General features: G+C 48.8%; 9 protein-coding genes across 14 annotated transcripts; 3 read left to right on the forward strand and 6 right to left on the reverse strand.

The window, feature by feature from the left end:
* Nucleotides 1-3,837: 3,837 nt before the first annotated feature.
* Nucleotides 3,838-8,953, reverse strand: Rtp5 (receptor transporter protein 5 (putative)). The gene is made up of 2 exons (XM_048344314.1): nucleotides 8,796-8,953; nucleotides 3,838-5,368 (listed from the first exon to the last, which is right to left on the reverse strand). Exons 1-2 carry the CDS (start codon nucleotides 8,951-8,953, stop codon nucleotides 3,838-3,840), a joined length of 1,689 nt encoding a protein of 562 aa, XP_048200271.1.
* A 7,583-nt stretch (nucleotides 8,954-16,536) lies between these two features.
* Pdcd1 (programmed cell death 1) lies at nucleotides 16,537-32,781 on the forward strand. 2 transcript variants are annotated; one of them, XM_048344127.1, is made up of 5 exons: nucleotides 16,537-16,828; nucleotides 30,539-30,898; nucleotides 31,196-31,357; nucleotides 31,742-31,776; nucleotides 32,267-32,781. In XM_048344127.1, the coding sequence occupies exons 1-5, from the start codon at nucleotides 16,762-16,764 to the stop codon at nucleotides 32,501-32,503; spliced, it is 861 nt and encodes a 286-aa protein (XP_048200084.1). In that variant the 5' UTR covers nucleotides 16,537-16,761; the 3' UTR covers nucleotides 32,504-32,781. The 2 variants fall into 2 exon arrangements, with proteins under 2 accessions (XP_048200084.1, XP_048200085.1); XM_048344128.1 differs by having other exon boundaries at nucleotides 32,270-32,781.
* Nucleotides 32,782-38,070: 5,289 nt separating this feature from the next.
* On the reverse strand, nucleotides 38,071-41,722 carry Neu4 (neuraminidase 4). Its single transcript, XM_048344129.1, has 3 exons — nucleotides 40,570-41,722; nucleotides 40,181-40,436; nucleotides 38,071-39,056 (listed from the first exon to the last, which is right to left on the reverse strand). The coding sequence occupies exons 1-3, from the start codon at nucleotides 40,768-40,770 to the stop codon at nucleotides 38,071-38,073; spliced, it is 1,443 nt and encodes a 480-aa protein (XP_048200086.1). The 5' UTR covers nucleotides 40,771-41,722.
* Nucleotides 41,723-81,651: 39,929 nt separating this feature from the next.
* Nucleotides 81,652-86,901, reverse strand: Gal3st2 (galactose-3-O-sulfotransferase 2). Its single transcript, XM_048344315.1, has 4 exons — nucleotides 86,879-86,901; nucleotides 85,220-85,306; nucleotides 83,697-83,955; nucleotides 81,652-82,470 (listed from the first exon to the last, which is right to left on the reverse strand). Exons 1-4 carry the CDS (start codon nucleotides 86,899-86,901, stop codon nucleotides 81,652-81,654), a joined length of 1,188 nt encoding a protein of 395 aa, XP_048200272.1.
* An 18,043-nt stretch (nucleotides 86,902-104,944) lies between these two features.
* On the reverse strand, nucleotides 104,945-123,290 carry D2hgdh (D-2-hydroxyglutarate dehydrogenase). Of its 2 annotated transcripts, XM_048344341.1 has the most exons (9): nucleotides 122,379-123,290; nucleotides 120,380-120,437; nucleotides 118,984-119,123; nucleotides 118,011-118,204; nucleotides 116,294-116,462; nucleotides 114,447-114,590; nucleotides 112,621-112,763; nucleotides 108,569-108,734; nucleotides 104,945-105,894 (listed from the first exon to the last, which is right to left on the reverse strand). In XM_048344341.1, the coding sequence occupies exons 1-9, from the start codon at nucleotides 122,713-122,715 to the stop codon at nucleotides 105,635-105,637; spliced, it is 1,611 nt and encodes a 536-aa protein (XP_048200298.1). In that variant the 5' UTR covers nucleotides 122,716-123,290; the 3' UTR covers nucleotides 104,945-105,634. The 2 variants fall into 2 exon arrangements, with proteins under 2 accessions (XP_048200298.1, XP_048200299.1); XM_048344342.1 differs by lacking the exons at nucleotides 108,569-108,734; nucleotides 112,621-112,763 and having other exon boundaries at nucleotides 122,379-123,288.
* Nucleotides 123,291-126,272: 2,982 nt separating this feature from the next.
* Ing5 (inhibitor of growth family member 5) lies at nucleotides 126,273-157,638 on the reverse strand. 2 transcript variants are annotated; one of them, XM_048344348.1, is made up of 8 exons: nucleotides 157,422-157,638; nucleotides 149,524-149,595; nucleotides 141,206-141,372; nucleotides 139,887-139,998; nucleotides 139,647-139,740; nucleotides 132,259-132,394; nucleotides 132,111-132,172; nucleotides 126,273-129,773 (listed from the first exon to the last, which is right to left on the reverse strand). In XM_048344348.1, exons 2-8 carry the CDS (start codon nucleotides 149,549-149,551, stop codon nucleotides 129,731-129,733), a joined length of 642 nt encoding a protein of 213 aa, XP_048200305.1. In that variant the 5' UTR covers nucleotides 149,552-149,595; nucleotides 157,422-157,638; the 3' UTR covers nucleotides 126,273-129,730. The 2 variants fall into 2 exon arrangements, with proteins under 2 accessions (XP_048200305.1, XP_048200304.1); XM_048344347.1 differs by lacking the exon at nucleotides 157,422-157,638 and adding an exon at nucleotides 151,513-151,702.
* A 46-nt stretch (nucleotides 157,639-157,684) lies between these two features.
* On the forward strand, nucleotides 157,685-168,456 carry Dtymk (deoxythymidylate kinase). 2 transcript variants are annotated; one of them, XM_048344351.1, is made up of 5 exons: nucleotides 157,685-157,883; nucleotides 158,880-158,988; nucleotides 163,706-163,796; nucleotides 165,434-165,559; nucleotides 167,989-168,456. In XM_048344351.1, exons 1-5 carry the CDS (start codon nucleotides 157,754-157,756, stop codon nucleotides 168,097-168,099), a joined length of 567 nt encoding a protein of 188 aa, XP_048200308.1. In that variant the 5' UTR covers nucleotides 157,685-157,753; the 3' UTR covers nucleotides 168,100-168,456. The 2 variants fall into 2 exon arrangements, with proteins under 2 accessions (XP_048200308.1, XP_048200307.1); XM_048344350.1 differs by having other exon boundaries at nucleotides 157,686-157,883; nucleotides 165,362-165,559.
* A 2,683-nt stretch (nucleotides 168,457-171,139) lies between these two features.
* Atg4b (autophagy related 4B cysteine peptidase) lies at nucleotides 171,140-203,877 on the reverse strand. The gene is made up of 13 exons (XM_048344346.1): nucleotides 203,720-203,877; nucleotides 186,332-186,433; nucleotides 186,122-186,193; nucleotides 183,314-183,412; nucleotides 182,353-182,454; nucleotides 181,983-182,055; nucleotides 180,862-180,941; nucleotides 177,542-177,735; nucleotides 175,415-175,493; nucleotides 174,906-175,051; nucleotides 172,778-172,834; nucleotides 172,258-172,351; nucleotides 171,140-171,632 (listed from the first exon to the last, which is right to left on the reverse strand). Exons 1-13 carry the CDS (start codon nucleotides 203,727-203,729, stop codon nucleotides 171,559-171,561), a joined length of 1,182 nt encoding a protein of 393 aa, XP_048200303.1. The 5' UTR covers nucleotides 203,730-203,877; the 3' UTR covers nucleotides 171,140-171,558.
* Nucleotides 203,878-204,209: 332 nt separating this feature from the next.
* Thap4 (THAP domain containing 4) lies at nucleotides 204,210-243,059 on the forward strand. Of its 2 annotated transcripts, XM_048344343.1 has the most exons (6): nucleotides 204,210-204,406; nucleotides 207,397-208,553; nucleotides 225,538-225,697; nucleotides 228,157-228,266; nucleotides 229,941-230,044; nucleotides 242,773-243,059. In XM_048344343.1, exons 1-6 carry the CDS (start codon nucleotides 204,330-204,332, stop codon nucleotides 242,890-242,892), a joined length of 1,728 nt encoding a protein of 575 aa, XP_048200300.1. In that variant the 5' UTR covers nucleotides 204,210-204,329; the 3' UTR covers nucleotides 242,893-243,059. The 2 variants fall into 2 exon arrangements, with proteins under 2 accessions (XP_048200300.1, XP_048200302.1); XM_048344345.1 differs by lacking the exons at nucleotides 204,210-204,406; nucleotides 207,397-208,553 and adding an exon at nucleotides 217,989-218,160.
* Nucleotides 243,060-243,793: the final 734 nt, after the last annotated feature.

Raw genomic sequence — 243,793 nt, forward strand, 5'->3', positions numbered from 1 at the left:
AGGTTAATAGTCACATTTGCATGAAGCAATCCCAATTCCTTGATCTTGAGAGTTTATGAGAACACAGGAGAGAAAAATGAGAAGGTAAAATCTTAATTTATGCCAAAGAGTTGTTAAGACTAGATGCACACTTAACTTTTAACACACTGAATATAAAATAACACACTGAATTTATACCATTGTACTTATACCACATGTTGTATTATTTGAACCCTTTTGGAATTTTTCATAGACACCTTTGTTTGCATTGAACATTGGGCTGAAAACCTATTGTTCTGCTTTTAAATCTTACCAACAACACACACACACACACACACACACACACACACACACACACAAACACACACACAACACCTGAGCGCTCTTAAAATTGCTTTGATTGGCCATTTAAGTTTTCTGGAATTCCAGTAGCAAATGGTATTAATTTGCCCATAATAGAACCACGTGGTTGAATAAAAAACAAAAAGGAAACCTCTCTTAATCACCCACTCCCAACATGACAATTTTTTAAATCACAGCAGACAAGCAAACCCTTTTATCCATTTAGAAAAACTCCTCCAGTTGTTTTTGTATCTTTGAACTGGTAAACATGGAAGTCCAATCAAATTACCTACTGCCGTATCAAAACTTCATTTTCCTCTTTAATATTTTGTTTTAGTTCACAATTTGAAGCTTTCCCTGGCTTTAACACTACCTGCAGCCATAAGTCTGACTTGGAGAGGCAACGTGCAGGCAAGCACAGAGGGGCACTAGCCCCTCCCATCCGTAGCGCAATCGCTGGAGGCTTGTTAGTCTGAGTCCACGCACAGCCCAGGGGAGTCTGGCATGCCCCTCACCTGGGGGAATGGGTGGGACTCCACCTTCAAGATGGAGGACTCCAATGCGCACCACGTGCATTGACCAGCCAGAGAAAACAGGATTCAACCAACAACAGGCAGAACTCAACCGAACCTCTGAGCTTAACAACCATCAACTCTTTTGTTTCCCTTAAAGGAGGGGGGAAGGAGCCAGGCACAAAGCAGTTTCCGCCCAAAACTCCACACTGCTTGCGGTCACAAGGCTGAAGCAGGTCGAGCCACCACGGGCAGCTGCCGCCGCTGCTGCCACCCGTGCACCCCAATGGGGGCACCAGCCCAGGTGGCTTGGAGTGCCACCGTTGCCCGAGGCCACATGGGCCCCAGTGCATGCTGCTGGCCGCAAACCCAGCGTCCACTGTGTTCCGGCTGCGACCACGCACTTTCGCCGTGAGCCTCCGCCGCGTCAGGCCCAATCGCAGATGGGGGACCTGGGCATGCCAGGTGCCCAGGGCTCCCGCCGCCATCCCCAGCGCTCCCCCACTGAGCCAGACGCGGGGCCCAGACCGCTCGCCCCGCTCCCCGGCACGCACGCGGCATCACCACCGCTGCCACCGCCGCCGCCGCTGCCGCTCATCTCTGCAGGAAGCGCGCCCTGCTCCCTCCACCGCCTGGCACCATATCGCCGTGGCAGGGCAACTCTGGCGCCGCATCCCGCAAGCCCACCTGCTCTTTGTGCATGCCCCTCCATTTGGAGGACACGTCCCACTCCTGAAAACCATGTACTGTACCTCAAAATTCCGGGCCGTGAGATTCTGCCCCGCGTTCAGGTGCCAAATGTAGGGATCTGATGGATCCCTATGTCGGGGGGTTCCGGACCCCCTTCTCCCCCAATCTTCTGGGGGAGAATGTGTCGGGCCTCTGAGGACCCTTTCCCCTTCATCTCCTGGGGAAATGCCCGAGCCATTACCAGACTGCTCTAAGCTGGAGTGGGATGCCTTCATCGCCAGCCCCTACTGACGCAGGAAGAAGACTTCAGGGAAATGCGGCGATGGTGGGATGCATCTCAAAGGCTTTAATTTGGGAGGGGGGCTTATATAGCGGTCATGGCGGGAAAGGAAAGGACTTGGGCCATTGGCCAAGCCGGACTGCCCATCAGATGATGTCATGAATCCTCCCCTGTGGGCTGGACAATCCCTATCATGGTGGCATGCACGCGTTTGCCCCCCAGGGGCGGGGGGGCTTCTTTTCCGGTTGAGGCCGGAAGGTGGGAGGGGCTCCCTCCCACACTGTCCCAGGGCTGGGGGAGGGGCAGCACCTCGCTCTTGGTGCCCTTCCCCCACCAAGGCCAAAACTGAGTCCCCAACAACATCCTCTTCCTCTGATGTTACTTTCTCGACCACCCAGGTCCTGCCTCCTTCGGACCATGAGAGGTTCCCAGGCTCACACTCACATCTGCCATGGCCTCTCCTCCTCCCCAACCTCTCCCTACATATACCCCAGTCTCACTATGAGTTGGTCTCTGCACATTCCATCTCATGCAGGGCCAGCAGATTTGGTTTTTCCCTTCCCCTTCCTCCCTTTCCCTTCCCCTGTATCCCTTGCACCCCCTGCACCCTCTATCTGATGCATCCCCTTCATGGCTCCATCTTGTGTGGGCCAGCAGTGTGCTCTCTCTCCAAGAAACTCTTTTGTGCCTGAACCATGTGGTGGTCTCCTTACACTGAACCTTACAGATGGCTGAAGTGCTTTGCTTCTCACATAACAAATCTCCTTTCTCCTTCACCATTTCCTGACTCCATGCGTCAGGATTTTGAACCTGAGGCCTAAAACTCCAATTTCCAGCTTTACTGGAACATTAATGGTGCCTGTTGGGAGGGAACTTGGCCAGTAGCCTTCCCAAAGGAGCCCCCCCACTAAAAAGTGTGAATTCACACCTGACATTGAGGACAGCTGGAAGGACAGGAGATGGAGAAATTGCATGAACAAACACCCAACAGGCCAGACTCTGAAATTAAACCCAGAAGTAAACTGAAAAGGCAAATAAGAATTCCCCCTTTTTAATGAGGGGAGAAAAGGAGGGGCCATCTAAATCTATCTTATCCTTTAAAATGGCAAAAAAAAAAAAAAAATCTGAGAACTCTTCAAGTGTGGGTAGAGTCAGAAAGAATGAAAGGATAGACCTGCCACAGAGAAGTCCTGAAGGTTATTTGTAGTTTAGACAGGCCTCACTTGTCACACCCACCCCAAGCCATTGTCTCAGGATTGGGAGCTGCAAAACTGACCTGAATACGTAATTCCCCATTCAGACAGTGTAAAAGAATCATTTTGAGTCCTCATCTGCCAACCTGAAATGCTTTTCATGAGTATATATTGGGATCTGTGGAAATGGGGGGCTAAGGGAACCCTCATCAATCCTCAGGGCACAAGTCAGGCTGTGATTATAGCTGCGTCATAAACTCAAGCACTTGCCTAACTATGCAAGGCCTGGGTTCATCACAAGAAAACCAAAAACTTTTTGAAAGACGAGACTGGCCCGGCTTCTAGGACCACAAAAGGTATGTACATAGCAGGAGTTCAATCTCTTCCTGCTTACCGGGGTCCCACCCAGGTCCTTGGCCCTCCCCTCATTTTCTGTCCTCATGGGTCTTGCCCACCTAGGGTCCTGTCCACCCTTGCCCCATCTATGTCCTGCCCACCCGGGTCCTGTCCATCCAGGTCCTGCCTCCCAGGGGTCCTATATTCCTTGAATGACCCAAAACCCAGGGGAAGAAGCCAAATGACCACACTGCCCCCCACCTTATAACCTATCCCTGCTCTCTTAGGTGCAGCACGATTCATTTTGTCTTACTTTATTGCAGCTTGACAAACACACACACAGAGAAAAGCTCAGATAGCCACAAATGTTGTCAAGGAGACCACAGAGGGACTGGGGGGGGGGGGGGCTGGGCTGCAGGGCCCAACCGTGAGGCGGGGGTTCCTAGGTGGCCAGACCAGCAAGTCTGCAGGACAGTCGCATGGACATCAGGGGGCAGCCTTGGGCTTACTGCTGGTAAGTACCCAGGTTCAGTCTGTACACACACATCAGCCAGAAGATACAGATGGTCAGAGACACGCAGATCCAGAAGTCCTCCGAGGCTTGGGCTTGTGACCTGCGAGAGGACCTTCTAGAGCGGAAGTCTTCCTCCCGGTGGGGCCCACAACTGGACTTGACAAACCTGGATCTCAGCCGCCTCTTCTTATAGTGGCCATTGCACTGAGAGCCACTGGCAGAGTAGCCTGGGCCCTTGCGTGTTATGATGCTGAAGATTGAGAAGGGGATTGTGATGGTGCCCTCACTAATGGAGATGTGATCATCAGCACTGTTCTCTTCAGCAGAGTCATGGCCCATAGTGGCCAGCCTCTGGCTATCTTCCTTCTCAGTAGAAGAATCTTGGTCCTTGGCACTGTCACTAAAGGAGAAGGGGAAGGTGACAGAGCCCTCATTGCTGTGGGCAGCAGGGCCTGTGGTGCCACTCTCTGGAGGCAGGTTGTGACCTGCTGGGCTCTGGCCACTGTCTTCCTGAACTGCGTCTGTGGCCATGCTGATGAAGGGTTCCTTGCCTCTGATGGTGTTGGCTAAGAACGAAGGGAAGGCAATGGCACCCTCTCCATTAGCCATTAGGCCAATAGTGTAGAACATGGGGTATGAGTCACTTCCAGGGATGAGAGGGCAATTGCTGAAGGAAATTGGGCCCTGACCCTTGGCCACACCAATGGAACTGGATGCAGAGCCCTGGGCTCCAAACAGGAAACCTCTGAGTTCAAAAGTCTTAACGACATTGCCTGGAAAACTTTGGTCATGGAAGATGGGGGCTCTGACATTTATCAGGATCCTTCTGCCTCGGGACATAGCCTCAGAGCTCCCAGACAGGCAGATGGAGCCCTGGCCTATCACAGGTGTCTTGCTGCCGCCGGCCACTAGGAGGGAGCCCTCCACAGGGGTGAAAAAGCCATGGCCATCACCAACAGCCACAAGGGAAAAGGGGACCACAATGCAGTTGTCTTCGCTGGGGATATCACTGCCCTCTAAGAAGGGATCCTCGGTGAAACCAATCACCAGCAGGGGCACTGTGAGAGGTCTGCGGTTGTGGCCCCTGGTACTCCTAGCCAAGCAGCCACTGCTAGAGGGGAGTAGCTGACGGCCCTTGGCATGGGTGGAAGAGCTGTGTGTGGCACGCGTGTTGTGTAGCACGGGCCCCCAAGTGGAGTTGGGCTCCCTTTGGAGGAAGCAAACCCCCAGATCACAGGCCTCACAGCAGCCCCCCAGGAAGGTTTCAGGGTGCTGCTCTGGGCTGTGGTTGTCCATGTAACACTTCTGCAGAATGTACAGGACCAGCTGGCCAAGGAAGGCCCGGACATCACCGGGGCTCACCTGGCATTCTCTGAGGGTGTCTGGGGGACACAGCTGGCATGGCTGGCCCTGCACACACATCCTCACCAGCCCCTGGCCTCCAGTTTCATCCCACCACACGTGGAACAGGATGTGCACATGGGCTGAGCCCCAGGTCCACGGGCAGCGGCTACACTGGAGCCTGTGAAGAGAGAACAGACACATGAGCAGAGGGGGAAGGACACAAAGTGGCTGTGGAAGCCCCACTTCTGGGCCCCTCGGTGCTAGGCTTGGCCTCCTCGCCTGCCTTGGTACCTTACTACCCTGGGCCCCACATCCCACACTCAAACCTCAAACCTCAAAGCTCCCCCACCAGCCAGCCAGAGCCAGGGCCCAGGCAGACCAGCCCCTGCTCTTGCCTGCATACAGACTTTGCAGCCCTGAGTCCTTTGTTTGCACATGCGAAGAGCAGATCTGCATCTCTGCACCTGCAGCCCAAAATATCAAAGGCTGGAAAGCAAATGCCTGTTCTTGGGTTTGGTGCCAGACTCACTGGCTTGGCGTGTGGGTGCCACTGCAACTTGCTGCATCCTGTCACTTCCCACTGCTTGGTGACTTGGGCAGACACATGTCGGAGGTGGCCTTGAAGACAGGCCCAGCCTAGACACAGGGTCTGTGGACTCCAAGTTTCCCACAGGGAAAGCAAGACTTGTGTGTGCCTGGTCCAAAGGAGAGGTGGTGATGTGGCCTGTTGCCTGTCAGCACTGAGGGGTGAACCCTGATGGACTCACGTGTGGGCCCATGTGAACTTTGCTGAAGTGAACAAACCAGTTGTTAGTCTGGTCCATTGACACAAATATCTCAAACTCAGGACCCCAACAAGAAAGGAGTTGGAGGCCCAGCACTCTTGGCTCAAGCAGGTAATTCTAGACACCCAGGAAAGCCAGACACCAGAGTCTGGTCTTCAATTAACCAGCAAAATGCCAAACTGAAGGCATGGCTCAAGTGGTAGAAAATGGTGAGTGAGAGTGTGAGTCCCTGAGTTTAAGCCCTGGTATCAGGAAAGAAGAAAGGGAGGGGGAGGGGAAGAAGAGAGAGGGAAAGAGAGAGAGAGAGAGAGAGAGAGAGAGAAAGGAAAGAAGAAAAAGAGAGAGAGGAAGAAAGAAAGAAAGAAGAGAGAGAGAGCTGCACCTTGAGATCCAGACCTGGGGTGCAGTCCTGGCATGTCAGTACATTCTCAAACAATAAAAATTCTTTTTCCAGGGCTGGGGATATGGTCTAGTGGTAGAGTGCTTGCCTCACATTCATGAAGCCCTGGGTTTGATTCCTCAGCAACACACACACACACACACACACACACACACACACACACACGGCACTGTGGCTCAAGTAGTAGAGTGCTAGCCTTGAGCAAAAAGAAGCCAGGGGGGGCTGGGGATATGGCCTAGTGGCAAGAGTGCTTGCCTCATATACATGAAGCCCTGGGATCGATTCCCCAGCACCACGTATACAGAAAACGGCCAGAAGTGGCGCTGTGGCTCAAGTGGCAGAGTTGATATCCTTGAGCAAAAAGAAGCCAGGGACAGTGCTCAGGCCCTGAGTCCAAGGCCCAGGACAGGCAAAAAAAAAAAAAAAAAAGAAGAAGCCAGGGACAGTGCTCAGGCCCTGAGTCCATGCCACAGGACTGCCAAAATAAAATATTTTTCCATTGGGGGGGGAGGGAGGGAAGGAGGGAGGGAGGGGATGAAAGAAAGAATGATAAAGAAGGAGAGTAATAGGAGAAAGGGTGAGAGAAAGGAAGAGAGGGAGAGGAAGAGAGAAAAGGAGGAGAGAGAGACAGGAAAGAGGGAAAGGGAGAAAGAAAGGGAGAGACAGGAGAGAGGGAGAGAGAGGAGAGGGAGAAAGGAAGAGGGAGAAACAGGAGAGGAGAGAGAGACAGGAGAGAGGGAGAGAGACAGGAAAGAGGGAGAGGGAGAGAGACAAGGGAGAGAGAGACAGGAAAGAGGGAGAAAGAAAGGAAGGAAGGAAGGAAGGAAGGAAGGAAGGAAGGAAGGAAGGAAGGAAGGAAGGAAGGAAGGGAGAGAAAGACAGGAGAGAAGAGGGAGAGAGAGACAGGAGAGAGGGAGGGAGAGTGAAGGAGAGAGGGAGACAGGGAATGGGGGGAGAGAGAGAGAGAGAGAGAGAGAGAGAGAGAGAGAGAGAGAGAGAGAGAGAGAGAGAGAAGAGAGGGAGAAAGAAGAGAAATGCCAAGGTGGTGGGTGGTCCTAGGCAGCCTCTGGCCATACCTGACCACGTCCTCAGCTTCACTGGAGGTGCTGCATGGAAGAGGGGCAGATAAACAGAGATCTCTGATGCAGAGATCTCACAGCCAGGCCCCTGGGTACTCTGCTGGAGCTGCCTGCCCAGGGCCTCCCTCGAGTCCCCAAACAAGGGGCCACTCACTGCAGCATTTACACAGCTACAAGTTCCACGAGTATCTATGCTCCCAGTATGCCCTGCTTCAGGTCTGTCTGATGGGACTTTCTGGGTGGTAGATCTGCTCTCCCAAACCCCAGCAACATCCTCCAGGCACAAGACCTCACAGAGCATGCAAGCATGGCTTGTGCTAAGGACCTAAGCTTCTACATTATTTAAATTGGACTAATCCTCTCTCAGAAGCACTGGTGGTGGTGGCTCCAATGGGGCTGTTGGTCTCTGTCTGTGACCATCTGCTCAGGCCCCACCAACATGGCAGTGGCCAGCTTCTGTGTGTGGCCTCTGCTCACCTTTCCTTTGACTCAGAGAAGCAATGTGCCACTTTCCAGGACCTGAAAAGGCCAGAAATGTTCTCATACTTGGCCCCTGGTGGGGGGAAGGGGTCCAGATCTGGAGCTTCCCACTGACCCCATGAGTGATACACTGGCCAGCACCTCAAAGGCCTGGTCAGCCCAGAGTCTGCATGGCAAGCAAGGTGATGAGCAGCCCCCAATGCACCAGCTAGGATCTGCAGAGCTATGAGCCTCATGGGGTGAAGAGGCCTGAGAAATAGGCTTTTGCTTCACTGACCAATGCTGTTGTCATGTAGCTGCTCTCGGTCGGTCATCCCAAGTCTCTGGCCTGATCCCCCTCCACACCCAGCAGTCTCAGCCACCCCAGGCCATCAGCTTGGTCCCCCACCCCACCCAGCAGCCTGGCTGGGGATGGTTCTCTCACTTTTCAGGCCATCATCTGGCTAGTCACTCAGGATGACTGCAGCGAGGGCTATCCCACCTGTGGGTACTGCTGCTAGCCTTGCATGGCAACACCATGGAAACAGGAAATGACCCACACCTCCCAGGGCGGCACTGACCAGAGCAGCCACGGTAAGCAAACACAGAACCACCACGTCAGCATCCCCAGGCACTGGACTCAGCAGCCACTCGTCCTGCCCTGAGCACCTCCATTTCCCAGAAGTACCAGAGCACCAAGCACCACCCACCTGTTAGGGACAAGCCCAGGCTGATGTGTGCCCAGTTCCTAATGCCACCCACTCTCTAGGCAGGCCCACCCTGTTGTGAGGGGCTAGGGACAGCCAAGGGCCAGTGACAAGGCTCCCCCAGCCTTTCCTCTCCCCAGACCAAACAGTATGCCTCCCAACCCCAGCAACGAACCTGGAAAGCCCCTTGAGCTGGTATTGGAGACCACTGCTGCCAGGGTGTCCTGCAACCAAGCTGTCCTGGGGGTGCAGGACCCAAATGTCTTGGGGTTTCCTCTCAGCCATCAACTGGGAGAATATATCTGCCCACACGTCTGCCCCGGTCCTGTCCATGCTGTTGCTGTGTGCGCAGTGCAGACTGAAGGCTGCGCCTGCTTGGACCCCAAGGAAACACCCAAGCTAGCCAATTGGCTGCCTCCACAGCAGCATGGTCTCCATGGCAACTGGATTGTCTGGAGAACCCAGAGGCAGAAGAGAAAAACACAATGTGATCCCACCATAGGGAGGCCAGCAGTCAGCAGCACCATGCAGGTATACCAGTGTCCATGAGTGGTCTGGGCACAGGTGTGTTTATATATATATCATGTCCACTCTCACAGGTAGGAAATCTCACCAGGCAGCCTGCTCTGTGCTCCTTTTATGACGCATTGGAGCAGGGGCCTACTTGCCCTTGAGAATAGCTGATATTTTCCAACTTGAGCTATGTCATTAGTCACTGTGCCATGCTGTATTTTTGCCATTATGAATAAAATTGTGACAACATTACAGAACAGGTATGGTTTCAGATTCTTCTGAAGGTCTTTCCTCAAGCTTTTTTATGTTTCATTTTGTTTTGAAGTTTTCTTGAGACAGTGACTTGCTACATAGCCTAGCTGTCCTCAAAATTCCAATCCTCTGCCTCAGCCTCCTATGTCCTGGGATTACAGGTGTAATCAGTCACTGTGCCCATCTTCCTATCAACTTTTCATTGGTAAAGGAAGTGGGAGGTGGGTCAAGTGGTTAGAACTTCAGCCATGAGTGAAAAAACTAAGTGAGGGTGTGGTACAAAGTCCTAGTTCAAGCCCCATTACCAGAACACACACAAATTTTTTTCTTAGTGTTTGGTGAAGAATATCTAACATTTACATAAAGTATCTAAAATATAAATGCCTATTTTTGCAACTTATCAGAAGAAAACCTTCCCAGACCCCCAAACTCTTGCCTGCTCCTTCCCAATCTCTGACCACCAGCCCAGGCACACAGCACTTTGAGCTGCATGTTGAGGCTTTTCCACCCAAGATGGAGCTCTAGTCAAACTGCTCAGATGTAGCTGCAGCCACTGCTTTCAACACTGCTGCCTCATTTGTCAGGTTAGGGCACCACTGGGCACATCAGGAAGAGGCCAAGCCAGGTTAACAGAAAGGGATGGGAGGACTGGGAGACGTCCACTGTGGGGGACGTGGACTGGGAAATGTCCACTGTGGGGGACATGGTCTGGGAGATGTCCACTGTGGGGGACATGGACTAGGAGATGCCCACTGAAGAGGATGTGCACTGGGAGATGCACACTGTGGGGGACATGGACTGGAAGATGCACACTGTCGGGGACATACACTGGGAGATCCACACTGTGGAGGACATGGACTAGGAGATGCACACTGTGGGGGGCGTGCACTGGGAGATGCACACTGTGGGGGACATGCACTGGGAGATGCACACTGTGGGGGCCGTGCACTGGGAGATGCACACTGTGGGGGCATGCACTGGGAGATGCACACTGTGGGGGGCGTGGACTGGGAGATGCACACTGTGGGGGGCGTGCACTGGGAGATGCACACTGTGGGGGCCGTGCACTGGGAGATGCACACTGTGGGGGGCGTGCACTGGGAGATGCACACTGTGGGGGCGTGCACTGGGAGATGCACACTGTGGGGGGCGTGGACTGGGAGATGCACACTGTGGGGGACGTGGACTGGGAGATGCACAGGAGTTGAAGGACTGGGCTGGGGGATAGAAGACGTGGACTGGGCAGGTGGAGCAGGGTGTTTTACCCTCTGTTGAATCACCAGGTCCTGCCACTGGATCAGGTGTGCTCAGCACCAGTACAGCTCAGGGGTGCATTCTGTGAGGGCTGCTGACAGCAGCCAGACAGGCTCAATGCCATAAAATAATATGGTCAGTGTTTGAAGCCTCCAAACCACCTTTTGTTCTCAACCAAACACTTCTGGATCTGCCAGGTGCCCAGCAAGGCCATGTCCCCAACATATCAAAGTAACTGGGAAGGAACAGATCCCCTGAGGGTGACCTGAAGACCCTCCCTTGAGAGAGCAGCACCCACTCCTCATATGGGGTCCAAGACTTCTATGCAGTCACATCCACATGTCGGGGTTCCTGGGCTCCTATCTCCTCTCTAAGGAGGGAGCATCACTGTGGTGAGCTGTGGTCTCCGGTCCTCTAGCTGAAGGCCACAGGCCCTGCTAGACCACTGTGTGAGGTCCAGGGCTGTTCCTGTTCCTTGTCCTGGCGCTGGAAGCAGCCTTGCACAGAGGTTCAGCACCCAGTTCCACCTCCATTTCTGCTTCTGGCTGACAGACAGTCCTGCAGCTCCTCCTCCTATGCCTGCCCCACCTGAGGCAGAGGATTAATTGCTCTGACTTTCCACTCTTCTGAGTTTGCTGGTAACACGTTCTGGGCCTGCTCTCTATGGCTGGCCCTAGATATTGCAACCAGCAGAGGTACTATAGCTGTGGTCTAAAGTAATCTAAAGACTCACAAGGATGGACCAGGGGCTTGGCCCCACCTCGCCTCCCCAGGCCCCAGATGAGTGCCCATCGCCTGGCCTGGCCTCCATGGCTGTCTCTCTCGGCCACACTTCTCATCTTTCTGCCCAACTACACTGAGTGCTCAATGTTTTCTTTCTGTTGTCTTCCAGTTCATGACGTCTGTCTGCATCTTTGTCCAGTCTACAGCAAATCTTCTCAAACAAGGGTTTTGGTAACAGTAAGATAAAAGAGAAAGTCACTGGGATATTCTAGGAAGGCTCCTTAATATGGGACCAGAGAGCTGGGCAAAGTCTTACTTTCCTCCTTCTGCTTTCATTGTCTTCCGTTGATTGGTGCCAAGATAATGGCTGGTGCTCTGGCAGCCATTTTGCACCACAAGGTGTCCTCAGAACAGACACAAAGAGCCTGGCTCCTTGATGATGATGATGACTGGAGGGACCCCAGTCATTACTTCATGACTTGACCCTGCCTCTGGATTTCTTGTTTACATGAGAAATAAACCAACTGCCTCTTTTCCCTTCACTCTGTTGTCTGAGATTTTGATTACAACCAGGTGGCTATTGTCATCTTAGCCGATGTGCTAAGGGTTGTGCCTAAGGTCCTGGCATTTGTTTCAGGTACATGGCCACCACATGTGGGATCCCCCCCAGGCCCACCATGCGTGGGGCCCCCTAGGGCTGCCACATGTGGATCTCCTCAAGGCCACCCTGTATGGGGTCCCCCCAGGACCGCCATGCATGGGGACCTCTCTGGTATCTGGAGAAATGGGTGCCTCCTGTTCCTACTCACAACCTTGGTCTGGGGCCCACAGAGTACCCCTCTGGGCCCACTGGTTCCTGGCTGCTTCAGAGCCATCTTCCTCCCCCAACCAGTATCACTTGTTTGTGACCCAGCCACCTCTCAGCTACAGCAGTGAGAGCCACAGCCTGGCTCTGGGGTTTCTGGTATTGTTGTTGTTGTTGTTGGTGGTGGTGGTGGTGGTGGTGGTGGTAGTGGTGGTTTGGGGCTTTTTATTTTGTTGCCAGGTCTGGGGCTTGAATGCAAGGCCTAGGCACTATCCCTGAGAGTTTTTGCTCAAGACAAGCATTCTACCACTTGAACCACAACTCTACTTACAGCTTTTTGGTGATTAACTGGAGATAAGAGTCTCATGGACATTCTTGCTCAGACTAGCTTTGACCTACAGTCCTTGGATCTCAGCCTCCTGAGTAGTTAGGATTACAGGCATGAGCCACTTCTGCCCAACTTTGGCTCTAGTTTAGGGAAAGATATGGAATTGCCTCCACTTCCTAGAAGAGATTTTTGATGGCACCATACGCCCTAATGAAGTGTGGGTGCACTTGAGAATTTCTACTTCTTCACTGACAGTCTAATCTTCTCGAAACACCCACACAGGGTCCAAGGAGTCCACTGCTAATAACCTCTCTGCCCTTCTCCCTGGGGCTGCAAGCAGAACAGCCATCCCCCATCCTGGCCCTGCCCATTCATGCCCCACAGCTCTGTTTCTGTACTCTGCTCTGTCAAGGGTTAGAATGGGTTCAGGCAGCTGGCAGTAGGTTGGCCTCTGAGAGTGGACCCCACAGCCAGATAAGCTGCTGCCTTTGCCCATGTAGTTCAGTGGCCATCCCCTCCACAAAGCCCTGGCCAGGCCCTGTAAAGAGCAATGTGGGCAGCAGAAACCTCCAGGGCTAGGGAAAGCAGCACCTCAGCCACAGCAAGGGTCACTGCATTTCTGTGAGAAGGCACAACACACAAAGCATAGACAACACAAACACAGACACACCTACACATACCAACACCCACACGTATGCACACAGGCCTACACACACACGACAAACATGAACATTGGAAAATTTAAAATACTTAAACCGCTAACCACATTCTAGAACATGTAGTAAATGGGGGTTGAAGGTAAAAATTACTGTTTTGAGGAACAACTATATGATAAAGTGTAGAAATATCCCATTTATGAACATTAAAATTCAGGTCTTAAATTGGGCAGATAGATTAACTGCTCTTCCTTTAACTTCTGGGAAATGTTTCAAAAGCAGAGTGGAACAGAAAGCTTTTATTTGCAAGCACTATTAACCATTTCCTGTTCCAACCTCAGAAACAGCAGTGAATCAGGCAGCTACCTGCACTGAGGAGCCCCAGTCCATGCCCTGTGGGCTTTGGGTCACCGCACAGCACTGCTTCCTTCCACCTCCCACATCTGTCCTTTCAGGATGAGCCTTTCATTTCCTGCACTTCCTTGGCCCAGTCCCCATGGAACAAAAACTTCCTGCTATCTCGCTCCTCACTTTCCATCTCTGCTATTCTCTTCCAGCAGGGAGGGGAACCATGAGGGATTTCTGACCTGTCTCATATGCTTCCTTCATTGAGAATGTGGGTCCCAGGCTTTCAAAAGACAGATGCAAGACACCCGGACCTCTCACACCAGTGACCATGATTGCAAAATGAAAACTGATGTTCCTACCCAGCCCCCCACACAAGCATCCACAATGGGTCTGCTCAAAATCCAACAACCGGGACACACCAGAATGCATCTGGCAAGGAAATGGCTGAACGATGCTTTGTGCTCACAACAGACCCTGGGGCTGGAGAGAGACCCCAGGGCACAGTACCATGTGGACAGACCACAGGACAGACCATGGTACACATGGGAAGTTCACCCCACCCTGCCTTGTCACACTATGATGTGTGATGCTCCTCTGCTGGCACAAAGCCAATGCCTATGGGAGGAGAAGGAGGCCTTGCAACCTGTTCCCTGGGAGGGGACACAGCCTTCTGTGGGTAACAGTTGGATAGACAATGTGCTCATCCTGGCTCAAGGGAAACTGAGTGAAGCCCCTGCTGCCTCTTGAAACTCTGCCCTGGCTGCCACATCCTTGTGCAGTGTCCTGAGAAGAAATGGCGCCAGGAGCATGAAGGATACCTGTGCAATGTCTGCCACTGCAGTGAACCTGTTTACCTCCATCTTAGAAGGCATGACCCCTGGCCAACTCACAGCCTGCCTATCTCCACCAGGGCCCTATCTGGCCTTGAGCCCACTAGGAAGTAGGGTCAGGAAAGCTAAGAAAGTGGGAAAGCATTGGTAGGCACCACAGCCCCTTTAGCCCAACATCTTCCTCTTTATTGAAGAGGGTTAAGGTTCTAACAGGGTGTACATGAGTGCTGACATTATGTGTACTAGGACTGTGTGTGTGGTGAGGAATTGTGGAAATTGTGCTGTGTGTGGACATTGCTGCTCCAGGCCTAGGACCAATGCTGTTCCTCCCACCTCCAGACCCATATTCTGAACCCCAGAAGTCCCAGACCCTCCCTGGCCCATGGGTCCCTTCAGAGGGTTCCAAAAGCCAAGCAAAGCCCTTCAGTTCCCCTCCACCCCCTAATCAACACCGGCATCTTACTGCCCGTAAGCTTCAAGAGCTTTGGTACACCACCCTACCTCCCTGCCCAGGTGGGAAAATATATGGGGAAGGGAAGGGAAGGGAAGAGGGAAGGCAGTGGTCCAGAGGTGAGAGGGCATGAGCAGAGGCTCCCTCGCTCCTCACACAGGCCTGGAGTGAGAGGCTGAACCAGACATCCTCCCACCTAGGCAGCCACACCTCCAGTCCTCAGTGGAGAACTTTGTCCGCATAGAGCACAGAGTGTAAGAGTCCCACAGGTGGCTGGGGACTGAGGGTAAACCCCAAATACAGAGAATAGAGATGTAACTAAGCAGGTTCTGTCCAGAGTCAGCCCCCAGACAGTCAGTCACAGCCTTGCTACCTGGTCCAATGCCACCCCCCAGTCAATCACAACCTTTTGACATGGTGACCTGCCACCCCCTGGGAGGCCGCTGCTCCCTGGGAGATCACGAAAGGCAGGCCTGCAGTGTGACACCTCCTCTGCTGGGTCTGGGCAAGGGGATCCCCCAGTCCTCTCTACACCCCCGTGTCCTGGTCTGAGACTCAAGAACAGCTTTGTTCACAAGGAGCTAAGAGCGCCTGTTGAGTGAGCGCCCACTGCCACCACGCCTCGCAGACAGCCTCTGACGCTCTTTTTCCACCGTGTTCTCTAACGTTTCCTTCCATCCTAGCCTGGTTCCCCTCTGCGACGTAGTCAGGAAGTTTCCAGCACAGCTGGTTATTTTAGGGTACTCAGACCTACACATCTCATCACTAATATCAGCAGTTTCATTTTTCCTGTTTTCCATTCACCGTGGTCAAATGCTTAGAGCACAGTACCATGAAACAACCAGAGCTCTCCACAAGTAACAAGAGTGGGGAGGGGAAAACACCAGGCTGGCCTCACCCCAACCCAGGATGGCAGAGGGCAGGAAATCAGCTACCACTGGAGGCTGGGGAAGAGCTGTCCAGTGAAAGATCTGGAAAGAAATGACTGAGAGGTGTGCAGCAAGGCAAAGGGGAAATCAGCAAGGACAAGACAGCAGATGAGCAAACCCAAATCCACCATGCAACAGAGAGAGAGGCCAAAGCCCAGGGCATGGACAGCCCAGCACCTTCAAAGGAAAAAGTCTCTGCCCAGAGAAGGTTCAGGGCTCAAGGCCTCCTGCCTGGATCCCTGGGCTTGGGAAGAGCTTGGGAGGGCTGCTCAGGACCTGCTGCTCCTGCAGCTGGCCTCCCTTTGTCCAGCAGGCAAGTTGGGTGGAGGAGGGCACTTGATACCAGCAGTGCAGAGTGGGTAAGCAGCCAGCTTCGAGTGCTCAGGCCTCTTGGAGCTCTAGGGTTCAGGCCTGCACCTGTCTATCTGCACAGGATGGGGTGGGGCCCAACCTACCCTGCCCTACAGCTGAGAACCTGAGCCACAGAGGGAGGTTACGGCACTGTCCCAAGGGACAGAACCCACCCCCCCCCTCCATCCTGGCCACCACACATCCTCAGCCACTAGAGCAGAAGCAAAGCTCAGTTGGGGAAAAGAAAGAACCAAAAATTCCCCATGTCCATGGGAGGCACCTGAGCTACAGGGACCACCCCCCACCCCAACACACACACACATACACACACGAGTGAGGTAAAAAAGCTGGCTCTGCCACCCTACTCCTCTTCTTCCTCTTCTTCCTCCCCCTCTCTCTCCCCCTTCCCCTCCTCCTCCCCCTCCCCCCTCTCTCTTTTCTCAGTGTTTCTTTCTCTCCTCTCTCCCTCACTCCCATCCTCTTCCAGATCACCCATACCCTCCTCTCTATACACCTCTTCCTGCTCTCTCACCCTCCCTCCCCACTGTGGCCCCTGTGGAGGTGGAGGAAGAGGGCGGGGGCTAAGGCGGATCCCCTCCCTCCAACCTGACCTGGGACAGTTTCCTTTCCACTGCCACTTTTGCCTAAGCAACCAAGGAAGAAGCAGCAGCAGTTGGGGGAAGCACAGCTGGAGCTCGGGCATGCGGGTGCCCTGGCCACTCACCTGGGCCGTGCTGCAGCTGGGCTGGTGGCCCGGGTGGCTTCTAGGTATGTGAGCTTCTGGGGATGTGGGCTGGGGCTGGGGATGTGCATGTTGATAGCAGATTAAGGGCTTGGAGAGACCTCCTGTCCTCAGTCTTTGTCCATGGGAAGGTACAGTCTCCTGGGCAACCAGGACAGCCCTTTGTTCGGCCCTGTGTGGGTTTGGCAGGAGAGGTGCCCTCTCTGATCTCTGGCCTCACTCTCTTTGCTCTTGGACAGGCAAGACTTTTGTCCCTGCTCAGCTAGTCTTCAGCATCCAGCTGGGCAGGGCATCCAGCCGGTGTCCCTCTCTATAGAACCATGAGTTTGTTTATCCAGAGCCCCAGCTTTGGCTGCTGTGACTCTACATGGAGGCTCTGCCAGGCCTGGGTGACCTGGGGCCTCACTTATGCTTTTCTCCCTTGTATGTCTCCTTAGCCCTTGTCTTGAGCCCAGAGCACAGCCTTGCTAACATCTCTGGACTGACCCCAGGCGTGGCTTGAGTGTGTGTGGAGGGGAGGCTGAGGTCTGACCTTGAGGACCCATTGGGACTATCTGCTGCTAGCTCTAGGTCAAGGTCTCCACAACAGACTGCTTGTGACCTGTGCAGCTCACCCGTGCTGAGGCTGCACTGGGTCTTCAACTCCCCCTCTCCACTCTGAACCTCTGCACTGAGAATCCAGGCCCAGGGCCTGTCCTTTGGGCTCTGCAGGGTGTGGCATGTGTGTTACAGGGACAGGCATAGAAGGGCCCACACAGGTGACTCCCCTTTCATGCCATCTGAATATCCTTACACCCAGTGCTTCTTGGTTACCTCACTCCAGACTATGCACAGTTTTAATTGCTGGAGCCTGAGGCTCCCACCTTAGCCTCCTCCCAGCTGCAGTAGGTAGCCTGGATAGGTGCATCCTTACTGGGACCTCTGAGCAGAAGGCTGTGGATTGTTCTCTGAAAATAGTGGTCCAACGACCAATAGCTAAAGGATACCCCGGTGGGGGGCTTATCCTGGTCCCAGAAGCAAGAGGGGGAAAGTACACCAGAGTAGGGACAGGGAAGCAGGGCTTGGACCTCAAGAAGGACCTGGTGGACTGACACGTGAAGCACGTGAAGAAAGTGAGATTTAGGTAACCAGACTCTAGCTTGAGCCTAAGCAGGAGGAGTCTCCAGGTGCCCTACCTCAGTTTCCCCACGTGGAACACTCCACATAGAGCACTTCATCAAGGCCAGTATCCTGCTCTTTCTATTCCAGTCACGAGCACTCCCAACTGTTGCCCACCTTATGTTGCAGGACACATCGTCTTTCATCTTCATTTAATCACCACATTTTTTTGGTCATTCCCTGGCCTAACCTTCCTTGCTCTGTAAGCATTTTACAAGATATCCCAACCCCAGTATTCCTTACCCTAGTGAGTGAGAACAAGTGACATTCTCTCTATAGAATGGGCTGTCTTCTGTCTGTTCAATTTACAACTCCCATTTTCTTTTTTTTTAATTTATTTATTAATTAAACACAAATTTTTTGACAAGGTGCTGTGCAAAAAGGGTACAGTTGGGCTGGGGATATGGCCTAGTGGCAAGTGCTTGCCTCGTATACATGAGGCCCTGGGTTCAATTCCCCAGCACAACATATACAGAAAACGGCCAGAAGTGGCGCTGTGGCTCAAGTGGCAGAGTGCTAGCCTTGAGCAAAAAGAAGCCAGGGACAGTGCTCAGGCCCTGAGTCCAAGGCCCAGGACTGGCAAAAAAACAAAAAGGGTACAGTTACATAGTAGGGCAGTGTGTACATTTCTTGTGATATCTTACACCCTGTTTTTCTTTCCCTTCCCTAGGTCAGGTAGACATATATACGATACATAATGTACCAAGAACATATACAGTAGCAACATGGCCTACAACCAAGAAAATTCGCCTAGGGCTTTAAATGTAATGTCTATATTAGACAATATGTCGACAGTAGTCTTATATGAACGTACATACATAGCTTTTGAGCTATTGCATTCCACTAAGAGGTCAATTTTTTACCTTTATATGTTGAGTAGTTGTTTGGTTTTAGTTACATAATGTTGGGTCACTGACCCAATCCTGTGGGAAATACCATTTGACAAGCAGTTTTTGGTTTCACAGACCTGGTCTCTACTGTCTCTCCGTCACCCCATCTTAACAGTCATATATCAGGGAGATCATGCCCCTTTGTTTTCTGTGTTCTAGGCTTGTCTCGCTCAACATTATTTGTTCAAGTTCTGACCATTTCCCTGCGAATAACAATATTTCACCATTCCTAATCGCTATGTAGTATTCCATTGTGTATAGGTACCATATTTTTTGGATCCATTCATCTGTGGAGGGGCATCTGGGTTGTTTCCATATTTTGGCTATTGTGAATTGTGCAGCGATAAACATGGAAGTACAAATGTCTTTTTGATATCTTGGGACCTGCTGTTCAGGATAGATGCCTAGGAGTGGTATGTCTGGGTCATAGGGTAGGTCTATATTGAGCTTTTTGAGAAACCTCCATACTGTTCTCCAAAGTGGTTGTACTAATTTGCACTCCCACCAACAATGGAGAAGGGTTCCTCTTTCCCCGCACCCCCTCCAGCATTTGTTGTTGCCTGAGTTCAGAGTATAAGCCATTCTAACTGGAGTGAGGTGGTATCTCAGGGTTGTTTTTATTTGCATTTCCTTTACTGCCAGGGATGTTGAACATTTCCTCATATGTTTCTTTGCCATTTTTATATCTTCTCTTGTGAAGTCTCTCTTTAGCTCCTTTGCCCATTTCCTAATTGGTTTATTGGGCTTGGAGGGGCTTAGTTTTTTGAGTTCTCTGTGGAGGACAGATATTAGGCCTTTGTTGCTGTGCTGGTAAAGATCCTTTCCCATATGGTTGGCTGTCTTTCTATTTTGGTGGCTATGTCCTTAGCTGTGCAGAAACTTTTTAATTTGTAGTAGTCCCATTTGTCTAGTCTCTCCCCTATCTGTTGTGCCCCTGGGACTATATTCAGGAAGTTCCTTCCTGTGCCTGTAAGTTCTAGCGTCTTTCCTACTCTGTCCTTCAGTAGTTTCAAGGATTGAGGTCTGATATTGAGGTCCTTGATCCATTTTGAGTTGATCTTGGTGCATGGTGATAGGCTTGGGTCTACTTTGAGTTTTCTGCATATGGCTGCCCAGTTCTCCCAGCACCAGTAGTTGAAGAGGCTATGTTTATTCCATTGTATGTCTTTAGCTCCTTTGTCGAATATCAGCTGACTGTAAGAGTGCGGTTTTATTTCTGGATCTTCAATTCTAATCCATTGGTCTTTCAGTCTGTTTTTATACCAATACCAGGCTGTTTTATGATGGCCCTATAGTAGAGCTTGAAGTATGGTATTGTGATACCTCCTGCACTGCTTTTTTTGCCTAGAATTGCTTTGGCTATTCTAGGTCTTTTGCTGTTCCATAAGAGTTTATGGATTGCTTTCTCTATTTCAGTGAAGAATGTAACTGGGATTTTGATAGGGATTGCATTGAATTTGTATAACAATTTGGGCAATATGGCCATTTTCACTATATTGATTCTGCCTACCCATGAGCATGGGAAGTCTTTCCATCTCCTTGTGTCTTCTTTGATTTCCCTTATTAGATTTTTATAGTTCTCATTAAATAGGTCTGTCATGTCCTTGGTTAGGTTGATCCCTAGGTACTTTGTTCTTTTTTTGGCTACTGTAAATGGAATTGTTTCCATAATTTCCTTTTCTGCTTGTACATTGCTGGTATACAGAAAACCTGCTGACTTTTGTGGATTGATTTTGTATCCTGCTACTTTGCCAAAATGGTTTATTAGGTGTAGGAGTTTGGGGACTGGGTTTTTGGGGTCCTTCAGATATAAGATCATGTCATCTGCAAATACGGATAGCTTTATTTCTTCCTTGCCGATGTGGATCCCTTTGATGTCTTCCTCTTGCCTTATTGCTATGGCTAGGGATTCCAGCACTATGTTGAAAAGAAATGGGGAGAGTGGGCATCCTTGTCTTGTTCCTGAGTTTAGGGGGAATGATTTAAGTTTCTCTCCATTTAATATGATGTTAGCAGTTGGTCTGTTGTATATGGATTTTATTGTTTTGAGGAATGTTCCATCTATTCCTGTTCTCTCCAGAGCTTTTAGTAAGTATGGATGTTGTATTTTGTCAAAGGCTTTTTGAGCATCGACTGAAATAACAATGTGATTCTTGATTTTAGTTCTGTTTATGTGGTAAATTACATTGATTGATTTACAGATGTTGAACCATCCTTGTGACTGTGGGAGGAAGCCTACTAGGTCATGTTGTATAATTTTCTTGATCAGTTTCTGGATCCTGTTAGCTAATATTTTATTGAGGAGCTTTGTGTCTGTGTTCATTAGTGATATTGGTCTGTAGTTCTCTTTTTTTGTTAGGTGTTTGCCTGTTTTGGGAATGAGTATGATATTAGCTTCATAGAATGAGTTTGGAATTTCTCCCTCTGTTTCTATTTCACAGAAGAGTTTAAGGAGTATTGGTATTAGCTCCTCACTAAAGGTTTTATAGAATTCGTTGGTGAATCCATCTGGGCCTGGGCTTTTCTTTGTTGGGAGGTTCTTGATTACCCCCTGTATCTCGCTGTAAGTTATTGGTTTATTTAGTTGATTTATTTCTTCTTGGTTCAGTTTGGGCAGTTCATACTTCTCTAAGAATTGACCCATTTCTGTAAAATTATTGTTTTTTAGTGAGTAGAGGTTCTGGAAATAGTTCCTTATGATTGTTTGAATATCGTGTGTACTTGTTGTAATTTTTCCGGTGGAGTCCCTGATTTTATGTTTATGAGTCTCTTCTCTTCTTTCTTTTGTAAGTCTTGTGAGGGGTCTGTCAATTTTATTTATTTTCTCAAAGAACCAGTTTTTAGTCTTATTTATTTGTTGAATGGTCTTTCTTTTTTCAATCAGATTTATCTCTTCTTTAATCTTTGTGATCTCTCTCCTCCTAGTCATTTTAGGTTCAATCATTTCTTGTTTCTCCAGTTGTTTTAGTTTCATTGTGAGGTTTTTTACCTGCTCTGCTTCCATTCTTTTAATGTGAGTGCTGAGGGCAATGATCTTGCCCCTCAGTACTGTCTTAGCTGTGTCCTATAGGTTTCTTTGTGATATATTTTCATTGTTATTGTGGCTTATAAATTCGTTGATTTCATCTTTAATTTGGTCTGTGGCCCAAGTGTTGGATAACAGTGTCAGGTTTAGCCTCCAAGAATGTGTATAGCCTCTGTGGTAACCGTTGTTATTGAGGGTTACCTTTAATCCACTGTGGTCAGATATAATACATGGGATGATGTCAATACTTGTGTATTTGCTGAGGTTCTTTGTGTGGGCTATGACATGGTCTATTTTGGAGTATGATCCATGGGCTGCTGAGAAGAAGGTGTATTGGGTTTCTGTAGGGTGGAAGATTCTGTATAGATCTGTCAGATCCATTTGGGATATGGTGTTACTTAGGTCCTCAGCTTCCTTGCTAATCCTCTGGGTGTTGGATCTGTCTCTTGGAGAGAGTGGGGTATTAAAGTCACCCACTATGATTGTGTTTGGGTCTATCTTGTTCTGTAGTTCTGTGAGAATTTGCTTGACATAGGTAGGGCCTTTTTTGTTCAGTGAGTATACATTTATCACCGTGATGTCTTGATTCTGGATTTTTCCTTGTATTAAAATGTAGTGACCGGGGCTGGGGATATGGCCTAGTGGCAAGAGTGCTTGCCTCGTATACATGAGGCCCTAGGTTCGATTCCCCAGCACCACATATACAGAAAATGGCCAGAAGTGGCGCTGTGGCTCAAGTGGCAGAGTGCTAGCCTTGAGCAAAAAGAAGCCAGGGACAGTGCTCAGGCCCTGAGTCCAAGCCCCAGGACTGGCCAAAAATAAATAAATAAATAAATAAAAATAAAATGTAGTGACCTTCTTTGTCTTTTTGAGTTGATTTTAATGAGAAGTCCAGCTTGTCTGAGATCAGGATAGCTACTCCTGCCATTTTGGTAGGTGTGTTTGCTTGGAAGATCTTGCTCCATCCTTTCATTTGGAGCCTGTTTTTATCCCTTGCTGTAAGGTGTGTTTCTTGTAGACAACAGATGGCAACTTTTTGTTTGCAGATTCATTCTGCCAGTCTGCTCCTCTTTATCGGAGAGTTTATACCATTTATATTCAAAGAGATCAAGGATAAGAGTGTTTTTTCTCCTTCCATTTTCTTGTTGGGCTGTTTTTCCTCTTTTTTTTTTTTTTCTTGTCTTTAGTGAGCTGCTCTTTCTGCTGGGCTCTGGCTATTGTAGTTTCTTTCTGTTTCTGTCTGTGTGTCCTGTACGGTTTCTGTTGGGTGGGATTCCCCTCTTAGAATTCGCTGTAGGGATGGTTTTTTATTCACATACTCCTTTAGATCCTCTTTGCTATGGAAAGATCTGGTTTTCCCCTCGAATATGAACTCCAACTTCGCTGGATATTTTATTCTTGGTTGGCAGTTGTTGGCCTGTAGAACTTGGATGGTGTTCTTCCACTCTCTTCACGCGTGGTAGGTTTGTGTGGAGAGGTCTGCTGTTATTCGGATCCTCTTCCCATTGTAGTAAATTTCTTTCTTCACTTTGGCTGCATTCAAAATTTGCTCTTTATTCTTGAGATATGAAGTTTTAATATTATGTGCCTTGGCATGGTTTTTCTGGGATCTGGACTACCAGGTGTCCTATAAGCTTCGGTTACCTGGATGGGGTCCCTTGTGAGATTGGGGAAGTTCTCTGCAATAACTTTATTGAAAATATGTTGAAGCCCTCTGCTCTGGTATTCAGCTCCTTCTTCTATTCCAATTATGCGCAGATTATATCTCTTGTCTTTGTCCACTATCTCCTGGATTAGTCTGCCCTGAAGCTTTACCGTTTCTTGGAGTGTGGTAATTTTCTGATTCTTATCGGCTGCATCATCATCCCAGAGAGAGATTCTGGATTCAATATGGTCAATTCTTTGTGCTGTAGATTCAATTGCGGAGTTTATGGATGTCAGAGAGCTATTTATGGTTGCCAGATCAGCTCTGATTGTGGAAATTTCTCCCTTTAAAGAGTTGCATTTTAAATCTATTTTTTCTTGCATTTCACTTCTCAGGATGTTAAGGTCTTCTTTAACAGAGGTTTGCACTGTATCCATTTTTGCTTCCATTTCTTTCTTGGCTTCCTGGGTGTCCTTCCAGATTTCCGCTCTAAATTCCTGGAATTGTTTTCTGATTTCATTTCTGATGCTTTCGATCATTCCTGTTAACATGGCCTCATTTGCTTTTTTATTTTCCATCTCCTCTTCAGTCGTGCTGCTTTTTGGAGCTGGCGAGTTGTCTTGCCCTTTGATGAACTGTGTTATATTTCTTTGTGATTTGCGCATCTGGAGATCTGTGGGTGGCTTTCCTGGTTTGGCTTTGTGCTGGTTCCCGCTGGTCTATCAGTGGAAGCCTTGTGTCCTGGTGTCCTGGCTTTGGGTTTGGGTTTGGCTGTTGAATCTTGCTGCCCAATGGGTGAGCGTGACCTTCTCTGTTGTTGCTGGGGTGGTCACCCTCACTGCACTTGGGGGTGGGTAGGTTCTGTGTCTTTCTCTGTGGGACAGTGTCCTGCCGCTGTGTTGTGCTGACCCTAGCATGCCCCTGGTGGGGGTTTGCTGGTCACTGATTCAGCGTGGCGTGGAAGCTTTTCTCTTCTTTGGTTCTTTTTTCCCCACTCTGTATCTTGGTCAGAGGAGCTCACCTCTCAGGCGGTTCGCCCTCCTGTGTGGACTGCTCTGGGGCCAGTGTTGTTGAGGGGCAGCCCACCCACCTGTGTGAAATGTGCCAAACTGAGTGGGCAGGGCAGCTGGAGAGCTCTGCCCTCCTGTGCAGGCACGCCTACCAGAGCGGGCGCTGTCACCGGGGGGCTCCACCCACCTGTGCGCTGTGCGCCCACTACAGCGGGCGCTGCCGCTGGTGCCCTGCCCACCTGTGAGGGGTACGCCTACCAGAGCGAGCCCTGGGTTGTTGGGGTGTGATTGCACCCTCCTGCAAGTCCACTGTGGGGGGCGGTATGTGTGGGCCCCAGTGGGATCAAGTGTCCGGGCACAGGTTAGCGCACACAGACTGCGCCTCCGCTGTGAAGGGGGCGCATGATCGGGCCCAGGTGTCCCTGCTGGGCTGGTATTGTCCACCAGGCCTGTGACTTTAGTTGAAAAAGTCCACAAGGCCCAGGCACCTCGGGTGGGGCTTGCAATGCCTGCCGTCCCTGGGCCCCTGTTGGGAAGGGGGCGGGGCCGGTGCGGCAGGTTCAGGCTCCTCTGCTGCCTTGGCACTGCTCCGCCCTTCCCCTGCTAGCTCCTGTGTCTTCCCAGAGCCTGATGGGACCTTGCCACCTGATTTGGGGGTTCTTTGTTCCCTTGGGGTGGGGAGGGGGAGGGAGGGAGTTCTAGCTTCTTTGTAGGGTTTGGGTCTCTGATAGCTGGTCTCCCATTGGGGGAGGGGGCAATGGGGAACTCACTGGTCCTGGATTGTGTGTGTGTCCTGTGCCGCCATTGGCCCTTCAGGGGTGGGGTGCTGGGGTGTGGCGAATGGTCGTGGGGGCAACCCCGGCTCTCCCCTTCTGCACTGCTCGGTTCCCGCGCCACTCACATCCGATCCCAGCCGTGTGGTCCCGAACTTCCCGTCGCCGCTGTCTGTCTTGGTCCGTGCTCCCCCTGGGGTCCGTGGAGTCCTGCTGTCTGGACTCCGCACTCCCGGTGTGAGTTTTCGGCAGTCTGCCGTTCGCCGGGTCCCCTTTCCCAGCTTGGCCCTGTTCGGGCCAGGGTCGGCTGGTGGGGGGAGGGTACCCCGGAGATTCTCCAGCTCCGTGCCGGTTATAGGCTCTTCTTTTTTTGTTCCTTTTTGTTTCCTGCATTTCTCCACTGCTCTGGCTGCTGGTTTTGCTGGGTTCTTGATGGGGTGTTAGGTGCTGGAGTTCCCAGCTAGCTATTCAGTTGGAGCGAGTACAACTCCCATTTTCACCAGTCACATTGGTTCATGCCTATAGTCCCAGAGCTCAGGAGACTGAAGCATGAGGGTCTCAAGTCTGAGGCCATCCCGTACTACACAGTGAGACCTTATCTCAAAAACACAAAACTAAATTAATAAAGCTGCCCTTTGTGAGGGCCATGGGCTGTGGCATGCCACCCAACCTCTCTGCTGATTTCTCACTTCAGTTTGGAGATCACAGTACCTGTCTAAAAGGTCTGGAGGGTTCATCAAACCATTTACAAAAATTAGCCAGCATTGCTTGTGGCACATTTTAAAATTATTTCTTTTCAAACTACAACTTTGAGAAACAACACACAAGACCAAATCACTGCAGTGATGGTGCTTCCCTAGAGTAGCTAATTGGACACAATGTTGCACTTTTTATTCTGAGAGGTGTCTCCATGCTGCCCAGGCTGGCTTCAAACTTGAGATGTTCCTTGAGCACTGGACTGCAGGAAGATCCACCATAGCCCGTGTATGCTAGACATTTGCTTTGGCATTGCAGACTGGACTTGCATGACAGGAATTTGACCTATCGGGGTTCTGGAGGCAGCAAGTCCAAAGCTGGCTCATCAGCAGTGGTTCCTGCCACCTGCCAGCAAAGGTGCCAGGCCTCCCTCCAGCCTCGGGGTTTGCTGGCAGCTTTGGGATTTTTGATGCTTAAAGGTATCACTCAGATGCCCCTCAGTAGATGAGTGGATCAAGAAAATGTGGTACATATACACAATGGAATTCTATGCCTCTATCAGAAAGAATGATACTGCTCCATTCATAAGGAAATGGAAGGACTTGAAAAAAGTCATACTAAGTGAAGTGAGCCAGACCCAAAGAAACATGAACTCTATGGTTTCCCTCATAGGGAATAATTAGTGCATGTCTAGGATAGACATAGCAGAAGATCACAGTAGGTCAATAGGTAGGCCTGTATAAACACATAAGATAATGCTAAGCAAAATGAATTCCATGTTATGGAAATAAGTGGTATATCATTGCTGTAATTAATTTCAACATACCATGTGAAACCGTACCTTTTTTTTCTCTCATATTCCCTTCCTGTGGTTTTACTCCTGCTATTACTATAACTGATCTTAGTACCCTGGATATTGTATATATGTGTATTGGAACTAGGGAAAGGAAAGGGAACACCAAAATTGAGATACAAAGGATAAAAAGACAAATCATTGCAATAGTGATACTTACAAAGCCAATTGGTGTAAACCAACTGTACAACTCATGGAAGCGGGGAGGGAACTGGGGAAGGGGGAGATGGGGGGAAAATGAGGGAGAAGGTAACAAGTTGGATAAGAAATGTACTTTCCTTACATATGAAAGTGTAACCCCTCTGTACTTCACTTTGACAATAAAGAAGAGGGAAAAAAAGCATCACTCCCACTTCCACTTTGGTCCCCTCATGTGTGGTAAGAGTCCACACTACCCCCATACCCCAACTCCCAGTAAACTCTATGTGAGCTTGTAGCACTCTTGGCACTGGCACTTCCTATCACTGCACACATCTTGTTGGGGTGTGGCATTGCTTGAATGTCACCACAGACACTTGGGACCTGTGCATCTCTCTCCTCACACCAAGCACAGCACTGCTCCTCTCCTCATACTAAAGGACAATATCTAGGTCCTGAGTTCAAGTCCCATTACCAGCACATGCAAAAGCTGTCTTCTTTAAGCCAGGTGCAGGTGGTTCACATCTGTAATCCTACTCTCTTGGGCAGCTGAGGATGGAAGGGCTTTGGTTCTATGTCAACCTAGACAGAAAAGTCCATGAGACTCCATCTCCACAGAGAGTATTGGAGCTGGTATCCTGTGTCTGAGAGCTCAGTAATAACAGGAGCCCTGAAGTAGGCAGACCTCAGCTCAGGTGTGTGCTGGGCAGGAAGCAAGACTACCCTAAAGATAACCAGGAAACAGAAGCATGGAGGCTTGGCTCAGCATCCAATTACCTGCCTATGAGTGGAAGGCTACCACCACCACCACCATCACACACACACACACACACACACACACACACACACACACACACACACAGCCTAAAACCCTAACACTGGAAGGCTGAGGCAGAAGGGTCACTAGTTCCAGCCCAGCATAGGCTACAGAATGAGACCCTGTCTCACAAACCAGACCTTTTTGTGGTGGCCTTGTGTTTTCTAACCACGCAGATTTCCTGCACAAGACATGTGGGGGGGGGGGGGGACTTCTTGTCAGACACTTCAGTCTGACCCCCCACAGGCATCCCAGCATGAGGGAAACCCAGAGGTACTACCTGACCCCTCCATCTTCTGGAAGGGCAAGGGCCCACTTTTCTTTGCTGAGCCCACTCAGCCACATTGCACCCACCTGGTCCCAGGCTGATTCCAGGATCTCCAGACCTTTTGCTCCCTGAGGCCACATACTCCCACCTGGCAGGCAGAAGGCTCATCAGGGTCCTCCTTGTCCTCTTACCATGCTCTACCTCCTGAAGCCCCTGAGAGTCAGAAGCCCTGGTGCCTCGGGGGTAGGCACTCCCTAGTAAAAGTGCTCTGAAGTAACTGCAGGACACCAGGACCAGCCAGCCCCTGGATTCTTGGGGGAGTGATCTCTGTGAAAGCATCCCTTCCCTTGCCCCACTACACTGCAATAAGACATTGGGCTGCCATCCAGGTGGTGGTAGGGTCAGCTGGGGGAATCCATGAAACAGCAAGGAGGCATGGGGCAGAGGGTGCAGGAATCACCCTGGGACTCCCAGAAAGAACCCCCAGAAAGGACCTGGGAATCACCACACCTGGATAGGTCTAGGCAGATCCCCTGGCCTTGAGCAGGATCTCCACAGAGGACACAGGCCTGAGAAGCAAGGATCTCACTGCAAAAGGAGTAACAAAGCCAATAAGCAGAAAAATGGCTCAAGTTATTTGGCCATGGAGGTCACAGGCATGTTGACCCAGGGACTTACCTGGAGGATAGGCAGGAGAGCAGCAACTCTCTGAGCATGTGCCATGGTCTGAAGGCAAACAACCACACAAGGTCAGGGACCTGGGAGTGAGGTCAGCAGGTGGATGGCAGGGTGGGACCCAGCAGGAGGCTCCCTGGAGAACCCCTGGCTCACAGGGCCTTTGGGCCACAGAGGCCTGTGTTGGAAGGGGCAAGGAAGCCACACCCAGGACTCCCAGAGGGTGAGGGCTCTCCAGCCTGATCTTTGGGGATTTTATGGTCATCTTGCCTCAGAGGCTGTGAGAATCTAATTGGGGGCCTTGGTGGTTGAGCCTGGGTATGGCCATGAATTTGAAGGGGTCATAGGTGGGTACGGCATCACCTGAAGGTTACAGTGGGCCCTGTGAAGGGCCCTGGTTCTGGTCCAAAAGAAGTGAGACCACACTGACCTAGCCACACTGGTGGAGCCTGCATGAGGCTGCCAGCCCAGAGGGCAGTGGGACTGGGTCAGGTCAGGGGCAACCCACCAAACCTCCCAATGGCGCCCATGCTCCCAGATGTGATGTCTCATTGCTAGAACAATTTTTGCATAATCTGAGTCCAATTTTACTGTATTTGATGGAGGGTTTCATTGTTTGTGGATGCACTGGGGCTTGAACTCAGGGCCAGAGCTCACTCCCTTAGCTTTTACACTTGAGGCTGACACTACCACTTGAGCCACAATTCCATTTCAGGCTTTTTACTGGGGCCCAAGAGGAGCTGGCAGCAGTCTAGCTGACAGACCAGTCGTGTCTAGAGGACTTTCAAGTCTGTACTGCCTCTCTGAGCCTTGGTTTCTCACCTGTAAACCAGAGTCCACCAGCATGGCTGTGCAGAGTATGCCAATCTAATGGGTGGTCTCCAACATGACTTGGCATGGAAACCCTGATTCCTTAGACCCTGGCACCCCAGACAGTCTATCCCACATCTCCAACTATGAGTAGAGCTACTGCATCATGGGTACTCTGATCCACATGCTTCTGTGTGCCCATGAGTGGGTGACTATGGGAGTGTAGTGTGTGGGGGTGTGTGAGCACAAGTGTGTTGGAGAAGCAGCCATTGCCTGAAGGGCTGAGGACTGGGGTATCCCCTCTTCTTGCCCATTTGAGGGGTGGTGGTCAGCTGGTCTCTTGAGGGAGGTTCCTTACTGTCAACTCTGGTGCTAGGGACTTGCTGGAGCAACAGGTTATTACCCACACTGCTCCAAGGGAGCACTGCCTATGCCAGTGGTCACCCCAGGCAGGGCACAGGCTGAAACCTGAGCCTGCCAAGGGGCTTCACTCCCTTAGACACTGGGGTGTCCCTGAAAGCAATAACATACCCAGCATGCAGGGTCCCCACACATCAAAGAACTGTGGACAAAGTCAGGAACCACACACACTAAAGCACTGTGGACAGGACCAGGTTAAGCCATACAACAGCTGTGTCCCTGAAGGTCAGGGTAGGAACACACAGAGCAAGCCTGGAAGACCCCTACACAGCCCTCTTGAGGAACCCCAGCACAGCCCTGCGGGAGACTAGCAAGGTGGAGCCAACAGTAATGGGCCTGAAGTCCTGAGGGGAATGAGAAGGAGCACTAGGGTCAGAGCCCTCAGCCTTGGTTCTCAATAAAGTCAAGGCTGCAGCTGGGAATCTGTGGATCAGGCTCCAGCCCCAGGCCAAGGCAGCAGCTGGGGTGCTGCAGAGTGGGCTCTGTGGACTTGGAGAAGCAGCAGGAAGGGTAGGATAAACCCCTTCCTCACAGCTGGTGTGTTCTTGTCCCCCTCAGAGTCCCTGGAAAGACCCTGGAGACCCCTCATCTTCTCCCCAGCCCAGCTCAGAGTGTCTGAAGGAACTGATGCCACCTTCACCTGCAGCTTCTCCAACTGGTCTGAGCACCTAGTGTTGAACTGGTACCGCTTGGACCCCAACAACCAGACGATGAAGCTGGCTGCCTTCTTGAATGGCCACAGCCAGCCTGGCCCAGACCCCCGCTTCCAGGTGTCACAGCTGCCCAGCAGGCAGGACTTTCGCATGAGCATCCTTGCTGTCCGGCGCAACGACAGCGGTGTCTACTTGTGTGGGGCCATCTCCCTGCCCCCAAAGGCGCACATTAAGGAAAGCCCAGGCGCAGAGCTCACAGTGACAGGTGTGGCCAGTGGGGACAGGACAGGCAGCCTGCAGGTCCCATCAGGGCTCTACTCAGTACCCAATGTGTCCCACACCTTCTCTGTGAAGCACCCAGCCCAGCTAATCCTTGGGAAAATTAGGCCAGGGGTTGGCTACCTCCAAAAGAACATGGGCTTAAATGTGTTTCCTAGGTGCAGGCCAGGGCCAGGGTGCCTGGTCTGAGGTAGATACCTCTCAGGCCTTGGAGAAGGCAGTCTGGGGCTCTGGGGGGACACACTATGGGTGTCATTGATCTCTGTCTTTTGTAATCTTCCAGAGAGAGTTGCGGAGCCCCCCACATTGCACCCCAGTCCTGCACCTGGACCAGGAGGCCAGTTTCAAGGCCTAGTCGTTGGTGTCACAAGTGTCCTGGTGGGTGTCCCAGTGCTGTTGCTGCTTGCCTGGGTTCTGGCTGCTATCTACTCCAGGAACATGCCAAGTAAGTCCACTCACACTCATACACACACCCTGACCACCACAAAGGTGTTCATCTATGTAAAAACACACACAGAGACACACACACCATCACCATGGGGGCCTGTGGTCTATACACACACACATACACACACACACACACACACACACACACACACACACACACACACACACACACACACTGACTACCCTGAGAATCTGTCATCTACATACAAACACAAACATGGGGTTTGTCTGAGCTACCCATGCCTGAGCATGATTCTTCTTTTGGGCCCCAAACCTCAGCAGAGACTGATGAAGTGACCCTCATGCAGGGACCCAGGCTAAGACCATCTTGGGGGAGGGTGGTTCATCCCTGCCCCTTGATTCAAAGTGTATTTCTCTGCAGAGGCAAGAAGAACTGAAAGCCAGGAGCAGCCCCTGGTGAGTATGGGTCCCTTCCTGGGTGACTGCCATACTCTGCCTCGAGGGCTGAGCACAGACAGAACTTGGCCATTATTTGCTTGGCTGTGGCTAAGGACCGACCCGATTCCCCACCAATGCCTACCTGCTAGCTGAAGAGTACAAGGTCCCTGATGGGATACGTCAGTGAAGCTGTGGTGAGGAAACTGCTGCTGCTCATCTTATGCCAGGCAGAAAGGCCCAGAAAAGTCATTTCTGGAATTCAAAATCTGCAAAATGTATCAGAAACAGTTTAGAGGTGAAAACTGAGGCAGAGAGAAGTGGCTGTTTCCTGGGTTGTGCAGAGGGCCAGTAGTGATACAGCCACCAAGCCCTGGGTTTGATGGCTGAAGTGCATCTGCTCTATACAGATGTGCATCACAGAGTACAGGCTCAACCAGGGGGGTGGTCCAGATTTTGGAGACACAAACAAATTATCTGAGCTGACTCCTCCCTTCCTCCCCTCCCAAAGAAGGCAGACCATTCAGCAGTGCCTGTCTTCACTGTGGCCTATGGGGAGCTAGACTTCCAGTGGAGAGAGAAGACCCCGGAGCCCCCTGCCTCTGCTTCCTGTGTGCACACAGAGTATGCCACTGTTGTCTTCCCTGCTGGGCCAGGCGACTCAGCCCATCACAGGAGATCTGCTGATGGCCCTCAGGATCCTCAGCCCCTGAGGCATGAGGAAGGACACTGCTCCTGGCCCCTCTGACCAGCCTCCTCAGCCAGCAGTGTCCTGCAGAGCATCTGAGAGCCCAGGGTCACCTCCTCTCCTTGGGGACACATGCAGGATACAGAGAAGCACGCTCCGCAGAGAGGATGCTCTCGGGAGCACTCACAGCAAGCTGGGAGCAGCAGATGTCCTGTGTCCTGACACCAAGGGCTGAACCCAGACACAGCCCCATGTTTCAAGGAGTAAAACTGGCTGGAGCCCAGCTCTCCTGAGTTATTCACTGTGTACAGCCAGGGGCTTGAGCCACTGCAGCCCTGCCACCCCCAGGACTCTTATGCCCAGAGATGGGGCCTGGCTCATCCCACCTTGGCGCTGGCCCCCAGGACTCTCATGCCCAGAGATGGGGCCTGGCTCATCCCACCTTGGCGCTGGGCCTCAGGACTCTCATGGAAATGGGGCCTGGGTGGAGCCTGCCTTGGCACTGGCCCTCAGGACTCTTGTGCCTAGAGATGGGGCCTTGGAGCTGGCCCCATGAGGCACCCTCAGAGCAAGAAGAGTTATGTGCACAATGGATGCCTGAGGTTGCTCTCCAGAGGCACTCCAAATGGACATTCATTTTCCCAGGCCTGGAGAAATTTCAGCAAAAGCCAGAAGACCTCTCAGCTGCAAGAGATGGAAGAGTATTGCCATCGGCTAGGCTAGCCCTCTATGGGGTCCCCTCGATCCCTCCCACTTGCCCAGACAGAACCTCAGACCCTCCCCGTGCCCAGAGAAGAGGAGTGATGGGAGTGGCCAGGACTAAAGCCCCACACACCTCTGGGGCTTGCCACCCTGCCTGCTCACACCTAGAAAGGGAGCTGTGGGCTTTACCAAGAAAGCTGGCTTGGCAGATCCAAGCTGTGGCTATCCTGGACATGGGTGTAGGTGGACACCATGCCTACTATTCATCTCCTAGGAGTCCAATTCTCTGTCCCAATTCACAGTGGTATTGAAAGGGACTGTGGCTGAGTCCCTCAAGTGAGGACAAGAGGCACAGCTCCCCACTCAGCAATCTGCAAAATCCACCTTGGGCAAAGTAGGTAGAGCTCAAGATGACATTGGGCATCTCTGAGGTCAGGGTTCAAGTTCCTCTTTCCTTTGGTTTGATGTATTATAATTAAATAATGATAAAAGCTGTGAAGAGTCTGGTGCTACTCCTGGAGTCTGTGCAGGTGAGAGGGCAGGGGTGCCAGCTCCCCTGGAGAAGGCTGCGGGGTCAAGCTGGGGCTTATGCTGGAGAAGGTCAGATGGCCTTCTAAGGGCTGCCTTGAGTAGGCTCTGGCTGTTCCAGAAGCCTGCGGAGCCTCCTGCCTTCATGTCTGCTCACCCATCTCCCATATTCACATACACAGCCTCCCAGAGTGGTAGCCTCCACGTGGGGGTGGGGGGCAGGCTCCTCACCCCCAGGACTCCCCAGAATCCCTCAGCCTTGCACAGCTGAGCATCTGTGCCTTTCCATCCTGTTGAGGCCCTGTCCTCCCACCTGGGAGTCCTCCAGGTAGCATTTCTTTGGTTCCTTGGGCTAGGCCATCAGTAGGGTGGGTTAGCTGCACCTGGCTATGAGTTAGGGGGCTGTGTACTCAGCAGATACTCAACACCTTAAGGCCCTCCCCTAATGCACAGGTCAGGGGCTATTCTGGAGAGCTACTCACCCAAGGAAGGGACATATCTCCTCCAAGTCCATCACCACAGACTTAGCTATTAACAAAAGACACAAGTGGACAGCCGCCCTACCCAGCCCTCACGTGATGGTGGGGCAGAGAGCCTGGACAAAGGCCCCCAGGTGCTGCTGCCACTGCCTGCCTGCTCTCCTGACCCCCTGCTCTGAGTCCATCCAGAGAGAGTGAGGCAGAGCCTCCACACCCTAGACCAGGTGGGCATCAGGTGTCCAGGGTTCTGCAGTGGGCCTGGGGCTGAGAAGTCCAATTGGCCCTCTGGAAAGCTAGCAGAGTCAGAAAACAAGAGGCTAGTGACCAGAAACAGACAGTTTTCTGTGTTCAGACAATGCAGTTGGAAGGTGAGTGGGACAGAACAGTGTGTAAAGCTTCCTCAGCATGCAGACAAAGACATGTGTGGATCTGGTCACAGACATCTCAGGGTGGAGATGAGGAGCAGCGGGTGTGGGGTGGAGGTGAGGAGGGTGATGAGAGAGTGGTGGAGGTGAGGAGCAGAGGCATGGGGTGGAGGTAAAGAGGGTGGTAGGCACAAGGTGGAGATGAGGGGGTTGGTGAGTGCAGGGTGGAGGTGAGGAGGGTGGCAGGCATGAGATGGAAGAGAGGAGCAGTGGGCGAGGGGTGGAGGTGAGGAGGGCGGTGGGCATGAGGTGGAGGTAAGGAGCGGCAGGCGAGGGATGGAGGTGAGGGAGGTAGGCACGGTTTTGAGGTGAGGAGCAGCAGGTGCAGGGTGCAGGTGAGGAGGGCGGTGGGTATGAGGTGGAGTTGAAGAAGCAGACTTCCCACCGAGGTGGGAAGGTACACAGACTCGCACTGCACCGTGTGGGGTACCCAGCAGGCAGAGGGTGAGGAGGAATCAGGCCAGCAGCACACAGGTGTGGGTGCATCCCTCCACCCCTCCAAAAATTCAGGTCAAGAAATTTGGGGCTGGGGATATAGCCTAGTGGCAAGAGTGCCTGCCTCGGATACACGAGGCCCTAGGTTCGATTCCCCAGCACCACATATACAGAAAACGGCCAGAAGCGGCGCTGTGGCTCAAGTGGCAGAGTGCTAGCCTTGAGCGGGAAGAAGCCAGGGACAGTGCTCAGGCCCTGAGTCCAAGGCCCAGGACTGGCCAAAAAAAAAAAAAAAAGAAATAACCCATGCTATGATATTACATCATATGATATCGTGATAGGTATGCTAAGTTCCACAAACTGGAAAACAAAACCATTATCATGGCAAAACAATCCTAAGCAAAAGATCTTACACCATATAAAAACCTGAAAGTCTGGAAAGTACAGTAGAAAAAGGTTGTGGGGTATGTAACTAACGGTTCACATGAATGTGTGTGCTACATATGTACTGTGTAGGGTGTATATTTGTACAAGTACATATATGTATACTATATATGCATGTGCATGTATATGGTATCTATGTGTGTATGTGTACGTGTGTGCAAGCACACATGTGGTGTGTGAGCTTGTGCACATCACACACATGCAGGCTTGTGCATATGGTGTATTTCTGTGCTTATTCATATTATATATGTGGGGGTGTGAACACATCCCTTAAACAACAACAGTCCATTGCACTTTATTCATAATAAGAAAAACAAGACTACATCTGCCAGCACTGGCAGCAGTCCTGGGGTGACAGCAGCTTGTAGACACTGCAGCCTGGGCGGGGGGCGGGGGGACATGCATGGCTGGAAGAAATGTCAGGCAGAGAGCAGGGTGGATGCAGCCTGGAAGTCAGGAGCACGTGTCCTTTGCCCCATCACCCCCATGCCAACCACAGCACAGCAGCGTGACAGAGAGAACAGGAATGGGGGCCTGAGTGGGTCTGAGTCCACTGACTGAGTCTCTGCAGTGTCCACTTACAGTGTGAGAAGTGCCCAGAGCACAGGAGGACACCACAACTTTCTGTCCCCAGAAGGAAGGAAAAGGAGCGGGATTGGGTCTAAACGATTTATGCACTCTGAATGTGTTTAAAAGAAGAGTTTAAATCAATAACAGAGAGAGATACAGAGAGGACACAGAGAGAAAAAAAGAGACAGAGACTGAGAAAGATAGTCAGGGAGAGACAGAGGCAGACAGACAGTGACAGGCAAAGCTCTGGAGAGGAGGAAGTGTTATAAGCCACCAGTCCTGGACCAGGCGTCTATGTGGTAGAGCCAGACTATCCACCAACAACTGGCAGCTCAGAAAAGAACAGAGAGTAACTGCAGCAGGACCAGTCAGCACTTCGCATCCGCTTTCCCATAGAGCGGCGCCTGCAGTGCTCCGGGCTCAGTTTTTCCATCTGCTCATCCTGCCCCTGGCTGGGACAGAGCACCCTCCCTACCCTCCTCCAGCAAGTTGTCCCACAGTGCCACCAGAGGCTTCAGGAGGGCCTTGCTGTCGCCAGGTCTCAGCTTGTGGCTAGTTCTAGGGAATCAGGAGAAGGTCAGGAATGACCCTAGGGGCCAGGACCCTGAGCAGTCAGGACTGGCCAACACTGGTCCCAGGTTCCTGAGTCCTGGTTCCTGGTTCCTGGCACTCCTTTGTCTGTCTTCCCTGTGCTGTGGCACCAGCCTGAGCTCCACCCTCAAGGCCCCCTCCTGGAAGGCTGCATCTTTCCCTCCCAGGCCTCTCTTTGCACAGATGAGGACAGGAGAAGAGGACAGTGGTCTCTGTGCACTGCCTGCTTTGTGCCAACTCCAACTTGTCCTGAATTTGCTATGGGTGAGGTCCGCTCAGATCCTGAACTTCTGCTAGAGAAGAAGGCAAGGGACCAATGCCTGGAAAGGGACCTGCCTTACCTCTAGCTGGTAGGGTCAGTGCTAGATGAAAGCAAGGGTCACTTCCCAGGGCCAGCCCTTGTGTTCTGCTCCCCAACACACCTTGGAGAAAGCTCTGGTTCCTCCTTTGTTAGTCCCAGTGTCTGCTTATAACAATATGCACATTGCCATTGATCCATTTTAAGTTTCTGTATGTGGATACCCAGTTTTCCCAATACCAATTATTGAAGAGACTATCTTTTTTTCTACTGTATATCTTTGGCTCCCTTATCGAGTATCAGATACATGGAAGTAGATGGTTTTATTTCCTGCTCTTCTAGTATGTTCCATTGATCTTCTGGTCTGCTTTTATGCCAGTACCAAGCTGTTTTTGTTATTATAGCTCTGGGGGCTGGGAATATGGCCTAGTGGCAAGAGTGCTTCCCTTGTATACATGAAGCCCTGGGTTTGATTCCTCAGCACCATATATGCAGAAAACGGCCAGAAGTGGCGCTGTGGCTCAAGTGGCAGAGTGCTAGCCTTGAGCAAAAAGAAGCCAGGGACAGTGTTCAAGCCCTGAGTCCAAGCCCTATGACTGGCAAAAAATAAAAATAAAAATAAAAAAATTATTATAGCTCTGTAGTAGAGTTTGAGTTCTGGGATTATATCACTCGGCCACCTCTGGGAATCTGAAAGCACAGTACAGAGAAGGCAAGAACATTTGGAGAAGAAGACAGAGAAGGAGGCTAGAGTACCAGAACCCTCACCAGGGTTTTGATGTGGGAAGAAGACATGAGCAGAATCCCTTTGTTTCTCATTCAATGTTAGAAAGCAGGCAGTAATCCCTTGTTTGTGGACAAGGAAAGGCCTAGGATGCCAGAAGACCAAGCCTAACCCTGGAGCGGCAGCAGTCTCTCCATCAGACTAAGAAAGGAGCCTGCTCCAGCTCCAGCTCCAGCTCCAGGTCAAACCCTCCCTTCCTCCACAAGCACACGCCTTCTTAAAGAGTGGCCTACAGAAACTATGGCCCCACTACCTCCCTCCCTCTACCCCCACCCCCACCCCGGTGACAACACTGACATCAAGCTCTGTCCATCCTGGGGTGATACTAGGCTTCCAGACAGGCTCGGTATGGCACCAAGCCAAGCAGGCCGTCAGGAGGGGCAGCAGTGCCCCCACAGCTTGTCTTTGCAACTGGGCAGCTCTGAACTTGTGGGCACATTCTCCAGGACTTCACGCAGGGAGAACATGCAGAAGGAGATGTCCTCATAGGAGGCCCTTGCCCCACTCTCAAACAGACAGGCAAAGGCCAGGGCTTCCCCAGGCACAGGCCCAAGGTTTGCCAGGTCGGAGTAGCCACTAGGGCCCTCGTAGATCACCCACGGCTCTGTCCAACTGTGGAAGTCCAATGGGGAGCGGCTCAGGCGAATCCCCATGTGGAGCCTGGCTCTTCGGCCTGCGGGGTGAGAATACAGCAGCCAGATGGGGCGCTGAGGTGGAGCAGCAGAAAGCATGGAGTACAGCGGGATCCAGGCAGCCCTGTCCCCACCTAACTCAGCTTCTGGACCAGGCTGCTTTGTGGCATCTCCCCAGGGTTGTGGGTGGCAAAAGGGACCTCTGGGCACCCAGCCTCCAGGAGTGCCCTGAGCATCCTCCCTCAGAGAGTCCTGGAGTCCAGGACAGGGGCAGGGAGGGTAAGGGGTGCTCCTGGGGCTGGGCCACCACCTCTCACTATGAGGCCAGCTGAGCAGTGGGGCTGGGAAGCCCACGATACTTCCCTGGCAGCCCCGGGCGGTCTCAGCCAGAGTAGGCACAAGCTCCCCAGGCAAGAAGGAGGTGCCCTCATCTGTGCTGAGCGCCTGTACTCGGCTGCCCAGGGGGCTCCGGGCATTGCAATAGAGGAGGCCTCCATCCACTGCAGCCAGCTGGCACTCACCCGAGCGCAGGTTAGGCACGAGGCCTCCACAATGCCAGGTGTGGCCATGGTCATCACTATAGAAAGCAAAAGAGTGAGGACTAGTCCAGCAGATCTTGCCAAAACATTCCCGGCGATCCACATGGTAGGTATAAGCAGGCACCAGCAGACGGCCCGAGGGCAGCTGGACTCCATGGCCTGGGCCAACTGCAAAGGTGGCCCAGTCTGCAGAGAAGAGAAGCTGATGAGCACCCTAGGAAAGATAACCAGGACAGGCAAGCCAAGGTAGGAGCCTGTTGTGTTTGCTTTGTTTTGTCTTGTTGGGGTGCTGAGAATGAAACTCAGAGCCCTGAGCATGCTGGGCAAGAATGCTAGCACTGAGTTGCTTCTTGGCTCTTAACCAGATTCTTGGTGTTAAGCAGATGGCAGGCCCTAAACCCAAGTTGATGGCCACCAGCAGTGGTGGTCCTCAGTGGGGACAGTCACAGTGTGAGTAAACACTGCCTAAAGAGAGCAGCAAAGCAGGTCAGGTGCATGAGGACCTCAGGGTGCCTTTGAATCAGCACTGTGTCTTATCTACTACCCCTAAGGGCCTGCCACGTCCCTCCTGTGCACTGACCACAGCAGGGGCAGGTCGGTGCTGGAATGAGGATTAGCGTGGCCACAGAATGCAAAGACCATGGGCAGGGGGCAGGGGGCAGGGGGCAGGGTGGCAGTAGAGTACAATAACTAATTGGTGTCTGTGGCAGGGGATAGCAGAGGTGGAGGGAAAGAAAGTGTGGGGCTCAAGGCCTTTGGCCTGGCCCACTGGTTGAGAGAGGAAGAAAATTAAGAGGAAGATGGGTTTGGGTAAGAGATAATCACGAGGAACATAGGGGTACCTCGGCCCACTGGTGGCAACTGGGGTGCAGTGACCCACACCCACTCACAGGCCATCCGGGGAACCTAAAGAGAAGGTGGCTTTTTGACAGGAGGCTGTGTTGGGGTAGAATGGGGAAGGGTCCAGAGAAGATGGCAAGCCTACGGGAGGTGCCTTTCCAGGCCCTTGTCCCTGCCCCTCCAGTCAGGGCCCCGCCTGGCCTAGGCCTTGCCCCTCCTGCCCCCCCTCAACCCCCCTACCCCATTCCCCCTGCCCATGGGCCCCGCCCCTCCCTCAGGCCCCACCATTCCCGTCCTGCTACTAGCCACTGGTCAGGCCCGGCCAGGCCTTTGTCCCCGCCCCTCACTCAGGCCGTGCCCCTTCAGGTCCGGCCTACCAGCCTCCGCCCCGCCCTTGTCCGGCTAGCCCCGCCCCACGTAGGCCCCGCCCCTCCCGGCCCGGCCCCACCCCGTTCCTGCCTCCGGCCTACCCTGCACCGCGGGGCCAATGGCCTCCTCCGTGAGGTCCCGCGCGCCACCCCAGGTGAGGCCCGTGTCACGGCTGGTCACACAGCAGAGACGAGCCGCGTTCCTGCCGGTGGCGATCTGCACAGCCTCCGGTGTGTGGCCCAGCACGGCGATGAAGAAGAGGAAGATGGTGCCCGAGCCCGCGTCCAGCACCGGGCAGGGGTTCATGGACCGGTGCTCGTCCAGGGCGGCAGTCTCCAGCACGCGCAGGGCGTCCCACTGCCGGGGAGAAACGGCTGGCTAGCCGGGCCAGGAGCGGAGTCCAGACCTGCTCCCGAGGGTCGTTCGAGGAGCTAGGCCTCAATTTCCCTCCGTGCCGCCGCCCGCCGCAGCCCCTCGCCCGGCCAATCACCCGCACGGAGCCCCCGGCCAGCGTGCCCCTCCTCAGCACCAGCCGGTGGGCGTGGGAGTCGTCGGGACTGAGGCGTTGCTCCGCGAAGGCCAGGAGGGTGGGCCCCGGGGGCACCGGAAGCAGCGCCGGCACGCGGTAGGTCAGGCCTGTTCTCTCCCGCTGGAAGAGCACCGTGCGCCCCGGAACGTGCGGCGCCCCCATGCCCTGTGGGTCAGAATGGATTGCAGGTCAGCACAGGCCCTGGAAGCTCCCTACCTACACCCCTTTGTCCCTCGGGATTAGGAAGGAGGCTGCAGGTAGCAGGTTCACAGCCCCTCTCCTGGGCCCATCCCAAGATGGCCCCAGAGTCCTGGAAGCTCCTCAGCCCGCTTCACAGCCAGTGCTCCACAAGCGTCTCTGGAACCTGCCCCTTCTTCCTCTGCACAGCTTTGGAGCCGACCACCTGGGTGGGATTGGTGCTGGGGCAGAGGACAGGGTAATCGGACAGAGGCCCTCCAAACCCTGCCAGCCCATGTACCCAAGACACAGAGCATCAGAACTTGCCCAGCAGGAATCTGGCCAAGTGGATTCCAAAGCTTCAAACAAGGAGGGACTCGGTGCCTAGTCCCCGCAGTGACATCACAACAGCACAGGAGACACCCATGCAGACCCAGAAGGGAGCCCCTGAGGGGAAAGCTGAAGTCTAGGCCCCAGAGGACATCTGCAGCCAGCTAGACCCTCAGGATGTTTGATGGACGGGTGCTAGGGATACCCTTACCTGTCCCACCTACCTCCCTGAGAGAACCAGAAAAGCAGCTAGAGAGACACAGGGTGTGATGGAAAATAGCTTAAACTGAAAGCACTCACCTTTCCCCTGATAATCATATCTTAGAGCTGTCCTTGCTGCCAACTTGCCTGAATCATCCCCCTCTCCTTCCCTCTGGACAAACGCACCAACAGTTTTGGAAGAGAGCTGAGACCAAGGCCACAGCTGGTGCTGACACCTCTGGCTGACACATACGCTATTGAGATCTGGAAACTTCTCAGTCAAAATAACATTGCTTCCTGGGTGCCAGTGGATCACGCCTGTTATCCTAGCTATTCAAGAGGCTAAGATCTGAGGATTACGGTTTGAAGCCAGCTGAGTAGAAAAGTCTCCAAGAGACTCTTCATCTCCAATTATTGGAAATTTAACTGTGGCTGAAAGTGGTAGAGCACTAGCCTTGAGCAAAAGATCTCAGGGACAGTGCCCAGGCCCCGAGTTCAAGCCCCACAACTGACAAAAATAAATAAATAACATTGCTTTCCCCACCTCCATCTGCCCCCTGACTTTACCTTTTCTGCCTAGTTGTAAGGGAGGTGTGCCATTTTCCCTTCAGCAGGGCCGAAGGAGAATTGGGTGCCTTTCCTTGATTTTCAGTCCAAATAAAATCTGCTGGCCATTTGATTTCACCTCTCGGCTCTTTTTCTTTTCTTACCTTTTGGTGCTAAAGCCCAGGACAGAGCCCTCAGGGGTGAGGATCCACTCCTCACTCAAGGCTCTATCAAACTCCAGCAAGCAATGGCATTTTGAGAGTCAGTCCCTCCAGCTTCCCTCAAGCTTACTTGGTCTACACAGCAGTTGTAACCAGAAGCAGGGGTTCACCCCTGGGGTGGTATCTCCCTCAGCCTCGTTTGCCACATAAGCAGGCTAAGCCTTGACCTAGACTTACAATAGTTGGATTAGTAAACTCCATTTTAAGTCAGTCTACTCTTCCTTCTGCTATCTAACTCTCTATTTCGAACTCCAGGCCAAGGCCATTGGCTGTTTTGTCTCCTCTATGCACCACCATCCATCTCATCCTCACCCTCATCTAAGTGGGTAAGAGCCTCCCCTTGAGGAGGGCTGAAAGGCTTGGGGTCCTCCCAGTGGTGCCTTAGGAGACCTCTTTTCTGGCTCTCAGAGGTCCTCTTTGGCAGAGTGAAGAGGTCCCTCTTCCTACCAAAGGATTTTCTGCCAGCAGAATACTCCTTCATGAGATGCCTTGAACAGAGTTGTCAGAAGCCCACAGCCACCCACCCACACCAGGCCACAGCCAGCCACCCAAAGATAATCCCATCAGAGCAGGTGGGGCGCCAGATGCTGGGGTCATGCCGGCACAGAACCAAAGCCCCTCCCTACATAGGAACCTATTGCACTATCACAGATGGGACCACAGGCTTAAGGGGCAGAGGACAGGCACTCACGTGTAGTAAGAGCAAGCTTGCAGATGCACAGGGGCTGTGCTGCTCACCTCCAGCTACCTGCCTGAGGTTCTCCACCACAGGGGGCCACAAGCCCCAGAAAGATCGTTGATGGTCCTTACGCTGGCCTGCCTGCACTAGTTCTGGGGCTTCTAAACAGCCTCCTGTCTCTTGGAACCCCCCCCCCCCAGCCATGCACTAAAAGGGTGATTGTGCCATGAGGGGAGCAGGTGCTAGTGCCACGTGTCCCTCTGGCTGAACCGGCACAAAGGAAACATTCTCTCTGTACTTGGCTTCTCTCCAGGGACCACCAGTGCTGGTTTCCTTAGAGCCTGCAGAGTCTTCCCCACTACTCAGCCTGGTGGAAGGGCAGACAGACAGAGGTGACAGAGACCAGCAGGCCACTTAATGCATAGAGGAGAAACAGTACAAGAAATGTATCCAATGCCTAACGTATGAAACTGTGACCTCTCTGTATATAAGTTTGACAATAAAAATTTTTTAAAAAAAAGAGGAGAAACTGAGGACTGAGAAGGAACGGGGCTACCATGCATTTCGGGTGTCCTTTCTTAGGCCAGCCCCAAGTTACCATGGAGCCTTATCTTAAGGAGGCCCCACAGACTGAAAGCAAAGCAGGGGGTCCTCAGCACTTGCTTCATGTGGCCAATTGTGGTGGGGAAGGAAGGAAACTATGTTTCTGCACTGCTGCTCATTCACTCTTCCCAGCAGAGAGAAATGGAGACCAAGGAAGAGCCTTCAAGACAAACTGATTGGGCACCTGGCCCTCCATAAGATGGAGGGGCCACAAGAGCTCTGTGTTTGTATCCCCCTCACCTCTGACTCTGCACCAGAGGCTCAGCATCAGCCCTGCTGCATGGCCAGGAAACTTCCCCAGGGCATCCATGTAGGGTCCCTGGATGCAGGGTTCCTGGGGCCCCTCACAACCCATGCCTCATTTTGAAGATGAAGAGCCATTCTGAGTATTCAGCAAGAGTTGACACACCCAAAATGCCCAGGCAAAGAGGAGCAGCAGCAGCAGCAATAGGATGTAAAGTAAGGCTCAAGGGTAGTGAGCAAGGACAGGGGTGGGTCAAGACCAGGGCCCTGGGGTGATTCATCCGCCACCCCAGGATGTGTACAGGGCCCACTAGTACAGGATGTGTACAGGGCCCACTAGTACAGGGCCCACTGTGCAGGCCAGGGAGCTGGCCACATCTCAGAATTACGTGGAACCACCAAATCTGTGAACTTCAGTACAGGCAGCAGATGGCCCAAGAGAGCAAGTGCTGGGCACCATGGGAAGATGTGCTTCATGCTGGGAGACTCTAACATGGGTGAGCAGGGCAAGGACGTGGCCACGGCTGACCACAGGGTGCAGAGAGGCCAGGGGCTACAGACATACTTGCCTGGCATGAGAATCTGAGTGAGCAGTCTGACTGGACTGAGTGAGCATGCTGACTCTGGACCTTGGCTCCTTCAGGACACTACAGCCTGGGTGCCTCTTTAGGCCTCCCTGGGCTCCAGGCTGTTCTCAGAGAGAGATGGGACCCAAGGAATTTACAACCCACTCTAACTTGCCTGGCATGACCTCTCTCCACCACCAACACCTCCGAAGGTCCTGCCAGCCCCATTCACCCATCAGCTCCATCCTGCACATCCTTCTCCTGCAGTGACAAATGGTACTCTCTCAGTCACTGGCCTCTGCAGGCCTGCCTGAGCCAGATCATTGCCTTCCTCACTGCCCTCTTCCCCCACAGGAAGAGTGGCAGGCCACATCTGAGATTCCAAGGGCTTGGGAAACCTGAGGCTTTGATGGGGGAAGTGGCCTCCAGGCCCCACAGGCTTCCCTTTAATGCCTTGGAGAGCTTCTCTCAGGCCGAGTCCATCCTGGAAATTATCCTGTATGCAATCAATGTCTGCCAAGTGCACTGAGCATCCACAAGTGTTGCAAACCATCCTGAGCACCTTGTCCTGCTGCAGCTAGGAGCAAGGCAGGGAGCAAAGCAATGATGGAGACTAGACCGTGGAACTGGTTTCTGGGTACCAGGGGACCTGCTGCCTCACTCCAGCAACAGATCCAGAGGGTCCTGTGAATAGGCCTTTTATTCATTATCAAACAGGAGAGTACATGCAGAAAACAAGGTAGCCATCTTTAAGAGATAAGGGCACCACAGTGGGGGGAACAATCCTAGGATTAGTGACTTCCAGAACACAGGATGTGAAGATGAGCAGCAAACAGCCAATTTGAATAGGCCACCTGCAAGCTCTAAGGTCAAGTGAAAATTGGGAGGAAACTGTGGCCGTTGTAATGCTACTTGTAATAAGTCTTGCTAGGGAACGAGGGACAGAGAATGTTCTTCCAATTTTCTAAGGCCAACCTTATGGCTCTGCATTTATGGGTTCCCATATTTCCCCCTTTTTTTTATTATTTGTGACAGTATGATTCTAGCTTCTGTCTGAGCTAGCACACACTGGATGCTGGAGGACAGACATTGGAACAGGCAGGGAGCCAGCAGAATGATTCCCACTATGGAAGCTATTGGCCCAGAAAGGGCCAAAGCCAGGAGAACCATTCAGGGATGTTCCAATCATTTCTGGTCAATTTAGCCAGCTCTCTTTTGAGCTGCTCTAGCTGGCTCTGAATCCTTTGAGATTTGTCAGTAATATTGAAGCAGCACAATCCTTCGAATTGTTCACACCCCAAGTGTTTGGTTTTTTTTAACAACAGATAATCAATGGCAGCATGATTTTGCAGAATTCCTGTTTGTAACTCTTTCATTTCCTGATTTATCTCTTCCAAAATTATTGCCGTGACATTTGCTACCTTGTTAAAAATACAAGCTAGCCTGCTGAGTTCTTTCTGGACACCCAGTACAAGTCCAGGGACAGGCAGAACAAAAGCTGCAGCTACAGCCATATCAGCAGTATTTAACAGTACAAGGTTGTCATTGTTAGCATTTCCGGCTTAGGTCTGTAGAGCCAGAGTGAAGGACCAGAGTAACTCCATATTGTACTAAGACCCCATTCTGTACCTGACTGACCTTACCATAAGTCCTATCCCCCACCCCTCGCTTCCCGGTGAAGACCATATCCAACTGTGAGTGTGATTTCCAGTATTTGTGAAGGGATTTCCAGTATCCAACTGTGAGTGCAATTTCCAATATCTAATCAAAATCCTGCAGTTGTGCACACATCCCCCTTGCTATACCCCTATGGCTTAACCAATCAATTTTAAATGCACCGGGTTAATTGGACTTTGATGTAAAAGAGAAAGTGAAATTGAAAGCAGAAGGGCCTAGGACAAGATTGAGTACCAAGAAGACTAGGTCCAGTGGTGAATTAGGAAAGAAAGTAAAAGTAAATCCAATCAGATATTAGAAAAGATTGTGTTGCAGAAAAATTGCCTGTATTGTTACAGGACTGGTCTGGACTGTTCTTCTCTGTTTTCTGTATCTCCTGACTGTGACGGATGAAATGGGACAGACTCCCTCTACCACCCTGCAGGGGTCCCTGCACCCTGGGTGCTCTCCCAGCCAGCGGGAGAGGCAAGGAAGCGCACCCTGCTGAGTGTGAGCCCAGAATAGGTAACGAGCCACGAGTCGCCTGCACCCAGCCCAACCCAACCTTTCGCCGGCAGTTGGACAATCAGACGACTCGGGAGAGGTTCAAGACTGCTCTCAGCTTTAGTGGGGCAGACCCAATCTTAAGTATGGGCAATGGCAGCAGGAAGAGGAGGGTGTAACATACCTAGCTAGGGGCGATGATTGACGGTCCGAGCTGTCAGTCAAGGGTGGAAGGCCATGGGACCTCCCTAAGGGGCGGCCTAAGTACGAGCAGGACTGCCCCCAGGTTACTGCCGGCAGCCATCTTGCTGCACATGGTCTTAAGGCTGGGAGGCGTGGCCAGCTAGAGCCGCCTTTCCAGTTCCGGACCCAGAAGGCAGGCGGGGCTAACCGGGATCCCTCTTCCGGGAGGTGGTGCAAGCAAGCACGCCCCCAGGGACTGAGGCAGGCGGGGGCTCTTCAGGGCCTCACTCCCTAGGCACAACAACCACACACCTCCGGGGCGGACAGGCGGGGCCAGTCAGTGTGCCCCACACCACCCTGGATTTATGTTTAGCTCATTGGAAAGATATACAGGTGACAGCTCACAATCAGAGTGTGAGTGCCCACAAAGAGAACTCTGGGGGACCCCCACCCAGCCTTCTTCAGCAGAAAATTATTTGGTGTGCTAAAATGTTTTGCTAAAACTATCAAGCCCTGGAAAATGAGGCTGGAGAATGCTAAAATCATTTAACAAACAGTACAAGAAATGTATCCAATGCCCAACGTATGATACTGTAACCTCTCTGTACATCAGTTTGATAATAAAAATTTGAGAAGAAAAAAAAAAAAGAAGAAACCTAAAAAAAAAAAAAAAAAAATTTGGGTGTTGCAGGAGTAAGATTGGCAAAAATACCTCTTGCCACTGGAAAATGTACGGCCGATGTTTATTTTGCGCACGTTAAAATCTTTTGAATGTGTGTGTGTGTGCATGTGTGAGTGTGAACACATTCAAGACTGTTAGTATGATGGGAAATTGAGTGAGTTTAAGTTTAAATTCAAATGGTCATCAAGTGTGGGCATTACAAAATGCTTTAAAGGATTATTGCATTGTTTTAAAGAGGAACTATAGTTAAAAAAAAATGTTTCTTTGGGCTGGGGATATAGCCTAGTGGCAAGAGCACTTGCCTCGTATATATGAAGCCCTGGGTTCGATTCCCCAGCACCACATATACAGAAAATGGCCAGACGTGGCGCTGTGGCTCAAGTGGCAGAGTGCTACCCTTGAGCAAAAAAGAAGCCAGGGATACTGCTCAGGCCCTGAGTCCAAGGCCCAGGACTGGCAAAAAAAAGAAAAAAAGAAAAAATGTTTCTTTTAATTTAAAAAAATCAGGGCTAAGTGTCAGAAATTTGGATGTAAAGGTTTATCACTGTTAAAAAAAAAAAACTGCTTGGGTTTCTCAGTCAGAGACCAATAGGAAAGGACAGGAAAAACTTAGAAACCTAGGTCGGGCCTGTGTGCCTGTCTACAGGAGTGAGGGGTGATCTGGCAAGGTGCAGCTTAGCCAGTCCACATGGTGGCACAGGCCCTGGAGGAAATCCATGTGGTGGGACAGCCATAAGGGGGTGTCCATTCATGGTGGAAGAGGGCAAGCCAGCACAAAGACAGTTCATCAAGCTCTGAGGAGTAGGATGGAGATAGGCCATTCTGTAGGAGAGGCCAATGGAGGCCTTGAAAGCATTGGCCATCCCAGAGGACCATGTGGAGATAATCACAGACAGGAGAAGAAGGTTCATAAGGCGGTTTATTAGTGGGGCCATAGTTCCCACGGGAGAGGGAGCTACATGGCGTCTGCACCTTATTCAGGTGGCAGCTTCTCTCTCTGGGAGTAAAGGGGAAGTGGTTAGGTAGTGAGTAGGAGTGGCTCATTAGGTATGGGTGGATCTGGGGGCTATGGGAGTAGCTGAGGACCTGAGGCTAGGGAAATGCTAACATTCCCCCATTTGTTGTTTATTAATAACAGAGGAAGGGTACCAGACTGGGAGTATGGATGGAGGTTGTTTCTTCTGGAGCTACTTCCTGCTGTAAAGGGGTGAAGTAGTCAGGGGTCCCTGATTCGTCTTTTGGCCTGGGGGAGGCTTCTCTTCCTGTGGAAGGTGGAAGAAGAGGGGACAGGCTAAAGCCAGCTGTGGCCTCTTAAAGGCACAGCTGTCCCCAACAGCCTGGTACCGTGCAGTTTGGTTGGTAAAAGTCCTCATCATTTCCACGAGAAAGGTTATCAGGGCCAATGGGTGTCAAGGTCTCCTCTGGCTACCTCCTGCAGCTTGGGCACATCAAGGAGTCACTGGGTCTGGGTCTTCAGGGTCCAGATCTGCACCAGGCAGAGCAGTGTAGTAAGAGGATGGTCTTGAACTGCAAGTTCCCAGGTGGCGTCCTGGGTAAGGGATGTTATCGTGTTAAAAGAGACTTTTGAAAAGGTCAGGCAAAAGGCTGACAAGTTCACAGGCCCAGTTAACATGAACAACATGGGAGAACACACCCTTGGCATAAGCCAGAAAAGTTCCATTTGGAACATAAACCCAATTTCTCCCATTGTCTGATTGTCCAACTGCCGGCGAAAGGTTGGGTTGGGCTGAGTGCGGGCGACTTGCAGCTCATTACCTATTCTGGGTTCACCACAGCGGGGTGCGCTTCCTCACCTCTCCTGCTGGTTGGGAAAGCACCCAGGGTGCAGGGACCCCTGCACCTATACTTGCCAAGGAAGACAGGGGTGCTTGGGCTCTCAGAGAAGCTTCAAAGAGCATTCTGTTTATTCAAGGGAGGGGATAACAGACTTATAGCAGTAGTGATGAGTGAAGGGGAGGGACTGGCCAGGTGCTAGCGATAGGCTAATGAGCATGTCCATCACGGTGATGTCACAGAACTTCCCGCAGAGGCCCGGCCTCTTGGCTCGGCCTGGCACCATCACGACACACATGCTCGCTGCTGATAGGTGGGGGCTGGTTTGGCATCTCTTCCGGCAGAACCTGGAAGGAGGTGGAACAAGCCAGAGGCCAGCTGCCCCAAATCTTAAAGGAATAGCCATCCCCTACACCTCTCCATGGTTCCTCCTTGTCAGGATTGACCTCATCCTGAAGGTCTAGGTGCTCATTCCTTGGATAGCTTGTCTGAGTTGGCATTCACGGGGTTTGAACTCAAGGCCTGGGCACTGTCCCTGAGCACTTCTGCTTGAGGCCACAGTGTCACTTTCAGCATTTGGCTGGTTCTCTTGAGCCAAGCTTCCAGTCTGGCTCTTTGCCGGTTAGTTGAGAGATGGAGTTTTAGAGGGATTATTTTCTCTGCCCGGGCTGGCTTTGAACTGCAATCCAAGGAGTCTTAGCCATAAAAGCCCTATTTTATTTCCAATTAGAGCAACAGGAGCACAATAGGAATAGAGCTTACCTGTATCTTGTTGAGAATTGACCAACAAGTACTTGCTACAGTTCTGCTGTAATACTTAGAGAACAGCAGACTGAATGAGAACCATATGTCATCAAATCAAATCATATCATTTAACCTTACTTAGAACACAAATGAATGACAATCAAGAGGGCAAAGGGTCAGGACAATGTAAAAGTCTCAGCTTCAGCAGATCTGAAGTGGCTGTGTCTTCCATCCCGAATCAGCAGGCTTTGTTAGTCATGTGTGAGGAAGGCAGGCAGAAGAGATGGGTTGGATCTGGGCCAGACTGTAGTGGCATCTCTCAGAGTCCCCTAGGTAGGTTGTCACACCTCCTGCTGGGTTGCCTGCAAATTTCTACACAAGACTGGTTAAAGACATTTGAAATCTCCCAGTATTCCCTGGTTGCTTACTCTGGGTACTATGGCTTTTGTAGGCTGGTACCCTAATGGTTTAAGCAGGGTGACAACTTTAAAAGATTTTAGAAGGCTTGGGTCTTTAACCATCTTCCTAGTCACAAAATCCTCACAGACCAAAGGCCAACCAAGTCTGCTCTCTGCAGCAGCCACAACAGTTTCTGAGACATGGTGGGGGCAGACACCAATGCTACCCCAATGCAACCCTGTGGCCACCCCTGTAGCCACAGACCACCACAGTCCACGCAGATAGCACACATGTTGACCTGAATCCTATAAAACCAAATATTCATCCTGCATCAGGAAAATCTAGGTTAGCACTCTGGTCCCTTGACCTTAAAGAGTTTATGAGAGCACAGGAGAGAAAAATGGAGAATCAAAATCTTAGTCTATACCAAAGAATTGTCAGGATCAGATGCACACTTGACTTTTAGCATAGATGGACATAAAGAATAACACACTAGTTTTACATCATTGTACTTATACCACATGCTGCATATTTGAAGTTTTTGGAGTTTTTATTAGACACATTTGCTTGCACCCAAACATGATCCGTTTGGGCTTAAAACCTGTGTTTTTTCTTTTGGCTTGGAGTCTGGTGCACTGTGACTCCACCCACAGGCTGCAAAGAAAAGTTTAACAGAAGACTTAGAGTAAGTTAAAATGCTAGTCAAAAGCAAGTAATTTTGAAACCATGATGCCAGATTTTACATGTTTTACCAACAGACAGACAGACAGACAGACACTTGTGCACAAGCTTTGAGGCACGCTTAGAATTTTTTTTCTAAATTGGCCATGTAAGTTTTCTAGAATTCCAGTGGCAAAATTATATTATTTCGCCCATATTTTAGAACCATGTGGTCATTTAGAAAACAAAAGAACTTTTCCTAGGAAACAAAAATTTTCACAGATTATCTGGTGAGGAAATGAAGAAGCCACATTTTGAGCAACCAGTTTAGCATTGGAATTGCAAGGCACATTTGAATTGCAAGGCCACAGTTACAGAATTTAGGGGGGCGGGGCAGGGTTACCAGGAGCTTGAGTCTCCCAAGTCCCTGCCCTGCCTCGGAATTCGAGGAATTTTGCATGCCCATTACCTGGGGGATGGGTGGGACTCCACCTCCAAGAGTTTTTGGAACTTTGATGGAACCAAGATGGCGCTTGCTAAAATTAATTCTATTGTCCACGTGGTCAAGGCTAGAGAAAACAGGATTTAGCCAACAACAAGCAGAACTTAACTGAATCTCCAAGCTTAACAAACATCAATCAAAGCATATGTTAAACAAATATTGGTACCTTTGGAAGCTAGTACCAGCCCATCACAGGCAGGAAGGCAGAGTTTAGAGAGAGGCAGAAAGAGAGAGAGAGAGAGAGAAACTCCATCTGCCTGAGCGCTCATAGAAGTTATGTAAGTCCAAATTTGTAAGATTGTGAGCAGCTTTAGACTGTTCCCCACTTGAGGAGTGACCAGCGGAGCTGAACTAGAGAAAACCCAAGCTCCTGGCTAGTGGTCACTCACCCTGGGTGGAGTTTCAAATCTGTTGTGATGAATGATTGTGCCCCTCCCATGGTAAGTGATTAGCGGAGGAGTTAAATACCAAGCATCCTAGGCATTACTCTGGTCAGCTGAAATGTGAGAGACAATCAGCGATGGAATCATCACCCCAATCACTGTGTTTCAGACCGAGCACTGAGTGTGGCCCTGTGGCCCTATGCTACGGTCAATGAGTGGGGCTTGGAACTTGGCACCAAGATTTTTGGTGTGGCCCGGAAGCCACAGCCCTGTGGCACTATGGTAAATTGGAAAATCAGATCCGAGCCCTCGTTTAGATGAGCACTTACCCTGGGTGTGAGGGAAAATTTGTAGATTGTCATGGCGGATGGAAGTAGAGCACTCAGTCAGGAGAAGTTACCTCGGTGGTCATCTGGGTGGGCTTAGGACAGCAGAATAGGTCCTGGAGGCAGCTTGGACCCCCGAGAAATGGGGGAGCAAATCCACCGGGGAACCTATCCTGGGTCTCGGCACCAATGAAAACATAGGTATGGGCCATCCCAGAGGACCATGCAGAGATAATCACAGACAGGAGAAGAAGGTTCATAGGAGGTTTATTAGTGGGGCCATAGTTCCCACTGGAGAGGGAGCTACCTGGCATCTGCACCTTATCCAGGTGGCAGCTTCTCTCTCTGGGGGTAAAGGGGAAGTGGTTAGGTAGTGAGTAGGAGTGGCTCATTAGGTATGGGTGGATCTGGGGGCTATGGGAGTAGCTGAGGACCTGAGGCTAGGGAAATGCTAAAAGGCCTTTCTTTTGTCTCTTTTGTTTTCAGGTGAACATTGGAAACCTGGTGGTAAAAATGAATGTTTTAACTGGAATTTCTAAAACTTCCCCTTGATAGGTACTAAGAATTGGAAAAGTTTTTTTAAATGGTTAAAATGTTTATTTACCTGATGTGATTTGATAGCTGTGACTGGGTTTTCATACTACATCTTGACCTTATTTAAATCATAGTTAACTTAATTACATACCAACTTTATAGACATACTCATACTATCTGTTACATGCTTGAACCTTTTCAGGTTTGTCTTCCTTGCTTCTTTCCATGTTGTAATGAAGAGCGTAGAGAATAAAATTGTGACTATTATGCCCCTAACAGCTATTTTGCTTTGTACCTTTGCTTGCTAAACCATGGGGAAGTGGAAAAATACCAGCAGTCTTCCTATAGCTACTCTGTAACTACACGCCCCCCCCACACACACACCCCTCTGTGAACTCTGTAACCCAAAACTGGGCACTGAAGATACCGGCCATCTGGCCCTGGACGTGATTAATTGTCCACGCCCAGAGCCCACTCAAGGTTGGACATGACTAAGTGCCTGGTCTCAGACCCCGGCCTGGATCTGGGCACAAGAGACAAGAACCATCTGGCTCCAGGAATGTGGCTACGTGACAACTCCTGGAGGCCCACCCAAATCTGTACCCCAAGGTTAAGGCCGCCTGGACCATACATTCGGCGGGAAAACCCAGGCCATTCTGAGGCGACCAATAAACTAGGGAAAATGTCAAACAATCATGTACTTGTAACCAGGGGTCTTCCTCATCTTCCCTGTACCCGTCTATAAAAGCTGTTCTGGAATTGTGCTTGGGGCCTCTCAGTGTCACTGGCAATGAGTACGTGGGGGGGTCCGGGTTTGAACTTATAATAAATGACCGTTGCAGTTTGGCTTTGACTCTGGACTCTGATGGTTGTCTTTGGGGCCTTGAAACCTGGGCATTACAGGAACAAATATTTCAAGACAATTTTTACTTTACAAATGTTACAGGGTTCAAGGGAGGGGATTCCACGTCCCTCCAAAGAGTCCACCACTCAAAGACAGTCTCAAGCAAAAAGATGGATTGATTGGGGAAGCAAAAAGCAAACTGACTGGCCAGGGACACAGCACAGACTCAGGAGCTGAAACTGCGACCATAAAAAAGTGGGCTGACCGGCCAGAGACACAGTGCAGACTCAGGAGCTAACACTATGACCCCAAGCGGTCCTCAAGTTGGGGTTTATAAAGGCAAATACCACATGGTCAAGCCTGGCCACACACAGGTGGCCAATAGGTTACAACACTTACAGAGAAACTGCATAGTCATGTCAGGTCACACGCAGGTGGCAAATGGAGTTACAGTCTGCCTCATAGTAACTGTTTGAACCAACCTACCATTTTAGTTAGAATTGGTACATGAATTTAGCAGGTACCCACATAATGCAGGCAAATACGTGTTAGGTCCTCTCCCTGAGGGCTACATGCAGATGCCCCCACCTCATTAAGTCTCCACCCAGTTACCTGGGTAACCAGCAGACCTGGAGGCAGTTACCTCCCCTTTCCCTGAGGTCACCTCCTAATCCACCTGGCCACACCCCTTGCCCCTGCCCTAAATAAAGCAGGGCTGGGTGGGGGTCTCTCTCTCTCTCTCCCTTCTCTCCGGCCATGGATCACCTTGGCCACAGGCCAGCAGTTCGGTAATAAACGTTCTCTCCTGCCTGAATACCGCGTGGCGTTCTCCTTTACCGGCTACCTACTTTAAAAACCTAACATATATGGTGCCGTGACCCGGGAAGGGCTTAAGAGTCAGGACAGGCGGAATTCCCATCTATTTTTCTTCTTTTTCTGGGAGTATCCCAGTCCTGACGGCCCTTTTTCCCTGAACCAAACTGCTGTGAGTCTCCACGTGGCACTTTTCACTAATATCATTGCTGGCCTCCACATCCACCTCCACCTCCACACCACGTGTCTACCCTGGTGAGTGAAACTGCTGCTGCTCGGGTTCTCTGCCGCTCCGTCCGCCGCTTCTGCCTGCCGCTTCTGCCCGGTAAGCTCATTCACTCACCAGGCGCCTCCCTCCCGTGCTTTTTGGGTTGTGCATCACAGTCACACCCGAGCCGGGACACTGCTAGCACGCCTCTTGACAATGAGGCCTGCTCGAAATACTCGCTCAGATACAGTTTTTGCCACTGCAATGAAGACTCTGCTAGCACGCCTCTTGACAGTGCAATGAGGCCTGCTCGAAATACTCGCTCAGATACAGTTTTTCCCACTGCAATGGTACATGGTTAGAAGTCACTTATATTCAGGCTCTCTCTCTCTTTCTCTTTTCCTCTCCTTCTCTTCCTTTTTCTCCCTCTCTCTCATTTTCCTGCTTACTTGCTTACTTTATAAAATTCCCAAGTCGTACCATCGTTGTGTGCCTTGCTCACAAAGCTGCCTCTTTTCACAGACCTTCGAAACTGAGGCTTGACCACCAATGTGCTTTGTCAGCAAAGATATCTAAAAGTTCTTTTCTCTAGCATTGACCACGTGGTGAATATTGGGTTTAACAGTCATCAGCTCAGGCGCCATTATGCCATGCCACGTGTTCTCTATTAGTGTGTTTGTGTCCTCCTGCCACCCCCCTCAACATGGCATCCCACTGGAGTTTATCAAAATATGGTTTCTTCATTTGATAATCTGAAAATTGTTGTTTGCTAGCAAAATTGTTTTTCTAACCGACCACGTGGTTTTAAAATATTGGGCAAAAAAAAAAAATGTCATTTACTATTGGAATTCCAAAAGACTCTAATGCTGAAATTCATTTTTGCATGCTGTAAAACCTATGTGCACAGCGTGTATGTCTGTGTAAATGTCATTTGTTAATGTGTTCATCTAGCTATATATCTGTGCTAAAACTCATCACATCTACTGAGTTTTGTCATTGCAGAATTCTGGCAAGTATTTGGTCAGTTCTTGACAAGGTACAGGTAAGCTCTACTCCCCTTGGTCTCCTTGTTGTTTTGACTGGAAATCAAAAAGGGCTTTTGTGGCAAAGACTCCTTGGATTGCAGTTCGAAGCCAGCCAGGGCTGAAAATCTCTCTCAAACTCTATCTCCCAACTAACCAGCGAAGAGCCAGGCTGGAAGCATGGCTAAAGAGACCGATCTCTAACCAGCCAAATGCTGGAAGTGGAGCTGTGGCTCAAGTGGTAGAGTACTAGCCTCGAGCAGAAGTGCTCAGGGACAGTGCCCAGGCCCTGGGTTCAAATCCTGTGAATGCCAACTGCGGCAAGCCATCCCAGCAACAAGCACCTAGATAGATCCCTGGGACTCAGCCAGTTCAGGGAACAAGGATCATGGAGAGGAGTAAGAGGAGAATTATGTCAGATCCTAAATGGAGTCACTTTGTCTCGCCTTTGAAAATCAGAGCCGGGGGATCAAGAGGTAGTAGCGTGTCCATGTAATGTCCATGCCTGAGTATAAGAACTGTCCAAGTCATCCAATTTTTAATTTTGTGCCCTAAACTCTTCCTTTTGCCTTAATATTTTTTTTTTTTGTCCAGCCCCTGCCTCATGAGACTTCTTCCAGGCTTCATTCAAGGACTGGCATCTACCACCAAGGGACCCTGCTGCTCGCCTTCTCCAGGAGAGGCCACATTTCTGCCTTTTACCCCTAATGCCGACGCCCCTTGTCAGCAGGAAGCAGCCAGAGAGAGTCTCCGTCCTTTTTCATAACTATTAAAAGGCTGGAATGTTAGGTCCTCTCCCTGAGGGCTACATGCAGATGCCCCCACCTCATTAAGTCTCCACCCAGTTACCTGGGTAACCAGCAGACCTGGAGGCAGTTACCTCCCCTTTCCCTGAGGTCACCTCCTAATCCACCTGGCCACACCCCTTGCCCCTGCCCTAAATAAAGCAGGGCTGGGTGGGGGTCTCTCTCTCTCCCTTCTCTCCAGCCATGGATCATCTTGGCCACAGGCCAGCAGTTCGGTAATAAACGTTCTTTCCTGCCTGAATACCGCGTGGCATTCTCCTTTACCGGCTACCTACTTTAAAAACCTAACAATACGCTTACTCATGGGGGCGGAGGTAAGGCTGCTCCTTCCTGGAAGGGCACAGGTTTACTATTGTTAACCTTGAACATTCCACAATGCAGGTGGTCAAGCAGTTTACACAATCTTATCACAGCGAGGGTGATCTTCCCTGGATTCTGAGCAGATAGGGCACACGTCTCCCAACCCTGAAGCTCAGGGACAAGGTAGATCTTAGTGAAGATGGAATCATCTTCTGCTCTCTTTAATCTGACATGGACTCCCCTCAACAACAAACCCTTATTTATTTATAGGAAATCATTATTTTGTCTCTTTAAATCCTTTCCCGAAGCTTTTATTAACTTTTTATACATATAAAGTGGTTTTCCCTTCATTTTTGTTTGTATAGACTCTTAGACATACTTGTCTGTACCCAAATTTGATAAGCCCTGTTTGCAGCTTGAGTTTAAATCTGCCCAATTTTTTCTTTTGGCCTGTGGAGTTAATGATCTTTATATATAACTGCTATTGTATTCTGGGGAGCAAGGAAATCCACCAAGCACTATTAAAAGTGACAAATGAGTTGCATTAGTCAGTTTGCAGCTGCCTTGCCCTGGGCTACCCCAGAGCTAGGAGCAATTGCAGCCTCCAGAGTGCCTGCAGGCCTCTTGTTCTCCACAGGCCTCTGTTCTTCATAGGCCTCTCCCCTCTCTGAGAGACTCCACTTTCCACATGACTCTCTGTGGGCCTCTATTCTCCACAGGCCTCCACGCTTCATGGGCCTCCACTCTCCACGGGCCTCCACTCCACTCTCTGCATCTGCTCTGGCTTTGACAGGCAGCAGGCTTTGGACTTTCCCCCAGGCCTCAGACTCTGGACTACTCCTCAGCAGGCCTCAGGCTCTTCTCAGCTCAGCTCCACTCTGCTCCTCTCCACCCACTCTCCTCAGGCCTCTGGCTCTCAGCAGGCCTTGGCTCTGCAGGCCTCTCCTTTTCCAGTTGTGGGGAATTAGACACTGAGCCTCTTCTAATCCCCTGAGAATGCCCATAGTGTCAGGGCCGGTGGCCTCACGGGTGCTTGTGACCTGTTTATGGAAGTGGCCTTTAGGGGGATCTTTAGCCACTTTTTGGGTAAGTGGTTGTAATTTAATGGGCTCCAACAAAGCATTTTAATGTGAGCTTCCAATTCCCCTTGTTGTTGATCTATAGGCCGGGCAGATGACTGCACAGGAGGGCACTGAGGGGACTAAGTATGGTTAAATGTCTCATTCCCAGAGGAGCCAGAAGACTCCTCTTCATCACCCTCCTAGGCTTCACATTACTCATGTACCTACCTTGTTACCAGATCTTAAGCCTTTGTTCACATCTTCCTGACTTTTGCCCCAAGACTTAAAGCTTTCAGTTGCATCTTCTAGCTCTTTGTCACAAGATCCAGAGCTCTTGGTTACATCTTTTTGTTCTTTGTGGCAAGACTCAGAGCTTTTAGCCACATTCTCTTGCTGTAGGGAAGCTTCCTGCACAGGCCCATATCTTACTGGCTGAAGAACCTGATGATGATACTCCAACACTATTATACTTAGATAACATAAAGACTGAACATTTGGTGGGATTTTCTTCCCCAGGATTTGAGGCACATAAAATGATCACAGAATCTCCCTCCATCACTGTGCTTCCAGCATCTCCTGCAGAGGTAGAAGACAGTTGTACTTTTCTATGTACCAAGTCAATCTCTCCGTGTCTTTTTTCTTTACTTTTTCCCCTGACTTAGTCAGCAGTGTGCCTATGGGCTCAAGATACCTGGCTTTTTTGCTTTGAGCTAACCCCATTGGTTACCCTGGTGGTCCTGAAGCGTGTCCTGGCGCGTTCTGGGATCAGGAACTCTTCAGCGTTCCAAGGCTGACTTCCCCAATTCTGCGGTCACCATCCCTGCTGTTCCTCTGTTCTCGCCACTGCCTGTCTCATCCGATGTCAAGTCTCGACCCCCCCCCACATTGGGCACCTGATGTTGCAAACTGTCGTGAGTACCTTGTCCCACTGCAGCCGGGAGGAAGGCCAGGAGGAAGGCCGGGAGCAAAGCAATGATGGAGACTGGACCGTGGAACTGGTTTCCGGGTACCAGGGAACCTGCTGCCTCACTCCAGCAATAAATCCAGATGGTCCTGTAAACAGGGTTTTTATTCGTTATCAAACAGGAGGGTACATGCAGAAAACAAGGTACCCATCTTTAAGAGACAGGGGTGTGGTTTGAGTTCAGGAGTTGAGGACCAGCCTGAATAACATGGGCATGCATAAAAATGGTAGGCACAAGACAGCTAATTAAAAATAATCAGGTAATTGTCATCCCTCTGTACATCTTCTTTATAATAACAATACAGGAAATTAAAATTATTTTTTTTTGGCCAGTCCTGATGAGGTGCCAGACTTTGAAGTCAGGCCCCACCACGTGAACCCCATTTTAGAATCGAACCCTGAGCCAATCAGATTTGTACCTGTGTTCTAATCTTGCTTGCACAGCTGATTGTTGTAACCTTGTTCTTTGCCTTTATAAGCCCTGTGTAATCACAGCTCGAGGCTTCCTCCTAACCTCCGCTGTGTCGGTGGGTAGGACGAGGCCCGAGTTGGCAGCTCGTTAAATAAAGCCTTGCCTTGCTTTTGCATTTCGGAGTGTCTGAATCTCGGTGGTCTTCTTGGGGGTGGTCTTGCAACTTGGCACAACATTTGGGGTTTCGTCCGGGATAGCCCCAGAGACCCCGAGATCCCAGACTCCGAAGGTAAGAAAACAGCACTGTTCATTTGTCTTGTCCTGTAATTTGTCTGTTTTGCTTTTGCTTGTAGGGCGCGAGTCAGTTTGGTTTTTGGCCGGAACTGACCAGGAGGACCTCCTAAACGAGACTCAACCCGCCCACCTTGTACTTGGGTCTGCTCCTTCTGCTTATCTGGCAGGAGGTTGTGGGCCAACTTGGGTCCACTCCTCCCGTACCCTGGCAGGAGGTTGTGGGCCAACTTGGGAGATCTCCAACACGTAACTCGGGTCCACTCCTTCTGCACCCTTGCAGGAGGTTGTGGGCCAACTCGGGTCCACTCCTTCTTACAGGAGGTTGTGGGCCAACTCGGGTCCATTCCTTCTGCACCCTTGTAGGAGGTTGTGGGCCAGCTTGGGAGATCTCCAACTCGTAACTTTTCTTAGGCCTGTGTGTTTTCCTCCTTTTGTATTAATTGTTTGTTTCTTGTAGCCTTTTGGACTGAACATCTGATCAGAGCTATAGATAACGTTCTGAGGACCTCCATCTAGCCCCCTAGACTTGATCCTAGCTCACTGGAGGGAGGTTAAGGAGATCATTTTTGTGTGTTTTTTTCTTGCACTGTGCCTGACTGACAAACGGATGATGGGGAACGTTCCTTCCACTCCCCTGGACTTGACTTTAGCTCACTGGAAAGATGTACAGGTGACAGCCCACAATCAGTCAATCAGTGAGAATGTCTGCAAAAAAAGAACTCTAGGGGACCCCCACCCAGCCTTCTTAAGCAGAAAATTGTTTGGTGCGCTAAAATGTTTTACTAAGACTAAAAATGTTTTACTAAAACTATCAAGCCCTGGGAAATGAGGCTGGAGAATGCTAAAATCATTTGTTAAAGGTTTTTGTCTTAAAATGTACGGCCGATGCTTATTCAGCGCGCTTTAAGATCTTTTGAAAATGTATGTGTGTGTGCATGTGTGAGTGTGAATATGTTCAAGACTGCAGTATGATGCAAAACTAAGTTTAAATTCAAAGGTCTTCATGCCATGCAGTAACTGGGACTGAAGAAAAAAAAAAAAAAGAGGCTCTTTTAAAACAAGCAGCACGTAAGCAAAGGGCGGCACCTGGTTTCAGATTGCCTGTGAGCTTCAGTTTTTCCGATGCAGATAAAAGCTAAAGTGTTGTGTTAGTGTTAAAAAGGCTTTGGAAATCAAGAATACATTTCTAGATAAGAAATTTGGAAGTAAAATTGTCCTAAATAATTATTGCAAAGTGAGAAAAGGAGAATTATGGCTACCAAAATGTTTAATTGCCATTCCAGCTTCTTTGTAGGTTTTTTTGTAACAGTTTCCAGCAGGCCCACAGAGAAGCACAGGTGATTCCTACAAGTTTGTCAAGATCTAATACTGACCCTTAATAAGTTCCAGGTAAGAGCATGCTTAAAAACTACTTCTGTGTGGACCACCTTGTTGCTTATAATTGGAGTAAAGTGGCCCCTTATAAGACTCATTGATCTGAATCTGCGGTTCGAAGCCAGCCCGGGCAAAGAAAGGTCCCTGTGAGAGACTTGTCTGTAATCAGCCAGCAGAGTGCTGGGAACGGAGTGGTGTGGAGCTCAAAAGTGGTAGGGTGCTAGTCTTGAGCTGGAGAGCTGAGGGACAGCACTCAGGCCCTGAGTCCAAGTCGAAAGTCACTCCTCCTGGGACAAAAGTGATGGAGCATCCAGAGGCAGTAAGCCGCTGCTTGGATGGCAGAGATGGTGTCAGATCCTAGAGTCACTACTGTTGGCCTTTCAAAAGTTAAAGCCGGGAAGTCCTAGAAGAATAGTTCATAAGCATGCCTTTCCAATGCCCATGTCTGTCTACTGGGCAGGAATTTGCCAGTCATCTGTGATAATGGTTAGTAAGGGTAAGTTTGTCAAATGAGAGGATAGCACTTGGGACAGATTGGAAATTGCATTGTGCTTATAGACCCCAGAGTTCAGGACAGGTAAAGAATGAATCGGACTCTAAAAGAGACCTTAACTAAACTGGCCTTAGAGACTGGCGCAGACTGGGTGTCACTCCTTCCTTTTGCTCTACTTAGGGTAAGAAATTCTCCCTATCAACTTGGCTTTACTCCTTTTGAAATAATGTACGGGTACCCTCCGCCCATTATCCCTAGCCTTCAGACTGAATTGCTCACTGATTTGGATGATATTGAATTTTTGTGTAAACTTGATTATTTGCAGCTCGTGCACAAGAAAATGTGGCCCCAACTCAAGGCATTATATGATTCTGCTTCTGTCCCTATCCCCCATTTATTCAGGCCAGGAGATTGGGTGTTCGTCCAGAGGCATAACCCCAAATCCTTAGAACCACGATGGAAGGGACCCTACGTGGTGCTACTGACTACTCCCACGGCCCTTAAGGTAGATGGCGTCACCACTTGGGTCCATTGCTCCCACGCCAGGCCAGCTGACCCCTTTGCCCTGGATGACAACTACCGTGATGGAACATGGGAGGTCTCCAAGCACCCAACTCAGCCGCTTCGCCTTCGCCTCAAGAAAAGAAAGTTAGACTGAATATTGTTATAATTTTCTTTTTGCCTTCTTTCCTTACTACCCTGGATAAGTGTTGATGTCATTTTGGCAGCTCACTCCAAAGTGAGGTGACCCCCTTATTTTAGGTAGTTTTGGGCTTGCTCAGGAGTACGGCTATAGCCACCCGACACTTAGAGCACAGTTGAGAAGTTTATGTATTATTTTGTTGCTTACATTTGGATACTAAACACTATACAGCTAATGGTAAGTCTGTATAGCTGAAAGTTAATTTTCAGTTTGCAGTAATCCTGCAGTCCCTTGGAAAAGTAGACTAAGGTTATAGGTTCCTGGCTAGGTAAGGTCAACGCCCCTGAGTCAGCCTGAAGAAATTACAGAAGATGGATGATCTTCACCCATCAGCCCCCCTTTAAAATCAAGGGACCAGAGTTGTTTTTGGGAAGATGAGGCAGGATAAACTAGAGACATGCAGAACAGAGGTACAGAGAATATTCTTGTAAGAAATGGTGACAGGCCCTTTGGTTACTACATTGGGTCCTACTGGCCCATGCCTTACCTCTATATCATCCCCTAGACATGCAAGCCATTGAAATGGACAGAATGGAGCCATGATTGGCTCCCAAGGTACCAAAAAGAAAAAGGGGGAAATGAGGTGCCAGACTTTGAAGTCAGGCCCCACCACGTGAACCCCATTTTAGAATCAAACCCTGAGCCAATCAGATTTGTACCTGTGTTCTAATCTTGCTTGCACAGCTGATTGTTGTAACCTTGTTCTTTGCCTTTATAAGCCCTGTGTAATCACAGCTCGAGGCTTCCTCCTAACCTCCGCTGTGTCGGTGGGTAGGACGAGGCCCAAGTTGGCAGCTCGTTAAATAAAGCCTTGCCTTGCTTTTGCATTTCGGAGTGTCTGAATCTCGGTGGTCTTCTTGGGGGTGGTCTTGCAACTTGGCACAACACTGAGGCTTGGACTTAAGGCCTGAGCACTGTCCCTGGCTTCTTTTTGCTCAAGGCTAGCACTCTGCCACTTGAGCCACAGCGCCACTTCTGGCCGTTTACTGTATATGTAGTGCTGGGGAATTGAACCCGGGATCTCATGTATATGAGGCAAGCATTCTTGCCACTAGGCCATATCTCCAGCCCAGGAAATTAATTTTTTAAAGGCATCTCAAGGGCTGGGGATGTGCCTTAACAGTAGAGTGCTTGCCCAGCACACATGAAGCCCTGGGTTTAATTCCTCAGCACCCCATAAACAGAAAAAGCTGGAAGTAGCACTGTGGCTCAAGAGGTAGAGTACTAGCCTTGAGCAAAAAGAAGCCAGGGACAGTGCTTTGGCCCTGAGTCTAAGCACCAGGACTGGCAAAAAGAAAAAAAAGCACCTCAATTTCAGAAATGTTAAAATGGGAGGGTATGGAGAAGACAAACACATCCTCTTAGAATGGCTAAATTTGGGGAAAAAAAGTCGTCGGGGTGAACAAGTGCAGCAGTGGTCCTCACTGGACACTATGTGGGAAATGAACTCTACAGCTTGTGGGTGGGGATAGGAGAGAAAAACTGGGAGACAGTGAGGGAAACAGGTAATATTGTACAAAAAGAAATGGACTCTTTTCCTGACTAATGTCACTATAACCACTCTGTGCATCACTTTATAATAACAATAAAAAAATATGTCATCAAGGAGCCTTCACAATCTATGAGCAATTCACATCTCTGATATGTAAAGATAACCTGGTCACATCAGACAAGATTATCAGAAGACAGTTTATATGACAGTTTACAAGACAGAGTCATAGTTTAGGGCAGAGGCCATATGCCATGTTAATATATTATCTAGCCAGGTTCCAGTGGCTAACGCCTATAATCCCAGCTATTCATGAGGTTGAATTTTAAGGATCAAGGTTCAAAGTCACTCCAGGCAGGAAAAACCTTGAGACTATAATCTCCAATAAACCACCATAAATCTGAAAGTGGAAGTGGAACTGTGAGTAAAAATGATAAGAGACAGCACCCAGGCTCTGAGTTCAAGCTCCAGTACCAGAAGGGGGGGAAAAAGTACATATCCTGTGCTAGGTTTGTGGGAACCAAGTGAAAGGTGTAGGGGAGCCCCCTTTTTGGAGTCCCTAGAAACAGCAGGCTTAGACCAGGTAGTGGGCCTGGCTGAATAAGAGAAACAAAAAGCAGACCTAGAGCTGCTTGACCTTTGCAAAAGGAAGGAATGAGGAAGACCACTCAGTTTGCATGTTTTAGTTTATGGGAAGTTCCAGAAAGAGAGAGATTTAGGTTAATTAAGAAGTTAAATAGGTAAATACCAGTCACACCCCGAAACAAGAATTTAACAAAGAGTATTTTGCTTGCCTAAATGACTTATTGCTTTGATTGCTTTGTTTACGAGTTTAAGGAATTGTAATTGCTGTTTGTAATCACTGACCACCAATTCTGCTTCTATTTGTCAGCTTGCTTTGCTTAACTTGTCTGACCATTTGCGTGTGGTACATGTGATTTTTGCCTTTAAAAACTCAGCCTTGCTGGGGCTGGGGATATGGCCTAGTGGCAAGAGAGCTTGCCTCGTATACATGAGGCCCTGGGTTCAATTCCCCAGCACCACATATACAGAAAACGGCCAGAAGTGGCGCTGTGGCTCAAGTGGCAGAGTGCTAGCCTTGAGCAAAAGGAAGCCAGGGACAGTGCTCAGGCCCTGAGTTCAAGGCCCAGGACTGGCCAAAAAAAAAAAAAAAACTCAGCCTTGCTGAAGCTTGGGGCTGCACTTTGCTCCAAATGGTGGAGTGCAGACACCGTGTGGTAAATAAAATCCTAGCCTGTCTTGGTGTCCCCTTTGAATTCGGGATAAAACAATTTTTGTAGTGGGTTAGAGTCCCACTTTGGTGACTGGGATATAACATATTTTGTGGAGGCCCTAGCGAGATCCAAGACTTCAGGCCTTGACTGGGGAACCCAGAGACCTTGCCCTAAGGGATGGAAGCAGAGAAGACTCCTTCTCTGCCCCAGGAAAGAGGAATCTGGTGGCATCCGATCAACCCCCCTGTGTCAATGTTTGACAAGATATATATTTTTTTTTCTTTTTAGTAGGATTTTGTTTTGGGACCACTTTTGGTTTTGGAATTTTCTTTTCTTGATTGACTTTTGATGTGACCATTGGGAGGTTGGATGTGGCGTAACTCTGAGTCCCCGAATAAGAGTGGGACCCACCCTATTCGACTTAGGGCCTTCCAAATTCTGGTCTGGCCATGGGTTAGAGTCCCACTGCTGGTTTGACCTTGAGTTTAAGTCCCACTGTGGGTTAGAGTGACCAGGATACAACATACAAGTGGGATCTTGGAGACCAACTTGGACTTAATATGTGTTTTTTGTGCTGTCTGTCTTAATAGTTGTCTTGTCCCTCACCCTTTCTCCATCAACAAGAACCATGGGTCAGGTTACGACATCCTCTGGCCCCCTTGATTTAATGCTTGACCATTTTTCCTTCTTCCAGATGTTGTATACTGGATACCCAGGCGGGCCTTGAACCCACAACAGTCACCAGCACTCAGTCAGTCAGGCTAGGAGTCTTTCATTTAGCTGTGCGCAGCATCTGATCACCACCACCAGGATGGTGACAAACAGCACTGGGCCTCAGTGGGGCTGGGTTTTCTGTTTATATGGTGCTGAGGAATTGAACCCAGGGCTTAATGTATATGAGGCAAGCCCTCTACCACTAGGCCACATTCCCAGCCCCTGAAACTAAAAATTTATGGGACCCTCTTTCTGTGGTAACTTTCCTACTCCTCCAAGTTGACTGGACTCCTAGCTCTATAAAGAAATTGGATATCATTGGCCAACCTTAGGCACTTCAAGGCACAGGAAACTGGAGAAATCTACTCTAAACAAGTAACATTCTCATGACAGTAGGCTCTGGTATGGTTTACTTCTGGGTGTGAGCTTAGGAGCCAGCAGCAGTCCCACCAGAATGGCCCCTGTTTCATCTTTGCTCTCCCTAGCAGCCTGTGGGTGGAGTTCACAGTAAATTGCCTTGAGGCAATTCTGAGATAACCTGGTTCCATAAGCCAAAGGAAAGATGGAGACAGTTTTAAACTCAAGCCACAAAGAAGCTCAAGGAAATGTGAAGAAAGAGGAAAATTAGTAAAGAAATGGATTGAGGAAACAAAAATGGTTTCCCTGGCTGTGAATGTGACTTAATGATAGAGTACTTGCCTAGCATGCATGAAGCCCTGAGTTCAATTCCTCAGAACCATATAAACAGAAAGAGCCGGAAGTGGTGCTGTTGTTCGAGAGGTGGAGTGCCAGCCTTGAGCAAAGAGAAGCCAAGGACAGTGCTCAGGCCCTGAGTCCAAGCCAAAAAAAAAAGTTTCCTCTGGATAAGAAAGAATTTTAAAAGTAGGGATTATCTTAAATTGTTTGTTCCAAAATGGAAAAAGGAAGGAAGGCAAACCCAAGAAACTCTGAGTATGGAGCAAATGGTATGAGTATGTCTTAAAAATGGATCTATGAGTACAGTCGACATGTAACCAAGTTGGCTATAATATAAATAGGACAAAAACTGGTGCATTGATGTGAAACTATTTTCTATGTTTGTTTGTATCTGTGGGGTTAAGGAACTTGTTTTGTTACCACAGGCTATAAATTGGGAATATCCCCTTACCTAATGACATTTGGTTTGCATGTACTGGAGGAATAACCTGCTGCCGGACAACTGACCAGCTTAAAAGTGGCCAGTTCCTTTGTGCTTTGGTTCACATTCTTCCCCAGGTTTACAATGTGGTAGAGGGATATGTCCACTTTGGCAGAAAAGCTGGGAGCCAAAGGTAGAAATTGTCTTTGTGCTGATCCCCCTGCTAGTGGGTCTTGGTATAGCTGGTTCTGCTGCAGTTGGTATGTCAGCCCTAGTAAAAAAAGACTAAGACTTCAGAACCTTGAGTAACCAAGTGGTACAGGACCCAAGAACCTTGGAAAACTCCCTCTCCCACCTGGAAAATCAGATGAACTCTTGCCAAAGTAGTTCTCGAAAACCACAGAGGGCTATACCTGCTCTTTATGAACCAAGGAGACCTTTGTGTGGCCCCAGGAGAAGAATGTTGTTTTTACACCAACCAGTTGGGTGCAATTAAGAAAAAAACTTAGCCTTGGTCAGAAAGAATCTAAAGGATAAGTATGCCAGAAGTAAAGAAGGAAAAAATTGGTACTGCTCCCTGTTTTCATGGTCACCGTGGACCACCACACTCATATTGGCCCTCATTGGACGCAAAGCCCTTCTCCTGAAGGCACTTGTGTGTGGGAACCCATAAATACAGAGCCATAAGGTCGGCCTTAGAAAATTGGAAGAACATTCTCTGTCCCTCAGAAGGCTGAGGGTGGCCCTAACAAGACCTACTGCACCGAGCATTACAAGGGCCACAGTTTCCTCCCTGGGGATAATCCCAATTTCCACTTGATCTTAGAGCTTGCAGGTGGCCTATTCAAATTGGCTGTTTGCTGCTCATCTTCATATCCTGTGTTCTGGAAGTCACTAATCCTAGGATTGTTCCCCCCACTGTGGTGCCCTTATCTCTTAAAGATGGCTACCTTGTTTTCTGCATGTACTCTCCTGTTTGATAATGAATAAAAGGCCTATTCACAGGACCCTCTGGATCTGTTGCTGGAGTGAGGCAGCAGGTCCCCTGGTACCCAGAAACCAGTTCCACGGTCCAGTCTCCATCATTGCTTTGCTCCCGGCCTTGCTCCCAGCTGCAGTGGGACAAGGTGCTCAGGAAGCTTTGCAACGCTGACTTTGCCTTATAAACTGCCTAACCAGATATGCACAGGAATGGATACAGGCAGTAAACCTTATGGTCCTCCATACCCAGTATCCCTATCAGCTTCTCCTTCAGGAGGAGCAAGAAACATGCCAATGATTCGGCAGGTCCCCAAAAGAGGAGTTGGGAATGTGGGAGCTGTTGGGAAAATGGAGGAGAATGGAAAAGGAATAGGCCAGACTTGATTGTCAACAGGCAAGGACTGTTTATTGAGGAACAGTGAGGGCACAGACCTTCCCGTGGGATTGGAGGTTGTGCCTCGGGACTGGATTTTGGGGTGGACTTACATAGGTCTTAACAGGGAAGCAGAAAATAGAAAATGGGTTATGGTTTCTTAGGGGCCCAGGGCAATGTCCTTAGCCAAGCCCAGAGTGGAATGCTCCACCTGGGGTGAGGGGCTGTTGTTCCCTGGGGACCAAGGGTGGTATCCTTGGCCAGGCCCAGATTGGAATAACCTGCTGCAGACAGGCATGTGATCAAGCTTGTTGTCTGGCTTGATCTTGGGAACCAATCCTTCATATTCCATCTTTAGATACATAGAAAGAATGGGCCTAGAAGGGAGAGTCAAGCCCTTCATATTGGGTCTTTGGATACATAAAAACATATTGGGCTGAAAGGGGAGCAACATGGAGTTATGAGAACAAAGGCAGTTCCTATCAAACAAAAATGGGGGAAAAGAAAAATATGGTCATATCACAGTTGTAACTACTTCCAACGTCCCATCTGTATCTGTAGCTTCTATTATTGATGATGTTCTTGTATCACCTTCCAGCGGTTGTACCTACACTATCTCTGTAATCTTATCTGAGTATTTTGGAAACCGTGTATACTGGTATTAGAAGTAAGAAATTGAAAGGGAATACCAAAATTGAGAGACACAGGGTAAAAAAAGACAAACAACTACAAAAGCAATACTTGCAAAATGGTTTGGTGAAAGTGAACTGAACACCTCAGGGGGGGAAAGGGAGAGGGGGAGGAAGGAGGGGGTTATGAAGGACAGGGTAACAAACAGTACAAGAAATGTATCCAGTGCCTAAAGTATGAAACTGTAACCTCTCTGTATATCAGTTTGATAATAAAAATTTGAAGAAAAAAAGAAAAGAAAAGAAAAATATGGTCCACAGCCTTCCTAAGACTCCCTATAGAACAAATAAAAGTCCTAAACTTTGGCCACATGAAGAGTTAACACTAACCTCTGGTGTTGTGTCCAAAATATAATTTGAATTCAATTATTTTTAAAAACTGGCAGATTTATATTATTGTATTTTCCTGTCTCGCGCCTGAAATTCCAAAATGAAAATAACAAGCTCGTTTCTGTGCATGAATACATGTGTACATGTCATTTGTGGTGTACACAAATCCCTTAAGGAATTCTACCCCAATTGGCTTGCTGACAAATTCATGTTTACTTAAATTTTAAAATCTGTTAACATTATAATCATTAACTCAAATATCTTCGAATTTACATCACTTAAGAAAATCATAATAGGGGCTGGGAATATGGCCTAGTGGCAAGAGTGCTTGCCTCCTACACATGAAGCTCTAGGTTCGATTCCCCAGCACCACATATATGGAAAACGGCCAGAAGGGGCACGCTGTGGCTCAGGTGGCAGAGTGCTAGCCTTGAGTGGGAAGAAGCCAGGGATGGTGCTCAGGCCCTGAGTCCAAGGCCCAGGACTGGCCAAAAAAAAAAAAAAAAAAAAAGAAAAGAAAATCATAATAATATGCTGCTTTTAAATTTGTTGGTAAAATATAAATGAAGATGACAGAATTTCTAGCATCCATTTCCCCAGTGTTTGCTGGCAGGGCAGGGCAGGGCAATTCTTACCTTGGACAGGTGTTAAAATAATAAAATTATGTTTGATCTAACCACAGACAAGCAGGTGGAGGTGCCATGACGTGTCCACTGCTTCCTGTGTACCAGGCATGGTGATTAAACTTCTATGACTTTTCTCTAACGAAGAAATCACTTGAAATGATGATGACTATGCTTGCCTGATATCTCAGTTTTCATAATGTAAGTTATATAAAAGAAATGGGATAAATGTTCATAAATGAACTCCCTGTAAATTTAGATAAGTCACTGATACTTATAAAATGGCAAAATAACTGAGACATCCATTGCTAACTGTAATTCAAGTAAGTTTCACTTCTTAAGTTCTACAGAAAGGTATGTGTCTGATAATTAATATATCTATTGCACATTAAGAAAATATACAAAAGAAAACCACATTTCTAGAAATACAAAATGCTTTAATAAATTGTTGACATATTGCAAAGATTTTTTTCTTCTGTGTCTTCACTAAAAATTAAAGATATAGGGTTGGATATGTGGTTCCACAGTAGACCAATTATCTGGCATGTGTGAGGCCCAGCACTGGGGAAAATCAGGTTTTTGTTGTTGTTGTTGTTGTTGTTTGCTGTTGGTTATAGGGCTTGAACTCAGGGCCTAGACACTGTTCCTGAATTCTTTTGCTCAAGGTTAGGCATCTAGCTCTTTGAGGCACAGCACTACTTCCAGTTTTGGAGTGGTTAATTGGAGATAAGAATCTCACAAGGAGGGGCTGGGAATATGGCCTAGTGGCAAGAGTGCTTGCCTCATATACATGAGGCCCTGGGTTCAATTCCTCAGCACCACATATACAGAAAATGGCCAGAAGCAGCACTGTAGCTCAAGTGGCAGAGTGTTAGCCTTGAGCAAAAAAGAAGCCAGGGACAGTGCTCAGGCCCTGAGTTCACGGCCTAGGACTGGCCAAAAAAAAAAAAAAAAAAGAATCTCACAAGGACTTTTGTGCCTGGGGTGGCTTCCACCCTTAATCCTCAGATCTCAGCGTCCTGAGTAGCTAGAATTACAGGCATGAGCCACTGGAACCCAGAAGGAAAAACATATTTTTAATAAATTGAGGTTACTAAAAGTTAAAGCTTCTAATTAATGTGTGTAACTCTGTACACAAAGAAAACAGATGTATTTTTCTGATTAAAAAAATTTTGGAATGACATAACTGTTAGGTTTTTAAAGTAGGTAGCCGGTAAAAGAGAAGGCCACGCAGGAATTCCGCCTGTCCTGACTCTTAAGCCCATCCCGGGTTTCGGCACCATATATGTTAAGTTTTTAAAGTAGGTAGCTGGTAAAGGAGAACACCACGCGGTATTCAGGCAGGAAAGAAAGTTTATTACCGAACTGCTGGCCTGTGACCAAGATGATCCATGGAGAGAGAGAGAGAGAGAGAGAGAGAGAGAGAGAGAGACCCCCACCCGGCCCTGCCTTATATCTAGGGCAGGGGCAAGGGGTGTGGCCAGGTGGATTAGGAGGTGACCTCAGGGAAAGGGGAGGTAACTGCCTCCAGGTCTGCAGGTTACCCAGGTAACTGGGTGGAGACTTAATGAGGTGGGGTCATCTACATGGAGCCCTCAGGGAGAGGACCTTACATTAACAAATATGACCTTTTGCTGAGAAATGGAATTTTGTCTAAATTTTTTGTTTACATGGTAAAAATCCCTTAAGGAATTCTATTGCAATTGCCTGGGGAAGTGTTCACAAAAATTAAAATTGTTAACATTATAGTAATTGGTATCAGTTTTTTTAAGGCTTTCAAAAAATGCAGATTAAGGAAGGAAATCAGCACACAACAACAACAACAACAAAAAACAAGAAGTAGGAGACAGAATTTCAAAGGAAGCCATAGGGATGTATCTTGAAAGGAAAGTTAAAAGGTGAAAGATAACTTTCCTTGGATGAGGAGGAATATAGTTTGATAAAATGAATTATTTTGTCATCAAGTAGAATAAGTAGATTATTCCAGAACTGGAAGAAAGAAATGTAAGGAAAAACTCCAGGTCTAAACAAAATACAGAAGTTCTAAATATGTTGCAGAAGGTGTGGGAAGGGTGAGCATTAGGAAAGGAAATTTGAGTGTGATCTACTTGGTAATACTTAGGAAAAATGTTTCTCTGATTTTTCTAAAAATTGAATGATTATGTAAGTGATATAAAACCAGAACCTACCAGGTACCAGTGGTTAGTGCTTATAATCCTAGCTACTCAGGAGGCTGAGATCAGACACTTGAGATTTCAAACTAGCCCACATAGACAAATCTGAAAGATTCTTCTGCCCAATCAACAAGCAAAAAGCTGGAAGTAGGTGAGACTGTAAGGGCTAACCTGAAACCTGAGTGACTAAATATGTTTTAGTGTTAAAATTATAACGGCTTCTAAACCCTGGTGATGACTCTATGCTAGAGGGCTGCACCCCACGCTCCTCCACCTCCAATCAAGTATCTGCCAAGTTGGAAATACCCTGCCCCTGTTGTAATCACAATAAAAACCCTGCCTATCTGAGGGTCAGAGCAAGGCTCAAGCTTGCAATAAAGACTCTCATGTGTTTGCATGAGAATCAGCTTCTGAGTGGTCTTTGGGAACCAGAAATCTAGGCATAACAAGACTCAAGTGCCAGCCTCAAGGTGCCAGCCTCAAGAGAGAAGCCAATGGAGAGCTGGAGGCCCTGAGTTCAAGCTCCAGGAACAGCACAAAAACAAAATAAAACAAAAACGCAGAATCTTAATGCTTTATGTTCAAAGCAACAAGGCTTTCTTATGATAGTCATCTGTTTTTTGTGAAAGTTTTCAAGGTTTTTATTTTAATCTGCAGTCTTCCTAACTCTCAGACCGTCTTCTACATGGCAGCTTTTCCTGCCTCATAGGTACCTTTAAGATGAGGACTCTCCCCTCAGCCCTGGTCAGCCCCTGCAAACTTTTCCTTACACATCCTGACTCTGCTTTTGTGGCTTGGGGCTAAAAATGTTTGTTGGACATGTCTAGGATAACAGGATTCCTTGCCCTGGGCTTGTCTCAGTGATTTTGAATTGCTGCATGTGGCCAGACACTTACTTCCACAGGCTTTTATACTCCAAGCGTCCTGTGGTCCCCTGTGTAAGACACTGGCTTTCCTGTTTACCATATTCTCTAATACAGTGTACACTCATAGCCTTGGATCCACTCTTCCACTTCTTACCAAGTTCAAGTACCTTTTATCAGACCTGACTGCCGGTGAACTGCAGCCCTCTGGTAGGGGACAAAGTCACATGCACCGGCCATGAAAACAAAGATTCTGTGTTTGGTGAAAATAACTTTGTGGATTGTATACTATCTTTATGAGGTTTTTGATTACTTAGGAAAATAAGTGTAAAACAGTTAAGTGTTTGGGTGGGTTTTCTTTTACATCTATTTGCTTTTTAAAATGTAATCATATGCTTATAAAGTGATAACTTTATAACTCTAGTTAAATTACTCTTGTTAAATAATTGACAACTGTTTTACAATGACTTATGCACCTATTTTGATTAAATGTTTTAAACATTTTGGCAAATTTGGTAGACCTCCTTGGGATTAAAGGAAGTTCTAAAAATTTTTAACTGAACTAATGTCTTTTTGACTTTGAGATTTTGCAGGTAATGACCTAGAGTTCCTCAAAGAATGTGTCATATATCTCTCACCTTGAAGAGATGATAAACTAGACTTCCTGAATGTATTAGATTGGGGGGGGGGGGATTACTATGAAATACTAAAGTTCCTATAGAGATGTTATTTATGTAAATGTTCTGAAGGTCCTAAAACCCTGTGAACATCTGACATTTTCTTGAAATGATCTGGCTGTCCAGATGAAAAGAAAATAATCACATCCTGAACCAAACAAACTGCTGAACTCTCCTCAGAATTTTAACCCTGGCTGTTTTAAATCTTTTGAAATCCACAATTTTAACTTTTCTCTTAAAGGATTTACAATCCAGATTCATGGAAAGGACCCCATTCAGTACCCTTGAATTGCTGAGAAAAACCAATGGGTTAAACAGAAATCCCTAGAACTGTTAATGAAAGCACTTGCCTAGTGTGCCTGGGCCTTGCATTCCATCCTCAGTATGAGAGAGAGAGACAGAGAGAGACAGAAAGAAGAAACAAAGGAAGGGAGGGAAGGTGGGAAGGAGGAAAGGGGAGAAAGAAGAGAAAAGAAAATAAAGGAAAGGAAAAGAAAGAAAAGGAAAGGAAAAAGAAGCTGGGTGCCAGTGGCTCATGCCTAAAATCCTAGCTACTCAGGAGGCTGAGATCTGAGGATCACAATTAAAAGCCAGCCCCAGAAGGAAAGTCAGGGAGATTCTTATCTCCAATGAGGGCTACTCAGAAAAAGCTGGAAGTGGAGCTGTGGCTCAACTGGCAGAGAGCAAGCCTGGAGCAAAACACAAAGCTCAAGGGACAGTGCCCAAGCCCAGAATTCAAACCCCAGGACTGGCAAAAAAAAAAAAAAAAAAAAAAAAAAAGGAAGGAAGGAAGGAAAGGAAAGGGTCTGGGAAAACATGCCTTAGTGGTAGAGTGCTCACCTAGCATGCATAAAGCCCTGGGTTTGACTCCTCAGTACCACATAAAAAGAAAAGGCCAGAAGTGGCTCAAGTGGTAGAGTGCTAGCCTTGAGCACTGTCAGGGAAAGAGCCCAGGCCCTGAGTTCAAGCTCCAGCCTGGCAAAAAAGAAAAAGTAAGGAGGAAATAAAAGGAAGGAAGGAAGGGAGGGAGGGAGGGAGGGAGGGAGGAAGGGAGGGAGGGAGGGAGGGAGGGAGGAAGGGAGGGAGGGAGGGAGGGAGGGAGGGAGGGAAAAAGCAAGCAGAAAGAAGGGAAGGACTATAAGAGACAGAATGAACTGGTAAAACTTATGGGTATTTATGTTTCTTATTTATGTATTTATGTTTCTTATGTAAATATTTCTCCAACCTTGGGGCTGGGAATATGGCCTAGTGGCAAGAGTGGTTTCCTCCTATACATGAAGCCCTGGGTTCAATTCCCCAGCACCACATATACAGAAAACGACCAGAAGTGGCGCTGTAGCTCAAGTGGCAGAGTGCTAGCCTTAAGTAAAAAGAAACCAGGGACAGTGCTCAGGCCCTGAGTCCAAGGCCCAGGACTGGCAAACCTTATTTTTTGCTTTGTTTTACCAGTCCTGTAGCTTGAACTTAGGGCTCAGGCACTGCTCCTGAGCTCTTTTCACTCAAGGCTAGCACTCTACCACTTGAGCCACAGTTCTACTTCCAGCTTTTTGTCAATTAATTGGAAATGATAGTTTCATGGATTTTCCTACCCCAACTGGCTTCAAATCACGATCCTCAGACCTCACCCTCCTGATTAGCTAGGATTATTGGTATAAGCCCCTGGTGCCAAGCTTTGCTGGTTATTTTTGACATATGGTCTATAAAACATTTTTTCTGCCCTGGCTGGCCTTGACCTGTAATCCTTCAACCCTCAGCCTCCTGAATAGGTAGGATACAAGGCTGTTGTTAATACCACATGCTGTTTCTGAGGAAATTGTGACCTAAAGGACAGTCTGAATGACTACTGCAGGTCTTACCTAGGCCCACTGGCCCTTTGGCTTAATCAGTTCTCTTTAAACTAGGTTCCTAGTTCAAAAGATCATGCACACCCAACCCATTTTGTTCTTGATTTCTGTTCTTGTTTCTGTTCATTTTCTTTTCTTTTTTTTTTTTTTTTTTTTTTGCCAGTCCTGGGGCTTGGACTCAGGGCCTGAGCACTGTCCCTGGCTTCTTTTTGCTCAAGGCTAGCACTCTGCCACTTGAGCCACAGCGCCACTTCTGGCCATTTTCTGTATATGTGGTGCTGGGGAATCGAACCCAGGGCCTCATGTATATGAGGCAGGCACTCTTGCCACTAGGCCATATCCCCAGCCCGTTTCTGTTCATTTTGTTCTGTGGTTTATTTTGTATTTTCCTTTTTAAACCCAGCAGTTGTCAAGAAATTTCTGAAGAAGCACAAGTTCTCACAAAATTATACTGGCCCAGAACACTAAGCTAACGACCACCAACAGAACAGGTAGAACTGACTTGACAATGCACCCTAGGCCAACAGCCTGACAACGGTTCCTTCCAAACCTTCTGTTGCTCAAATGCAGCTTAAAAAGGTTTGAAACTAGCCAGGCATCAGTGGCTCACACATAGCCATTCAAGAGGCTATCTGAGGATCTTGATTCAAAGCTAGTGTAGGCAGTGAAGAGCGTAGAGAATAAAATTGTGACCATTATGCCCCTAACAGCTATTTTGCTTCTGTACCTTTGCTTGCTAACCCATGGGGAAGTGGATAGCTACTCTGTAACCACACACCCCCCCCCACACACACACCCCTTCCGTGAACTCTGTACTACCTGACTCTGGGCATTATCTGGCGCCGGAACGAACATTGGAAACCTGGTGGTAAAAATAAATGATTTGACTAAAATTTCTAAAACTGCCCTTTGAGAGATACTAAGTTAAAAAGTTTATTTACCTTATGTGATTTGATTCCTGTGCTGTTTTTGCAATTCAGATGTATTTAAAAAAAAAAAAGATGCTGAGACTAAATTTCTTGTGTTTGTATGTTACAACTGTTTTGGGTATTAGTTTAATAATTCAGGTACTAAATTTTATGTATATGCTGTGATGTAATAAGACTCTTAACTATCTTAAGTTACATAAGATCAGGCAAGTATTTTATTTTATTTATTTATTTATTTTTTAAATTTTTGGCCAGTCCTGGGGCTTGGACTCAGGGTCTGAGCACTGCCCTGGCCTCCTTTTGCTTGGGAGGATAGTTTGAAAATCCCAACCTTCTGCATCTGCTCAAAGCCCTAACTAGTAGTGAATTGTGAGCTGGTACACCTGTTCAGGAAAAAGCTTGTAGACCTGAGATTGTATCCTTATTGATATCTGCTAAAGGCCTTCAAAGGTAATGCAGACATTTTTTTAGACCACCAGAGATCAGTTCCCCAGCCAGTCAGGAAAAAGCTTTTACAAACTAGAATGTTAAAAGGCTACACTGCGGTAGCCCAAAAAGAAGTCTGTATATTTAAAAGTTAAAATGTTAAACGTAATTTCCAGTTTGGAGTAAAGCTCCTAATGGACATCTGATCCTGCAGCCCCTTGGTAAAGTAGAATAAAATTATAGATTCCTGGCGAGGTAAGGTCAACGTCCCTGAGTCAGCCTGAAGAAGTTACAGAAGATGGATAATCTTCACCCATCAGCCCCCCCTTTAGGACTAAGGGACCAGAGTTGTTTTTGGGAAGATGAGGCAGGATAGACTAGAGGCATGGAAAACAGAGGTAACAGTATACAGAGACTGCACTTGTGAGAAATGGTTACAGGCCAAGCCTTTTATGTTGGTTTAAAAAAAAAAATCCTAGGGGGCTGGGGATATAGCCTAGTGGCAAGAGCGCCTGCCTCGGATACACGAGGCCGTAGGTTCGATTCCCCAGCACCACATATATATATGGAAAACGGCCAGAAGGGGCGCTGTGGCTCAGGTGGCAGAGTGCTAGCCTTGAGCGGGAAGAAGCCAGGGACAGTGCTCAGGCCCTGAGTCCAAGGCCCAGGACTGGCCAAAAAAAAAAAAAAAATCCTAGCCTTATTGGAAATATCTGATTTAAACTTATTGCCCTGGCAAAATGACCCAAGGGCCATTGATTACCTAAAGCTGTCTTGACATTTAGTGATGTGCCAGCCTACAAAAGTTAGTGTGCTTAAGAAGGAATCAGGAAAATACTAGGAAATTTGACTAAAGTTAGGCTTTAGGTTAGCTTAGATTAAGCTTCTCTAATCAGTCTTTGGAAAAAGTTGCAGGTAACCCAGCAGAAGGTGTGAGACATTCTACTGGAACCACTGGGAGCCACTGCTGCCTGACACCACCATGGCCCCTGCCGATTGCATTTGAGTGAGGATCAAGGAAAGTGTACCAGTCATCTGGAAGAATCTACATCTTCAGATGGGACTGTTATCACATGCAGCTGATTTCTGCTAGAAAGTGTTTTGGATCTGCTAGAACTAAAATTTTGGGGGGACATTCTTGAGTTGACTGGAGTTAACTAGCTCTATTAAGAAAATTGGATATTGTAAGAAATTTTCAAGCAGACTGGCCGGCTGCTAAATTCAAAGCATGTATGACAGGCTGGAGAGTCACTTCCAGGCAATGCCTGGGGTGGGAGGGGTGTCCAAGAGTATTAAAATATGTCCAGATGGATTAGGATGTGACCTCAGAGAAGAGAGGGAGGTAACTGCCATCAGGTGTGTGCCAGTTACCAAGGTAGCTAGACAGAGATTTAAACTGCTGGGGTCATCTTCATGGAGCCCTCCTGGGGGTGGATCTTACAGATGCCACAGGCCAACCTTAGGCACTTAAGAGGCACTGGAAACTGGAGAAACCCACTCTAAAATAGTAACTCATGACAGCTGACTCTGGTCTGGCTTCTTAGGAGCAGCAGTCCCATCAGACTGACCCTTGCCCCATCTTTGTTTTCCCCAACAGCCTGTGGGTGGAGTCACAGTAAATTGCCTTGATGTAATTGAGATAATTCTACAAACCAGAGGAAAAGAAAAAATGTAGACAGTTTAAAACTCTAGCAGCAAAGAAGCCCCAAGAAGCCCCAGGAAATGTAAAGAGGAAAGTTAGTATAGAAAGCCTTGGAGAAAGGGATAAATGGTTTCCTCTGGATAAAAAAAAAAGAGATTAAAAAAGTCAATTATCACAGAATGTTCCAGTAAGTCGCTGATGGCATGAGGAAGTAAAAGATGATGTGAGTGGGGATATATTAAATTTTACTTTAGAGAGAAAATTGGGAAAATAAAAATGTTTCTTTTAGATTAAAAGGTTTTGGCATGCTAAAAGTGAGAAAGACAATCCCTAGAAAGTTTGAGTACGTAACAAATGGTATCAGTATATTTTAAAATTAGAGCATATGAGTAAAGTTGGTATGTAATCAAATTGGCTATAATATAAATAGGGTCAGAATTGGGACTTCGGTGTGACACTATGTTTATCTGTACCTGCATCTGCAGGGCTAAGGGACTTGGGTGATGTCATCTAAATGTTAACCAGAAAGATCTCATGTATCTTTAACTGCTTGATTCCCTTGCTAAAATGGTTTTGTATGTAAAGTTTGGATTTGCTCATATGTAGCCTTAGGATCAGATTTGGGATTCCCCTCCCATAATTCCTAACTTGCAATCGCATTTGTTATGAGCTTTTAGCCCCCCTCAGAGCCCTTTAGCAGGTCCACCAAGAGACCTGGCCCAAGCTAAGGGCCCTTTATGAGACTGGACCTCCTGCTGAGCCACATCCACTACCAACTGAGTAAAGCGCCACCGACAAGGAAATGACTGGAGCCTGTGGACTCATTCACAGTGAGAGAGAACATTCTACCCTGGTGGCACAACAGAGGCTGTGTACCAAAGGATGGACTTGGCTAACTTTACCTTGCTAGGCCTGCTATATATGGTTGGTGCTTCCGTAGCTAGGGAGAGAGCCTAGACACTCATAAACCCTACCTATGGGTGGGTCGGTGACTTGGGGATGAGCTACTGTTACTCCCCTGACCACTATTATTACTCCTACTGGAGTCATGAGATCATGGCCCCACCGTAAAAGAACTTTCAGTTGTGACCAGCCCCTTGTTTGTGATTATGCTTGTCCTGATTTAGGACCCTGTTTTATTAATAAGTTAGCTGCTTTTTGTTAAGAATGGGATTAACTCATGGTTCTTAGAGCCCAATACCAACCCATTGACCCTGAAATTAGAGACTCGAGCATGTAAGATCCAAGATTGGCTCTTAAAGGTACAATTGAAAGGGGGGAATGAAGAATGTAGAGAATAAAGTTGTGACCATTATGCCCCTAACAGCTATTTTGCTTCTGTACCTTTGCTTGCTAACCCATGGGGAAGTGGATAGCTACTCTGTAACCACACGCCCCCACCCCCACCCCTTCTGTGAACTCTGTACTACCTGACTCTGGGCATTATCTGGCGCCGGGACATGATTAATTGTCCGCGCCCGGAGTCCACTCAAGGTTGGACATAACTAAGTGTCAGCTCTCAGACCCCGGCCCGCACCAGGAGGTAGGAACTGCCTGGCTCCAGGAATGTGGCTATGTGACCACTCCTGGAGGCCCACCCCCAGGGTTAAGGCCATCTGACCCATGCTTCATCGGGAAGACCCAGACCAATCCTGAGGCGACCAGTAAACTAGGGCAAATGTCAACCAATCATGTACTTGTAACCAGGGGTCTTCCTCATCTTCCCTGTACTTGTCTATAAAAGCTGTGCTGGAATTGTGCTCGGGGCCTCATCACTGGCATTGAGGGGGGGGGGGGGAACCAGGTTCGAACTTGTAATAAACGACCCTTGCGGTTTGGCTTTGACTCTGGACTCTGATGGCTGTCTTTGGGGGCCTTAAAAATCTGGGCATTACAGGCAGGAAAGTTTGTGAAACCCTTTTTTTTTTGGGGGGGGGGGAGGTAATAGAACTTGAACTCACGGCCTAGGTGCTGTCCCTGACCTTTAAGCCACATCTTCACTTAAAAGTTTTCTAGTAGTTAATAGGAGATAAGAGTCTCATGGGGCTGGGGATATGGCCTAGTGGCAAGAGTGCTTGCCTTGTATACACGAGGCCCTGGGTTTGATTCCCCAGCACCACATATACAGAAAACGGCCAGAAGTGGCGCTCTGGCTCAAGTGGCAGAGTGCTAGCCTTGAGCAGGAAGAAGCCAGGGACAGTGCTCAGGCCCTGAGTCCAAGCCCCAGGACTGGCCAAAAAAAAAAAAAAAAAAAAAGAGTCTCATGGACTTTGCTGCCTGAGTTGGCTTTGAACCACTATCCTCAGATCTCAGCCTCCTGAATAGCTAGGATTATAGGCATGAGCCACCAGTGTCCAACTAATCACCAAAATTTTGGAAGTGGAACTGTGGTTTAAGTAGAGTGTCACCTCTGAGCAAAAAGGCTAAGGGAAAGTTCCCAAGCCCGGAGTTCAACCCCCAAAATGGGCACATACACACACACACTCACAAATTTGACCTTGACTCCTAGTCACCAGTCATTAACTCCCAGTGTAAAATCAGATCAGACCAACAGCCAAGTAACTCTGTCTCAACACTGAGGGGGAGCCAGAGACCTATACTGATTAGAAATCTTGAACAAAAGGGAGGATGTAGAAGTTGTCAGACTCAAAGTGTGACTGTTTATGTCAAACTGAACAAAATAAAAGCCTCTACCTTTATTATCTTCTGTTAGTGATACTCAAACTGCTGCCATAACATAACATCCAGTAACATTTGGCTCATTGTCAACTTTTCTCAATTCTAGTTTACATAAAATCCTGAATTTCCAAGTTGTCCTCCTAAATTTGTGTCCAGAGGTGCTTCCTATTCTTACTGTTTCAGGGTCTTCCCCTTTTTTGAGCAATGATTCCTCTGGAAAGTCTAGGCACACAAGCATTCATAGCAAGTGCACAGGTGCCTGACCCTAACCCAAAAGGAACCCAGGCTTCCCAGCGCTGAAAAGAAGGTTCCAATGAAAATCTAGGCTGAACATATAAGAATAATTATATTTCTGATACCCCAGAAACCCCATTTTTTCCAGGGCATGTGTACCCCAATTTATCCATGGAACCCACAGGCAGCCAGAGACCACATCCGGCCTGACAAGGGAATCCAAGGGCCTCCCTTGAATGTCCAAAGGGCACCAAGAGAGACTCCCCCCTCAGACTATACCCAGGATACATCAGACCCTTTCCAGCTCCTTCTGCAAGTGAGGAGAGGGGTGGTTCCTTCACTGGATACTCGGGAACTGTACCAGCAGAGGGTGTGGAGCTGACCTGTGCGATAAGCAACTGGGACACCTCTCAAGCTGCCTGCTCAGCCACAGGGCGCCCCCATATCCAATGTTGGGGCCCCGCGGTTGGATAATTAGGGGGAGATGCTCTGTGTTCTTTCAGGGCTCCAGCCCCTGGGATTCACTGCTCCTCGGTTGGGCCGCGTGACTAGAGGAGTTCTGGCAGCAGCATGGGGATAAGTAATTAACGGATGTAGGATTTTTCTAGTCAGTGGACAGCCTCGGCCCGGGGCCAGGTGGAGGCTCTCTTCCAGGGGGCTGGGTCCTGGGTGGGTGTCTCTCTGGGGGTCCGCACCCTGCCCTTCACTTTGGGGGTGGTCTGGCTGGGCCTGGGCCCACCAGAAGCGACTGGGGCGCGAGGCTCAGACCCTAGGCCCCGTCCCTGGGGCGGGAGGCCCTACCCTTTCAGGAAGGGCATGACCTTCGGGGGCTTCTCCGGGAACTGCCGGGCGTACAGGTGCGCCATGTACTGGAGCTCGGGCATCACCATGCGCCGACAGAGCAGCCGCGTGGCGTTGTCCAGATCCTGCCTGAGGTTGTAGCCCAGGATGTGGGCTTGGCCCGACTGGTAGGGGCGCAGCCCGGGGTCTTGGATCTGCGTCTTGTTCTGGGGCGCCCCGTCCTGCAGGCACAGGCCGGCGAGCTCGCGCTGCCGCGCCCGCAGCCGCGCCACCTCGGCCCGCAGCCGGCTCGGGCCCAGCTCGGCGCGCAGCTGCGCCCAGAAGGTGCGGTTGAAGTGCTGGTAGAGGCGCCAGTCCAGCGCGCACCAGCGCCGCGCGCGCGCCCGGCCGCGGGGCCCCAGGCGGGCCGGGCCGCGCCCCCCGCGCGCGTTCAGCTGGAAGTAGACGACGTCGTCCAGCCGCCAGCGCAGCCGGCGCCGCAGCAGCACCATGGACTCGTCGAAGTACTCGGCGATGAGCACCAGCTGGAAGCGGCTCTCCACCTCGGCGAGGCGCGCGCGCACGTAGCCGTCCTCGGCCGGCGCGTCGGGGTCGAAGCCGAAGTCGAACCACATGGAGTTGCGGGCGTAGACGTCGTGTACGCTGCCCTGGCCTTGGTAGTACCGGCGTGGCTCCGCAAGGAAGGCGTCCAGGCTCGGGGCGCGCCGGAAGGCCGGCGCGGCGCTCTTGTAGTAGTAGAAGGCGGACTCGAGCTGGAGGGCCGGGTCCCGGAGGATAGAGAAGTAGAAGGTGTCCGGGGCCATCACTTTCTGCACCTACGCAGAGGGGGCGCGATGGGCGGGGCGCGATGGACAGGGGCTCCAACCCTCCCGCCCTGCCGGCCGGCCCGGAGCACAGGCAGGGCGCAGGGCAAGGCCTGCACCCCTCCCCACCCTGGCCCATCCCCAGATGCAGGGGTCCCCCCCACCCACCCCGCGCGGTCACTGTAGCCGGCTCAGAGACCTCCAGTGACATGCAGCTACAAGCAGGCCCCGGAGTGCTGCCCCTACGTCCTCTGGATCAGTGGCCTCCAACACTCGCCTGTCTGCCTGGACCTGGAAGACACCTGAAGGGCCACAGGCCTAGGTGTCTGTGGGCGTCTGGACTCACAACCTAGGTTTCTACCGGCATCTGGACTTGCCTCCCTGAGCCCCTTGGAGGCCACCATATGCAATCCCCATTGGAGCAGAGTATCCAGAGCTGCTAGACCAAGAGGTGGGCAGCCCAGGCTCCTCCCCCAAACCTACCTTCAGCCTGACCCAGGGGCTCACAGCCCTTCCCACCCTTAGCCAGTGCTGGCCACAGTTGCTCAGTGCCAGCTGTTCTCCAAGGAGTACCCAGAGTGGCCCCAAACCACCTTTCCCTGCCCACCTTCCACCCCATTCCCCTTTGGAAAGAAGGTCCGAGAAGCCCTGAGAGGAGCTGAGTGAGCCCTAGGATGAGACTGGGAGGCCTAGAGGAGGATCTTTGGAGAGCATTTTCGCCAAAGGAAGCTGGTGCAAAAGTCCTCTGTTCAGAAGGAGAGCATGATACAAAAATAAAAATAAAGGCTGGGAATGTGGCTTAGTGGTAAAGTGCTTGCCTAGCATGCATGAAGCCCTGAGATTGATTCCTCAGTACCACATAGACAGAAAAGGTCAGAAGTGAAGTTGTGACTCAACTGGTAGAGTGATAGCCTTAAGCAAAAGAAGCTCAGGGACAGTGCCCATGCCCTGAGTTCAAGCCCCAGGACTGGCAAAAAAATAAAATTAAATAAATAAATAATAAAAACCAGAGTTGGGAGAGAGCTGGGGGTGCCTTGAGCAGAGGCCCTGAGCTGCTGAGCCTCACAGTGAGAACAGCTGCAGGCCACTGGCAGCTTTGTGAAGTTCAGCCTCCTTCTCCATCCTCCAGGCTTCAGCAGCCCCAAGCCATGCTCATACCTCAGAATCTCCACCACACTGAGCAGACTCGCATCACCCCTTCCCTGCTGCCCTTCCCTGGAGACTCCCACCAGCTGCACCTCAGGAGCATTGAACCGCAGGTGGTTGCCCATGATGTTGAAGTGCTGGTGAAGGCTGTCTGCCTTCATGCTCCCCTCCACATAGCGTGTCAGGAAGAGCCAGGGGTAGCCTAGGTGGAGGCTGGGGCCCGCCGGCAGTGCTGCAGACAGGTTGTGAGTCTCGGTGAATCGGTAGAGGATGTTGAGCACGGTGCTGCTCGCTGTCTTGTGTGTCTTGAGGAACATGATGTTGGTAACTGGCAGCCTCTCCACCTCACTCCTGAACAGACTGAGAAGCTGGGGTCAGGTCAGCAGAGAACACCACACCTGCCCGAGCCCTGTCAGGTTGGCAGGGAGCACCACATCTTCAACAGCATTCCCAACCTGGATCACCCATACATCTCCATCACTGTGCTTTGCTAACCCTGTGCCCCCTCCCCAGCAACTCCAAACTGCAGCCCAGTCACTGTGCCACCTACTCTAGAGAACCCCTGACATGTCCCCCTGTTGGGACCAACATAACTTTCCCTAACAGCAGGACATCCTCACTTCCTTCTATTGCCACAGGAGCCACAGGCTCAGACCCCAGAACCTGATCATCCTCCTCCAGTCCCCCAACCTGCTCAATGGTTCCCAGGACACTTGGTGAGGCCCAGCCCCACCACAGTGAGTCTTCACTAATCTTCCTCCTGGAGCTAGAGTAGATGGATGCTGGGTCTCACCCAGAGGGCCTGGAGCACAGGTGTCCTCCCTGCCCCTTGCAGGCCATTAAGAGTGACCAGGAAGGGGAAGGGAAGGTCTAGAGGCTGTGCCAGTCCTGAGGGCAATGGGGATAGGCAAAAACACATAGAGTCCTTGGGAATGGCTCTGCAGCCACTCTGCTTAAGAAGCACTGTTGTCCCTCATGTAGATACCCAACCAGAGGGGAGATGGAGGGGGTCCCCCCATGACCCTCTTATAGAGACCCAGCCAGAGGGGAGATGAGAGAAGGGATGCCATTGTCCTTCTTGTAGCAATACAGCTGGGGGGAGGTGGGGAAGTGGAGGCTAAGCCCTAGCCTGGGGGCACAGATGAGGCATAGACGGCTACCCATATGCAAGTGGGGACTTCCCAAGAGGAGAGGAGGCTGGAAGGTATGGTTGAGAGAGAGAACCAGGGTCTGCCAAGCCCCACCATGGGGCCCAGACCACATCTGTTGGGAGGATCCAGAAGTGGCCTTCCAGAGGCTTCCTTGCCTCCATACTTGCTTTTCAGCACCCTACACACTAGCTCTGCTCAGAGCTCTCCCTCACCCAGGCCAGGCCTGCCCCAGAGCCTCTCCAGAAGCCTGGGGGGCCTTGGGGGCCCAAGGATGCTCATAGCTTCCCACAAGGAAGGTCCTGACTCTTTCCAAGAGGGGAGGCAGAGGCTCTCTGGGGAGCTGTGATGTGCCCCACTCCCCTGGCAAGGGCTGGAGCCCAGAGGCAGGGCAGTGGAGTCCTAGTCCTGCCTTAGGGGAGAGAGAGGCAGCCATCTAGGACAGGAGCACCCAATGCAGGACTTACGGAGTGAGCAGCTCGATGTCCACATGCAGAAAGCCCATCAGCAGGAGCAGGGCCAGCACCAGGAGGAGGAAGACAGCCTGGAAGGACCTGTGGGCACAAAGGGCTATTTGTGGCCTCACAGCCCACCCACCCATACTGAAGACAACCAAGCCTCTGGCCTGTGGGCTTTTGGCCCACACAGAGACAGAGCCTCACCCCTGTAACAACACAGAGGTAAGCCCTGCACTGGAGACCAGGCTCCACCCTACTTGTCTCTGAGCTGGGAGAAGCCAGGAGAGTAGGGCTGGACAGGCCAGATATAGAGTAGATCAAAGACAAACAGTCCCAGGCCCCTGGTCAACAGAGGAGAGAGGGGGGTAAATGTCATGGCTTGAACCCCCATGGTTCGGCTCTAGTTCCAGCATCTGGAAATAGGGCCTTGTGCAATGATTTGTGTCACCCAACCTGCTTCCTATGAGGTCAAAGACAGAGAAAGCCCCCACAGATCCACCCCATGGATCCCACCTCCAGCATTAAGAGAAAAACTGGCTTTTTATGTCTGGGGCCTTGATGTCATGGGCTGTGATGCCTGCGAAAGCAGGCAGATGTACAAGGTGTGACATAAAATAGAGGCACCTCAAGTTAAGTGGGCAGCTGAGAAGTTCAGGTTAGGTTCCTGATTTTTTCAGAGCGCTCGCTCACACGTGCACACACAGAGGCACATACACACACACACACACACACACACACACACACACACCAGGCCCTTCACTGACCACACCACAAACCTTGGATCCTGAACCTGGAGAGGTTATAACATGAAAAACAGAGGTTCCAGGCCACGGTTCCTGTTTCCAGGACAGATAAGTGTCATCACTTGTCCCCAGACACACCCCAGGAGGTGGAATGAATGTCCTCGCTAGGTGGCTCTGGGGTAATCACTTTTCCACCAGAACATTACCTTAGGGTCAACCTTGAGGTGATTGGCAAGGAAGGCTGCCAAGCCCTCCCCCCAGGCATGAGGCTGAGGAACACTAGTGACTTCCAAACTTCATGTTTAAAGGTAGAGGAAAAAGGGAGCGTGAGACAAGCACAGGCTCTGCCCTCTTTGGGGCTGTTTCCACAGGCAGTACCTGGAAGGGCAGCCTGTCTCACAGGTCCTGGTGCCAAGGTGAGGCTATTGGTGCTGGTGGAGAAAAAAAATTTTTTTTTTTTTTTTTTTTATTTTGCCAGTCCTGGGGCTTGGACTCAGGGCCTGAGCACTGTCCCTGGCTTCTTTTTGCTCAAGGCTAGCACTCTGCCACTTGAGCCACAGCGCCACTTCTGGCCATTTTCTGTATATATGGTTCTGGGGAATTGAACCCAGGGCTTCAGGTATATGAGGCAAGCACTCTTTGCCACTAGGCCATATCCCCAGCCCCAGGAATTTTTTTTTTAATCTAGGGTAAATGTGGGACAATCATAACCGTCACGAGGGTGTCAGGTCTACCAGAGTCCAGGACAGGACAGGCAGAAAGCTACAACACTGTGTAGCATGGTACAACTCCATGAGAGGACCAAGGAACTGTGGGGCACAAAAGACCAGTAGGCTGGAGGAGGTGGGAGGTGGGGGGCTCCCTGGGAAGGGGCCACTATGGCAAGGGCCACACTGATTGGCTCCTAACTGCACTTCTACCTTACCCATCCTCTAGGTCAGAATTCATTGCCCTTAAGTCAAGGACTCAAAAATCAGATGTAAGCAATAGACCGCCAGGGTGGTAGAGGACTGTAATGAGGCTATCTTCCTAAGCAAGACACTTTAAACTGAAAGGGTTTAAATCTTCCTAAAGGAAGATACTGGGAGGTGTGACTCCATGGCAAAACACTTGGCTGGCAAGTGTAACGCCCTATATTCAAATTTCAGGACTGTCAAAAAAGAACTTGTTAAAACAAACCCATCAAAATGATAGTTTTTTTGTTCAGTAAAGAACTGACTCCACCATGATGTTACATCCCTTAAGCCAACAGGAAGAACAGCCAGCAAAGGTCAGGAAAAGGGGATGAAGGTAGTATAAGGAAAAGAAGCACAGATAGAAGCCTTGATAGCAGTAAAACAGTAGTAGCAGGGACTTCCTAGCTGCGGGTGCTTTCCCTGTGCTGGCGTTGGGCCAGAGCTATATCTAAGTTCAAAAGAACAGTAGTGCCTTTGCCTGGCCAAGGCCTATCCAGGGATTGTCTAACTACACTGTGTGGGTTTTTGTTGTTTGTTGTGGGGCTTGAACTCAGGGCCTGGGCACTGTCCAGGAGCTTTTGCATTCAAGACTAGTGCTCTACCACTTTGAGCCACAGTGTCACTAATGATTTTCTGGTGGTTAATTGGAGATAAGAGTCTCACAGACTTTCCTGCCCAGGCTGGCTTTGAACCGAGATCCTCAGAGCTCAGCCTCCTGAGTAGCTAGGATGACAGGTGTGAGCCTCCGGAGCAGGGCTCATGCAGATCTTTGTAAGGTGAAGAGAGACACCTGTAGGCAGCTGTGGTCCCTGTCATTGCTGAGTGACCGCCATTTGCCCTTCTGAAGTCAACATCTGACAAGCTTTACCAGTGGGTCCCATGGGCCATGGGAACAAAGCCTGTGGCCAGGCCCATGCTCTGACCTGGCACACTACCCCAGCACTCAGCATTCGCTGCCCTCCCTCCTGTGAGAGATCAGGCAGTTCACAGCAGGAGGCCCATGCAGAGGAGGCCCCCTCTGAGTGGAACAGCACATGACATGGCAGGACAGTGACGGGGATGGCCTCTCCCAGCGGGGCTGGGGCAGAAAATGCAGAGGGACACCAAGTTTGCCCCAGGGAGGAAGAGGGGAGCTGGCATGATTTGGAGAACAGGACTTCCCTAAGCAGTCTCTCACTTGCCTGAGGAAGCTACACTTCTGCCCAGAGACAGTCCTGTTTTGAATCACACTGCCAATGTCTCAGTGCGGTTTTGCTGTTTTCTCTGCAAGTCCTGTACACTTATCTAGATTTGCTAGCTGCTATTATAGATAAAATCCTGCCCAAACTCCATTTCTAAGTGCTTATCGCAGCACCTGGAGTGGCCTGTCCTGTGTGTCCTGGGCATCGTGAGTCAGGCTGCTAAGCCTTGAGATGGGGAGAGGGCAGTCAGGGTGGCAACTTTCCCATGCCCTGAAGGGAAAGGGGGGCATTCTTCACTCCACCACAGATTGTACCCAGCCGGGGGACCTAATTGTGCCCACATCCAGGAGTAACCATCCCTGAAGACAGTTAGGCCACGCTGGCCCACAGTTCTCCCTTGCCCTCTGTGGAACCACAACACACCCTCACCCGTGGCCATGAGACTTGGCCAAAGTCCTCCTCTCCAGGGAACGGGCTGACATGACCTGTCCTGCGAGGCTTCTTTGGTGGTCTGGGCATACCAGGTTCATCTTGACCCTCTCCTGGCCCAGGCATGGACTGATCTCCAAAGGGCTCTGGGTCCTCAAGGGATGAAGGTTTTAGGGACCCTAGTCTGGTGCTCAGTGAGCTCACTGCTTTGAGAAGGACAGATTTTCTGGGCCTCCTTGGTAAACCAAGCCAGGGCCACACATGTCAGACAGAACCCCTGTAAGGCCCCACCGTGTGCCTGATTTGAGACCACAGCCTCTTCCTATCGCACCCTGTCTTCTGTCTTCTACATCGAGTGAGGGTGCCAAAGATGCAGAGATTAGGATTTCCCAAAACTCCCCCATCTGTGTTACCCTGCCAACACATCAAAACACCAACGCAGCCACAACACCAGCTGCTGGCCACACTCAGCTCCACCCCAAAGTCCAATATGAGCCTCCTGCACTCCCTCCTCCTCCCTGGAACCATCCTCTCCCATGAGCCTCTCCCCTGCCCCCTCCCCCATGGTGCCATCCTCTCCCTGGAACGCCCCCCCCCCACCCCTCATGCTGGAACCATCCTCTTGCAGACCTGGAGGGGCTCCCAGCTACCACCTGGGACCAGGGGCCTCCATGGGCATCACAATCACAGTAGCCCAAAGCTGGCCAGGCCGCTGCACTCCAGGTCCCCTCAACCCTGCAGCTAGAAGGTGAGCTGCCTCAAGGGCAGGTGGACAAAGAGAGCAACAGTGAGGAGGTGGAGTCCCTATCTCCAGCAGGAGAGGGGACACCAACACAATCCTGTGTTCTCCATGCCACCAAATGGGATGTGACTGCTGGCCCTCTTCAGAAGGCATCTGTCAGAACTTAGCAACTGAGTCAGGAGAGACAGGCTACAGCCCAAGTAGTTAAAAGTCCACAGGTAAGAGCAGTGATGATTTTAATTACACCCCGGCTCACCTTTCACTTTTACTCAACCGTCACTTTGTTCCCCCACATAAAACCCTCCTCAAACACTCTGTACTTTCACAGCATCACCCCTCCCCCAGGGTTTCATAAAACTGCAGCATACACTGGCCATCTGTCGACTGGTTTGCCAGGACCAGCCTAGGCAGAAGCAACCCTTAGGACCCAAGGGCACTCCACCAACAGTGGCTGAGGGCAGTGTCCAGCCAGCCACCTGCTCCTGTTCCAGCCAAAGTCCCCACCACCCTGGGCACCCCTCCTTGCCTGAGGAGATAGAGGGGACATAGCCATTTCTGCATAAGGACAAATGCAAATTTTTTAATAAATTTTAATTCTCTGGAAAGAAAAAGAGAGAGAAATAGAAAGTTCTCTCCCTTTTCTTAAATAACTGCCTTAAATTGGCAGCTCTGGGTTCTTCCTTGCCCCTTGAGATGAAGAGGGGAGAGCTTATCCATCCAGCTGCCAGTCTCAGGCCCTGGAGCTCTCTGAAGCATCATCTGAGCTAAGAAGCTACCTGGCACTTAACTCCAAGGCTGCTTCCTTCTGTAAAGACAGGAGAAGTTTGTTTTTCTTTGGATTAAACAATTTGTGCATCAGGAGACAATCCCAATGACCAGATCTGGGATGAAGGGAGAGTAACAAATGGTGCTGTAGAGTTCATCTACCTGAGGACCAAGGGCCATCCCCACAATGCCCACAGTGTGATGGGTGTTCCTTAGAGCTGCCCTAGGTGGGTGACACCCTCCTCTCCAGATGATTCTAGGCCCTTCTTGTCCAGAGCAGTAGTTTTGTCCTGGGAGGAAGTCCATAACCCAGGTGACTGGTAAACAGAGTCTGCCCCTTCCCTCCAAGACTCCATCCCAGATGGCCACTCTACCCCTCCCTCAACTGTGTCTCCCCTGTGGAACTCCTGGGACTCAGAGCCCTTCCACCAATGTGGGTATGGGGCTGCAGCAGTGTAACTCACCACCTTCCTTTCACCTGGTCTGCTAGGAACAACCACAGGGGGCCCTACTGTCCTGTGCTCCAGCTGCTGCAGTCACCAGGGGAGGCCCGGAGCCCATCCAGCTAAAAGAGGGGCTACATCTAGCAATAACAGATGGTCTATGGTGCCAGAGAATGGGAGAGAGTTCACTGGTGCATCCGCTTTTGCCTTGGTGGCAAACTCTGCCTAGGCTAAGAGAGACCCCTGGGCAAGGAGCCCAGCCACTTGCAGAGTAGAGCTCTCTGCCCACCTTTGGTCACCTGGACCTCTGTCCTCCCCAGTTCTGGAGGATGTGCTCCTCTCAAACCCCACCCCAGGATGGCACAGACTGCCAGGCCAAAGGCAGGATGGATGAAGAAAACTAGAACATCCCTGTCAGTGGTCCAGGGGCAGTCCCGTGGCCCACTGGTCATGTGGGCACAATCACCAGCACCCAGCAATCCAGGCGTGTACACACCAGCACTGAGGGACATATGGGGCTGCTCAGAAACCCTAAGCCTGCACCACTAGCCAGTGACCCAGGAGAAGCAGGTGGCCTAATCAGTTAACTCCCAGAGTCACACTCAGACACTTCCTGGCAGGGAGGGGGCTGGAGGATCTGGTGGACAGCAGCAATGCGTTCTCAAGCTTTCCTTTCCTTGGATTTCATTCAGACCATAATTTACCTGTCCATGGGCAGGGAAACTCCAGGGACAAGTTCTTGATAGCCTGGCACTTTGACCTTCTTGGCTCTATATTACACCTCACCCTGTTTTGATCTCCACAGAGACAGCTGCTCTCAGGAGCTGGGGATCTCCTGTCTCTCAGACAGCCTAGACCTATGGAAAAGTGTGCACAAAAGGTAGAGTGAAGTGCATGGGCCTGAAGGTACACCATCTACACAAAGACAGGTCATGTAGGCCCAGGGTTTGCTTCAGATGCAAATAAAGCTAATGAAGGGACACACATGACAGTGCCTGTCTCAGAGCAGACAGAGCCCAGAGGGTGCTCCCCCAGTGCACATGGTGAGAGCAGACAGAGCCCAGAGGGTGCTCCCCCACTGCAGAAGGTGAAAGCAGACAGAGCCCAGAGGGTGCTCCCCTACTGCACACGGTGAGAGCAGACAGAGCACAGAAGGTGCTCCCCCAGTGCACACGGTGAGAGCAGACAGAGCACAGAGGGTGCTCCCCTACTGCACACAGTGAGAGCAGACAGAGCCCAGAGGGTGCTCCCCTACTGCACACAGTGAGAGCAGACAGAGCACAGAGGGTGCTCCCCCAGTGCACACAGTGAGAGCAGACAGAGCACAGAAGGTGCTCCCCCAGTGCACACGGTGAGAGCAGACAGAGCAGAGAAGGTGCTCCCCCAGTGCACACGGTGAGAGCAGACAGAGCACGGAGGGTGCTCCCCCACTGCACACGGTGAGAGCAGACAGAGAACAGAGGGTGCTCCCCCGGTGCACATGGTGAGAGCAGACAGAGCACAGAGGGTGCTCCCTCATTGCACACGGTGAGAGCAGACAGAGCCCAGAGGGTGCTCCCCCACTGCACACAGTGAGAGCAGACAGAGCACAGAAGGTGCTCCCCCAGTGCACACGGTGAGAGCAGACAGAGCAGAGAAGGTGCTCCCCCAGTGCACACGGTGAGAGCAGACAGAGCAGAGAAGGTGCTCCCCCAGTGCACACGGTGAGAGCAGACAGAGCACGGAGGGTGCTCCCCCACTGCACACGGTGAGAGCAGACAGAGAACAGAGGGTGCTCCCCCGGTGCACATGGTGAGAGCAGACAGAGCACAGAGGGTGCTCCCTCATTGCACATGGTGAGAGCAGACAGAGCCCAGAGGGTGCTCCCCCACTGCAGAAGGTGAAAGCAGACAGAGCCCAGAGGGTGCTCCCCTACTGCACACGGTGAGAGCAGACAGAGCAGAGAAGGTGCTCCCCCAGTGCACACGGTGAGAGCAGACAGAGCACGGAGGGTGCTCCCCTACTGCACACGGTGAGAGCAGACAGAGCACGGAGGGTGCTCCCCCGGTGCACATGGTGAGAGCAGACAGAGCACAGAGGGTGCTCCCCTACTGCACACGGTGAGAGCAGACAGAGCACGGAGGGTGCTCCCCTACTGCACACAGTGAGAGCAGACAGAGAACAGAGGGTGCTCCCCTACTGCACACAGTGAGAGCAGACAGAGCACGGAGGGTGCCCCCTCACTGCACATGGTGAGAGCAGACAGAGCCCAGAGGGTGCTCCCCCAGTGCACACGGTGAGAGCAGACAGAGCCCAGAGGGTGCTCCCCCAGTGCACACGGTGAGAACACACAGAGAACAGAGGGTGCTCCCCCACTGCACACGGTGAGAGCAGACAGAGAACAGAGGGTGCTCCCCCAGTGCACACGGTGAGAGCAGACAGAGCCCAGAGGGTGCTCCCCTACTGCACACGGTGAGAGCAGACAGAGCACGGAGGGTGCTCCCCCAGTGCACACGGTGAGAGCAGACAGAGAACAGAGGGTGCTCCCCTACTGCACACGGTGAGAGCAGACAGAGCACGGAGGGTGCTCCCCCAGTGCACACGGTGAGAGCAGACAGAGAACAGAGGGTGCTCCCCCAGTGCACATGGTGAGAGCAGACAGAGCACGGAGGGTGCTCCCCCAGTGCCCACGGTGAGAGCAGACAGAGCCCAGAGGGTGCTCCCCCACTGCACACAGTGAGAGCAGACAGAGCCCAGAGGGTGCTCCCCCAGTGCACATGGTGAGAGCAGACAGAGCACGGAGGGTGCTCCCCTACTGCACACAGTGAGAGCAGACAGAGCACAGAGGGTGCTCCCCTACTGCACACAGTGAGAACAGACAGAGCACAGAGGGTGCTCCCCCAGTGCACATGGTGAGAGCAGACAGAGCACGGAGGGTGCTCCCCTACTGCACACAGTGAGAGCAGACAGAGCCCAGAGGGTGCTCCCCCAGTGCCCACGGTGAGAGCAGACAGAGCCCAGAGGGTGCTCCCCCACTGCACACTGTGAGAGCAGACAGAGCCCAGAGGGTGCTCCCCCAGTGCACATGGTGAGAGCAGACAGAGCCCAGAGGGTGCTCCCCTACTGCACACGGTGAGAGCAGACAGAGCACGGAGGGTGCTCCCCTACTGCACACAGTGAGAGCAGACAGAGCACAGAGGGTGCTCCCCTACTGCACACAGTGAGAGCAGACAGAGCCCGGAGGGTGCTCCCCTACTGCACACAGTGAGAGCAGACAGAGCACAGAGGGTGCTCCCCTACTGCACACAGTGAGAGCAGACAGAGCCCGGAGGGTGCTCCCCTACTGCACACAGTGAGAGCAGACAGAGCCTGGAGGGTGCTCCCCTGGTGCACACGGTGAGAGCAGACAGAGCCCAGAGGGTGCTCCCCCAGTGCACACAGTGAGAGCAGACAGAGAACCGAGGGTGCTCCCCCAGTGCACATGGTGAGAGCAGACAGAGAACAGAGGGTGCTCCCCCAGTGCACATGGTGAGAGCAGACAGAGAACAGAGGGTGCTCCCCCACTGCACACAGTGAGAGCAGACAGAGCCCAGAGGGTGCTCCCCCAGTGCACATGGTGAGAGCAGACAGAGCACGGAGGGTGCTCCCCCAGTGCCCACGGTGAGAGCAGACAGAGCCCAGAGGGTGCTCCCCCACTGCACACAGTGAGAGCAGACAGAGCCCAGAGGGTGCTCCCCCAGTGCACATGGTGAGAGCAGACAGAGCACGGAGGGTGCTCCCCTACTGCACACAGTGAGAGCAGACAGAGCACAGAGGGTGCTCCCCTACTGCACACAGTGAGAACAGACAGAGCACAGAGGGTGCTCCCCCAGTGCACATGGTGAGAGCAGACAGAGCACGGAGGGTGCTCCCCTACTGCACACAGTGAGAGCAGACAGAGCCCAGAGGGTGCTCCCCCAGTGCCCACGGTGAGAGCAGACAGAGCCCAGAGGGTGCTCCCCCACTGCACACAGTGAGAGCAGACAGAGCCCAGAGGGTGCTCCCCCAGTGCACATGGTGAGAGCAGACAGAGCCCAGAGGGTGCTCCCCTACTGCACACGGTGAGAGCAGACAGAGCACGGAGGGTGCTCCCCTACTGCACACAGTGAGAGCAGACAGAGCACAGAGGGTGCTCCCCTACTGCACACAGTGAGAGCAGACAGAGCCCGGAGGGTGCTCCCCTACTGCACACAGTGAGAGCAGACAGAGCACAGAGGGTGCTCCCCTACTGCACACAGTGAGAGCAGACAGAGCCCGGAGGGTGCTCCCCTACTGCACACAGTGAGAGCAGACAGAGCCTGGAGGGTGCTCCCCTGGTGCACACGGTGAGAGCAGACAGAGCCCAGAGGGTGCTCCCCCAGTGCACACAGTGAGAGCAGACAGAGAACCGAGGGTGCTCCCCCAGTGCACATGGTGAGAGCAGACAGAGAACAGAGGGTGCTCCCCCAGTGCACATGGTGAGAGCAGACAGAGAACAGAGGGTGCTCCCCCAGTGCACATGGTGAGAGCAGACAGAGCCCAGAGGGTGCTCCCCCAGTGCACATGGTGAGAGCAGACAGAGCACGGAGGGTGCTCCCCTACTGCACACAGTGAGAGCAGACAGAGCACAGAGGGTGCTCCCCTACTGCACACAGTGAGAACAGACAGAGCACAGAGGGTGCTCCCCCAGTGCACATGGTGAGAGCAGACAGAGCACGGAGGGTGCTCCCCTACTGCACACAGTGAGAGCAGACAGAGCCCAGAGGGTGCTCCCCCAGTGCCCACGGTGAGAGCAGACAGAGCCCAGAGGGTGCTCCCCCACTGCACACAGTGAGAGCAGACAGAGCCCAGAGGGTGCTCCCCCAGTGCACATGGTGAGAGCAGACAGAGCCCAGAGGGTGCTCCCCTACTGCACACGGTGAGAGCAGACAGAGCACGGAGGGTGCTCCCCTACTGCACACAGTGAGAGCAGACAGAGCACAGAGGGTGCTCCCCTACTGCACACAGTGAGAGCAGACAGAGCCCGGAGGGTGCTCCCCTACTGCACACAGTGAGAGCAGACAGAGCACAGAGGGTGCTCCCCTACTGCACACAGTGAGAGCAGACAGAGCCCGGAGGGTGCTCCCCTACTGCACACAGTGAGAGCAGACAGAGCCTGGAGGGTGCTCCCCTGGTGCACACGGTGAGAGCAGACAGAGCCCAGAGGGTGCTCCCCCAGTGCACACAGTGAGAGCAGACAGAGAACCGAGGGTGCTCCCCCAGTGCACATGGTGAGAGCAGACAGAGAACAGAGGGTGCTCCCCCAGTGCACATGGTGAGAGCAGACAGAGAACAGAGGGTGCTCCCTTACTGCACACTGTGAGAACAGACAAAGAACAGAGCGTGCTCCACACTGCATACAGTAACATATCCTATCCCTTGTTTCCATTAGGAAGCTGTGGCTAAGCTTCTCCTTCCAGAAGTCATCCCCTGAAGTAGGGCCATATGGAAACCAACGAGACAGAGAGCCCTCCACAGGGTATTCAGACCTAGTGGTTCCTCTCTTCTTTAGGATTGGTGGACACTTCATGTACTCAGCATATTCAGACCCTGTATTGGCCCTGGTATTTAGGGCAGCTGGACACTTCAGATGCACAGGTTTGCCCCAGCCCCAAGGCTTTAGTACACAGTACAAGCATCATTGTGGGGACACCTTTGGTCAAGGCTAATCCTGCACCTTTGGATCTTAATTGTGACAAGCCAGAGAATTCTGTGGCATGGCCCAGAGGGTCATTTGTGACTGAAGAGAGTGCAACATTCTCCCTGCTCTCATTTCCTTGGTGGCAGGCTAGGTTCACTGCAGTCAGTTGCTCGACAGGGACCCACTAGAGCAGACAAAGCCTTACTGCCCAGCACTTCAGATGCTCAAGCTGGTCTGTGCTGCCCACAGTTGCCTCTCTCTGTCCTGGGGCAGTCAGTATTCTGCATGCCAACAAGCCAAGTGTTATGGGCCAAGAGAGACAAGCCTCCAGGTTTACACAATTCTAGGAAAACAAACAAGGGGTTGCAACTGGTGGAACTGCTCAGTGTTGCCAAAAATGACCCAGCATGGCTGAGGGGCAGATGTCCAATGTACTGAGCCAGAGCCAATGTCTGCTGAGCCTGGCTCACAGAAGAACCTGGGCCTCTCAGGGCTTCCAGTGCTGCCTGGATTTGGAACCCATGCCCTAGAGCTACCCAGAACCCTTCTGAGGTCATGGGTCTACTTAGGCCTTCAGAGTTATGCCAGGGTACATGCAATGCCACTCTGGCTACAAGGTCAGATGACTTCAGGGCTCCAGCAGCCAAAGGAGCTGGGTCTCCCACCGCAGTGAATCAAATCAATGTCTGTCAACTATCTAGTCTCTTCTTAATAATATGTCAACAACATCTAAGAGGGTGGGGTGGGGATGGGGCAGGAACCAGGAGGTCACCATGATCCAAAGAGCCCCCACTGAGTGGTCTCTAGGGGTCTGAAAGTCTGATTCCTCAGGAATGTGGGTCCCTAGGGGTGGTAGGGACACCAAGCTAATGAGACAGGCTCTACACAGCAGGAATTGCCAAAGTCAGAATGAGGAGCCCTAGAAGTGAAATGTTGGTGTCACTAAGTCACACCACCGCCCTTCAAACCAAACTGGAGAAAAGTTCCTCCAGTGGAAGTCAGCTATGCACCAGAGATCCCCTGGAGCAGGTGAGAATGAGTACCTGGTCCTGGCAGAGGGGATTTACCTCCTGCCCCCGGACACCCTAAAATATACATGGTGTCAGGGGCTCACAGACAAGAGCATATAATAGACACAGCTGCCCAGCCATGGGACAGGACAGGTGCCTCCAGACCAAGCCAGCAGCTCGCAGACAGGCCTCAGCAGCACACACACTCCCCCAAGATGTCAGCCCAGACCTAAAGGGGCAATACCTCCGTGCCAGGGACGCAGCTTTCTCATGGGCCCCACACCCCAAAATATCCAGGACCAGCACTAGCCCAGAAAGGACACAGGATTTTCTTATCTCCGTGGTGGAGCACTTGGCTTCTATAGGTAAGGTTCATGAAGCAACAATAACCAAACAGCAAACATTTTTTTAAAAACTCAATCAAAAAGAGTTGAATTAAAAAAAAGAAAAGAGTTGAATTCAAAAAAGCCCAAAAAGTTGAATTCAAGGAAGTGTCAGAGGTAAAATTCCCCCAAACGAAACTGATTTCCTTTCAAAGACAAAATGACTCACTTTTCCAGCCTTGCAAAATGTTTGAGGGACACTGCACCTTTTTCCAGCTGAGCCAGTCCACCCAAAGCCCATGGCCTTACCTCCGCATGCAGCCCAGCAGAGACAGCATGTTGACTAGGGACCTTTGGCAAAGACGGCCAGGGAAGCGCCTGGTGTCCACACACCCGGGGCTCCACTGCCTCAGGTGCCTGCCAGCTCTGGGCTCTCCAGGGCACAGGCCCTGGGTAGGGTGTGGCTTCTCTGTAGCCTGTGAACTTAAATCCCCAAGAAGCTTACCTGCTGGCTCAGGTGTGACACCACGCCCCCATCCTCACCTCACATGTAGGGCTTAACTGTTCTGTTCTCCAGAAGAGCTGGACCTCCTCCTGAAGGAGAGAGACCAGGGTGCTAGCCTAGCCATGTTACTGGCCTGTCCTTCTTCCATCACTGGGCGGGGCAGGGGGAGGGGGACTGGTGACAAGCAGGTCCATCCCGGAAGGACTTATCAAGCTATCAAGCTCCCAATTGCTCTCCCATCCCACTCTCCCAGGCAGTCCACCCAAGAGGAGCCTGGAGGGAGTTGTCCCACTAGGGAAGCCAGATGGGCCCAGACAGGGCGGCAAAGGCACTGGATCCAGGAGACACAGGTGTTTAATCTCTGTGAGTTGGGCATCAGCAAAGGGTTCCAAGAATGAATGAGGAAAGTACAGGTCACATGCTGAAGGGTTTTTCTTAAAAGCTTGCTTTACACTATTTTTTGTTTTGTTTTGTTTTTTGGTTAGTTGTGGGGCCTGAGCACTATCCCTGAAGTTTTCTACTCAAGGCTAGTGCTTTTACACTTTGAGCCATAGCTTCACTTTCTGTTTGGAGGGGGTTAATTGGAGATAAGAGTCTCATGAACTTTCCTGGTCAGGCTGGCTTCAAACCATGTTCCAAAGATCTCAGCCTCCTGAGTAGCCAGGATTATAGGTGTGAGCCACCTTCACCTGGCCCAGAAATCTTTTTTTTTCTATTTTTCTTTCTTTCTTTTCTTTTTTACTTAGCAATTGAAAGGCTTGAACTCAGGACATGGGCACTGTTCCTGAGCTCTTGCTCAAGGCTAGCACTCTACCACTTTGAGCCACAGCTCCACTTCTGGTTTTCTGGTGGGTAATTGATGATAACAGTGTCATGGAGGGGGCTGGGGATATGGCCTAGTGGCAAGAGTGCTTGCCTCGTATACATGAGGCCCTGGGTTCAATTCCCCAGCACCACATATACAGAAAACGGCCAGAAGTGGCGCTGTGGCTCAAGTGGCAGAGTGCTAGCCTTGAGCAAAAAAGAAGCCAGGGACACTGCTCAGGCCCTGAGTCCAAGCCCCAGGACTGGCCAAAAAAAAAAAAAAAAGAGTGTCATGGACTTTCCTATCTGGGCTGGCTTTGAGCTGCAATCCTCGGATTTCAGCCTCCTGAGTAGCTGGGATTACAGGCATGAGCCACTAGCATCCAGCTCAGAGAACTTTTTTCTCAAACGTAGCAATGGAAAACACTTTTGAGAGAAGACACTGAAGCAGGAAATAAGTATAAACATTTATTTGTAGATTTTACTGCACCAAAGTTTTTTTCCCAAGGAAATAAATAAATACAATTCTGAGATGAACAACAATCACAGAAATATTTGCCACATTTGACCCCAAGAGTTAAGTCTATATGATAATAATATTCTACAAATCAACAGGAAAAATGCAGATGCCTCACAGAACCATACAGGGTACATGGGGACACCCCTTGCTGGTCCCAGTCAGCCCTGGTGGTGGCCTTATTTATGCTGGCCTGCACATAATTCATTCAGAGTCACCCTGTTCCTGTGCCTTTGGACATCAGTACCCTGGTCACCTCTCACTTGTGCTCAGGGTACTCAGCTGGCTGCGTTTCCACAGCAGCTGACCCTCCATGTCCACTCAGCACACCAGCAGCCACCTGCCCTGGCCAGGGACCTGCAGGTTCATGTGCCAACACGTTCACACAGCGGCATGGCCAATCACATAAAGTAGGGGGCTGGACTGGATGCTTCAAGGAGAGAGCCCTTATACCACCCAGAGAGTAGCGTGGACACTGGCAACTGGTGACCTCAGAAACACTGGGCTTGATAACTGTGGCACACTCCCAGTAGGGAGTTAACCACCAGGGCCCAGAACTACACTTAGTTTCTCTTCAGCTCTCCAGACTACCTTGTCCAACTCAAAGCCTGGTACTGTGACCCTGAATGGCCCCTCTGCAGCTCCCAGAGCCTGGCCTGAGTGTAGAGGCCAATGCTGCAGCTCCATGATATTAATGGCAGTCAAGCAGTGGGAAGAGGTGCTGGCTGGGCTGGCTGCTCTCCGCCTAGGCATCCACTATACGCCACCTTCCACCATGGCCCGAGGAAACCACAGGTGAGCCTCTGTCTTTCTCCTCTTGCCCAGGCCACACAGGTTCCTTTCAGAGACTGAGTGGATCAGATTATGCCTCCTCCAGAGCCTCAGAGCCTCAGCCAGTCCATGGAACCAATGGTGGACCAATAGGCAGAAGTTTGCCTGAGACATACAGGGTGAGGACAAGAAGACAGCTTCTCCTCCCAGGCTCCAGGTTCCAGGTAACTTAGAGGGCCTGAGCAACAAGAGGGTGGGGCTTCATTCACATCAGTGGGGGCGGGTAAGCCAGTGCCATGCAACCTATTACCCCAATCCAGTCCAGAATGAGGGGAGCAGGCCACTGTGACCTGTGGGGCACTGCCCAGAGCCCACATAGGACAGAGGGTCTGGGGGCTACAGCCCACCTGAAGATACAGCAGAGCTTGCATGGAGGGCAGAAGGCCCAGGGGCTACAACAGAACTCAGGGAAATGGAGAGTCAGAATGCCAAACCATGTTTTTAGAAGCAGACATATGTCCTACTCAGAGATGACACAGGACTTTGGCTGGCTCTGCTGGCCCAGAAGCTGCCTCATATGGGTGATGGCTCCATGTGCCCAGGACCTGGTGTCTTCTTGGACCAGTTTCTGCCAGCATGTTAAATGTATGGTCTGGGCTCATGAGAGAGATACAACTCAGCCAGCCCTGAGGCAAGTGGGGAGAGCAGTCAGGGATCCAGCAAAGCCCAAGTTCACTTCTCCATTGGCACTGCTTGGCTAGCCAGCAGCAAACCCTGCTCCTCCTTGGACAGGGGTAATCAGAGAACCGACAAAAGATCTATTCTCAGCTTCTGAGTTCCAGATCCAGTACAGAAGGGAGGCTGCTTGCCTCCAAGCAGGGGGCTGGCCGGCCATGGGCCTAGAGAGCAGGACCCAAGGTGAGCATGGCTTACTTTGTGATTACATTGAGCTCATTACACAGCCTGAAGCTGTGTGGGAGAAAGCAGAGGGACTTGGATGACTGCCTGTCTGCCATCATGCAGAGACCCCGAAATCCACATCCCTCTGGTGTATTGGGTAGTGACTGTCCCCAGATCTGCTTTCCGGGACAAATCCTCCCATCTAGGTTGAATAGGTTTTGCCCTCCCACCAGTCACCCTGAATATGTCTAGCCACTCCATGTCCTTCAGTCCCCTATTGTCTCAAGAACCCTATGGCCACAGTACCCAACAGAAGATGGCTCTGGCTACTGTATCCAGGTGGCAACTCTTGCTACAGTACACTCTGCCCACAGACAAGGAGATATCATTTCATTTCCTGGGCCTCTGTCCCATAAACACCTATTTGTATATTTACTGGACCCAGGCCAGCAAGGGAGGGCCACTCAGTGCCGCAGATGCAGTATGTCATGAGCCAGGGAGATGACCACAGACACCCAGAGCAGGTGATACCTCTGGGCCTAGGCCACATTCAGTCCTCATCCAGACCATGTCTACACATGCCCAAGAAGTTCCTCAAGACCACCTTCCTATCAAGTGTTCTAGAAACTTCCTAGCAAGTCTCATTGTCTCCAGAGGGGATGGGCCTCCAGAAGTGAAGCAGACATCTGTAAGTGTAAGGCTGTGAGGCCAATTTGTACCTATGGCCTCCTGGGCCCTGCCTCATATCTCCAAACTCAGAGGTGTAGTCCTGGAATTCCTCTAAGGAGGGTCACCTGGGCAGGACTGGCAGAGGTAAACAAGGGGCCTCTGAACAGATGACTAGGGGCCATCCCAAGGACAGAATCTCACCACCTTGGGGCTGCTATGGCCCCAGGAAAAGTGTCATGGGGAGCTGGGAATGTGGCTTAGCAGTAGAGTGCTTGCCTAGCACACATGAAGCCCTGGGTTCGGTTCCCCAGTGCCACATAAACAGAAAAAGCTGGAAGTGGTGCTGTAGCTCAAGGGGTAGAGTGCTAGCCTTGAGCAAAAAAGCTCAGGGACAGTGCTCAGGCCCTGAGTTCAAGCCCCAGTACTGGCAAAAAAAAAAAAAAAGTGCATGGGCTTAGAGCTAGGATGCCTCACCAGAAGCCCAGTGCTGGGCAGCCTTCTGGGGACAGCCCTGAGGCCCTGGCACAGCGCCACACCCTGCAGCTCCTTCCTGACTGCTTCTCCATGGTGGTGGGGCCTTTCTATAACTCCTGCCAGACACAGAGGAGGCAGCACAAGTACCAAGCAAATGGCTTCAGGATCCTAAATGACAAGCAGTGTGCAGGCCCAGGGCAGGGGCCTCCGGGGTCATACACACCCAGGAGTGGCAAGGCAGGCCCAGGGCAGGGGCCTCTGGATAACACACACCCAGGGGTGCAGGGCAGTGGCCAGCACAGGTGGTGCATCACAGGCATGTCTATTGGGCCCAAGGAGTACAGCTTTAACACAGGATCTCCAGGTCCACAGCTGTTAGATACCCTGGGTCGTGACTACCATTGGGTAGCACACATTCTTCTGTTCCCAGGAACTGCTGCTCTAGAGGACATTGCCTGTAGTAGAGGACATCTGGGTGGCACCCAACCCCCCACCCCCAGAAAGGCTTCTCTCTTTTACCTCTCAGACTTCCCTAAAGCTGAGGTCAAAAGACACAGACACCTCTCCCTTACCCAGGCAGCGTTGGCTCTGACTGCGGTGAGGGGCCCAGCCAAGACCACTGCCCCACCCCAGGTTATGCAAGGTGTCTCACATTGCCCAGCTTTACGGCCTGGAGGTACAATCATAAGCTTCTCCTAATCCACACACAATAGTGCCTCTCTGCCAGGACCCTGGAGATTTCCTAACTGGAGCCACACCCTAGAGATTTCCTGACTGGAGCCACAGGGAGAAGTAGCACATTTCTAGCCTCCCACCAGGGCTTTGCTGACATTTTGTCACTTAAGCTAATTTTTGTGGGATGCATGTGACTGCATGCATTCTGAGAGTCTAGGGTCTGATGTTTGTGGTACTGAGAGAGACTCAGAATATCAAATTTTGTTGTTGATGGCAGTACTGGTATCTGAACTCAGAACTATCTCAGCCAGACCTCCAGGTCAACAAATAACCAGGGACCAATTAAGGCACCATGCCCTCCAGTGGTTACTGGTAAGTATACCTCCTGTGCAACAGGGCAGTGGATTCAGGGTGGGTGTTGTCCACATTGTTCCTCTCCCTGGCTCAGTCACTAATCAGAGAGGCACATGGTCCACCAGAAACATCAAATTTTGTCATTTTTTTCCTGCTGGTTCTAAAAGGGTTTTCCAGCTGTCTGAGAGCACAAGGCCTTCCTACAAGAGGCTAACACAGCTTTGGGCTGGTGGGTTTCCAATCTCATCTACCCTGCTGGCCATGTTGTAATCTTAAGAGGCCACTAACTTCAAAATAGGCCACTACTTACCAGGCACAAAGAACAGCAAGTAGATCTGAGGAGCACCCTTCCCCTAGGGAGGATTAAACCAGAAGTGAGCTGAGCCAGAGTATGTGCAACAGAAGATGCAAAAAGGAGGCCCTACTGGCCACTGTGAGCACCAGGAACTAACCCCCTGTAGCCTGAAGAGGGAAGGCAAGGTCAGCACTAGCAGGAAGTGCCGGTACACTTCCTGCCTCCTTCTTGGCCCCACCATCACTGGACCTCCTGGGGCCAGGCCACTTGGCCTCAGCAGCTGCAGTCTCTCTCCTCCAAAAATGCCTGGGACCACATCTGCTTCCTAATCCACCAGGCCATTGGGAGCCCCTCTGCCAGGGTCCACAGAACCCTGGAAAAACAGGGTTCATCTACTAGTGGCAGGCACCCATCACCTGAATAGCAGGGGAGTCCACACCATGCAGGTGTTTAGTAGGCCCTGTGGCCTCACAGCCCATTCTGGACCCAGATCTCCACAACAGGACTCAGGGTCCTGACCTTTACACCACTTGCAGGATTGCCTCTTCTAGAGGTTTAGTGGAGATCATGGCCAGGGCTGGGGAGTCTCCAAGGAGTCTCTGAGGACCAAATCTTGGAGTCAAGGGGCCTTACGTAGGATGACAGAAGTGGTGCTCTGCAAACGGAGCAGGCAAAGGTCTGAAAACACCACCAGTCGTACTTGGGGAGGGGGCAACGCAGCAGTGTCAGCAACCCACTCTGGCCTGCAAGCAGCTCAAACTCCTGCCCAACAAGGACAGCAGGTTTTGTGCACAGCCAGAGGAGAAACAGGTGGGAAAAGGCCACCCACAAACCAGAGGTTGAGACTGGGAGCCAGAGCTGTTCGCTGACCTTGATGGACAGACATTACCACAGCTTGTGCCAGCCTGTCCCATGCGAGCACCACAGAGCACTTCCCCTGGGGATCCAGCTAGGGACAGTAGGATTGGGACCAGAGCCACAGAGGACTAAGCAAGCTCTGGGGCCAGTGAGGCAGGAGGGCTACCAAAGCTCCAGCAATGGTTCCCAGGAAGTATCCAGGTATGCCCACTTGATAGGGTGCACCCATCTGCTAGGCTGGCTGGAACAGCAAACCAGATCTTTATCCCACAACTGTCTTGTGCTAGAGGATAAGACCATCCCCAGGAGGATGCTACATCCACCAGAGGAAGTAAGTAACCAATGCCTGACTGAGGGGGTCGGGGGGAGCCTACCAGTTCCTGGACACCTTGGGAAAGAGGAAGGACCAGAACTCATCTCACTCAGGCCCAGCAGTCAGTAGCCAAGGACCTCCTGGGCCACTCTGAGGCTACCCTTCCTCCAGCTGGCTTCTTTCACCAGCCAGATCTCAGCTCCCACAGGACAGGAGACAGTCACTCCTGACAGTGGCAGGGTGACACCCAACATGTGGATGTGGAAGGTGGTGACATGCTTGTACTTTGTAAGACTGATTTTCTAGTTAGCAGAAATGAAGAGGAAGTCATGATTATTCACATTTTTACTGAAACTTCATAGCCTGAAAGGAAATGTGTCCAACCTCTCAGAATGCCAGGAGCCACCAGTCAAGCTCCTGTACATGGGCAGGGAGGTGTGCAACCCCTGTGGGGCTCACAGGCTAGGGGTGGTTGCTCACTGCAGCACTGGGACCTCCCCATTGAAGCATATCCAGAAGGGCTACACGGAGTAGGCAATCATAGCCCATACCTGCTGCCACCCATCCTGCCAAAAGGCCTGCCAGAACAGGGACAAATGACAGTCCTGCTCCGACAGACCATGGCTGCCAAGCTGAGACCTTCTCATTCTGATGGTCAAGTTCTTCTCAACTTTGGCACTCTGGGTGAATTCACAGCTTGGCAAAGAAGGTGGGTCCCCAAGATAACCACATAGTGGGGGAGACCTGACCCAATTTGGAGTGGGTTGCAGTCCACACAGACAACCTGCCTAGGACCAGCCAGCCGGAAGCCAAGAGGAAACGAAGTCTGGGCACTCCTGTCTGCAGAGCAGACAGCAGCAGCACAGCAGAGGAGGCCTACCCAAGAGCTGTGCATGCTTGACACACAAAGCCAGCTCTCAGCCCTCTGTTGGGGCTCATTCACTATGACTGCTGCTGGTACCATCTGCTGGAAGGCGTCTAGCCCAGCCTGGGGCACTATAGTGGCAGGTAATGGGGTGTTCAGGCCTGGGCAGGTAGAGTCTTGTAGGGGTTCAGGATGCCCTTGGGGTCCAGCAGGGCCTTGAGCTGCCTCATGAGCTGCACAGCCTCAGGAGGCTTGCTGTAGCCGAGGACATCCCTCTTCTTGAAGCCCAAGCCATGTTCAGCACTAATGCTGCCTTGCTGCTCAGCTGTCCAGGCATACACATAGGGCTCCAGGGCCTCTAACAGTGCCCGGCTGAAGGCCTCTGCCGTCACATTCAGGTGCAAGTTGCCATCCCCTAGAGACAGGGTGTGTGTTAGGGTTACAGACATGAGGTTCCCAGCTTTTGGAAGGAATTTAAATACATATTAAAAAGAAACAGAAAAATCAATAACATTATGGCTTAATTTCTAAAATTAGAAAAAAGATCATAATAGGGTCTGGGAATGTAGATTCGTGGTAGAGCGCTTGCCTAGCATGCATGAAGCCCTGGGTTTGATTCCTCAGCACCCCATAAAACAGAAAAAGACAGAAGTGATGCTGTGGCTCAAATGGTAGAGCACTAGCCTCGAGCAAAAGCAAGCTCAGGGACAGTGTCCACACACTGAGTTCAAGCCCCAGGACTGGAAAGATGAAAATTAACAAAATTGAAATTAAAAATAAAAATATCAGAATAAACCTAGAAAATGAAAACAGTAAAGACAATCAAAAAATAGTGAAACAGAAAACAAACCATAGAAAGGACCAAAAAAAAGCAAAGCATATTCTCTGAAAAGATTGTAAAGCCGATAAACACTTGAAAACCTGGATAAGAGAAGTGGAGATAAGAAAATCCAGAATTAGAAACAAACATCTCCTTTCAATTACTTCAAATAACTAAGTCCTAATTAAATCAGTTTATTTAAGTATGTCTTAACATAAAACCTTTTACTTTAAATGATGGTAATTTAACATCCTACTAAAAAAACTGCGTGGGCTGTATGTGTCTAAACTTTATTCAAATGTATGCAAAAACAGGGGCTGGAGAATATGGCCTAGTGGTAGAGTGCTTGCTTCGCATACATGCAGCCCTGGGCCAGGGACAGTGCTCAGGCCCTTATAACCAATGTGGCTGCTATTCTTGACAAATTCAAAAATTTTGAGGGGCTGGGAATGTGGCTTAGTGGTGGAGTGCTCGCCTTGCATCCATAAAGCCCTGGGTTCTATTCCTCAGCACCACATAACAGAAAAAGCCAGAAGTGGCGCTTGGTTCAAGTGGTACAGTGCTAGCTTTGAGCAAAAAAGAAACCAGAGACAGTGCTCAGGCCCTGAGTCCAAGCCCCAGGACTGGCAAAAAAATAAAAAAATTAAAAAAAAATTGACCAAGTTGAAAGTGAAGAAATTCCTTAGGGGGGGAAATTTTACTGAAACAATGTCATAGGAAAGGGAGTAGTTCTACAGTTGTGATAGAAATTCACCTGCATTCAAAAGTGGTACTCATCAAATGAAAGACAAAAATAGTACTTAAACCCAAACATCTTCAGTAGCAAGTTCTGCTGAATCTTCAAAGGAAAAAGAACCAAGGTTATACAATCTAGTGGAAGAGGAGTGGGCTCAAATCACATCACAGCTGACTCCAGCTGGAGTAAAAGAAGGATGTTGTCACCATGGAGATGCCTAGAGGTGCCCCATACAACATAAACGGCACAAGACAGGGAGGACACTGGCTGCACATGTGAGCCCACTCTAGGAGATGCAGAGACCAACCGGACAATGGAACACACATACCAATTCCAAGGAGACCTGCTTCTGCCATCTGACCAGTTCAACATTGGCTCTTGCTCTTAAAAAGTAACCACTTAAGCTATACCCATATTTTGGAAGTACTGATTTTAAAGTGACCAGGCTTTCCAGTATCTTCCTCAGTGGTTTTTACAGCTGTGGTGCCTTGTTTTGAGAAACCCCTCTCCCACCTCAGGATCATGAGGGCATTTTCCACATCTCCCGGTCCATGGGAGGTAACGTTACTGTGGCATGGCATGCATGCTGGCATGGGGCAGTTTTCCTGAGCCAGCTCAGTCTTCCCTACCTGCCCTCAAAGCCAGTGAGGTCTCTGTCATTAGTCGTAGCCCCGGTCCTCTTCTTTGTTCCTTTTCACCATCTGCTACAGGTCGAATCTCCCAGTGTACCTCAACAAACTGGGCGACTCAAGGAAGGTTACTCATTGTCTGAGAGTCTGCTGACCACATTTAAAATGTGGAATAGTGGCACCACCATTTGGGAGTTGTGAGGATGCGTCTCTCCACATCAGATGCAAGGTGCCGGCAAGTACAGGTGGGCCCGTCAAAACAGCACATGCTGTACGGCCATGAACCAAGCCTCTCAGCACACCTTTAACTACACAGGTCACCCTGGCAAGTGAGCCCAGTGCTCCAAGACCAGGAGCAGGAGCTCCATGCTCCACAGCCATACCATAGACCCCAAACACCCCACCACACTTCCTGCAAGTGGGGCTCTAGAAAACTGTACTCAAGGTGCCAGGGACTGAGAGGGATGAACTTTTCCCTCCTGGGAGTTCTCCACCAAAGTGATGTGAAACCAGTGCGGACAACCTGCATTCTGCAGAGGTGGCTGGGGAAAGAACTACTTACCAAACAGTGGAAAGGCTGGGAGGAGTTAGGAGAAATCTCACAAGATCTGATCTGGTCTCTTATCCCCGGGGGCCTAGAACCAAAACCTCCCACCTAAGGTGCATTAACCCCCCCCCACACACACACACAAAAAACAAACCTGGGCTAGCTGCTATGCCATTACTATGCAGCAGAAGGCTTTTCCAAAACACTCAACAGTAACATAATGACTGGGCTACCCTGAACGTAAGGCTTCCTCTGTCACTGGTAAAAGCTGCAGAGCAGCACTGCCAGAGTCTACACTGGGCTGATGAGCCTGTCTGTACAGTTTGCAAAGCAGTGGCAGACAGTCACAGTGCTTACCCAGATGCCCGTAGCCCACCACATGCTTGGCTTGCAGGCCAAGGCGGGCACGTAGGTCGATCACAAGGTCGTAGAAATGCTCCACAGGGAGAGAGATATCATACTTATACACATAGCCGTCATGGCTCAGAGCCTCTGTGATCCTCTCCCGCAGGGCCCACAGTGCCTAGGAGTGTGAGAGGAAGAGACAATCAGAATGCACAGTGACAGGACTCCCATGCAATGATCACTACCCCAGTGCTACTTTGATCTGGGTTTTCTGGAAGCCTGCAGCTTCTGTCTCAGCATAGATACAAGACTAGAACTATACCACTGGCTCACTCCAGGGTAGCATCCTTGCTGAGAAACTCAGAGAGCAAGGCTCTTCCTAGAGGGACACAGAGCAGGTGCAGATTAGGTCTTGAGGTGCAGGTGGGTAGCTGGACTGCTGCATGGACAAGAGCCCCTGGGCATGGCTGTCCTGGGTTAGGCACATAAGATGTTCAGGTAGAGGGACTGGATATGCAGGGTCCTGGGTGGGTAGAAGGTCTGGGGAAAAGAACACCCAGGGAGAACTGAGTGCTAGAGTGTAGAAACAAAGTAGGTGGACCAGCCTGGTGCCAGTGGTTCATGCCTGTAATCCTAGCTACTCAGGAGACTAAGATCTGAGGATCATGGTTCGAAGCCAGCTCAGGCAAAAGTGTGTGAGACTCTTATCTCCACTAAACTACAAAAATAATAATAAGCCAGAGGTGGAGCTGTGGCTCAAGTGGTACAGTGTTAGCCTTGAGCACAAAAACTCAAGAACAGAGTCCAGGCGCAGAGATGAAGCCCCAGTAGCTGGGGGGGGGGGGGGGGGGAGGGTAGGTAGGAGCCAGGAGGAATAAGGGGGGAATGTTTAATTCACCCAAATGGCCACTCTATGGTTTACTTGGTTTTCATTTGCTTTTAGAAATCTGAAGCCCCTGAGGAGGAATGGAATCCCACTCATCTCTCTACCACACAGCCACCCTCACCAGCCATACTGCCCAATCTGACTTTAATTGTTGTGCTGGCTCTGCAGAAACCCTATAATTTCAGGAATTTAACAAGTGAAATTTCTAAAAGATCTTTTAAAAAGAGGATAAATAGGGCTGGGGATATGGCCTAGTGGCTAGAGTGTCTGCCTCGTATTCATGAGGCCCTGGGTTCAATTCCCCAGCACCACATATACAGAAAATGGCCAGAAGTGGCGCTGTGGCTCAAGTGGCAGAGTGCTAGCCTTGAGCAAAAAGAAGCCAGGGACAGTGCTCAGGCCCTGAGTCCAAGCCCCAAGACTGGCCAAAAAAAAAAAAAAAAAGAGGATAAATATACCATGCTTAGTCCTAAAGAATACACAGTGGTCCCTCATAACCAGAGTACCTAGCAGGATCCAAATTTCCCATTTTTCTCTATTACAACCATGCCACACACAACCACCAAAACTCGTACTAGCCAACCTCTGATGCAGACAAGCCTAGCCCTAAGCCCAGACGCTGCTACTCCAAGGCTCCTCTATCACAGCATCATGCTCACTCTGCTCACCCATGGAGCCATGAAGACCTGCTCTCCTCATCTACCCCCTACACTCTGCTTCACTTCTTCCACCTCTGGAACATTCCAGAATATGTATGTACCTATCTCCTGGGGGGCACTGATCAAATACCCCTTGGGGACATCTTCTCAACCTCCCCACAGCTCCTATGTGTGCTGCCTTCCTCCCAGGCTTTACTCTTCAGGGCTACTATGAGCCTGTGGCACAGTGTCTGCAGTCCAGCCAGTCAGTGGGGTGCCTGGTTCTCACAGGGCTAGAAGACATACAGCACATGCTGACAACTAAGTGGCCATGTGGAGGACTACATCAGAAAACCAACATATTCTGGAGGAAAGAAGTCTACAAAGAACCAGGAAGCAAGACAGAACAGCACTTTCCCAGGGCCTCATTCAATAAGAGAAGGCAGCTGAGTGACTACTTCAAGTCACTCTCCTTTGGGCTGTGCATGACCACAACTGACTCACTGAACTGCAGACCTGAGAAAGGGTTTTACCCTAGACAGGCCCAGCACCAGTAAGAGTGTGGAGCAGGGTGCTGGGGACTCCAGTCTCTCTGGTACCTTTCCTAGGAAGCACTGGAGGGACCTAGTGAAAGACTGGGACACAAGGCCTGAACACCACAAGCCTCATGTGACGTGGTTGGAAAACCAGAGCAGATGCCAGTAGGCTGTTCCTCCATCCACTGTGAGAGCGACGAGTCCAGACTGGACCAGGATATGGAGAGACTAGGGGACAGGTGCCTAGGGAAAAGAGACAGACAGGGCCCAGTTGTAGATGCTTCTGGCTTGTATAGCATACTGAGCAGGAACAGTTGTTGCCCTCCTCCCACCTAACATGGCACTCTCCCAGTCTTTCCTAGTCAACAAGATGCATCAGAATACAGCCGCTCTAGCAGGATATCATGTATCCTGCATCCCGCCCTTCTCTTCCCCACTGGAAAGCCAAGTGAGGAAGGCTGCTGCAGCCCAGTTCCCAAATGAGCAAGTACATGGTGTGGGCATACGAGCATGATCAGACCAGGAAAGGTGCCTTTGCTCTGGGGGTTCTGGACTGAGAACAGCTTAGTGCTACAACATGACCTATCTGTTGACATACAGTAGGCAAACATGGGAACCAACAAGAGGAGGGAGCATGGAGTCTGGGTACAGACAAATATGCAATGCTAGAAGAATGGCTGAGGGGCTGGGGATATGGCCTAGTGGCAAGAGAGCTTGTCTCGTATACATGAGGCCCTGGGTTCGATTCCCCAGCACCACATATACAGAAAATGGCCAGAAGTGGCGCTGTGGCTCAATTGGCAAAGTGCTAGCCTTGAGCAAAAGGAAGCCAGGGACAGTGCTCAGCCCTGAGTCCAAGCCCCAGGACTGGCCAAAACAAAAAAAAACAAAAACAAGAATGGCTGAGAGTACTTAGGACCCACAGTGGAAAATCAACACCCTATGACCTGGGGCAGATGCAGCATCACCCTGAAGACCGAAATGACTGTGTGGGGATGGAGAAGCTGAGACCAGAAGCTGAAGTGTACCTGTCACCATAAACTCTGAAATTAAGCAATCACAGAAAGGTGACCACACACTACTCACAATGAGAGGCCTAAGGCACTCAGAAAGAAATGCTTGACACAAGAGAATTTTTGTCATTATGTGTATGTAACACTTCAGTGAATATAAAAATTATTTGTAAAAAAGCCAATCAAGCAGGATCAGGCCCAAGGCTGTTGTGTTTCATACCACAGCCTGTTCTCCTCTCCTTTGCCAGAACAGCTAAGTCCAGTCTCCAAAACAACACCCCTCAACTATGGGCAGAGCCCTGGCCAGTCCTCTATTACCTGCAGACGTCCTATTAGCCCTCACTTCATTGAAAGGGACCACAGTGGCAAACCAGGGAGAGGAAGACTTCCCATGACCCAGGGCCCAGAGAAGTTTACTCCAGCTCCTACCATCTCACCAGCGAGGGTGACCCCAGTCTCCACGGTCCAGGGCTACCTTCTCGTTCTTCTCCCCCCAAGAACCCCGGTAAATAAGATTTCTTCTCCCTTCCTCAGGATGTCATCCATACTGGGGCTCACTGAGCACACAGACTCCCTGCCCACAACCCTTGCATTTCCTTCTGCCTCCACAGTCAGACAAGACCGGTCAGGGCAGAAGTTTTTTAAAATATTAATGAAGATAATCACTTTTCATTTGAAAGGTTTTCTATCCATGCCCAGTGACACCTTGGCCACATACATACCCTGACTTTGCTGGACAGGTTATGCCTTCCACCTGCCCTAGTTGAGAGGAGGGAAGGAAGATGGAAGAGCACAAGAACACCTAGACACAGCCTGGCTGGCAAGCATGAAGCCCTGGGTTTGATTCTTCAGTACCACATAAACAGAAAAAGCTGGAAGTGGTGCTGTGGCTCAAGAGATAGAGGGCTAGCCTTGAGCAAAAGCAGCTCAGGGACAGTGACCAGACCCTGAGTTCAAGACCCAAGACTGGCAGGGGAAAAAAAAAGAGCACCTGGACTTTCCTCTGGTCAGTGGCCATGGTGCCATCAGTTACCAGGCCAGAGCCTAATGCCTGCTCCAGGAAGCTGTTCAGTTTCTCAGCATCGTGTCCTGCACTGGAGCCCGAGGTCTCAACTAAGATGTAGAACGGACTATCTGGAAGGGAGCAGAAGATGAAGAGTCAGACCAGTGCAGCCTATAAAGTCCGGAGTCAGAACTACTCTAGTTACATGGTAGAGGCTGCTCTGATGCCAGTGAAGCTCAGGCAGCTCTTTGGCTAGACTGGATTTTAGATGACTTAAATATGAACATTTTACTCTAAGAGAAAATATGTTCCCTGGAAAACAAACGTACCCAAAGGTGACTCCACAAAGCCCTACCTTGCTCACCTTCAGCCTCAATGCTGGGTCTAGTTGCAGACCTCCCAATGGCCCACAGTGGAATAGGGATAGCACAGTGGAGCAACTGTGAGCCCTCAGCACTGGTCCATCAACTCATCAAACCCCAGGCCTTATGATGCCCTATAATGGCCTCATGCTCTGGGCCACTGCATGCCAAGCTACACTTTGCCTAAGAATCTACTATTTAAAGTTTGCTTTGGGGCTGGGAATATGGCCCAGTGGCAAGAGTGCTCGCCTCACATACATGAAGCCCTGGGTTCGATTCCCCAGCACCACATATATAGAAAATGGCCAGAAGTGGCGCTGTGGCTCAAGTGGCAGAGTGCTAGCCTTGAGCAAAAAGAAGCCAGGGACAGTGCTCTCAGGCCCTGAGTCCAAGGCCCAGGACTGGCAAAAAAAAAAAAAAAAGTTTGTTTTGTTTGGTCAGTCATGGGCTTGAACTTAGGACCTGGGTGCTGTCCCTGAGCTCTTCTGCTCAAGGTTAGGGCTCAACCACTTTGAGCCACAGCACCACTTCTGGTTTTCTGGTTAATCAGCAATAAGAGTCTCACAGCCTTTCCTACCCAGGCTGGCTTTGAACCACGATCCTCAGATATCAGCCTCCTGAGTAGCTAAGATTACAGGCCTGAGCCACCAGCACCCAGAAAAACTACCTTTTTAAAATTCAAACATACATTACTTATTTCAGAACATTTTATATTTGCATTTTCACAGTTATTGTGAATTTCCTTTTGTATTCATTGAAATCAACATATAGGAATTCAATGGCACTCTCTATTCCTTAATACTACCTTGTTTGTTTGTTTTGCCAGTCCTGGGGCTTGAACTCAGGGCCTGAGAGCACTGTCCCTGGCTTCTTTTTGCTCAAGTCTAGCACTCTACCACTTGAGCCAGAGCACCACTTCCAGCCTTTTCTACATATGTGGTGCTGAGGAATCGAACCCAGAGCTTCATGCACGCGAGGCAAGCACTCTACCACTAGGCCATATTCCCAGCCCCTTAATACTACCTTAAGTCAAGGGCAAAAGGGTGAAAAAGTGTAGCTGAGGATTTCATTGGACACTGATGAACATGAACTGTACAACTCGTGGGTGGAGATGAGAGGGAGGAACTGGGAGAAAGGAGACAGAAGACACTGTAGAAAAGGAAATGTACTCATTACCTGACTGGTGTAATTGTAATCCCTCTGTATGTTACCTCTATAATAATAAAGCAAATTATTTAAAAACCACTACATTAAGGCTTCTTCTAGGAAAATACTAAAGTTCATTCTACCACCAAGGAAACACAGGTGTTAAGAACAGCTTTCCCATCCATACTTCTCAGTGGTCATAGATTGCTGCACCCAGGAACTTGCACCCAGGGGCTTGAGCCACTCTACATGCCCAGCAGCACAGGAGCAGGGCAGGGTGTTGTTCAGCTGCATGGGGATCAATACCTTGTACTGGGCTAGCCAGGTGGAGGTGCTGCCCCACCAGCTGCATGCACTCTGCATCCATGAACTCAAATGCAGACAGGATCTCCCCCAGCATTCTCTTGCAGGTTGTGAAGGTCTGCAGAACCTCAGCAAAGCCCGGGCAACCTGCAATGGATCACAGTGAATCCGGTACCACACAGTGAAAGGACAGAGGGATCCAGAGTTCTACCACAACATGGCCAGGTCCCCCTTCAAAGTGGTGATGCTGACCCAATTTGAGGAACCAAACAAGCTGGGTGACTTCAGGAAGCAAGGCTTAGTGCCACAGAATAAAACCTACAAGTCCACCGTGCCCAGACCTGTATAGAAAATGTGCCTAAGAACTGCCATACAGCACCTGGTTTGGCATTAGAAACTGGAGACACCCACCATGGGAAAGTGAGCAAGGACAGGACCACAGGCCTTGGAAAAGCCTGGTTCTCTTAAGTCCTTATTCTTTTCCAGAAATCATCCAATACACATTTACCAAAGACAACCAAGCACACAGGGACACATGGTACCACAAGCAAGAACCAGCTGACCTGGACTACAGAAAACAATCTCCAGCAAAACATGATATAAGCGGATGAAGTTAAAAATGCATTCTATAAAGCCAGGTGCCAGTGGCTCACACCTATAATTCTAGCTACTCAAAAGGCTGAGATCTGAGGATTGTAGTTCAAAGCTAGCCTGGGAAGCCAGGTGCCAGTGGCTCATATCTGTAATCCTAGCTACTAGAAGGCTGAGATCTGAGGATCGTGGTTCAAAGCCAGCCCCGGCAGGAAAAGTCCCCAATTAATCACCAAAAAACTGGAAGTGGCTCCGTGGCTCAATGTGGTAGAGCACTAGTCTTGAGCTGAAGGGCTCAGGGACAGGGTCAGTACCTAAGCCCAGAGTTCAAGCCCTATGACTGACGACAAAAAAAAAAAAAAAAAAAAAAGCCTGGGTAGCAAAGTCCATGAGCTCTATCTCCAATTAAGCACTAAAAAAAGCCAATGGTGGAGCTGTCTCTTAAGTAGTAGAGCTCTAGTCTTGAGAGAAAAACAAAACAAACAAACAAACCAAAAAACCCTCAGGGATCAGTGCCCAGGCACTGAGTTCAAATCCTAGTACTGGCAAGAGGGGGTAAAAAACAACAACCCCAAACAAGATTTATGATGACAGACTTTGAAGACAGACCCAAGACACATGACAAAAACAGGCAAGTGAGTCAGGGGCCCAAGTTTACTGTGTCTCCCAGGAGGGAGAGCCTGGTGAGTTAAGTTCACCTGAAGACTGTGGTCTGTGTAACTTCTGAATTGTTTGGCTAGAAAGAAGGAAAGGAGAAGATGGACCCTGAACATAGAAAGCAAGTCTTATGTCCTACCTTCTCTTTTGGTCAGTTCCAGAGTAAGTGGCAAAGGGAGGTTGGGGGCATAAGGGATCCTGGTATGGGTTTACTGAGCTAGAAACTGAGAGACCAGGAACCATCTCTCCTACAGGAGATATGACATGGTGATTAATATACCAGTATGCTGGAACCTATGCCAGGCAACATGGCTTCCCTCAGAACCTCACACTATACACTAACTTAAACCAAAGCACACAGGTGTGGATGACAGGGACAGGCAGAGGAAAGCATGTTCTGAGATAGGAAATCACTTCTGATTCCAGTCCAGTCAAGGCCAAATCTTAGGTGCCGGATTGTGAGCTCAGAGAAGCCAGAACAGCTCCCTCTGTTCCCACCCTCACCCCAACAGCTCTGCCAGGGAACCAGCTAGAGCACTGGGGTTCAGAGCAGCTACTATATCCCCCACTGGCCAGCTTGGAAGTAGGCTGAGGGAGCATACCAAGGAAAGCCACATTCACAGCCTTTGGTCTGGGTGGACAAAGGATGGACACTGCTGTGATGACTCCCAGGGTGCCCTCTGACCCGATGAACAGCTGCTTCAGGTCATAGCCTGTGTTGTCCTTGCGCAGTGAGGTCAGGCAGTTTAGGATGGTGCCATCGGCGAGTACCTAGTGGGGAGAAGGCCTTTAGCAACAGCCAGGTTTCCAGGAATGACTCTATCTCTCCAGCTCCTACCTTCCCTTTTCTCCTTTCTCAGAGAAAGCTGACTCAACTCCAAGAAACTAAGAAAATGGCCAGCCATGAACCTCCACATGCCTTCCCATTGTAGTCAAAGAACACTACAGGCAAAAATGGAGCATAACTGGACCTGAAATTACCTACTGGACTGAAGGAAAGCCTTTCCTTTCTGGTTGCAGCACGCTACTCCAACCTGATTATCCAATCTGATTATATAATCAGTAAGCTCATTGCCCAGCTGCTAGAAGAAAAACTTGAGATAGGGAGCATGGCTAGGATAGTGAGGACCACAGCTCCAGAGTGGGGGCCATGGCTGAGCAGTGGGGTGGGGGTGGGGGGGGGGTCACAGCTAGGGAGTGGAGACCACAGTTGAGGAGTAGAGGCCAGAGCTGAGCAGTGGGAGGAGAGGGGGTCAAAGCTGAGGAGGAGACCACAGCTGGGGAGTGGGGAATCACAGCTGAGCAGTGGGGGGTGGGGGTGGGGGGGTGTCACAACCGAAGTAGAGACCACAGCTGGGGAATGGGGACCAGAGCTGAGCAGTGGAGACCATGGCTGGATAGTGGGGGTCACAGTCAAGCAGTAGAGAACACAGCTGAGGAGGAGGAGTCACAACTGAGCAGTGGAGTCCACAGCTGAGTGGAGGCCACAGCTTAGCAGTGGAGAGATCACAGCTAAGGAGTAGGGACCAGAGCCGGAGAGCAGAGACCACAGCTGACTAGTAGAGGTCACAGCTGAGTGGGGGTCAAAGCTGGGGAGTAGGGATTACAGCTGGGGAGTGGAGACCACAGCTAAGCAGTGGGGGTCATAGCTGAGGCGTGGGGACCACAGCTAGGGAAGCGGTCAAAACACCAGAACACTGCACTGTTTTGAGGTCTTCCTATATTGGAGCCTGCATAGGCCTGGTTGGTGGGCACTGGAGTAAGTGGCTTACCAGAAACAGCTCTGGAATGAGGCCACAGTGTGTGCTTAAAGTAACTGGCAGCCAACCAGAAGACAGAGCCACTGAGTCACTGTAATTTAGAAGATGAGACATGGCTATTTGCTCTGTCCACATGGCCCTCAAGAACTATGAGACATGACTTGCGAGGTTGGTGAGTGCTCCAGGAAATAAACTACAAGGAAAGGAAGGTGGTGACAATATGAGTCCACACCAAGTTGGCTTAGGCTGATCTTCCATCTTGCTCTGGCTCCTGGCAGCCTGGCCCAGATAGAATGTGGCTGTATAAGTAGTATTCCTAATGACTTCGTACAGACCAGGAGGCAGTGGACATGCCACATAAGAAGGGCATCCCAGAGAACAGGGATGGGTACAACCACATGTCTCTAGGGCCTAGAATCAAAGGCCATTATGACGGGATCTCTGATGAGAGACATGCCCAACCAACCAAGGAGTCCTCAAGTACTGGCACCATGCCTAGGGCCTGAGACCGAAGCCAAGATGCCTGATTGGCGCTGTACCATGCTGTGTCCCTGCTTACCACTTCCAGGCCCAGGACAGTCCCACGCAACGAGCCGTATCTCAAAAACCGTATGCCACCTGCATTAGTTGCCACATTTCCCCCAATGTGGCAGCTGCCCTTTGCTCCCAGGTCCAGTGGCATAATGAAGTTGCGTTCCTGCACATACTGGCTCAGCTTCTCCAGCACACACCCTGCCTGGCAGACCAAAATTCCTGCAGAGCAAAGCAAACAACCATGGCTCACAGCCACTGCACTAAGGCACCCATACCAGGCCATCCTGTGGATGTAAACCATCAGAAGAAACTTCTATCTCAGAGCCAGAAAAAAGGAAGAGTTAGCCCCTCACCTTCACCCCTCCAAGCAAAGACATTCAAACCTAAAGTTGCCTTTGTATAAAGTAAGAAAAATTGGAAAGTCAAAAATAGATGTGAAAAACTTGCATGTGCATGTGTACACACATGCATGACAATGGGATTAAGAAGACCACAACAAGGGTCCTCAACTGTGGCACTTCTGTCCATGGGGGCACCTAACAATGTTTGGATACTTCCTGGCGTGCGGTGCTGGGACCTGAGGGGAAAGGTAATGCCCAGGACCTTGTCATTCAGGAGCCCCACCCCAGAGCACCATCCAACTCAAATGCCCATGTCTGCTGGGGAAGGGCAGCTCCAGAGGCTAAGGACACACTGCTACATGAGGCTCTGTGGGGGTGCCATGCATGTCACAACTCCTCACATACCTTCAAGGAAGGACCGCCATGGCGAGAAAACTGGACTGTCAAGGGGTCAGAATGACAAGCCCAAATCATCCAAGTGACTCCATGGTGACACATCCAGAGGGCCTGGGTGTGGCAGGCGGTTTGACCAAGCTTCAGCTGCTGGTTCTCTCCCCCACACACATACCAGCATATACTTGTTGCCTGTGCACAATCCCAGTGGCCAATGCAGGACAACCCCAGCCAGCTCAGGCCAAACAGGCAGCACAGGCTTACCAGTCATGTCATGGAAGCTGATGACCTGGTTCATAAGAGCAGTGGACAAGATGATTTCATCAAAGACTGGGACACTGCCCCCAACCATGCCCGTGTTTCCTCCCTGTGGGTTCACAGCCAGGTTCCTCTCGTAGCAGTGCCTGGACAATTGCAGGAGAGACATCAAGCCAGCACCCTCATCCCCAAGGGCTGCAGGAGGGACATCTGTCCAGGGACCTGGCCCCCTCCAACCCCAAGGGCTGCAGGCATCTGCTCCCAAAGCCGATCCTGTTCCTGTTTCTAGACCTTCCCACCACCCTGCCAGGCCATCTCCTATCTGTAGCCTCATCAGGGTCTCCTTCCTCCCAGCCATGTGCCATGTGTGAGGGATTCTGAATAAGGCAGAATCCATTCTGAAGCTATACACACGGAGATGGAGGCTGGCACTGTCCCTAGATGATGCATGAGGTAGCATATGCAGCTTGATTCTAATGTCCTCAAAAGTCTCACCTTTAAGGATAAAGTCCTAAGTGGGGGCTGGGAATGCAGCTTAGTGATAGAGTGCTTGTCTAGCACATATAAGGCCCTGGGCTTCATATAAACAGAAAAGGCTAGAAGTAGCACTGTGGCTCAAGCAGTAGAGTGCTAGCCTTGAGCAAAAAGAAGTTCAGGGACAGTGCCCAGGCCCTGAGTTCAAGCCCCAGGACCAGCAAAAAAAAATTAAAAAAAAAAAAAGTTTAAGTCCTAAGTGGGGCCTGAAAAGAACCCATGGTGCTCAGGAAACTCAGAACACAACCCCCACCTCCCATTGCCCTTGCTCTTTTTTTATGTGCCAGTCATGGGGTTGAACTCAGGACCTGGGTGCTATCCCCGGGCTTCTTTTGCTCGAGGCTAGTTCTCTACCACTTGAGCCACAGATCCATTTGCAGCTTTTTGGGGGGTAGTTTATTACAGATAAGAGCCTCAGGGACTTTCCTGCCCAGGCTGGCTTCAAACCACAATCCTTAGATCTAAGCCTCCTGAGTAGCTAAGATTACAGGTGTGAGCCACCAGCACCCTGCTGCCCTTGCTCTCTCTCTTTGATCCCATGGCAACAAGTTGAGTTCCTGGCCCACCTGTCCTCAGACTGTACCTGAGGATCACAGATGAGGCCTCCTCCCAGCCAAGGTGTGTGCAAAATTCTAAAGAACTGTGACAGGTAGGGATCTGGAGAAAGAAATCCTGCTACTGGAGGCAATCTACCCAAGCATCAAGTGAACCCATGAGGTAGCAAGCTGTAGGATACTCTAACAGAGGCTGTGTAACTAACCCCAAGCACGACTAGGAGCTGTGTGAAAAGGCCCCCCAAGTAGCAACAGGGGCTGTGTGGACAGGCCTCCAGCACTGCAGTTATGCTTAGCTGTACACCATCCATTACCTGAGAATGCAGGACACCTCTTCTGAGGTCCGGGGCCGCAGTAATACCTTGCTGCAGCCTGTGACAAAGAAGAGCTAATTCAATCAGCTCCAACAACAGACCTCTTAGCCCATCCAAGAGAATGGTCTCTCCAGCATGTTCTCTTCCTCAGTAAGGTAACTCAACAGCACATATGTCAGGCCTACACACCCAAGTACAAGAGCAAGATATTAAAGACCTTGAATATGACAAGAAATGTACTCACTACCTTATATATGTAGCTGTAACCCTTCTGTACATCACCTTGACAATTAAAAAAAAAAAAAAAAAAGACCTTCCGATGCCAGGCTGAGGAGGGGCCATCTGGCCACTGGGTGCATGAGCAGCAGTTGGTACAGCGAGTTCCTGTGTTCACGCTCTATTGGAGAGGAATGAAACCTAAGGATGTGTGCCACCAGCTTCTCCCCACATCATGTTTCCTTTGAGACTTCCTAAGCATCCTGGCACTCCTCAAATATCACCTTTGGACTGTGTTGTGTGTTGATCACCTCGTGTGAACCGCTTAGCACAATAATCCAATAAAAAATGAGGCCTTTACATCTACCCATACACCTACATCTTTACTGACTTCTCTGTAGGGAAGGGTTTTCTTTCTATGGTTCCCAGTGACTGTTTATGTAGCTCTACTCCTCAGGGCAGGTTCATGGATTTTTCTCACTTTCTATTGCCTTTATCTACTGTGCAGATGTGGTGGGTAGGAGCCCCTCAAAGCTCAAGCTCGTGGCAGCACTCATAACCACAGGTGTCCAGAACAGTCAAATTTCTTTCTGCCCTCTACTTCTCTGAGGACTCCAAGGAGCTGAGGTGCAAGTGGGTAGGAAGCAGCAGGAATGCTCAGCAGGACTTCACTTCTACAAACTCCTGTTCCGTGAGACAGGCCTAAGCAGGAGGGGTAGGTGATAGGCTGCCCAGCAGCCCTGTAGCTCACTCACCTTGTGGGCTATGTGGAGCACAAAAAAGATGTGGCCTGATAGAGACATGGGGTCTTTACAGAAGTAATTAAGGCCAACAGTCAGTAGCTCACATCTGTAATCCTAGCTATTCAGGAGGCTGAGATGCACAGAACTGAGGTTTGAGGCCGGGCAGAAAAGTCTCTTAAGACTCTATCCCAAAAATAACCAGTAAAACAGCAGGACTGGATTGATGGTAGAGTGGTAGGGTGTCAAACAAATAAGCTGATCGAGCAAGCAAACATAAAAGCGCCAGTTCTAACCTCAGAGGGGTTAGAAACTCCCCTTGCAAAAAAAAGTTTGAGTTGAGATCATCCTGGATTAGATGGGTCCTAAATCCAATGACAAATGTCTCTAAAGGCACACAAGAGGAACATGGAGAGGAGATCACATGGAGACTGAGGCAGAGGCTGGAATGATACTGCCAGCCCAGGAGAAACTCAGAGCTGCAGGAAGTACCCTTCCCTAGAGGTTCTGGAGTGAGGCTGCCCTGCTGGAGTTCAGATGTTGGCCTCCAAAACTGCTAATTTAAGCTCCAAGGCTGTAGTCTTTTCATACAGCAGCCCAGAACGGCAATGGAGGACTGTGTAAGCTGCGTAAGCAGTCAATACACCTGCTCACAACAGCCAGCCTGGGCTGGGAATGTGGCTTAGTGGTAGAGTACTTGCCTGGCATACATGAAGCCCTGGGTTTGATTACTCAGTACCACATAAACAGAAAAAGCCAGAACTGGCACTGTGGCTCAAGCGGTTAGAGTGCTAGCCTTGAGCAAAAGAAGCTCAAGCCCTGAGTTCAAGCCCCAGGACTGGCAAAAAAAAAAAAAAAAAGCCAACCCACTGCTTTGTCTTTTAATTTTCCCATGTCCTATACCACAAAAATGGTCATTTTTTTTTGTTCTCAGAATTTGGTCACACTACAAAAGACCTTGTCTTCCCCAAACTTCTTCCCGTGTTTGGCCTTCTGGTCTCACGACACTGCCATTCATACCCTCTGCCTGAATCCTGACTCACCTCTGACGGTTTTCAGCCAGTCAACATTGGATGCCTCCAGTTCCCCTGGGTCTGTGACGACCCTCCCAGGAATGATGCGTTCAAAAGTGGCCAGGTCCTCCTCAGACACCGTGGAGAAGGGCAACCGCTCAACAGGGTAGCACTCCCGGGTCAGCATCACCCCAGGGGGATGGGCGCCTGAGGAGCAGCTTCTGCAGGCCAAGGGCCCGGGCCCTCCCCTCGGACGACCCGGCCACCTCCGTCCTACGGAGGCTCCAAGAGCGCATGCTGTGCTCCACCATCCTGGAGAGGCCCTGAGGAGCCGCGCAGACCACCTGGGCATCTGATGGAGCAGCATTGCTCTAGTCCTAAAACGCAGGGGTGGAACGCGCAGCTCAGAGCGCGCACAGCGCTGGGAGGAGGGAGCCCCACACCGCCCGGGCACGGCGGCCGGAGCACAGGCCCTGTCCCTCACGGGGTGGTGGGAGGCTCGGGTGTGGTCCCCCGGCAGTAGCCCCGGCGAGAGAATTCACTCAATTCCACAACCCCCTCTTCCTTCCTTAACAAAACTACGCGTTGGGGCAGGGCGAGCACCGGGGCCGGCACCGAGCTGCGGCCCGCGCCGCTAGGCGAGCACTTCGTCCCAAGCCTGCGTGACCAACAGACCGTGTGGAAGGGAGCCTGGCCTCGCTCGGTGGCTCTGCGGACCGGCCCCGGCTCACCCTGCGGCCACCGGGCGGGACTTGGCCTGCCGGGCCGCTCCCGCCCCCCGGGGCCAGACGCCGCCGGGAGCGTACGCGACCTCCGGAAAAGAAACGCACGCGGGAGACCGCAGCTCGCCTCACCGACGAAGCTACCGACGGGCCGAGCGCCCAGGCCCGCACCAGGACGGAGCGCGGGACGGGGCGCAGGTCGGGCGGGGATCGACTCCGGGACCGGAACCGGAACCCGACCGGTGAGGCGGGGCAGTGCCCGAGAGCAGTACCGGAAGGTCACGCGAGAGGCCCGAGGCGGGCGTCACGTGCGGCTCAGACCCGAGGGCCCGGTGCTCCCCGAGAGATCACGTGAGGAGGCGCAGCCTCAAGAACCCTGACCACACAAACCGTCTGCGCTCGGACACCCGCTGACGCGCCCGTCCCCCCCATCCCCCCGAAACTGCAGCCCGGCCCCCTGCTCGGCTCCGGCGCTCACGCGCACGTACCCGCGTCCGAGCCCCCTGCGCCGCAGCAACACCACAGGCCGTGTGCCGCGAGCCCAGGAGGGCGGGGCGGGAGAGCAGCGCTGGCACGCAGGCTCCGCCCTCCCTGAGTCCCGCCCCCTGCAGGGCGCCCCCTTCGGGCCTCCCCGCCGGCCCCGCCCCCGATCCGGAGGGAGGGGGCACCACCCTGCTCCAGGACCCCAGCGCCCCCACAGCCCTACGAGCTGGGTTCCCAGGAGACGTCCCGGGAGACCCTGTCCTGACCCCTCTCCCCACCCAGCCCGTGGGGCCCCACCGGGACTGTTCCCTGAGGGGTCCTTGTCGACCCCTAAACGGGAGACTCCCTACTGGCAGTGAAGAGAAGGCCCAGTCAGCCTCCCGCACCGCCCCACAACACTTCCTGCCCAGGGCCGGGAGATACCGGGCGGGCAGCAACAGGCAGAGGAGCTGGCCTCACCCCCGGGATCTCCTGAGGCCGGCCTCCAGTATCCATCCCTTGGGCTCCCTGCACATCACCCTATGGTAACCGTAAGGCACTCCTGGCAGAAACCTGAACCAGGTCCCAACAGCATGGAAACACATGCTTGCCCCTTCTGTTGCCTATCTTCCGTTTTCAGTCTTCCATACTCTTAAGTTGTCTCCCATCCTGTTTCTGAGCATCTCCCTGAGGCATCTTCAGCACCTGTCACTTCTGCCTAACTCCATTCCATTTGTCATCAGGAAAGACCACAAGATACTCTGTGGGACTTTAAGACAATTTACATCGCGGAGCCAGATAGGGACCGAGGGCAGTGTCTACATTAGACTCAGGTGAGACAATGGACATGTATGACTGCTTTGGCCACTACAATCCAAGAGATCCTAGGAACTCCTTGCACACTGGGCCAACAGCTACATTCTGATGTGCTGGAGGTATGGGTGTGGCTACCACCCAATCTGGAGTCACAGCTGCCATGAGAGCCGGTGCTCACACACACACACACACACACACACACACACACACACACACTGCATCCCCATAGTCTGCCCACTTCCACACAAATCAGACAGGGAGGTGGACAGGACCTCGTATCTATCCTGGGTGGAAGAGATTTCAGAGGCTCCCCATGAGGCTAGCCCTTGATCCATAGCCCCATGCAAATGTCACAGTTGTCAAGATGTCTTCAGTCACATTTAGGAAATGCAAAGATACAGGAAGAATTTCTTAGACTCTCCTTGCCACCAGATCACTGAAGCCTCCCTAACTAGCCAACTTGTGAGTGACACTAGGAACTCCTGGAATTAATAACAATTCAGAGACAGTAAAAATTCCAAGGGCTGGGGAAGGTAGCTCTAGTGGCAGAGCCCCAAGTTCAAACCCCAGTACTGCCAAAAAGAGGAGTCCTGTAAAAAAGAATCCTGAGGGAATACATTATAAGCCAAAAACAAACAACAAAAACTAGCCACTGTTAGAGCACCTATCTAATAGGAGGGAAGCCCCAAGTTCAAATCCCAATACTGCCAAAAGAGAGAGAGAAGGGGAAGGTTCTGTATAAAAGAATGAGAGAGAATACCAAAATTGAGAGACAAAGGGTAAATTAAGAGAAACAACAACAAAAGCAATACTTGCAAAACTGTATGGTGTAAGTGAACTGAACACCTGGGGGGGAAGGGAGAGGGGGGAGGGGGGTATGAGGGACAAGGTAACAAACAGTACAAGAAATGTATCCAATGCCTAACGTATGAAACTGTAACCTCTCTGTACATCAGTTTTATAATAAAAAATTTAAAAAAAAAGAATGAGAGAGTATTTATAGTATTACCAGCCAGAAAAAAAAAAAAAAAAGCCCTACTAGCCACTCACTATCCGCAGCCCACATGTAGTTATGGGTGCCTTGGAATAAGTGCAGTGGATACAGCATGCTAGGGGCATCACACAGGGCCCTTCCACCGGGATCTCAGCCTCCAGTAAGGACTCTTCCTTTAAGCAAGGACTGACAGCTGCTTTTCTTTGGCCCAGTGAGAGCTGTTACTACATCCAGCTCACTGAAGTGTCTGAGGGCTCCTCACACTGCTCAAAGTGCACAAAACTGCTTGTCTTAAGCCCACCCATACAATCCTTATGTAAATGGACAGACATAGCCCCAATATGATTGTTTTTGGAGAAGGGTTTCTACGACACAAGTAAGGTTAAATGAAGCTCTATGTGGAGGCCCTGATCCAACAGGGCCAGTGCCAGTATAAGAGATGAGCAGAGTGCTCCCTCTGCTTGTCACAACACAGTGAGGTGCTGTCCACAAGGTAAAACCCTCACCAGAACCCAAACTTGCTGGGACCCCCAGTTCGTGGACTTTCAGACTCCAGGACTGTGAGAATCCAGGGTGTTTGGTGGCAGTAGTCCACCCAGAACAGTTCCCAAGGGGGTCTGACACTCTTGTGAGTACTGCAAGCCAAGCTTCTGCTCCAGGGAGGGCATGGTGCTGCTTCATAAAGCAACCCAGGACATTCTCATACTTGTATACATCCTCCTTGACCAGATGCCATGACATAGGGGAGACCCAGCACCAGCCAACACCCTTTCTGAGCACCCAACCAAAGCGAGGCCAGGGCCCTAAGCCCAGGAAGTCCCCACCCAAATCTTACTCACTGCCTAACTTCTGAGTTAGCATGAGATACAATTATCTCTGGCTCAGCACCAAAATGCTATGCCTATTCCCCAAATGATTCACTTCTAAACATTTGTTTCCAAAAATACTTTATTAAACAATATACCCATAATCTATAACATGATCCAAAAATACAGGTAAACAACTTTACATTATTTAATAAAAAGATTTACATTAACATCTCTCCTGTACAAAGGGAACATAGGTAATAATCCCTTGAAAATAGGATGTGACATTCATGTTAAAGCTCTATCATCCTTTTGGATGGAGTGTGGTGAAGGAAACCACAAAGCACAGATCTAGGAGACACTTCCCAGACACTCTCAAAGAGAATACTCTTCTTAGTCTTCCCTTGCTTTAAACTCTCACCACAGGAACAGTCACTGCTGGCTAAAAAAAATCTAAGAAAGCCTTAAATCTTTCATACATTCCTCATTATTGCAAACCATGAAGACCAAGCCTCCAAACCCTAGCCATGGCTGACTCTTGGCTCTGTGGTCACAGGAGGAAGCTGCTCTTTGGACAGTTATTGCTCAAAGCAGGCCCTGCAAAGAGCTGCAGGGACAAGTGAGGAGGCAGAGTGCTGGGTGCTGTGTGGACAGGAGTGAGCCAGGTGGTCTGCCCTAGCTACCCACAACCCTTCCCACCAGCATGGCTCTTCATGCAGACTGGAAGACAGCCAGCCGGTAGGCTGGTTCATGCTGCTCTTACATGCACCTGCGCCACACAGGCTCCAACCTGAAGGATAGACAGGACGGCCAGGCAACAGCTCCCTGCCTGGTCCACGGCACATTCCACTAGCACATTCACAGATCTGGAGGCTCCGTTTAATAAGCTTTTTATTTAATACATCATACTGCTTTTCCTGCAAGACAATTAGAAAAATCCCTCCATTGCTGACTATGCAATGCTGAAAATGAGGAAAATGACTTGATTTTTTTTCCTCTCAAGAAAACACTTCTGCACTGCAGTGAACCTCACCACAGGTGATGCGTACCCTTGGCACAGGGAAGGCAGCTGCCAGAGTGACATGATGTGAGGGGTTCAGCTCAGATCCCCTCAGTCCACAAGATGCAGGTGGCCGCACAACCTCTTCCAGGGCAGGTCTGGCTCGGCAGGTGTGGAGGATCTGCCCCACATAAACCTGAACACCTTGTAAGCACAGGTGGTCAGACCTTAAGGAGCGAGGCCCAAGGGCCCAGCAGCATGACGCCAATGTCCCTGCAGTGTCACATTCTTTTCAACCTGTGGCCATTCTGGAAAGTGCTTCCTGCTTGCAGAGGGCAGTGACAGTCAGGACAGGCATCCTATCAGGCACCAAATGACATCCAGAGAACTTTCTTAACTTGTTTTCTGTTGTTTGGTGCTAGGGTCAAGCACAGGCTTCACACTTCATTTGCTAGGCAAATTCCCAAACCTGTTCTCAAGTATGTGCATACTGTTTGGTTGACATTATTGTGACTGGAGAAAGGAAAGCCAATACAGTATCAGTCCACAGTGGCACGAGCATGGCACCACCACATGGGAAATAGGGAAGACCCCTGCCTGCCCAGGGAACCCCGCTGGGCCTCAGGAAGCTGGAAGACAAAACCAAACCAGCCTCCCGGCACCTCTTCCAACAGATAACATTTCTACTTAGTGATGACAGGGTAGAGACATCCCAGGATGAAGTCAATTCTAACTCAGCTCCTCAGGCAGTGTCTGATCACAAACTTCTTGTGCTTATAAAAATGACAAAGTAGCTGGGCAAGCCTTTAGGAGGCTGAGGTAGGAGGGTGGTAAGTTTGAGGCCAGCCTATACTACAAAGGGACACTCTGTTAAAAATAATAATAAAGTATGTACAAGATCTCATGGGTTTCTCAGCACCAGGAAAAAAGAAAAATCCTTTTCTCACTTATTTTCCCTAATCTTGAAATATCTGTGTCAACAAAATGGTCTTATAAACTAAAAAAATGTATCTCAGTTTCATGCTTGGCTAAGAATGAGATGGACCCTCCAGCCCTGACCTCAGGGCCCTTTCCTTTCTGAGCTGCTGGAAAACATCTGCACATCTAAGGGAAGCCCTGGGGACTCAACATGGAAGAGCTACTGCAACAGTTGCCACTGGCTGCCCTCATAGGCCACAGGGAAGGGTCAGCACCACTAACCAACACATACAGTAGACACACGCACAGGCCACTCCACTGGCTTGTCAGTTCTGACAACCCAGGAACAGAACGTAGAGAATATCAGCCCCCATGCCACCCTGACCTCAGTGTCCCTGCTATCCTCATTCTCATTCATTCCTGGTGTCAGTGAAGAGCTGGACAATGGAAGGAAAGCATATTGGAACTGGCTACCAGATGGAAACAGCAGGTCAGTCCAAGGCCCTCCATAGAGAGAGGAAGCCCTCCCTCCTTAGGCTGGGATTCTACATCTCAGTTCTTTTCCTGTGTGAGGATGGCTTCCGTTGGTCCCACAGACTCGGAATACATGCTAGAGGATGGCTGAGTCTATGGAGGCTCGACACAAGGTACGGCCACAAACATATCTCAACAGGCGATGTGTATGTATTTTCTCCAACTATTACCAAAAGGACTATTCAACATTGATTTGGTGAATGCATATTAAACAAGTATATCTATCTACCTTCATTCCAGAACTACTATTGGGTACGTGAATTCACAAATCAAGTCACATAACTGTATTCCCCTTGGTTGTAAGCTACGGGTCTAGTGGTATGCAACATAAACAGAGTTCTAAAACCAGCTTGTAGTAGACAGACTCACTTCATAGACACACAGACGCACGAGCTTCATGCTATTACAATAATTTCATCTTCACAGTAGAGGTGTCAGGAATTTCCAGAGAAACGGACATCAGCCCAGTGGTTAGGATGCTTGGCAGTGCTGACTGTGGTACCTAACAGCCGAGGCTGATGGAGAGCCGTTTCCTCGGAAAGGTGAATCTCCAGGAGGACAGCAAGTCTTTGCTAAAAGGCTGTGCACCTTGAGGCAGAGGCAACTCCTCCTGGGAAAGCCCCGCCCTCCCAGGCACATCAGAGGTGTCCTGTTCAAGAGTCCATGCCGCCAGAGTCAAGATGAGAACAAAGCTCCAGGGCATCAATGCTCACAGAGCGGCAGATAGCCTTCCTGGTGTCATATACCAGAAAACAGCAGGCGGACACTCAAGGCTGATTTTGGTCACAAAACAGTGGTGATGTGCCAGGTTAAAATGTCTCCACCATGTCCTTTGCCTGGCAGCCTGAGTTTAAAAATACCCACTCTTGGCCCCAGGCTGGCCTAAAGGCTGCCATGGCAAGAGCTAGGGAGTCTGTACATAATCGCTGTGGCAAATCCTTCAGAGGTTTCTTATCTGTGAAAACAGGATGTGGTGGTTTCTTATTTTAGAAAACATCCAAAATCATAACTGGCCACTGAGTTATGAAGTAGCAGTCGAAATAAGGTAGTTTTAAAATTAAAGAAAATATTGCAACACAAAAGAAGGAATATATTAATTTGCTCTTCAATCTGGGCACACAGCCTCTTCCTTACTTCTTCTTCCTCTTTTCCTGAACACACCTGGGACAGAACCTGTGAGGAGAAAGGCACAGGAATCGGCCCTTTGTGTCACTTCTGCAACATGCAGGACACCAAGCCCCCACCTCCTCCATGTCCCAGGGCATGTGGACTCTGGTGAGTCAGAGACGAAGGACAGCCACTCAACAGCTGCACAGCCTTCCCTCTTGGGAATGCTGCCACAAGAAGGTCTGTACTCTGATGTTCACAGATGCACATCCAGACAGCCTCATGATGGAATATATAAAGCTGCTCATTCTTCCTTGGCTGGTTACAGGGTAGCAATGCCCACTGCAGGGCTGTAGCTAGCTGGTGAAGATATCCAGGGGGATGGGCATGCTAAGGGCCAAACCAGGAAGTACGTTTGTCAGGTCTATGGACACCAGCCCCAGACTCAGCATTGGGCCTGGAAGCTGCACAAGCCCAACACTCAGGGAAGCATGGCAGAAGAGTAGGGGGATAGGCATTCCCAAACTACAGCAACTATTCATGATACACAAGGATGGTGGAGTTGGCTCCATGTGCAGAAGGCACTCACTCACCTGTGACAACTACCTTCGCATCCCTCTGCAACCCCCTTGCTTAGAGCAAGACCCCCAGCACCTGTGTAGAAGCAATAGCCCTGCACATAGCAACGTGTCAGCCAGCAGCTCCAGATCTCACTGCTTAGCCCACACATGCAAAGGAGCCATCCACCACCCCCCATCCAGATGGCTTCTCTGCCTAGTGCTACATCTTACACAGTGCCACTGCCAAGCTTATAGGCTCTCACAGTCAGATCCGACTTCCTGCTGCTGTTGTCCTACCTGGAAGTGCTGTAAAAAAAACTCACTTTGGGGGCTGGGAATGTGGTTTAGTGGTAGAGTGCTTGCCTAGGATGCAAGAAACCCTGGGTTCAATTCCTCAGTACCACATAAACAGAAAAAGCTGGAAGTGGCTCTGTGGCTCAAGTGGGAGAGTGCTAGCCTTGAGCAAAAAAGAAGCCAGAGACAGTGCTCAGGCCTTGAGTTCAGTCCCCAGGACTGGCAAACAAACAAAATCACTTTGTTCAAATCAAACTCAAAATCAGCTCTACCTGCCTTGTGCCCTGCCCTAACCACACAGGTCTGCTCTTTCTTCGCCATCCCTTTCCTCAGCTCAGAGCTGTCATCCCATGAGAAGCAGAGCCACATGATAAGGTGTCTGCTGTCACATGCCCACCCACAGCCCTTGCCATATGTCCCAATCGTGCATAAGGCACAGCCAAGATCCCTTCTTGGAATGCCAGAGCAGTCCTGGACATGCAAGAGTGAGGCGGCAGTCAGCAGTTGAGATGAGGTGAGTCTGCACTAACATCACACACATCAGTGTGTACCCATCAGTGAACACACACATCGGTGGGTGCCCAAGGAGCCCTCCTTTTTCTCTGTGGCCCTTGCACAGATACCAGAGAACAACTTATCTTCACTAGCCATGGGCTGTCCTGCAGGAATTTCTGTCTATTTACACAGCAAGCAGACCTTACCATGACTGGCTCTGCATGTCACTATGGGAAGAGGATAGAATTTCTGCTCTTTAAGAACATGAGCCCTAGCACTATGTATACAGAAAAAGCCAGAAGTGGCTCAAGTGGTAGAGTGCTGGCCTTGAGCAAAAAGAAGCCAGGGACATTGCTCAGGCCGAGTTCAAGCGCCAGGCCTGGCAAAAACAAAACAAAACAAAACAAAAAAAAAACCCATGAACCTACTTTTAGTGCAGACCAACAAAACCAAGGTTTTATTTAAATGAAATCTTAGGAACATACTGAACAGTAGCACTGACCAGATACAGACCAAAAAGAACTCATAAGCTTTCTGTATCAACTCCTAGGAAAAGGGCCCTCACTGGCCCATGCTAATTCTCACGCTCCCCATCCATGTCAGACTTTCCCAGGGACAAAAACCCGTGTACCTCGCTTTCATTTAAGATGATGTCTACCTCATTTACAATGGAAGCATGGGGTATGTCTTAGCAGTACAGCACCTGTCTAGCATACACAATGCCCTGGCAGAATTCCATCCCCAGCACCTCCATCAAAGATAACAACCAAAAGAAGCCAGAATAGTTCTTCTTCAGGAAACAGCAGTATAAACACAGAAACTTAACATCATGTCCCTGGGTCAGCTGGAGGGGGTGAGGGGAGAGGAGGCAGATGTCCCTACAAGATTGCCCCACTCCCACCAGCCAGGATTAGCGCTGCAGCAATAGTGGGAATACACCACAGGGTTGAGAGGCAGACAGGCTGCAGCTGGAAACCAACTCCAGGCCATTAAGAGCCTCCTCAGGGCAAAGCCCATAGGCAGGAGCAAGCAAAACAGGTACCCACATACTAACCACTTTCCTTTGGGCTTCGTGGTGAGGTCCACACAAGCGAAGTGAAACCACTCAATTGGACACTGATGGAAGAAGAGAGCCTCAGTCACTCTGCATCCTGCAGACCAATGAGTCTCACCCCGCTCCCACTCTAGTCCCAAACACTCACATCTGGATTATCGCAGCCAATCATCTCCCCATAGGACACCTGGTGGCAGAGGCAGTATGTAGGCTCATTCGGATCCACAGGCATGTCCAGGACGTCAGAGGGATGCACAGACAGGATGGTGTCCGTGAACTCAGACCTGCAGGTGGGAAGAGCACGCTGACCACAGGGTGACAAGAGGTAGGCATGGTGGACCAGGCACTGACCCCCAGGGCCCTCATGCCATGTGTGGGCCCAAGACTCCCTTTTGCTGTGTCTGACAACAAATAAGCTCCAGCAGGAAATCTAAATGGGTTATGTGAACTACTCAACATGAACCAAATGATTGCTAACTCCTGACTGGTACTTGAGCCTGAGCAAATTTCCAGCATGTGTTTTGGAGATGCATTTTCAACAAAAATCACAAAACCCCTCTGGCTGCACAAGTAAGAAAATATGTAAAGACATGAGCCAATTGTTAAGCAAGTTTCCTTGGATCATCACCAACCCTAAAACTTAGGAACAGCGGGGGTAAATGGCAGACCACAGGATGAGGGTGAGAAGCCCCCCTAGCCAAATCACAAGGGCATGGAGGACACAAGCACCTAGAGGCTGTGGCATGCTCCCCACTCAGTGCCAGTGTGAGCTGCTCCCATCCTTCAGGGGCAAAAGAGCCCCTAGCCTTAGTCTTCCAGCTGGTAGCCTCAGGGCCCCTCCCCTCTGCACTGGCCCTCCTGGGCCTCTCTCCACATCCCATGCCAACTGGCATTTGAGATAAACTTGCCTGTGTCCAACCACAGGCAGACCAACCACAGGTCAGGGCACTGCCATCTCTGCCAGACAGCCCTGACCTGACCAGACAGCCCTTGCCACAAGGCCAGTATGTTCTGTGCCCAGGCCACTTTGCATCTGCACAGGGACCTTCCCAATACCAGACCCAGGCAGCTCCTCTGTTTCCTGTGTGCCCTCAGTCCCAGGACCCACCCACCCACACACCTACCACAGGAGCCACCTCCAAAGGTTAGCCTTGGTTGGTCCTTAATCTTCACAGCTGCCATCCAAGTTCCCAGCAGCTGTCTGACCTACCTGCTCAGGATCCCTCCACCTGCCCTCACCCTACCACAGTCACATGCCACACCCTGGAACTGCAAGGACTGTGCCCCGGGCAGCTTCCTCTTTTCCTATGTTCTCAGGTATGTGTGTGAGCTGTAGAGAGGTCTAGACAGTGTAGTCCCCCTTAAGCACAGTCCCTGCCCCACCCACAAACCAAGGAATATTCATTGCAATAAATCCTTAGGAGGTCTATGACAGAGAAGGCAAAGCACAGTTGCAGCCAGGGGAAGAAAATGGAGGCTGGCCCCACAGTCAACCACACTCTGTCCTCTGCATTCCTTTCCAAATGCTCCCCAGGCTTTTCAACTGCATACATGTGTAATGTAAATATCCATTTGGCGCTCCTAAACACACACCTGGCAACCAAGAAGCCTCCAGGAACCTGCGTTTCTCCCCTGCAGCTCACTGGCCCTTCTACCCTGGGTGTGTGTCACATCTGAAGCATGAATGGCAACAATGCTGCCAAGCATGTCCTAAGTGGTCTATTCAGGTGGGCAGCTAGCTATCTGCTTCCACTATGGAAGGCCTGTGATACTCGGCATCTAAGCCTCCTGGCTCTATGGTCCCTGCACCAGTGGAACACAGAGCAACCCTGAGCAGGCAAGCTCTCCAGACCCTCTGTGGTGCGCTTCCTCACTGACTCAGGACACTCAGCAGTGAGTCCCAGGTGGTCCCCAAATTACTGGGTTTGAGGGTATCAGCCAGATCAGGGGCAACAGGAGATAGCAAAACAGGCTGAGGGGACTCCCCAGCAAGGAGCTCCCATGGGAAGCCCGCACTCCTTATGCAGGCCTAGGCAATCCAAGCTCTTAAGATCTGCCTTCCAATTCATTTGGCCCTTCTATCCCCAGGACAGATTGAACCAGGAAGAGGAACCAGGAGTCTGCTTCAGGTCTAATTCCCAAAGTTTCTGATGGCCCCTTCATTCCTACACCTACGTCCTGCCTTGCGGGCAAGAGCCTCAGCTATGGAGTCTCAGACAGGAAACAACAGCTGAAAGGTCTGGGAACAGCCTTGGCTCACAGGGGCACAGTCAGGAAACAAGAGCTGAGAGGTCTGTGGACAGCCTCAGCTATGGAGTCTCAGTCAGGAAACAGATGAGAATTCTGGAGATGGCCTAGGCCAGGTGGCGAAGGAGCTAAGGATGCTGTCTGACCCCAGGAACAGACTCTACAGACTGCAGCATCACCGATGCCAGCCTATGGAACTCCACTGCACACAGGGAGAGGACATATGCAGAGCACCAGGCTAATGAGGGGCCAGGCCATGCCCTTTAGACACACTAGGTCCTACCCTGACCCAGTGAGTGCAAGGTTTGTCACCTTCTGGTTGTCTTTCCAGATGCCCCTTCAGAGGAGGCTGCCTAGCAGAGTGCGCTGCAATAGCCTACCAAGAGGTTTATGAAACAGTAACGGGGCTGGGAATATGGCCTAGTGGCAAGAGAGCTCGCCTCCTATACATGAAACCCTGGGTTCGATTCTCCAGCACCACATATCTAGAAAACGGCCAAAAGTGGCGCTGTGGCTCAAGTGGCAGAGTGATAGCCTTGAGCAAAAAGGAAGCCAGGGACAGTGCTCAGGCCCTGAGTCCAAGCCCCAGGACTGGCCAAAAAAAAAAAGAAAAAGAAAAAAAGAAACAACAGTAATATCGCAAGGCAATGGAGAAGAAAAGCACTGGACATGACCAACATGCAGCAGTTACCCCACCATCAGGCCTAGCCCCGTCATGGCTGTTGACATCAGCCTAGCAGAGGCCTGAAAGCAGTGGTCAAACCACCATCACCCACTATGAGGCAGGCAGCTGTCAATGCCAAGCAGGAGACCTTAGCTCCCACTGCCAATGTCAAGCTGTGTGTATCCGTGGACACCCTGAGGTGCCTGAGTTGGTCCTTAGGTCTGAGGAGGAAGCTCCAATCAGAGGGAGCCTGGGCCTCCCCACCATCTGGAGACCTGGTCATGGGATCCTAGGGCCACACATGTTCTGTGAATCTTTTTTTTTTTTAATTTAATTTATTAATTGAACACAAATTTTTTTGACAAGGTGCTGTGCAAAAAGGGTACAGTTACATAGTAGGGCAGTGTGTACATTTCTTGTGATATCTTATGCCCTGTTTTTCTTTCCCTTCTCTAGGTCAGGTAGACATATATATACAATATACAATGTATCAAGAACATATACAGTAGCCACGTGGCCAAGCCCAAGAAAATTCACCTAGGGCTTTAAATGTAATGTCGATATTAGACAATATGTCGACAGTAGTCTTATATGAACGTACATACATAGCTTTTGAGCTATTGTATTCCACCGAGAGGTCAATTTTTGACCTTTATATGTTGAGTAGTTGTTTGGTTTTAGTTACATACTCTTGGGTCGCTCTGTGAATCTCTTAAGAGAGGAGAAATGAGCAATTCCTGCACAAGCCCTGGATGCATACCAGCCTTTGGATTCCAGGCAGGAGGAAGCAGAGACTCAGCATGCTGAGTCAGGAAAGCACAGCTCAGCAAACTTAAAATCATCCTTTCAAACAGCAGAAGCACAGGAGCAACGGAGCCAAGAAGGGAGTCTGCTTAGCTCCTGGCCTGGTGGAGCTGGAGGCTCTCCAAGGCTACCCAAACAGCACAGCCACCAACCTAAAATAGTTCAGGACCTCCAGCTTGTGGCCAGGTCCTCACAGGACCTGTGCTGAACCTGGGAGCCTCAAAAGCAGAGTACAAGTCCCTGAAGCCTTAAGACTCCGAGGAACATGGACTATTTGCATGTGGCCAGGCCAGGCCCACCTAGACCCTGGGAAGCAGTGTGAGCAGGCCATGGGCAGCCTCTAGGGAGGACAAGCCTGAGGCTGAGGCCCCCTGTGCTTTTGGCCCAGAGCCAGGAAGGCCCCTATGTGACACTGCAAGGCCTCCTACCGGTGCCACCCACCACTACCAGTTCAGTCTGCCTGGACTAGAAAAGAGAAGTATACCCTGGGGAAGAACAGAAATTCAGTATCCACATCTTCTCTACCTAACATTAGATAGGCAATAAAAAAAAATCTTAAGACTCTCAGGTGCCAGTGGCTCTAGCCTACAATCCTGGCAACGAGGAGGCTGAGATCTGAGGATTACAGTTTGAAGACAACCCCCACAAGAAATTCCATGAGACTTATCTCCAATTAATTGCAAAAAATATCCAAGAGTGAAGCTGTGGCTCAAGTGGTAGTGCACAAGCCTTGAGTGCCAAGACCCTGAGTTCAAGCTCCAGGACTGGTACCAAAAAAAAAAAGAAAAAAAGGAAAAAAAAAAAAAAAAAAAGCCCTAAGACCTAAAATAAGCAGGAAAAGAGGACTGAAATCAACGTGGTTGGGGGGAGTTGGTTTACACAGGTAGACACTGGTATTAGATGTTAGATTTGTAGACGATCACTTTAAAGAGCTACCATAAATGCTAAAAGAAACATAAATGAAATGAACACAAATGTGGGTAACACAAAAAGTAACCAAAACCTATTAAAAAAGAGGAGGAGGAAGGAATGCAATGGGTGCTCTAGAACTAGAAACCCCAGCTGTGACATGAGCAACAACAACCTGGTCTCCTATCTACTGCCTGAAGAACAGACCATAGCACAAGCAGGCATCATCAGCCCCCATCAACATCATTGTGCTGCATGATCTGTGGTGAGATATGTGGTCAGCTTCACCAGCACACATGAGACTACACACTCTAAAGATCACACTGGAATTCCACTGAGCAGAGAAGGGGAACTGTGCCGGTGCTAAAGTGGAATTCTGCTGAAGGAAGGAAGCAGGATACACTAGACACTGTGAAGAGGCGCTCTGGAGCTCTGCCCCATCGGCACAGCTCACTCCAGAAACCCAAGCCATCCAATCTGGGTCCTCAAAAAGAAAAGTGGCGGGCTGGGGATATAGCCTAGTGGCAAGAGTGCCTGCCTCGGATACACGAGGCCCTAGGTTCGATTCCCCAGCACCACATATACAGAAAACGGCCAGAAGCGGCACTGTGGCTCAAGTGGCAGAGTGCTAGCCTTGAGCGGGAAGAAGCCAGGGACAGTGCTCAGGCCCTGAGTCCAAGGCCCAGGACTGGCCAAAAAAAAAAAAAAAAAAGAAAAGTGGCGAAGATTACACAGCTTTCCCCAAAGCCCTGGGTTCAATGCCCAGCACCACAAAAACAATAAAATCAAATGTTAAATAAAAAAGCCAGGCCTAGCAGCATGCACAAGATTAGCTAGGATTATAGACATGAGCCACTAGTGCCCAGCCAAATTCTTTAAGACAAAAATTTTGGCCAGGATATACATCAGTGGTACAGTACATGTTTAACAAATGCAAGGCCCTGGATTCCCTGGATCATTAAAAAAAATTAAACACCAGTACTTCTTCCCTTTTTTTGTCAATAAAACTATTCAGACCTCTCCCAGAACTGTCAGAACCATCTTCACCTCATGAAGCAGCACAAGGCCTGTGGGGGAGGATGCCAACAAGATAACATCCTAAAGTTCAAGACAAATGACACTGCTGGATGCCAGTGGCTCAGGCCTGTAACCCTAACTATTGAGGCAAAAGGAAGGAGGAAGGAACAGGATGGCGAGGTGTGGAAAAACAACGGTTAAACTCACAAGACTAAACAAAAGGTCTAGGAAACACACTTGGGAGAGCACATGATAGTCAGGAGGACGTCTACTACAGAAGTGCTGGTCACATACACTGGGGGGCAGAGGACATGGGGATGCCGTAAAACACGGCAAGGGTCTCCAGCAGCAGTTGGTCGTGGACTAGCCCACAATGACAAGTTCACCTCACAGAAAGTTCACCTCACAGCAATTCATTACACTATATGTTCATTTTGTGTATCACTTAACAACATGGAAGTGTTCAAAGTCTTTTTTGTTGTTGTTGTTGTTGGCTGTGGGACTTGAACTCAGGGCCCGGGCACTATCCCTGAGCCTCTTTGGGCTCAAGGCTAGTGCTCTACCACTTGAGCCACAGTGCCATTTTCAGGTTTTTTGAGTGATTAGTTAGAGATAAGAGTTGTATAGCAACTTTTCTGCACAGACTGGCTTTGAACTGCAATCCTCAGATCGCAGCCTCCTGAGTAGCTAGGATTATAGACATGAGCCACTAGTGCCCAGCCAAATTCTTTTTTAAGACAAAAATTTTGGCCAGGATATACATCAGTGGTACAGTACATGTTTAACAAATGCAAGGCCCTGGATTCCCTGGATCATTAAAAAAAAATTAAACACCAGTACTTCTTCCCTTTTTTTGTCAATAAAACTATTCAGACCTCTCCCAGAACTGTCAGAACCATCTTCACCTCATGAAGCAGCACAAGGCCTGTGGGGGAGGATGCCAACAAGACAACATCCTAAAGTTCAAGACAAATGACACTGCTGGATGCCAGTGGCTCAGGCCTGTAACCCTAACTACTCAGGAGGCTGAGACCTGAGGATTAAGGTTCAAAGCCAGTTGGGCAGCAAAGTCCCTGAGATTCTTATCTCCAATGAACCACCAAAAAGCTGGAAGTGGAGTGCTCAAGTGGTAGAGCACTGCCCTTGAACTTTTTTAAAAAGCTCAAGGATAATGTGCAGGCCAAGTTCAAGCCTTAATCAAGACCAGCAGAAAGATAAATGACATGTATATACAACAGATGTAGTGTAGTCCAAATACATGCTTAAAATATGTATTTCTAAGACAATTAACAGCTGAGCAGCAGAGACTGACTCGTGCCTATAATCCTAGCTACTCAGGAGGCTGATATCTGAGCAGACAAGTCTGAACGACTCTCAATTCCAATTAATCAACAAGAAGTCAGAAGAGATGTGGATTAAGTGGCAGAGTGCCAGCCTTGAGTAAAAAAGCTATGTGACAGTGCTAGGCCCTGAGTTCAAGCCCTGGTACCAGAACCAACAACAACAACAAAAAACTAAGACAAGGAATATATAAATACAGATTCACATTCAGCCAAAGTCAACTTCATTGAGAATAGCTTAAATGGCAACATCAGTAACCACTCAGTATTCTCTGGTTACTGAAGGTATACATGAGGGCTAACAATGAGACACGGCTATGTGCCAAGGAACCATTCCACCTAGGGGCTCAGACCTTGCAGCCCCACTGGAGTACTGGCAGCTCCAGTGCTGTACAAGGGCCACTGTGAGCACTGCTTTGCTCAGCACCCGCAGAGCAATCAGAGCCTGAAGTCCCTGAACTGGGTCAATATTCACCCAGAGGCTCCTGCTGTTGCCCATACTACACAAATACACATTGTGTTCCTCTGGAAGAAACAGACAGTAAAGCCCCTTACCCGCCTTTGTGCTTCTTTTTCTTTGGAGTATCTTCTTCTGAGGTCCTCCTGCCTCTACCTCGGGAGCTTCTTTTTTCTTTCTGACTCCGACCTTCTGAAAAACAATGGAGTCCCACATTATTTTCCTTGAAGTGATTGAAGCTGGATAAGACTCATCAAGTGCCTAACACTTTTTGACAAAATTCTTCAAAGTCCCCTAGCTTAGAGTAATTAAAACAAAGAGAACACCAGCAGACTTGCTTTTCAGTCCTCGTCCTCCCGTGCTTTCAAAGTCACTGCCATCCATCTTGTCCTTCAGGTCTGCCTCAAATCGTGCCAGGTCAGCATCAAGCCTTCGGATGTGTTTGTCCACCTGCAAAAGGGCATTTCTTGAAAGCCTGGACCTTATCTGATGGCACATGCCTGTAAATCCCCGAAACTCAGGAGGTAAAAATCAATGAGAATCTTGGTTCAAATTAAGCATAGGTGGGCTGGGAATATGGCCTAGTGGTAGAGTACTTGCCTTGCAAACCTGTAGCCCTGGGTTCAATTCCTCAGCACCACATGTATAGAAAGAGCCAGAAGTAGCACCGTAGCTCAAGTGGCTTATAGAGTGCTAGCCTTGAGTAAAAAGAAGCCAGGGATAGTTCTCAGGCCCAGAGTCCAAGCCCCAGTACTGGCAAATAATAATAATAATAAATAAATAAAAACAAATTAAGCATAGGCAAAGCAGTTAAGCAGTTAGCAAAATTCCATCTTAACCAGTAAGACAAGTGTAATGGTCTCTGTCTATAACTCAGCTACTCAGATGTGGACAGGAGGATCACAGTTCAGGCCAGACCAAGGCCAAATCACAAGATTCTAGCCAAAAGAAAGGGTGTGGCCCAAGGAGCAGAGCAATTCCTTAGCAAGTACAAGTCGGAGTTCAAAAATCACAGTACTACAAGAAATAAGGTCTAACATTACAAGAGTATGAGGCCCTGAATCCATGCCCTAGTTATTTAATTAACAAAATCTGGTAGAGCACTAGACTAGCCAAAACAAAACCTGAGTCGAACCCCAGTACTGTAGCTAACTAAACGCAAGAGCTGGGAATGTAGGTCAGTGGTAGTGTTTCCCTAGCATGTGTGAGACCCTGGGTTTAATTCCTACTATTAAATTAAAAAAAAAAAAAAAACCAACTTGTAATAGCTCCCCCACCAAATAAGCAAAAAAGCCTAGAAACAAAACTACTGGAGTCTCAGATGACAGCTCCACTTGTCAATGTGTGCTCACTGAGACTGCTCCTCCTTGCTACTGTGTCTACCTGAACGCACTGTGCTGAGGCTTTCCCTGCCATGTACAGAAGGCAGGTAAGAGCCATACCCCATCCCAGGCGAGAGCTTCCCATCCTATTCCCGTCCTCACCATCTCATGAGAGCCCCCCGCCCAGCACCACCACCACTACCACTATCCCCACTATCCCCACTATCCCAGGCAAGAGCTTCCTATCCCACCATCTGAGACAGGAGCTCCCCCCTCCCCCCACCTGCCCTCACCATCTCAGGTGGGAGCCAGCCCCTTCCTCATCCTCCCCTCACCATCTCGTAGGTCTGCATGGCCAGCTGCACCTTATCATCACTGTACTCTTTGCACTTGTTGTATGCATTCTGAATCTTCTGCAGGTGCTCCACTCGCTGATCAGAAGAAAGAGTCTTCACTGTGGAGATGTACTCTGCAGCCAGGATGTCAATCTCTGCTTTCTTATCTGGTAGAGACAGGTGAGAGGCTAGCCCTGTACCAAGGTGCAATGCATGTCACCAGACTGGCAGCAAATCTGACATCACCTAAAGTGCTTGGCAAAAGGTGGACCATGGATTGGGAATGTGGCTTAGTGGTAGAGTGCTGGCCTAGCATGAATGAAACCCTGGGTTCGATTCCTCAGCGCCACATAAACAGAAAAAGCCAGAAGTGGCACTGTGACTCCAGTGGTAGAGTGCTAGCCTTGAGCAAAAGAAGCCAGGGACAGTGCCCAGGCCCTGAGTTCAAGCCCCAGGACTGGCAAAAAAAAAAAAAAAAAAGGTGGCCCAACACCAGCCAAGGGATGGGGTGTGCTTTATGCCTAAGCACTTTACCACAGCAGGTCCCACTAGAGTTGTCAGCAAATGCTCAGTGCTCTTGGGCTCCCCAGCACCCTCTGGATAAATAAGCTATACAGTCATCTTACGTAGGACATGGCAGACCATCCTTGGTCATGTACCCCAAAGATATGAGCACTCAAGCACCAGGAGACAACTCAACATCTAATCCACAGTAAGACTGTAAACTTCCACTCACACCACAGAACTCCAGGCAGAGCACAGGAACATACAGCCACATGCTTCCATGTGGACCAATCCCATAAAAGGTGACAATGAATGAAAACACAAGCCATGAGAAAGCATGTGCATGCCCAGATTAACACCACTGGCAGAGACAAGACCAAATTCTTTGCTCTTGTTGAGGAAAGACATGTACAGATGCAGGTGGGGAGTTGCCACCAAAGAGCAGCATGGGCAGGAGTGACAAGAAAGGACCCACAGGCCTCCAGGCAAAGGATACAATATCTCCTTCTGACAGGTAGGAACAAGAAATTCCACTTAAGGCATTTGCTAACCCATCTGTATATGCTAGGTGCTGGTTTCTGAATGGATGCTCTATTTCACAGGTTTCCCCTTTCCCAAGACACTGAACCAACAAACTACAAACCACAGTGCTTCCAATCTGGCAAAGGCCCAATACAGCAAGCATTCTCCCATACCAAAGCATGTTATCATGAAACTTAAAACTGGAAATGAAGAAAACATATCAAAGTTTCATAATAGGAAAGAAGAAATCACATACATAAAGGACCAAATAGCCATGTGTCATTTGGGGGGAAGATGACTAGAGTAAGGGTGAGTGTGCCCGCCACAGAATGTGAGCTATATGCCTGATGAGTATGTTAGCAGACACGCGAAATCTACAGAGTGCTAGTAGCTCAGGCCTGTAATCCTAGCTATTCTGGAGGTTGAGATCTGAGATCTTGATAGGCCAGGTAGGAAAGTCCATGAGACTCTTATTTCCAATTAACAACCAAAATGCCAGAATTGGAGTTGTGGCTCAAGTGGCAGAGTGCTAGCCTTGAGCAAAAGAAACTCAGGGACAGTCTCCAGGCCCTGAATTCAAGCCCCAGGATAAGCAACAAAACACACACATTAAAAAAGAAAAAAATCCAAATGGCATGAGATTTCTCAACATCAAAATGAAAACTAGGAAACAATGCAGTGATGCCAGCATTTTGAAAGGAAAGGACCATGAGCCTGGACTTTTGTATCCAGCCAGACCAATGGCCACACCAACTTTTCAGTCATGCAACATCAGCAAAATTTTCCCATCCAGGTCTTTGTGATCAGGAAGCTACCTGCAGTATGCTGGCCACCCAGGACTTGCACCCACGACAAGAACGTCACCAGCACTCAGTCAATCAGGCTAGGAGTCTTTATTGAGCTGTGCACAACATCTGCTCTCCACCATCAGGATGGTAAAGAACAGCAGTGAGCCACCGCAGGGCTGGTTTTTTGGTGTTTTTTTTCATTGTTGTTATTTTTTCTGAATAATTACTTATTTATTGTCAAAGTTATGTACAGAAGGGTTACAGTTTCATATGTAAGGCAGTGGGTACATTTCTTATACAATTTGTTACCTCCCCCCTCATACCTCCTCCCCCCTCCCCCTTTCCCTCCCCACCCCTCCATGAGTTGTTCGGTTGGTTTACACCAAATGGTTTTGTAACTATTGCTTTTGGAGTTGTTCGTCTTTTTATCCTTTGTCTCTCGATTTTGATATTCCCTTTCCCTTCCCTAGTTCTAATACCACTATATACAGTATCCAGGGTACTCAGATGAGATACAGTAATAGTGCGGGGACAACCACAGGAAGGGGATACAGGAAGATCATCAATAAAAAAAAGCTACGGCTCCCTTAAGATCCAGGGCTGAGATTTTAAAGGTAGAAGCTACATTCTACAGCAGGTGGTCATGCAGCACTGATGCAGGGGGTTAACGCAGGGGGTAGAGCAAGCCACAAATGGGTTAAGCAAGCCATTTACAGACGCAGAATTTTGTGGCTGATCTAACTAATATCAACTTTATTTTAACAATTGTTACCATGTTTCCCTAATATCAACTAGGCAAGCATGAATGGGCTAAAACAATCCAGTACTCAATCATAAGTGAACCAACCTGACAGTTGCCATGGCAGTTTTGTAACTACTACTATGGTGCTACCTAGATACAGAGAGGAACAAGGGCTAGATATAAATGGCAAACTACAAGGAACTAGTCTCATGGGTGGGGGGTGCTGCCCTCTAGCATGGAGTCACCAAAATGGAGTTATAGAAGCTAAGAGTAAACTCTAAGAGAGTAAAATTTTACAAGCCCTATTGTTTCTAGGAGCTCAGGGAGCTACACTTTTCCTTGGTTCTCACACTACCAGAAGAGAGGCTCCACCAAACAAAGAAGCTAACCATAAAAAGGACATTAAGAGTCAAGGTCAGCAGGTCCTCTAAAATAGAGTAAGTGACTGGTTGCTAGTGGCTCACACCTGTCATCCTAGCTACTCCAGAGGCTGAGATCTGAGGATCCTGATTCAGAGCCAGCCCAGGCAGGGAAAGTCCCTCAGACTCTTAGTTTCAATTGACCAACAGAAAACTGGAAGTGGGGCTGTGGCTTAAAGTGGTAGAGCACTAGCACTGAGCAGAAGAGCTCTGTGACAGTGTCCAGGCCCTAAGTTCAAGCCCCGAGGCTGGCACAAAAATTTAAAAAAAAATTTTTAAAGGTAAGCCAAGTCAAATGCTGGTGGTTCACACCTAAAATCCTAGCTATTCAAGTGGCTAAGATCTAAGGATAAAAGTTTGAAGCCAGCAGAAGCAGATAAATCCTACAGACTCTATGTCCAATTAACCAGCAAAAAGGTGAAACTGGAGGCATGTTTCAAGTGGTAGAATGCCAGAAGTGAGTGATGTAAGACAATGAGGCCTTGAGTTTAAGCCCCAAAAACATCACAGAAAAATAATTAAAATTTAAAGCAAAGTAAGGGGTGACAGTGTCCAGTAGAGAAAAATGTACGTATTACCTGGATTGTGAAATGTAACTCCTCTGTACAACATCTTAATAATAACAATAAAACAATATATTAAAAATTAGCCGGGGGCTGGGGATATGGCCTAGTGGCAAGAGAGCTTGCCTCGTATACATGAGGCCCTGGGTTCAATTCCCCAGCACCACATATACAGAAAATGGCCATAAGTGGCGATGTGGCTCAAGTGGCAGAGTGCTAGCCTTGAGCAAAAAAAAAAGAGGCCAGGGACAGTGCTCAGGCCCTGAGTCCAAGCCCCAGGACTGGCCAAAAATAAATAAATAAATAAAAATAAAAAATAAAAAAATAAAAATTAGCCAGGCCAGGCACTAGTGGATCATGCCTGGAATCCTAGCTACTCAGGAGGCTGAGATCTGAGGATCATGGCTCAAAGCCTGTCTAGGCAGCAAAGCCTGAGAGACTCTTATCTCCAATTAAGCACCAAAAGGCTGGAATGGAGCTGTGGCTGAAGTGGTAGAGCACTAGCCTTGAGCACAAAAGCTCAGGGACAATGCCCAGATGCTGAGTTCAAGCCCCAGGACTGGAGGACTGGTGTATGCATGCGTGTGTGTGTGTGTGTGTGCGCCCACACACATGCACGCCCCACACATACATGCAAGCCCATGCACACACACATAAACACACAAAAGAGGATAAAGAAGGTGGGTGCTAGTAGCTTACGACTATAATCCTAGCTGAAATCTGAGCATAGCCAACCCAGACAAACATATCCATAAGACTCTTGCCTCCAATTAATATCCTAAAAGACAGAAGTATGGCTCAAGAATATGAAAGCCAGGGGGAGGTAGGGGAAAAATGAGATAGGAGGTAACAAGTTGGATAAGAAATGTACTCCCTTACATGTGAATCTGTACTTTATTTTGACAATAGGAAGGAAGGAAGGAAGGAAGGAAGGAAGGAAGGAAGGAAGGAAGGAAGGAAGGAAGGAAGGAGAGAATATGAAAGCCAAGTGAGAGAGCTCAAGAACCTAAGTTCAAGTTTCAGTAGTGGCACAAAAGATAAAAAAAAGTGGAGGAAGAATCCTGGAAGAATTCCAAGGCAACAAATACACAGAAGGCTCCGACCCAGACAAGAAGAGGCCTAGGAAAGGGACCTGCAGACCTGCTGTGAAGCCTGAAGGTCAGATAAATCAACAACTCCAAGAAATCTAGTTATTCAAAAAACATCAGGTAGGCTAGGAATATGGCCTAGTGGCAAGTGTGCTTGCCTCGTATACATGAAGCTCTGGGTTCAATTCCCCAGCACCACATATGCAGAAAATGGCCAGAAGTGGCGCTGTGGCTCAAGTGGTAGAGTGCTAGCCTTGAGCAAAAAGAAGCCAGGGACAGTGATCAGGCCCTGAGTCCAAGGCTCAGGACTGGCAAAAAAAAACACAAACCATCAGGTAAACACACAGCTGGGTGGTAGTTCTAACTACCTACACAGCTATGCAATGGACTTACTGGTCTCCTCACAAACTACAAGCCCACACCTACAGATGGGAAGGGCTTGTGAAGGCTTCTTCAGCTGCAATGAACTAACTGAACACAGTCTGAAACTGACTAGAAATAAGAAAGAACAACAAAAATATGTGTTTAGGAACAAGAGTTAAATACTAAGGGAACAAAAGTAATCTAAATTTTTATAGTTGAGCATCCCAAATCAAAAATTCAAAAAGTCCCCAAATCTGAAACTTTTATTTTTTTTGGTGGGGGAGGGCAGTCTCAGGGCCTAGACTCAGGGCCTGAGCTCTGTTCCTGGCTTCTTTTTGCTCAAGGATAGCACTCTATCTCTTGAGGCACAACACTAGTTCTGGCTTTTTCTGTTTATGTGGTGCTGAAGAATTGAACCCAGGGCCTCATGCATGGTAGGCAAGCACCCTGCCGCTAAGCCACATTCCCAGCAAATCTGAAACTTTTTGAGCACTGTCAGGAAGCCACAATGGAAGATCCCACACCTGACCTCAGGCGACAGCTACATGAAGCCATTACAATGCAGTTCAGTGAACACTAAGTTTTATCACAAAATCTTCAACAATGTCACATAAAGTCACCTTCAATTCTTGCATTTTAGTGTTTAGACTTAAGTCCTGGTCCCAAGATGCTTCATTATATATGTAAATATCTTGTAACTGGAAAATATCAGAAATCCAAAACATTGGTGATCCCAAGCATTGTGGATGAGGGACACTCAATCTACATGTATTTGTAAACAGGGAAGTTGGTTGGTTTTTTTGTTTTGTTTTGTTTTGTGCTAGTACTGGGGTTTGAACTAGGGGCCTGAGCAATATCCCTTATTTTATTCACTCAAGGTTGATGCTCTACCACTTGAGCCACAGGTCTATTTCAGGCTTTCTGGTGGTAAACTGGAAATAAGTCTCAGAACTTTCATGCCTGGGTTGGCTTTGAACTATGGATCCTCAGATGTCAGTCTCCTAAGTAATTAGGATTACAAGTGTGAACCATTGACACTCAGCAACAGAAAAAAAAATTCATGTTATTATTGTTTTTTTGCTGTTGTTACAGTTCTGGGGCTTGAACTCAGGGCCTGGGCATTGACTCTGATATTTTTGTTATTGTTGTTGTTGTTCAAGGCACTACTATTTGACTCACAGCTCCATTTCTGGCTTTTTTGGTAGTTAATTGTAGACAAGAATCTCATGCACTTTCCTGCCCAGGCTGGCTTCAAACTGTGACCCTCAGCTCTCAGCCTCCTGAGTAGCCAGGATTACAAACATGAACTACTGATACCCAGCTAGAAAGAGGAAATTTTTTTTTTTTTTTTGCCAGTCCTGGGCCTTGGACTCAGGGCCTGAGCACTGTGCCTGGCTTCTTTTTGCACAAGGCTAGCACTCTACCACTTGAGCCACAGCACCAGTTCTGGCCATTTTCTATATATGTGGTGCTGGGGAATTGAACCCAGGGCTTCATGTAAAGGAGGCAAGCACTCTTGCCACTAGGCCATATTCCCAGCCCCAAGAGGAAATTTTTTAAGAAAAGAAAAGATAACAAATATTTTGACAGAAAAGGATGATGGCTAAGAACATGTGGCATGAAATTGTACAAGAACCCAAAAAACTATACCTGACTTCATTCATTCATTTATTCCAGTGCTGAGACTTGAACTCAGAGCCTGGGCACTGTCCCTAAGCTTTTTGCTCAAGGCTAGCACTCTACTACTTGAGCCACAGAGCCACTTCAGGCCTTTTCTGTTTATGTGATGCTGAGGAATTGAACCCAGGGCTTCAGGCATGTTAGGCAAGCACTCTACCGCTAAGCCACATTCCCAGAGAAAGCAGTAGAGTACTTGCTTAGCATGCATGAAGCCCTGGGTTTGATTCCTCCGCACCACATAAACAGAAAAAGCCAGAAGTGGCGCTGTGGTTCAAGTGGCAGAGTGCTAACCTTGAGCAAAAAAAAAGCCAGGGACAGTGCTCAGGCCCTGAGTTCAAGCCCCAGGACTGGCAAAAAGAAAAAAAAAAGCACCAGTGTTAAGGTGGGCACCAGGGGCTCATGCTTGTAAACCAAGCTACTCAGGAGGCTGAGCTCTGAGGATCTCAGTTCAAATCCATCTTGGGCAGGGAAGTCCATGAATCCTTTATTTGCAATGAAACAGAAAAAAGCCAGTAGTAGAACTGTGGCTCAAATGTTAGTATGCCACCCATGAGCAAGCAAGCCCAGCAAGTGAGCAAAAAAAGCCAAGGGAACACAGTGCACCAGGGCTCATTCCTGTAACCCTAGCTACTCAGGAAGCTGAGATCTGAGGGTTGAAATTTGAAGCCAGCCCTAGGAGGAAACTCAGTGAGACGCTCATCTCCAATTAACCACCAAAAACCCAGAGATGAAGCAGTGGCTCAAGTGCTCTACTCTTGAGCAAAAAAGGGATTCTGCCCAGATCCTGAGTTTAAGCCCCAGGAGCAGCACAAAGTAAATAAATAAAAAGCTAAGGCATATAGCCCTGGGTTCAAATCCTCAGCACCACAGAAACAGAAAAAGCTGGAAGTGGCACTGTGGCTCAAGTGGTAGAGTGCTAGCCTTGAGCAAAAAGAAGCCAGGGACAGCGCCCAAGCCATGAGTTCAAGCCCCAGGACTGGCAAAAATAAAAAATAAGCGCTAAGCACTCTCTGTACATCACCTTGACAATAAAATTAAATTAAAAAAAATAAAGCTAAGGAACATTATTTCTAGCCCCAGGGTCAGCAAACATGTGCATGCAAACACACACAGTACCAGTGCTTGCCAGGTACCAGTTACTCGCATTTATAACCCTCACTGGACAGGAGGCTGAGATTTGGAGGACCATAGTTCGGGGATACCCAGCAGAAAAGTCCAAGAAACTCTCTCTCCAAAATAACCAGCAAAAGGCAGGGCTAGAGGTGTGGCTCAAGTTGCATAGCACAAGCTATGGGCAAGCAAGCCCAGTGAGAGGCCCTGAGTTCAAATCCTGAGGCCAGCAAAAAAAAAAAAAAAAAAGTGCCAGTGTTCCATGCTTCCCATCCCCACTGAGGCTAAGGAAGGGGGATCTAGAGTTCCAGGCCAACTTGGGCTACAGGAGACAGCCTGTCTCAAAACATAACAACAACAATAATATAACTATTACTAATAAAAATACCAGCATTCCTTTGAGGACCCTGTACCATGCCCCAAGCTGGGCCATGGCCCCATTGCACTGAGTCCCCTCCAAGCTATCTGCCACCCTACATCCTCCTCTACAACCCTGCATCCCCCTGAACCTCTCCCTGGTTGGCTCTAAATGGACCCACCTTCTGTCCTCTGGTCTAACTCACGCATCAACTGGAAATTCCTCTGAAGTTCGCAGGGAAGGTTCTCAATGCCTGAAAGGGAGATGAAAGCTCTCAGGAAGACAAGTCTGCCTCTTAGGCCTTATCCTGAAGTCTTAACAGCTATCACAATTTGTCTTCTGTCTCTGGGTTTGGGGAGTAAACTGACTGACACAATGTTGACAGAAGCTACAGAAGCATCCAGAAGCAAGAGAAGTTAGTAGGAATCACAGGAAACAACTTCCAGCAGAGGGAGGGAAAATAGCCATGACTGGATTGCTTCCCTCAGTGAACTGCAAGTTCCAAGACTCAAGTCAGAACCTGAGTCCTCCTGAATCTCTCTGCCTTTGCCCCGAAGTCTAGATGATCGGACGCTGCAGACCACACTGCACAGAAGCTTGATACAAGGGTGAACCTGTTCTCTTCTTCGGCCCAACAAAGCAGTGTCACCGGGCCAGCAAGCAGTGTCAACAGAGCTGGTGCCACTGAGGAACTAACTTCTTAATTTTACTTAAATAGTCTCTGTGGCTAGTGGTAACCCTGTAGGACAAACAGGAAGAAAACCTCTGTGCTCTCCTATCTGCACTGCACCCTCTAGTCCATGCCAACTCAACATAGCTTCATCAGGCTTGGACCTTGAGTCTCATTATATATTCCTCTATCTACTTTCCATATATATCAAGGTCGTGTGTGTGTGCATGCATACTCACAAGTGCACATACACCAGTTGTGGGGCTTGAACTTGGGTTCTGGGTGCTGTTCCTGAGCTTTTCTGCCCAAGGCTGGCACTCTACCACTTGAGCTACAGCTCCACTTCGGGCTTCCTGGTAATTATTTGGAAGTAAGACTCACAGATTTTTCTGCCTAGGCACACTTCGAACCTTGATCCTCACAACTCAGCCTACTGAGTATCTAGGATTACAGGTGGGAGTTGCTGGTACCCAGCATCCCAAAGTCATTGTTTCAAGCCTGAACTTCATCTCAGAAATCTGCTGCTCAAGCCAGTGGCTTCCTGAACTAATCTGGATGTCACTCAAACCCTGGCACAGCCCCTCTACGTAGGGATACCTATGGCCTTCTGGCCTGCTTATTTGGGATAACCTTAATCTTCTGAGAACTCTACAAGGGGGAGACTTGCAGGGAAGTGGGGCTCCTGCCCCACACCAGCACATGGCAGGTGCTCAGAGCACACAGAAGCCAGAAGCCGCCATGCTGTCATTTCAGGAATGCCCAAAGAAAGACCTCCCTGGGCCATGTTCAACTCCCTGGAGTCTCATTACTGGCGCCCACCCAAAACAGTAAAGCAAAAGGGCAGGGCTTGGCATCCCCTGGGAGAGGGCAGTATCACCACCTCCTCATTTCCTTCTCTGTAAAAGTGTAGGCGGCAACTGTCTTCTTCTAGCTCTCAGGGAGACCTGGCTACCTGCAAAGGGGCCTGGCTAGGAAGTGAACCCACTGCAAGACCTCCCTGCCTGGACGCCTGGGGTGAGCTACTCGGGAAAGAGTTCTCCACCCAGCCGCTAGGCCGAGCTCGCTGATGCTGACACTGAGGCCAGGAGAGGGAAAGAGTCTGCGCAGCGCGCCTAGGCCTGGGGCAGGCCCCGCGGCTCGGAGCACTGGGCGCAGAGAGGACTAGAGCGCGTGCAGTGGAAGGAGCCCAGCCGGACCTGCGTAGTGGGCGGGGCCTCTGGGGGAGGGCCTTTGAAGGAGGGCGGGGCGGGGTCCCGCCCTCGGGAGCGCCGCCCCCCCCCCCCGTGACGCACCTGGAATTGGCGCTTCTGAGGCTGCTGGACCCCGCGCCACGCGCCCGCCCGCCTTCCCGCGGCCCTGCCCCGCCCGGCCACTTGCTCCGCTTGCGGGCCGCCCTAACCCCAGTCCCCACCCACGCCCCGGGGTCCTTGCGCGGGCCGTAGCGTCCGGGGTCTGCGACGGGCAGGCCCACGCGGGCGGCGGCGCAAACGGGGCGCTTACTGTCCAGGTAGTGCTCCAAGTACATAGCGGTCGCCATCTTCACCGCGGCAGCGCTCGGGGTCTGCGCGGGCGGCGGCGCCGCGGGACGGGGGCGGGGCAGCGCCGCGCGCTCTCTATTCATGAGCCGCGCGCGCCGATTGGACGTCGGGAAGGCAGGGCGAGGCTGGCCCCGCCCCCCGACTTCCGGCCGGGTGTCGCCGTGAGGGCGCGGCGCAGCGCAAGGCCGCGGGGCCGGGGGTCCACAGGGATCGCATTCCCGAACAGGCTCTGCCAGGCGTGGCGCTGACACATGGCGGCTTCCACTTCTACGCCAAGCTCCTCCTGCCTGTGACGCGGAACCACCGCCGCCGCCTTGGCCCACAGCCGCCCGACGCCCTCCGGGGGGCGGCGCGGCCAAGTCTCCGTTTGGGATCGTTGCCTCCGTTGGCCTGCGGGGTGCCCGCGCCAAGCTCCGCACCTCACGCCAGGCCCCGCGGATTCCCAGCCCGTAGTGCAGGGTGGAGAGGCTGACCTCCCTGCGGGAGGGCGAGCTCAGGTGCTCAACGGAGGAGCCCAGCGGTCCACAGTTGTCCTTTCCCTGCCGCACCGAACCCCTGCTAGGATTTGGGAGTCTTGTTTCTGGCAGAGCGTGATGGCCCACAGGTGGTGTGCCAGGCTTACCAACCCCGCCTCCCTTCTACAGCCTAACTTGGGCCAGAGGTCAAGAAGCAGACTTGGTTCAATCCTTGGCGCCACAAAAATAAGCCCAGCGCCGGTGGCTCACGCCTGTAATCCTAGCTACTCAGAAGTCTGAGATCAGAAGATTGCTGCTCAAAGCCAGCATGGAAGGGAAAAGTCCATGATTCACCTAACTCCAACCACTGAGAAAGTGGAGCTGTGGCTCAAGTGGTAGAGTGCTATCCTAAAAAGCTCCCAAGTCCCAGGAGCAGCACAATGAAAAAAAATGTTAATGTCCTTCTTGTTACCTTCAGGATAACAGCAAGGAGGACAAGGTACAAGGTTCTAGCCTAGCTTTGCACCTAGTGCATAGAGCCACTGGCCAGACAGTGCAGTACGTGGGCATTACGGTTTCAATGCAGGGCCTTCCCGATGGGAGGCATCTCATGCTGGCTGTAGAACAGCCCAAAGTTGCACGGGCACAGGAAGTTTGCTATTAGGATGTAAGAAATTTTGTATCTACCTCTCCAGCATGGCACATGTTTCTTGTCTGAGAATTTCACAACAGGTTCCAGGACAGCATCTTAGCTTTGGACCTCCTGAGTAGCTAGGGTTACAGCCCTGGACCCCGAGTGACCAGCCTGTGTTCACATTTTGTAGGTGTGCCAGTACTAGGGTTTGAACTCAGAACCTGAATCCTGACCCTGAACTCTTCAGCTGAAGGCTAGTGCTACCACTTTGAGCCAGAGCTCCACTTTCAGTTTTCTAGTAGTTAATTGGATTTAGGAGTCTCATGGACTTTGAACATCAATCCTCAAATCTTAGCCTCCTGAGTAGCTAGGATTACAGGCATGAGCCACCAGCACCCTGCCTACGTTCCCATCTTATGATAACTGGCATTTTCAGCATCTAGTCCTGATTGCTTCATCCTAATGTGGGCTAAGTAGAGCCTATGGGGCACAATGTCATTCCCCTGTACTTCTGCCACATGGATGAGTCAGCTGAGTGTTGGATCTGAGTTCCAGTGCAGGCGGCCGCAGGTCCAAGCCCAACAGGTCAACGCAGCTCAACCACTCAGGTGTGAAGTGATAAAATGAGGACTCTGCTTCCATACAAGCTGAGTTGGTAGTTGGGGTAACAAGTGAAATAAAATTTGCCCAAATTTCTGATTTCTAAAGCTGGCAGTAGACATGTGGGATTCATTACATTATCTCTACTTCCAAATTTTAGGCCTTCCATTAAAAGAAGGGAAAGGTGGGCAACAGTGGGTCAAACCTGCGAAGCTAGCTACTCAGGAGGCTGAGATCCAGAGAACTGTGGTTTGAAACCAGCCATAGCAGAAAAGTCCCTGAGACTTGATGTCTAAAAATAGCCAACACAAAGCATAGCTGGAGGCATAGAAGACAGAGCATCGGCCCAGCAAGCCAGAAAGGGAAGCAAAGGCCTGGAGTTCAACCCTGGTACTGGCAAAAGAAAGAAAGGGGTAGGGACACCCTGTGCCAGCCTGTGCAACCTCACTGTCGATAGGGTGGCTGAAATAACAAATGTTTATTTTCTCACAGTTCTGGACACTACAAGTCCAAGGTTGGGGCTGCTGCCTAGTGATGAGTCTCCTTGTTCTCTTCCTTGTACTAAGAAGGGCTATCTTCTTATCACATCCTCACCTGGGAGAGAAAAGGAAGTCATACAACTTCTCCTTGTAACCCCATTTAACCTTAATGGCAGCTCATTAGCTACACACGAGGCTGAGATTTGAGGATCATGGCCTGTCCAAGCAGAAAAATCCTCAAGATTTTATCCTCAATTATCAGCAAAAACAAACAAAAAACTGGAAGCAGAGGTATGGTTCAAGTAGGAGAGTGCCACCCTTGAGCATAAAAGCTAAGTAAGAGCGCAAGGCTCTAGAACTGGCACACACAGAAATACATGTACTTGTATAGGTACAAATACATATACAAGTACTTATAGAAATACATATATTTATTTATACAAATACATTCACATATATATCTTTAGTCTCACTTAAAATTAAATCAATATGAGACTTTTGATGTTATATTGCTATGTTTTTCCTAACAAGTTAGCAAAGATTTAAAAAGTGTGATGAAACCTAGGGTTTGGCCAAAGCACAGAAAACACAATCAGTGGTAATATCTGTTGGTCCAAATTCTTTGACCAGTTAGAAGTATCAGCACTGTGGAGCACTGGTGGCTCACACCTGTAGTTCTAGCTCCTCAAGAAGTTAAGTTCTGAGGATCATAGTCTGAAGTCAGCCCAAGCAAGAAAGTCTGTGAGACTCTTATCTCCAATAAACTACTCAGAAAAAGCCAAAAGTGGCTCAAGTGGCGAAAGCACTAGCCTTGAACCAAAGAAGCTCACGGACATCATCCAAGCCGAGTTCAAGTCCTACGACCAGCACAAAAATAAATATTCTCACTTATAATATTGAAAAACTGCAACACCTAGAACAGATTCCTTGTCTCTGTTTACACACACATATATATATTTATTTATTTATTTATTTATGTTTATGTAGTTCCAAGAAATCAAACTCAGGGCCTCACGCATGCTAGGCAAGCACTCCACCACTAAGCCACATTCCTCCTTGCTCCTGTTTCTGTATTTTTGCCAGTCCTGGGGCTTGAACTCGGAGCCTGAGCACTGTCCTTGGCTTCTTTTTGCTCAAGGCTAGCACTCTAGCACTTGAGCCACAGGGCCCCTCCTGGCTTTTTCTATATTTGTCGTGCTGAGGAATCAAACCCAGGGCTTCATGTATATGAGGCAAGCACTCTACCACCAGGCCACATTCCCAGCCCCTGTCTCTATATTTTTGAAGACTGATTCCATGGACACAGAAAGTGAAGTAAAATGGCAAAGATTTACTGAAGGAAAAGATAGGCAGAGCTCTTGCTAGGCTGGAAGTAACCACTCTATATTGTGTAGGGGTTAATAAGGTGTCTCTAGGAGAGATATACATAACCCTCAAGTTCATTAGGCAGCCAGGCACTGGTGGCTCACACCTGTAAACCTGAGATCAGAGGATCATGGTTCGAAACCAGCCTGGGAGAAGGAAAGTCCATGAGGCCCTTACCTCCAGTTAACCAGGAAAAAGCCAAAGTGGAGCTGTGACTCAAGTAATAGAGGGCTAGCCTTAACCACAAAAGCACAGGGACAGCACATAAGCCTGGAATTCAAGTGCCAGCTTGGGCACATACATACACACACTCATTGGAGAGCTCAAGGACTATATTACAGGTTCCACGTGTATGGCATGAGTTTCCATGGGTCATTTAAACCTCAATCTGCAAGCATGTTCCAGGGTAGTATCTGGGCTCCCATCAGTCCACTGTTCTTGCACAACTCTTCCAGAGGTGTCCATGGGCCTCATGTGTGAATGCTCAAGGCCATGGTGAGGGATGTAGAATCTGTGCCTAGCCAGGCTTTTTCTGTTCTCACTATTAAGTACCATTCTTGGTTATCTTCACTAGGTTGTGCTATGGTAACTTAGATCTCCAAGGCTGACTCAGAATCACAGGGCTGACTTCTGGCTGCAGCTGTGTTTTCATGTGTCCTCATTCCAAGATCTCTGTATAAACATAGACCCTGGGCTGGGAATATGGCCTAGTGGCAAGAGTGCTTGCCTCATATACATGAAGCTCTGGGTTCAATTCCCCAGCACCACATCTATAGAAAATACTCAGAAGTGGTGCTGTGGCTCAAGTGGCAGAGTGCTAGCCTTGAGCAAAAAGAAGCTAGGGACTGAGCTCAGGCCCTGAGTCCAAAGCCCAGGACTGGCAAAAAAAAACAAAACAAAAACCACCAACATGGACCCTAACTCTGCATGTTTCCATGCAGATAGCCAGGAAAAGCAATGCCAAATCGTAATATGACATTTATTTGTTTGCTTATTTTTGTACCAGTACTGGGTGATTGAATGCAGGGCTCCGGCACTTCCTTTAGCTATTTTGCTCAAGGCTGGCTTTGTACCTTTTGAGCCACAGCTCCATTTCCAGCTTTTTTGTGTGTGTGTGGCTAACTGAAGGCACGAGTCCCATAGACTTTCCTGCCTAGGCTGGTAGAACTCTGATCCTCAGATCTCAGCCTCCTAAGCAGCTAAAATTATAGGTGTAAGCCACTAGCACCAGGTTTTACGTCCACACTTTATTTCCTTACCTTGAACTTGGGGCCTTATGTTCTTGCTCAGTTTGCTTGCTCATAGCTAGTGTTCTACCACTTGAGTCATACCCCTAGTCCAGCATTTTTGCTAGTTTATTGGAGGTAGAGTTTGAAAGACTTTTTTGCACTGGCTGGCTTTGCACTGTGGTCCTCAGATATCAGCCTCTTGAGTAGCTAGGATTACAGGTGTGAATCACAAGCACCTGGCCATAAAATAGCTTTTAAACGTTCTTCCTGAATAGGGTGCATTGGCTTTTGGAGGCCACAAGGTCAAGCTCCAGGAAGAAAAGAACTAATTGAGAATAACGTATCATGCTTCCAGAACCTCACACCACATCTGGGAGGGTCCAGGTAGGAAACCTTACTCTGGTGTCTTAATAGTAATGTCACCAAGGGCTCAAACAGTACCTGGAAGAAGTCAAGGAGCAGAGAGGAAACTACTGCTCAAGACTTGACCTGTGCATTGGACATCTGAGGATCATGCTTCCAAGCTAACCCAGGCTGGAAATCCTATGAGACTCTCATCTCTTATAAACCACCAAAAAGTCAAAAGTGGAGCTGTGGGGCTGGGGATATGGCCTAGTGGCAAGAGTGCCTGCCTCGGATACACGAGGCCCTAGGTTCGATTCCCCAGCACCACATATACAGAGTAAACCGCCAGAAGCGGTGCTGTGGCTCAAGCGGCAGAGTGCTAGCCTTGAGCGAGAAGAAGCCAAGGACAGGGCTCAGGCCCTGAGTCCAAGGCCCAGGACTGGCCAAAAAAAAAAAAAAAAAAAAAAAGTGGAGCTGTGGCTCAAGTGGCAGAACACTAGCCTTGAGCACAAAGCTCAGGGGCAGAATCCAGAACCCGAGTTCAAGCCACATTACCGGCACATGCACAGACACACAGGATCACCTGGGAACTGCCCTTCTCAGCTGGAAAGCTCCCACCAGTGTCTGCTGCGGCAGTGGAGTGGGCGTTTTCAAGGGCTCATTACAAGCTGGGAGCGTAGGTCAGCAGTAGGGCAGACCTAGCATGCACAAGGTCCTGGGCTCACTCCCCAGAACAGAAAAGGCTCCTTAGTGTGTACACTTACGGCTGCCGTCCTCCTGAGAGTTCGGAAAGAGTGCAAGGTCTGGCCCAGGGTAACAAAAGAAATTCTGGAGACCTTAAGTCACAGCTTGCCTTCTGCAGGAAGGGAAAGCGAAGTGTAGCTGACGGCGAACACTTCCGGGCCGGGCCGGAAGGGGAAGGGGCGGTACCTTCTGTTAGACCACGCCCACATAGGGGGACGACCCTCGACGGATCTCACCCTTCCACAAGCCACAACCCCCAATAAGAGCCACGCCCTCCACCGCGGCCAATCTCCGCGGAGTCGGCGCGGGGGTTGGCGGGAGTTGTGTGGTGGGGCGCGGGCCGGCGGGCGCCATGGCGAGCCGTCGCGGGGCGCTGATCGTCTTGGAGGGCGTGGACCGCGCGGGCAAGAGCACGCAGGGCCGCAAGCTAGTGTCCGCGCTGTGCGCCGCAGGCCACCGGGCCGAGCTGCTGCGCTTCCCCGGTGCGCGGGGCGGGCGGGCGAGCGGGCCCCTGCGGGCGGGCTGCCGGGAGGGCTCCTGGGCTCTGCCTTTGGGTTTGGTTTTGTATGATTTTTACTTGCCGGGCCTTGTATTGGAGCTTCCTGCACGCGAAGTGCGCCTGCCATTAAGCTACGTCCCCAGCTCCATTCTGTGCGTGTGTGTGTCCACGCGCATGTGCGCGTCGGTCCCGGGGCCTGAACTCGGGGTCTGGGCGCCGTCCCTGACCTTCTTTTGCTCAAGGCTAGCACTTCAACACTTGAGCCTCAGCTTCTCTTCCTGCTTTTTGGTGGTCTATTGGAGACGAGAGTCTCGCGAGCTTTCCTATCTGTATTGTCTTTGAACTGAGATCCTCAGGGTGCAGCCTTCCTATGTAGCTAGGATGACAGATGTGAGCCATTTGTGCCTGGCCCTAGCACCGTATATTTAGCTTAAAGCATCGACCCTGAAATTACAGTTAAAGTCAAAGAGTAGGGAATTGGAAGCACGCTTGCTTGGACATTGTAATCTTGCAGCTAACCATCCAGTCTATTGTCTCTTTTGAAGTCCTGACTTTCTTTCTCCTTTGCCTTTTTTTTTTTTTTTTGCCAGTCCTGGGCCTGAATTCAGGGCCTGGGCGCCGTCCCTGACCTTCTTTTGCTCAAGGCTAGCACTCTTTCAACACTTGAGCCATGACACCACTTCCACCCTTTTCTGTTTATGTAGTACTGAAGAATCAAACCCAGGGCTTCATGCATGCTAGGCCAGCATTCTACCACTAAGCCACATTCCCAGCTCACTTTCTTCCTCGTGTTCAACTTATCAGTTGAACCCTTGGAGCCACTTGGTTGTGGCATCTGCACAATATCTTCCTTTAGAAAACGTGGTCCAAATTTGTCTAGAGATTTTGGTAAGATAAGACCAGAATGAGAAATTAGGTGCACGCTATATTCTAATTTGCATGGGAAGCCTAACTTAAATAGGATTTTTTTTTTTCCTAGAAAGATCAACTGAAATCGGCAAACTTCTGAGTTCCTACCTAGAAAAAAAAAATGAACTGGAAGATCACTCTGTGCACCTGCTTTTTTCTGCGAACCGCTGGGAACAAGTGTAAAAATTGACCCACTGCTCCCCACTCCCATCCTGCTACCCACCCCTGGTGCTTTTCTCCTCCTGAGCTTGCAACCTCTGAATGCTGCTGGGAAAAATGGTGAAAGAAAATGTGCATAGAGGCTGCCCAGCCTGTCTCCAGAGAGCAAAATCACTGCTTTTCCTCCTTAAGAACTTTTTTTTTTGTGGGACTTGAACTCAGGGCTTGGGTGCTATCCCTGAACTCCTTCATTCAAAGCTAGCACTCTACCAGTTTGAGCCACAGCCCCACTTCTGGCTTTCTGGAGGTTAATTGAAAATAAGAGTCTCATGGACTTTCTTACCCAGGATGGTTTTGTTTTGTTTTGTTTTGTTTTTGGGCCAGTCCTGGGTCTTGGACTCAGGGTCTGAGCACTGTCCCTGGCTTCTTTTTGCTCAAGGCTAGCACTCTGCCACTTGAGCCACAGCGCCATTTCTGGCCATTTTCTATATATGTGGTGCTGGGGAATCGAACCCAGGGCTTCATGTATATGAGTCAAGCACTCTTGCCACTAGGCCATATTCCCAGCCCCCAGGATGGCTTTGATCCTCAGAACTGTATATGCCTGGTTGACCTGAAATTTTAAGTACTTTTACTCCCAACTGTTGGGATCATGTGCTTATATTTATTTATTTATTTTGCCAGTCCTAGGGCTTCAACTTGGGGCCTAGGCACTATCCCTGAGCTTCTTTTGCTCAAGGTTAGCACTCTACCACTTGAGACACAGTGTCACATGTGGCTTTTTCTGTTTATGTGGTACTAGGGAATTGAATCCAAGGCTTCATGAATGCTAGGCAAGCACTCTTATCACTAGACCACATTTCCAGCCCTCCCCATATTATTTATCATTAGAGTTGATAACCAGTTTTGAAACATAAATAAACCAATGTGTTTTAGCATTTACTGTCTTCCAACCTCCTTTTATCATACATGTCTTCATTGATATTTAATTTATTGAATGCATGTGGTGTATATATCCTTTCAGATTATTTCTATTTTCAAACAAGTAGATAACGTATGGCTTTCTGTGTGCACATGTGCACCAGTACTGGGGCTTGAACTCAGGGCCTGGCCACTGTCCCTTAGCATTTTCTTCCTTTTGGTTTGAGACTGAGACTCAAATTCATCATCTGACACTTTCACTTACTGGCTAGCATTCTACCATCTGAGCCAATCCTCCAACCTCATGTCCCTTAGCTTTTTGCTCAAGGCTGTCACTTTATCACTTAAGCCCAGCTATACTTGTGGCTTTTTGGTGGTTAACTGGAGAGAAGAGATTCACAGACTTTCCTGCCCCATGTGGCTTGGCACGGTGATCCTCCTGAGTAGCTAGGATTACAGGTGGGAGCTACCAGCTCCAGGTTTGTGTTGCTTTTTCTTTTTTTTTTTTTTTGTCAGTAGTGGGCCTTCAACTCAGGACCTTGGTGCTGCCCCTAAGCTCTTCAGCTCAAGACTAGTGCTCTACCACTTGAACCCCAATCCTCATATCTCAGCCTCCTGAGTAGCTAGGATTACAGGCGTGGAGCCACCAACGCTCATTTTTTTTTTTTTTTAACATGAATGGGTCGTGCCATACAGTTCACTGGACACCCTGCTTTCTGACTGTATGCAGACCCACTGGAGCAGGACATAGCACTCTGGAGAGGTTGTTGGGTAGTGCATTTCACCTGCTCTCTGATGCCTTACTTTGTATTCTTACTTTCCTTGTATTTGTCCCCAGACTGTTTGTCTTGTATGGAGAGGCTTTCCTCATTCTATTTTGGTGAACAAGAGACCATCTTTATAATATTTTATACATCTGGAATTTATAGAGGTAATTGACTTTCTGTGAGAGCTTTGAAAAAAAGTGATATGACTCACATGTCTTAATTTGAAGAGAAAAATATAGTGGTCAGACTTCAGGTTTGCATCACTGGTTCTTCTGCATACAGATTTCTGCCTTTCTTTTCTTCTTTTTTTTTTTTTTTTTTGGTTAGTCCTGGGGCTTGAAATTGGGGCCTGGGCACAGTCCCTGAGCTTTGGGGCTCAAGGCTGGTATTCTACTACTTGAGCTACAGTTTCACTTCCTGCTTATTTGGTAGTTTGTTGGAGAGAAGAGTCATGGACTTGCCTGCCTGAGCTGGCTTTGAACCCTGATCCTCAGATGTCAGCCTCCTGAGTAGCTAGGATTACAGGCGTGAAGCACCAGCGCCTGGCTGAAACTAAGTACAAATTTTGCTTTTTTTGTTGTTGGTCGTGGGGGTTCAACTCTGGCCTGGGCACTGTCCCTGAGCTCTTCAGCTCAAGGCTAGCACTCTACTACTTTGAACCACAGCGCCACTTCCTCATTTTTCTTATGTCTTTTCATCACTTGAGAATTTATTTCTGTTTAATGCTACTTAATATTCCACTGGAGTGCAGCTTATTAACTTACCTGCTGAAGGATGTCTTGGTTCCAAGGTTTGCAATCATGAATAAAGCTATCGATGGATTGCATGGTATGTTTAGTCTTCCAAAGTAGCTTATCATTTTGTATTCCCACAAGTAATGAGTAAGAGTTCTGATTGTTCCACATCCTCACCAGCCTTTAGGTTCCAGATTTTGGTCAGTCTACAAGGTGTATAATGACATTTCATCTAATTCTTGTATGTGTATGAACATGGTGTGCATGTGCCTATACTGGGACTTGAACTCAAGGCTTCATGCTCTCTGCTTGCTGGTCGGTAGCTCATGCTCTACTGGAGACATGTCTTGGGCTCAGCATTTTGCTGGTTAATTTGGAGATGGAGTATCATGGATCTCAGTTTCTGTCACCTGGCTTCTCATTCTAATTTGTATTTTTCCTGATACAATGTAAAGCAGTTTATATGTTTATTTGTCATCTGTTTATTTTGGATGATGTGTCAGTTAAAGCCTATCTTGGAGTTTTTCATTAGTGGTCTATGGTGAACTGTACCCCTAGAATATTTATTTTCCTATTCTTACATTTTAATAAGTCTTTGTTTTAGCTGGGTACTGATGGCTCATACCTGGAGTCCTTTTTCCTTTTTTTTTTTTCCTCTTTCTTTTTTTTTTTTGCCAGTTTTGGGGCCTGAATTCAGGGTCTGAATACTGTCCCCTGGCTTCTTTTTGCTTAAAGCTAGCACTCTACCACTTGAGCCACAGTGCCACTTCCGTTTTTTTCTGTTTATGTGGTGCTGAGGAATTGAACTCAGGGCTTCATGCATGCTAGGCAAGCACTCTACCCCTAAGCCACATTCCCAGCCCATACCTGTAGTTTCTAAGCTACTCAGGAGGCGGAAATCTGAAGATCAGGGTCTAAGCCAGCCCAGCAGGAAAGACCAGGATACTTTTTTTTTTTTGCCAGTCCTGGGGCTTAAAACTCTGAGCCTGTGTGCTGTCTCTGAGTATTTGTGCTTAAGCCTAGTGCTCTACCACTTGAGCCACAGCTCCCCTTCTGGATTTTTGTGGTTAATTGGAAATAAGAATCTCAGACTTTTCTGTCAGAGGTGCATTTGAACCTTGATCCTCAGATCTCAGCTTCTTGAGTAGCTAGGATTATAGATCTGAGCCACTGTCACCTAGCCTCTTATTTTCTTTTTAGAACCAAACTGGTTATGTGCTTTGCATTTAGGTCTGTGGCCCGTGTTGAGTTAGTCCTATGAAGTTGGTTTTATGACCATTTCTGTTTTGCCTCCTCTCCTTGATCAGAGGTCAGGCAACTGTATTTATGTAGTTGTATCTGTCAGGTGAAGGTCTCCAATGAGATGGGCTGCATAGGATGGATTTAACTTGGCCTTTTCTGACTTCTTAGTGCTTCTGTTGATGTCAGGCCCAGGGTCTGTGCACATCTAGATTTCAGTCCCTTGGGGGTGATAGTAGACTTGGGCTTGTTTAGTTGAGGACATCCTTAACCTTCTGTCCATCTTTGTACTTGCAAATCAGGCTTGAGGAAGAAGCATCATTCACCACTCCCGAGTTGTCCCACTACCTTCCTTTTTCTTTTTTTTGGCCAGTCCTGGGGCTTGAACTCAAGGCCTGAGCACTGTCCCTGGCTTCTTTTTGCTCAAGACTAGCACAATGCCAATTTGAGCCACAGTGCCACTTCTGGCCTTTTCTGTATATGTGGTGCTGAGGAACCAAACCTAGGGCTTCATGTATAGGAAGCAAGCACTCTTGCCCCTGCCTTCCTTTTTCTTTGCCTGTTTTTGCCCTGCCCTTGGCAGGAGGGTACTGACTAGCCCCTCCAGACAGCAGAGCGCTTCTGTCACAGCTTTATCTTGGCTTGCCTGTTTAGTGGTGTTAGCCCTGTTGAGTTCTGCCAGGAGTGGAGTCCCCATGGAAAAACACAGCATTTTATTTTAAATGAAAATCAGCTGGAAATGTGGCCTAGTGGTAGAGTTGTTGCCTAGCATGCACAAAGCCCTGGGTTTGATTCCTTACTACCACATAAAACAGAAAAAGCCGGAAATGGCACCATGGCTCAAGTGGTATAGCTCTAGCCTTGAGCAAAGGAAGCTCAGGGACAGTGCCCAAGCCTTGAGTTAAAGCCCCAGGATTGGCTCGCGCGTGTTCACACACACACACACACACACAATCCGTGTGTTATAATTGTTACTGTAGAGCATTTGTGAATTGCAATATCAGGATAAAGTGAGCTTGAAGATTCGAAGTCAGCCAGATCAGTTCTGGAGCTCAGGAGTACTCTCTGTTTTTCAGGCCATTGATGAAGGAGAAATTGAGCCAGGGTGTTACCCTTGTTGTGGACAGATATGCATTTTCTGGTGTTGCCTTTACGAGTGCCAAGGAGGTGAGTACTGTGGTATCCCACTGGGGGCAACAGTTGTGAGGCCTGGGGCAGCCCTCCTGGCCCACAGTATCAGCTCTGCAGGGGAAGCACATTCACATTGCTCTTTGGAGGAGATAGTTCTTAAGTCTATTCCTTCATCTCTGGATTTGTCGTTCATCAATAAGAAAAGATTTATGTAGATGCAGTGTTTTCACAAATAAAGCTTTTATTTGGATGGTTTCACTGCACATAAAGAGTGGTTCATGGGCAGTATGCTTTTTCATAGAGACTAGCTCTGTGTTCAGATGTCCCAAATGAGTAGGACTTTCCTAACCTCATCCCCTGTGCCAGGGACTTTTTCCAGACATGTATCATAGTGGTAGACTGTACTACCCCTTTCTGCTTTTTTGGTTTTTGAAACACAGGCTTGCTCTATAGGCTAGACTAACCTCTCATGGATGATCCTCCTGCCTCTGCCTTCCAATCTGCTTTTTTGTTGTTGGTCATAGGGCTTGAACTCACATTGTCACTTCTAGTTTTCTAGTGGTTAATTGGAGGTAAGAGTCTCATGGACTTTCCTGCCTGAAATGGCTTTGAATCACGATCCTCAGGTCTCAGCCTGTACTCAGGAGGTATCTGCCTTCAAAAAATTCTGCCTTTTTTCTTTTTTTTTGTAATGCTGGTACTGTGGCTTGAAGTCAGGACCTGGGTTCTGTCCATTAGCTTTTTCAGTCAAGGCTAGTGCTCTACCACTTGAGCTACAGTACCACTTCCAGCTTTTTGGAGGTAAGAGTCTCACTGGCTTCCCTTTCCAGGCTGGTTAGAGCCAGCCTTTTTGTTTAGTTTTTTTGTCTGAGACTGGGACTTAAACTTGGTATCTGATGCTTCCATTCACTGGCTGACCTTCTAGCACCTATGCCATTCCTCCCACTTCCTAAACCTTCTGAGTAGCTAGGATTACAGGCACTGGCACAGCTTCTGTCTCTTAAATTATGTGAAGTCCTTTTCCAGTGGAGTACTTGGTTTGTATGATTTATGATTCAGGAGACAAAGCGAACCTCAGCATGCTGTGGGCCTGTTTCCTGGCAGACTGGAGCATGAAGATTCCAAGTCAGCCAAATCAGTTCTGCTGGCTCCACAAACCCTGCAGGAAGGGCCCTTAGGGTTGTGTCTTCATCATGGTGGGTGTTGGGCTAGGAGGGCTTTCTAGCCTACCCGCGTTGCTCTTCCTGGGAAATGTGTGGGTAAAGGGTGATGGCCAAGGCTCACTGCCTGTCTTTTGAGCCATTTGCTCTCTACCTCCAGCTTTGGCTGGGTTGTGCTTTCTCAAGGGGAAGGTCTGGAGCCCTGTCATTGGTCCTGCCCACCTAAGAGTATGGGTGCTGGCACACAGGTACCATTTGCACACAAGGCATTTGCAAAGGAAAACTGGCAGGTAGTGTAGGAGAGACCAGTTATTTGAAAAACCATTCTCACTAACTGTACTTTGTGTCTCACTAAAAGTGATGGGTTTTTTTCCTCCTTTATGAAACCTAAGATTAGACCTCACTCAGCTTGTTTTTGCCTATTGGGTTCTTTATTGGCAGAATTTTTCCCTGGAATGGTGCAAACAGCCGGATGTGGGTCTTCCCAAGCCTGATCTGATCCTGTTCCTTCAGTTACAACTGGTGGATGCTGCAGCAAGAGGGGAGTTTGGCCAAGAGCGGTACGAGAATGGGGCTTCCCAGGAGCGTGCTTTGCAGTGCTTCCACCAGCTCATGAGAGACACAACCTTGAACTGGAAGGTCAGTTTACCCTTTGCAGATAGGTGGAGGCCACTTTTCCAATGTGCATCTCCCAGCAGCTGCTCAAGGTTCTGTGAACTGACAGGTTTTGTCTGTGGTTTTGTTTTTATGGGATTGCTGGGGATGGACGAAGGCACCCTGGCCCCATGCTGGCAAATTGTAATCCCCCATGGTTCTTCAAAATATCAAGACTTTGTGCCTTGTCTGTTGGGCCAGGCCAGAGTTGGAGGGACCCAGAAGTGCATACATCCCTGCCTTTCTCTACCCCTTGCAGACATGAGCCCCAGCCTACTCCTTCATCCTTTCTCTGCAAGGCCTTAGCCATAAGGTGCCATCATTTGGAGTATAAAGTCCTATAAGGTACTGCACACAGACTTTGCCTTCTGACTTCACTATCACAGAAGCACTTTGGCTTATTCTTCCTATTTTCAGGTCATGCTGTCAAAGGAGAAGCTTGCTGGCTTCAGGGTCAGTTCTCAGACCTAGTTGTACTGTCCTTTCAGTCTGTGGAACACATTGTTCACTCTTTCTTGGTCTCTGCTGACCCTTTGTCAATGCTGTATATGGCTGTTGCATAGCCACCGCTGGAGTCTTTACTCCAGCCTTTCCTTTTTTTTTTTTTTCTTTTGTTGTTGGTTGTGGGGCTTGAACTCTGGGCCTGGGCACTGTCCTTGAGCTCTTCAGATCAAGGCTAGTGCTCTACCACTTGAGCCACAGCGCCACTTCTGGTTTTCTGGTGGTTAGTTGGAGATAAGAGTCTCACAGACTTTCCTGCCTGGGCTGGCTTTGAACTGCAATCCTCATATCTCAGCCTCCTGAGTAGCTAGGATTATAGGCGTGAGCCACGGGCACCCGGCTACCCCAGCCCTTTTGTGGAGCCCCATTGCCTTGTGCTCGCCATTGCCCATACCAAGCTTTCCCTTTGGTCCTGCTGTTTCTAGTCAGTAAATGTTCTTTGACCTCGGTCCTAAGAATTGGCCTCAACCTCCCTTCTCCCAGGACTTGCTTCTGCTCCCCCCATGGATGTGGGCGCTACCCCTTTTCCATGCCTTGCTCCCATTGTGACCTCAGCCCTCTTTCCTACATACTGGTTGCCCGCATCTCTTGCACACAGCAGCCAGTGGTCTTGGAGAGTCAGGCAGTACTTGCTCTGTCTGCTTTACGACAGTTGCCTGCAGATCTTGTCTCATTGAACTCTGATGCCTGGTGCCTACTGCTCTCTCACTGGCTAGTCTGTAGACAGTCTTTGTGTTTACAATATCTGTTTGTGATTTTCTTTATCTTAAAGCTTTTCAGCTTATATTTTAGAACGGGTAACAACAGGCTGGGCACTGGTTGCTCATGCCTGTAATCCTAACTCAAAGGCTGAAATCACAGTTCAAAGCCCGAGTTCAAGCCCCAGGACAGTTGACAGTGCCCTTCCCCTTGAAATGCTTGGTTTTTTTCCCCCAGTCATGGGGCTTGATCTCTGGGCCTGGGTGCTGTCCCTGAGCTCTTCAGCTCAAGGCTCATGCTCTACCACTTGAGCCACGGTGCCACTTCAGTTTTCTGGTAGCTAATTGGAGACAGGAGTCATGGACTTTCCTGCCTGGCCTGGCTTTGAACCCTGATCCTCAGATCTCAGACTCCTGAGTAGCTAAGATTACAGGCATGAGCCATGTGAGCTGGGCTGAAATGCTCATTTTCTTGATCAGTGAGCCAGCCCAGATGCCATCCTAGAGGCGTGGGCAGGGCTCTGTGACTAAGCAGGGGTTGGCAAGCTGCCACCTGGGAACTGGCATGAGTGAGGAAGTAGTTTTCTTTCACAGCTTAGAGACGCTTAAGTCTCCGTGTGCCTTCTATAGCCTTGAGAGATTTTTCCAAATTTTGTTGGAAAGGGTCTTGGCCCTACAGAGCAGAGGGCCACCCCAAGACGCACAGCAAAAGAGCCATCTTAGAAACGCTGACATGTACATCTGATTTCCTCACCTGGTTTCCTTCAGGTATTGAGGTTTCTACCTGGTCTGATTTTCCTCAAGGCACAAGCAACACCACTGAGTTAAAACAGCCTTACTCCTGAGCAGAAAGCAGGCCCACATCAGCCAAGTCCAGCTGTATAGCTTCCTTTTAGAAGCCGTGTCTGGGTGCCCTAAAGCAAGACAGTGCTTTTTTTCCTCACTTGTCAGCTGGGAGCCAGTAGTCACTTGGGCTGGCTGAGGACAAGGCGGGCAGTTACACATGGTCTTCCTTCTGTGTTAGCTGTGGCAGGAGTGCAGCCTGCACTGTTGTGGATTTGGGTCTCTGCTGGGATTCAGGTTTGCCTTTCCAGGGCCTTACCCACCTCCAGTCACCACATGCTCTGTGGCAGAGGGAAGGTGGTAGTGGGTGACATGTGATGATTTAACAAAGTGGTAAAAGGTTCTTCTTTTCTGCATCCTCTGTTGGAACAGGTAGTTGATGCTTCAAAAAGCATCGAGGACATCCATCAGGAAATCCGTGCACTATCTGAAGATGTCATCCTCAGTGCCATGCAGAGGCCACTGGGGGAACTGTGGAAATAAATGGATTTCCTGCTACAGCACCATGTCCTGCAGTCCTTCTGAAGGTGAGAAGACCTGCAAGCCGCCTGCACTTGATGCTATTCAGATTTCACTGTTTCAGGAACTATTTCTCCATGACAGAGACCTTTGAGAGCCACCTTTGGTGACCTGCACTGGAGTGTACCCAGGTCCTAGTGGCATGGATGCCAAGGAAAGCAATGGGTGTGTTTTCCCTTTCCCACTCCTCCAACCTGTAACACAGGTGTTTTCTTACCAAACTCAATGACTGAGCGGTTTCACTGAGATCATTGGAAATGGCAAATAGCTGGGGACTTCTTTTGAATTTCCTACAGGCACTAATAAGAATTGGCCTGAAAATGTGTTCATGGAAGGTGTGGCTTTAGTAGATACCAGCTGGCTTTGAATGGAATCTATCCTGGGGAAGAGCCTGCTCAAGCGTTCCCTCACGGGCTCGATCGATCAGTCTTGCCTCTCCCAGGCTGAGCCCCTTACACCCTTTCTGAACACACTGATGTTAACTTTGCTTTCAGTGATGGAATGGAATGCAGGGACCCCTAAAGTGACAGGCAAGCAAACACTACCCAAGGGTTCTTCTGCTGGTGGGATCGCAGTAGGCCTCAACAGTCTCTTCTGGTTGTGCAGGTGGATACAATGACATCAGTTTTGTGTTGGTACTGGCAAATACTTAACCATGTGATCCATGCTTCCAGTCTTTTTTTGTGCTGGTCCCAGGACTTGAACTCAGGGCCTGGGTGCTGCTCCTATGCTTTTTAGCTCAAGGCTAGCGCTCTACCACTTGAACCACAGCTCCACTTCTGGCTTCTTGGAGGTTAATTGGCGATAAGAGTCTCATGGACTTTTTGTCTAGGCTAGCTCTGAACTAGGATCCAGAGTAGCTGGGATTACAGGTATGAGCCATCAGCACCAGGTTCATGGGTTTTTTGGTTGTTGTTGTTTTTTTTTTTTTGCCAGTCCTGGGGCTTGAACTCAGGGCCTGCACTTTCACTGGCTTTTTTTTTTTTTTTTTTTTTTTGCTCAGGCTAGCACTCTACCACTTGAGCCACAGCACCACTTCCAGCTTTTTTTTTTTTCTGTTTATGTGGTGCTGAGGAATGGAACCCAGGGCTTCATGCATGCTAGGCAAGCACTCTAAGCACTAAGCCACATTCCCAGCCCCTCATGGGGTCTTTTGAACCAGGTTGGAAATTGAGGTCAGATGCAGCATTTTCAGGCTTAAGGGTGGAAGAATGCCGATGTCCCTGAGTGCTACAAGATGCAGAATGCATGCTGTCCCCTGAAGCCTCCCAAGAACCCTGCCAACTGCATGGTCTGAGCCTGTGCCCTCCAGGAACATGAGATGGTATAGTAGCAGCTAAGTATATGACATGATCACAGCAGCCACAGGGGCAGCACAGCTATCTGACATGCCTTGGCATGTACCCACTGTACCCAGCCCAGCACTCAAAGCAGAGATTGGGTGGGAGTCACCTAAATTTGTCCCATTCGGTTTTCCCAAGGCAGGATGAGGAGACAGCCCTCACCACCTCCCTTCTGTGCCCTGGATATATGCCTTTTCTCCCCCAAACTAGACCAGTCACAGCAACCCTGAGACAAACACTGTAGGTAGGGCACTTCCCCATTGTATTTCCTTTGGGATCACATATTCATGTAAAGGTAAGGACCGGTGCCTTCTCACAGGCATAGGTGAGGCCAGAAGCAGGGCTGACTACCCTTGCTGTTGTAGGAATGTCTTTGTCTGTGACAGGATGAGCTTAAACATTCACACTTAAAAACAGAAGGAAAAAAATCAATAGGCACAAACTTTGTTTTCTACTGAAACTTATTATTTGCCATTAAGAATTGCAAACTATACTACTAAGAATGAACGACCTCTCCAGGAAGCACTTTTCAACCATGAGATCTCTGGTGGTCGAAGTCCAACAGCCCACTCCTGGGACCAGCAGCAGGATCTGCAGGAGGCCTCGGGCCACAGCAGAATCATGGCCACTGGACTTAGGAAGCAGAGCCCCAAAGGAATGGAAATTGGCCAAGCCTTACCTGCTATCTCAGCCCACCTGTAGCTTAGGGAAAGGATGTGGAAAATAAATTATGTCATCAACACTAGGGTGGATGGAGTGGCCCCTGCTACGTTGGTGGGCATCTAGGGCTCTAGCTGGGGAGCAGTTCCTGCCCGGCCTGTCTGCAGAACCCAAAAGAAGGGCTCTCAAGACAGTGCCACCACTGCTGCCAGCCTGTTCGTGCCCCCTGGTTGGAGGAAAGCTCCCTTAGGCAGAGACCAAAGAAGATCTGAGGGCCCAGGAAGCCAGGGTTCTAGGGTTGCAGGTGCTGAGGAGGATCTGGACACTTTACCTGCTGACACCAGAAGCCCTGCTACCCTGCCCCATTGTCATGGACTACAAAGCTGCTGGAGTATTTCCACCCCCTCTTGGGCCCAAACCACTTAAAACTTCAGTGACCCAGGAGAGAAGTTCTGAGAAGGGCAAGAACATGGAGGAAGTCTAAGGTGGCAGCATGCTCCTCCCACCAATGAGGAATGTCACAGGCAGAGAACAGCTCTGCCCCGCCCCCTGGAAGGGAAACTGGTGTGACAAGCAAACAGCAGGGGGTGTGGGGTGGGGGGGTGTATCTCAAAATGCATCAACCCCTTAAAGGAGTCAGAAAGCTGTATGTACCCTGATGGGGATCCTGAGGACTACGGCTCCAGAAGGCGCCCTGGGACATGGCAGCTGCCCTGCAGCTCATGCAGCAACGCTTGCTGGCCCTATCTTTGGATTTCCACATGTCCCACTCCTTGAATACTTTTCTCCCCAAAGCAGGGAAAAGTCATGCTATATAATTCTTTCCACCTGCTATCCCGTTGAGGTAGCCCTTGATAAACCACACTGGGCAGAACTCAGCCCCAAAGCTTGCCCTGACCAGCAAGGACAGCAGGAGGCCACAATGTAGCCATCACTTTGTACATGCCATCCTTTAAGTCTTGAGACTCTGGCCTGGGAAGTGCCCCAGAAATTCGTGTCTGTTGAACAACTTCAAATCAGGCTTTAATTCCAAACAAACCAGGCACTGTCACCTAGGAGAAAAAGCAGGACCAAAGCCAATGCACTGACACAGGGCTGGCAGTGTCAAGTGGAGAACTCTAAAGGCTCCTGACCTGCTGCACTGGGCTTTCTGATTAGGCAGCTTCTTGTGTGGGGTGGGCCCCAGGATGTGTTCTGGGCTGAGCAGTGTGACTCCAAGCAGTAAGGCCTCTGGGACAGCGCAGTCCTCGGTCCACGAGCAGAGTAGGCAGCCCTCTGGACAGAGGCAGCTCCAGGCACGCAGCACTTGGCAGGGGCGGGCTGGATGGATGGAATGCGGTGGCACCTAGCGCCCGAGACAGGGCTGGATTCTCAAAATGTCCCAGTAAGGGCCATGGAGGCCTTCCCCAATCCAGGATCTTCAGAGTGACAAGATTTCAAAGTCTTCATCCTCTGAGTCAAAGAATCTTTCCAGTCGCTCTACATCAGAAGAATCTGAAAGGAACAGGATGAAATTCCATCACAGTGCTCTTGGGAACTACTTTGGTGAATAGGACAAGATGATGCTGCAATGGGGCGGGGGTGGAGGGAGAAACTGGAATAGATCTGTCTAACCCTGCGGCCCCACTCAGCTTTTCTGACTGAGATGTCTGAACAGATAGGGTGTGCCCAGACCCACGATGATACCTCATTCCACTGCACACACACAAGTGATGGAGTGCAGGTACAGCTGCCATGGCTGAGGACTAACCTAACTGCGTACAAATGTCCTTTTTCCAGTATCTCCTGAGGCTAGCCCATGGCCCTCTGCTGGGCTGCATCACCACGGAGCCTGAGCACCCTGAAGGAGCACACTGCATTCCACAGCACCCTGGACAGGTGGCCTGAGCTGGGTGGGAAAAGACGCTAGGTGGCTGGTCTTGCCACTGCTGAGCTCAAGGTTAGCAAACACTACACAGCTGTGACACAGACCTCCATCTCCCTGCACCTGGGGACCACACAAACCTCAATGACCAACAGTAAGCCGGCCAGTGAGACAGGTGGGAACAGACCCCATGCACTGAGACAAGATCTGGCAGGAGACCCCACCCTGGACTCACCCTACAGCCTCAGCACTCACCGAGGGACAGGTTCAGGACATCTGGACAGGCCAGGTGGGAAGGCTGCTGCTCTACCAGCTCAAACATGGGCAGGGCACCTCCAAGCAGTGACAGCTGTCAGTGAGAAACAGTTATTAGGTACGCGCCAACAGTGACTACAAACTCTGAGGATGCAGCAGCCGGCCACAACACAGAATTCTGACTGCTATCCCTTTTCACTAATATGGAAGTTATGGCAAAACTCAACACAGTGATTGACATGCACACCAGGGTTGTCATCACACATACCTGACCACAGAGGCTGAGTGAGGAAAGTGGCCTTCAGGCCCAGCTCACCACCCATACTACCATGAGGTAGTTGAGTGGGCTAGACACAACGCCCGTGCAAGTATGGGCAACACCTGCCCAGCTGTGGGGCAGGACTGGAGTGGTGAGCAGAATTTCAGTCAGGCTATGCCCAGATATGGCCTTTTTCCCAGCCTGCCCCAACCTGTGTCGCTAGGGGTCCCAGCTTGGTTCTGGATAGGGGCAGGTACAGACCTTCTTGACTTGCTGACACCAGTCGTTAAAGTCCTCCTCAGTCTTACAGAAAAACCCCTACAAGGAAAACAACCATGAGCAGAGTAGCCACATCTGTGGTGAGCCAGGAGGCAGCATTATACCCACCCCCAGCAGGAATCCCATGTGTCCACAACACAGCTGGGCCTTTCACACACCCTGCACCCCATGCTCCAACCCTCTGTGCTCTGCCTTGATCTATCCATGGTAGCACTTTTATTTTTGTGTGAAAATATTGGGGTTGAATTTGGGGTCACTCTCTTGATTGGCCTTTTCCACTTTGTTGTTGTTTTTTGTTTTTGTTGCCAGTCCTGGGGGACTCGGGGCCTGAGCACTGTCTCTGGCTTCTTTTTGCTCAAGGTCAGCACTCTGCCTCTTGAGCCACAGCGCCACTTCTGGCCTTTTCTATATATGTGGTGCTGAGGAATCGAACCCAGGGCTTCATGTATACGAGGCGAGGACTTTTCCACTAGGGCATATTCCCAGCCCTGGCCTTTTCCACTCAACACTGGCACTCTACCACTTGAGACATACCTCCACTCCCAGCTTTTTGCTGCTTAATTGAAGATAAATGTCTCATGGACTTTTTTGCTCAGGCTGGCATTGAACTGCAATCCTCAGACCTCAGCCTCACAAGTTACTAGGATTATAGATGTGAGCCATCAGCATTCATGCCCATTTTTCTTTTAAAGCCTCACTTGACTTTCTAAGAATGAGGTAGGTTTTGAATATTCATCAGGGAAATAGAGAGACTAGCCCCTCTGGTCATTAGCAGGAACTAGCAGCAAAGATGAGCCATTCTGAACACAGCAGTTCAGAAAGTGGATCTGAACTTGGAGGTGGTCTGATGTGGGGAAACTGGGCACTGCCAAGGCTGGACACTGTACTAAACACTTGGTTTGTAAAGATAGCCACTAAAATGGCCAGATTTACAGATGCTCACATGGGAAAAAAAAAAAAAGACAAAACAGACAAAATGTCTGAGATGGGTATAGAGTGCTCTTTCCCACTCCAAAGACATCGTCTACACTGCACACACTTTGCTATGGATGTGCTTAAGCACAGAGACTAAGGACAGAAAGCCCATCTCTTCAAGCCACTACTGCATATAGAGCCACAAGGCTGTCCTGCTGACTTTCTGGTCTCTTTCTGCCGTGGTGGCTTGCAGTCTGCTTATTCTACCAACCATTGTGAGTTACTGAGACACACTTGCTGTGACAGGTATACTTAATTTTAGAGGAGGAATTCACAAGTAGGTTCTAATAGAAGTCTGAGCCACAGAGCTCCAGCTCACCCACCTTGTTCCCAACACCCTCCCAGAAATCTGGGGGATGTGAGTGGGAGTGTTTGCTCTGGGTGGTGTCTATAGCTGTGCCATGTCAAAATGACCTGCCCCATTCTCCACCAACAGAACAGTCCACGATGCATATGAAGACTTTTCAGGCTGGCACTGCTACTGTTTTCAGCTTTTGTGCCCCACCATATACATTTCAGGAGTAGGCAAGTTTGTATAAGCCAAACACCAACACTGACTACGTTATCCAAAAGGGAGAAGAATCTCATCCTAAGGAACCAGGTCCCAGAAACATTATGTCAACAAGAGAGACATATGCTTCAACAGATCACTGACGTGTAAAGTGGGGAAACACCCCTCTCCCTGCCCCAGGCTTACAGGACACATCCAGGCTCAAACAAAGGCCATGAAGGCCATCTGGGTGGTCGCTAGATAAGACCTAAGGACTGAGGGATATTAGTTCACACTTCCAAGGCCTTGGAATTTCTAACCACATCACCAAGAAACTGCAATCAAGTTTTTCCTTTGGTTCTCACACAGGATTTGTCACAAAATAACTCAAAACAGCTGCTTAGCTGGGCTCTTGTGGCTCACACCTGTAATCCTACTCAGGAGACTAAGATCTGAGGACTAGAGTTCAAAGCCAGCCGAGGCAGTAAAGTACAATTAACCACCAAAAGGGCAGAAGTAAAGGTATGGCTCAAGTGGTAGAGCACCGGGCTTAAGCCAAGTGGGAGCATAAGGCACTAAGTGTTCAAGCCCCAATACCACCACAACAAAGGAACAGCTGCCTAGGAGCTTGTGCACTGAACATACCACAGCAATGGATGGGTCAAGCTCCCCGATGCCCATCCTGCAGGGAGGGTGCTGGCAGTGGAAGCTCTCGTCCGGGATAAAGCAGCTATCATTCAGCTCCACTGCAGGCTGGGTCGTATGGGGGTCCAGGTAGATCAGCTCCTCACCTGACAATGATGGCGAACAAGTCAGAGGCAATTGGCTGGGCAAAGGACAGGGAGCAAGCAGGCAAGGGCCACCCGCCACACCATAGTCAGCTTGACTGGACCAACCAAACTGAGAGCTGCAGCAGGCAGAAGACAGGGAGGGGACTGGAATGTCAAAGAAAGGAAGATCCACAGGAGGCCCCAGAGCCAGCTGGTATGGGCTTCAGGAATGGGCCTCTCACAGGAAGGGGCACACTGCTTGTCCAGTAGTGGCCCTAAGTGATTACACCATAGTAGGTGTGGTGAGGGGCAGGGTAGAAGACCCCACACAAAGCCCTTCAGTTCATTCCTACTGTGGAACTATGGTACGCAGACTGTACTCACCCATGTAGCCAATAAAGTAGTGGGCACTGTTGGGCTTCCCTCCAATGACACCCAGAGACTGGGGCATCATGAAACAGTGCTGTGGAAGAGAGGTGGCTGCTGAGCACACTAGTCTTGCTATCCATGCCAGAAAGACACCCCAGGACAGGCACAGACACCCACCACCCCCAGCCATGAGATTAAGGGAAAACATATCCAGAGCAGTTACTCTAGAGGCAACTACAGCATATCCTACAGGATCAGGGAAGGAGAGTGAAGGCTTAGAGTGGCTTGGGAAAGAGTAGGCAGGCACATACAGTACAGAGAGAGGTAGTGGACGTGGGTGGGAAGAGGCCTGGCCAGGATACTGATCTGACCCAGTGGGGCAGGAGAAATTAATATAGGCTAGTCAGGTGAGGAGTGGGCACAGAGAAATAGCTTATATGGACATTAGAAAGAATATTATGTCATTTGCAGGGAAACAGCCCTAGAACAAATCATGTTAAGTGAGGTAAACCAAGCTCAGAGAGACAAACAGTGCATATTTTCTCTCATATGTGAAAGCTAAATCTAAAATACACAGGGACAGGTCTCTAGGCATTTACATACAGTGAGACCAGATGAGGATACTCTTAGGAAAGAAACACAAAGGTGCAATGCCTATGTGCATTTGAGCATATAATATTTATTGAAATGAACCCCAGAGAAATGGAAACATGAGGTTTTTAAATTTGTTGCTGTTTTTGTTTTCTTTTCATCTTGTGTACTCATTTATCCGTCTTTAGGAGGGTAAAGAGTCAAAGAGATGGAAGGACAAAAGGTGAAAAAATGTAGCAGTGGTAGTTACTAGACACTATATTGAAAATAAACTCCAACTTGCGGGTGACGATAGGAGGGGAAAACTGGGAGAGTGAGGGAAAGGGTGACACTGCAAAAAGTAAGGTACTTATCACCTGACTTATGTAATTATAACCCCTCTGTACATCAACTTTATAATAACAAAAAAAAAAATTTTTAAGGGTGAGCTGATACTCAGACTACAGTAGAGGGTGGTCAGAGAACCAGAGGAAGAGGAGAAGACCAAAGCAAGAAACCCTGTCTGAAAGGAATACTGTTGTGCACATGTAACACACATGCACACATGTACACACATGCATGCATGCATGCACCAGTACTGGGGCTTGAACTCAGAGCCTGGGCACTATCCCTCAGCTTTCTTGCTCATCAAGGCAAACAGTCTACCACTTGAGCCACGGCTCCATTTCTGGCTTTGGGCTGGTTAATTGAGATGAGTCTCACAGACTTTCCTGCCCAGACTGGCTTTGAGCCTCAATTCTAAGATCTCAGTCTCCTGAATGGCTAGGATGACAGGCAAGTGTGAGCCACCAGCACTTGGCAAGTGAATGAAATTTTTTTTTTTGGCCAGTACTGGGGCTTGATCCTTGGTCCTAAGAGCTATCCCTGAGCTTCTTTTGCTCAAGGTTAGCACTCTACCACTTAGAGCCATCTCTAGTTTTCTGGTAAGTAATTAGAGATGAGTCTCACAGCCTTTCCTGCTAGGGCTGGCTCTGAACCACGGTCCTCAGATCTCAACCTCCTGAGTAGCTAGAATTACAGGCATGAGCCACCAGCACCCAGTTAGGTGAAAGATTTTTTTAACAAAAGGCAATGTTTCCATTCCATATAAGTAAGGATCTCCTTTGACCCCATAACCTAAATTTTGAATCAACTAAAGCTTCAAAGAGGCTTTGCTTTTTGCTTCTGGAGTACAGATAATGATGTCAGAGTCACACTGGGATGGAGTTCTCCAAGGATCTCAGGAGCTCTCAATGTCTTGGACTTTTCACAGAACTTCCCTTCCCTTAGGCCTATAGCACCCTCCTGAGGGACATGGAGGCAGACACCTGGGAGATTCAGCAGAACTTGACTCTCAGGCTTCTGGGCCTGAGAACACCTTATAAAGTTCCCAATGTTTAAATGCTCAAAAACCTTGTCTTTTGTAATGCCTTTCCTGCCTCTCTTGATCAATTACTGTTCTTCCCATCCCTTTACTGGTTGTTTACACTTTCCCAGGGCTGTGACCACAGCTGGAAGTGGCTCAAGACTGGGAAGGAAGTACCTAGGACCACAGCCACTCTCAAGACCCACCTTCAGTGTCTCCACGTAGGCCTCGTTGATATCTGTGAGCCCCAGGCGCAGGGGGATGAGAAGCACTAGTGGTCTCCAGGGCGACGGCCTGTGGGTAACCTCTGCTACAGCAGGAAAGCCATTACAGTGCCTCTCAGAGTCCGTAGGAAGTGCAGCAGCCCCAGCACAGGGAAGTCCAGCCCTGCACAACCTTCCTGGACAAAAAGATGGGCTTTTCACGGGCCAAGCAGAGGCAGGCAGGTCTCCCCAAGCAATAAGAAAATCACCACAGCGCCATCAAGAAAGGTAGTAAGAAGGCAGGTGCTCAGAAGGTAAGTCAACTAGGAAAACAAAATGTTCCCAGAACCCTGCCACTCACAGAGAACAAATGTTTTCTATGCATATTCAACTTAAAAATAGTCGCAAAATAAAGCGCATACACCAATTAGTGCAAGGGAAATATCATGTGCACTTTAGAGAAGTACCCAGCCTGGCTACAGACACTTACCCACAACCCTCCTCAGCAAGAAGGGCATCAAAGAACAGCTTTTGTTCTTCCTTTAGGTCTTCTACCTAAATGCACTGGGTACACCTTCAACAAATGCATGAGCCAGGGGTCTGGTGGTGGGCAAGAGATAGTCCAAACACAGAGCACAGTCCACCACAACATTGACGCTCTTAGGAGTGAGGAGGGGTATGTGAAGTCAAAATATTTAACTGAAACCCAATCAATTCCCGAGGAAACATACAAGCCCAGTGTGTGGGACTTTTTTGGTACCAGTACCAGCTTGAACTCAGGGCCTCATGTTCTTAAGATTTCTTGTGCACAGCTGGGTGCTCTAATACTTGAACCACACTACCAGTCCAGCATTTTTCTGGTTAACTGTACACTTTCTTTTAATTCCAGGCAGAAAAGTCTGCAGAGATAACTTTTCTACCTGGGCTTCAAACCTCGATCCTCCAGGTTTCAGCATCCTCAGTTGCTACGATTATAGAGACCTAGCTTGATCTGGACTCTTAAAAATTAGTCTCATAGACTTTCTTGCCTGGGCTAGCTTGAAACTGCAATCCTCAGATGTTGTCCTATGAGTATCTAGGATTACAGGCATGAACAACTTGCACCTGGCTCCTTTTAATTTTTAACCAAAATTTCCTACTTTTCTATCAATGAAAACAACTAGGTTTATCTATGTGCATACCTTCCCACCTCATGATAATGGGCCTTTTCCTCAGAACTGAGTACTTTCTGGGGGCATCTTGTAGGGTAGGAAGAGGCTGAGGGCCAGTATGCATCACCATAAGGAAGCTTAGTGTTAACTATGTTACCTGGATGTTTATGGAAGTTTCTATTCTTGCAACTTATAAATAGCCCTGGGAACATATATATTTCAGTATTTCTGATTTTTAATAGTTGGAATATTTAGCTCTAAAGAACTCTCATCTAAGTAGGGGAGCTTCCTCTTACTCCTTTGGAAATTTCCACTGCACATATTCGGCTTTACACTTCCTCTATTCTGCTAAACTATCTCTATGGGAGCTTAAATTCAGCTATCTTGCTCTTTCTCCCATTCCTTTTTTTGGCTGTTCTTGCACTGGTATTAAATTTTCTTCTTTTCCCTTTGCCAGTTCTAGGGCTTGAACTCAGGGCCTGAGTGCTGGCCCTGAGCTTCTTTGCTTAAGGCTAGCGCTCTACCACTTCAGCCACTGCTTCACTTCTGGCTTTGAACCTCAATCCTCAGATCTCAGCCTCCTGAATAGATAGGATTATAAGCATTAGCCACCAGCACCCAGCAATTTTTAAGAGAAATGAAAAAAACACTGCTTCCTTCTAGTGTGCTATTTCTTTTCTTCTAATTTACTTTATTGTTGTTTTAGATAGTGTTATTTCTGAGTGGTCAAATCACTAACATTTCTTTCTTCATACTTTTCCTAGTTTTATTTTTTTTTAAATTCAAGAAGTAAGAGTTGGGGCTGGGGATATGGCCTAGTGGCAAGAACGCTTGCCTCATATACATAAAGCCCTGGGTTCAATTCCCCAGCACCACATATACAGAAAACGGCCAGAAGCGGCGCTGTGGCTCAAGTGGCAGAGTGCTAGCCTGGAGCAAAAAGGAAGCCAGGGACAGTGCTCAGGCCCTGAGTTCAAGGCCCAGGACTGGCCAAAAAAAAGAAAAAAAGAAAGAAGAGTCAAAGAAAAGGCCCTCACACTGGTGTCTCTGTCTTGTCCACTCCCAAGGAGCAGAAGCATGGAGGAAAGCTTGTTCTGGCAGTGCCCACAGCTATGGGATCAGTGCTGCCAGATCCTGGCCCCTTCCGACACCATCAATACATCTGTGAGGATGACCAGGGAGTGAGTAGTGCGACCCAGGGGCCCATCACTCCTGCAGAGACTTGGCATGGACAGAATTTGGCAGATGTCCTGTGGTGACCCACACACTTTGGCCACACAGGCAAGGTCCACTCACTTCTAGTGGATCCAAGGCCAACAGCGTACATCTAAAACTCCAATAGAATTGGACTTGAGGCAGCTTCCTAAGGCATTCTTTGGGAAAAGCTGCTGCTGAGCAGAATGTGAGTGGATATTAAAATACAAGAGCAGGGTCACTATAGCTGTACCACAGGACAGGCACTTGCTCAACAACAGCTGTTAAAGCCCAGGCATGTTTTCCTTCCAGACTTCAACTCTGGCATGCCTGGGTCCCTCAGACTTCTGGTTGTACTTCCATCCAGAAAGCTGACAAGGGAAGCACTTCCTTCAAGGCTAGCACCCTACCACTTTGAGCCACAGCACCATTACCAGCTTTTCAATCATTAATTGGGGATAAGAGTCTCACAGACTTTCCTGCCTGGGCTGGCTTTAATCCACAATACTCAGATCTAAGCCTCCTGACTAGCTAGCTAGCTAGGCAAGTGCTCTGAGTAGCTAGGATTACATGTGTGAGCCACCAACTGTGGCTGAGTTAGTTATTTCTTGCATACTGCTTTACAGCTCTGTCTCTCTGTCTCTTGCCTTTCTTGACGGAATCTTCTATATTGCCTAGGCTGGCCTTGAACGCTTAGACTCAAGGATCTTCCTACTTCAACATCCCTAGTGTTAGGATTACAGGCTTGTGCCACCACATCCAGCCTTGGGCTGTAGATCAAGCCGAAAGGAGGGCCTGGTGTACACAGTAAGAGAATGAGGTCACTAGATGTTTCATGTGATCCTCCACCCTCAGAGGAGTGCTAGTACTACTCTAAGACTCACAACACCTCAGTTGAGGTTCCTTAGTGGGCTCAGCAGGGAAAACGTATCACCCATAATTCTTCCGTCTTGTCAGTTGGAACCCTGAGCCACTTACTGATTTCCTCCATCACTACAGTGTTGTCCATTGCTATGTGAACCGCCAAGGAGCTCCAAGTGTCAAACACAGCAAGCTTCCTACAGAAAGCAAGAGAACATGCCCATAAGCTTTCTGTTCCCAGAAAAATTTCAGTACTCGAGCAGTTTCCCAAAGGGAAACACCAAGACTCAGAAAGTACAAGTCCCACTCCACGAACAGGAAACAAGCTGAGGATGACCTATGTTCTTCCTCACTTCCAGCTGCCCCTCATAAGGGGTTAAGTGCACAGAGGAACCTTGGGCTGTACCCAAACACAAGCCTGGGTCTCAGACAGACAGCTATCACCAGGCAAGATACAGGCCCAAGCCACCATGTTGATTGGCCCTTCCCCTAGCACCTTCACACCTGAGAGAACTAGAGTCCTCACAGGGAAAGGGCCATCACAGACAGTGTGGGGTGGCATGGACCCGAGTGTGATAGAGAGCAGACAGCTGTACAAGGACATTGAGGGAAAGGTGCAGCTAGAGATAACTGTATGAGACATCAGGCCTAAGCTCAGCAGAAAGAACAAGCACCAAGGCGCTAGCTCAGAGCCCCTCAAAAATGCTGGCTACCAGGGCACATAGCCACAAGGAGGGTGAATCAGGTCAAATGAATATGAGGAGGAGTGATGGAAGTGGCAAGTCCCTGGAAACTGCAGGAAGAGCCACTTCAGAGGAATGAACAGTGCTGGAAGTCCAAAGGGACAAATGTCCCTCAGAATAAATGAGGCAAGAAAGCAAGTAAGCTCTGACCAAGTTGCAGACACTGAGTCACGTGGAGAGGGGCACAGTCCCGTGTGTTCCTCTGACAAGCCCAAAGCACACCTGGAAGGATAGCACCCAAACTGACATGGCTCCAGAAGCTATCATTCCTTATGGGCCTATGAGCCAGAGACCAGGCCCACAAGGCACTCACTTTACTAGTACACATTAATCCCACTCACAAGACAACCAGGTATGGTCATGAGGTTCTCCTGGTCTTATAAAGAACCAGAACCCCTTATTTCCTGTGGCAATAAAGACTCAACGAACATGGGAAGACCAAGGAAAGCTCATGCTACCCCAGAGGGAAAAAAAGGAGGTAGGATGGATACATACTTGAGGACCTGGGCGACAGTGTTCGGCCCATACCACTGGCCTATAGACTTCCCTTCACCAACTCCCATTTGAGCTGCAGGAAACAAACCCAAATTAGCAATACACCCAACCACAAACAACCCAATACCCCTTGCTACCTCTGATGCATGTGGTGTCAGCTAACACTTTACAGAGAGGTCTGGACAGAACATCTACCCGCCACAGGACTGCCAATCTGGAGAGGGAAGCCGATTCTGGGCAGGGGCAGGGGCAGGAGGATAAGCCTAGGGTCTGAACTGCTGCTAGACCACCCACAGCAGCTCCCAGGAGTCAGGGAGGCCAGAGTGATGTACGGCATCACTCCAACTCCACAGAGGAGAAAGCTCCTCACCTATCTGATGGATGGAGTAGTAGCTGTCTTTCCTGTCCAGGAAAGCACCGAGGACACTGAAGTAGCTGTCAGGCTGCCTCTTCCGTTGGGCCCACCTCCAATCTATTGGAAACAAACATAAAAACAAGTCCTCCTTCTACATAGCACTCATCTCAGATGGGTCCCAAAACTTCTTTGAACCTTTCTAAAGTTAAAAAGCCAAATTCACTGGGCACCAGTGGCTCACACCTGTAATTCTAGCTACTCAGAAGGCTGAGATCTGAGGATCCTGGTTTGAAGCCTGCCAGAGCAGAAAAGCCCCTGTGAGATTCTTATCTTCGATTAACCATTCAAAAACAGGAAGTGTACTGTGGCTCACCTGGTAGAGTGCTAGCCTTGAGACAAAGAGGCTCAGGGACAGCTCCCAGGCCCCAAGTTCAAGCCCCACAACCGACACAAAAAGCCAAATTCACTAGATTCTCAGGTATACAAAACACCAACTCATCAAAACAAATCCAGACTGAAAGTAAAATGTAGTTACAAAGATAAATCTAAAGATAATTTTGAAAATATAAACATTTATATCAGCACTCTAAAATCAGTTTCTCTAATCAATAAAAAAAAAAACAAAAAAACAATAGGTCACCAGGCACTGTGACTCATGCCTGTAATCCTAGCTTTTCAGGAGACTGAGATCAAAGCGAGTGCAGTTCAAAGCTGCCCGGGCAGGAAAGTCCATGAGATTCTTATCTCCATAAACTACCAAAAACGCCAGAAGTGGTGCTGTGGCTCAAGTGGTGGAGTGACAGCTTTGAGCAAAAAGAAGCAAGAACAGTTCAAGCCCCAGGGACTGCACCAAAAAAACAAAAACCAAGACCAAGAGGTCATCACATAAGAAGCCTCTGAATTTTAATTTGGATTTTGCCTAGGGTGTGTTTTGAACATCCCTCACCACACAGCCCCCACAATCACTGTGACTTACCTCGGCCTAAATGTCGGCACACAAGGGCCTGGGCAAAGATCATCTGTCCACAGCGCAGCATGCAGCCCCAGCCCGTGTCTGAGGTGGGGCCAGTTCCCCCTGTCATGGTAGACAGAGAGAAACATATGCATGAAAGGGCCCAGCAGAGGTCACGGATCCTAGGCAGGAACATTGAGTTGGCTCCACATCATGGCACTGACCCTTACATGTCCTTCCAAGTAGGAAAAATATATGAACAAGTGAGTCATGTGCAACAAGAATGGCTAGTAAGCTTTGATCAGATAACTCCCAAAATGAATCCAGAAACTGTGGAGTTAACCAAGGAAAAGTGCTTTTTCCTTGGTTACCAATTTACCAGAAAGGCAAAGATTCAAAGGGGGGGCTGGGGATATGGCCTAGTGGCAAGAGTGCTTGCCTCGTATACATGAGGCCCTGGGTTCGATTCCCCAGCACCACATATACAGAAAACGGCCAGAAGTGGCGCTGTGGCTCAAGTGGCAGAGTGCTAGCCTTGAGCAAGAAGAAGCCAGGGACAGTGCTCAGGCCCTGAGTCCAAGCCCCAGGACTGGCCAAAAAAAAAAGATTCAAAGGGTTCCTGATGTCAAGTGTTACTGAGTATGGACTGAGGTCATGTGCTGCAATGGTTATTGGCAACTCTATACTTCTAGCACATGTGCCCCAGGCCCTGCCATTCCATGTCCACTTCTACAGTCCAGAAAGACAGTACGTGCTCCAATGACAAAATGTACCCAACATGTGGAAAATACCCTGTTGGCCTTCAGAGTTCAGTGGAATGCCATGGTAGAGCTATGATGAGAAAGTAGGGTGAACACTGTGCTGGTAAAGGTACACCATGCTGGCAAAGGTACACTGTGTTGGTGAAGGTACACTGTGCTAGTGAAGCTACACCACGCTGGTGAAAGTACACTGTGCTGGCAAAGGCACACTGTGCTGGTGAAGGTACACAAAGCTGGTGAAATTACACTGTGGTGCAGGGAGAGCCAGGTGACAGAGCACAAGGCACTCGGGCCTGGCCTGCCTTTCCCCACCTCTGTCTCCTCAGTAAAAGCCCCACCCACACAGGAGCACAGCACAGCCTGCAGGGCACTGGAGTGAACATTCCTCCTATCACCCTCACCCCACTTCTAATAACAACCAAGTCATTTCTGCAGCATGCAGAGAAGACACTCGCCACACGAGACCACAATTGTTTCCTCCACAACAAAGGCACCTCTCTGGCCCTGCTCTCCTCCCCTGAACCCAAAGTGGTCACCAGGGACCAGGGCCATGTAAAGAACAAGCTTGGAGGGCTGGGGACATGGCCTAGTGACAAGAGTGCTTGCCTCGTATACATGAGGCCCTGGGTTCAATTCCCCAGCACCACATATCTAGAAAACGGCCAGAAGTGGCGCTGTGGCTCAAGTGGCAGAATGCTAGCCTTGAGCAAAAGGAAGCCAGGGACAGTGCTCAGGCCCTGAGTCCAAGGCCCAGGACTGGCAAAAAAAAAAAAAAGAAGTTTGGAGAAGCTATGATATTGGAATCTATGATCTATAGACTGAATGACTCTCCCCATACCCTATCTGATGAATTACTAAACATTAACCTGTGGATCTTATTTCTCTTGAGTGTTTTAGAACATGAAGCCAATGCATCCACTTCATTTTTGGAGAAAGAATGAAAAGGGAAGGTTCCATCTACAGAAGGAACCAACTTGTGAACCTGGCCATAGGGGCAATACAGTATCAGCCTGGTCCTAATGGCCAGTCTAGGGGTCTCTGGCTATAAAAGGCAAGGCTGAAAACAGGTCTCTAACCTCCATCCACTTCTAGAGTACACAATGATAAAGAATCACTATGGGGCTCGGGCCTAGTGGCAAGAGTGCTTGCCTCTTATACATGAGGCCCTGGGTTCAATTCCCCAGCACCACATATACAGAAAATGGCCACAAGTGGCGCTGTGGCTCAAGTGGCAGAGTGCTAGCCTGGAGCAAAAAGAAGCCAGGGACAGTGCTCTCAGGCCCTGAGTCCAAGGCCCAGGACTGGCAAAAAAAAAAAAAAAAAAGAATCACTATGAGTGTGTGTATATGTATGTGTGCCCACATGCACCAGTACAAGTACTGGGGTTTGAACTCAGGACCTGGCACTGTCTCTTTGCTTTTTTCATTCAAGACTGATGTTCTACTACTTGAGCTACATCTCCACTTGACTTTTTTTTGCTGGTGAACTAGAGATGAGAGTCTCATAGACTTTTCTGCCAGAACTGGCTTCAAACTGTGATCCTTAGATTTTTCGCCTCCTGAATAGCTAGGATTATACCGGGACCCACTAGCATCTGGCCAAGAATCACTTTTAATAGAATGTACTTTAATGTCACATGAAAGCATATTATATAACCTTGCTCTTCAGTCTTCCCACAGTGAAGTATGAAAAACACATGGTACTAGCAACCTAGGACACACTTACATATACCACTGGAACCCAAAATGTTCTGAGCCAAAATGCCATCTTACTATGGCCAACACTGCTTCAACATGTTTAAAATACTGTCATGACCCTTAAGGCTGACTTTAAGCTCTAGTAACAAGCTGTGGTTTGCTGGCAGAAAACATCACTGCCTAGCAAGAACTAGGGGCGTAGGTTTGGAGCTGAGCTCTGCCACTACTGGGTGGGGGACTCCAGACAATTTATTTTATCCAGGGTTGCTTTGGGGATAAAATGAGGTATCTGGCATGGAGTTAAAACCTGTTAAGTGTAAGGTTTCCTCCTTTCTGAAGCATGAGCTGTAGATTGTAGAAAAGTGGGTGCTTACCAATGGCTGGAAAGTTTCTCCTATACGTAAACCACAGTCTGGACGCCACATCAGACAAGATCTCGTCCTTCTCTAGGGATTGTTTAAAAGAGGAAGACACATAAAGCCTTCAATTTGTAAGTCAGATATCATAGGAGAGTTAACAGACATCAATCACTATCTTAAGAGGTGTTCTGCAGCAGAGTAGAGTGGCTCCAGTGAGACCAGTACCTGTGAAAATGCTGTATTTTCTACCCAGGATCCAAACAGGCTCTGAAGTCTCAGGGAAATCCTCAAACTCGGCAAATCGGAGAGTGTCATAGGTCAGAGTGGCTGTGGAAACCAAAGAGATACATCTGATGTTTTTCTTTTCTTTCTTTCTTTCTTTGCTTTTTTTTCTCTTTCTTTTTTTGCCAGTCCTGGGGCACTGTCCCTGGCTTCTTTTTGCTCAAGGCTAGCACTCTGCCAACTTGAGCCACAGCGCCACTTCTGGCCTTTTTTTCTATGTATGTGATGCTGAGGAATTGAACCTAGGGCTGCATGTATATGAAGCAAGCACTCTACCACTAGGCCATATTCCCAGCCCCCTGATTTTCTTAATGGCATAAAATAATACCACAGAGAACATCCATAGTGTTTCTGTGAAGATAGATTCCAATTTAGATTCTTGCAACAAACAGCATACCCCATGTCAGCACTTCCAATAGTTTTAGTGAACAAATATGTGTGACTACACAGAACAGCCCATGGGACAGCTGCTCTGCTAAGAAGTAGGGGCTGGAGTCTGCTAAGCAGTAGGGAGGGACTGGAGACTGCTAGGGAGTGGGGAAGGAGTGGAGTCGGCTAGGCAATGGGGACTAGAGTCTGGTAAGGAGTAGGGAGAGACTGGAGACTGCTAAGGAGCAGGGAGGGACTGGAGTCTGCTAGGGAGTGGGGACTAGAGTCAGATCAAAGCCACCAAGACAGGATGACAGCTTACAGGGTGGGAAGAGATAGAGCCAGCACAAGAGGAACAACAAACAAACAAATAAATAAATAAATGGCTTAAGACTTAAAATGTTACAAACCTAAGGACAAAAGTAAACGAACTACTCATTTGTCTCTTCAGACTAGAGGCCATAAAAAACAAGTGGAGTAAGCATTTGTGGTTAGCCTACAGCTTCCCAAGGTCACCCTACAGCACGTGCAGCTGTGGTGAAGAAAGCAGAGCCTTACTGAGTTTATGGGATTTTATTTAGTTCACCCCATCTCTTTGCTAGGAAGTTAGCCAAAGAAGGATACGGTGCTACTTCTGGGTAGGAAACTGGGAGGAGGACCCCTCTGAGAAGTATTCAAAGGAACCAAGAGGTAAAAAGATTAAAGCCTGGAAGATGTCTTTGAGGCCACTACCAAATAACTACCACTACAACAAGGTCAGACCACCATCTTAGCTGTTTTGTTTCAACTAAGAAGTGAGAAAGGCCCAGGGTCCTCCTGTCTACCATATGGCTACCGAATATCTGCTTGTTCTGAGACAAGGTACTGGACAGCAGCATGTTATGCAACCCAGAGGCCCATGAGTAGAAATACACATAACATTCATGGTGGAATTGAAGTGCCAGACTTTGAAGTCAGGCCCCATTTTACCACATGAACCCCATTTTACCACGTAAACCCCATTTTACCACGTAAACCCCATTTTAGAATCGAACCCTGAGCCAATCAGATTTGTACCTGTGTCCTAATCTTGCTTGAACACCTGATTGTTGTAACCTTGTTCTTTGCCTTTATAAGCCCTGTGTAATCACAGCTCGGGGCTTCCTCCTAACCTCCGCTGTGTTGGTGGGTAGGACGAGGCCCGAGTTGCAGCTCGCTTAAATAAAGCCTGGCCTTGCTTTTGCATTTCAGAATGTCTGAGTCTCGGTGGTCTGCTTGGTGGTGGTTTCGCGACTTGGCACAACATTTGGGGTTTCATCCGGGATGGCCCCAGAGACCCCCGAGACCCCAGACTCCGAAGGTAAGAAAATAGGGCTGTTTATTCTGTGTGTCTGTGTCTGTGTGATTTGTAGTTTTGTTTTCTGTTTAGGCCAGCCGCTTGAATCTGAACCTGTAGGTAGTAAAGGACCAGATGGAGTGGACACGCTCATATGGGCAGTCCTGGGGGACTTGGGGGACACCTCAAGCCCTCCAAAGGGGGCTCAGGCTTCCCACTACCACCCTGAACCTGAAGGACTGGACCGGGAGGCCCTTCTAACGGGCGCCCGTCTAGTCCACTCTATATTCGGGGCTGTCTGGTCCACTCCTACACAGGAACGGGAGAGAGAGAGAGCCTCAAGACTGTGTGGTCTTCCCCCTCACAGGGGCAGGAGAGACAGAGTGAGACTGTGTGGTCTGCCCCCTCACAGGGGCAGGAGAGAGACAGTGAGACTGTGTGGTGTGCCCCTCACAGGAGCAGGAGAGACACAGTTGAACCTGTAAGCCGCGGCTCCCTAAGTCTGTCTGTAAGTGTTGTCTGGTCTTAGTGCCTGTGATTATTTTTGTGTGTTTCTTTCTTGCGCTGTGCCTGACTGACAAACGGATGATGGGGAACGCTCCTTCCACTCCCCTGGACTTGATTTAGCTCACTGGAAAGATGTACAGGTGACAGCCCACAATCAGTCTATCAGTGAGAGTGTCCGCAAAAAAAGAACTCTAGGGGGACCCCCACCCAGCCTTCTTAAGCAGAAAATTGTTTGGTGCGCTAAAATGTTTTACTAAGACTAAAAATGTTTTACTAAAACTATCAAGCCCTGGAAAATGAGGCTGGAGAATGCTAAAATCATTTGTTAAAGGTTTTTGTCTTAAAATGTACAGTCGATGCTTATTCAGCGCACTTTAAGATTTTTTGAAAATGTATGTGTGTGTGCATGTGTGAGTGTGAACATGTTCAAGACTGCAGTATGATGCAAAACTAAGTTTAAGTTTAAAGTCAAAGGGTCATCAAGTTTGGGCATTACCAAATGCTTTAAAGGATTTCTCAGGGTTCTTTAATTAAAATTTAAAAAAAAATCAGAGCTAAGTGTCAGAAATTTGGATTTAAAAGGATATATATATATATATATATACACTAAACTAATGGGGATATAAGTAAACTCTCATTAACTCTATGTATGTAGGAAGAAATGGCAAAATGGGCCAATGTTTCTCACTAATATATTGGAAAGCTGAATGGATAAGTATTTCTAATTGTAATTCTTGCATTAAGGAAAAATTCAAAGGTCTCATGCCATGCAGTAACTGGGACTGAAGAAAAAAAAAAAAAAAAGAGGCTCTTTTGAAACACGCAGCCCATAGAAAAAGGGCGGCACCTGTGAGCTTCAGTTTTTCCGATGCAGATAAAAGCTAAAATGTTGTTAGTGTTAAAAAGGCTTTGGAAGGGCTGGGGATATAGCCTAGTGGCAAGAGTGCCTGCCTCAGATACACGAGGACCTAGGTTCGATTCCCCAGCACCACATATACAGAAAACGGCCAGAAGTGGCGCTGTGGCTCAAGTGGCAGAGTGCTAGCCTTGAGCGGGAAGAAGCCAGGGACAGTGCTCAGGCCCTGAGTCCAAGGCTCAGGACTGGCCAAAAAAAAAAAAAAAAAAAAGGCTTTGGAAATCATGAATACATTTCTAGATAAGAAATTTGGAAGTAAAATTGTCCTAAATAATTATTGCAAAGTGAGAAAAGGAGAATTATGGCTAACAAAATGTTTAATTGCCATTCCAGCTTCTTTGTAGGTTTTTTGTAACAATTTCCAGCAGGCCCACAGAGAAGCACAGGTGATTCCTACTAGTTTGTGGAGATCTAATACTGGCCCTTAATAAGTTCCAGGTAAGAGAGCATGCTTAAAAACTACTTCTGTGTGGACCACCTTGTTGCTTATAATTGGAGTAAAGTGGCCCCTTATAAGACTCACTGATCTGAATCTGCGGTTCGAAGCCAGCCCGGGCAAAGAAAGGTCCCTGTGAAAGACTTGTCTCTAATCAGCCAGCAGAGTGCTGGGAACGGAGTTGTGTGGAGCTCAAAGTGGTTGGGTGCTAGTCTTTAGCTATAGAGCTGGGGGACAGTGCTCAGGCCCTGAGTCCAAGTCCAGTGGAAAGTCACTCCTCCTGGGACAAAAGTGATGGAGCATCCAGAGGCACTAAGCCACTGCTTGGATGGCAGAGATGGTGTCAGATCCTAGAGTCACTCCTGTTTGGCCTTTCAAGTTAATCAAAGCCGGGAAGTCCTAGAAGAATAGTTCATAAGCATGCCTTTCCAATGCCCATGTCTGTCTACTGGGCAGGAACTTGCCAGTCATCTGTGATAGTGGTTAGTAAGGGTAAGTTTGTCAAATGAGAGGATAGATTAAAATCTCACACCCCCCCCTCCCGCATTTACTCAAAGCTCTGACTGGCAGTGAGAATTTTAAGCTGATACATCTGTTTAGGAAAGAAAGCTTGTAGACCTGAGATTGTGTCCTTATTGAGATCTGTTAAAGGCCTGTAAAGGTAATTATTTTAGGTCATCAGAGATCAGTTCCCCAGCCAGTCAGGAAAAAGCTTTTACAAACTAGAATGTTAAAAGGCACAAATTTGTAAACCTGAAGTCACCTATCTGGGCTTCATATTAAGAGAGGGCAAGCGTTGGCTGTCAGATGCACGTAAAGAGACTGTACTGAAAATCCCTGTGCCTAAATCAGCCAGACAAGTTAGAGTTCCTGGGAACAGACTTTAGTAGACCCAGGGCCACGAGCTTTGCCTCCTGTACCCCAGTATTCCCAAGAAGACTTGGAGTGGATAAAGAAAATTCCCATGGCCCACAAACCCCTGGACAGAGAAGGAAACAATGACTGGTGGAAAACTTGTGAAGGGAAACTTATCCTGCCACAAGGGCTGGGTAAGGGGATCCTTAAGAGAATCCACTGAGTTTCTCACATGGGAACTCGAAAAATGCAGGACTTGCTCCGACACTCCAAAGTGAAAATTAGACAAGGAGATCAACTTATTGAAGATATTGTTAACAATTGCAAGGCCTGTCAGCTTGCCAATGCCCCCAATCAACAGATTACTAAAGGAGCTCGCCTCTGTGGGAATAGGCCAGGTGTGTATTGGGAAGTAGATTTCACAGAAATTACAAATATTTGCTAGTTTTTGTAGATACCTGTTCAGGATGGGTTGAAGCCTATCCAACAAAGCATGAGACTGCGAATGTAGTGGCTAAGAAGATCCTGGAAGAAATCCTACCCAGGTAGGATTTCCTACCCATCCACCGTTGGGTCAGACAATGGACAGGCTTTGGTCTCAAAAGTAAGTCAGGGAATAGCCGCAGCTTTTGGAAATTGCATTGTGCTTATAGACCCCAGAGTTCAGGACAGGTAGAGAGAATGAATCGGACTCTAAAAGAGACCTTAACTAAATTGGCCTTAGAGACTGGCGCAGACAGGGTGTCACTCCTTCCTTTTGCTCTGCTTAGAGTAAGAAATTCTCCCTATCAGCTTGGCTTTACTCCTTTTGAAATAATGTACAGGTACCCCCCAGCCCATTATCCCTAGCCTTCAGACTGAATTGCTTGCTGATTTGGATGATGCTGAATTTTTGTGTAAACTAGATTATTTGCAGCTCATGCACAAGAATGTGACCCCAACTTAAGGCATTATATGATTCTGCTTCTGTCCCTACCCCCCATTTATTCAGACCAGGGGACTGAAATCCTTATAACCACGGTGGAAGGAACCCTAGACGGCATTGCCACTTGGGTTCATTGCTTCCATGCCAGGCCAGCTGACCCCTTTGCCCTGGACGACTACTACCGTGGTGGAACATGGGAGGTCTCCAAGCACCCAACTCAGCCGCTTCTCCTTCGCCTCAAGAAAAGAAAGTTAGACTGAATATTGTTATAATTTTCTTTTTGCCTTCTTTCCTTACTACCCTGGCTAGTGTTGATGTTATTTTGGCAGCTCACTCCAAAGTGAGGTGACCCCCTTATTTTAGGTAGTTTTGGGCTTGCTCAGGAATACAGGTATAGCCACCCGACCCTTAGAGCACAGCTGAGAAGTTTGTGTATTATTTTGTTGCTTACATTTGGATATTAAACACTATACAGCTAATGGTAAGTCTGTATAGCTGAAAGTTAATTTTCAGTTTGCAGTAATCCTGCAGTCCCTTGGTAAAGTAGACTAAGGTTATAGGTTCCTGGCTAGGTAAGGTCAACGCCCCTGAGTCAGCCTGAAGAAGTTAAAGATGATTGATCTTCACCCATCAGCCCCCCTTTAGAAAACCGAGGGACCAGAGTTGTTTTTGGGAAGATGAGGCAGGATAAACTAGAGGCAAACAAAACAGAGGTACAGAGACTATACTTGTAAGAAATGGTGACAGGCCCTTTGGTTACTACACTGGGCCCTACTGGCCCATGCCTTACCTCTATATCATCCCCTAGACATGCAAGCCATTGAAATGGACAGAATGGAGCCATGATTGGCTCCCAAGGTACCAAAAAGAAAAAGGGGGAAATGAAGTGCCACACTTTGAAGTCAGGCCCCATTTTACCACGTGAACCCCATTTTAGAATCGAACCCTGAGCCAATCAGATTTGTACCTTTGTCCTAATCTTGCTTGCTTGAACACCTGATTGTTGTAACCTTGTTCTTTGCCTTTATAAGCCCTGTGTAATCACAGCTCGGGACTCCCTCCTAACCTCCGCTGTGTTGGTGGGTAGGACAAGGCCCGAGTTGCAGCTCGCTTAAATAAAGCCTTGCCTTGCTTTTGCATTTCGGAATGTCTGAGTCTCGGTGGTCTGCTTGGTGGTGGTTTCGCGACTTGGCACAACAGCATCACCCCTCCAGCTGCTTTTTTTTTCTTCTTTTTTTTTTTTGCTGATACTGGGGCTTGAGGCTTGAACTCAACTAAGCACAGTCTCTTATCTTCTTTGCTTAAGGCCCAGTACTCCACTACTTGGGCCACAGCTCTACATCCTTCCAGCTGCTCCTCAGAGAATCTTGAACGTTAAAGCTCTCTACTGTCCCACACTTCAATGGTGCTCAGCCACTCTACCATTCACCTGCAACTTTACAGGGCCTTTTCAAAACCAAAGATGCTACATGAGCTTCCAGACATTTGAGTTGATTTTCTTATGTGTTCCTGTATTTTTTTAGACAGGGCCTCACTGTGTAGCCCCAGCAGGCCTAGAATTTGTGATCCTCCTACCTGCCTCTACCTCCAAGTTCTGAAAATGTGTGCCCATTTTGATAACAATGTCATATTATTGTGATAACTAAGTACATGTTAATTTTGTCTATGTATGAATGACAGTAGCCTGGTCTCTCTGTCTATCTATATATGAATGACAGAGTCTTGCTATGTAGCCCAGGCTAGCCTTGAACTTGAGATTATCCTGCCTCAGTCTCCCAAGTGCTGGGATTATAGATGTATTATACCCAGTAATGACGACCCTTTGAAAAAAAAGAATACAGAAATCACCTAAGGCTGTGAGTCCATGTGCTAGTTTATGCAAAGAGACAGCATCATACCATACCTGTGGTTTCCTCATCTTTGTCTTACATTCCACATCAACGCAGATTTCTACTCAATCTTTACTGATCTCATGTAAGCTGATACCATAGGTAACGTACATACCTTGTTAGGGTGCCTAAACACGCCTGCTGTGATAGTGAACACAGTGAGCACATTCCTATAATGTTCACACTTCTCTTGAAAAGGCAGGGAGCAGGTGCCAGTTGTGGTACCTGGCAGTCAGGATTTAAATACCAGCCAGGTCACTCATAGGCTTTAGGATCCTGAACCATTTGTCCAACTTCCGAGTGTGGAAAAATCCCTTGTCCATAAAATGAGATAATAGGACGCTTTCCCACACACCTGTGATGCTTCCATGAAAGACTTCCTGGGCAGTGTTTGCCAGAAGAGAAGGGTATTAGTGTCAGCTGGTGTCATTACCACAGGTTGATGATGCATGTATCTTTACTTTGCCCATAAGGTTTAATTGTATGCAGCTACTTTCCAGTCACAGGCTGGGAAGTACTGCAAATACCCCAAACGCAGAGGGTGGACAGTCTGTACTGATGGTGAGCATGCAGGCACTCTGCTGGGGCTCTGGAGCATAGCAATAGGTTCCATCCTATTACTCCTGTCTGCTTTCAGAGACATGCCAACCATGCTGCTCAGAGATCTTGAACAAAGTTCAATTTTGTCCCTCCTGGTTTTTATATAACATCATTTCTGCACATGATTACAAAAGCTAAGTTGGAATGAATTAAAGATCATGCCTATTTTTCAAGAAGCTGAACAATATCATGATGTCCCTGCTCTCTAAAGCTACCTCTGGTCTTCAGAAATCACTGCTATTCATTGAATTCTAGGTTTTATCCAACAGACACAACCCAGAAAGTTTATTCTGAAGGGAAAAGGATAAAAACAACCCTGTGAAATGTCAATTAACAATACTGCAGGAGAGCAATTCCATATTGCTGGAATACTCTCCTGATGTCTGAGCCCTCTCAAGGAATCAGCTTTAATGTAAGTCAGGGTCTGCTACCTGGAAGCCCCAGAGAGGTGAAAAAACCTGCCATAAGGAAAAGGATCACATTGCTGAGTCAGTTAAGATCCATACAGACAAGCTATAGATATTGATAAGGAGGGGAAGAAGGGGAAGCAGGTAGACAGATAAATAGGATAGTTAATAAAGGAAGGACTCTAATTGACAAGAAAGCAGAGAAAAAAAGGCTCACTCTGAAAGTATGCCTGAGCAGCTTTGAAATTGAGACTTTACCAATGAAGAGCAAAATGCAGAGCATGCATATTTCTTAGGTTTATTAGCAAATGTTATAGATGAGGAAGCCAACTTCAGAGTGAAAATAATAAGAGGTACTCCATTAACTTCAAATACATCACCAAATCTCCCACTGTAATCATGAAAATTATGGGTTGTGCAGAGCCATTAACCAGTAGCCAGTGCAGGGTGGGGGGTGGGGGAGTGAAACCATAAAGTTTTGCTACTGCCAGCTTCACAGGCACCACAAAGCAGCAGCACTCAATGTTGCCCCTCTGTTCATGGCTCTTCTGTGGAGAAAAATATCCAGACTTCCACCTTGCCCTCCACTGGAGTAAGTCACACTTGCCTCAGGACTAGCAGTGGACATGCTATACATGCTGCACACGCTTCCTCCCACCACACCCTCCTTGGGGCTGGACCTTGCTCACCCTTCTGCTGCCCACAGGAAACTGTGGCACATAGCCTTGAAGACATTCCTAACCATAGAACCAGAGATAAGATGCCATCAAGAATGATTCTTATATAGCCCCAGGGGCACAACAAATAGGGGAGAGACTAGACAAATGGGACTACTACAAATTAAAAAGTTTCTGCACAGCTAAGGACATAGCCACCAAAATGGAAAGACAGCCAACCATATGGGAAAGGATCTTTACCAGCACAGCAACAGACAAAGGCCTAATATCGGTCAACTACAGAGAACTCAAAAAACTAAGCCCCTCCAAGCCCAGTAAACCAATTAAGAAATGGGCAAAGGAGCTAAAGAGAGACTTCACAAGAGAAGAGATAAAAATGGCAAAGAAACATATGAGGACATGTTCAACATCCCTGGTAGTAAAGGAAATGCAAATAAAAACAACCCTCACTCCACCTCACCACCTCACTCCAGTTAGAATGGCCTATACTCTGAACTCAGGCAACAACAAATGCTGGAGGGGGTGCGGGGAAAGAGGAACCCTTCTCCATTGTTGGTGGGAGTGCAAATTAGTACAACCACTTTGGAGAACAGTATGGAGGTTTCTCAAAAAGCTCAATATAGACCTACCCTATGACCCAGCCATACCACTCCTAGGCATCTATCCTGAACAGCAGGTCCCAAGATATCAAAAAGACATTTGCATTTCCATGTCTATCACTGCACAACTCACAATAGCCAAAATACGGAATCAACCCAGATGCCCCTCCACAGATAAATGGATCCAAAAAATATGCTACCTATACACAATGGAATACTACATAGCGATTAGGAATGGTGAAATATTGTTATTCGCAGGGAAATGGTCAGAACTTGAACAAATAATGTTGAGCGAGACAAGCCTAGAACACAGAAAACAATGGGGCATGATCTCCCTGATATATGACTGTTAAGATGGGGTGACGGAGAGACAGTAGAGACCAGGTCTGTGAAACCAAAAACTGCTTGTCAAATGGTATTTCCCACAGGATTGGGTCAGTGACCCAACATTTTGTAACTAAAACCAAACAACTACTCAACATATAAAGGTCAAAAATTGACTTCTCAGTGGAATACAATAGCTCAAAAGCTATGTATGTACGTTCATATAAGACTACTGTCGACATATTGTCTAATGTCGACATTACATTTAAAGCCCTAGGCGAATTTTTCTTTGGCGTAGGCCACGTGGCTACTGTATGTGTTCTTGGTACATTGTGTATTATATATATATATATGTCTACCTGACCTAGGGAAGGGAAAGAAAAACAGGGTGTAAGATATCACAAGAAATGTACACACTGCCCTACTATGTAACTGTACCCTTTTTGCACAACACCTTGTCAAAATTTTTTGTTTAATAAATAAATTACAAAAAAAGAATGATTCTTATCTGTTGCCAAACTGAAGTGTTGACAACTAGTACAATGCAAAAAAGAAATGAACAAATGTCAGTTTTTAGAAAAACTAAATTCAAGTACATAACTTTTCCTTAAAAAAAGACATGGCTGGGGGCTGGGAATATGGCGTAGTGGTACAGTGCTCGTCTCATATACATGAAGCCCTGGGTTCAATTCCTCAGCACCACATATGTTGAAAAAGGAAGAAGTGGCGCTGTGGCTCAAGTGGTAGAGTGCTAGCCTTGAGCAAAAGGAAGCCAGGGACAGTGATCAGGCCCTGAGTTCAAGCCCCAAGACTGGCAAAAAAAAAAAAAAAAAAAGTGTTATTTTAGCCAGACACTGGTGGCTCACGCCTATAATCCCAGCTACTCAGGAGGCTGAGATCTGAGGATTGAAGTTTGAAGCAAGTCTGAGTAGACAAATCTGAAAAAGCAAAATGCCAGGAGTGGAGGTATGACTTTCCTTCCTGATAGAATACGTGTGTGTATGTGCAAGCGCGCGCATAGGCACACACATTCACTGTGTCATCCTCAGCTTTTACTATAAGTGTGCCTAAATAAAGTGGGGTCTGGTCAGAGACACCTACTGAGCCTTTTTCCTGTCCTCAGCATATATGAGGGGTCAAAGGGTAAGAGATCCTCTATTCATTCATCCTTCTAGTAGGAGTCCCTATAGCATTGGTGCTAATTTCTCAGGGTGAAACATCAAGGATGTTTGAGCCTATTTGCCCACATAGTGGGAAGGCTGGCTTCTGCCCTAGCATGCAAGAAGCCCTGGGTTCGATTCCTCAGCACCACATAAACAGAAAAAGCCAGAAGTGGTGCTGTGGCTTTGAGTGGTAGAGTGCAAGCCTAGAAAATAGAATAACATCACCAGCTCTGCCCAATCCTGTGAGAACTAATGGCAAGTACAAAATTTAGGCTCACTATCATTCTCACAGACTGGTCAGCATAAGGACTCTGCTCTCTGGGCTCTACTCTGTCTGAAGCCAGCAACCTCTGTACTTCTCCACAGACATTCCCTAACCCAAAGGCCCAGCCTTTGTTATAATTTCACCTTTACACACCACATCACATCACTTATGAAGCAGTGCATATGGTTCATCAAATAAAGAAAGCAACCCTGAAGAAAAACCAGTCTCCAGGATCCTGAGAAAAGATTTGAATTTGACACAGAGGAGGAGCAAGATGATAAAAAAAAAAAAAAACTCTCCATCCTAGCAAAACATGGCACCTCAAGTGCATGGATTTTATACCCTGTTCCTGGAGCTTGTTTCACAACTAGAAGCAGCAGAAAGTACTTTGTTAATATGGCAATCCATAAGAAAAAGTATTGTGATTTAGCAGTACTAATGTGATAGAGAGAAAAATAGGATATGGTGCTCAATGAATTTAGCTTCTTCCCACTTAGGACAAACTATACTGTCACCCAAACAAGGAGAACCTTGAAAATATACAACCATGAAGACAGTTTTTAGAGTTGTCTGTAATGAATCTCATCTTTAAGATATTTTTGGACTGGGCATGATGGTGTACCGCTATTATGGCTGCGGCAGGAGGACCCCAGGTTCCAAGTCAACCTGGACTGAACAGGGAGATCCTATCTCAAAAAAATAAATACAAAGGATATTTTTCTTCAAGATTATACTTTATAAGTAAATTTAGCAGAAGAGTTTTCTTCTTCTTTTGAAAAAACCAAGCTTAAAACAGATTGCATGTAGATGAAAAGGTTAAAAACATTGGTTAAACATCAGGAAACTAGAAAACTGCTTTAGTGAACATGTTGGGCATCGCCCACATTAAAACCCACTGCTCTGTAGCAAGCAAGCCTTTCTCAGTCACTAATATCTTCTGTTAACAGATACATTATGTATCAACGCTAATTCTTTTTTTATTTTTATTTTTTGCCAGTCCTACGGCTTCAACTCAGGGCCTGGGCATTCATTGTCCCTGAGCATCTTTTGCTCAAGACCAATGCTTTACCACTTCAGCCACAGCACAACTTTGGCCTTTTCTGTTTATGTGGTACTCAGGAATCAAACCCAGGGCTACATGCAGGCTAGACAAGCCCTCTACCACTAAGCCACATTTCCAGCCCCTATAAACAGCAATTCTTGTACATGTTGATTGCTTCTTTACCCAGAATGTTTAGGAGCAGATTCTGAAGTATTTTTATAGATATACCTTGGGAATAGGTCAGAAATCTAAGCACAAAATTCATTTATGTTTCATCTATACACATACAACCTGAAAGTAATTTTATTTTAAAAAATACTTTTAAGTAAAACACAAATGCTAATTCATATGTACATAAATTAATATCCAGGCTGAAAGGAACTCCAAAGATAAGGAAGCAAAGGGAAGCACCCTATACTCTCACATATGGTATATACACATGCACATCTGAAAGAAGCTGGGAGGACACAGAATGAGTGGGAAATGAGGGGGAAATACAGTAGAAAGGGTCCAACGGCTGCAATGGACACTGATGAGAGCAAACTAAGTAACTCAAGGGCAGTGGGGAGGAGGGAAGAAATGAGGAAAAAAAGAAGGAACGGATTACACTAAGCAAAAGGAAAGAAATGTATATGTATATGTCACCCGATCTGGAAGGAATTGTTTTATTGTGAATAATCATAGAGGTCATAGAGGTCATTAGCATTGTAGACTAGTTTGACAATGTTCATCAGGGGAAGATTTTTTTTTTTTAAATGAAGAAAGCGAGGGGGGTGGGTTGGGGAGAGGGAAGGAGGGAGAAAAATGAGGAAGGAGGTAACAAGTATGATAAGAAATATATATATGTATTCACTACCTTAAGTATGTAACTGTAACCCCTCTGTACATTATCTTGACAATTAAAAATCAAAAAATACTTTTAGTATGATTGTAGGTTATTTTAATTGTTTGAGACATGATCTTGCTGTATAGTCCAGGCTGACCTTGAACTTGTGATGCTCTTGTCTCTATTTCCCAAATGTTGGGATGAATGCCAAAAGAGAGTCAGTGTCTGTCTGTATATCTTTCCCTTATGTAGTACTGTGGATGGAATACAATGCCCTGTGTATGTTACATTTACAGCAATCTGTCGTGTGAGCTCAGGTGTGCAATTTTTCCACTTATGGCATTAAGTCAGCACTAAAAGTTTTAGATTTTGGAGCATTTTGGATTCTGAATGTCTGAACTAGGAACGCACAACGTGTAGCAGGGCAAGATTTAAGTTGTTCACTGAAGTTCTGCCTCACCAACTACCAATCACATGACAGACACAATGTGAAGCAGCAAAGGGAATGCCAGCATCACACACTAGTTTGTTCCCAAGTAGTAGACAGTGTAGCTACTTAGGTCTTAGCTGGCAATGGCTCTTAGAATCAGGAGTCTGTTTCTAAAAACAGTGCTGGGGATGAGTAGAGAACACAACTAAACTGTATTTGCCTGTCACTTCCCCACATCCGCTCCTTCCTGGTCCACACTCGGGTCCTAAGTGACCTCGGATCCTAAGTGACTTCATCTGCTATAGCATCCTGCACACCTCTGGCATTAGCCTATTCCCTTAGCTTCAAGCCTATAGAACCAAAGATCTCCAAACACCACATCTGGCAGCCACCTCACATTCATCACACACAAAACCAAAGTCCTGACCGTTGTCCACCAAGCAGGTCCTCCTCATCTAAGTTTCTCAGCTCAGTCAAGAAACCCTGCTATCTTTCACTTCTTTTCTACCCTTCTTTCAATTTCTAACCTGTAAACAAATCCTATTGTCTTGGCCTTACCAAACACAAGAAGCCAAGGCTTTTCTCCACCCTAATCTAAATCTCTTTACCTGCCTTATAGGTACATCTTACTTGATCTCCTGGCTTCTAACATTTCCTCTGTAGACCATTCTCAAAGAAAGCCTGGCCTAGTTAAACCTCAGTCTAATAATGTTGCTTCCCTCAATACCTTCCAAAGGACCACTGTCCTATTCAGAAGATAAGCACAAGACCTCACTGACAAATGAAGAGCTAAGTCATCTGGCCACCCTCCACTCTATAGTTTCTCAGGACTTGGGCACACCCACACTAGGTGGCTCCTAAGTCAGTCTACTTGCCCTTCCTCCTGCACCACTTCTGGGTCTTGGTCAGAATGTAACCTTCAAAATGAGACCTTTCCTAGCCATTGTGGCTACATTTCCAATCCACTATAGCAGGGCCTGTATCACTCAACACTTCTTGACTCTCATGCCTGGTCTCCAGGGAAATGGCAACACAATCACAGTGTTTTCTGTTTTATCCATTTCTTTTTTCTTTTTTGGTGCTGGTCCTACAGGTTGAACTCAGGGCCTAGGCATGGCCCCTGAGCTTCTTTTGCTCAGGGCTAGGACTCTTATCACTTAAGATGCAGCTAGCTCCATTTCCAGGTTTTTGGCAGTTTGAGATAAAGAGTTTCTCAAACTTTCTTGCCCTGCCCAGGCTACCTTCAAGCGGTGACCCTCAGATCTCAGTGACCTTGAGTAGTGAGGATTACAGGTATAAACCACTGGCGCCTGGCTTGTTGCCAGCTTGTTTTGTCCATTTATCTAGTCCTAGGGTCTAGAACAATGCCAGGCATACGTACTTGGCAGTCAATAACAGATGTAGCTTAGGGGATGAACATTTATAAGAACCACCAAAAATTACTACATGTGCTGAAGAAAACAATATTCAAAGGACTCCAGGAATCAGAGGGGAGTGGACCATAAAAGGACATTCAGCATTACATCAGAAGGAAAATCATCTCATCAAATTCTTAAACAGGTGGGAAACCTTTTTTCTGCCAAGGGCCATTTGTATATTTACAACATCATCCTTGGGTCATACAAAATCATCAATATAGGCAGGCAGCCTATGGTACCTAACAGAAATATGCTATCTGTCCCTTCATGTACCAAATTATTTGTTGCCTAATACAGCTCAGTCAGGGGTTTTCCACCTCTGCCCTAAAAATGTCCTTTCTGTTTGTTTTGTTTTTGTGCCCCTCCTGGGGCTTGACTTTAGGGCCTGGGCACTGTCCCTGAGCTTCTTTTGCACAAAGCTAGCACTCTACCATTTGAGCCACAGCACCACTTTCAGCTTTTTCTGAGTGACTTATTGGAGGTAAGAGTCCTATGGAATTTCTAGCCCAGGCTGGCTTCCAACCTCAATCCTCAGAACTCATCCTCCAGGGTAGCTGGGATTACAGACCTGAGCCACCAATGCCCAGCTCCTCAAATGCTGTTTTTGCTTGTTTTGCCAGTCCTGGGGCTTACACTCAGGGCCTGCGTACTTGTCCTTGGCTTCTTTTTGCTCAAGGCTAGCACTCTACCTCTTGTGCCAAGTCACTTCCACCTCAGGCTTTTTCTGTTTATGTGGTGCTGAGGAAGCATGCATGCTAGGCAAGCACTCTACCACTAAGCTACATTCCCAGCCCCTCCTCAAATAATGTTTTTATCAATGTCAACACAGGCCTTCAAATGCAAATTCTTTTCTACCTTTTTTTGCCAGTCCAGGGGCTTGAACTCTGGGCCTAAATACTGTCCCTGGGCTTCTTTTGCTCAAGACTAGCACTCTAGCACTTGAGCCACAGGCACTGTTTTTGGCTTTTCTGTTTACTGCAATAATAAGGAATTGAGCCCAGGGCTTCACCCATGTTCTTCACACAAGCACTCTAACACTAAGCCACATTCCCCGCCCACTTCTTTTCTACTTTGACCCCATTAGTACCATTAAGTGTCCTATTAAAGTACTATCAAGTGACCACACAGTTGTATTCATATTATTTACATTTATGTGAAATTTGGTAATATGCCTGATGTAAACGATGTTTTCCACCTTAGCTGTTTCTCTTATATGAACAGCCTTAGGCATTCAAACAGCAATACCTAAAAAGTAGATAAATAAATGGGTTTAAGTCTTCCACTCCAAGCCCCCAGCAAACAGGGGTGTCTGATATTTGTTGGTAAAGAAATAAATAAAGCCTCACCAAATGCATCTGATTAGAATTGCCCTTGGGAAGTCCGGGGTCCAGCTTCCGCTGATCACCTAACACACTTAAGTGATGAACAGCACACCACTTTCAAAGGCATACTAACTACACATTATTCCCAACTAAGATTTAAGCACATGTATGATGCTGCTGCCAGCAGAAGAAACAAACAAATGCAATGTCATTCAGGATGGCAGGTAGAATCAGACCAGGTGACACAGCCTTTCTTTACAGAAAAGGAAAAGTCGTTCCTACCAAAAACTTTAAAACCCAAGCTTTTTGGAGCTGAAAAGGAGAGCCATTGTGAAAAAATGTTTCGAAGGCTACGGGCAAAGGATGTGTTTGGTACACATTTTCATCTCCAAAGAATCTTGCCAACAGAAGAAAATGGAGATATGATGGGACCGGCAAACACCCCAACACCCCCACTGCAACACGTAGGTGCTTAGGGGACCCACGAAGTCCAAACAGGGTTAGACAGCTCCATTGTCTGCCTTCCAGTCGCAGGAAAGTCCTGGAACATCTGCAGATTACTGAATTTAAAAACAAAAAATGTGTGTGCTGCCCTTTCTGGAGCAGCGACCGACAACTTTAAACGAATTACAGAGCTCCACTGCTTCGCTCGGCAGGGCCAGGCCCGACTCTACCGACCGCCGGGCCCCGCGCGCCCGCCCTGGGCAGCCACAGACGCGAGGCCCGGAGGCCCGCAGGCTCCGCAGGCCGCCGCCCTCCCCGGGCCGCCGCCCGCCCGCCCGCCCGCCCGCGCTCCCAGCGCCGGGCCCGCGGACCCACGCCCGGGGCCGGCCTGGGGGTCTCAAGGGGCGCCAGCGGCCCAGGGAGGCCGGCGGCCGGAGTGACAGGGGCCGGGAGCGGGGCGGAGGGGCGGCCTGCCCGCCCCACGCGCCCGTCCGCGAACGCCGCCCGCTGCCTCCGTTCCCGCGAGCCTCGAGAGGCGGCAGGCCGGGGCTCGGCGACCCTGCGAGCGCCGCCGCGAGGGTCCGCACTCCCGCCCTCCTCACCTGCGTCCATCTTCCCCGGCCGGCCGCGGACTGACCCTGGCGTCGCCCCGACAGGCCGCCGGCAGACGAGGCGACGGGAAGCCGCAGGGGCCAAGCGCGCCTCCCGAGCCGAGCGCGAGCGGCGGAAGCGCGGGCGCCGCCATCTCGGCGTACGGCGGCGCGGCGGCAGAGGCGGGGCCGGACGCCGGGGGTCCGAGGTGGGGCCGCGGCCTCCCTGACGGGGCCCCGGCGCCAGGTGCGGCGCTGCCCCTTCCGAGGACCCCGGGGCCCGTCCGGCGCGACGGGCACAGGCGGGAGGGCGCGGCCATCTTGTCGTACGGACGACCGCTCGCGCATGTCGCCGGACGGACTCGACACTCTGGGCGGCTCCTGCGCCCGTCCGCCGGTCCGCCCGCCCGCCTGGCTGTCGCCGCGACGCCCCGCGGCCCCGCGCCGAGGTCTGGCTGCCCGAGCGCGGCGCGGGGCGGGCGGCAGCACGCCGCCATTTTGCCGTACGGCGCAGCTGCGGCCCACGTCCCGAGCCGTGTCGCCGCGCTCCCTCGGGGCGGGCCGGACCGGCGGGCGGGCGGCGAGGGCCAGAGCCCGGCGGCGCGCTGGGCCGGAGCCCGCGATGGTGATCTGCTGCGCGGCCGTGAACTGCTCCAACCGTCAGGGCAAAGGCGAGAAGCGCGCTGTCTCCTTCCACAGGTACGCGGCCCGCCGCCCGGCCCGCCACGCCCCCGCCCTGGCCAGCCGGGCCCGCGGGGAAACTGAGGCCGCGCGCCGGACGCCGGGGCCGGGCTGGGGGCGCGGAGCTGGGTGCGGCGGAGGATCCCGGAGGGCGGCGGCCCGACGCTGTGTGACCTTGGCCCGGCAGCCGTCTCTGGGCCGGGCGCCCTGGGCCGTCGCAGCTGCGCCGCGGGCAGCGGGGCCACCGGGAGGCCCCCGGGCCACCGCTTGCTTAACTCACGCACGGCGACGGGGCCCCGTGTAGGGTGCGCCCGGCCCTCTACGCGGGTCCGCGGGGCCTCCGGCCCTGGTCCGCCGGCCCTGGTCTCGGGTCCCCAGGCCTCGGGTGTTCGGGGGAATTGTCCTCCCGCACGCCCGGGACCCGGCTCCTGGGGGCGCGGGAGGCGCGGTGGCCCCGCGGGCGCAGCTCCGCTTCCAGCCTTAGCCGCCGGCCGGGATCCGCCGCCCGCGCCTCCCGGGGCTCCGGGCCGTGCAGGCCGGGACGGGCGAGGGGCTCTGGGAGGGGGTCTGCGGCCGCGTCCCTGGGGCTTGTGGTCTCCGCACTCGAGGGGGTCCGCGCCAAGGGGAGCCGGGGGACTGTGTCTCGGAATCCGCTTTGCTCGTGCTTGCGTTCCACGGTGCTTGGGATTGAGTTTCGAAGATGGGAACTGGCACGTGTTGTTCATTGAAAGTTCTCGGCGTTTGCCCGAACTCTCTGGTTGTTAGTTTACCCAAAGAACTGGTAAGCGAGGTTCCACGGCTGCCAGGGTGCTTTCTTGACAGCTTGGTGCGCAGCGCCTGTCCCCCGGTCGTGTTACTGATTTTGAAAACGAGGCGAAACGTTGCAGGAAAGGCTACAGTGGGCCTTACAAAAGGGCCTAACCTGGTTTAGGGCAAAAGATGTCTGAGTTGGGTTCCTAGGAGGCAGGCACATAAACCCTTGAGGGTCAGGCTGCCTGATCCATCCTGTTAGGACCCATCCTGACTACTGCGGCCACCTTTGGTTCCCCAGTGTGCAGTTTGGTTTGAGTTTTCTTAAATCCATATCTTGTCTTATTGAAAAAATGATTATTAAATTACCTTTCTTAGGGAGTAAAGAAGAAATGGCATTCAGAATCTCAAGAGACTAGTTAATTACGGCATAATCCACATAATAAAATTCTTGGATTTGCTAGACAAGCAGTCTGTCACTTGAACCACACCTCCAGCCCTTTTCTTATTTTTTCTTATGACAGTCCTGGGGCTTGAACTCTAGACATGGGCACTGTTCCTGGGCATTTATTGCTCAAGGATAGGACTCTACCACTTGAGGCAGCAGTCCACTTCTTGGTTTTTGGTGGTTAATTGGAGATAAGAATCTCATGGGCCAGCCTGGCATGGTGGCTTACTCCTGTAATCCTAGCTACTCAGGAGGCTGAGATCTGAGGATCGCAGTTCAGAGCCAGCCTGGGCACGAAAGTCAGTGAGACTATTCTCCAATTAACCACCAGAAAAACCGGAAGTGTCACTGTGGCTCAAAGTGGTAGAGCACTAATCTTGAGCTGAAGAGTTCAAGTTCCACAACCAACAAAAAAAAAAAAAAAGAGAGAGGAGGGAGGGAGGGAGGGCGGGCCATGTGGTAGTGGCTAATGCCTATAACCTTAGCTACTCCAGAGGCTGAGATTTGAGGATTTTCGTTCAAAGCCAGACCAGGCAGGAAAGTTTGTGAGACCCTTATTTGCAATAAGTAACTCAGAAAAAGCCAGAAGTAGCTCTGTGGATCAAGTAGTAGAGCGCTAGCCTTGAACAAAAGAAGTTCAGGGACAGAGCCCAGGCCAGAGAATTCAAGCTCATGGACCAGCAAAAACAAAAAGGGAGGGAGGGAGGAAATGAGTTTCATAGACTTGCATTTTTGGTATATACGGTTCAGTGGGACTAAATACATTTTTTTTTTCCAGTCCCGGGGCTTGAATTCAGGGACTGAGCACTCTCCCTGGCTTCTCTTTGCTCAAGGCTTGCACTCTACCACTTGAGGCACAGCGCCACTTCTGGCCTTTTCTATATATGTGGTGCTGAGGAATTGAACCCAGGGTTTCATGTGTAAGAGGCAAGCACTCTACCACTAGGCCATATTCCCAACCCACATACATATTATTGAGTAACCATTACCACCATCCATTCCTAGAACTCTTTTTGTCTTATGAAGTGGAAGTTCTTGTCTCTATTAAACACTGCCCCAATTGCCCCTCCCCCATCCCCTGGCAACTATTATTCTAGTTTGTCTGTATGAATTTGACTATTCTCAGTATCCTGTATCAGAATCCTACTGTGTTTGTTGAAGTACATGTATTTGTCCTCTTGTGACTGGCTTATTTCTCTCAGTATAATGCCCTTAGAGTTCATCCAGCTGGGTGTCTCTTGTGGTAGAAGCACATAGGATCAAGGAAGTATAGCTTTTGAGACCTAGTCTAAAGCTGGTTCCTATGTTCTCAGCTGTTTGGGCCACAACTAGGGCTTGCACCAGGCTGGATACTGGGATGTTTTCCTGGCCTCTTGCTCCCATCTCTGGTAGTCACTTCCTAGCTTCCCAGTAAGGGAGTCAGCAGTTCCTGTTTTAGTGCCCACTGTCCTACCTTCTAGGTACCAGGAGGGTTGGTAACGGTCAGCTTCTCAGTTATTTTCTGTTGATCAGATGCTACCCTGCCTCTTTGCACACTCTATACTCATTTGCCACAGCTGGCAAGGCCCATGTGCTTCATTTCTATCTGCCCTGTGACTCTGGCTCGTGAAGAGGAAGCAGAAGGCTTTCCTCTTTCTTTCCATTCCAGTAATGACTTGCAATAGAAGATGGTCTTAAGGTCCTTAAAGTTTGAAAAGGTTTCATTGTTTTGTTTTCAGAATTGAGATGAACTTCTTTGACCATATTCATCCTCATTCACCTGGAAGAGATATTTAATAATTTCTAATTATTTGTGTCATTTGTCCCACAGATTCCCCTTAAAGGACTCAAAACGCCTGATCCAGTGGTTAAAAGCTGTTCAGAGGGATAACTGGACCCCCACTAAGTATTCATTCCTCTGCAGTGAACATTTCACCAAAGACAGCTTCTCCAAAAGGCTGGAGGACCAGCACCGCCTGCTCAAGCCCACTGCAGTGCCCTCCATTTTCCACCTCTCAGAGAAGAGAGGGGCTGGAGGCCATGGCCGAGCTAGGAGAAAAGACACCAGCAAGGCCTCAGGGAGTGTGAGGGGACACCCAAACACCATAGCTGGGAAAGGAGCCACAGGTTCCTCTTCCTCTGGTGAAAATCTGATGGCCAAGCCAGAGTCACACAAGTTGAAGCGACCTGCCTTTCAAGGTGACACAATACCCAAGGCCATCACGGAGGATGTCACTTGGGAGCAAGAGCAGCAGTCTTCGGAAAGAACTCCAGGAGTCAAAATGATCGCTCCTGTGGTGGGCAGCCAGGCAGAGGTAGAAGTGTCTGCTGCAGAGGCTGGCCATCAGAATGCTACCTCCTCTACTGACATGAGCGGGGCCGACAAGAGTGGTATTTCCATGGACGACTTTACCCCGCCAGGGTCTGGGGCTTGCAAGTTTATAGGTTCTCTTCATTCTTACAGTTTCTCCTCCAAGCACACTCGAGAGAGGCCATCTGTCCCTCGAGATCCCATAGACCGGAAGCGACAGAAAAGAGATGTGGAGCCAAGCTGCAGCGGGAATAACCTTGGGCCCGACAAGAGTGTGGCCCATAGCCCTCCGAGTTCATCACTCACAGCAACACCTCAGAAGCCTTCCCAGAGCTCCTCTGCCCCTCCAAATGATGTTACCCCAAAGCCAGCTGCAGAAGCTGTGCAGAGCGAGCACAGTGACGCCAGCCCCATGTCCATCAATGAGGTTATCCTGTCGGCATCTGGGGCCTGCAAGCTCATCGACTCACTGCATTCGTACTGCTTCTCCTCTCGGCAGAATAAGAGCCAGGTGTGCTGCCTGAGGGAACAGGTGGAAAAGAAGAATGGTGAGCTGAAGAGTCTTCGACAGAGGGTCAGCCGCTCTGATAGCCAGGTGCGCAAGCTACGGGAGAAGCTGGATGAGCTGAGGAGAGTGAGCTTCCCCTACCTGAGTGGCCTGCTGTCCCCCAGTTGTGGTCAGTACCCAGTGCGCGCGCGCCCCTGCTTTCCACTAGCTAGAATGGTTCTTCCTGAAACGTAGCTCAGTCCCTGAGTCTTCTGTGGCCACACAGTCTCTGGAGTGATAGGAGGGGCTCTGCTAGTAGCCACACTTCACAAAGCCAGGGAAACCACGTTAGAGGTCCGATCTCACTTGCAATCACAAGAGACTGTGTACATGTGAGGAGTTAGCATTCCCATACAGTGAGGGAGGCCTGCACTATTCAGCACGAAGTGCTTGAAAGTGGGAGGTCTGCTTCTCTTACCCTCTTACTTGAACATAGTTCTAGCCATGTAAGGGTCTCAAGGAAAATAAAACAGACTAAGTAGAAAAGTATAGGAAGCTAGGTGTTGGTGGCTCATGCCTATAATTGTAGCTATTCAGGATGTTGAAATCTGAGGATCACAGTTCAAAGCCAGCCCAGGCAGGAAAGCTCGTGAGACCCTTATCTCCAATTAACCACCAAAAACCTGGAAGTGGTGCTGTGGCTTAAGTGGTAGAGGGCTAGCCTTGAGCTGAAGAGCTCAGGGACAGTGCCCATACCCCCAGTTCAAGCCCCATGACAACAAAATAAATAAATGAAAGTTATAGGAGCCAGACACTGGTAGGTCACTCCTGTAATCCTAGCTACTCCAGAGGTTGAGATGTAAGGATCATAGTTTGAAGCCAGCCTAGGCAGGAAAGTCTGTGAGATTCTTATCTCCACTAAACTACCAAAAAAAAGCCAAAAGTGGAGCTCTGGCTCAATTAGTAGAGTACTACTGGTCTTGAGCAAAAAAACTTTAGGAACTTTGCCCAGGCCCTGAGTTCAAGCCCCAGGACTGGCTTAAACAAAACAAAAAAAAAAAAAAAGGAATTTCCATTTTACATACCTTCTAGGCTTTATTTCTTGCTGTTATTAATAATGCAGCCGGGGGCTGAGAATGAAGCCTAGCGGTAGAGTGCTTGCCTATTGTGTACGAAATCCTGGGTTCGATTCTTCAATACCACATAAACAGAAAAGGCAGGAAGTGGCACAATGGCTCAAGTGGTAGAATGCTAGCCTTGAGCAAAAAGAAGCCAGGGACAGTGCTCAGGCCTTGATTTCAAGCCCCGGGACTGGCAAAATGATAATAATAATGCAGCTGGGTACTAGTGGCTTCTATAACCTTAAAATCAGGAGGATAAAATCTGAGAATTGAGGTTTAAAGCTATCCTGAGTCAAAAAGTCTTTAGAGATTCCATCTCCAGGGCTGGGGATATGGCCTAGTGGCAAGAGTGCTTGCCTCGTATACATGAGGCCCTGGGTTCAATTCCCTAGCACCACATATACAGAAAATGGCCAGAAGTGGCGCTGTGGCTCAAGTGGCAGAGTGCTAGCCTTGAGCAAAAGGAAGCCAGGGACAGTGCTCAGGCCCTGAGTCCAAGCCCCAGGACTGGCAAAAAAAAAAAAAAATGCTTTAGTGGTCATCCCCTTTCCAGAACTATGAAAGAAATAAAAGGTGTATCTTGTAATAGAAAAAATATATATATGCTTTAGTGGAGGTCTGCCTCAAGTGGTAGAGTGCCAATCATGAGCAGAAAAGCTAAGTGATAGTGCAAGGAATGTAATTCAAGCCCCAGTACTGGTGCACGTGCACACACATGTGCTCTCACACACATACACACACAGTGGTATGTAGTCTTTTGGACCACCTACTTTACTTTTACAAACATATACTTATCCCTGTGTAAACACATAGAATAATATATACTTGCTATGTTTCTGGTTTTCCCCCAATTTTACTGTTGAGTACTTTAAAACTTGATTTTTAAATACTCTGTTAATGACAAGGTCCTTTGTTATATACATATGAGGAAAGCATTTTCTTTCTTTCTTTCTTTTTTGCCAGTCCTGGGGCTTGAACTCAGGGCCTGAGCACTGTCCCTGGCTTCTTTTTGCTCAAGGCTAGCACTCTACCACTTGAGTCATTGTGCCATTTCTGGCTTTTTCTGTTTATGTGGTGCTGAGGAATCGAACCCAGGACTTCATGCATACTAGGCAAGCATCTGCCACTAAGCCACATTCCCAGGAAAGCATTTTCTTACTGCATTGTTCATTTCATCTATTGTCAGTGAGCATATGATTAACACTTAAAGGCAGAGTGAGTTTCAGGGCCTGTTGGACAGGCAGAGAAATGGCAAAACCTAAGAGATAAGTTTCCAGGCCTGCCTGAGAAGAGCAGCCTCAGTCCAGTTGAGTCCAGTTAGTACACAAGGACACTGTATCCTTAAAATTAGGTTGCATTTTTGTAGTTCTCACACTTAATGTTGCTTCTTGTATATTTTTCTGTTCTTGGACTTCCAAAGTTTGTAACTAAGTATAATTTTTTCCAAATAAGTAGTCCTCACTTTATCAACATTGTTTCTAATTTCTTTTTTTTTTTTTTTTTTGGCCAGTCCTGGGCCTTGGACTCAGGGCCTAAGCACTGTCCCTGGCTTCTTCCCGCTCAAGGCTAGCACTCTGCCACTTGAGCCACAGCGCCGCTTCTGGCCGTTTTCTGTATATGTGGTGCTGGGGAATCGAACCTAGGGCCTCGTGTATCCGAGGCAGGCACTCTTGCCACTAGGCTATATCCCCAGCCCTGTTTCTAATTTCTTGATCCTCCTTTTTCCTTTGGTTTTATTTCCTTGTTCTGGCCCTGGTATATTTCCTGACACCTGTAATTAAGGCTTGGGTGTTCTCTCCCCTCTGGCCTTACCCTGGATTTGTTCATATTATTTGGGCTTCAATTCACTCTTTTTTTTATGTGGATCCTGGGGCTTGAACTCAGACCTGAGCACTCTCCCTGAACATCTTTTGCTGAAGACTAGGGTTCTACTGCTTGAGTCACAGTGCCACTTTGAGCTTTTTCTGAGTAGTTTATTGCAGATAAGAGTCTGAGGTACTTTCCAGCCCAGGCTGGCTTCAAACCTTGATCCTCAGGTGTCAGCCTTCTGAGTAGCTAGGATTAAGGCATGAACCACCAGCACCAGCTCCATTTACTCCTTATTTATTTATTTATTGCCAGTCCTGGGGCTTGGACTCAGGGCCTGAGCACTGCCCCTGGCTTCTTTCTTCTTTTTGCTCAATGCTAGCACTCTACCACTTGAGCCACAATGCCACTTCTGGCTTTTTGCTTTTTTTTTTAGTGTGTGTGTGGTGCTGAGGAACCAAACTCAGGGCTTCATGTATACATGGCAAGCACTCTACTACTGGGCCATATTCCCAGCCCTTGAGTCACTCTTTAACCCTACAATTATGTAGAATGGTGGTCAATGAGCTTTCAAATGGATGAGTGAAGAAGCAGAACTTTTTTTTTTTTAGTTTAATTTGTATGTGTGTGAGCATGTACGTGTGTGTGTGCACGTGTGTGTGTCCTGTGCTTGCTTGAACTAAGGGCATAGGCACTGTCCCTGAGATTTTGTGCTCAAAGCCATAGCTCCAATTCTGGCTTTTTTTGAAGATGGGTCTCACGGACTTGCCTGCCTGGTCTGGCTTTGAATGGTGATAGTCATATCTCAGCCTCTTGAGTATCTACGATTGCAGGTGTGAGCCACTGGTACCCAGCTACTTTAAATGTTATTGTATCAAACCTTAGTTCTTTAATACAGTTTTTTAGAGCCTTTTGCTCTTTGGAATCCTTTGAGATTGCATTGTTGCTTTACACAGTCTGGTTTTGTGATTTGTACTGTGGTTTGATAAGATGTGTCCTCTTTGCCTGCTTGTTGGTTCCATTGTCGCCTGCCCACCAAGTTTGGGGTTTTGCTCAGTATGAGTCAGCAGATTGCCTGACTCCCTATTAGGTGCTCAGTCCCTTGATTTCTGGGATAGCAGCTTGGTCCCTTGGGATTCTGGTGCTGCCCACTTCTGTGTATATGTCAAATCTTCCTGTGTTAAGATGTAAGATGCATACATTTTTCCGATTTTTATCAACACTAAAAAAACCTCTGTATTTAAAGCCGTGTGAGTGTGTGTGTGTGTGTGAGTGTGTGTGTGTGTGTGTGTGTTTCTGTCAGGATGCTTGAATTCTAGGTCTGAGCGCCATCCCTGAGCTCTTTTGCTCAAGGCTAGCACTTTACCGCTTTGAGCCACAGTGCCACTTTTGGTTTTCTTGTGGCTAATTGGAGATGAGAATCTCATGGACTTTTCTGCCTAGGCTAGCTTTCAACCATGATCCTCAGATCTCAGCTTCCTAAGTAGCTAGGATTTACAGAAGTGAGCCACCAGTATCTGGCTAAAGCCTTTTCTAAATTATTTGCTTTGCAGTTCTGGGTTTTGAATTTGGAGCATGAGGTTTGCTAGGCAGGCATTCTGCCACTTGAGCCATGCCCCTGTTCCTTTTTCTTTTAGTTATTTTTCCAGTAGAGTCTTGCATTTATGCTGGGTTAGCTTGAACTCTGATCCTTTTATTTACGTTTCCCACATAGCTGAGATGACATGTGCACAACACCAAACTCAACTTTTATTGGTTGAGATGGATTCTTGAACTTTTTGCCCAGGCCAGCCTCAAACCATGATCCTCCCTACTTCTACCATTTGAGTAGCCAGGATTACAGGTATACATCACCATGCCTGGCTTTCTCCTGTTTTCAAGATAGAGTTCATTGTATTTCAAAGTCTCCCTCTTGCCTCTTTTTCTGAAGTGCTAGGATCACAGGCATGTACCTCTGTGCCTGGCTCACTTGATAGTTTTTGTATGGATGTAAGTTTTCAGTTTAATTTGGTATGAGTGGTTATGGGATCCTAGGTTTAGCTTTGTTAGAAACTTCTAAGCTACATCCCTAAGTGTTTGCACCATTTGGCACTGTCATAGAGGGCCTGTTCCTCCCATTCTCCAATATTTGGTGTTCCAAGATCTTTGGATTTTAACTTCCAGCAGGTGTAGAAGTGGCTCATTGTTTAAATTGAGTATTCTATTAGTGAGATATGATTTTTTTGCCACCCGTATATTTTCTGTGATGAAATGTCCAGATCCTTGGCCTTTCATTTGATTGAGTCGGTTCTTCTTTTACTGTTGAGTTTTTTGTTGTTGTTGTTGTTTGTTGGTCCTGGGGCTTAACTAAGGGCCTGGGCACTGTCCCTGAGCCTCTTTGTGCTCAAAGTTAGCACTCTACCACTTGAGCCACAGCACCACTTGCGGTTTTTTCTGAGTAGTTTATTGGAGAGAAGAGTCTCACAGACTTCTCTGCCCAGGCTTGCTTTGAACCTGTGACCCTCAGATCTCATCCTCCTGAGTAGCTAGCACTATAGGCATGAGCCACTGGCTTCTGGCATCTCCAGGAGGTTTTTGGTTGTTGGCTCTTTTTTGCTTTTGGATTCACTGGAATTTTCTGCTGTCTTATTGTCTATTAACAGACACTTGTTGGGTGGATTTTTTTTTTGTCTTTTTCAATCTAAATCTCTTTTATCTCCTTTTCTTCTCCCATTCCTCTAAGTAGAACAAGATGAGGTTGACAGCAGTGATGAGAGGCAGCATCCTTGCTTTGGAAAAGCTGCTGGTTTCTTATCATTCAGTGATGTTGTGATATAATTAAGAAATAGGTTTAAGCCCCAAATGACTCACTCCTATAATCCTAGCTACTCTGGAAGCAGATCTGAAGATCGCGGTTTAAAGCTAGCTCTAACCTAGCCTGGGCAGGAAAGTTCCTGAGACTCCAAGTAACCACCAGAAAACTGAAGTGGCGCTGTGACTCAAAGTAGTAGAGTGCTAGCCTTGCGCCGAAGAGCTCAGGAACAACGCCCAGGCCCAGAGTTTAAGCCCCATGACCTACCAAAAAAGTAAGTCATGCCTGAAATCCTAGCTACCAGGAAGGTTGAAGATAATAGTTCAAAGCTAACTCAGGCAGAAAAATCTGTGAGATTCCATCTCCGATTACCTAGCAAAATACCAGGCTAAAGGGTATCTCCAGTGGTAGAGCGACAGTTGTGAGCAAGCAAGCCAAGTGAGAGTGAGGCCCTGACTTCAAGCTCTAGTACCAGTAAAAGAAAGAAGGAAAAAGAAAGAAATATAAATTGTTCTATGCTTAGTTCCTGGCACAGAGTTCCTAAAATGCTTGGAATTTCCTAAGTGGTAGGGGTAAGAAGTATCTTTAGTTATTCATTATAAGCCCCTGCCAATTGGGTGGGTAGGGGATAGAAGGTGCATATGAGGGATGTTGTGCTGAAGAAGCCATTTGTTGGGGCTTGGTATAAACCTGGTGATTAGAGAGTTTGAAAGTTCTACCCTGCTTTTATGGAGGAGGAGGAGAGAAGTGCTGGCTGGAGACTGAGCTAATCATGCATGGCTAAAAATTTCATCATTGATGCCTCCACAGAGAGGTCTTTATGAGAATCCTAAAGGAAGTGGTTGAGAGAACTTTTGAGCTGCCTGAGGTGCTGGTAAAGCAACTCCAGACAAGGGCAAGAAAGTACCACACCTCACCCCCAAGCCTTGCCCTACTAGTTTGTGATTTCTAGTTTAACTCCATTGTGGTCTGAGCAGGTGCATGATTTCTGCTCTTTTAAATTTGTGTGTGTGTTTTATGGCCTAGTATGTGGTCTTTCTTGGTAAGTGTTCCAGGTGAACTTGAGAAGAATGTGTTGTTGGCTAAAATAGTACCCATTAGATCCTTCCTGGATGGACTGGGCATTCAGCTGTGGCATCCCTGATATTCTACCTGCTTTATCTGTCCTCTCCTGGCAGAGGGTGCTAACAACTCCAGCTACCAGAGTGGGCACATCTGCTTCTCCATTCAGTCTTCCCACTTATCTCACCGAGTCTGATGCTGTCATTAAGGACATTGCTCTCTATGACTAGTCCTCCAATTTCCTGACATTACTATAATTAACTTTTAAAAAAAAATAGCATTAGCATGGTGTATCTTACCTATTTCTTCTTCCTTTTTTTGAGTCTCACTGTGTGTGTGTGTGTGTGTGTGTCTGTATTACACAGAGAGAGCACACACACACACGTGCATACACTTTGGAGTTCCAGACCGATTCAAACTTAATATCCTTCTGCCTCAGCTTTTCAAGTATTAGATTCACAAGTTAGTGCCACTGTACCATTTTCTCCTTACTTTTTTTTTTTTTTTTTTTTTTTTTGGCCAGTCCTGGGCCTTGGACTCAGGGCCTGAGCACTGTCCCTGGCTTCTTCCCGCTCAAGGCTAGCACTCTGCCACTTGAGCCACAGCGCCGCTTCTGGCCGTTTTCTGTATATGTGGTGCTGGGGAATCGAACCTAGGGCCTCGTGTATCCGAGGCAGGCACTCTTGCCACTAGGCTATATCCCCAGCCCGTCTCCTTACTTTTAATCCACGTATATATATATATTAGGTAAAAGTTATTAAAGTAGGTAGCCAATAAAGGAGAACACCACACTGTATTCAGGCAGGAAACAGAAGTTTATTCCTGAACTGCTGGCCTTGCTGCCAAGTGCAAGGGCTTGCAGTGGGCAAGAGAACGAGTCACCCCTGGGCAATGCCTTATCTAGGGCTGGGGAGGGAAGTGTGGCCAGTGGATTAGGGTGTGACTTCAGGGAAGAGGGAGGCAACTGCCTCCAGGTGTGCCAGTTACCTAGGTTACTGGGCAGAGTCTTAAAGGGGGGGTGGGTATCTGCATGCAAGCCCTCCCGCCAGTAGACCTTATTTAAAGTAGATTTCTCATAAATAACATAAAATTAGACCAATTTTTTATTTATTTTTAATTATTTTTTATTTTTGCCAGTCTTAGGGCTTGGACTCAGGGCCTCAGCAGTGTCCCTGGCTTCTTTTTGCTAAGGCTAGCACTCTACCACTTGAGCCACAGCACCACTTCTGGCTTTTTCTGTTCATGTGGTACAGAGGAATCAAACCCAAGGCTTCTTGCATGCTAGGCAAGCACTCTTACTACTAAGCTACATTCCCAGCCTCCAATTTTTTATTTTAAATCTGCTCTGACAGTTTTAATTGGTGTACTCAGACCATTCTCACTTAAAGTATGATTATTGAAATTGTTATATTAATATCAGCCATGATTGTAATTGCTTTCTATTTGCTTCCTTTGTTTTCTTCCCTAGCTTTTCCTTTGTCTTTTTTTTCCCTCTGCCAGTATTGAGGCCTGAACACAGGGCCTGGGTATTGTCCCTTAGCCTTATTTTTTTTTTCTTTTTCTAAATTAAGTAGTTGTACAAAAAGTCTACAATTCCATAAATCAGATTATGAATACAACCTCTTGATCAGTGTGATGTCCATTGTTCTCCCCTATTTTCCCCATCCCATCCCTACCCTCAAGTTACATAGTTCAATTTTTACATAATATACATTGAATATAGTGGCCCTTTCTCTTTCCATTCCTGTGGCCCCTCACTTCATTTACCATCCTTCCCCCACCCCCTATTTCTGCTTGCTGGTATTCATTTTGTTAAACAGTTCATTGTTCTGGGGAATTACACCATTTACTAAGTCCCTTAGCTTTTATCCACTCAAGTCTAGCTCTCTTTCTCTTAAACCCCAGCTCCACCTCCAGCTTTTTGGTAGTTAATCAGAGATAAGAGTCTCAGGCTTTGTTTTCAGAAAAGTCAGCTTCCTCTTTCCTTGCTAGAACCTGGAATTTGTTGTTGTTGACACAGACACACACACACACACCCTTGAACTTGGCCTGAGTGCTTGCTGTTGTGAGCTCTTCAGCTCAAGGCTTGTCTTCTACCACTTTGAGCCACAGCACCACTTCCATGTTGTTTACTTTTTAAAGTGTGAACCTGGTGGGCTTCCGAAGCTGCCAAAAATGTGGGGCCCCAGGACCACAGTCCCCAGCAGCTTCTCAGTCTTGCTCTTCAGCCTCCTGCATTCATTTGAGGCACCTTGGGTAGCTCAAATCTGTCAGTTGTGCCCTAGGTACACTGATCTAGGTTGTGCTTCTGTTTTGGAAGAGCCACTGCTGGCTTCATGTCCCTCTTTGTTTCCATACATACTTTTTTCTTATTCTAAGATGTGAATATGACTTCCAGGCCTTCTACTATGGAAATTGGACCTGGAAGCTCTCCCACCCCATTATTCTGATGTAACAGAATAACAGTAGGAGGCCCACTTACTCTTTTTTTTTAATGTCAATACTGTGTTTGAACTCAGGGAGCTGTGCTTGCTAGACAGATGCTCTACCACTTGAGCTACTCTTCCAGAAGGCCAGATGACTTTAAGACAGAAAACTAGATTTCAGAAGCCCTCAGACTGACTTAGTCTAGCTTCTGTTATGTGCCTGGCTCAATGTGTTTTCCCCATCAAATGAGTTGGCTCTTTGCTTTCCTGTTCAGTACAAGTAGGAAGGCTTGCTCCTCACTCTACAAGGGACTTTTAACCTCTTGGGCTCATCCCTCATTCATAAGATGCAGCTCTTTCAGCTCTAAGATTCTGTGATCTCCAGGACTGGATATCCTTGTCTTCTACTTTCTTGTGGGTCGTGATCATTGATAATGGACTACATTTCCCAGAATGCCCTCTTAGGATTTGGCATTTACTTCCTGAAGCTCATTAGCAGCCAGGTGCAAACATTTCCTGTCAATTGGCAGAAAACAACCTTGAAGAACCTTGACGGTGTGTCCTGCTGGAGTTCAGGAAACTTAGGGATGGGTAAGCCTGCTTTCAATGTCTAGGGACAAAAATGAAATTTTAAATTTTATTTGTAGAAAATTTAAATTTTTATTTTTGCATTTTGTTTGAGATATAATAAAAGGAAAATGAAATCAGAAAATAATGTACATAGAAACCTGATTTATTAAGGAGATGGAAAGTTGCAAATAGGCTAGATCCCTATGCTTTTTTCTTTTACCCTTTCTTTTTTCTTTCCCTTTTCCATCTCCTTTTATGTCTCCTTTTTCTTCTTCTTCCTTAGAGTTTTGCTATATAACCCAGGCTAATCTGAGCTTCATGAAGTCTTCTTGCCTCAGCTTCCTTATTATTAGGATTATAGGCATGCCTTACTATTCCTGGCTTTATTTTATTTTTTATTATTATAAGGGTCATATACAGAGGAGTTATAGTTTCATAAGTCAGATGATGAGTACATTTCTTTTTCAACAATGTCACCCCTTCCTTCACTGTCCCAGTTTTTCCTTCCCACCCCCCACCAAGTTGGATAGTTGGTTTTCCACATAGTATCTAGTGAGTACACTGCTGCTTTTGTTCACCCTCTGTCACTCCATTTCTGTGCCCCCTCTTGCCCTCTCAAAGACAGATAAATACACAAAGACAAAAATAAAAGAAAACAGCTCTTGCGTTCCATTTTCTGGAGTTCATTTCAATAAATAATATTTTATATGATCAAAATTGTCTTAAAGTTTTGTTTTAATAAAGCCTAATTTACATAGGGTAAAATATACTTTTTTTGTACTGATCCTGGGGCTTACACTTAGGGTCTGGGTGCTGTCCCTGAGCCTTTGTGCTCAAGGCTAGCAATCTTTTTTTTTTCCCAGTCTGAACTCATGCTGGGCATTGGCCCCAAGCTTCTTTTTTGCTCAAGGCTAGCACTCTGCCACTTGAACCATAGCACCACTTCTGGCTTTTGTTTGTTTGTTTGTTTGTTTAGGAATCAAACTCAGGGCTTCATGTGTGCTAGGCAAGCACTCTACCAGTAAGCCACATTCCCAGCCCAAGGCTAGCACTCTTCTACTTCAACCACAGCTTTACTTCCAGCTTTTTGGTGATTAATTGAAGATGAGAATCTCACAGATTTTCCTGACCAGGCTTGACAGTCCATGGACCAGATGGACAAGCTGTGGAGTTCCCACCACAATTTTTTTTTTAATTTGAACAAATCTTTAGGGAGTGGGTTACTTTGTCCCAGAACTGTATATTTTGATTTTGTGAAATACTAAAAGGTCTACAGCAACAGGCTCTGGATTGCCAGGCCCCCTCATGTGGCTTGATGAAGTCTCTCTTACAAAGCAGTTCCCTGGGAGAAGACAGCACTTAACTCGTAATGCCGAATATGGATGGTGCCTGTCCAGTGCTACCTAGAAAAAGTATAGTCTGAGCTTTATATGTGATTTACATTTTCTAATAGTCGCTAGCACTCTACTGCTTTGATCCACAGCACTACTGTGAAACTACTTTTTTTTTTTGCCAGTCCGGGGCTTGAACTCGGGGCCTGGGCACTGAGCCTCTCTGTGCTCAAGGCTAGCACTCTGCCACTTGAGCCACAGCACCACCACTTCTGGCTTTTTCTGTTTATGTGGTACTGAGGAATCAAACCTAGGGCTTTGTGCGTGCGAGGCAAGCATTCTGCCACACTTCCAGCCCCCGTGAAACTACTTTTCATGATATGTTTTATCTAACCCCTAGTACCTAAAGCATTATCAATTCAACATGTGACAACCACTAGTTTAAAATTATCAAGATAATTGGAATTTTGGAATAAAAAAACTTGGACTTGTGTTTCTAGATTGAGTTTTTGAAAGTCAGTGTACATCTTACACTTGCAGCATATCTCTGGACCAGTCACACTTCAGGTATGCCAGGGTAGCCTCTGCTGCCCTGCTGACAGCTCAGGTCTGTGTGTAGTACATGTGGCCAGCTATGAGGGCCTTGCTGCCATATTCTCTGCTGTGGTCTTAGGTTAGGGTTAGGCTGTGGAGAAACACTGACCTGCCTCTGTCAGTGTGGATGGACTTCCAATTGGACTGTCTTCTTTGACAGAATACAATGTTTTTAAAGTTCACTCATGTTTTAGCATAGTCTTCATTCTTTTTTTTTTTTTTCTAGTACCATAGCTTAAATTCAAGGTCGTGGTGCTGACTTGGCTTGCTTGCTGGAACTCTACCACTTGAGTTATTCCTTTTATATGGTTGACCAGTATTTGTTGTCTGGACACACTGCATTTATTTACCTGTTTCCATTTCTGCCTATGATACATAATGATACAGCCAACATTCATGTCCGATGTTGGTATGGACAGGTGTTTTCCTTTCTGTTGGGCCTGTCCTTGGGAGCAGAGTCACTGGGTCCTGCTTCATGTTCATGAGGAGTTTCAGCAGTGACGTGCTCTGTGCCATCAGTTGCGAGGAGGCTCTGCGTTTCTTGATTCTTCTTTTTAGCTCTTCTCTGTCCTATGTCTGAGCTGTTCCCTGTGACAGAACTCTCTGGGCTACACTTCCATTTGGCTGGTGATTTGGTTTAGTTTTTTCTTCTGCCCCTCAACTTCTGCCAGCTCGTGGTTCACAATTAGTTTTCTTGCCATTTTCTTCCCAAGTTTTATGTTTATAGTGTGCAGTCAGTCTGCCTCAACTTAGTTCTTGATGTTCAAAGAGGTTACGATTTCATAAGTCAGATAATGAGTACAATTCTTTTTGGACCTCTTTTTTTTTGCTTTCCCTCAGTTTCCCCCTCCCATCCTTGCCTACAAGTTGCATAGTTCATTTTCCACATAGTGTTTACTGAATCCCATGACTTTACTTGTTCACCCTCCATTTCTTCTCTTTTGCTCCCCCAAAGTAAGAAAGTAACCCCTCTGTATATCACCTTTATAATAATAAAAAAATTTAAAGAAAAATAAAAACAGAAGCAAAAATATCAACACCAGCAATAAACTCAGTTTCTGAAGTCTGTGGTGTCCAGGTGTAGTGGCAGACTGCTGTGACCCCAGCACTATAGAAGCTAAGGCAGGAGCATCACAAGCCACTGCCAAGCTGGACTACATCCCAAGACTCATCTCAAACAGAACTCAATAAGCAGGATGTGGTGTGGTAGCCATGGTGTATTGTGTTGGTAAGTTACACTGCACTTTCTTTCCATTCTGTGTTTCTTAACTGCCTGCCTCTGCCTTGTAGTGCCTCACACTTAGCTGGTAGAAAGCAGCAGCTGCAATCACTCATTCCCTCTGATTGCCTTATGCCACACAGCTGACCCGAAGTCGATAGCTTTCCGATGATCTGGTGACACTGTGCACAGAGGCTAGCCTGCCCATTTTATACTCCTGCCAAGTGCACCTGCATCTACTGCACATAGGATTTGCCCATCTGCAGCTGTCTGTCTAGCACCCGAGGCACCTCCTAGGCCTCAGGGTTCAGAATCCTGCCTGGCAGCCTGAAGGGCCACAGTGGGCACCTCTGAGTCACCTGCTCAGTGACATTCTCAATCCCATGCACATGGTATCCTGGCCTCTCTTACACTGGGCTGTCCTTTAACTGAGTCTCATCCACCCAACTTCTTGTGGCCCTAGATGGCTATGAATTATATCTGTGATCTGTTTTTCCTGAAAAATGAGTTTAAGGGCAAGTTTTTCATTGCCATCTCTGTTTTTTCTAAATTCCTAGAAATGGCAGAGATGATTCTGACTTACTCACCCTATCCCCAGAAAGGTCCTCAGATAATCTGGTGCCAGTGGCTCACACCTATCACCATAGCTACTCAGGAAGCAGACATCTGAGGATCATAGTTTGAAGCCAGCCCAGGCCAACAGACCAGATTCTTATCTCTAGCTAACCAGCAAAAAGCTGGAAGTAGAGGCATGTTTCAAGTGATTGAGCATGTTGAATAAAAAAAGTCAAGCCTAGAATTCAAGGGCCTGAATTCAAGCCCCAGTATTTAGAAGGGGGGTGGGGGAAATCATCAGGCCAGATGTAAAGGAAGGAAGTGCAAAACCCAGTCTCTTTCTCTGTCTTTGTTTTCTATTACTGTCTTTGTTATTGTCCTTTCCCTATCTCTGATCTATCACTCCTGTCTCTGACCTCAACATTTGAGGACTTTTCCCTTCAGATCCCTCAGAAACTGACAAGATGAGGACAGGGTCTCCCTTGTGGTCTCCCCAGTGGGACATGGGGGCAGGGGGAATGCCAGCAGTTGCTATCTCAGGTTCTCCCCAATGGGACATGGACAGGGGGGTGGGGAAGGGGGGAATGCTAGCAGTCACTGTCTCAGAGAGGACCAGGCTTGTTCTTGAAGGTGGAAGGTGTCACTAGTAATGAATAGGGAGAGGACCCTAGAAGGGAGAGGTTGAGCACGATCATATAGGAGCGGGTAGAGATAAGGGGACAGGACACCAGGAAGGGTAGGCTAGCCTCTGTAGGTTCAAGCAGGTACTGGCCTGAAGGAGGACATCTAGATTTGGTGTGGGTTGGTGCTATTACCACTACACATCTGTTGAAATTTCCCCTTAGTGGGAGGTAGGTCTGGGGTCCAGGGCACAGGGCCTAAAGGGGGAATGGGGTCCTTGTGGTCAGGACCAGTCCTAGCTCTGCCTCCTAAGAGCAAGCAGGCCCTTCCTAAGGAAGCCAGAATGTTTCTGCACTGCCTGCTCTGCAAGCCTTCCACCCTAGGGGGCAGACATGGCTCATCTCCTCCAGGACAGATGAAATACTTCCTGAGAGGAGAAGAGTGGAGAAGAGAAGGCTGGTAGATGGGCACATACTCACAGACCATGTGTGCTCACAGACATGCAGGCTCACAGGACATGCCCACTCACAGACATGCTGCATGCTTGTAGGGCTATCTTTCATGTGAACTTTCAAGCATAGCAGTCTCCAAAGGATGTGAGAATAGCTTTGTGAGGAAGGACTGGCATTTCCTGAGCAACATGCAGGACATTCCACCTGCCCCTCGGGCACAGGGACTGTCTTTCCCTGCCCTCCTCACAGTACATTGGTTCTTCAAAAAGTAGATGCTGCTAAACTCATCCTCACTTCTGTAGAGTGCCTCTCCAGATGGAGTGGTACCCACACTGGAGAGCTTGGGTGTGTTGGGGTTGCAGTTGCAGTCTCTGTTCTTGGCTTGGGGAGGGCAGTCCTAGACACTGGGCTAGATTACCAGCAAACCAAGCCCCTGCTCACTCCAAGCCCAGGGTGGGACTTGGCCAGGCTTGTGCCAGCCCCACACTTTAGCTGAGTGCCTTTTGCTAAAGGCCAACACAGCAATCAGCTGGTGAGAACACCCCAGCAGAGCTTGGGTTTGGAGCTTCCCCAGTACAGGAGCATTGGGATCTTGGCTGGGCTTGGTGTAGTTCACAGTCCAGTCCTTTCACAGGCAGAGCAGGCTATACAATGATCTCTCATTGCTGCCTGGTATATGCTCCACACATTTTCATGCCAGAGAGTTCATCTGAGGCCTGAAGTTAGCAGAGAACATTTCAATTCTAAACCTGATTAAATCAAGCCCAAACATTCTCTAAAGCCATTGCTGTTGGTGTGAGAAAAGTGTTGTCTGTGTATCCTGAAGTCAAGAGTTGGCTCTTTTAGATGAGTGGCCTTTGAGGATTATCATCTATGAGACCTCCTCCCTGAGCTCTTTATCTTCTACATCTTTTTCAGTTGTAGCAGCTTGTCTTCTTAGCTGCTCAGGCCCCAAACCTCAGGGTGACTTCTTCCTATGTCTAAGCCATCAGTAAATCGTGTCAACTCTGCCCTTCAGGTAGATCCAGAACCTCATCCTTTGCTTTGCTTCTACCTCAGCCATCAGGCTCAGGCCAACCTCCTCTGCCACCAGTGTTTTGGCTATCACCGTCTCTGGCTCAACAGCCCCCATTCCCTTTCTAGCTCCTCTGTTAGTATCACCTGTAATTCTACAATTTCACTTATTTATCTGAGACTCACTATCCTCACTAAAGCTCTCTGGGAGGCATGGTTGAGTATTCTGTGGGCAAGCTCTTATATCTCTCTTCTCAGGCACGTCTGACATAGAATAAGATGACTGAGTGGTCTCAGGTGACAGTATGTAGAGGTTTTGCCATCCAGTTCTTCCATCAAGGGCTGTTAATAAAATCTAGATTGTGAAGTTCTCTGATTTGTAATTAGGAAGTTTTATCCTAGTTCAGATGTTATCATCCTTGCTTTGAAACTGCTTTGTAGCTTTTAACAGGCACCTTGAAAAGGCAGGGAGGCCTGGAACAGGAATTGGCTTTCCCCACCCCACCCCAGTGCAGGCTGACAGATTTGCCCTGCACCTACTTGGTGCTCTCTGCCTACTTCCTTTCCTGCTTTCTGCCCTAGCCCAGTTCTACCACTGAGCCAGATGCTTATGAGTACCCACTGCTCTTGGTCGTCTCCATCCCGGGCACGACTGGACCTCCTTCCTCCCCCATATTTCTTGGATCTCAACACTTTCTGTGGATAGTCTGAGGCTCTATGATGTCAGAGGCTGAGTGGTTCCCAGAGCTCTTGTCCTGGTTACCATCTTCAGTGGAGCCAGCCTCAACATCATGTCTCAGGCCTCTGGTCCTGGTGCCTCAACACATATGGGCAGGTTAGTGAGTGTTCCATCTAGTAGATGTCTGCATCATGGATCTCCACTTCTACTTCTCTGCAGTGCCACTTTCCAGCCTTCTGATTCATGCACTCGGGTTTGAAGTATAGGAAGGAACAGAATGGGTCACAGCCAGGGAATGTTGTAGCGGCATCTGGAAATCAGCCTGGTGGCAGTGTAAAGTGGACCTTTGCAGGACCCTGCAGAATGTGGGTGAGAGCAATACTACTTCATCACGCTGACCTCAGGATCATGAGAGCTAAGTGCAGACGCAGTCCTCAGACCCTTAATTCTCTCAGGAACGGCATAGAGGAGCAGCCCACCCCATTGCCCTTGTCTCCTACTTCCTGGTCCCTCAGAGTTCCGGCCTGTGCCATCACTCTGACTCTTAGTGAAATGAGAGAGCTGAGGCCCACCTCCCCCACCTCCGTTACCGGTGCAGGAAGGGAGAATCCATCTCCTAGAAACCGCCACACTCCAGTCCACCTACAGCACTTTCTTGGCATTGTACTGCTCTGCAGTCCTCAGCCTCTCTTTCTTTTCTTCCTTTTGCTCATTATCTCCTTTGATAAATCCACATTTCAAAGTCCCTGACTTGACTGGGAGCTGCTCTCAACACTCCCTTCACTCCACAGGCCTCTGGGTTCTATTTTTCTGTGAGAACTGCTGAGGCTCTAAAGACAGATCGTATAACCTTGTTCAGATGCATCTGCTGAAGGCATCCTTAAGTAGTTGTCTGTTAGTAGAAGGAGCCCCTCACTAACTCATTTGTTTCAGAGCCTCCCAAGATGAACCCAGTGGTGGAGCCCCTGTCCTGGATGCTGGGCACCTGGCTGTCAGACCCTCCAGGAGCCGGGACCTTCCCAACGCTGCAGCCTTTTCAGTACTTGGAGGAGGTGCACATCTCCCACGTGGGCCAGCCAATGCTCAACTTCTCGTAAGTTGTAACCCTGTTCCTGAGCTGCCTGGATCTGAAAATCATCCCAGCAAACAGGCAGAAGCACACAAAAGCAGCTTTTAATCAGCTTCAGAAAGGTACCTTTTTCCTTTTCAGAACCTAACAGCTGAGGCACAATGTTAGTAAAAATGGTACTTTCTGGTTCCATTATACTTTTTAAGATGTTAGGTAGACCACAAACTACAAGCTTGTTAACTCAAGCATAAAACAAGTATACATGCTTAATTAAATCCCTAATTTCAGTCAATATTCCTGTACAAAAATTTATCACTATAGGGGCTGGGGATATAGCCTAGTGGCAAGAGTGCCTGCCTCGGATACACGAGGCCCTAGGTTCGATTCCCCAGCACCACATATACAGAAAACGGCCAGAAGCAGCGCTGTGGCTCAAGTGGCAGAGTGCTAGCCTTGAGCGGGAAGAAGCCAGGGACAGTGCTCAGGCCCTGAGTCCAAGGCCCAGGACTGGCCAAAAAAAAAAAAAAAAATTTATCACTATAGTGTTAATGAAGATAGAGGACATTTACACCTGAGCCAGTTGAAGGAGAGGAAATAGTTCAAGGAAACTATTAGTACTGTGATTCTCAGATTGTTCCTTGTGTGTGTGCTAATGCTGGTGCTTGAACTCTAGACCTCATACTCTTGGTCAGCCTTTTCACTCATGACTGGTGATCTACTACTTGAGCCACACCTCCAATTCTGGCTTTTTGCTGGTTATTTCGAAAACAAGAGTCTCTCAGGTATGTCTGTCTGCCTGGGCTGACTGCAAACCATAATCTTCAGATCTCAGCCTGCTGAGTAGCTAAGATTATAGGCAGAAGCCAGTATTGCCTGGCATTTGTAATTATTAGTATTCTTTTTTTTTGAGATAGGGTTTCTCTGTGTAGCACACTGTACCTAATCATTTTTTGTTGTTGATTTGGTGCCAATATTGAGGATTGAACTTGAGGCTTTGTGCTCTTAGCTTTTTTTCTCAAGGGTGGCACTCTACCACTTGAATCACGCCTACAGTAGTACCTCTTTTCTTTGTTTTCCTGGTCATGGGGCTTAACTCTGGGCCTGGGCTCTGTCTCTGAGCTCTTCAGCTCAAGGCTAGCGCTCTACTACTTGAGCCACAAGGCTACTTCCCTTTTCTGGTGGTTAATTGGAGATAAAAAGTCTCATGGGCTTTGGACTTTCCCCACTTTCCAGCCCAGGCTGGCTTTGAACCTCGATCCTCAGATCTCAGCCTCCTGGGTAGCTAGGATACAAGTGTGAGCCACCAGCAAATAGTTAGGATTACAAGCATGAGCCACCAGTGCCCAACTAGTAGTAGTACCTCTTTTAAAGAGACAGATACTTGGTGTGGCAAAAGGAGGATTGTAATTTGAGGCCAGCATAGTCAAAAGTTATCAAGGTCTTATCTTAATAATATGCTGAGAGCTGTTTGCCAGTGGCTTAAACCTGTAATCCTAGCACCTTGGAAGGCTGTGACTGCTATATAAAATATGTCTTTTATAGGGGTTTATCTTGAAGACAAATCAAGCACCGACAATGTATAGGAATCATAAAGATAGATCTTGTGTACAATTCACCATACTGTTATACGATGACTCACTTCTCAGGCCTTGGGCTTGAGCCCTCCATTCAGAGATTTCTCATCTTTACCGTAATGATGACCAAATTATTTGTAATGGTGACCAAATTAAGAATTATACCCTAGTTCAGTGCTTGTTTCCTTTCTAACATGTGAATAAATCAAGAGGAGGGTTTTACTGTGATTGTCCACAGTATTTATGGGGTGCCTAGGACTGAGAACCATGCAAGATGAGAGAGCCAAGAGGGATTCTGGGATAGAATATGTCACCAAATTAAGAACAAATTCCCTGCTGGGTGCCTGTGTCTCCCTCTGATAATCCTAGCTACTTAGGAAGCTGAAATCTGAGGATTATGGTTTGAAGGTGGCATGGGCAGAAAAGTCTATGAGATTCTTCAGAAGACAGAAGCAGAGCTGTCCTCAAGTAGTAGAATAACAGCCAAGAGCAAAAAAGCCAAGTGAAAGCACAAGGCTCTGAGTTTAAGCCCCTGTACTACCATAATTTTTTTAAGTTCTTGGGGCTAGGAGCCTTGACCAGTGGTCAGAGGTATGTGCTGGAGGCCTTAGGTTCAGTCCCTAGTGCATGCACATGCACACACACACACACACACACACACACACACACACACACACACACAAAAGAAAAGCAGGTACTTATCTTCTAGCTTTGGTCAGCCAGGAAAATGATGGAGGAAGTGGGGAAAAAAACTGGCCTGAGGGGGCCGGGTCTGGAGGACTGGCTCCTGGATCAGGTGGTCCTATAGCACAGGGCTGTTGTTCCTTCCAAGGGTGATTGACAACCAGCAGGCCAAGCGCTCTGTGGTGAGGTCAGCCGCCTGCTTCACCTTTTTGACTTCCTGTCCAGGTTCAATTCCTTCCACCCGGACACACACAAACCGATGCACAGAGAGTGTGGCTTCATCCGCCTCCAGCCTGACAGCAACAAAGTGGCCTTTGTCAGCGCTCAGAATACAGGTACTGCTTGCCTGGCTGGAGCCTGGGTGAGGGGCAACAGGGCATGCTGGTCAGTGGGCTGCACATCTCAAGTGACTTCCAGGTATGTCCCTGCCCCTGGATGTCTGTTGTGGAAACAGTGAGACATGGTGCCCTACAGGCTGTGAACTGCAGCTTTATCTCCTCCTAGCATCCTCCCTCCTGACATGTGCCCCAGCTGATGCTGATCAAGGGACAGGGGTCAAAGAGTAGCCAACTTGACTACAGATTCTTCCGGGAGTCAGCCAAGCTCATTACTTACGAATTACTCCAAAACAGTCTACATGATCTTGATCTTGCCAGCTCACCCAAATGAGTTTCACTCCTGTTCAGTGTGTACCAAGCTGGCATGGAGCTGCCTAGGGTACTGGCAGTGTGGAAGAAGACAGAAGGAAGTCAAGAGGCTACTCATGCCCATCCTTTTCCCTCAGAGTACAGGCTGGGCTCTACCAGGAGTGGAGCTGCTCCCAGGGCTGGCTACCTCACCCTTTGAGGAGTACATGTAGGAAGTTTGGGGTCCAGGACACCTCTGCAGGAGTGGCTCTTCATGGAGTACCTGTCCATGAAGTGTGCTAAAAGAAGAGGAAAGCAAAAACAAAAGGGTGAGCCCTGTAGCCTACACCTGCTTTCCCAGCTACTCAGGAGGATGAGACAGGAAGATTGCTAAGTTCACAAATTCTATACTAACCTTGAGAACATGAGACCCTGTTTCACAAAAAAAGGGGAATTAGATGTGTGGCTTAAGTGATAGAACACATGCCTAGCATACTCAAGGCCCTGAGTTCAGCCCCCAATAACATCATAAACAAAACAGTTAGAGTATTTTCCTTCTTGATATCCAAAAGGCTAAGTACAAACAAAGAGAAATATTATATGTGGATGGTTGCAAAGTGTAGATTTCCCATTGAATTCTTTTTTTTAGTTGGGTTTAAGTTATTACATATTTTTCACAGTATACATTTTAACTTCCATAATGATGAAAATTGTCATTCTAATCTACATAGCTTATAAAGTCGGTGAACTTTAACAATAAAATCACTTTCTCCATTTCGGATGATATGTACATTAGTTTCCTTTTGTTTAGCAACATCTGTTCCCTTCTTCACTCATTCTTTGCCTCCCATTCCCACCTATGAGTTTCTTAGTTCCCTTTCATCAGTGTCCAATGTAACGATGGTCCCCTCTGCTAATTATTGTTGTTATTATTGTTACTATTCTCACACCCTTTCCATTCATTCTGTATCCTCTTTCCTTTTTACTGTATTTTGGTATCTTGAGACCTGTTTACTTTGTTCTCTTTGCATTTTAATTCTAACACCCGCATATCAGGAGACCATACACCATTTGTCTCTCTGTTCTTGGCTTGTCTCACTTAGCATCCCATTGAATTCTTTTTTTTTTTTTTTTTTGTCAGGCCTGGCTTCCTTTTGCTCAAGGTTAGCACTCTACCACTTGAGCCACGGCGCCACTTCTGGCTTTTTCTGTTTATGTGGTACTGGGGAATCAAACCCAGGGCTTTATGCATGCTAGGCAAGCACTCTACTGCTAAGCCGCATTCCCAGCCCTCCCATTGAATTCTTGAGCAATACACAGAGAGCACAGCACCACAGAGGGTGTGAGCAACCTGGAAGTAAACTAACTGGCCTTCCCTTTCAGGCATCGTGGAAGTGGAAGAGGGTGAGGTAAACGGGCAGGAGCTGTGCATCACTTCCCACTCCATCTCTAGGATCTCCTTTGCCAAGGAACCCCATGTGGAACAGGTGAGCCATCCTGTCCTCCCTGATGCTTCTGTAGAATATTCAATGTTGATAGAGTCGCTCTGTCTTCTGACCGGGCATCTGTGTTATCACTTCACCTGCTAACTGCTAGGCCTGTTGTGGGCCCTATCTCATTCCTTAACCTCCCACAACAGGGTGGATGAGCCTGGCTGAGGGACAAATGGGTGGTTTTCAGATTTGTTTTCCTATAACATCAGCCCTTTGTATTTGTATTGTACAGTTTTATTTATTTATTTTTGGCTAGTCCTGGAGTTTGAACTCTGGGCCTGGGTGCTGACCCTGAGCTCTTACTCACGGCTAGCACTACACCACTTTGAGCCACAGCACCACTTCCAGTTTTCTGGTAGTTAATTGGAATTAAGAGTCTCACATAGACTTTCTTGCTCCAGGCTGGCTTTAAAATGAGGTCCACAGATTGATTCAGCTTCCTAAATAGCTAGGACTACAGGCATGAGTCACCGGTGCCCAGTGTGTCTTGGGCAATTCTGTAACTATATCTGTTGAATAAATTTCTCCTAGTTAAATGATTGTCAGAGGGTAGGTTCATATTAAATGTTGGTGGATGCTGGCAAGTTGTTTTCTTGGCGCTTGCATTTGCTCTGCCAGCCCATTTTTACAGTAAGATGTCACTTTTTGCCTGGGCCAACCTAGATTACAGTCTTCATGTTGGTGTTTCCCTTTGTTGCTGAGTTGATAGGCACCTGCCACTGCAACCAGCCATTGTGCTTCACTGTAGCTAGGAATGACAGGTACGAGCTACTGTGTCCAGCTATAGGTTGAAGTGAAATCTCACAAACTTCACAAAGCCTGGCTGACCTCAAACCAGGTTCCTAAGTAGCTAGGATTAGAGGCTTTGAGCCATTATACCCGCTGCTTTTCTTAACAGTCACATTCCTGCTAGCATTGTATGTGAGTCACTAGACTCCACTGCTTCACCTCCATCTCTTAGGTCTTTCAAATCTGACCAATGAACCTTACTACTGAAAGGGTTCATTCCCCCTGCTATTGGCCATTTTATTTCTTTCTCTTTGTGGAAGAAAAGATAGTTGGGCAGTGGAACTGTGGTCTTGCCAGTGTATATGAGCTGTGGGCGGGTAGGAGCTATGTCTGTTCATCTGTTTGCACTATTTGTCTCAAGTCTTCTGGCCTGTGGCTTAGTACAGTGCAGTCTGCCCTAGGTAGAAGACTATTTAGCAGTTCCTTGGGTGTTGTCTGTATGCATCTGGACTCCAGTTCCCTCTAGGATGGGATTTTCTACTCTAAAATAACAATAGTCTCTCATTTTCTGGTATTCTTGTAGTTTCCCTCCCTTTTTTTTTTTTTAATTTTTCTTTCATGTGTGTTGGAGGGAGGGGGGTTTCCCCTGGGGCTTGAACTCAGGACCTAGACATTGTCCTTAAGCTTTTTTGCTCAAGGCTAACACTGTACCACTTAAGCCACAGATCCACTTCTGGCTTTTTCATGATTCATTGGAGATGAGAGTTTCATGGACTTTGCTTCAAGCTGCCTATGAACTGTGATCCTCAGGTCCCAATCTCCTAAGTAGCTCGAATTACAGGCATGAGCCACCAACACTTGGCTTCCATTTCATCTTTTAATTGTTTGATTTTATTTTTAGTATATGAAAAGATATTTTAAATTTATTTTATTATATCAAATATTGGTAAATATACCAGATTGCTTTTTCTGAATTAGCAGATGGAACATAGGGTAGCATTTCTTTGAGTCTCCCAAGAAGCTCAATATCATCAATCGTAAATGATTCTATTTATTACACGATCTGTGATTCCTACATAGGGTATCAGAGGTACTTGAAGTAAAGAACATTGTGTTATACCAGGCTTCCAAAGTCCATACTGAGACAACATATTAAGGTGTAAGGTCCAGGGAAAATTGATAATTTCCTGTTACTGGCTACTGCAAGCTTGAAATATTTGCAGCCATATTGGTTTCTGTTCACTGCTGGAAATTCTCTTATCAGTATTGTCTCCCTGAATGATTTTACCAATATGACTAGAATGTGTATCTTTTGCACCAATAAATGTGTACCTACTTTCCAGAAAGAGAGAGACCAGGCGCCAGTGGCTTACACCTGTTATTCTAGTTACTCAGGAGGCAGGATCATGGTTCAAAGCCAGCCAAGGCAGGAAAGTCTGTGAGACTCTTACCTCCAATTTACTATCAAAAAGCCAGAATTGGATCTGTGGCTCAAGTGGTAGAGAAGTAGCCTTGAGCAGAAAACAAAAAAGCTCAGGGACAGTGCCCAGGCCCTGAGTTCAAGCCCCAGAACTGGCACAAAAAAAGGAAGGAAGGAAGGAAGGAAGGAAGGAAGGAAGGAAAGAAGGAAGGAAGGAAGGAAAGAAAGAGGGGAGGAAGTAAAGAGGGAGGCAAGGAACAACAAGTGGGTGCTAGTAGCTCAGACCTGAATCTCTAGCTACTCAGGAAGCTGAGATCTGATGATTGAGGTTCAAACCCAGTCTGGGCAGACAAGTGCAAGAGATCTTTGTCTCCAATTAACCAGCAAAAAGCCAGAAATGGAGATGTGGCTTAAGTGGCATAGCATCAGCCTTGAGTAGAAAAGCCAATCAAGAGTTCTCGGCTTGAGTTCAAGCCCCAGTACCAGCACAAAACTGTTCTGCTAAGTTGCTAAATTGTTCTATTATGTACAGGTCTTTGCTCACACTGTTCCCCTTTTTCTTCTGATCTGATTTTCAACACTTGATCATGTGTTTCTTCATTATCGTGTAGCAATCTAGTCAAGGGATACATGTTGTGTGTGCATGGAATGTTCACAGAGGGTGGTAGCATACTCTTGTCTCACCATCAAATGTCTGAGCAAGTTCTACTTTGCAGTTACAATCATTTGGAATAGAAGAATATCTAGAATTATAATAAACACAGAATTGAAAATAATGCTTCAAGGTAGCCCTTTGCTATTACCTAGTTTGCTGTTGACCCTGCCTCCATAGTATATGAATGTATTTACCAGATGGAATGTAAAAAGGATGCTTTGAAGAGACATTGCCCTTAAAATCTGCTTTTATGCATACCAGTTTTCATTCTGTGAGTCTGCTTTTGTGCTCTAGTCCAAAGCTCTCTGGTTACTGATGGTTCTGGGGAATCTTTACTCTTGAGACTGGTCGCTTGCCCAGGCCAGTGGCAGATACCTGGGCTCAAGCCATCTTTCTGCCCCAGCCTGTCTAGTAGTTGGGACTCGACACAGTGAAAACATCAATGTCTATTTAGAGGTTGGACCCTTGTAATTTTCTGATAGCTAGAATCTTGGGTTCAGAAAACAAGCTTTTACAGCCTCTTGTGGAAAGACTGTTTTTTTCCCACTTGAAGCTATTGCTGCTGTGAATTGTAGTAATATCTTCAAAATGTTGAGTCATATTTGCTTTGGGGATATAACTGCTATTTGTCATAATACATTAAATTATTTTTTTTTCAAATGTCATCATCTGAGGCTGGGAATATGGCCTACTGGTAGAGTGCTTGCCTCATATACCTGAAGCCCTGGGTTTGATTCCTCAGCACCATGTATATAGAAAAGGCCAGAAGTGGTGCTATGGCTCAAATGGTAGAGTGCTAGTCTTGAGCAAAAAAAGAAGCCAGGGACAGTGCTCAGGCCCTGAGTCCAAGGCCCAGGACTGGCCAAACAAAATAAAACAAACAAATGTCATCATCCAGTTTGGTATAGCCATTCTTCTCATATTGAACTAGGAGCTTTTTAGCTTATTCTGTCTCTGTGCCTCTGTGATTACTCATCCATCCAGGTTTCCAATCTCACTTCATCTGAAAATTCAGATTTCCTAAGTGTCAGATTCATCTGATTTTTTAGAATTGTGGAGGAATGCTGGTACTGATTTCTCCTTGCCTGCTCTTCTGCTTCACCTTCATTCTACTAATGCCATGTGTGTACCTATGTATTTTTTTTCTTGATTATACTTGCTGAAGTTTATGTATGTACAAGAGTTTGGGATTCTACTATTTGCATTTTGCTTATTCTTATAGAAAATTAGCTTTGGGTTTTATCAATTAAAAAGTGGCTCTTCTGGGCTGGCAAGGTGGCCTAGTGATAGAGTGCTTGCCTAGCATGCATGAAGCTCTGGGTTTGATTCCTCAGTACCACATAAACAGAAAAAGCCAGAAGTGGCACTGGGGTTCAAGTGGTAGAGTGCTAGCCTTGCTCAAAAGAAGCTCAGAGACAGTACCCAGGCCCTGAGTTCAAGCCTCAGGACTGGCAGGAAAAGGTGGGGAGGCTCTTCCGTCAATCTGGGGTGAAGGTAGAGACAATAGAGTTGGCAGGTCTGAGCTGTGGAGCTAAGGAGAAGGGCTCATGGCCCTGGTATCCACTATCCCAGTCCTCTGGGAAGTGGCCTGAGTCCCAGAAGCTAGAAGCACATGCCTGGAGATGTCTTCCGCTTTGGGCTGACAGGGTCACAGAACCAAAGACCAGGAGACAGCAACGGGAAGCCCAGGAGAAGGAGTAAAGGGACTGGCTTCAGAAAGTCTTGCTACCTGGCCTACCACTTTTGTGCATAGAGATAGACAGACTCCTTAAAAAACAATCCTCCAGGAAAGCCCGTGAGACTCCTATCTCCAGCTACCAAAAAAAGCTGATTTGGAGCTGTGGCTCTAGTAGTAGAGTACTAGCCTTGAACAAAAAGGCTCAGGGACAGTGCCCAGCCTCTGAGTTCAAGCCTCAGGACTGGCACCGAAAAAGAAGTCCTGCAGGTTACCTGTGTTTTGTGTGGGTTTCTCTCATCTTACCCACTCAAAACCATGGTGTAAGGATCACCTGCATTCCCTTAGCCCAGAAAGTGTAAAAGCTACAGGACAGGAGGTACCATTTTGAGTCTTTAACTAATTTCCTGCAGGAGGACAAGGAAATGTTTCTTTTTCTATTTCTCCCTTTTTTAATCTGTTACACTAAAATAAGTCCTTGATAAGACTTAAGGAATGGTGTACCTCTGCCATTACAGTACTTTAGAACTTTCCCGGGACTTTGTAGCCAGATATGTATGTAGTGAGTGAGGGTGTATAATCTTCCAGTATTCAGAAACATGTCTTCACCATTAAGTCCAGAGTTTTCTGGCTGCATCTTTAAAATCTCAATTACGGGCTGGGGATATAGCCTAGTGGCAAGAGTGCCTGCCTCGGATACACGAGGCCCTAGGTTCGATTCCCCAGCACCACATATACAGAAAACGGCCAGAAGCGGCGCTGTGGCTCAAGTGGCAGAGTGCTAGCCTTGAGCGGGAAGAAGCCAGGGACAGTGCTCAGGCCCTGAGTCCAAGGCCCAGGACTGGCCAAAAAAAAAAAAAAAAAAAAAAATCTCAATTACATTATTCAAACTTCTTCCTTTATTTATTTTGTCTGTCATGTAGCTTGAACTCAGGGGCTGGGCCCTGTCCCTGAGCTTTTTCACTCAAGGCTAACTCTTTACCACTGTGAGCCACAGCACCTCTTACAGTTTTCTGGTAGTTAATTGTAGAAAGTTTCATGGGCTTTTCCCACCCAGGCTAACTTTGACTGTGCTTCTCAGATCTCAGCCTCTTGAGTAGCTAAGATTAGAGGTGTGAGCCACCAGCACCTGGCTAATTCAGGGATTTAAAAAAAAAAAATAAACTCACAGAGTTGCAAAGTTGTCATCACACTCAATTTTAGAACATTCTTCAGCATCACCTGCAGGCCCTTCCTGTTGTCCATATAGAGAGTCCTGTTCTGGACATTTCACTCCACAAGGCCACTGATTACCTATCTTTGGAGTCTGCCTTCTTTCCACTTAGCATACTGTTCTCAAGGAGTATCCAAGTTGGAGCATGCCTTTTTATGGCCTAGTAATGTTCCTTTGGTTGACAGAATGTCTCTTGTTTATCCGTTCATCACTGATGGACAGGCTGGTGGTTGCTACTTTTGGCTGTTAGGAATAATGTTTATCTGCCTTTTAAAACACATTTTCAGACAAGCTTCCTGTTCTGAGACTGCTTTCCTAGCTACTTCTGGAAATTCTCAGAACCCCCTCTCTGAGCTTTAGGGGCAGCAGATAAGGTGAGTTCTTTGCCAATTTCCCTACAACTGTCTTTTAAGACTCAGTGTTTGGGATCAGAGCTGCTCCAGTCTGTCTCTCCCCCACTCCCCAGGTTAGTTTGCTTTCGACATCCTTATGTTTTATTATCATCTACCCTCTGCAGATCCCTGAGGACCTGACAGTAGTAGAAGGGCTTGTGTGATTACTGGCTACCTTCACTGTGCTGCCCTGCTGTCTTTCTGTCTGCTTTAGATGCAAAGACCACACACAAGCTGACCACACATGCCTCATAGCTACCCAGAATGAAGCAGGTTGAGACCTGGCCCCCAATGAAATTCACCGGGGCCTAGGGACTACAGAGCCTCCCCCCACACCCAGACTTTCTAATCTGGGTGACAGCTGGACTGACATAGGAGTTCTTTATGGAATTTATGTACCCTTTGTTACACCTTTTTTTAATGCCTGTTCTGGGGTTTGAACTCAGGGCCTAGACACTGTCCCTGAGCTTCTTTTGCTTAAGGCTAGTGCCCTACCATTTAAGCCACAGCTCCGCTTCCAGCTTTTTTAGGATAGTTTATTGGAGATGAGTCTCATAGACTTTCCTGCCCAGGCTGGCTTTGAACCATGATCCTCAGATCTCAGTCTCCTGGTAGCTAGGATTACAGGCATGAGCCACCAGCATCTGGCACAAATAACTTTTGCCTTTTTTTTTGTCATTCTCCCTTTATGAATTCTGTTTTTAGTCTTACTTTATTGAAGGTCTTTTTCTACTAAGTATTCAAAACTATATATTCTCTTCCCCCCCCCCTGGAAGTTTTACAGGCCATTAATCCACGTGTGTTTGAGTTTTGTGTGTGGTGGGGTACATATTTCTTCTGTCTCATGAATGTTGAGCTTCCCCACCTCTTACTTCTGCCTCCATAGCATCCTTCATCATGGTCTCTGTCTCACTTCCAAGAGGTCTGTTATAGATCAGTGCTACACTGGGACCACAGTCTTAATTTTTTTTTTTTTTTATGTTTTCTTACCTCTGGTGTGGCTTTTTCCTTAACCCATTGGTTGTTCAGAGTGTGTTATTGTTACATTTATGAATTTTCCAGTTTTCTTTCCGTTGTGGGGCTTGAACTCAGGGCCTGGACGCTGTCCCTGAGCTATTTTTTTTTTTTTTTTTTTTGCTCAAGGCTAGCGCTCTACTACTCAGAGCCACAGCCCCACTTCCAGTTATTGAGTGGTTAATTGGAGATGAGGGTCTCACAAGGACTTTTCTGCCTGGCCTGACTTTGCACCACAGTCCTCAGATCTCAGCCTCCTATGTAGCTAGGATTACTGGCATGAGCCACCGGCACCTGGTGACTTTTTCAGTTTTTTGGTTTTTTTTGTTTTTTAACTCAGAGCTGGGACTCTTGTCCTGGAGGTGCTTTATTTTTTTTTAACTCATTTATTTCACCTAAGTTATTTTTTTCTTTATTGTCAAAGTGAAGTACAGAGGGGTTACAGTTTCTTATGTAAGACAGTGAGTACATTTCTTTCTTTCTTTCTTTGTTTTTTTCCAGTCCTGGGCCTTGGACTCAGCTTGAGCACTGTCCCTTGGCTTCTTTTTGCTCAAGGCTAGCTCTCTGCCACTTGAGCACAGCGCCACTTCTGGCCTTTTCTATATATGTGGTGCTGGGGAATCAAACCCAGGGCTTCATGTATACAAGGCATGCACTCTTGCTACTAGACCATATTCCCAGCCCCAACTTTTTCAGTTTCTATTACTGATTTGTAATTCTGTTGTGATTGAAGAAGATATCTATAGAAGATACCTGTTAGGATTTTAAGGTAGGTAGCCGTTAAAGGAGAATGCCACAAGGTATTCAGGCAGAAGAGAAAAGTTTATTACCGAACTGCTGACCAGTGGCTGAGATGATGCATAGCCAGAGGGAGGGGGCAACCCCCGCCCAGCCCTGCCTTATTTAGAGCGGAGGCAGGGGGTGTGTGACCTGGTGGATTAGGATGGGACCTCAGGGAAGGAGGAGGTAACTGCCTCCAGGTATGCCAGTTACCCAGGCAACTTGGTCCAAGGACTCTGACTATGCATGCTGTTGTTAGTGTAATGGGGTCCGAGGGGGAAGGGGGGAATCCCTCATTCCTCCAGTGTCCACCATTCAGAGACAGTCTCAGGTAAAATGATGGATTTATTGGGGAAGTAAAAAGCAAACTGACCCGGCTAGGGTCACAGCCCAGACTCAGAGCTGGGACTGAGCGTGCTGGGGTCTGGTTATAAAGTCAAATACCACATGGTCAGGCTTGCCACACGCAGGTGGCCAATGAGGTTACCACACTTACAGAGTATGCCAGGTCACACGCATGTGGCCAATGGAGTTAGTCTGCCTCTGTTTGGACTAACCCATCATTCTAGTTAGAATTGGCAGGGCTCACATGATGCGGGCGGATACACCTACTCATGGGAGGTCACAGGTTTAACCTTGAACAGTCAGAGAGCCTTCCACAACTCAGGTGGTCAAGTATACACAATCTTATCATAGTGAAGGGGAACTTCCCTGGATTCTGAGCAGATAGGGCACAATCCCAACCCTGAGGCTCAGGGGCAGGAGAGAGCTTAGTAAAGATGGAGTCAGCTTCTGCTCTCTTTAACTGAGATGGAGGCAATCTGATACCCCTCAACAACCAATGATGGCACTGGCCAGATCTGACCTCCATATTACAAGGGTACAACTACAGATACTGAGGGTCCCGAGGACAGGGCTTTTATTCATTATCAAAGGAGAGTACATGCAGAAAGGTCACTACATCAAAGAGACTACTTCAAAGGGACTACTTCAAAGAGATAAGGGTACAGTTTGGGGAGAACAATCCTAGGACTGGACACTTCCCATAAACAAGAGGAGAAGGTGAGGGCTGGGAATATGGCCTAGTGGTCATGAAGGGCCATGAAGCCCTGGGTTTGATTCCCCAGCACCACATATATAGAAAATGGCCAGAAATGGCACTGTGGCTCAAGTGGCAGAGTGCTAGCCTTGAGCAAAAATGAAGCAAGGGACAGTGCTCAGGCCCTGAGTCCACGCCCCCAGGACTGGCAACAAAAACAAAACAAACAGGAGGTGACAAGTAAACAACCAATTTGCATAGGCCACTTGCAAGCTCCAAGGTCAAGTGAAGATGGGATTATCTCCAGGGTGGAAACTGTGGCCCTTGTGATGCTACTGCTATAGCTCTTGTTAGAGCCGCCCTCAGCCTTCAGCCTTCCGAGACTTAGCCCCAAGCAGCTAGGAATGCAGGTATGAGCCTCTTGCTCTCCTTATGTTCTGTATGGATTTTCTATCCATTATTTTGAGTTGGGTGCCTACTTTTTCTCTACCCCATTTCTGTGTCCTTTGAAAAGGCATTTAAAGAGTAAAGGTCTTGTTTGTTGGTTAGTTTTGTGCTGGTTTTGGTACTTGATTTTAGAGGCCTGGGTACCTTCCCTGAGCTTCTTTTACTCTAGGGTAGTGCTCTATTACATGAGCCATCACTCTACTTCTGGCTTTTTGGTAGTTTGTTGGAGATAAGTCTCACAGACTTTCCTGCCCTAGCCAGCTTCAAACCACAATCCTCAGATCTCAGTCTCCTGAGTAGCTAGGTTACAGGTATGAGCCACCAGCTCATCTATGTTTGTTTTTAAATGGCATATCAGATTAAATATTTTAAAATTGAAGAAGCTGACAGAGTGTGAAGTTGAAATACGGAGGTCAGATCTGGCTGGCGCCATCATTGGCTGTTGAGGGGTGTTAGATTGGCTCATCTCAGATTAAAGAGAGCAGAAGCTGACTCCATCTTTACTAAGATCTCCCCCACCCTATCCAGGGAAGTTCCCTTCGCTGTGATAAGATTGTTTAAACTGCTTGACCACCTGAATAGTGGAACATTCAACCCCATTACAAAGTCCACTGGCTCTGTCTTCTATGTTCTCTTGTGTGTTCTGGGTATTTTCTGCTGCCGGTTGCCCCATGCTCCTCCATGTCCTTCCCTTTCTACTTGTCCATCTTGCATTCTGCTTTCTTTAAGCAATTACTAGAGATGTATGGAACATTCTAGGCCCACTGATGCAAGCAAGCACAGTGACAATTTACAGCCCTCCCTGGTTGTTTAGTGTGTATCAAAACACTTCTTTTGGGGCTGGGGATATGGCCTAGTGGCAAGAGTGCTTGCCTCGTATACATGAGGCCCTGGGTTCAATTCCCCAGCACCACATATGCAGAAAATGACCAGAAGTGGTGCTGTGGCTCAAGTGGCAGAGTGCTAGCCTTGAGCAAGAAGAAGCCAGGGACAGTGCTCAGGCCCTGAGACCAAGCCCCAGGACTGCCAAAAAAAAACACTTCTTTTTTGCTTTGGGTTTGAAGTTTCTCAGACAGGGTTTTGCTGTATAACTCAGACTGGCCTAGAACTCACAGTTCTTTGCCTCCTGAGTAGTGCTGACATTACAAACATGGGCCAGCCTCTCAGGGGCTCTGTTTTTGTTAAATTTATTTATTGTCAACATGTTGTACAGAGGGGTTACAGTTTCATAGCGAGTACATTTCTTATCCAACTTGTTACCTCCATTTTTCTCCCCTCTCCCCATTCCCTTCCCCGAGGCTTTTTTTTTTTTTTTTTTTTTTTTTTTGCCAGTCCTGGGCCTTCAACTCAGGGCCTGAGCACTGTCCCTGGCTTCTCTTTGCTCAAGGCTAGCGCTCTGCCACTTGAGCCACAGCACCACTTCTGGCCATTTTCTATATATATGGTGCTGGGGAATCGAACCCAGGGCTTCATGTATGGGAGGCAAGCACTCTTGCCACTAGGCCATATTCCCAGCCCCTCCCAGAGGCTCTTGATAGAGCAGATTCTGATCCAATGGGACCAAGAATGTATTACCAGCAGATGCTGCTTGCAGTCAGACCATACTGGAGCAGCAAAACAGCACAAACTCAAGTCCTTCCCAGCCTGATCAGCGTCTGCTTCCAGGACACTGCTTTTTGCCTGCAGGGCACTGAAACTACAGTTACAGCCTCTGTTCTCTCAGCAGTCCACAGACCCATCACTGCCTATTGCCCCCCAGCCCTTTTATGCTGTCATCAGTCAGCAGCATGATCCTCAACCCACCAACATCTCTGGTATTTTCTTCAAGGGGTCCTGTGGGTGGTGAATCCTCCTTTTGTCTGAAACATCTTTATTTTTCACAGCAGCTAGAATCCTCTAGAGTCTGGTCTGACACTGAACATGTTGCACCATACCTCTACTTTCAGGCTTGGTCCTAAGATTCAGTTGGAAATCTTGCTGCTGCTATAATGATCAGCTGTAATATGATTCACATCTGTGCTGAGTCTTGGAAAACTGGCTATGATCTCTTCAAACATTGCAGTCTGTGCATCTGTGCTCATGCATGACCAGAACCAGAGGGTTCCCTGTGTTTCTTTCACCTTCATTCACATTTTCACCCTCTTCCCAATTGTTTTCCAATCATTTCTACAGCTGTGTCTAACTTGTGGTTTATCATATGGGGCCTGATGTGAGTTACTCTTGTGTAGTTAGCAAAGGCCTGTTTTATTCTCACTGGAAGATTCTACTTTGGTGCTCCAATTCTCCCCTGCTTAGCAGCCCCCACCCGAAAGCCATCTGTCCACATTTCCCTGTTTCCTTTAGCGCTTATCACCTAGTAAATGAAGCATTTCTTTTTATCCTGAGTTCTAGTGAGCATTCTGTATAGGAAGCTATAGAGATGACTCGAGGCTTTGTCTATGGTCAAAAAATGTGTGTGTGTGTGTGTGTGTGTATATACGTGTGTGTACGTGTGTGTGTGTGTACGTGTACGGCCCATTTGAACTAGACTTCCTGATGTGCTTCTGCTTAGCCCTGCTTCATCTCTTCCAGGATCCTCCCATCAGACCTTGAATCCAAGAAAACCCTGCTCCTCCTCCAGCCCTGGGCTACTGCCACCCTGTGGGCCTCTAGCCCCAGCTTGGGCTCTCCACTACCTCCTGCCCTCAGCACAGCATCAGAGCAAACATGCTCAGCCACGGTCCCCTGCTTCCCTCCTTCCTGGGCCTTTGTCCTTGCTACCTTATGGTTCCTTGGAGGTTTTAAAGATTCTTCTGGCTTTTCTCTGCAGAGGGCTGAGGAGTCACAGAGCAGTCTGCATGTGCATACGCAGCAACTTGCTCCAAGTTTTCCTGGAGCTGTGGAGAGAAGGGCCCGCAGAGTCGGGTAGCCACTGGTCACATGTCTACACTTACACCACCCAGCATCCCCAAACAAGAACTAAATCAGGACACAACCCACATTCTTGTGGAAAGAGCTACCATGATTTATTCTGGTGGATCTGTGGCTCCAAAGGTGCTGGTATCAAGCTCTCCAAGAGATCATTTGACAGGAACTCATGCTGAAGAAGGAAGCTACACACAGCTTTGAGCAAGTGTTAGCTGAGGCAGGGAATAGGCAGCTTCTGAACAACATTCACTGTCAGTCTATGGAAGCAGCCAAGGGACAGAACACCTTGGTCTGGGCTTGCTCCATGGCAATGGAGGCCAAGCAAAATCACTGGGAAGGAGGGGGCACTGACCTCAAAAGCATGTGGCCAGCCTGGCACAAGTGAGTGCTTCCTTGGTGGCTGAATCTTTTTAAAGTAAAATTTAGGTGCTTTGTTTTGTTCTTTGCTCAGATTACTCGAAAATTCAGGCTGAATTCTGAAGGCAAACTTGAACAGACAGTCTCCATGGCAACAACTACACAGCCAATGACTCAGCATCTTCATGTCACCTACAAGAAGGTGACCCCATGACCCTGAGTGAGTTTACGGCCCTGGGAGGGGCCTGGCTCCTGTGTCCAGTCCCAACGGTTCAGGTCCTGCCACAGAAGTGTTGTGCCCACAGGCATGGCTGGGGCGGGAGTGTTGTCCAGATGTTGCTGTAATGGCACAGAAAACCAAATAAAAGGCCTTTATTTTTATGGCTGAGGATTTTGGATATTATCACTGTGTAGACTGTACATTTTATATCTGTTGTCTCCTCCCATCTTATTCCTCCACTCCCCCCTTTTGCGGCCTTTGCTTTTCCAGTGTTAGGGACCAAAACCTGCTCAACCAATGCTGTACTGCAGACCTGTATACTAGGCCACTTCCTGATGTTTGTTTGTTTTAAATTGTTGGAGGGCTGGATGCTGGTGGCTCAAGCCTATAATCCTAGCTACTCAGGAGACTGAGATCTTAGGATGACAGTTCAAAGCCATACTGGGCAGAAAAATCTGTGAGACTCTTACCACCAATAAATACGCAGAAAAGGCCAGAAGTGGCACAGTGGTTCAAGTGGTAAAGTGCTAACCTTGAGCAAAAGAAAGGATAACAGCTAGGTGCTAGAGGTTCACACCTATAATCCTAGCTACTCAGGAGGCTGCGATCTGAGGATCACAGTTCAAAGCCAGCCCTGGCAGGAAAATCTATAAGACTCTGATCTCCAGTTACCACCAGAAACCTGGAAGTGACATTGTGGCTCAAAGTGGTAGAGCACTAGCCTTGAACTGAAGAGCTCAGGGACAGCACCCAGGCCCAGAGTTCAGGCACCATGACCGACAAAAAAAAAAAAAAAAGAAGGGCTGGGGGACTTGGAATATGGCCTAGTGTTAGAGTGCTCACCTTGCATACATGAAGCCCTGGGTTTGATTCCTCAGCACCACATATATATAAA

This window comes from Perognathus longimembris, chromosome 4 (genome assembly GCF_023159225.1).
Source record: "Perognathus longimembris pacificus isolate PPM17 chromosome 4, ASM2315922v1, whole genome shotgun sequence".
NCBI lineage: Eukaryota > Metazoa > Chordata > Mammalia > Rodentia > Heteromyidae > Perognathus > Perognathus longimembris.

Coding starts and splice junctions, on each gene's coding strand:
- Pdcd1 (XM_048344127.1), top strand. CDS start 16,762: ATGCGGGTGCCCTGGCCACTCACCTGGGCCGTGCTGCAGCTGGGCTGG. Junction 16,829..30,538: donor GTGGCCCGGGTGGCTTCTAG/GTATGTGAGCTT, acceptor TGTCCCCCTCAG/AGTCCCTGGAAAGACCCTGG. Junction 30,899..31,195: donor CGCAGAGCTCACAGTGACAG/GTGTGGCCAGTG, acceptor GTAATCTTCCAG/AGAGAGTTGCGGAGCCCCCC.
- Dtymk (XM_048344350.1), top strand. CDS start 157,754: ATGGCGAGCCGTCGCGGGGCGCTGATCGTCTTGGAGGGCGTGGACCGC. Junction 158,989..163,705: donor GCGAACCGCTGGGAACAAGT/GTAAAAATTGAC, acceptor TCTGTTTTTCAG/GCCATTGATGAAGGAGAAAT. Junction 163,797..165,361: donor CCTTTACGAGTGCCAAGGAG/GTGAGTACTGTG, acceptor CTTTATTGGCAG/AATTTTTCCCTGGAATGGTG.
- D2hgdh (XM_048344341.1), bottom strand. CDS start 122,715: ATGCTGCTCCATCAGATGCCCAGGTGGTCTGCGCGGCTCCTCAGGGCC. Junction 118,205..118,983: donor CAGCTTCCATGACATGACTG/GTAAGCCTGTGC, acceptor TTTGCTCTGCAG/GAATTTTGGTCTGCCAGGCA. Junction 116,463..118,010: donor CTGTCCTGGGCCTGGAAGTG/GTAAGCAGGGAC, acceptor TCTCCCCACTAG/GTACTCGCCGATGGCACCAT.
- Thap4 (XM_048344343.1), top strand. CDS start 204,330: ATGGTGATCTGCTGCGCGGCCGTGAACTGCTCCAACCGTCAGGGCAAA. Junction 204,407..207,396: donor CGCGCTGTCTCCTTCCACAG/GTACGCGGCCCG, acceptor TTTGTCCCACAG/ATTCCCCTTAAAGGACTCAA. Junction 208,554..225,537: donor CCTGCTGTCCCCCAGTTGTG/GTCAGTACCCAG, acceptor CATTTGTTTCAG/AGCCTCCCAAGATGAACCCA.
- Atg4b (XM_048344346.1), bottom strand. Junction 172,835..174,905: donor TTGACCCATCCATTGCTGTG/GTATGTTCAGTG, acceptor TTTTCCTTGTAG/GGGTTTTTCTGTAAGACTGA. Junction 171,633..172,257: donor TGTCCTGAACCTGTCCCTCG/GTGAGTGCTGAG, acceptor TGTTCCTTTCAG/ATTCTTCTGATGTAGAGCGA.
- Rtp5 (XM_048344314.1), bottom strand. CDS start 8,953: ATGGACAGGACCGGGGCAGACGTGTGGGCAGATATATTCTCCCAGTTG. Junction 5,369..8,795: donor CAGCTCAAGGGGCTTTCCAG/GTTCGTTGCTGG, acceptor CTCTCTTCACAG/GCTCCAGTGTAGCCGCTGCC.
- Gal3st2 (XM_048344315.1), bottom strand. CDS start 86,901: ATGAATTCTGACCTAGAGGATGG. Junction 83,956..85,219: donor GACATCGAGCTGCTCACTCC/GTAAGTCCTGCA, acceptor CAGTCTGTTCAG/GAGTGAGGTGGAGAGGCTGC. Junction 82,471..83,696: donor TGCGGTTCAATGCTCCTGAG/GTGCAGCTGGTG, acceptor CCCTCTGCGTAG/GTGCAGAAAGTGATGGCCCC.
- Neu4 (XM_048344129.1), bottom strand. CDS start 40,770: ATGGGGGCGCCGCACGTTCCGGGGCGCACGGTGCTCTTCCAGCGGGAG. Junction 40,437..40,569: donor TGGCCGGGGGCTCCGTGCGG/GTGATTGGCCGG, acceptor TCTCCCCGGCAG/TGGGACGCCCTGCGCGTGCT. Junction 39,057..40,180: donor CATTGGCCCCGCGGTGCAGG/GTAGGCCGGAGG, acceptor TCTTCTCTGCAG/ACTGGGCCACCTTTGCAGTT.
- Ing5 (XM_048344347.1), bottom strand. CDS start 151,633: ATGAATAGAGAGCGCGCGGCGCTGCCCCGCCCCCGTCCCGCGGCGCCG. Junction 139,999..141,205: donor CCATGCAGACCTACGAGATG/GTGAGGGGAGGA, acceptor GCCCTTTTGCAG/GTGGACAAACACATCCGAAG. Junction 129,774..132,110: donor ACGAAGCCCAAAGGAAAGTG/GTTAGTATGTGG, acceptor TTCTCCTCACAG/GTTCTGTCCCAGGTGTGTTC.